The following is a 264,334-nucleotide window of genomic DNA, read 5'->3' as shown; positions in this document are numbered from 1 at the left end:
GCAGCTTAAAAGGGTCTATAAAGTATGAGATAACATGAGTATAAAGTAGGAAGAAGACAAAAAAGAACAAGGAACATTTAAAAAGACCAGGAATGGTGCGCCTGGGTGGCTCAGTCATTAAGCGTCTGCCTTCGGCTCAGGTCATGGTCCCGGGGTCCTGGGATCGAGCCCTGCATCGGGCTCCCTGCTCGGCGGGGAGCCTGCTTCTCCCCCTCCCTCTGTCTACCCCTCTGCCTACTTGTGCGCACTCTCTCTCTGTCAAATAGATAAATAAAAAGGCCAGAAACAAAGCAAAAACATACGAGTTTTGTAGTCTTTGGGCCACACGGTGAGCTCTGCGTGTTCCTGGCCATGGGTGCATCCTGGCGAGGCCACAGCACTCTAGCTGGGAGGGTCTGGGCTTGGTAGAGAAGGCCGAGTGCCTGGATTTGGGAGTGGGCTGGGTAGGGGAAAACGGAGGGGTGGGAGATTGCTGGGAGAGAGAAACACTCTGAACCCTGAGACAGAGCCTCTGCTTGGAGGGAGAGGACCCAGAGGAGCGGTGGTTGGAGGGGTGGTGGGAGACCCGGAAGAGAGCGGCTCAAAGGTGAGGAGTTTGAAAGCTCCTGCCCGTCCGGAAGGAGCCAGCTGAGGAGAGGAGCCAGATGGAAACCTGACGAAGGCGGGGGCGGGGGCAGGTGTAGTGAGGAAGGGGACACGAGCCAGCACCCTTTCCACAGGCAGCTGTGGGAGGACGACAGGCCTGTGCCAGGTTTTAAGCATGGAGGGGAGAGGCGAATCAAACCCTGACGGAGTACAACAGATTACACTGCTGACTCACTAGCTCACTTGGGGTTGTCTTCCTAGCGGATTTTCTCTCAGCCCCTTCCCTTCTCCCAGATGATCCCTTTTGCAACCAGTGTAGGACTTGGGTTAATCAGACTGACCAGGGTGAGTCTGTGGCCCTCAAAGAGGGGTCCATCATAGTCTATGGAAAGTAAAGGACTAGATGACAAGGTCCTTTCTATCCCCCAAACCATGATGTTGGCCTGACTCTAGGCTCGGGGTCTCTAAGAGCAGAGCTGAGGGAGGCTGTCAGAGTCAAGTTGTTGAGGCCCAGAGAGGGGCAGTGATTGGCCCAAGGTCACACAGCCAGTGGTTAGGGACAGAGCTAAGCCAGTATTCCTGAGCCCCAAACTTTTTGTGCTGACATCATCTTCTCCCGACGACCAGACTCCTGGCTTTGGTTTTTGTCCTTTCTCTGGAAGTGGGACAAAGGAGCCAGGAGCCGGGCCAAGAAGCTGTCAGGGCTAGTCCCAAGCCCCAAGATGCTGGGAACCCAAGGTCCACACCCATGTAAACACGGGCCAACACTGATACCTCTTACTTGGCTCTCAATAGCTTCCTCCAAATCAGTTCCCCTCTATTATCTTGCTTATCCTTGCAGGTCTCCTGGGAGCCAGGGAGGAGCAGAAAGTATTAGCCCCACTTCACAACAGAGAGAAACTCAGACAAGGAGGAAGGCAGTAATTTGCCCAAAGTCGCCTGGCAAGTCAGGGATGGGGCTGGAACAGGAGGTCCCATGGGAGATGCAGTGGTCAGCAGAGCACATGGCCCGTTGGGGTGGTGCCCCAGGAACCAAGGGTCCCCTGTCTCACCTGGACAGTGATCTCACTGTCCCCTGAGGGAGACCTCTGGGGACAGGCTCTGCTTGTTCCCCAACTGCTACAGGGTACTGGAGAGGGGGAGCAAATGGGCAGAGGCGGCAGAATACGGCCACAGGTCTGAGGGAGGAAGCTATCATGGGTCAGGTGGCCCTGGCTGGGGTTCGTGCTGGCTAATTTTCCGCCAGCTTCAAGGGGCCCCAAGGAACCTCAATGCCACCTCCGAGCCCAAGGACTCTCCTAACGCCCCTCACTGCCAAGGGACCAGGGAGACATTTGGACACCTGGGGAGAGAGGCAGATTGGTGCAGGTGAGGGTCAAGGAGGCCCTCCTTGCTGATGACAATGACTGGCTCTGCCTTCCAAAGGAGCTACAAGTAGGGTGAACGTAAGGACAGGTGATTAATAGAGCTCCCATTCAATCTCAAAAATATCCTGAACCTGACAATGAATTTCGTGATCATCCATCCCAGTTATGGGACAAATCCTCTCTTCAGTGAAGAAAGTCTTGAAAATGTTCCACAAGGAGGGCAGGCCTGGTTCGGTGCTGACATCTCTCCCCACATTCCACCTCCAGCCCCGTCTCCCTCTGCCCCACTCCCCAGCCCAGGACAACCGAATCTGTCCCAGAAACCACCACTCCCAGCTCTGCCCTCTAAGAGAATCATTTCTAGGGCTAGGGGTGCAGAAACCTGGAGCCCTAGGTGGCTCAGTAGAAAGAGGCCTGGACCCAGGGTCAGGAAACCCAGGTCCAAGGCCCAGCTCGGGTTTCACCTTTGTCAGAGGGCTCTGTGCTTCGGTCTTTTCACCTGAAAATTGGAGCTAAGGAGAAGTTCGGTTGCATGAACGAAAGGTGATAATGGAGGAGATAAGGCTGCCTCGGCGTTGCCGCAATCTGGGGCAGAAAGCCGTGATTCCCGGGGACAGCCAGCGCTGCCCAGGAAGTCACTCCCTGCTGTTGCCACAGGGTGACTCATGTGGCCCCTCGGCTGGCTGAGTTGTGCTTACCGCGGCGGATCTGGCCCAGGCCCAGGGAGGGCGCTGACGTGCAGCCCTGCTGGGAGCCCGGATTCCTGGCAGCCAGGCTCAGTGGGCCGGTCTGACCTGTGAGAGCCGCGGTTACTAAGCCCCTGGGGCCTGGGCTGGTTGCAAAAGGGACTGGTGCTCCTGACGCAGTCTGCTTTCGGTCTCACTCACTCTCCCAAGCTGGTTCCCAGGAGACTGGGGGAGCTCGGGGAGGGTGCGTCACCCCCGCCCTGGGCACCACTCTGCTCCCAGGCGGAAAGCAAGAGAGACACACCCCCTTCGAGTGCTCGCACACTCACACACCAGCCCGGGCCCAGCACGAGGAAGCACGCGGAGAGAGACCCCCTCCCAGATCCACACAGAACTGAGCCTCGGCTCGCACAAACACGTAGACACACGGCCCCCAAGAAACAAGGCCCGACCTGGATGTGCACACCCAGACGCACGCACAGATTTGTGTATAATACGCTGTTGAGGGCAGATGTCATGTGGGTGCACATACACGTACATACACATACACATACAGAGCTGTACACATAGTGCATAGAGACGCCCACACTGACAGACGGAGACACACAGACTCGCACATATATGGAATTATTCCGAGTTTTGCACAAGGACGATAGCCACTCTCAATATGCGAGAGCAAAAACAGGGACACAGAGAAATGTACGTGAACACAAATACACGATGAACCTACACCTTGTCATCATTTAGTATTTATTGACCACCCACAATCTGCTAGTCATGCTCCGCCGGAAAGAGGATTCCCACCCCCCCCAACACAAGTCATACATACACAGAAACCCAAGCCCTCTCCAAAGAGCCACTTGGGATTAGATGGGGTCCAGTCTCCAAACCAAAGATGAAGAACTGTTTTTCTGTAGATGGGCACCGACCCGTGGTGGAAAAAATAACCAAATGCCGACAAAGTTATCATTTATAATAATAAAAAAAAAGTTAAAGGAAAACCACCTCAATGCTCCCAAGTTGGGATCTAGTTGAAGAAATTATGGTCAGGGTGAAATAGTAAGCAAATATATACATATGGTTACAGCCTCTGGTCAGAGTTTATAATGACATGAAAAACACTGTTAAATTTTATTTATTGGGGCACCTGGCTGGCTCAGTCAGTGGAGCATGCAACTCTTGGTCTCAGAGTCATGAGTTCCAGGCCCACATTAGGCATGGAGCCTACTTAAAAAATAGTAATAGGGTGCCTGGGTGGCTCAGGTGGTTAAGCGACTGCCTTCGGCTCAGGTCATGATCCTGGAGTCCCGGGATCGAGTCCCGCATCGGGCTCCCTGCTCGGCAGGGAGTCTGCTTCTCCCTCTGACCCTCCTCCCTCTCATGCTCTCTGTCTCTCATTCTCTCTGTCTCAAATAAATAAAAAAATAAAATCTTTAAAAAAATAGTAATAGACGTGTCTGGGTGGCTCAATCGGTTGAGCAACCGACTCTTGATTTCAGCTCAGGTCATGATCTTGGGGTCGTGAGATCGAGCCCCATGTCTGGCTCCAAGATCAGCGTGGAGTCTGCCTGAGATTCTCTCTCCTTCTGCCACTCATGTGCACTCTCTCTCTTTCTCTCTAAATAAATAATATTTTTAAAAATACTACTAAAAAAATAAAAAATACTACTAATAGGGGTGCCTGGGTGGCTCAGTCGTTAAGCGTCTGCCTTCGGCTCAGGTCATGATCCCAGGGTCCTGGGATCGAGCCCCACATCAGGATCCCTGCTCCGTGGGAGGCCTGCTTCTCCCTCCCCAACTCCCCCTGCTTGTGTTCTCTCACTGTCTCTATCTCTGTTGGATAAATAAATAAAATCTTTTTTTTTTTTAAAGATTTTATTTATTTATTTGACAGAGAGAAACACAGCGAGAGAGGGAACACAAGCAGGGGGAGTGGGGATTTTTTAATAAAATCTTAAAAAAAATACTAATAATATTTTTAAAGTATTTTAAATTTATTTATTTTTTTAAATTTTACTTTTTTTAAAGATTTTATTTATTTATTTGAGAGAGAGAATGAGATAGAGAGAGAGCATGAGAGGGGGGAGGGTCAAAAGGAGAAGCAGACTCCCTGCTGAGCAGGGAGCCCGATGCGGGACTCGATCCCCAGACTCCAGGATCATGACCTGAGCCGAAGGCAGTCGCTTAACCAACTGAGCCACCCAGGCACCCTAATTTTACTTTTTTAAAAAGATTTATTTCTTTTAGGGAGAGAGAGAGCACATGAGCAGGGGGAGGGGCAGAAGGAGAGGTACAAGCAAACTCCCCACTGACTGTGGAGGTGGATGAGGGTCTCAATCCCAGGACTCTGGGATCATAACCTGAGCCAGATTAACTGACTGAGCCACCCAGGCGCCCCTTAGAGATTTCATTTTTTTTTTTTAAGTGATCACTATACCCTACATGGGGCTCACAATCCGCAGATCAAGGGTTGCATGTTCTACCAACTGAGCCAGCCAGGCACCCCTGTTAAAATTTTAAATGAGGGTGCCTGGGTGGCTCAGTTGGTTAAGTGACTGCCTTCAGCTCAGGTCATGATCCTGGAGTCCCGAGTCCCACATCGGGCTCCCTGCTCAGCGGGGGGTCTGCTTCTCCCTCTGATCCTCTTCCCTCTTGTGCTCTCTGTCTCTCTCTCAAATAAATAAAATCTTTTTAAAAAAATAAAATTTTAAATAAAAAACCAAAAAATACAAAATTGTATATATAGCATGATCACAAAAAAATTTTCAAAAATATGCACAGAACAGGCTGGAAGGAAGTACATCAAAATGTTACTACTGATTATCTATGGGAGTCAAGACTATTACTAAATTTTTAATCTTCTAGTTCTTCAGATTTTCTAATCTTTCTATGAGTATTTATTATGGGAAAAATAAAACATTTAAAAAATCAGCTAAAGGGGGCACCTGAGTGGCTCAGTCATTAAGCGTCTGCCTTCGGCTCAGGTCATGATCCCAGAGTCCTGGGATCGAGCCCCGCATCGGGCTCCCTTCTCCGCGGGAAGACTGCTTCTCCCTCTCCCACTCCCCCTGCTTGTGTTCCCTCTCTCGCTGTGTCTCTGTCAAATAAAGAAGTAAAATCTTCAAAAAAAAAAAAAAAGAGAGAGAGAGAGAGAGAGAATGGAGAGAGGGGGAGAAGAAGGCAAAGGAAGGAAAGAAATAAAATAGATATTATAAAGAGAAACAGAAGCAGAGCAGGTCGGTGGGTTGGGAACCAGAGGTAAATCCCACCTGTCCTGCATCGGCTTGGTCCCTGCCTGTCCAAGGGCCGTTCCAGCAAGCCATTGCTCTTAGGCCTATCTCCAGGCTTCCGTGGCACATATCTGGAGCTGAACTTGATCCTCAGGGCCCCCTCCAGGGCTCACTGGTTGGATTTTTATCTTAAGCAATTAAGGGCCAGCTACAAATATTGCCTGAGCCCAAGCCCCTGCAGGAGCACAGGGGCATGAAGAGGACTTTCTACTTCGCTGGGGAGATGCAATCTGAGTAAGTGACCAAATGCAGAGTGCCCTCCAAGTACCAAGAGAGCAGTGTGGACGCTAATACAAGTAAGAGACACTTTCTGGAAAAGGGGAGTACTGAAAGATGGTTAGAAGAGAAACAGGGCATGGGTGGCGGGGGCCGGGGGGGCACTTTGCAAACTAGAGGATTTGGCAAAAGCAAAGACTTGGGAGTCAGAAGTCAAAAATAATCAGGGATCAGGGAGTGGGATCACTGGAACCAGCTGGCTTGGTCCAGTTTGATGTGGGATTTGAGAAGGACTTGAATGCTAAAATGAGGGCCTGGGAGTTCACCACTGGCCCAGAGAGCTGTTAACAGTCCTGAGTCGGAGAGATGCCAGAGGGGGAAGGCAGCAGTCCCGGGGGGAAGTGGATGGAGCACAGCAGGGGCAGGGATGGGGAGGGCAAGGCTGAGAGAGGTGCTGACCAGGCTTGGTGACCCAGCAGAAGAGGAGACATAGGGACACGGATGTGCTGGGGCCACCAGAGATTCAGGGAAGAAGCAGGAGGTGGGGAGCCTCAGAGATGACCTTTAGACTTCCGTCCCCTTCTCATAGGACCTCTAAGGCCCCCTGAAGCAGTTTGACAACCTCTAATCCAGAATCCTGAGTCTTTTGTTTTGCAAATGAGGAAACCGAGGCAGACCTAAGGGAAATGATTTGCCTAAGGTCATGGTTGATGTCAGAGTCTGAACTTGAACCCAGGTCTCTGCTCCCCCGGGGTGGGTGGGTAGTGTGTTGGGCTGGGTTGAGGTAAAAGAGGCCATGGAGCTGGGGTGGGAGACCCCCCGGGCCCTGGCTGCAATGGTGCGGCTCCAGCCCCTCCACCTCAGGGGCAAGGGGACAAAGGGAGACGAAATGGCTGGAGCTCTAGGGGACAGGCCCTGGTGGGACAGGAGCTGGACAGTCTTGGCTAAAACTAAATTTGGGGATTATCTCAGGTTTCGCTTGGCTAGGATTTCTGTCCCTCAGCCCTGCTCTTTCTCATACCCAGGCAGCTGTTACTTCCTGGAGAGGCAGCTGGGCCGGGACAGGGTTTGCACTCACCTGGCCCAGCAGTTGCCTAGCAGCTGTCCCAGGTGTGCCTTAGAAATACCTCTCCAAAAGAATTACATTTACCCACGTATATACAGAACTCTAGAGTTCACAAAGTGCTCTTACAGCTACTTGGTAATAATACCTCACTTGAGATATTACCTTTTTTCTCTGGGGCTCACTTTCCTTATGGGTAAAATAAAGTGTGTTTTTCCCCCAAGGTGCCCTTTAAAGTTCCTTCCAGCTCCAATTCCAGGGAATGTTCTCTGGATCCCTGTTGCTCTCCAAGTCGTTACCCAACAAATCCTCACTCCACAGGATTTCTGGGACCAAACTTCTATTTAAATTATTGACAACCGGCACCTTGACCTTTGGTTGGTCCTTATGTGGACTTTGAATGCCAAGACCAAACATGAGGTCCAACCAACTTGACCCAGGAGTTTGGCCAGTGGTTGAGGTTTAGGCTGTACGGGGTCCCTTCATGCTTGGGCTCCACACCAGGTGCCCCCCCACCCCACAAGACCCTGTGGACAGTTAGATCAGAGCAGGAAGGTTCAGAGGGCCCAGCATCGCCCCAGAGCCCCAGCGCTGAGCAAGGTGCTCTAGAAAGAGGGGCGGGGCAACACCCACCTGGTGAGGTCATGGGAAAGCAGCTCTGGCGCTGACACCTGGGGAAACCCGTTCCTAGGCTGCTTCCCACGCTAGCTCTCCTGGGAACCGGCTAAGCTCCAAGCGGGGTGCCCCAGACCTGCCCCCCCCCAAATCTAGTTCCCAGCACACTGTCTCATCTCATCTAGTCCAGCCCCCACCTGTCAGTCTGGCCTCAGTCCTTCAGTGCCCAACCTACCTATCCTGGCTGCTGGGCCTTGAAGAGGGTTCTTAGAGGGCAATGGGCAGACAGCTCCAGGAAATGACACAGAGACAGCAGCTTCAGAAACTTAAGGTTTTATTTGTAGATTCTGCACTGCTCTACCTTCTAGGCTGTGGCCTTGGAGAAAGGTGACCCCAGCCCCTTCTTCCTCCAGGCTCTAGGTCGCGGCTCCTCCCCCTCCTCCCCCTCCTCCGGCGGGGGGGGGGGGGCTTGCCTCTCGCTTCCTGCCCTGCTCCTGGCCCAGCTAGTTTGGGCAGTGCCTAGGGAGCCCTGAGCCCCAGTTCTTCCCAGGGACCAGCCCTGCCCTCCCGGGCCCTGGGGGCAGAGGGCAGCCCCCGTGTCAGCCTTGCTCCTCAGCGGCACCACTTTCCTGCTCTCCTTGCTCTTCCTCCTTCCAAACCTAGCCTTCTGACCTGCCTCCTCACCAGCCTGCCTCCTGTCCCAAGGCTCCAAGGCCTCACTTTCTGCTCCCTCTCAGTCTCTCCTTGACCTCTGTCTTATCCAGTCCATCCCGAACTTCTCTCCAAATCAGGGCTGGACACCCTCCTGCCCTCCAAAATACCTGGCTCTTCCTCCCCCACCCTGTGCCAAGGTGGGGACCACCACAAGGGGTCCTAATTCAGCCAGGCTGACCTGAGGGCTCATGGTAAGAAACTGGGAATTGGATCCCTAACTACTTGGAGGTGGCTGGCACTGTTAGGACCACCCCACGAAAATCCAAGTGCTGGGATTTCTCTGTGAGCCTTGACCAGAGATCCAAATCAGAGCCCCTCGCATATGAGAGTGGGCAGTTAGAGGCCTGTGTCCTCACAGTGTTCAGATGGGAACTGAGTCCCATGGGGCGGCCTGGCCCTGCCAGTGTCCCCCTCAAAGGCTCCAGTTTCCAGAAGTCTGTGGTCTTAGGCCTCCTGCTCCCTAGCTGCCATGGCTGTTCAAACAAAGCAAAAGAACTTCTTCCAGCGGCAGCGGGAAAGGGTACGCACACCTTTGGCATTCAGTTTCTTCTCCAGCCGGGCTTTGTGTTCAATGGCACTGAGAATAGCCGAGTCAAACACCTCTTTCAAGTTCTTCTGCGTCAAGGCAGAGCACTCCAGGTAGCAGGAGGCTCGGATTTTCTCGGCTAGACCCTGAGCCTGGGGTTGGGGCACCGGGCCCTCCCGGCCCCCCTGGTCCAGCTGAATCAGTACATTGACATCGTCCCTCAGGTCGGCCTGGGTACCCACCAGCAGCACGGGTGCCTGCGGGTTGTGAGTGCGGATCTCAGGCAGCCATTTCTCTGTGATGTTCTGGAAAGAGCTGGGCTGCACCACGCTGAAGCAAGCCAGGAAGACATCGGTATCCGGGTAGCAGAGAGAGCGAAGGCGGTCAAAATCTTCCTAGGATGAGAAGGCCTGATCATTAGTAGGGTTATTCCCTGCCACAAGTAATGGGAATCTGATTGTCACCTGCGGTTGCAGACCTGAGACTCGGAAGGGCCCAAGACCTTCTCCATTCCTTATCCATCTAGGGTCCTCCCAGCCTCCAGCCCACCTTCTCCCAGACCATTAGAGGCCGCCCCCAGTTTCTCACCTGTCCCGCTGTGTCCCAGAGCTCAATGCGCACCGGCGCTCCATCCACCAGGACTTGCACTGCAGGGTCAGGGCGTGGGGGGACAGCGAGTTAGGAAGAGCGTCGTGGGCCCCACCGGACCTCACCAGCGCCACCTCGGGGCCTGCTCCCGCCTCCCTCCCGGGGGGGCTCCCTTGCCCTCCCGTCCCCGCGCCAGCCCCAGCCGACGGGTGCACAACCCCACCCCCAGCCACGCGGCCGCTGGGGCCGTTCAACGTACCGGAGAAGGTGTCCAGCGCTGTGGGCCGGTAGCGCGCGGGGTACCCATTGCAGGTGTAGCTGACGATGAGGCTGCTCTTGCCCACGGCGCCGTCGCCCACCAGCACGCACTTGATGCCCAGCTCCGGGGGCGCGCTGCCCCGCCGCGGCGGAGGGGTCGGGGCCCGGAGCGGGGACGACTCGGCCTCGCTCAGCTCCCGCGGGGGCATGGCCCGCTCCGGGGGCAGCCCGGGACCAGGCTCCGCTGTGCTCCGGGAAGCAGGTTCCGCAGGCTGCCTCTCAGTCCGCCAAGGCCCGGCGCGCCAGCCCGCCGCTAACCCCGGGTATAAGTGGGGGCCACGCCCACCTCATCTGCATGTCCCGAGCGGCCTCGGACCCCGCCCACCCGCTGGGCCTCCGGCCGCGCCTCCCTCCGCAGTGCACCCCATGAGGCCAGGCAATCACAAACGCCGGGAGGAAGAGAGGCCAAAGGAAAACTGGCGCTCAGAGAATCATGCAGGTACAAGGACAAAGAATCGCCAAAATGAGGCAGATTTAGGTATCTTGGCGGAGAAAGCTATCCAGGATTTATTGTTAGGAGGAAGAAGCAAGTTGCAACACACATAATACAGCCTGTTCAAATTAAACCTTTGTTCAAAATAAAAAACTAGGTATATGTTTGCACGAGTATGAAAGTCTGGATAATAATGTTCTTAATTAAAGAATGATTTTTAAAAAACATATAGATCATGGGGGCACCTGGCTGCCTCGGTCCCTAGAACCTTCAACTCTTTTTTTTTTTTTTTTTTAAGATTTTATTTATTTATTTGACAGAGAGAGACACAGCGAGAGAGGGAACACAAGCAGGGGGAGAGGGAGAGGGAGAAGCAGGCTCCCCGCTGAGCCGGGAGCCCGATGTGGGACTTGATCCCAGGATCCTGGGATCATGACCTGAGCCGAAGGCAGACGCTTAACGACTGAGCCACCCAGGCGCCCCGAGCCTTCAACTCTTGATCTCAGGGATGTAAGTTCAAGCCCCATGTTGGGTTACTTAGAGATTACTTCAAAAAAAAAAAAAAAAAAAACTTAAAAAAATATATAGATCATAAAGAGACAGAAAATAAACTCAAGCATGTACACATCAAGCAGGAATTTACTGTACTCCCAGGGAAGAGCTTCCTCTAGATGAGGCCTGGAGGCAGACCTTAAACACCTTCCCTATACTCTGCTAAAGGGATTTGGGATGCTGGAGAGTCTAGCTGGAGAGGATCACCAAGGACAGTTCTCCATTTGAGTATTTTCTAAAACCCCAAATATTATCTTCATCATCATCATCAAAAGCACATAGTAATTACCTATTTGCTGATGCTGTTCTGGGCCACCCACTGTCCTTGCCCCAGAAGGAGTTTACGGACTGAGCCAAGATATGCCAGGAGCTCTGGGAAGGTCACCCAAGAGAGCTAATTTTGTCTTTTTTTGCAGCCACATCAAGTGACACCAGGCCCAGGATCCTTTCTCTGAATTCCAAGCCAGTCTTTCATCTCAGCCTGTACAAAGATGGTTGAAAACACATTCTTGAGTTGTTGCAGGAAGAGTGTTGGGAGGGGAGGAGGCAGTGAATATTAAAGAAAAGAGATAATCCTATTTCTTAAACAATTGGTAGTATAAAAATCCATAAATCCAAATCTCTAAATCTCTTGGAAAAAGTCTCAGGATCCCTGATTTTTATTTTTCCTTGTTTTTCCTTCCTTCTTTCCTTGTCAAAAATTGAGGACAACACCTAGAAAGTTGCTGATTTAACTGTTAAAATCTTGACTGTGGGAAATGGTAGGCTCCTCTCCAATATCCACTTCTATATCCCAATGTCTACATCCTACATTCCCTACATCCAAGTATCTGGGGGTACTAATAATCCCAGATTATAGCCCCAAAGACTTCTCAGACATATCTACATAAGTGTATTCATTTAGCAAATGGAAGAGGCCCCAAAATGTTGTCTTGCCATTGTCTCCCACAGGAGGTTCAAAAGCTGTTCTTTTTGCTCTCCTGGAAAGGGAGGCAAGAATGGGGATTTGAAAAGACCTGTACATTAAGAGACCTGTCCTAGTATTCCTAGTTCTTTTTTTTTTTTAAGATTTTTTATTTTTTATTAGCACGCACGAGAGAGCACAAGCAGGGGGAGTGGCAGACAGAAGGAGAGGGAGGAGCAGGGCCCCCACCCAGCAGGGAGCCCGATGTGGGCCTCGATCCCAGGACCCCAGGACCATGACCCGAGCCGAAGGCAGACACTCAACGACCGAGCCACCCAGGCGCCCGTATTCCTAGTTCTTCAGCTCATTAGCTTTGTGACTCCTGAGAAATTACTTGATCTGGGCACCTGGGTGGCTCAGTTGGTTGAGCGACTGCCTTCGGCTCAGGTCATGATCCTGGAGTCCCGGGATCGAGTCCCACATCGGGCTCCCTGCTCAGCAGAGAGTCTGCTTCTCCCCCTGACCCTCCCCCCTCTCATGCTCTCTCTCTCTATCTCATTCTCTCTCTCAAATAAATAAATAAAATCTTTAAAAAAAAATTAAAAAAAAAAGAAATTACTTGATCCGTCTTAGCATTATAAAATGACAGGTGAAGCCCGTTTATTTCTGAAAGCCCTTCTGGTGCTAGCAATCTGTGATTCAGGGAACCAGGTGTCTGGGACAAAATTACTAGACACACACACACATAGAGGCTCTTCCTCACAGAACTCTTGTCCTTTTACCCAAGTTTTAATAACAGTTTTATTGTAGCTATAAATTTGAGGGTAATCTTGTTTAATCCTTTCTGCAGGTATGAAGGGTATATATAAATAATACACAAATGGGGGGAGGTGTCTGCTGGCATGGGGAAAAGCCCTGACTTGGCCTGCGACAGGCCCCATGGGTGGGGACACTTTCCGACCTAGGTCCCTCTGTCTGAGCTGGTTTAGGGACAGTCATGCCAGCAAGAAGGGGAGGGTGGAGACAACCCTGGGAGCTGGTGAGTCACCTGTTTCTCAGCTAAGGACTTGCAATTGTAGCTGCTACTGCTGGGAAAGTCCCCTACTAATGGTGGGTTGAGTCTTACTCCTGCCCACCTGACAGATCATCTATCCTAACTTCCAGCCAGACACACATTTGCAAAGATTAAAACTTGGCCCTAACCTTCTCCTTAGAGAAATGTTTGATTCAAGGACTGGGGCAGGAAATATACAAAATGAGCCTGGAGCATTCTGTGGTACAGAAAGTAAGGAAGTCCTAAACAAAACAAAGGGAAGAATGAGGTACATCAAACGGACACAGAGCCAACTAACTGAAAGAGTTTCCAAAGGCGAAATCTGGAACAAGTTGAGCAACAAAACTAAGAAGTATTGGATTATAACCCAAAGTATAACATAAATATCCACGAGTCTATTCTGATATAAATAAATGATTGAGTACATAAATAAATAGGCAATCATAGGCAAATCTCCAGAAAATTCCAAATAATGTATGTAGAACCTCAAGGAGGAGCATAACCCCCAACTCCTTCAAGGTGGACTGTGCATAGTGACTTCCTCCAAGGAGGACAGTATGAAAAAGGTGGGGGGAGAAAGAGTAACTTCACAGGGGAGAATCCTGACAAACACTCCTTCAACCAGGTGATCAAGATGAAGATCAACATCGATAAGTCAAGTTGATAGTATGTACCCTTGATATGATGTAATGAGAATGGCATTTTTCCTCTGTGGTCTTCCCTACTAGAACCCCAGTCTAATCAGGAGAAAAACATCAGAAAAGTTCCATCAGAGAGACATTCTATGAATTGCCTGCCCAGTACTCCTCAAAACTGTCAAGGTCATCAGGAACAAGGAAAGTCTGAAAAACTGCCAAGAGTCAAGAGGAGCCTGAGGAGAATGGCAACTGAATGTAAGTAACATGGTGTGCTGGATGGGATTCTGGAGCTGAAAGAGGACATTAGGGGAAAACTGAGGAATTCTGAATAAAATATGAATTTAGTTAATAATAATATATCAATGCTGGTTCATTAATCATGACAAATATAACCATGTAATGTAAGATGTTCATCACAGGGGAACCTGGGTTGGAGGTATGTGGAAATTATCTTCTCAACTTTTCCTGTAAATGTAAACTGTTCTAAAATAGTTTATTTTATTTTTTTAAAAAAAGAAAGAAGAGAAAACACCCAAAAAACTAAAACATGGCCCTGACATTGAATCATGGCAGTAATAACCTTTTGTTTCCAAAATGTCCAACACAGGTATATGGGACTTAGACTTATCAAAGTGCTTTAGTTTCCCTGTCTTATAGGAAGCCAAGTGAGAAGGCGGGGGAGAGGGTGAGCATACTGGGGCCCAGAGGAGCTAGGGGACTTTACCAGTTTTAAAGAGGCTAGTAAGTGGTAGACACTTCACCTCAGGTGTGGTCAAGTTCTCAGGCATTTCTGTTGTTCCCTTATCTTATTTAAAATTACTGCAGGGCACCTGGGTGGCTCAGTCGTTGAGCGTCTGCCTTCAGCTCAGGTCATGACCCCAGGGTCCTGGGATCGAGTCCCACAGTGGGCTCCCTCCTTGGGGGGAGGCCTGCTTCTCCCTCTCCCACTCCCTCTGCTTGTGTTCCTGCTCTCACTGTTTCTGTCAAATAAATAAATAAAATCTTAAAAAAAAATAAAAAAATAAAATTACTGCATACGTTGGGATACCTACGGCAAAACCTCAAGGAGAATAAACCAAACCAGTCTATCCCTACCCCACCATCGTGATTTTCCTACTGCTGGAAAGGGTATTAACAAAAAAACACTGGTTGTGGGGTAGCATGTACTTAGCAAGGTCAGCGTGCAGGCTCTTTGTGAGAGAAACGCACCTCGAGCAGTCTTGCTCCAGTTCCCGGGCATACCCCCGCTCCAAGGCCTCCAAGTCAGTGGGGCCCGCTGCTCAGAAGGAGCCCCGAGAAAGAATTGTACATTTAACACTTCACTTCTTTGTCAGCCATACCTCAGTAAAGCTGGGACAAGCACCACTTGTTTACCAACATGCTACCGCCATTACGGCTGGTACAATAAATAGACTGCAGAGTTAATTGGTTTTTAACTGGTTTCTCTACTTGGTGTGCTGGCATCCTGGGAGGGAGTTCATGGCAAACTCAGCGGCCTGGGCTGAGCTGGCCTCATGGTGTCCCACCCCCAACCCCAGGACAGGATCCTGCTAGCCAACCCTCCAGCCCAACCCCATCCGTGTTGTCCATGTCCTCCATGTCCCAAGGCTCGGGCTTCCGCCCTGTCCTGCATCCTCCCCCTAACTCTGCCTTAGCCTTCGCTTCTCCCTGTCTTTCTCTCCACCTCCTCTACATCTAGCTAATCCCAACTGCTGCTGCCCCCCGCCCCAAGACCTTGCCCTCAAGCCCTGGCCAGTATTTTTTTTTTTTTAAGATTTTATTTATTTATTTGAGAGAGAGAATGAGAGAGAGAGAGCACGAGAGGGAAGAGGGTCAGAGGGAGAACTCCCTGCTGAGCAGGGAGCCCGATGCGGGACTCGATCCTGGGACTCCAGGATCATGACCTGAGCAGAAGGCAGTCGCTCAACCAACTCAGCCACCCAGGCGCCCTTTGGCCAGTATTTTTTAAAGGCCTACAGGTGTTGAAACCTAAAAAGTTCATCTAAAAGGACTCCCCACTTGGGGCATCTGGCTGGCTCAGTTGGAAGAGTGCAGGACTCTTGATCTCAGGGCCTTGAGTTCAAGCCCCAAGTTGGGTGTAGAGATTACTAAAAAAATAAATAAATAAACTTAAAAAAAAAACGGGGCACCTGAGTGACTCAGTTGGTTAAGCCTCTGCCTTTGGCTCAGGTCATGATCTCGGGATCCTGGGATCGAGCCCCATATCACATTGGATTCCCTGCTCAGTGGGGAGTCTGCTTCTCCCTCTCTTTCTGCCCCTCCCTCAGGCCCATGCTCCCTCTTTCTCTCTCTTTCAAATAAATAAATAAAATCTTTTAAAAAATCTTTTTAAAAAACAAGGACTCCCCTCTTAACTTCCTTATTTCTGACAATGGCAGCATGATTCTCTCAAGCTAATGAATTGGAAGGAGTTGGAACTAAATAGTCTCCAAACACTTGGACTCCTTCCTCTCCTTTAGTCCTCAATCCTTTCTTTTTCTTTCTTTCTTTTTTTGTTTTTTAAAGATTTTATTCATTTATTTGAGAGAGAGACACAGAGAGAGCACAAGCAGAGTGCTGGGCAGAGGCAGAGGGAGAGAGACAAGCAGACTCGCCACTGAGCAGGGAGCTCAACGTGGGGCTCGATCCCAGGACCCTGAGATCATGACCTGAGCCGAAGGCAGTCCCTTAACAGACTGAACTACCCAGGCGTCCCCTCAATCCTTTCTTTGAAGTACTGGACTCCCCTCTTCCTTTTGGCCCCTTTGCCACAATAATCACCTCATACCTGCCTCCCATCTTTGCTTTGTACATTTCTGGTACACCCAAGCTTCCTAAGTCAGAAAATTTATTCTGTCACTCTCTCACTCAAAGCCTATAATGAATCCCTGTTATCCATCCACTGGATAGTGTCTGAGTCTCTACCCGGCATCCCACATCCTCCAGTTAGAGTACACCTCCAGCCCTGCAAATGATCCTTAAGAGAATTTTCAGTGACATGGGGAAATGCTAAAAGATAATATTAAGTGATACAGAATTATATAAACAGTTTGAGCCCAAGTATTAAAAAAAAAGTGTACAGGGGCACCTGGGTGGCTCAGATGGTTAAGCGTCAGCCTTCAGCTCGGGTCGTGATCCCGGGGTCCTGGGATCAAGCTCCACATTGGGCTCCTGGCTCGGCGGGGAGCCTGCTTCTCCCTCTCCCTCTGCCTCTCCCCCTGCTCATGCTCTCTCTCTCTCTGTATCTCTGTGTCTCAAATGAATAAATAAAATCTTTAATAAAAAATAAAAAAGTGTACAGTTAGAATAAAAGAGAGTCCTAGATGAAGGATGTATATTAAAACATGGAATCAGGGGCGCCTGGGTGGCCCAGTCGCTTAAGCGTCTGCCTTCTGCTCAGGTCATGATCCCAGGGTCCTGGGATCGAGTCCCACATCGGGCTCCCTGCTCAGTGGGAAGCCTGCTTCTCCCTCTGCCTGCCGCTCCCCCTGCTCATGCATACACTCTCTCTCTGTCAAATAAATAAATAAATAAAATCTTAAAAAAAAAAAAACTTAATAAAAATCCTGGTGGGCGGCCCACGATCCTTGCCTGAGGCCACAGCACTTGTCTAAATGGCTGGGCCCCAGGTCCAGCCAAATCCTTAGTTGCTTCTCCCCCAAAGACTGGCCCCACTGCCCAAAGTTTCTTCTTGAACAGAAGCTGGGGCCTGATACCACTGAGGTCCATTCACAGCGCTGTGGTTAACCCTAGAGCATGTATTATTCTTTGATGATGTGATGATAATGATGAACATCAGCAACTTTGCAAAAAGAGAACCCAATAAACAAGCTTTCAATGAATAATCATATTGCTCCAAATTCTTTTCTTGGCATTGTTTATATAAACTAGCATTTTACACACTTGTAAATAAGGGTATCTAAATTCTTTTTTTTTTTAATTAATTTATTTATTTGAGATAACGAGAATGAGAGAGAGAGAGAGTACATGAGAGGGAGGAAGATCAGAGGGAGAAGCAGACTCCCTGCCGAGCAGGGAGCCCGATGCGGGACTCGATCCCGGGACTCCAGGATCATGACCTGAGCCAAAGGCAGTCGCTTAACCGACTGAGCCACCCAGGCACCCAAGGGTATCTAAATTCTTTAGCAACTGGTACAGGCTCAGAAAATTGCTCCTCCCTGTGCTGTAGCAGCTTTTTAGAAGCCTGAGTTATGCCTGACATTAACCCCTTAGTGGCTGGATCCTGGGCAGGAGTGACAGGGTGGGGCACACTCAGGGAAGTGGGTATTTTAACCACTGGTGTGGTCATACTGGTGTGTCCCTGTTGAACTTCATCAGTCTGTTTGGATTTGGAATGAGTGTGGACCAAGCAAGAAGGGCTTGGAAACAGGGCTCCTGGGTGGCTCAGTTGGTTGCGTCTGCCTTTGGCTCAGGTCATGATGCAAGGGTCCTGGATGGAGCCCTGCATTGGGCTCCCCGCTCAGTGGGGAGTCTGCTTCTCCCTCTCCCTCTGCCCCTACCAGTCCCGCACCCACTTCTACTCTCTCTCTCTCTGTCTAATAAATAAAATCTAAAAAAGGGTGGCGGGAGGGCTTGGAAACAGCCTGAAGAAACAGCAGGAATCAAGCCCAGGGGAGAAAGAATAAATAAATAAAATCTTTTTAAAAAATATTAAAATAGGGCGCCTGGGTGCCTCAGTTGGTTAAGCGACTGCCTTCGGCTCAGGTCATGATCCTGGAGTCCCGGGATCGAGTCCCGCATCAGGCTCCCTGCTCAGCAGGGAGTCTGCTTCTCCCTCTGACCCTCCCGACCCTCCCCCTCTCATGATCTCACTCTGTCTCTCTCTCTCTCAAATAAATAAATAAAATCTTTAAAAAAAAATAAATAATAAAATAATAATAATAATAAAATAAAATAAAATATGGAGGGCTGGTCACCCCAACTAGATCTCTGTTTGACTCCTGTTAGCATTGGAGTGTGCTCTTTAGAAAGACCACAGCAACTGGACTAGAAACAGAGCAGGATTTTCCAGACCAACCTGAAATCATCATTAGCTGTTTTGTGAAAGTACTAGTATGAAAGGTACTGGGTTTTGTTCACATTTAAATTCATATAAAGCTAGTATTTCCAAATCAAATTCCTTTTCCCTCTTTTATCTCACATTACAATTGCGTTGACAAGAGACAAATTTGCCTGTTGTTCAAGAGCATGGGCTCTGGCCACAGCACCTGGATTAGTATCCAGGTTGTGTTACTTACTAGCTGTTGTCCTCAGTCTCCTTGTCTGTTAAATAGGGTTAGAATAGTACCTGTCTCGGGGCGCCTGGGTGGCTCAGTCGTTAAGCGTCTGCCTTCGGCTCAGGTCGTGGTCCCAGGGTCCTGGGATCGAGCCCCGCATCAGGCTCCCTGCTCAGCAGGAAGCCTGCTTCTCCCTCTCCCTCTCCCCCTGCTTGTGTTCCCTCTCTCTGTTGTAAATAAATTTAAAAAATCTTAAAAAAAAAAAAAAAAGAATAGTACCTGTCTCAGAGAATGTTGTGGGAATTAAATGAATTATGGAGGATGCTTAGCATAGTGCCCATAGAGAGTGCTCTGCAAGCGTGCTCTATTATTATTATTTTTTTTTTTTAAGATTTTATTTGACAGAGAGAGACAGTGAGAGAGGGAACACAAGCAGGGGGAGGGGGAGAGGGAGAAGCAGGCTCCCCGCCGAGGAGGGGAGCCCGATGCGGGGCTCAATCCCAGGATTCTGGGATCGTGACCTGAGCCGAAGGCAGACGCCCAACGACTGAGCCACCCAGGCGCCCCATGGGTGCTCTATTATTATAATTATCTTCTCTCTGGGTCAGGGCAATTTTTTCGGATGAAGTCATGGGCCTGCTTGAGAACGAACACTACAGATTGGTCAGGTAAGGTAAGGTTCAGAATTTTGTCTTCTGTGACCCAGATAGGGAACACGGAAAGAAATGAGTTTTGTTTTGTTTTTTTAAGATTTTATTTATTTATTTGACAGAGAGAGAGAGACAGCTAGAGAGGGAACACGAGCAAGGATAGAGAGAGAGGGAGAAGCAGGCTTCCTGCCGAGCTGGGAGCCTGATGCAGGGCTCGATCCCAGGACCCTGGGACCATGACCTGAGCCAAAGGCAGATGCTTAACCGACTGAGCCACCCAGGCACCCCGAGAAATGAGCTTTTATTGAAGTTTTCATCCTACTATTTTGGTTTTGTTATTACCTTTATTTTACAGATGAGGAAACTGAGTCTCCACAGAGGTGAAGTGACTTGCCAAAGGCCTAGAGGCTAAGAGAGAGCCAGGACTGTGGAGCCCAAGTCTGCACTCCAACACCACCCTCTTCTCAGTCCTCCCCTTAAGGATTATGGGCTACAGAGCAGGTTCTATTGCTTCGTTACCTTTTGCCATATAAACACTGATTACATTCTAACATTTAGGTATCTTTTTAAAATTTTGTATTGTGATCAACTTCATCTAGATATTACATAGAAGATGCACGCATTTTGGGGCACCTGGGTGGCTCAGTCGGTTGAGCGTCTGCCTTTAGCCCAGGTCATGATCCCAGGATCCTGGGATCGGGCCCCGAGTCAGGCCCCCTGCTCAGCGGGGAGCCTGCTTCTCCCTCTCTCTCTGCTTCTCCTCCCAGTTTTTGCTCTCTCTTGCTCACTCTCTCTCTCAAATAAATAAAATATTTTTTAAAAAAGATGCACCCATTTTAAGTGTATGGTTCCGTGAGTTTTTTTTTTTTTTAAAGATTTTATTTATTTATTTGACAGAGAGAACCAAAGCAGGGGAGTGAGAGAGGGAGAAGCAGGCCTCCCGCGGAGCAGGGAGCCCGATGCGGGACTCGATCCCAGGACCCCGGGACCATGACCTGAGCCGAAGGCAGTTGCTTAACGACTGAGCCACCCAGGCGCCCCGGTTCCGTGAGTTTTGACCGATGTGTCCACCTCTAGAGTTACCACCAGCAGCACAATCAAGATATGAAATATTTCCATCTCCCCCACAAAGTTCCTTCTTATTCTTTTCTAGTCAATCCTCCACCCCCTAGACCAGGTCCCAGGCAAACACCGATCAGCTTTTCTGTTGCTAAAGCTTAATTTTTGCCTGCTTTAGAATTTCAAATAAATAGAAGCATACTCTGTATACTCGTCTATGTCTGGCTTCCTGTGCTAAACCTGTTTCTGAGATTCATTGCATGTCAGGGTAATTTGTTCTTTTTCATTGCTGAATAGTATTCTCTTGTACAGATGTACCACTATTTGTTTATTCTTTTGTCAATGGACATTGAGTTATGTCCAGTTTGGGGCTATTATGAATAAAGCTACTATAAATACTTGTGTGTAAATCTTTGTCTAGACAGATGTTTTCTTTCTCTTGGGTAAATACCAAGGCCCGGAACTGCTGGCTCATAGAGTAAGTGCCTATGAAGCAGCTGTTAATGGCTGCACCATTTTATGTTCCCTCCAGCAATGAGTTTACAACCTCACAACACTAAGTATCGGTGGCCTGCTTTTTTGGTTTTGGGTTTTTTTTTAAGATCTTATTTATCTAGGGGCTCCTGGGTGGCTTAGATGGTTAAAGGTCTGCCTTCGACTCAAATCATGAACCCCGGGGTCCTGGGATCGAGCCCCGCATCAGGTTCTCTGCTCGGCAGGGAGCCTGTTTCTCCCTCTCCTTCTAGGCCTCCCCGCTTGTGCTCTCTCGCTCTGTCAAAGAAATAAAATCTTCTTAAAAGGTTTTTTAATTAAAAAAAGATTTTATCTATTTGAGAGAGAGAGAGAGACAGAGAGCACATGCAGGGGGAGGGGCAGAGGAAGAGGGAGAAGCAGGCTCTCCGCTGAACAGGGAGCCTGATGTGGGGCTCGATCCCAGATCCCAGGACCCCAGGATCATGACCTGAGCCAAAGACTGATGCTTAACCGACTGAGCCACCCAGGCACCCTTCAGTGACCTTTTAAAATATTTTGGATTTATTGTTGTTGTGTTGTTGCTATCGTTTTTCATTTCGGTAAGAGGCCATATGGGTGAATCTACAGGCAAGTTTAACTCAGACATATGCAGTGTGACGTAGTGTGTGCATTAAGTTGGAGGCAGGATGAGGGCTGGTTGTTAGATTTTACCGGGTTTCACATTAATTAGAGAAAGCTCCCTGGCTATCGCATCTTTTGAAATGTCTCCTGGACTAAGGGAAAGATAAGAAGCATAGCAACCAGCTCTGAGGCAGTGCCCTGAAAATCATTATTCCCTGGGCATTGTCCCTAAAGGGACTGTGGCAAAGGTTTGGCTTTCAGAGAATCACAGAATGTTAGAGATGGTCTAGTTCTACCTTCACAGCTTACAGCTGAGGAAAGGAGAGGAGCTCAGAGAGGGGAGGTTACTTGTCTAGCACACAATGAGCATGGAGCCTGATGCAGGGCTCAATCCCACAACCCTGAGATCATAACCCCGGGATCATGACCCAAGTGGAAACCAAGAGCCGGATGCCCAAATGACTGGGCCACCCAGGCGCCCCTGGTTTTGTTTTCAATCAGTTTATGCATTCGTAGATAGAATGCTTAAATGAGACAAAGTTTAGCATCAATTATCTTCCTATATATTTTTTTGTTTTGTGTTGATCTAAATGCGGAGAAAGCTTGTTCACATAAATGTTAGATGGGAATGGAAAGTTTGATATACAATGTCACTTGATTATTTGACTCCTTTCCAAATTATATGCCAAAAATGTTAGTGATTTTTTTTTAATAAACCAATAGCTGATTAGGTTCTCAAATTGTATTCAAATTAAAGAACCAGAAACTGGGGCACCTGGGTGGCTTAGTCGGTTAAGCATCTGCGTTCGGCTCAGATCATCATCCCAGGGTCCTGGGTTCAAGCCCCACATCGGGCTCCCTGCTCAGCCAGAGTCTGCTTCTCCCTCTCCTCTTCGTGCTCTCTCTCTCTCTCTCTCTCTCTCTCTCACTTGCTGACACACTCTCTCTTTCAAATAAATAAGTAAAATCTTAAAAAAAAAAAAAAGCAGAAATCATTTGATGGGTAAAGGATTTGTTACCTGTTCTTTGTGGGAATACCAACAATAATTCCAGAGGTCTTTTCACTTGGCTTCCTGCAGATTTTTATCCCTGGAAGGAAGCACCATAGTGTGAAGGGTTTTGATTTTCCCATCCCAATAGGTGAGTGGTGTATTTTTCTTTGAAAAGTAGAAGCAGGGGAGGTGGGAGATATCCTGCCTCTTCCTCCCAGGTACCTTCTGCTGGTCACTTTTAGGAAATAGATGAGGGAAGCTGAGGACACTGATTTCCTTAGTGCTCCGTGCCTCTTGGGGAGTGCTTTTCAGCCCCCTAAGGACATGTGAACCCCAGTTTGAGGACCAATGACGTAAGGATGCTTTCTTTTTATTTTTAAAGATTTATTTGTTGGGGCGCCTGGGTGGCTGAGTCATTAAGCGTCTGCCTTCAGCTCGGGTCATGATCCCAGGGTCCTAGGATCGAGCCCCGCATAGGGCTCCCTGCTCAGTGGGAAGTCTTTTTCTCCCTCTCCCTCTCCCCCTGCTTGTGATCCTGCTCTCACTGTGTCTCTCTCTGTCAAATAAATAAATAAAACCTTTAAAAAAAAGACTCATTTGTTTATTTTGGGGGGAGGGGCAGAGGGAGAGTCTTTTATAAGCTTTTTTTTTAAAGATTTTATTTATTTGTCAGAGAAAGAGAGAACACAAGGAGGGGGAGCGCAGGCAGAGGGAGAAGCAGGCTCCCCACTGAGCAAGGAGCCTGATGTGGGACTCGATCCCAGGACCCTAGGATCATGACCCCTGCCGAAGGCAGCCACCGACTGAGCATCCCTTTGAAGGATGCTTTCATTTCCCACACAGACAAGTGAAAAAAGTGTCTCTATTTCCTCACCTCCAGTGTCTTCTCTGGGACCACTGGCCCTATAATCCTAGAAGGTGGCATAAAGAAAGAAGGTAGATTGCATCCACACATGCCTTGGGTGGGGTTTTGACATGCACTCAGTGAAATAAAGGATGACAGTAACAGGGAGGGGAGAAGGCTTTCTGAAAATTGGGGCCATGGAAACATCTGGAAGAGAACCAAATAGGAAGAAAAGAGATTTATAATCTCTTGTAAAGAATTGAGAAGAGGTGTTCTGCATTAGCTAGGGCTTTTTTCCCTTCAACATAGTTTAACAATGTGCCAGGCCCTGTCTTAGGAGAGGGTGTGCTGGTATACCTGTCCCGCCCTCAGGGAGCTTATACAGAGTCACCCCAGGGAGAGGGAGGGAAGGGCAGGAGGGCGAGGGGGCAGAAATGGAAGAGGAACAGGAGGAAGGAGAGAGAGAGAGAGGGTGGGGAGGAGGAAGGGAGGGGGAAGAGGGAGTGAAGGGGCGGGAAAGGAGAGAGAGAGAGAGAGAGACTACCAGACAACTGTAATGTAGTAATCATACAAATGTAATCATAATATGGGCAATCAGTACAGGAGGCTGGAGGAGCACCTAGGAGGGCCCTGATCCTGGCAAGGGGAGGAATATCAGCAAAGTCTTTCCAGAGGGGTCAGACCCCCAAGACCAAATACTCAAATGTCTGCAGAGGTGTGGTGCATCTGGGAACATCCCTAGATCAGCACATCTGGAGAACTGAGAGATGAGTATAGACAGGTCAGATGGAGTTTAACTGGGGATGAGGAAAAGGACTGATGAGTTTCCTTAATAAGTCTTATGGCCCTGTTTTTAAAATTTATACATATATTATGATGATTAAAATAAACATTAAATTTAAAAACAAATTCCTAAATCTCCCATGCAGAAGAATTCCAAATGACTTAAATTTCACCCTCAAGGAAGCGTAAATCCCCACTCAAGTGCGGGCTGTGTGTAGAGACTTCCTTCCAAAGAAGATAGTACTGAAAGGTGGGGAGGAGGGACACCTGGGTGGCTCAGTCAGTTAAGCAGCTGCCCTGGGCTCAGGTCATGATCCTGGAGTTACATGATCATGATCCAGCCCCACTTGGGGACATGGGGCTCCCTGCTCTGTGGGGAATCTGCTTCTCCCTCTCCCTTTGCTGTCCCCTCGCCATGCTCTCTCTCACTGGCTTACTCTCTCAAATAAATAAATAAAATCTTAAAAAAAAAAAGGGAGGGGGTCGCCTGGGTGGCTCAGTCGGTTAAGCGACTGCCTTCAGCTCAGGTCAGGATCCCAGGGTCCTGGGTTTGGGGTTCGGGCCGCATTGGGCTCTCTGCTCAGCGGGGAGCCTGCTTCTCCCTCTCCCTGCTGCTCCCCCTGATTGTATGCTCTCTCTGTCAAATGAATAAATATATCTTCAGAAAGGAAAGAAAAAGAAAGAAAGGAAGGAAGGAAGGAAGGAAGGAAGGAAGGAAGGAAGGAAGGAAGGAAGGAAGGGAGAAAGAAAGAAAAAGAAAGAAAGAGAGAAAGGTGGGGAGGAAGAGTAACCTTACAGTGGAGAATCTGACAAGCGCTACCAAGGTCAACATCAACAGTGGTGAGTCATGTTGATGGTATATACCCTTGATATGATGTGATGATAATGGTATTTCACCTCCCCCAAACCCATAACCCCAATCTAATTATGAAAGAGATAACAGACAAATTCCAATAGAGAGCATCCTACAAAATACCTGCTCAATACTCCTCAAAATTGTCAAGGTTATCAAAAACAAGGAAAGTCTGAAAAACTGCCAGAGTCAAGAGGAGCCTAAGGAGACATGACAACTAAATATAAGATGATATCCTGGATGGAATCCTGGAACAGAAAGAGGACAATAGGTAAAAACTGAGGCGATCTGAATAAAGTACGGGCTTCAGTTAATAATAATGTATCAATATTGATTTACTAATTTTAACAAATGTGCCATACTAATGTAAGATGTTTGTACTAAGGGAAACTGAATGTGAGATATATGGAAACCCTCCACTGTCTTCTCACTTTTTCCATAAATCTAAAACTTCTAAAAAAGAATGTGTATTTAAAAAAAAAACTAATCTGGGGTGCCTGGCTGGCTCCGTTAGGAGAACATGTGACACTTGATCTCAGGGAGTTCAAGTCCCATGTTGGGTGTAGAGATTACTAAATAAATAAATAAACTTAAAAAAAAACAAATTACTCACTTAAGTCAATTAAATCACTCCTTTTGGTCTGGGTCTTCATTCAGTCAACAATTACTACTAATAGTTAACTTGTATTTTTTTTTAGAGATTCTATTTATTTATTTGAGAGAGAGAGTCAGCGAGAGAGAGACAGCGAGAGAGCATGAGAGCAGGGAGGAGAGGGAGAAGCAGACTCCTTGCTGAGCAGGGAGCCCGACACTGGGCTTGGGGCTGTATCCCAGGACCCCAGGATCATGACCTGAGCCAAAGGCAGAAGCTTAACCGACTGAGCCACACAGGCGTCCCTAGTTAACTTGTATTGAGCATTTTCTAGGTATAGGCACAGTGCTGAGTGATTTGCATAATATTCTCCAATATTCACAATGCTACAGGTAGATTTTTCTCATTTTACAAATGTAGAAACTGAAGCATGAAAAAGGTCATTCATGCAATTGTTTAGTAAATATTTATTAGTAAGTTATGACTGCCCCATGATGCTGGGTCTCTCAGAGTAAATGCCCTGCAGGGGTCTCAGGTGCCACTGTCCAGATTGTGCTCAATCATGTGACCTCTGCCCCACCCCCATCCAGCTCTTCCTCGTCCTGTACAATGGTGACATTGCACCATCTGCCACGTCTCCCCAGGAGTCGTCCTGAACCCTTCCTTCATCCCCACATCTAACCTGTCACTAACTCCAGTGGGCTCTTCCTCAGACATGTCTCCCCAGAGTCTTCCCAGTCTACTCTCTCTCCAGGTTGGGCCCTCACCACTTCTCTGCCTCAGGTCTCATACTCTCTGATGTGGACTCCACCCAAGCCACCACCCATTTTTTTAGAACCCACATCAGATGATCTCATCCCTAACCAAAGCCTTCTGATGGCCTATTCAACTGATTTCATAATCTGGCCACAACTGGTCCCATTTCCTACACTGCCCCACTCCCTGATGCTCTAGTTCCCCAGCCCCCAATTGACCTGTTTGCAGGCCTATTCTCTTGGTTTTCTTGAGGCCTGCGTAATGCCTTCTCTTTTTTTGCCCTTGGAAATCATGCATGCACTTCAAGTCTTAGCTCAAATTCACCTCCTTTCATACAGTATTCCTCTTACTCCCTGGCCCAGCAGTCAGCCCTTACCTATCTTGTGGCAACAACCACACAGATTGTGAGAGGTAGGAGCTGGTGGATCTGTATCCCCAGCTGTGAGTTCCCTAAGACACTTCAGTATTCCTGTGCTCAGGTTTGTTTGGGGTATTCTCCACAATCAGCTTCTGTTATATCAAAGAAAAATACCCATGCTTCTTAATTAAGGGTCAGTAAATGGCCGGGATAAGAAAAGCCATAGCAGTTCTGATGGGGAAGTTGTAGTCTAGGGAGGCTTCGTGGAGGAGGTGGACTTGAGAATGACTGTCAGATTAAAGCCACATTTTTAGTTTCCTGAGCATATCCTCTGTGTTGGACATTATGCTAGAGCAATGAGCTTTCACCTAGATCACCTCATTTACTTTTCCACACAGACCTATGTATCATTATACCTACAGTATTTCTGTAGATGAGGAAACTGAAGTTAAGAGCATCACCTGCACACAGTGTCCAACTAGTGAGTGATTGGGCAGGGAAAAGAATGCTGGTCTTGTTCTTACTCCAAAGTCCAACATAAGGATGGGAGAATGAGTATGCAGAGGAATCCTACTGTATTCAACTCAACAGTGGTGTGTACTGAGTCCATAGTAAGCAAGGCCCACTTAGGGCCCACCCTATACATTTCAGAAAGCAGTGAAACCCAGGAGGAAGGTTTTAGGGACAGTGAGGAGGTAGCTGGAAGGACTCTGTGTCCCTGAGACACCCCTCGATGCTGGCTGGCTCCATGCAAGGGGGACATTCCTCTGCACAGTCCAGACCTGAGGAATCAGCTGTACTCTCTCCTCTTCATCTTGCATTGGGAAATGGAAGTGTGTTGGTTAACTCTTCAGCATCTGCTTATATTTGAATACTGCCTTCTGGTTTCCCCATTTCCTGGCCACCTGACCCTGGACAAATTGCTTTTCCATTCTGAATGTCAGTTTCTGATTTTGTAACATGGAGAAAAGAGCAGTACTTGCTTCTTAGCATTAGGGTAAGGGTAAAATGAAATAACAATGATTATTATGAACTTAGTGTGGTGCTTGGCACATTGCTGATACTCAGTAAATGTTCCTTTTATTATTATCTGACCTTAGGCTGGGCCCATTTGTATTTCCCTAATGCATAAGGCAGGTGATCTTGGGTGGAGCCTTCTGCACCGAGCAGGGCAGCTCCCTAGGTGGGACCATTTTTCCCAGGGCAGAAACCTCTTGTCTGCGGCTCACCTCTGGCATCTTCCCTTTTCGGACCTAGCCTGCCAGGCAGCGCCCTTGGTTGGGAGAGTGGCATTGCTCCCGCAGGTTCTGGGCAGGAGAAGTGGGACCGGGAGCAGCAGAAAGTTATTTTGGGCCGCCTAACATGTGGCCTCGTCCCAGGCCAAGGCCACTCCAGGTCAGAGAGCCCTGGGTGGAGGCTGGTCAGGGTCTGCGCCTGGCAGAGAAGTTGGGCGAGTAGTGGGACCACACAATATACTGTGCAAACTGGACGCATTTGAGAGTAAAGGGGGCTCTTTTAGTCATTAGGCACAGGCTACCCGTTAAAGCCAGGATGGCGGTGACCCTGGCCAATAGCCTTCCATTCTAACAAGGTAGAATCCGTCTGGGTGGCCTAGGCGGGCGGAAGAGGGAAACTGAAACGGAGGAGTCGCACTCCACATTCCTCCGCTTTGGACTCCCCACCGGCCTTCAAGGTCACTTGGGCCCTCGTTCCTGCTTTGCGGGTATTTGCGCCTCTGTGCTCCCCACAGCGCTGTGGCCATGTCCCTGGGTAAGCCTCACGAGGGCTGAGACTTCTGTCCATTTTGTTCTGTTGTGCCGCCGCCAGAGCCTGGAATAGTGGCTGACAGAGAGCGTGAGCTCACTTGTGGAAGGAGCGAGCTTCTGAACAAATCCACCCATCGCTTTCCTAGCATTAAGTATCTGTTCACCGGTCCACTGTCCCTGCTAGTTTATGGCCTTCAAGGACGATATTGTGCTTAACCTCTGTGACTCCAGCACCCAGCCCAAGGCTAGGCACAAAGTTAGCGCTCAACGCTATTTTGAACGCGTGAATGGAAGCAGACCGGCACCCCTTAGCTGTGCCTGGTCTTTTCTGCCGCCCCTTCTGTCTCTCCCCACACCGAGGAGCCATTACGGAGCCGGTTAGAGGCAGGTTAGGTGGCTCTTGGCTAAATGTGGGAGAAGAGAGGCCAGAACTGCTTGCCTTTGCCTTGTGAGGATCAAGACAGCGACCAAACTGAGGAACGGGAGGTTCTCCTGAGGCAGCGGCCTGTTTGGAGAGGTCGGAGCGGGAGCTGGACACGGACGCCGAGCGGTCGCCGCCTGAAGGAGGGGAGGCTGGGCATGAAAGGAGCAGGGGACTGGCTTCGAGGCGGGGCTGCACTCCGCGGCACGGTGGGAAAGGGCCTAAAAAAGCCGGGATTGCCCCCTTGCGTCAGAGCTCGGAACTGCACCAGGATCCTGGAAGGAAGGACCTGTATTCAGAGGGGCCAGCCCAGCACCCAGCCCGAGTGCAGCTGTGACGCGTCCAGGGCTCCGCCTCAAGCCGAGCACTCCCGCAGCACTTCCGGCTCCCGCCCTGAAGAGCTGACTGGGCCCAGGCCCTGGCCCGCCCCCCTCTTGGCCCCGCCTCCTCCTCCGCAGCCGTCGCCGCGCCTTGCCGTGGCCGGCGGGGGCACGTTCCTACGCGAGTAAAAGTGGGGCTCTGAGAACCCGGAAGTTACGTTATAGGCACGCGTCCCGGGGGCGGGAGTCAGCTGAGCTGCTGGGGCGAGGTTGGGATCTTCTCACATCGGCTGAAGGGAGCCAGTGATCTTCTGGGGGGCGGGAGCGGGGTGCAGGACTGCTCCAGATTCAAGGGGGAGGGTTCCCCCACTCTTCTCGCCTTATAAGGCGGGAGCGAGAAAACCCTCAGGATTTTAAAGAGGAGTGGGCGGCGGATTGCCAACATCTGTCAGATTCTTGTCGAGGCTGGGGAGACGCAGTTTCCAATCCAGGGCGACGGGGATCCCTGGGGGGAGCCCTGTTGTAATCCCTGGGCCCGGGACGGAGGGCCCAGAGGCCGGGCACCATGGCGTCCATCCTGGATGAATACGAGGACTCCCTGTCCCGCTCAGCCGTCTTGCAGCCTGGCTGCCCCAGCGTGGGCATCCCCCACTCCGGTAAGGGAGGGGAGGGCGCCGCTCACCCTGTTCGCTCACCTGGCACCTGCGGGGGAGGATCCGGGGAGTAGCTCCAGGAGGTCCGGTTCACCGCCTGGCGGTGCAGTCCAAGTCTAGGCCCCTGATTCTCCTCAGGCGCTCTTGGCCCCCAGCTGGTGGATGGTCGAAGTTTGAAAGAGCAGCAAGAGCAGCCTCGTGATCTAGGCCCTGCCACTAGGGTCCTAAGAGGAAACTGGGACCCAGATACGGAAGTGGCTTGTCTACAGGGCCACAGTTGAGAGAACTGAGAATAGGCTCCAAGGCTTCAGCCAGAGCCTACGCTTTTCCTTCGGCAGGTGGGAAGAAGAGAGTGGTCAAATAAAACGGTGGAAGGGGAATGTTGTAGGGGAAGGAAGGCTGGTCCTAGAGGGAACTTCGTCACTGAACAGGGAAAAAAAAATTTTAGGCCTTTGCTAGATCTGGGTGCAGCCTGGTGTTGAGGGGAAATTTTTGTAGAAAGTAGGACAGAGTTGGCAGAGGGATCTGAAGTGCTGGGATATTTTGTGCAATGGTAAAGACATGAGAGGAAAGGCTAGAGAGAAAGAAGCTGCAGTTTGATTGGAACTGTTCCCCAGGGCTCCCTCTGCCTTCATTCTTCTGGAGACTCAGAACATTAATGCATGGGCGGGGAGGAGGGGAGAGAGTGGATCTAGAATACTTTGGTTGAGCTGGGATTGCTGGGTCCAAGATTGATAAGGGAGAACGCCCAACCCTTCCCCCCCATTACCATTGGGAGCAGGTACATGACCATGTAGCAGCAGTTAAGGGTTGAAAGAATCCACCCCTCATGGCTATCAGAGGTGTGAAAAGAGCCCAGGACCCCTGATGTAGAGGTGATTAGCAAACTACTTGATATATTGATATTAAGCTTTTAACCAAGGGCTTGGGGTAGGGATATGTTGGGAAGGTGGAGAGGAAACTTTTTTTGTTGCCTCTCCTTGTCCTTCCTCCGTGTTTTCCATACCTAACCTTTAATTCCCTCCTTTCCTGTAGGGTTTGTGAATGCCCAGCTAGAGAAGGAAGTGCCCATCTTCACGAAGCAGCGCATTGACTTTACCCCTTCTGAGCGAATTACCAGTCTTGTCGTTTCCTGCAATCAGCTCTGCATGAGCCTGGGGAAGGATACACTACTCCGGTAAGTGAGGGCCCAAAAGGCTTAGGAGTAGGGAGTGGATTAGTGGTATTTGGGGACTAATCACTGACTAGGGCCTTTCTTTCACTCTGGGCAGGTGAAACAGTAGATTTGGATTTTTTTTTTTTTTTTAAGATTTTATTTATTTATTTGACGTAGAGAGAGACAGCGAGAGAAGTAACACAAGCAGGGGGAGTGGGAGAGGGAGAAGCAGGCTTCCTGCTGAGCAGGGAGCCTGATGCGGGACTCGATCCCAGGACCCTGGGATCACAACCCAAGCCCAAGGCAGACGCTTAACAACTGAGCCACCCAGGCGCCCCTAGATTTGGAATTTTCCAAAAATATCCATTCCCAAAGAGAATTAATGTAGTATAGTAGTTAAAATCAGGTAGACCTGGGTCAGATCCCAGCTCTCCCTCTTAACAGCTAGGGAATGTTGAGCAAGTCACCCAGTCTCTCCAAATGTGTCCCTTCATCTGTTAAAGATAGTACCAACCCACAAATTGGTCATATTGATCAGGGGAACTGTCTAGAGTCCTAAAATAAATCTGCTATAAATGGAAATAATATATCTCAATAAAACTGGAAATATATACATCCATACATACATAAGTGGAAATAATATATAACAAAAGTATCAGCAAAATTGTTTATCCAGAATAACCATCTGGGATAAAACAGAGGTAAGCCTCTATATCACAAAAATAAATTCTAAGTGGAATAATTATTTAAATATTAAAAATAAACTGAATATTGGGGCACCTGGGTGGTTCAGTCGGTTAAGCATCTGCCTCTGGCTCAGGTTGTGATCTCAGGCTCCTGGGATTGGGCCCCATGTTGGGCTCCCTGCTCAGTGGGGAGCCTGCTTCTCCCTCTCTGCTCCTCCCCCCACCCCTCTCCCCCTACCTCTCAAATAAATAAAATCTTTAAAAATAAAAAAATAAACTGAATATCAAAAGAATATTTAATGGGGGTGCCTAGGTGGCTCAGTCAGTAAAGCATCTGACTCTTGATTTTGGCTCAGGTCATGATCTCGGGTTGTGAAATTGAGCCCCACGTCAGGCTCTGTGCTAGGCACTGAGTCTATTTCAGATTCTCTCTCTCCCTCTCCCCCTCCTCTGCTTTTCCTCCGTCCCTCTTTAAAAAAACAAATAAAGATAAAAAGAATCAAAGAATATTTAAGAAATGTCTGTGTTCTTGGACTGAAGGGAGATCTTCTTACTCAAGCTAGAAAATCCACTAGGAAAAAGATAGATCTACTTGACTACACAGTAATTGCTGTTATGACCAAAAAAAAAAAAAAAAAACTTTTGAGAGGCACCTGGCTGGCTCAGTGGGAAGAGCATGGAACTCTTGATCCTGGGGTCCTGAGTTCGAGCCCTACCTTGAGTGTAGAGTTTACTTTAAGAAAATAATAATACAGGGCGCTTGGGTGGCTCAGTCAGTTAGGTGTCCATTTCTTGATTTCAGCTCAGGTCATGATCTCAGGGTTGTGAGATCGAGTCCTGCATCAGTCTGGGCGTGGAGCCTGCTTAAGATTCTCTCTCCCGGGGTGCCTGGGTGGCTCAGTCAGTTAAGCGTCACCAGCACCATAGGTTACTATTTCTAATTTTTGCCAATCTGATAGGTTAAAAACATGGTACCTTACTGTTATTTCCCAAAGGTTGAAAATATTTTTAGATGTTTATTAGAAATGTAGACTTCCTGGGTACCTGGGTGGCTCAGTTGGTTAAGCGACTGCCTTCGGCTCAGGTCATGATCCAGGAGTCCCGGGATCGAGTCCCACATCGGGCTCCCTGCTCGGCAGGGAGTCTGCTTCTCCCTCTCCTACCCCCTCTTGCGTGCTCTCTCTCACTCTCTCTCTCTCAAATAAATAAATAAAATCTTTAAAAAAAAAAAAGAAAGAAATGTAGACTTCCTCTTTTGTAAACTGCTGGTTTATATTTTTTGCCCTCCCCTATCTACTGAAGTGTCTTTTTCTTACTAATTTTTAAGGACTTTTTAAGGAATAGGGATTTAAATCTGTAGTCATATGTGGAAAAATATCATTTTCCCACCATCTTTGATTGTGACCTGATTCAAATACTTTGATTCTTTGCTTAGAATGAACATATTATTTGAAAAGAATTTAATAAGGGAAATACAAACAGGAGCATTCCTCAAGGTTATCAAGAAGATTCATTGAGCTCTACTAGGTTAAGCTCTTGGCATGGTGCTTCATATATAGAAAGTGCTCAGTACGGGGCGCCTGGGTGGCTCAGTCGTTAAGCGTCTGCCTTCGGCTCAGGTCATGGTTCCAGGGTCCTGGGATCCAGCCCTGCATCGGGCTCCCTGCTCAGCAGGAAGCCTGCTTCTCCCTTTCCCACTCCCCCTGCTTGTGTTCCCTCTCTCACTGTGTCTCTCTCTATCAAATAAAATAAAATATTAAAAAATAAAATAAAGTGCTCAGTAACCATTAACTACTGTATGTTGTTCTCTTTTTACCCCAGCAATCTGGGATACTCCTGCCTGTCTTCCCAGATGCACTGCACATCTACTGAGCAGAGGAAAAGACCTCTGTTCAGTGACTTCTCAAAATGAGGTGGGGGAATTCTCAGAGCGGAGGGTTCTTAAGTAGGACCCTGTATGTATTTCAGAGTTCCCTTGGGATTGTATGCACAATTATATGTGTGTATATAGATTTCAGGGCAGAAAGGCTGTGGCTTTCATCAGATTATAAAGAGATCTGTGATTCCAAAAAAGGCTCTGCCCTTCTCTGGAGTGATGCTGTGACTCTTGTCTCGACAGCATTGACTTGGGCAAGGCAAATGAACCCAACCACGTGGAGCTGGGGCGCAAGGATGATGCCAAGGTTCACAAGATGTTTCTGGACCACACTGGTAAGTGGGGGGCTTGGGGGGGAGGTCTGGGGTTAGAGGGGTAGTTGAGCAGAGCATAAGTCACTGCCCGGGCGGGTGGGATCTGCGAGTGGTGGGGGCAGGGAGGAGGCTGAGGGTGGGAATGGCAGCTTTCTGTAGGGTGCCTTGCTCTCCCCCACTGCAGGCTCTCACCTGCTGATTGCTCTGAGCAGCACTGAGGTCCTCTATGTGAACCGTAATGGACAGAAGGTCCGGCCGCTGGCACGCTGGAAGGGGCAGCTGGTGGAGAGTGTGGGCTGGAACAAGGCACTGGGCACCGAGAGCAGCACTGGCCCCATCCTGGTCGGCACCGCCCAAGGCCAGATCTTCGAAGCAGAGCTCTCAGCCAGCGAGGGTGGGCTTTTCGGCCCCGCCCCAGATCTCTACTTCCGCCCATTGTATGTACTAAACGAAGAAGGGGGTCCAGCACCCGTGTGCTCCCTCGAGGCCGAGCGGGGCCCTGACGGGCGTGGCTTTGTTATCGCCACCACCCGGCAGCGCCTCTTCCAGTTCATAGGTCGAGCAGCAGAGGGGGCTGAGGCCCAGGGCTTCGCGGGGCTCTTCGCTGCCTACACCGACCACCCACCCCCATTCCGTGAGTTCCCCAGCAGTCTGGGCTACAGTGAGTTGGCCTTCTATACCCCCAAGTTGCGCTCCGCACCTCGGGCCTTCGCCTGGATGATGGGGGATGGCGTGTTGTACGGAGCATTGGACTGCGGGCGTCCCGATTCCCTGCTGAGCGAAGAGCGAGTCTGGGAGTACCCCGAGGGGGTAGGTCCGGGGGCCAGCCCACCCCTGGCTCTCGTCCTGACCCAGTTCCACTTCCTGCTGCTGCTGGCGGACCGGGTGGAGGCAGTGTGCACGCTGACGGGGCAGGTGGTGCTGCGGGATCACTTCCTGGAGAAGTTTGGGCCCCTGAAGCACATGGTGAAGGACTCTTCCACGGGCCACCTGTGGGCCTACACTGAGCGTGCCGTCTTCCGCTACCACGTGCAGCGGGAAGCCCGGGATGTCTGGCGCACCTACCTGGACATGAACCGCTTCGACCTGGCCAAAGAGTATTGTCGAGAGCGGCCTGACTGCCTGGACACAGTCCTGGCCCGGGAGGCTGATTTCTGCTTTCGCCAGCGTCGTTACCTGGAGAGCGCCCGCTGCTACGCCCTGACCCAGAGCTACTTCGAGGAGATTGCCCTCAAGTTCTTGGAGGCCCGACAGGAGGAGGCTCTGGCTGAGTTCTTGCAGCGAAAACTGGCCGGTTTGAAGCCAGCCGAGCGCACCCAGGCCACACTGCTTACCACCTGGCTGACGGAGCTTTACCTGAGCCGGCTCGGAGCACTGCAGGGTGATCCCGAGGCCCTGAACTTGTACCGGGAAACACGGGAGCGCTTCCGGTCCTTCCTCAGCAGCCCCCGCCACAAGGAGTGGCTCTTTGCCAGCCGGGCCTCCATCCACGAACTGCTCGCCAGCCACGGGGACACAGAACACATGGTGTACTTCGCCGTGATCATGCAGGACTACGAGCGCGTGGTGGCATACCACTGCCAGCATGAGGCCTACGAGGAGGCCCTGGCAGTGCTTGCTCGCCACCGTGACCCCCAGCTCTTCTATAAGTTCTCGCCCATCCTCATTCGTCACATCCCCCGCCAGCTGGTGGATGCTTGGATTGAGCTGGGCAGCCGGCTGGATGCCCGGCAGCTCATCCCTGCCCTGGTGAACTATAGCCAGGGTGGCGAAGCCCAGCAGGTGAGCCAGGCCATCCGCTACATGGAGTTCTGCGTGAATGTGCTCGGCGAGACGGAGCAGGCGATTCACAATTACCTGCTGTCGCTATATGCCCGGGGCCAGCCGGCCTCACTGCTGGCCTACCTTGAGCAGGCCGGCGCCAGCCCGCACCGCGTGCATTACGACCTCAAGTATGCGCTGCGTCTCTGTGCTGAGCACGGCCACCACCGTGCCTGTGTCCATGTCTATAAGGTCCTAGAGCTGTACGAGGAGGCTGTGGACCTGGCCCTGCAGGTGAGCCGATGAGTTTGACCCGATCCAGGACAGAGGCCTGGAGAGCAGTCGTGTCAGAGGCTGAGGGTTTGGAGGGGGGGGGGCTGTGGCTAGAGGGCGCCGGCGAGGTGCTGCAGTGCAGAGGTTAAGAACGTGGACTCCCGATGTCAGGGTTTGAAATCCAGTTCTGCCGCTTACGAGGCTGGGTGACCTCAGGCTGATTTCTGACCCTCTCTTTGCCTCAGATCATTCGGCCACAAATGGGATAGTGTTCTAGTTACTTCCCTCCTAGGGTTGATGAGAGTAGTGTATGCGCAAAGCCCTCAGAGCGGCACCTGCTCTGCGGGTAAGTTCTACGTCCGTGCTAGCGACTGTGTTCTAGTTGCAACTGCTGAGTTACGTTACAATGTGAAGTCCTGGGTTTGAAGCCAGGACTTACTGAATCAGAAAGTCTGAGGGTAGGGCCCCAAAATCTGTATTTTGAATATGCTCCCCAGGTGATTTTTAAATTTGCCAAAATCAAAGCCCCCTCACCGTGAGTAGCTTTTACAAAGCGGTGATGGGGACAGGCCCGTCACTGAGACAGGTTCCTGTCCTGGCCCCCAGAAGCCCCACCTCGCTTGCTGCCAGGGGATCCTGCCTTGGGGCTTCTCCTGGGGCCCAGGTTTTCCCTGGGCATCTGTGTCTCCCCCAATCTCTATCCTCGCGCCTACTGCTCGCGGTCTCCCCGCAGGTGGACGTGGACCTGGCCAAACAGTGTGCTGACTTGCCCGAGGACGACGAGGAACTGCGTAAGAAGCTGTGGCTGAAGATTGCTCGGCACGTGGTGCAGGAGGAGGAGGACGTGCAGACGGCCATGGCCTGCCTGGCCAGCTGCCCCCTGCTGAAGATCGAGGATGTGCTGCCCTTCTTTCCTGACTTCGTCACCATCGACCACTTCAAGGAGGCGATCTGCAGCTCGCTCAAGGCCTACAACCACCACATCCAGGAGCTGCAGCGGGAGATGGAAGAGGCCACGGCCAGCGCCCAGCGCATCCGGCGAGACCTGCAGGAGCTGCGGGGCCGCTACGGCACGGTGGAGCCACAGGACAAGTGTGCCACCTGTGACTTCCCCCTGCTCAACCGCCCTTTTTACCTCTTCCTCTGTGGCCACATGTTCCATGCTGACTGCTTGCTGCAGGCCGTGCGGCCTGGCCTGCCGGCCTACAAGCAGGCCCGGCTCGAGGAGCTGCAGCGGAAGTTGGGGGCTGCTCCGGCCCCTACTAAGGGCTCTGCCCGCGCCAAGGAGGCCGAGGGTGGGGCTGCCACGGCGGGGCCCAGTCGGGAACAGCTCAAGGCTGATCTCGATGAACTGGTGGCCGCCGAGTGCGTGTACTGTGGGGAGCTGATGATCCGCTCCATTGACCGGCCCTTCATTGACCCCCAGCGCTATGAGGAGGAGCACCTCAGTTGGCTGTAGGAAGAAGGGTGTTGGCCTGCTGGGTGGGTAGGCAGTCAGGGCAGTTGCCCCTTCTTGGGAAGGCCACACTATGGTCTGTGGTCCGGCGTCTGGAGACCGCTGGGCCGTGACAGTGTTGGGGAGAGTGGAATTATAGCTGTCGCCTGAAAGGTGTCATCTGTGAGTGTATTCTGCCACTGGCCGCGCTGTTCTCGAGAGCTGCCTTGGAGCTGCTCTTCGGCCAGGCCATCTGCGTGCCTCCCAATAGAGGGCCTTAGCCTGGAGAAGTCCGAGTTCTCACCTCATCACCGTCCCCCTCCATCTAACAGTCCTCTTTACGCCCCACAGACATCCTGTTCACCTTCTAGAGTGAGAGTACCATTCTTCCTTTTCACGCTGTGGCCCTTCTCCCTCAGAGGAAGGCCTCTCCCCATGTCTGCCCCTAGATCCCAGAGCAAAAAGGCAGCCCCTCCAAGTCGTGGGCACGGAGGGTGGGAAAGGTGGTGCCGGTAGGGGGCACCTCTTGTGTCCACCTTTTGGGGCTCTGGTGTGGGGGTGCCCTGGGACAGAGGGCCTCATGGAGGACAGGGGGAGATGGTGATGGGGGCGGGGCTCATTAAACCGCGTGCACTGCACTGGGGGCTCTCGAGTGGATGGCTTTGTGTTGATGCCGGCCTGAGGGGCGGGTGAGTCATCTCCAGGGGAGCTACGATCGCACAGGGAGGCTGCCAGGACCCTGAATGCTTTCCAGCCTTGGCCCTCGCTCCTTCTTCTGGAGATGTGACCAATTGATTGTGCCGTTTTTGTGATTTCCTTGCTTCCTTGTCCCTCGACTCCCATCCTCTGTGGCTCCAGGCTTCAGCTGGGAATGATGGCCCACCATCCTCTCAGACCAAGGACTGTTCTTCCCTTCGGCCAGCAGGTGGTGCTGCACCCCACAGAATCCTTCACACTCCGGCAACTGGGGGGCATTGAGTTCTTGTCATTTTCTCCACTAGTGCTTCCTCAGTCTGTTCCTCCCTAGTATGTCCTGGGAGTCTGCACTGCCTAACCGTGAATCTAAGCCCCCATCCTCCCTCCACTAGCCCTTATGCGTTCTAGATTTTGCTTGCCCTTCCCTTGCCAGCCTGGATCCTTGTGTTCCCAGCTTCTGCCAGCTTTGAGACTGCCACCCACCATCCATGGCATATGGCAGATACATTTTTCCCCCTCTAACTCCTGTGACCTGCCCCTCCCCCTCCAGATTGCACTTTTTTAGCTGTGGCTACTCTAGAGAGTCCCAGATGGGGGCCTTCCTGTGACATCAGGGAGCAGCACCCTTTGCTCGGGGAACTGGGGTTCACAGTCCACTGCCGGCTCTATGGGTGTGGTCTATCAGCTGCCCAGACTGACACAAAGTAACAAGTGCGTATTCCTGGAATCGGGCCAGGGTGAACCCCCCCCCCCCCCCCGCCCCCGGCTGGTGACTGCAAACTTTTCTCTCCCCTACAGAGTAGCCCTTTTCCAAGACTTGCAGTCCTGGTGGAGCCTTGCCCTGCCGAGTTCCTCCAGTCACTAGAACAAGTGTCTCCTCATGGCCACTGCCAATGGTCAGGTTAGAAACTGCCCATCTTTGATGAGCCTCAGACTTCCCGTCTTCCACCAGAAGCAAGAGGGAGCAAATGTGGAAGGGTTGGTGATCACTGGGTGGGGAGAGAACATCCTATTCCTGTTCCTTCTGTTCCAAGAAGATTTGGAGGGCTCTTGTTCCCCTTTCTCTTTACATGTAGCCTAAGGCTCCCCTCATACCTAGACGTGCCTGGTAGAGGGCTAAGGGGTACCGTTCCCCACTGTCAGCATCAGTCTAAACTTTGACCTGCCACTTGCATGGTCACTTGCTTAGAACAGCTTGGGTTGTCTATCTCTGCACATAATGGGTACCTAATACATGTTAGTTAAACAAACACTGCCCTATTGCTCCCTCCTCCCAGAGGACTTGGCTAAGACAGCCCGGGATGCCCCTGCCCTCTTCTGTCCTCTCCTGAGCCTGCCCATCTGGTCCTAGGCAGCTTCCTCTTTCCTGGAAAAAAGGCCCCAGGCTTCCTTGGCACTGACAGAATGGGGTTCCGTTGAGTCAGGGCAACGGGAAGCCATGGCTCCTAGATCCCTGGAAACCAAGCGAGGCCTGGAATGGAGGGGAGAGAGAAGGCCCTCAGGGCCCTGGCCCTAAGCCTGGGGAGGGCCAGAAGGGGGTGTGGTGGGGAGCAGCTGTGTGGGCAGAGACCAAGATGAATGAGCTGCTCCTGGAGCTGTCACTGGAAATAGGAGGAGTGGCCACAGGCAGTGACGCTGAGAACAGGGCAGGAGGCCTGTAAACAAGGAAGCCACCTGGGGGAGACTCAGGGCGGTCCCTGGTCCTGGGGAGCAGGTGCTTCCTGAGGCGCGCCCTTGAGAGGGCTCTGGGGGGCTGCCTGGCCAAGTCGTCAGCTGGCACGAGGGGGCGCTGTCGACTGGCTTCCCGAAACCACTGGCTCCCTTCCACAGCTCCACGGGGAGTGGCCATGGGAGGGTGTGACGGCCCAGCGACTTGAGGCCTGGCTTTCCCGCTGGGCGGCCCTCCCTCCTCCTGTCCCTAAGGCAGACGGGCCAAGGGCACCAGCCCTGGCAGGGAGGGCACGGGGCTCCTGGCCGGCAAGGGTGTGAGCTCGTTCCCCCAGGGACCACCAGTTCTCCCATCCCCCCTTCCCCCACCCCAGGGCTCGGGTTGCAGGCTGGGCCCTCATCAACCCCATTTGGTTGGGAGGGGGCTCTGAGGCCACCAGGCTCCAGGCTGCCCTTGGCGCTGCACACCCCCCCCGCCCGGGCACCAGGGAAACAAAAGGTTAGGGGGCCCAGAGGGAGTTATCTGGCCCCACCACCACCAAGGGAGGGGGAGGGGACCAAGAGGGGCATACCTCCTCCCCACTCCCCCAGCTCTGCAGATTCTTCGAGACACTTTCACAGGCGGAAATTCCCAGAGGTCAGAGGAGGGAAATGGTTAATTCCTTTTATTCAATGGGTCCCCCCTATACGCCTCCCCCCAGCTTCCTCCCTCCACTTCCCGCCCCCCCCCTGTGTGAACAGGAAGTGGAGAGGAAAAGGCTCGGAGCAGAGCAGCTGGGAGCAGGAGGCAGGGAGTGGGCGGCAGGCTTGGTGCCAGCCCTGCCCCTCATGGTTGCTTGCTGGAGGGCCAGACCCACTGTGGCCTGGGAAAGAACCTGCAGCCCGGCCGGCTGAGTGGCTCAGGGCCAGGTGACAGCCTCCCGTTGGACCCCCTTCTCTCAACCCGCCTCTAGGTCCAAGGCTGCTGCCCGGAGGGCGTGAGGCGTCCTCTGTCCGAGCCCCAGCTGCCCCGGCCACTGCAGCCCCACCCCCACGGCAGGCTGGGCATCCCTCTTCAGGCAGCCGCCGCTCCTGGCACTGGCTCCAGCCACTCAGCCCCTTGGCCCTGCCAGTTCTTTGAAGCTCATGCAGTGCTTCCTGTTTGGGGCAGGCGATGCCAGAGCCCCTCCCCCACCATTGTTCTGTGGAGACCATAGGTCCATCTGTTGCCCCATGGTGGGGCCCCTAGGCAGTGCCACACGGGAGCAGCACCACAAAGGACCCTGCTGGCAGCTTTGATTATGTGGAGTGAGGCAGGGCCCCAAAGCAGGTTGAGGGGGAATGGTGGTCAGAGGCAGGCCTGGCGTGGGCAGTGGGACAGAGGGAGGATGCTAGGTAGTTCTAGTGACTGGGCAGCCAGAGCCCCCAGCTTTCTCCTCCACCTGGAGCATGGCGATGATGCTTTTCAGGGAGCTATACCTGCTGAAGGCACCAGGAGAGGGACACCGTTCTCATGTCCAGTTTCCAAAGGGGAAAACTGAGGCAGAGGGGCAAACTTGGGTCTAGGACGGCTGCTAAAAGGGACACGAAGTAGGGTTCTTCTCTCAAGGGGATTAGCCCTTCTCACTGAATGCCCTCTGACTGGGTGCTTTCCTCTCCCTGAGCTGCTTTGCTCTTTCTCAGCTTTCGCCTTGAAGTAGCTCTTGAGCTAAGAAGTCAGAAACCATGGGGTCACTGGAAGGTTAGGGTGGCCCTACGTTGGTGACCAGCAACCAGTGTCCACTGAGAACAAGCCCAGGCAGGCCCAGCAGGAAAAGAGAAAGGGGCATTGGTCTGGCCCCAGGAAAATGGGTGCTGCTCTTGGTTCCCAGTCTGCCTTAGCCAAAAGTCTGTTTGTGTTTCCCAGGTGTGGGGGGCAGGTGCTGGGTATCTGCAGCTCACCTCCTCTGCCTCATCTCACAGCTCTGCCTCCAACCTGCTTCCTCCCTCAGGGCTAGAAGCCCAAATGTGGTCTACCCCAATTCCCTTACCAGATCCTCTGGCTTCTCACCAGCCCAGGACCTGAATTACCTAGACCATGCCTCCCGAAGGTCAGCACTGCAGAGATCTCAGCTGCTCTTGTTCAAAGAAAAAAGCCTTCATGGATGTTCAGCACCTGAAATGGGTATGCTGTGCCTCCCTGGTGGAAGCGGGGCTGGGAGGCCCACACCCCTATTTACTGTGCTTTCCTCCCCCACCCCAATCTCTGTGGGATGCCAGCATGCTGAGGAACCCAGTTGGAAAACCGTTGCTGCCAATCCCACCTCCTGATCTTACAGATGCTGAATCTCAGAGGAGAAATTGGTGGCTGACACGCACGAGGCTCCAGCCAGCATCCTGTCCCTTCTCCATGAGATTCACCATCGGTCAACAGTGACCCCGGTGCCCATCGGGAGCCAAACACCGTCCTAGGCTTCACCGTGCTCGCTCTCCCTCTCCAGCTAAAGTGCATTGAGCTGAGGGACAGGGAGGTGATCTGGAAAGAAAAAGTGTAAGTCTCCGCTCTGCCATTTATCAGCTGTCAGTTTAATCATCCCCTCAGAACTTCAGTTTCTTCACTCTAAAATGCGAATAAACATAACCGAACTTGGAGGCTCAAGTGTAGATTAGACAAGAACAGTGCGGCACTTCTGCAAGGTTAGCCCAGCGCCGGGCCCCTGAGCGATTCCTGTTGGCTTGTTTCTCTTCCATGTCATTCTGTGCCTCATTCCTCTGGGGCTGGGACCCTGTAAGCCCTATCGTGGCTCTTCCCGCACAAACCCTCTGATCTCCTCTTTGAGAATCAGAGTGAAATTGGAAGAGGCTTGCTTGAGAACGCTTTTCTGGTTTCTCAAAAGATGGTGATTCTGGGGGAGAGGTCCAGGATGAGTGTGAGAGGAATCCCTCAGGCATATAGACTATGGCCCCTGAGGTGGGACAGGAGTGCTGTCTTGGGGGACGGGGTCCCAGTTTCCTGGAGGAGAGAGGACACTACTCTGCTCCAGGGGACAGATAGGATAGGCTGAGGGGCTGGGCCAGGCGTGGCTCCTCTGCCAGCCTGCCCTCGTGGTCCAGCCCCGAGCTTGCACAACAGCCTGGCTGGCTGGCTGGCACTCCCCTGGGAGCCTCAGGAAGTCCCCCTTGTCCCCCCCTTGACCTTTGACCCCTTGGGCCTGCTGCAGGCCAGAATTCCAGGCAGCTGTCCTCTCTTTTACCTTCTGTTCCTGGCCATTTCCCTTTAAGGCTGGAACTCAGAGATACCCCAAACCCCCACCTTACAGCTCATCCTTTCACATACTCTACGGTACAGACCAGCTGGAGCCTCCCCTGGGGCCGCTCCCTACGTGAGCTGTGGGGACCCTGGGCCATAAGCCAGCGGGAAAGACCCTTGGAGTCTAGCTACCTGAAGGGCCTGAGCCTTATAGGAGCGTGCCCCCGACTAGTACTCCTGAACTCCAGACATCCTCCCAGCTGTCTTGCTTGACTTCATCTCTGTCCCAGAACTGAGCGGGCCAAGCCAAGAACATGAGACCGAGCCTCCTCTCCCTCCACCCTCTGCGCAGTCAAAGTTGAAAGGACCCTTGATACTGTTCACATTAAACCATGCTGCACCTCACGGCAACTCAGTTTCACAATCAAATAATTCCCTTTGGTTTTCTAGTGGAATTTTTGCTTTTATTTTTTAGGGTTTCTTGGCCTTTTTTTTTTTTTAAGCAATCAGTCTAAATTTGTCATCACACATCCCCCATTTCCGCCCCTAAGGGCCTCCTTTTCATCCCCTGGAATCTGGAAACCATATGTGTGGGCAGAAACCCCCCAGCATCCCCCACAGCACCCTGGCCCAGCCTGGCCTCCACAGGGGCAGCCTGTTAGCTGAGGAAGAGTCTACACCCCAGGCTGGGGCTGGAAAGGGAGTTTCTCTTTGGACCTTCCCAGCTCAAGCCATGGAGAAGCCGTGTGGTCTAGTGGTTAGGGCTGGAACACATGGGTTCTGTCCCCAGCAATCTCTTTGACTAACGCTAGAAGCCTGGGAAAGCCCCCTTGGTATCCAAGGGACTCAGTTTCCCCATCAGTTGAGGGACTCAGAGCGTTACCAGCTAGCTCCTCTCCTACTACCTGCCTTGGTAGAGTTTTTGATCCAAAATTTTTGCTCTGTCACTTGCAAGCCCTGTGACCTTAACAAATGGCTTAATCTTTCTAAACTTCGATTTCCTCATCTATAAATTAGAGACTATCGTACCTACCTCCTGGTTGTTGCTAGGGTTAAATAAGAAAACCTATCCTCAAGGGCCTAACGTCAATAAACATTAGTTGTTGTTAATAAGTAGAAATACGTAATGAGGCGGCCGTGTGTTTTCGGCGGGCACAGCTCTGAGGCCCAGCCTGTCTGCCCCTGCCTCTCTGGCTCAGGCTGCCCTGTCCGGACCTTCTTTGGGCCTCCTCTGGCTCTAGAAGGAGCAGGGATGCATTAGCAGCACTAGTGGATCAGGCCTGAGGCCCTGCTGCTCGGTCCCTGTCTCCATGGCGACCCCAGCCCCTCCCCTTCTTCCTTCCTCAGGAGCTTTCTGTTTACTGTAAACAGCTGCCCTAGCTCAGCCCTAGCTGATCCCGCCCAAGGCCAGCCAGACCCTCTCTGAACTGGGGACAGGCTAGATGTGAAGGTCCGGCCACAGCATCCTGGGCTCCAAGCGGCCTTGAACAGGCTCTGCTTTGCCACCTGGACTGGGAGGGGAGGGAAGAAGGGGAGGGGAAAGGCCTGTTACCTCAGACCAGGGCAGCCAGCATCTCAGAGACAAGGATCAGTAGAGTGTAATGAATGATGACCGTCCCAAGAGAGCCTGGTAGAGAGACCCCTGGCATGGCTTTAGACTGACCTGGGTTCAAATTCTGGCCTGGACATCGGGATGTGCTCATTATATGACCTCAGTCTGGTCATTTAACTTCTCTAAGCCCCATTCAGTTTATTGATTTGTAAAATGGAGGTGATAACACCGTTCTTGGAAGACTGGTTGCTGTGTAGGTTGGTGATGACGCACGCACGTTATCACGGCGTGTTGCTAGCCTGCATTGGTGGTGGCTGGACTTATGATTTCACCTCTCAGATACTCTCCTGCTCAGGGACTTTGCATGAGTCCCAGCCTATTCCTCCACCTGGCATGCCTCAATCACACGAGCTACAAGCATGCGTGTGTGTGCACAAAGCACAGACACATGTGCACACAGCAAATACATACAAGCCCACTAATGAAATGAAACGCGTAAGCATCTGAGGCATGGGAGAATCTCTCCATGGAGGTGGAGTTAGAGTCCAGTTGTTTGTTTCTTTTCTCTTTCTTTCGTTCTTTCTTCTTTCTTTTTTTCCTCTTTCTTTCTTTTTAAGATTTTTATTTATTTTTAAGCAATCTCTACACCCAATGTGGGGCTTGAACTCGCAACCCCCGAAGATCAAGAGTTGCACGCTCCACCGACCAAGCCAGCCAGGCACAGCAAGTCTAGTTTCTTCAGCCCGGACCTGGGCCTGAGCAGAACCACATTAGAGCTGGGACATTGTGCCACCATCACCAGGTCATCGCGGGTGCTTACTTCTCCCTCCACTCAGCAACCCCCTGCTCCCCGGGATTGCACCCGCCCTCCCTGCTCAGCTGACCACTGTACAGGAATACAGGGAATGCTGTTAGCGTACCGCTTCCCATTCCTAGGGGCCACGCTTTCAGGGCAGGATGTCTGGAATGTGAGGCTTCTGGCCCCCACCTGAAGAGCTCACAGTGGCTCCTTTGACTCCAGCATCCTTGGAAGTACCGGCCAGTTAGGGGAGCCTTCAAGGGTGAGATGGAGAGCTGTCATTCCCCTTACCACCAGAACCAGGGCCGGCTGGGGTTAGGCAGGGGCATTCATCAATTTGAGTCATTCCCCACAGGCCCATGAGTAAGCGTGGCTCTGGATTTCCAGCACCCCCTCCCCACCAAGATGCCTGTCAGGGTCTTCCAGGGCTGGGTTCCTGTTGGTCCCAGGTGTAGCCCTGGGGTTACATCCTGGGCTCAGCTCTCTCAGAGGCAGGGAGCAGCATCTGGAGGCTTGTGGGCTTAGCTGACTGCTGCCTTCACAGCGGCCTGCCTATCGGCCTAACGCCGGAGTTTCTGTCCTCACCCTGGTCTGGGCTGCATGAGCAAGGAGAGGAGCCCCCAGTACTAAACTCAGCCCCGTGGACAGGGCTGGAAATCCCCCACTTCTTACCTTGGCTGGTTGAGGAAACAGCCTCCCGGCAGAAGGCCGCCTCCCGCCAGGGACTTTTCTCTTGGGGGTGACACAACATACAGGGCCGCTACAGGGACCCCGGCCGCACTTTAGCCAGCCCCGGGGGGTGAGGGGAGCATCATATGGGACCACTCTCTCCCTTGCAGGAAGCATGGCAGTCCAAGGTGCTAGAGTCCTACAGGGGCTTATGCAGGCCTGAAAGGGTGGGCAGGGAGAAGGGAGACCACAGGGTGGCCAGGAAGGTCCACACTGCTGGTGGCATCCGGGAATCTGACAGGGCCCAAGCGATTCTGTACCCAGAGCGCCCCAGCCCCTCCCCCACAGCTCCCTTCCCTCACCCAGCACCCGATCTGAAATGGGCTTCTGATAGGATAGAAAGCCTTCACAGGGCTTTGGTCTCCCAGGGTAGTGGTTTCCAAACTGTTTTGATTATGAACATTTATGTATAAATCACACACTAGAGTCAAAACCCATATGAAAGCTTACTAAAGCTCAATTTATTTTTCAGATAAAAAAGTTTAAATGGAAATCTTCCTATGTCCTCCCACCTCCTGACAGATGGCCTTGCTCACTCCTGCACTCAGCCCAGCGAGGAGCCCTCCGCACTCTAGATGAAGGCAGCCTCGCTCAGAGCAGACCATCCCACCTTGCAGGAGGGTACAGGGCTCGGTTGGGGGGCAGCTCATTTTCTTAATGCTTTGCACACCACAAACAACTGAGTAACCCACATCTGAAACTCTTCTCTTTGTTGTTGGCAGCTTGAAAAGAAGCCCGGTCATCTTCGGCAAGGCTCTTCTGCTGAAGCCGGGGTTATGCTACGGCTCCCTACCCCCAAAGGCCCCGGCAGCCTGTCCCTAGAGCCACAACACCCGCTTGCAGAAAGTGAGCATTTATCAAGGAGGAATGCCCAGGCCTGTGTATGTGTGTGTGTGTTTCACGGTCGCATGTGTGTGTACATGCACATCCGGCTGTGCCTGCTCGGGGACAGCCTCTGTCTTCTGGTCCTGCTGGCTGTTGGGGCCTCATGCAGGTCACACAGGTCCTGAGACATCTGCCATTAACCCTTCTGACCTGAGTCAGAAGAACCTCTGACACTGAATCATATTCTTTATCTCCTCCGCATTGTCACAACAGAACCGTTTAGATAGGTGAAGCAGCTATCAATATTTCCCTGGTGGAGGGGAGGAGCTCGAGGCTCAGGAGGAGAGGGAATGGCCCAAAGTCACAGGGTTCCACAGAGCTGGGTCTCCTAAGTGCTCCCCCTCCTCCCAGGTCCTGCCAGGCTGCCGCTGTGGGGTGGCCTGCCTTTTCAGTCCCCCAGAGAGAAGGCAAGCTCAGGACCCTCTCCCTGTCCTTGGAAATGTGATGCAGCCACGGGTCAGCCCTCTTAGCAGGGAGCAGGGGCCCCATAGGCAGAGGGCAGGGTCTCTTCTGCCAAGGCCAAGGCCAGAGTTGCCCCCAGCTCCAATTGGCCCAGCAGGCTCTGGGGCCAGGACTTCCTCCTTCATTCAAAAGCTCAGCCCTGTAAGGGTGGCAGAAGGGGAGGGTGAAGGGAGGGCTCAACCTCCAGCCCCCTCCCCCCCTCACTGACAGCTGTAATCTGCTTGGGAAAATCTCTCTTTTTTTTTTTTTTCCGCACAGGAAAAAATATTAGTTGTCCCGATAACAAGGAAAACAAAATCCAGCGCAGGGCATCAGAGACTTCCTGAGGAGGGAAACAATGTCCAGGGAGTTCAGTGGAGAAGCCCTAGCTGGGAGGCTGAGGGGGAGCTGAGAGAGGACACTGGTCCAGGCCTATCCGGCCGGCGGGGGAGGGGATGACAGATCGAGGAACTTGGAAAAAAGATTTCCCCCCCAAAACCTTGAAGTCTGGGCCGTTGAGCTATATCCGGGAAATGATTCAGGAGCGCACGTCCCAAACGGGATCAGGCCCCATCTGCTCAGGTGCTTTGAGTCTACCTTTCTTCCCCACCCCCCGCGCCCCCCCAGTCCCCAGCCTGTTCTCCAGGGGCGCTGTCCCCGGGCCTAGGGGCCTAGAGTGCTAGGCAGCAGGGTCCCTGCTAGGGGGCCTAGAGAAGCCAAGGGCACCCCACGCACACCCCTCCCCCCAGGCTTCTCGCCTTGTCTGCCCCACGGCTGCTTCCCTGGGTAACTTTCCACTGGGGTTTGGGGTCCAAGAAGGGGAGGGCTTCTCCAAAGGCTCCACCCCCAAGCCTACGGGATTCTGTTGCCCATTTCCCCGGGGCACTCGGGCTATTTGGTCCAGTGGGTGTGGCCTCTGAGCACTGTGGGCTCTGGGGAGGGGCAAATGAGGCCCTAGGATTTAAAGCAGGGCCCTGTGCTCCCAGGGAGAACTGTTCTCAACCTCGGGTGCGCAATGGGTCACTTAGAGAGCTTTTAGAAAATACCAGTGCCTCCTAGGCCCCTTTTCCAAACAATTATATCAAAATCTCTAGGGAGCTGCTCAGGTGATTCTCATAGCATAGTCAGGGCTGGGAAACCCCTGTTCCATGACCCTGTGACCCTCTGGTCACTTGCTGGCTGGTCCCCTCCACTTCTGCCATCAGCACTGGCCCCTCAGTTCCAGATTGAAGCCCCTCAGAAATTACCTACCACCTAGCTGATGGCCTCCAGAGGTGCCTGCAGAGTTCCCTGACCAGCCAGTCAGGTTCCCTGACCAGCTGCCTAACCCGATGGGAGTTTCTGGGTTACTGCTACCCCTTCCCTCTGCTCCTTCTCTTCCCCTTGGGCAATGATGTCTCAGGCCTTTGTTCTCAGCCAACAGGCTCTGTGGCCAGAAACCTACCCACAGCTTAATTATAGCCCCATTCCCCAGCCATAGGCTGGCCACCTTCCACACCCAACCTGCCCAGAAATCCTGCTCAGCATCCCCCTTCCTCACATTGCCGTAGCCCAGGCAACTCCTCCCCACATCCCAGGGTCATAGCCAGCTTTATTCTCAGGAGGACTCGAGGTTTCTTCCCCCATATGCCCTCAGCCCTTGCTCTGCACAAAGGCTCGGGCTCTCCTGGAGGTCTGGGCTCGGAGCACGGGAGCTGATTATCACCAAGGGTTGGGGGCTTGCCAGGGTGCTGCTGCTGGTAAACTTACATGGTAAACTCTCTGAAGTCAGAGACCATTCCTAGTTCATTTTTGATTGTTAATAAACATGGAGCAATCACCTACGTGCTAGGTCTATGGGGAGATACACACCTGAAGAGAGCCATAGTCCCTCCACTCAAAGGCCTTCTCAAGACAGGGAAGGACTGGGGCGCCTGGCTCTCGTGACTCTTGATCTCAGGGCTGTGAGTTCAAGCCTCATGTTGGGCATAAAGATTACTTAAAAGAGAGAGATAGAGAAGGACTGTAATGAGCTATCACGATGAGTTCTCTGAAACCTTCTCAGGAACACCCTACCAGCACAGTGTAGGGAGTATAGCAACTACTCCATAAATGTTTGTTGAATGAATATTCGTTTCTTAAGTGGAGCATAGTATATTCCTCCCCTAGCTGTACAAATAAAGGGAGATATCTTAGGGGTCAGGGACAAAGTAGGGTTCCAATTGCATCACACGGGGAGGGGAAAGGATAAAATGAGCCAGGGCCTGCTGCCTGGCTCAGGAGAACTCACTAGGGTCCCTTTTTGCTCCCGGCCAGGCTTTTACCAATGGAGGGAGCTTTGAAGTCCCCAGGGTCTGTCCAGAGGGCCTGTGGGTTACCATCCCCTCTGCCCAAGTGGTCCTGCCTACCTGGAGAATCACCACAGATCCTGAGAGGCAGGACCACAGAGCAGGCTTTTCCCTTCTCCTAAGGGGGCCTTCTTGGCTTGGGATTCCCAGGGGTCTCCTCTCTCCCGCTGGAGGAGCCCACCCCAGCTCCCAGCCCCCATCACAGCATTTTCCAAACAGGTGGAGGATGCTGTGGACAAGTGGCCACCTGGCTGTGGGGAGAGGGGAAGCCCCAATGCACGCCCCTGGGGCTTCAATCTCCCCAGGGGAAACAGTGCGAAGAGAAGCCACTGCCTGCTCCCCAGAAGCTTAGGCTCTGACCCTTGGCCTGGGCAGTGGGCAGCCGGCTTCAGGAGCTTGGGGTGAGGGGGCTTAGAAGGGAGGGGCTCCAATCCCAGCTGCCTCACTCTGGGTACTAACAGGCCATGCCGGGGGCAGCCGAGATTGAGGGGGGGCACCACCACCTGCTTTTCCTTGTTTTGTTTTCAGGGCACTAATTACTGTGCTGAGCTCGGAGCTGCCTAATGAGGCCGTTTGGATTTCCTGTTGTTCTGGCTTCCCAAGACCCTTAAAGGGCCAGCATCGCACTAGGAGTGTGCCCGGGTGGGACACCAACCGTCCTGGTGAGGGTGAGCACAGAAGGGCTATCCCTCAGCTCAGCCTGAATGCCAAGGGCAGTGACAAAGGGACGGTCTAGCACTTCCCAGCTGCTCACATCCTCCATGAGGACCTGCTCCGAAGGGCCCCCGCACCGGAAGCAGGAGCTTCAGAACTGTGTAGCCTGGCCCGAGCATGGGGTAGGGTGGGAGGGGGAGGCCAGGAGGCCAGGGCTGAGGAGGAAAGGCTGGTGATGTGACCAGTGCCCAGACTGTGAGAACCACTGCAGCACCAGGCAGGAGGGAAACGCCATGACGTCCTGTGCTGCCCCCCCCCCCCCAGAAAATAAACACTTGTTGTCTGAGCAGCCCGCGCCACTTCCGAAGGGGCAGGCTAGCCAAGCTAGTGGCCCAGGAATGGGCCTCGGCCCAGCTCTGAGCAAAGTGCTTTGCCCAAGTTGGATGCAGAAAGGCCTGCAGGTCAGGCTGCCCCTAACCCAGTCCCTCCATGGCACACCACCAAACAGGGCTTACGGGATGCATTCGTCCCTTCTGTGCCTTAGGGCTCATCTTTGCACACGGAGGAGTGGAGCATGGCTGGTGATGCCAGGGAGCCCCCTTCCATGTGTGCCACAGACTGCTGACGGACTGGCAGGGCAGGTGGGGGAGTGCCCATCTGCCTCCCGAGTTCCCCTCCGATCTGTGGCACAGCCTCAGCCCTGCCCCAAGTGCCCCCCCGGCTGCCACAGACTGTGGGTCCCCTGGGCCCCAGGAACCCTGGCCTGCAGCACCCTCCCCCACAGACAGGGTGACGACATTGTTGTTCTTATACGGGGCCTTCCGCCTGGAGTTCCGGCTCCGTTAAATGGTGGGAATGAGGGTCCCAGGGACAAAGCCAGCCTGGTTCCCGCAGCCACCTCAGAATGGACGGAATCCCCATTGTGTGCGGGCGCCTTGTGCCCGCCCTCCCCTTGCCCGCGCCGGACATGCCAACAAACAGCTCATTGAGTCCGGGGGAGGGGCCCGGGAGACAACAATGTCCCCCAGCGGGCCAGGGCAGTGAGCTCAGCTGGGGGTGGGGGCTGCCATGGAGGCCGGAGGGCGATGATCTCAGCCTGGGGAGGGACAGCCCTTGCGACAGGCTGACCTGAGCCTGGCCTCCCCGGTGAGGCTGAGAAGGGCTGACCAGGGCTGGCCTCACCCTGGCTGCCCCACCCCCGGGCCGAGCTGGGAACTGACCTGAGCTTCTCACGCTTAAACTGCCCCAGCCCAGGGTGCCAAGCAGGCGCGGCAGGGGGCCCACAGGACCCCGCAGAGCCACCCCAGATCCAAGAGGCTGGTGGACCCTCCCTCTGGCAGCGCCGTTCCAGAAGCCCCTGAGCGAGGCCCAGTCCAAACAGAGCCCTCCCATGACACCAGGCCACATTGACCACAGCAGGACTTTTGGATCAATGAGCAGTGTAGACACTGTCACAGGAAGTTCTCCCATATGTCTAACCTTTCTATAACCAGAACTATCTAAAGAGCAGGCTCAGCCTGGAGAGGGGGTGAGGATCCAATCCCCAGAAGTATTCAAGCTCTTGGTTACAGAATATGGGGTTGATCTAGGTGGCCGTGAGAGCTCACCCCACCCTGAGCTTCTAGAGACACCTATGGATTCCCTTTGTGTGTTCCAGGTCTGAGGTTAGATGAACCGGGCCTGATCCAACCCTTTATCCTCTTCTAGGCAAGTCTGGGATTCCAGGCAGAGCCTCGGGCCTCTCAAAGAAAAAGGAGGAAGTAGGGAGAACTGGCAGGGGAAGTGGCATGGCCAGAGTGGCCCCCACCCTCAGTATTGGGACTGGGGAGCCCTGATGCTGGTCATGTTTGCAGGGCTCTATCTGAAAAGCAGAGGCTGAGAAGAGAAAGCAGATGCTGGGTGTGGGGCCCCTCCTAGCAGGTCATCAGGGGTCTGGCATTCTCAGGTGGCCAGCCATCTCAGGGGCAGGACCCAGGCATCTCTGCACACCTGACCACCAGCCAGAGGTGCAGAAAGCCTCCTGGCTGCCTCTGGCCTGCCCTTTGTACCTCCCCACTCTAGACCATCTTGCCTGCTGCTGCCAGAACACCCTCCTCAGCTCAAGAACCCACAGGTTCCCGACTGCCTCTCAATCAAGTCCGAATTTGCCTGCTGGGTCTCCAAACCCTACCTATCTAACCACATGTCTCCATATGTGAAATCTGTTCTACCTCTACCTACTTCCTTTCCACCCTGATCCTTTCCCTCTCTCCATTCTCCCTGCCAGGAATGCCCTCTCTTCTCTAAGTTCCACTCTTTTTTTTTCCCATCCAGGCTCAGTGCAATCCCCCTCTCCCACAAAGCCTCTTTTGACCCCTGAAGCCCTACTCCCTCTCTGAACCCTGGTTCCAAAGGTCATCACGTTTCTTTTCATGGGCCTCGATTTCAACTCCAATTCCCATGGGCATCAGGAGCGACATATGATGTTCCTTTTGGCCTCGCTGACCTTAGCCCCATGCTAGGCACACGGTAGACCTCATCCACAATTGGCTGACTGATGGACCCACACTCTGCTTACACATGTGGCCCCAAGAAGGCTAGCCACAGGGTACACACTTTTGCCTGCATTCTCTTCTTTTGATGGCAGTTTGATGGATTTGTCCTCAGTCTCCCTAGCTTCCTTTCTACTTGGAGAAGGGTTGGGGTAATGGGGGTAGGGGATCAAGCCACTTAGTAGAGGAGGGGAAGCAAGAGAGGGGGGCGTTGGTCACAAGGCGACACAGGGATCTTGGTGGCAGAATGCTCCAACAACACAAGTATTCATGCAGCCCAAGCAGGACTCAGGAGACTGGGGTGAGTGGGCACAATAGAGGGTCAAAGCCTGTCTGTTTCTAAATGTATAGAGTTAACTGAGGCTGTTACTGAAATCCCTGGTGTTGGAGACCCTGAGTATTCACCGTTGCTCTGGGAATTCTCTATGAGCTCCCAGACCTTAAATCCAGCCCGCCCCTTTGCCTCACTCAAAGTTCTTGTGGCTGGACAGCTCCAGAGGGCTTGTTTTTTCTGAGAGTGGTGGCCAGAGGGCTGGGGGCAGGAGAGGCAAAGTGACATCGGCTCACAGTGGCCTAAGTTTGTCCAGAAAACTCTTTGGGGCTCTGGTCTTGGTGCCTCCCAGGCCTCTCTGGACTTCTCTGGGGAGAGTCTGGACGCATACATTCTCTGGGCTGGAGGTTCTTCGCTAATCACAGGCAAGGCAAGTTATTCATTAGCAAGCATTAACATGCAATTCTCATCAACTCCAGGGGAGAGTTCAACCTGGATCAACAACTGGGATACATAGTGTAGACACTGTCACAGGAAGTTCTCCCATATGTCTAACCTAAATCCTTCCTGCCACAATGGAAGCCCGTTTCCTCTCATTCTGACCATGGTGAGAGAAGGAGACAGCGGGTCACCATCCTTTGCTTCAGACCCATCACCTCCTTGACCATGGCAGTCAGGTTCCCTTCTCCAGGAAACAGTGCCCCGCCTACTCAGGCAGCTGCTCAGAGTTGGCACCTGTCCCTGATGTCTTTCTCTCTCTATGAGAGTACTGGAAACACAGCACTTCCTGGTTCAGGCCTGACCCTTTCTTCCAGGGAGGCTGTCTGAGTAGTCCCCACTCCCAGGTTCCTGGGGCTGCCCATCCCCTATCTCTTGCTTGCTTCAAGTCCTGGGTGGCAGCTGGGATCAGAGATCAGAAGCTGTATGGAGAAATGAGAGGTCAGAGTTCCTTCCAGGAGATGAGTTGTTGCTCAGTGGAGGAAGGTGGAGTGCACGCAGTAACCTGGGGAACCCAGGGACAACGCTGAGCCTGGATGCTAATGGAAGGCCAGAGCCAGAAGAGGGCAGTGAGGGCTGAGTGGGAGGGTGGGGCTAGGGAGAGCTTCCCACCTGTCAAAGTTTACAGAGAAGAGAGGTTTCAGAGACAAGCGACCTGTATGCTGGGGAGGGACAGTGGAGGCTAGCCAGCCAGGGTAGAGGATGAGTGAGTGAAGAGGCTTCTACAGAGGAAGAAAAATCTCAGCTAAGGAAGCCAGCTCAAGATCTAGGGCCCAGGGGGTGCCTGAACCTTTGCTTTCAGGCTCTGCCCCAGCTCCCTCAGTCCTTCAGCACTAGCTGGTGGCAGGTTCTCTCTCAGTCCCATCCCTCTGAGCAATGTCTTTGCCCTGTACCCTCTGTTCTTTAGTCCTGTGACCCATCTCTCAGAGTTGTCCGCGCCCTGAGGGATCTGGGCAGGAGGCAAGGGCAGGCTGGGGCTCGGCCTCCAGCCAGAGGGTCTCCACGCAGAGGCCTCCCTGAGCCTTCCCTCCCTTCCCCCACCCCAGCCTCCCTGTTCATTCGCTAGGGTGCGGACAGGAAGGAGCTAGGGAAGGGGAAGCCAGGGGCTCTGGGAAAGTTGCCGTGGAGGTACCATAAACCCCGGACTCCTCTGTGTCTGGAAATACCCGCTGCATGGCTCCTGGCCCTAGCTTTCCAGGCATCCCCTGGGTTTGGCAAATGAAGCTGGGGCAGCTGCTGGTCACCACCAGTGAGGACCCCTGCCTCCAGCCAGGAGGTCTCCACCCTGCCCCTCCTTTCCTCTGATCAGCACACAGGAGGCCTGGGGAGAGCTTCCTTCTGATACAGTTAAAAGGGGCTTCTCAGGTCAGGGGCCCTCAGCTTCTCCTCTCTTGAGCCCATTGCCTCTGCAGTCCAAAGTGTTTTCCTTGAGAAGGAGAGGCCCCTGTCCACACCAGTTACCCCAGCTCCAGGTGTCACCTGCTCTGGTCTTCCAAGAAGGCAAAGGAGACAGCGTATGGGGCTAGCCTCAGCCCTCAGGCTCCATGGAAATCAGGGAGGTTGAAGGTGGGAGATGCTCCTGGTCTCACAAGGAGCCAGAGCAGGCACTCTGACTCATGCTCAATGATCTTACCCACTTGGACATCCATTCCTGGAGACATGGGGTCACCAGTCATGAACCATCAGCCAGTGGACAGTCCACCCTAGTCTGTGGACCACCCAGCCCACTTGGTGATGTGGGGAGGGCTGAGTCCCCTGAGCTACCAGGAGCTTCAATGACCAGGGCAATTCAGAAATTGACTTTTCCTTCCTCCTATACACCTCTGCTCTGAAACACCACCAGGAAGAAGGAGGGCTGCCATTTTGAGACCTACACTTGACCCTGGCAGGAAAGTCATCTCTGAAAGGCCAAGGCCACGGGCAGTTGGTTCTTCCAACCTTCATCTCTTCTCCAAACCCATTCTCGAAGCTCCAGTCTTCTCTCTTCAGCCAAGAACCTCATCACATCCTCATCCCACAAAAGGCCCTTACAGTCAAGGTTTTCCATAGGGCCTACCTCCCTTCCATGCCCTACCTGGCTTTCCTCACTTATGACTGTTTTCAGCTCTCCTTTTTCTTTTCCTTCCTCTTGGACCTCATTTGATGTCAGGGATCTCCCTTCTACTCCAAGTCTGCCCTGGCTATCAGGATGTCACCTAGGGGGAAAGGAAATTAGTGTTTATTGGGCCCCACAAATGTGTAATCACATACAGTCTGTTACTTGGTCACCCTCCCATGTTACTGTTATTATTACTCCCACTGCACAGATGAGAAACCCCAGGGTTTTAAATTACAAGCCCCAAGAGGGGTGCCTGGCTGGCTCAGTCAGTAGAGCTTGTGACTTGATCTCAGGGTTGTAAGTTCGAGCCCCACATGGGGTATAGAGATTACTTTTTTTTTTTTTTAGGATGTTATTTATTTATTTGACAGAGAGAGAGACAGCGAGAGAGGAACACAAGCAGGGGAGTGGGAGAGGGAGAAGCAGGCTTCCTGCTGAGCAAGGAGCCCGATGTGGGGGCTCGATCCCAGGACCCTGGGATCATGACCTGAGCCAAAGGCAGACACCTAACAACTGAGCCACCCAGGCATCCATAGAGATTACTTAAAAATAAAGTTTAGGGGCACCTGGACGGCTCGATCGGTTAAGTGTCCGGCTCAGGTCATGATCTCAAGGCCGGTGAAACTGAGCCCTGCATGGGGGGAGCTGAGCTGGAGCCTGCTTGAGATTCTCTCTGCCCCTCCCCCCCAAAAAAGATTTTTTGAAAATAATAAAAAATAAAAATAAATTACAAGTCCCGAGGCCCCAAGACTACATGGCTGAGGAGTGCCAAAAGCTAGGTCTATGTTATGCTTACTCACCAGACTCAGCCAAAACAGGCACTGGGGAGAGGCCCCATTCCAGCTCAACCCTCCCCATCCCTATCATGGGGCGTCTTCAGGATTCATTGTCTCTCAGCGCCCATGCCCCAAGTCCTAGCCCTTTCTCCTCACAGGGGCTCTCATCTTATTATCAGCCATCGCATCCTGTTCCCCCACAGAGCCCCCAAATGAGTCCTCAAGGCTACCACTAAGTCATCATCTTTTCTCCTCCACCAGCTTCAGGCCTGTCCTATGCGAAACCCACTCTGTTCCGCGGGAAAGACCCTGGGCAGGCAGTTCCGTGTAGGGACTCGAGAAAGAGGTGAACGAGGCCCCGCGGGGCACCGCCTGCCGAGCGGGAATCCCTGCCCTAACCGCTGGCGCCCCTCGAGGGGAGGGGTGAGGGCGGAGGTGGTTCTGCGGCGGCATCTGTCCCAGGCGGGCGGGAAGCTGCTGCATTAAATTGTAAAATCGATTTATTGACCGGCAGGTGCGAGCAGCGGCAGATGGAGAGTAGCGCTGCCCGGGCGCATCTGCGGGGAGCGGCGGCATCGATCCTGGCCCCCCTCCGAAACCCGTCCGTCCCGGTCCTTGCTCGTCGGCTCGCTCCCAATTGCAGGGCCAAGGTCCGCGAAACTGCGGCGCCTGAGCGGCTAGGGTAGCTCGGCTCCCTTCCCCTCCCCCCCTCCTGGCCTCAGGGCCCCGGGCTGCGCCCCCACGGCTGGCAAGCCCTGCCAGCCCCACTGCCCCAGTTGGCACGCGGCGGGCCGGGCTGACGCGTGGCAGCGCCCTGCGGCAGATGAGGCACGCGCCGGCCTCATTTCAATGTGAATGGATCGAAAGGAGCAGCCATGTGGCAGCAACAGTTTGCAAATCTCCCCGCCTTCTGTGCAGCTCCGGGGCCGCGGCTCCCTGCACGTGGCCCCTTCTCCGCAGCGACCGCAGCGGCGCCCCTCAAGGCTTAAGCGCCCCGCCCAAGCCAGGCCAGCTCCCCCCGCCCCTGGCCTGACCGACGGGCTCCGTGGCCCGACCTCCGCCGCGCTCCTACCTGGCCGCACAGTTTGCCCCGCCGAGAACGGGAGTGGGGGTGGGCGAAACGATGCTGGAAGCCTCTGAGCTGCGCCGCCGACTGGGTGGGGGGGAGGGGCGAGTAGGCTACCCAGTAGGGGAGGGGTCCCGAGGCTCTGCGCGGCCCGGGTGGTACGCCAATAAACCTGGGGTCAGCTTAGGGGCGCGGCTGGAAGACAACCTTGGCTCTTTACGGCCCCAGGTGCGGGTTCTACCTGCTGGGGGGCTGTGTGCAGGGGCCAGGAGGAGAGGACAACAGAAGCAGAAATCCCCTGCAAGGGAGGCTGTGGGCCTTGCATGAAGCCAGGCCTGGACCCTGCTCTGGCTCCTGACGTTGTAGGTGCGAGTGGGGATGAGGACCCGTGGACCTTTAGAGGGCCCACAGTCGTCAGTCCAGGGGAGTTCAGGTCGGTTGAACCTTGCATCCATGCTCCCTCTCGAGGTCATCGCCGGGTGTCTGCATAGGGGCAGGGTCAGCAGATGTCCAGGTGGGTCCAACCCCCCTGTGATTTGCGGCCTCCAGTGGCCTCACAGCCTCCTGCTCTCGGTAGCCCCAGGACACATGTTGGGCTCTTTTGGTCTCTAGTGGGAGAAAAACGGAGGAGTCCCAGCTGTGGACACTTGCATTTCAGTTCTGGGCCAGCACCGGGACCCTTCCTTACTCAGCAAATGTGGTCAAAGAGGGACTCCAGCAGACTGGAGGGCCTGTGGGTACTCAGGCTGTGGCATCTTAGCAGGATAATGAACTTCTGGGACAGCACCCACGTGGCAAATAGATGCTTCATAAATGCCTTTTGATGGCGAGGAGAATTTAACCCTTTCCTCCTCAAAAAGGATTTCTAAGTCTCTGGGATCCCTTGCATTTTATGTCTCTGAGGATAATAATGGTTTTGCTTGGTCCTTAACTGTTTGCAAAGTGCTTTTGGACACATTAGTCAGGATGTGTAAGAGGGAGTAGAGAGTGTTCCAGATCTACCAGTATTGAGCAAGAGGCATCCTGTAGGGTTGGATGTCTCCCTTGAGAGTAGGGAGCGAGAGTAGGGAACTCCCTTGCCAGTAAAGGAGCGAGTTCTTATGAACTAGGCCAGGATCTGGAGGTGGAAGCAGACAGAACTAGGTAGGGATGGGTGCAGCTCAGAGGAGAGCAAGGGGCACTCTTTGGCACCCTAGGCAGGTCTAAGGTTCGTAGAGTATGGGCGGAGCGAGCGTGAGGAACCCACTTGTCAGGATCGCTGGGAGGCGAGCCCTGGGCCCCCCTCCCTCGGGCCGCGGGACTCCGCCTGCCCATAACCTACATTAACTCTGGAGCGCAGCCTGGGCCCATCTGCCGGCCCCCGCCCCACCTCGGTTCCCCACGCCAACCCGCTCGCGCCAGATGGTGGCTGGGAGGGGTGGCCGTGCGTGGGGGACCCCGGAGCCCATCGCCTCATCTCGCCCCTCCCCCAACCCACGCTCCCAACCTCTTGTTTCTCATCCTTCCCCCCAATCCTCCACCCCCACCCCCAAGTCAAAAAAATCAGACCGTGCTAGGCCTAGGCAGCTGTTGTGCTCCACTGCCGCGCCCCCCCCCCCCCCGCTTCAGCCTCCCCCGGGCCCGCGCCGCGTCCCTGCTCCCGACACCCCCCACCCCCCCGCCCCGCGCCGATCTTATCGCTCGACGACAGCCATCGCTGTGCGGGCGGGCTGACAGCTGAAGCCACCAGGCCCCCGCTGCCCTCCGCGTCACTGAGACAGAGAGATCCCCGGCACCCCCCGAGACTGGGAGAAGCCGGCCCTCCCCGGTCTAAGGCCTCCGGGGATCACGCCGGGTTCCGGGAAAGCAGCTGCACTGCCGCCGCTTGGAGAAGTGGGGCCACCCGGGGGAGCCGCGAAGGCGAGACGGGCGAAGCCTTCTGAACCCCGAACTAGTCCGCGCGCTTTCAGTTCCACCCTCCATCTCGCCCCTATGAGGAGACGAGCCGGGTCTACCCGACCTCAGCCCCTCACCAGGACTCTCCAGTGGCTTGAGCCAACGCTGGAGCCAGGAGAGTTCCTCCCTGCCCCAACGGAGCGACAGGACGCGGGTGGGGGCTTGGGGCTGCTGGGGTGGGGGCAGACGGTGGGCAGTGGAGCTGAAGCTGAACCCAGGTGAGGGGAGGCGCTGGGGGAGGGGCCAGACCTCATTACCATACAGCTGAGGACGCGCCCCCCTTCTCTTACCTCGGGCACCACGCCCCCTTCCCCTGTCTCCGGGACCACGCGTCTAGGGGCTGGCACCAGTAGAGCCCAGGCTGGAGGCAGAAGGGAGAAGGCACGCGCTGGACACGCCCCCCGCAACTAGGGAGGGAGACGCCCACCAGGAGGGGGGAGAAAGCCCCCGAGAGCCCCCGAGTCTTAGACTCAAGGCCCTCGCCTTGCCCCGTGTGGCCACAGAGAGGTTAAAGCTTCCGCTGGCTTCTCTGTTGCGCCGGGGACGCGAGGTGGGTGGGCGCTCACAGGTTGGGGACTGAGGCGGCGACAGCGTCCAAGGCCCGGGAAAGAAGGAGATTCGAGTCCTTCGACCCTGCTTTCGCTTTCCGAGCTTAAGTTCTTTTTACCTGCTCGAAGCTGAAGGTAACTAGCTCCGGCTGCGGACGGACCGCCCACGGGGACTCCCCAGTGTCTCCGCCTCCACGACCATCCGGGAACCACTCGCTCACCTCCCGCCCCATTCCCCCAGGCCCTCCCCCTCCCCTCACAGCCAGGGTCTCGGACCTTAACCCCTCGGCCGCGGAGAACTGGTCACCTTGGCAAGCGCAGAGTTAGGGGACCCAGGGGCTGAGAGCGGCACGGAGGGGCGGGGACCTGTGCGTGACTGGCTGGCGGGGACGGGGGATGGCGGGGGCGGAGGCCCCCTCCAGGCCCTGCTGGGGCTGTAGCGCTAGAGGCCCGGAGGGGAGGGGAGAGTGACCATGGGTTCTGAGTGACAGGCGGCGAAGAGAGGAGCCAATATATATAAGGAAGGCTCCCGAGCGCGCAGGTTTCAGTAGCGGCGCAGAGCGCAAGCTGGGAACACGAGGCCAAGAGCCGCAGCTCAAGCCGCCTCAGTGCAGTGTACCGGGCACTAGCCGGCTTGCAGCCCCAGGATTAGCCCGAGGACACGTCCTCAGCCCCGCCGCCGCCCAGCCGCCCTCACCTGGATTACCTACCGCCGCAGTTGGAGCAGAGCTAGCGAGAAGGCGAAGCGGGAGGAAAGCCCCAGAAGAGCCTGGCTTTCCAGGGACCCCTCCGGCGGACAGACGCGCGGGAAAGCGGCGTCCCGAACGAAGCCAGCTCCAGGGCGGGCGCGGGGAGAGAGCGACGCTCCAGGGGATGGCAGCCGCGTCCCGTAGCGCCTCTGGCTGGGCGCTACTGCTGCTGGTGGCACTTTGGCAGCAGGTAACGTCCCGCGCCCCCTTCACCCCCTCCCGCCGCGCCCGGAGCCTGAGCCCCGGGCGTCTGCCGAACTGACCGCTCCCCTCCTTCCTTCCCTCGGTTCCTGTGCAATAGCGCGCAGCCTGCTCCGGAGTCTTCCAGCTGCAGCTGCAGGAGTTTGCCAACGAGCGAGGCGTACTGGCCAGCGGGCGGCCGTGCGAACCCGGCTGCAGGACCTTCTTCCGCGTCTGCCTTAAGCACTTCCAGGCGGTCGTGTCGCCCGGGCCCTGCACCTTCGGCAGCGTCTCTACGCCTGTGTTGGGCACCAACTCCTTCGCCGTCGGGGACGATAGTAGCGGCGGGGGACGCAACCCTCTTCAACTGCCTTTCAATTTCACCTGGCCGGTGAGCACAGCCTGGGTGCACTGGGAGGTCAGGAAAGGCGAGAAGGGGGCTCCCTGGGACCAAAGCCCTCCCCCAGATTTCCTCGCTTCCAACCAAACCAACCAACGAAACAAACAAAACCAAGGGCGCTCTCTTTTGATACTTTCTTCCGACTCTCTCCTGGGACCTCATCCTCAGGAAGGCTCTCACCAGTCTCCCTCTTCCCAGTTCTGTGCCCTCTCTCCTCCCAATTCTTGGGATATGAGTTTCATCACTTACTGCCCAGGCTCGTTTCCCACCTTCGAATGACTCGCTAACATGCCCCCATCTCTTAACCCTCCTACTCGGGGTTCTTCTCTCACCTTCCCTGCTCGCGCGATGGTGCGCGCAGACCCGTTATGTTGACCCGGGAGCTGTAACTGTATCCTGCAATTAGATTAATTAAACCCGCGGCCGCAAGGCACCCCCACCTCCCCCGCCCCTGCTCATCTCGCTCTCTCTCTGTCTTCCCCCGCCCCCTCCTTTGGCCTCCAGGGTACCTTCTCACTCATCATCGAAGCTTGGCACGCGCCAGGAGACGACCTGCGGCCAGGTGAGTAGCTCGCTCCGCCGCCACAGGGGGGCGACACGGCGCAGCGCCGAAAGAGTTAACCTGTAATAGGCGGGGGAAGTGCGGGGTGGGGGGTGGGGGGGGCAGGACGCTGAGCTCGGCCTGGAGCTGCGCCCCGCGCTGGACGCTCGGATTCCGCTCGCTGCCTGGACTCTGAGCACAATTGCGTTTCCTGCGGGTTATTTTTGGCGTGGGAACGCGGGGAGCACGGCGGTGAGAAAGGCCGAAGCTGCCAGCGCCGCTGACGGGCCCCTTCCTGTATTTTACACCTTTCGCGAATTCCGCTCCTTTGGAAAGGGAATAATGGCTTTGGGATGTTGTTCTGACACAGAGGAAAAGGATATTTCAGCAGCACAACAATTCTCACTTTGAAAAGGAAAAAGAAAAGCATTACCCATCTCTGAGGGCAGAACCCGTGAATGGGCACCAGAGGACCCCTTGCTCCCAGGGTCCTCCCCGGCCTGGCTTTGCTTTTTTCTTTCTTTTCCTTTCTTTTCTTTTTTCTTTCCTTCTTTCTTTTCTTCCCTTTCCTCTTCTCTTCTGTCTCTCTCCCTCCCTCCTTCTCTCTCTCTTTCTTTCACTCTTTCTTTTTTTTCTTCCCCATTTTGACCTCTTTTCCCTTTCCTGGTCTACCTGCCTCCAGAACACTGGGATATTTTAACATCCTTCTGTTGTCCCCTTTTTGAACGATATCAGGCCTTCTGCACACATACACACACACACACACACACGTGGCAGCTAACCAGTGGGACACTTGGGTTCCTCTGGCTTGTGCTTGCTAGCAGGTGGGGGTCATCTGGACAGCTGGTTTGATCCAGCAGTTGCTGGCACTCTCGGGACTGGCTGCCCTTCCTTGACCTGGCCCTCTGCCCCTTCAGAGGCCTTGCCACCAGACGCCCTCATCAGCAAGATCGCCATCCAGGGCTCCCTAGCTGTGGGCAAGAACTGGTTACTGGATGAGCAGACCAGCCCCCCCACGAGGCTGCGCTACTCTTACCGGGTCATCTGCAGTGACAACTACTATGGGGACAGCTGCTCGCGCCTGTGCAAGAAGCGCAATGACCACTTCGGCCACTACGTGTGCCAGCCAGATGGCAGCCTGTCCTGCCTCCCCGGCTGGACTGGGGAGTACTGCGAAGAGCGTAAGCAGCCAAGCTCCTGCCTCCCTGGCAGGGGTCCCCAGAGCCAACACAGTGGCCTCTTTTCAGCCACAGCCTACCTCCCTCACAGAACAGGTCTGGGCTGCCCACTAGCCGGGCCTCAGGAACAGGTGGGGATGCTCAGGACAGGCGTGGACTCTGATCTGTCTCTTCTTAGTGCTCCTCCCCATCTTGCCAGAGCCCACAAGGACCCTGTTACCGCATTCCATCCAGCCGGGATTCTCCTTCCCTGCGCCACCGTTGCCCTTTATAATGCCCGTGCGTGGCTCCTCTGGGAGGCCAGGAGTGGGAAGTGAGCCCAGTAGAGCTGGGGGCACCCCCAGGGCCAGGAGAGGGAGTGCGGGGCTGCAGGCTCCTTGGCATTCCAACCTCACCCAGCTCTGTTTTCTTTCCTCAGCTATCTGTCTTTCTGGCTGTCATGAACAGAACGGCTACTGCAGCAAGCCAGCGGAGTGCATGTGAGTAGGGGACAAGAAGTGGGCGAGGAGGGAGCCGTCCCCTCCCCGGCCAAGCCCTCACCTCACCCTCAGCCTCCCTTTTGTTCAACAGCTGCCGCCCAGGCTGGCAGGGCCGCCTCTGCAACGAATGCATCCCCCACAATGGCTGTCGCCACGGCACCTGCAGCATCCCCTGGCAATGCACCTGCGACGAGGGCTGGGGTGGCCTCTTCTGTGACCAAGGTGAGTTGGGGCAGAGAGAGGACGCAGAGGGGGTGGGAGAGATGGGCCAGGCGTGGGGACCAGAGCTGTCGCCCTTCTGACTTGGTGACTGCCCCGTTGGCTTTCCCATTATCCTTCAAGGAGCTTGGGGCTTTTAAGGATCCTAACAACTGGCCTCAAAGGAGATGGTGGGTCATTCTTGCTCAGGTGCTGGGGACGCAGGGTGGCTGGAGAAGCCAGGAGCACGACAGGTTGGCAGCCTGGAGGTCGCACTCAAATTCCAGCAAGGCCCGGGAGCAGGGATGCTGGGCTCAGTTCCTCTTTCTACCTTGTAGTTACCTATTAACCCCCTAAGTGTTTGCTTACCTGCCAGGGCTGTTTGAGCAGCTCTCCCCTAAACAGCTGCCTTGTGGGTGTGCCCACCAGCTGCCCTGAGTCTGTGGGCAAGTTGTGCCCCTGGGCGGAGTGACATCTAACCGACTTCTTGGTGTGGGGCAGAAACGGCCCCCTTCTTCCTCCGCAGTGGCGCTTGCCAGGCAGCTGCCTGAGCCCAAGTCTCTCTCTGGGTTTGGGAGGGCCGCTGGTCCCTCTGGCTCTGTCGGGGTTGACCAGCCCCCCCATGGGGGAGGGAGGCCTTTGCTCCTCATCCCGCAGCCAGCTGCAGCGTGTGCCTCCCATCTGCAGGGTCCAGGAGGGTGGTTGCCGCTATGGAGACGCCAGCACAAGCCTCGGGAGGGTGGGCAGGGGGCTTGCCGGGCTGGAAAGAGCTTGCCTGAGCCCTGACTTGCTGGCAACAAGGGGCTTGGAATTCAGCCCCTGTATTCTCTGTGTGTGTGTTGCTTTCTCCCTCCTCTCCTCTACCTCAAACACACTTACACACCTGTTCCTGCCCACTCTCTTTCCTCGGCCCACATTTGCTCCCAGGTGACACAGTCATATACTCATCATAGGCAAACACAGCCCTTCCAGTCTCTCTATTTGCTCCCTCCCTGTCCTTCCCAAATAAGAAAACAAATACTTATATTTCAAAATACCCTCGTAACACATTTCCCTTTAAAAAGTGCCTGGTCGCTACTTACGGTGGCTCTTGCCTCCTCGCTACCATTTCCACCTGTTAACATTTTATCCCTCCTTCCAGGCTTATCTCAGCTGCCCCTCCTCCACGAAGCCTTTTCTGACTTCCTTCTCCACATGGGGCCTTGCCATCGGCTTTTCTTCCTTCCCTTCCTTCTACCCTGGTGGCCAGTGGCTGTGAGCTTACCTAGTAGGCAGTTGTCCAGCTGTATTTTTTTTAAACTTTGGTTCGTTGCACAGGCCAGATGTGGGTCAAGGAAGAAGGGTAGTTGGGCGGGGATGAGTTTGGGCTGGAGCCTCTGGGCCACACATGGACACTGCACTTGCACCATAAGGAGCCCGGCGCTGGGGATCATCCGACAGCCCCGCTCAGCTGGCTGCTCCCTGTCTCTGCAGATCTCAATTACTGCACCCACCACTCCCCATGCAAGAACGGGGCGACGTGCTCCAACAGCGGGCAGCGGAGCTATACCTGCACCTGCCGCCCGGGCTACACCGGCGTGGACTGCGAGCTGGAGCTCAGCGAGTGTGACAGCAACCCCTGTCGCAACGGGGGCAGCTGCAAGGTGAGCCTCGGGCCGGCCCAGGGCTGGCCAGGGAGTGCCCAGGCCGCCCCACCCGCGGAGCTGCGCGGCCATGGCCCTGCGGGCAGGGGGGTCTGGCCCTAAGCCACTCATCCTTGCCCCCCAGGGTCTGACTTGTGCCTCTTTCCGGCCTCTCTCCAGGACCAGGAGGATGGCTACCGCTGCCTGTGTCCCCCGGGCTACTACGGCCTGCACTGTGAACACAGTACTTTGAGCTGCGCCGACTCCCCCTGCTTCAATGGGGGTTCCTGCCGGGAGCGCAGCCAGGGGGCCAGCTATGCCTGTGAATGCCCCCCCAACTTCATGGGCTCCAACTGTGAGAAGAAAGTGGACAGGTGTACTAGCAACCCGTGTGCCAATGGTGAGTCTTGTTGCCTCGCTAACCCCGGGGGCCAGGCTTAGGACTCAGAGAGCCTTCTGGTGAGGGAGTCAGGAGAGGAGAGAGGCCAGGTCAGTCCCTCTGGGCAGGCTGAGATGGTCCCACCCTGCTCTGGACGGTGAAGAGCTGGCATCATCAGCGGGTGGCTTTGGAAGAGGAGCCGGTTGGCAGTGGGTGCTGGCCTTGGAGGAGTGGTGCGCACCCTGCTTCACCTTCTATTTCCGTGTCGGAGCCCCCTCCTGGTGGGGATGGCCTCTGACCTTCCCCAGGAAGTCCTGGGCTAGGGAGAGGACCTATGAGGCCTTGTGTCCCTCCCAGAGGGAGGCTACCACACTTAGGGCCCTACTTCGGAAGGCCTCACCTTGCCCCATGGCACCAGGCATCTAAAATGTTCAGCATCTTTTGGGATGCAAAGCATGTTGGTTATCTTGGTCTGCTTGGCCTCCTGATGACCCTCTGTGAGGCAGGCAGACAGCAGCATGCAGGAAAAAAGCCTCAGGAGCTGGAGAGGGGTGGGAAGGGCTGAGATGGAGTGTGTTCTCTGGCTAATCACTCCGTTAACTTTGTTAGCTGATAATTCTATTTATTTGAGCATTTACTATATACCAGGCGTGGGCTCCTGCCTTCATGCGTCATCTGACCTGACCCTCAGAGCTCTCTATGGAGGGGATAGCTCCGTAGATAGATATACTCTAATTTAACAAGGGAGGAAACTGAGGCTTCGAATAAGGCAAAGCAACAGGTGCTAGATCACCTCCAGCTTGAGAGACACAGCTGCGATTCGACCCCAAGCATACCTGTCCGATTCCACTGCGGAGCTCTGTAAGATGCTAGTCATTTTATACGTGAGCTCCCTAAGGCATAGGGGGCCAGAGGCACCCTCCAGCCCAGGTCTCCAGACTCGTGGTACAGTGCTCTTCGTGCTGGGGTCTGGGGTGGGGCTCTCACCCTCTGCCCCAGGGGGGGTCCCAGGCGGTTGCTGACTCGTGACCCATGTGTACCCACAGGGGGCCAGTGCCTGAACCGTGGTCCTAACCGCGTGTGCCGCTGCCGTCCTGGATTCACAGGCCCCCACTGTGAACTCCACGTCAGCGACTGTGCCCGCAACCCCTGTGCCCACGGCGGCACTTGCCACGAGCTGGAGAACGGGCTCGTGTGCACCTGCCCCGATGGCTTCTCGGGCCGGCACTGCGAGGTGCGGATGCCAGCCGACGCCTGCTCCTCGGGACCCTGCTTCAACGGGGCCACCTGCTACCCTGGCCTCTCCGAGGACAGCTTCGTCTGCAACTGTCCCTATGGCTTTGTGGGCAGCCGCTGCGAGTTCCCTGTGAGCGTGCCGCCCAGCTTCCCCTGGGTGGCTGTCTCTCTGGGTGTGGGCCTGGTGGTGGTGCTGGTCTTGCTGGGCATGGTGGCAGTGGCTGTGCGGCAGCTGCGTCTTCGGCGGCCCGACGATGGTAGCAGGGAGGCCATGAACAACTTGTCGGACTTCCAGAAGGACAACCTGATCCCTGCCGCCCAGCTCAAGAACACCAACCAGAAGAAGGAGCTGGAAGTGGACTGTGGCCTGGACAAGTCCAACTGTGGCAAACAGCAGAACCACACACTGGACTATAATCTGGCCCCAGGGCCTCTGGGGCGAGGGACCCTGCTGGGGAAGTACCCCCACAGTGATAAGAGCCTAGGGGAGAAGGCGCCACTGCGGTTACACAGGTGAGCCCCGCCTGGAGGCCCAGGGCCTGGCCACAGAGCCCTGCATGGAGCTCCCTGGGCTCCCCCAGGACGGGTGGAAGGCTGGCACCAGGCCCTCGACCTTTTAAGCAAACAGGGGGTTTCGCTGCTGACAGGAGACTCCTCTGACAAGATTTCTGCCCGGGGTCCTTTGTCCCTCCTCATTCATTCATTCATTCACTCACGAAGGTCAAGGGACCACACTGTGTCTCTTACGACTTCCATCTTTCCATGGGATGGCTTGTCTGGAGTAGCAATGCTAGCTTTTTCCAGGCCTGAGACCCTGGTAAGTTTGGGGGTCCTGTGGCTCTCTTGGGGGCCTGTTCCTAACTGGCCCCCCCAGGCTAGCCTTGGGCATCCCTGGTGCCTGTGTCTTCTCTCAGAGCCAGTGCCCTTTGGCTCTCCGGGGTCCGGGTTAGCACCCCACCTGCCCCCCAGCCTTCTCCCTGTCCCTCCCTCACCGGCCTGTCTTGTGTTCCCTCAGTGAAAAGCCAGAGTGTCGGATATCAGCGATATGCTCCCCCAGGGACTCCATGTACCAGTCTGTGTGTTTGATATCAGAAGAGAGGAACGAATGTGTCATTGCCACAGAGGTGAGTGCCGGGCTCGCCTTCCCTTCCAGCATGTCCCCTCCTGCCATTCGGGAATGGGAAAGTAGCCTGGTGAATTTCCACCCCAGGGGCCGCTCCTGAAGGGTGGGTCAGAGCCCCTCCTTGGCTGGCCAGGTGCAGTGGCTCTTGGGTCCCTGCCGGCCCTGCTGCCGCAGAGGGTGTGAAACAGGAGCCGTGGGGGTGAGCGGGGACTAGCTCTCTCCACTGTGTTCGCGCTGGGCTGGGTGGCCCTGGCACCTGGCCAGCTCCCCGGCACTGCCACAGGGCTGCTGGGGGTGAGAGTGCTTGCCCTGTGCCCCTCCTGCCCCTTCGCACTGCTTCCTCCACTGGCCCACCACATGAACACAGGCTCCCAGGCCTGTGCGTGTGTCCCAGGGCCGAAGTCTGGGGAGGGCTGCCCCACCTGCCTCATGGGCTTCTCCCGGGGAGGCCCGGGGCAGCCATGGAGGGAGTGCTTGTCCTCCAGGGTAACCGACTTCCCTGCTTTCCCCATCATCTCCAGGTATAAGGCAGGAGCCTTCCCAGGACATCCCAGCTCGGCCCCAGCAGCTGGATCTTCCTTCTGCATTGTTTACATTGCATCCTGGATGGGACATTTTTAATATGCAACGTGCTGCTCTCAGGAGGAAGAGGGAATGGCATGACCTGGACAGACTGTGAACTTGCCAAGTGATGCAGTGCCCTTCCACGCCTCTGCGTGTCTGTCTGGCATCAGATTGGCAGCCGCGCCAGCCAGGGGAGCAGAGAGGAGAGGTGCCACTGGGACCCGCCCTGCCGGCAGTGGCCTTCACAGGGCCCCTCTGGGGATCTGGCCTGTTTTCCGGAGGGAGCAGCAGTGGCCCTGTGGGGCCTGGAGCTGCTGTGGCCTCCACTGGCATCTGTGTTTCCAAAAGTGCCTTTGGCCCAGGCCCCGTGGTGACAGCTGGGTCCGAATCAGAGAGGAGAGAGGAGGCCAGTATGGGCAGGGCCATCTGTGGGCCAGGATACCATCGGGTGCGGCTCTTGGCAGGAGTTGCCCTGCAGGTGAGGTGAGCGCCTGAAGCGGGAGGAGCACTTTCTGCCCTGTGCCTCCAACTACTGCATGTGGGCCTTGCTCAGAACACCCCTCCAGCTTCCCCCTGGCCTTGGCCCTCTGGGCAAGGCTGTTCCCCAGCCTCTGGCCTTGGGTGCCTCTGCGTTCCCCTGGGCAGACAGGTGAAGGGCCTGCCCCATTGGCCAGTCAGGGGAGCCAGGCCTAACTGGGGGGCTCAGGGCAGCATTGTTAGAAATTCCAGTGAGGGAGAACTGAGGTTCCGTTGCCACCGAGGCCCTTTCCTCCCTCGAACCATTCCTACAGCCTCGAGCCTGGGCTTTGCCCACACCCACTACTGCCCCCAGACCACCCTTGAAGCCGATCTTCAGAAATCAATAATATGAGTTTTTTTTTTTTTTGTAGTTTATTTTGGAGTCTAGTATTTCAATAATTTAAGAATCAGAAGCACTGACCTTTCTACATTTTATAACATTATTTTGTATATAATGTGTATTTATAATATGGAACAGATGTGTACAGGAGTTTATTACTTCTTGGGTCCTGTCGTTGTGATGGCAGAGTGGGAATGCTCTCTCCATCCCCTCTCACTCCCCTTCTTCTACTGCAGCTGTCTGCCCCACCAGGACCGTCGGGACCCTGTGCGCCTGGGTTTGGCCGGCTGTGCTCCCGACCCTTGTCCCCTTCCAGTCCTTGCAGAGCCCCAGCTCGCCCATCTAGGCCCAGGCCCAGACCAGCCTTCCCTGACTGCTGGCTTGAGGCTGCTGTGGCTCCCTGTTTCCCCTTATGCCCCCACCATCACTTGGGGGATATGCCCCCTGACCTGAGTCTATCTCCCTTTCTCTCCTCAAGCCTGAAAAAATTTGTGGGCTCCCTAGCCAGCCTGGGGGATACAGGAATTTGGAGGAAGGGATGATCCTGCCTGTATTTCTCTTTTCAAGTAGATTCGCTTATTGGAGAATGGGGTCTCTGAACCAGAATGGCATCTGGGTCCTTCTTCCTGCCGCTGCAGGGTTTTAGATAGACTGGCACCTACCTACTCTTTTCTCATTCCCAGCAGGGCACTGGTCTTGGGGGTGGGGGAGCTTGCCTTAGGTCTGTCCTCTTTGCAGCTGGCCAAGAGAGCGGAGTCTGGGCACCTGGTCTGCCCAGAGCTGCGGGGACTTATTGACTGCAGGGAGAGGCCGAGGGCGAGGAGGTGGCCTTCCCTGAGTCCAGGTCTCTCAGGCTGAGGCACTAATGAGGGAGTTTCAGTCGCTACTTCATGTCTACCTTCCTGTAGGTGCAGGATGGTCCCTAGGGGGCCACAGTCCTCTCTCTACAGCCACAGGCATACCCCATGGAGAGCAAATGATGAAAAAATGGAGCCCCCGACAAAGGCCAAGCAGATGCTCCCAGCCTGTCCACAGTAAAGCAAAATAGGCCCACCAGATGCTCCCCATGGAGCCCAAGTATATGTAGTGCTCCTTGCCCTCCCTTTTCCTCTTTCTCCCTGATACACATACAGCATGCCCAGCCTTGACCTGGGGGCTTATGCCAGAGACATGGGAGTGAGAGACGAAGGCTCATCCACACTCACCCAGAGGCACATGCTCCACGCCTTGCTCTTGCCCCCTGCTCCCCTCACTGCACACACAGGGTATCAAACAGGAAAGCATTCAGGGAACCGTTCCCACAGCCTGAGCCGGCAGCAGGGGGAAGAACAACACGACCTCACTCTTCCTGCCCAAAATGAAACAGGAAAGCGGCTCCCGGGCCCTGGGGGCTGGGGAAACTGGGCTGGGACACAAGGCTGATGACGAGGCTCCCATGTGGGGGACAGGTAGGACACCCGCGGGCCTGCACGTCCACACAACCAGGCTGTGCTGGGCTTCACGGGCCACCAGCGCCTCAGAGAAGAGCGCTGGAGGGGAGCTGGCTAGCTAAACCCACTCACGGGCTCTGATGCCCTAGACAGGGAGCTGGGAGAGCCCACCACACAGGCTTTCCCCGGGACAGAGGGGATCTAAGCCCAGGTTTGGGTTAGGCAGCCCCAACCCGTGGCTCCACGGGCAGAAGCTAGGCCACGCAGCTGGGGTGTGAACAGGCCACCGCGGAAGCTCTCCTACGCTAGCCTGGAGGTCACTCCCGGAGGGTGCAGCCGCTTCTCGTCGGTAAGGTACCCAGGCTTTCCTGAGAGAGTGTCCAGGTATACGGGAGAGGTCCTGGGCTTGGCAGAAACAAGGCCAAACAAAGCACTGGGAAGTGCTCTCCAAGGTTTAGCAAATGCCTGCTTAATTTGTTAAGAGTATTTCATAAGAGAATTCAGTTTCGTGGCTCCTTAACAGCCGGGAGGCAGTGCCCAGCCTAAAGGCTAATCTGACCCCATGGTGAACTCCAGCTCTGGGGACAGCTGCTTTTCCAGGGCCCACTGGCTGCTAACCACCTGGGTATCTCTGTGGGGTGGGGAGGTGAGTCAGGAAGAGGCTGTGAAGGGAGGAATGCCTTTACCCGGCTTGTTCCACCGGGGCCCCCCCTCCTGCCTCAGCGCCGCGGTCAGACTGGTTAGGGGGTAAGAAACAAAAAGACAGTGGCTCCTATCCGGCACCCCACCCCCCGCCCCGGCCCCCAGCTCAGACTAAATAAGGCCACTAAACTCAGGCAGTACGGATGGATGCTCCAGCTCTGACGGGGACCCACACACAGGGCTCGCCCCTCCCGGCATCTCTCCCAGCCCTTCCTCGTGGGTCCCGCAGGATCGGCGAACCCAGCCCTCCGTCCCACGTGGCCTGCGGCATTCCGGGAAGGGGATGGAAGTGATTCACTCAGGGAACTGTGACTATCCCTTCCCGGGGAGAGGATGCGCCGTCCCCGCGTGGCCGCGCCCTCCCTCGCGCCCAAGGTGCACGGTTCGGCCCCGTGGCCCGGCCGGATCCCGGCGGACCCGGAGCCCCGGGCGCGGCGGAAAAGGCAGGCAGGTGCGGCGCGCTGGTCGGGTCGGCCCTCCACCTGCCGCCGGGCGCCCCGGAGGTCCCGCGGCCTCCCCCCGCCCGCCCCCCTGTGCTCTTTGTTACAGCCCGACTTCCTGTTTGCGGCCTCCCGACCCCGGCTCACTTCCCGGGCCGGGAAGCCGCCGAAGGCCGCGAGTTTCTCGGAGACGCCCACGCCCGCCGGGCTCCGCCTCCTGCCTCCCCGAATCCCGCCCCGGGCCTGGGAGCCCGCGCGGGGCCAGGGCCGCGGCCGCGGGAAGCCGGCATCGCCGGCGGGCCGGCAGGCGGGACGGCCCGGGCCCCGCTGCCCGGCGCCAGAGGGCGCTGCGCGGCCGTCGGGGCTGAGCGCGGTCGGGGGCCGCCGTCTCCCGCAGGGGGGTGCCGGGGGGTGGTGCGGAGATGCCTCGGGGCTCAGCCCTTCTCCGTCCCGGGGCCCCGGGGGACGAGCGGGAGCAGGGAGCGGCGGCCTCGAGTTCAGTTTTCGTCTTTGTCGCGCGGAGCTCCCTACGGGCCCCGACCCCGAGGGAGTAAACTGCAGAGCGCTCTGGATACCCCTCAAGACGCCTCAGGGTATCCAGAGAAGCGGGGGCCCTTTCGCGTACAGCCCGCTCCCTCCCCACCTCGCAGTCCTCCAGCCACCCCCGTCCCCCAGGCACCCTGAATGCATGGGAGTGGGGACCGGCTGGAAAGAGCACCGGGTCTGAGTTGGGAGGCTGAATGAAGCCCCTTTGCAGCAGTACTTCTCATTGTCAGGTGACCTAGGGGACCTGTAGATAGGGGACCAAGTAGCCTTCCCCCTTGGCCCAGGATCTAGCTGGCTTAACCAGCAGAGTACTGTCTTCTGTCCCTAGGACATGTCCATCCATCTCTTCTTTCCTTCCGCACTGATTGAGCACCTTTTACATGCCAGGCGTTGGCGATGAAGCATGGTCTCCGCCGGAGGAAGCTAACCATCCAGTTACCTATCTTTAGCCTGTCAGAGGATGCTGATACCTCTTGCACATTATTGTGAGGTTGAAATGAGTTGGTGTATGAAAATACTTGTGAGCAACTGGCTGGTTAATCCTTCTCAAGCTTCTGCCAACAAACCACTTTCTGGAGCTTCCACTCTCCCAACCCACAGGATGGGGGTGGGCTAGACAGGAGCTTGGATGCTGGCTGGATAGTCCCAGCAGTAGCCCTAGGACCAACGAGGCAGCTGGGATCCTAGGTTGTCTCCATCATTGCTTCCTGTTGTGCCCCTCTTTTTTTAAGATTTTATTTATTTATTTGTCATAGAGAGAGAGAGAGTATGCACAAGCAGGGGGAGTGGCAGGCAGGGAGAGAAGCAGGCTCCTCGCTGAGCAAGGAGCCTGATGTGGGACTCGATTCCAGGACCCTGGGATCATGACCTGAGCCGAAGGCAGACGCTTAACCAACTGAGCCACCCAGGTGTCCCATGTGCCCTGTCTTTAAGGAACACCACTAGTTTAGGTCAACCTCCGATGTGGGAAGTAGTGAAAGGGGACCCTGGCTCTGGGAAGGGATGGCAGGACCCCAAGTCCTCAAGAGTCCCTTTCCCTTGGAGATCTGTCACAAGTGGTTTTTGCCACATTTTCCCCCGGCCTCTGGGGCCCTTCACCCTTCTAACTCTCTGGCCGAGAGTGGACTCAGCCTGTTCCCTTCATGCCCAAAGACCCTCTGAGTCCACAATGCAGGGTCCAAAAAGCCAGCCAAAGCTAGGTAACTAGCATCTCCAGAGTCTGGATTTTGCAACAAGTCAGCTTGGGGCAGTCCTATGTCATGGCACCCCCTGCAGGCCGGAGCCAGAGCCCTGCCAGGCATGGCCCGCCTGTCTGTCTCCAGTGCTCCCGCTTCTTGGCTCAGTTTGGAGGCAAAGCAAGCCCTGGGGGTTAGCAGACAGGCGCGTGCCGCTTGGCTTGTCCAAGAATTGCTGTCCGTTTCCCACATCGGCAGACATCAGGTGAGGCCCGTCCTTCTAGGCCCCGTCTGTTCAGTATCCCCTCCGCTAGGGGCTCCCTTCACTCCGTGCTTCCTCTTCTCTCTGGTAAAGGAGATCTAAAAGGTTCTGGAATCTCCTTCCCCTTTGTAGTGGGCTCATGGGGGATGGTGTCCCAGGTGCTCTCATTTAAGGGGCTTTACCTCCTTGGCTCTCTGGGGGCCTGAGTCATACTTTTCTACATGGGCTGTTTTTCTAGAGTTCTCTTAAGCCAGGTCTTACCACACTGCAGCATTTCTTTGGGGTCTGACATTCAACTCTGACTCCATGGCCCTCCCCTCAGCATCCCTGCCACTCCACGGAAATGCTCCTCATTGCAGTTCTCAACCCTGCATCCAGCCACTGGTTGCCACCCCAAAGGACACCTTCCTCTTTCCTTGGAATTGGGAAAGAGGCCCCAGCCCTCTGTTGGAGCCCTGGCCTCCCCCTGCCAGGTGGACCAGGCCCAAGAGCTGAATAACTAGAACACTACCTCCTCCCCTCCCCCTCCCCGCCCCATACTCTGTCAGCTGTGTCTTCCTCCCTCCCTCCTTAGAAGCTAGAAATGAGAAATGGAGCCAAGTTTTCCCACCATCCCATGCACCCTTCTGTCAGGACATGGGGGAATCCTTATAGTCCCTGCTTTTGTAGATAGGGGACCAAGTAGCCTTCCGCCCTTGGCCCAGGATCTAGCTGGCTTAACCAGCAGAGTACTGTCTTCTCTCCCTCATCTGAGGCAGACTGTATTGAGAGATTCAGCTACTCCTTCTTCCCATCCTTTTGCCAGAGCGTTGGCAGGACCTATGTCCTCGTATGTGGGCCAAGGACCTAAGGATACACTTATCTCTCAGAAGTCTGTGGGAGGTATAGCCCCTCATAGATTGTGGATTATTTTATTCATTTATTTATTTTAGCATCTCTCCCCTCCAAGCATACACAAAAAATCTCTTCTCTTTGCTCAAGCAAGTATTCTATTAATAATGGGCTTGGGGCAGACTATCACCCATCTGCCTTTTTTGTTTTTTTTAAAGATTTTATTTATTTATTTGACAGAGAGAGCACAAGCAGGGGGAGCGGCAGGCAGAGGGAGAAACAGGCTCCCTGATGAGCAGGGAGCCCCAGGCGCCCTCACTACTTCACTTCTGACTCGAGACACGTGGGTTTTCCACAGATCCAGCAATTCTGCAACACCACCTGGGCGAACTGCAGTTTAACTCAGTGCTGACACTGCCTGGGGATGGCGTCAGATCCTACAGACTGAGGGCTCAGTCCCACAAGACTGCCTCCCACCTCAGATGCCAGTCACAAGTCTAGGTTACTTGTGCTTCTAAGCGGTTGCAGAGCCAAGCTTCCCACAACCCACTCCTTAGGTTTGATTAATTTGCTAGAGTGGATCACAGAACTCAGATTACTAGATTATTGGTTATTAAAAGGATGTAACTCAGGAACACCCAGATGGAAGAGATGCATGGGGCAAGGTATGTGGGAAGGGACCTGGAGCTTTCCTGTCCTCTTTGGGTTTACCACCCTCCTAGCACCTCCCTGTATTTAACAACCCAGAAGCTTCTCGAACTCCTGTCCTTTTGGGTTTTTATGGAGGTTTCCTTACATAGGTGCGATTGATTAAATCACTGGCCACTGGGGATTGAACTCAATCTCTAGCCCTTCTCCCCTACCCAGAAGTTGGAAGTTGGAGCTGAGAGGTTCAATTCTCAACTCTAATCACATGGTTGGTTTCCCTGGCAACCAGCCACCCCCCACCTCCCCCATCCTTAGGGACTTCCCAAAAAACCCTCACAATAACTAAATTCAGGTGTGGTTGATATGGGCTTGTTATGAATAACAAAAGACACCTTTATCACTCTTATCACTTAGGAAATTCCAAGGGTTTTAAGAGCTCTGTGTCAGGAACAGGATCAGACCAAATGTGTATTTCTTTCTTTCTTTCTTTTTTTTTTTAAGATTTATCTATTTATTTTAGAGAGCGGTAGAGGGACAGAGTATGAGCAGTGGGTGGGGCAGAGAGAGAGGGAGACAAGCCGACTCCCAGTGAGTGGAGAGCCCAACTCCGGCTTGATCCCATGACCCTCCCCCCAATGACCTGAGCCAAAACCAAGAGTCGGACCCCCAACTGACTGAGCCACCCCGGTGCCCCTGTATATTTCTTATTATAAATCATAGGCTAGGGTGCCTGGGTGGCTCAGTTGGTTAAACATCTGCCTTCAGCTCAGGTCATGATCCAGGGATGGAGTCCTGCATAGGCTCCCTGCTCATCAGGGAGGCTGCTCCTTGCTCGTTCTCTCTCTAAAAAGAAAAATAAATCATAGGCTATGTGGCTCTATCCTGGATAAAATGGAAAGTGAAGAAGTCTATAGTAAAAATAATGAGCCAACTATATTAAGTGCTCCCTCATGCCAGGTGCTGACTAAGGTGTTATTTCTTTCAATCCTCATCAGAACCCATGAGGTGGATACTATTATTCCCCATTTCACAGTTGAGAAAACTGAGAACCAGAGACAGTGTATCTGATGGTAAATGGTGGAGGTGGGCTCAAATCTGGGCAAGCCGGGCTTAGAGCCCATGTCTGGGAAGGTTTTTTTCATCCTTTGGGAATCGGCAGCTTTATAAAGCAACCTCATCACTTAGCATAATACATTAGCATGGTCCCCGAGCTCCTAAAACACACCGTTCCCTTGGTTCAGATAATTGTGCCCACTAACACTGGGCGTTGAGTGCAGTGACTGGAATGAGAAGTGGGAAGGAACAGATCATAAGGAAAAGAGAAGTGATTGCCTGAAGGGGAACAGTAAGGAAAGATTAATTTGGGAAAGGTCCAGAAAAGGAAGCCATCACGTGCGCCTCATGTGCAAATCATGTGCCACTCTTCCAGGTGGAGGGAATCCTCTCTCATGAGGTGCTACTTCCATGGGGATGACATGTGCACCCCCTTCCTGAGGGGATTTTCAGAGGAAAGATGGGACGGCTGCTGCAGAAGTTAGAGAGGAATCCGCTGAGTGGGATGGTTTACTGCCTGGGAGTGTCCCACTGGAAGGGAAGGAGACAGATGTTGTTGGCAAGGATAAACGAGGAATGGGAACAGGCGAGATACATTCACAGGAAGGTGGCCAAGACCCCTGGGCCAACTTTTGTGGGGGTTCCTATTTTGAGAGGGTCAGGGTTGAACCTGTGTCTTTCAGGATTCCTCCTTGTCTGAACCTCAGGGTGCCCTGGCCTTTTCAAAGTAAAAGCTCCACTCCTTCTACCGACTCCTTTTTTTTTTTTTTTAAGCTTTTATTTATTTATTTGACAGAGAGAGACAGAGCGAGAAGGAACACAAGCAGGGGGAGTGGGAGAGGGAGAAGCAGGCTTCCCGCTGAGCAGGGAGCCTGATGCGGGGCTCGATCCCAGGACCCTGGGATCATGACCTGAGCCGAAGGCAGACACTTCATGACTGAGCCACCCAGGCGCCCCTCTTCCACCTACTCTTGTGGAGAACCTTCCATGAGCCAGCACTGTGTGGGTCCCCCAGGGACTTCAAAGATGACATCTGCTCTCAGGAAGCAGGATATCAAGAGCTTACGAGCAAGGAGGATCCAGGGTTGGTCTATCTGCCTTCAGACCTAGGCTCTGTGACTGGCTGGGCATCCCCATGAGTGGCTTACCTACCTTTCCTGTGCTTCCATTTGCTCATCTGTGAAATGATATTTACCTCACAAAGTAGGGGAGAAGTTTGTAATCAGAATGAATGTAAAGCATTTAGCAAACTGCCTGGTTCATGGTAAGTGCTCAACAAATGATTGTTTCTGTTAGAAGCATGAGGCGGAGGGGACAGATAAACAGAAGTGAGGTAAGGGGCTGTGGGAACACAGAGAAGGAAGTGCCTAACTTACCTGGAGTTACTGAGGACCTCACCACTGGGGCTTTATTCTGGTGCAAGGAAGTCGGTCAATGGGCATCTTGAAAATATTCCCCATGTAATTCTGATATGCCCCTTAGCCACCAGAAAACCATGAACTACCCTTTAAAAGTAACTTTTTATTACTAAAAATTACATTTCATAAGCCTTGAAAAAGAGAAGAATCACCCGTAGTCCTAATACCTCAACTCATCCGTCATTGGTATATGATGCTCCCCCCATCTTTTTCCTCGTGTATCTTGTTACTGTTGTTTTAATAGTTTTAATAATAGTGCATGTGATAGTTCATAGTTTGCATTTTTGCCTGATTATGTGGCCCTGGGCATTTTTACTACATTGTTTTTTTAATGGATTTTTATTGTGACTTTTTCTTTTCTAAATAGAAGTGGTTTATGTTTCTTCAAAAATCCTAGACTGGATTTTTGACAATCTGAATTGGCAAATAAAAAAGAAAGTGCAGGGACACCTGGGTGGCTTAGTGTGTTGAGCATCTGCCCTCGGCTGAGGTCATGATCCCTGGGTCCTAGAATCGAGTCCTGTGTTGGGCTCCTCTTTTTTTTTTTTAAGATTTTATTTATTTTTATTTATTTATTTGAGAGGGAGAGAGAGAGTGAGAAACAGCATGAAAGGGGAGAGGGTCAGAGGGAGAAGCAGGCTCCCTGCAGAGCGGGAGCCTGACGTGGGACTCAACCCCAGGACTCCGGGATCATGACCTGAGCCGAAGGCAGTGGCTTAATCAACTGAGCCACCCAACAGCCCCTCATGTAGGGCTCCTTGCTCAGCGGGGAGCCTGCTTCTCCCTCTGCCTGCCTCTCCCCCCCTGCTTATGCTCTCTCTCTCTCTCTCTGACAAATAAAATCTTAAAAAAAAGAAAGTGCAAATCTCATGTAGTCCTACTACTCAGAGGTAATCACTGAAGCTTTTTGTGTTTTTGTGGATTTTTTTCTATGCAAATAAACACATGTAGACTTTTTAAGTTTAAAATAGTTATATTAGGTTATTTTATAACTTGCTTTTTCACTGAATTCTACATCAGAGATAGGTTTTTGTGTCAGCAAAGATAAGCATACATAATTGTTTCTAATGACTCCACAGCTTTAATTTTATATCCATATCAAATTTATATAACTGGGCGCCTGGGTGGCTCAGTTGGTTAAGCGACTGCCTTCGGCTCAGGTCATGATCCTGGAGTCCCGGGATCGGGTCCCGCGTCGGGCTCCCTGCTCAGCAGGGAGTCTGCTTCTCCCTCTGACCCTCCCCCCTCTCATGTGCTCTCTCTCAAATAAATAAATAAAATCTTTAAAAAAAAAAGTTTATATAACTAATCATCTATTGCTGCATATTTAAGTTATTCTCTTTGTGTGTATTTCTCCACCATGTGGATTTTTTTTTTTTTTTTTTGTCAGAGAGAGAGACAGAACACAAGCAGGGGGAGAGGCAGGCAGAGGGAGAAGCAGGCTCCCCGCCGAGCAAGGAGCCCAATGTGGGACTCGATCCCAGGACCCCGGGATCATGACCCGAACCGAAGGCAGCCGCTTAACCGACTGAGCCACCCAGGCGTCCCTCCACCATGTGGATTGATCACAAAATTTACTTACACATTAAGCTATTTTTGGATATTTAAATAGTTTTTCTTCTTTGTTTTGCTATAATAAATAACAATGCATTGAAAAATCTTTAGGCATATGACTTTTCCCATATTTCGAATAATTTCCTGGAGTGGAAATATTGGGTCAAAGGCCAGGGATATTTTATGACTTTTGATTTATATCACTAAGCTGCTTTTTCAAAGCATTGTTTGTGCCAATTCAGATACTTCCAGGAATGTGTTGGTACCAGTTTCCTGCCTCCTACCCAGCTACCCAAAGGTGGTAGATGGAGGGGGGTATATTCTCCTTAAGAAGCTAGTAGCACAGGGACGGCTGGGGGGCTCAGTCATTAAGCGGCTGCCTTCGGCTGGGGTCATGGTCCCAGGGTCCTGAGATCGAGCCCCGCATCGGGCTCCCTGCTCGGCGGGAAGCCTGCTTCTCCCTCTCCCTCTCCCTCTGCCTCTCCCCCTGCTCATGCTCTCTCTCTCTCTGTATCTCTGTGTCTCAAATGAATAAATAAAAAATCTTTTAAAAAAACTTAAAAAAAAAGCTAGTAGCACAGGAGACGCTCAAATGGACTAAAGGGGACAGGATAGAGAGTAGAGAAGAGGGGAGAGTGAACATGAGAATGGAGGGAAAGAATTGACCAGAAACAACCATTTGCCTGTATTTTTTTCCTATTGGAAAAGTAATTCATGCTCCTTGTAAAAACAGCAACAACAACAAACTTTTCCATAAACGCTTACATTTAATATTGAAAGTTCTTCTCTGGGGACACCTGGGTGGCTCAGTTGGTTAAGCATCTGCCTTCAGCTCAGGTCATGATCCCAGGGTCCTGGGATGGAGTTCTGCATCGGGCTCCTTGCTCAGCGGGGAGTCTGCTTCTCCCTCTGCCTGCTCCTCTGCCTACTGTGCTCTCTTGCTCTCTCTCTCTCTCTGACAAATAAATAAATAAATAAATAAATAAATAAATCTTAAAAAAAAAAACCAAAGAGAAAAGGAAAGGTCTTCTCTGGTGACAGGCTTTGCTAACAGTTTAGGTATATTCTTCCAGATTATTTCTTTTACAAATATTAATGTGTAACATGTATATATGTGTGTGCATATATATATTTTTTTAGAATTTCTTTTTTTTTAGATTTTATTTATTTATTTGACAGAGAGAGAGAGAGCGAGAGCAGGAACACAAGCAGGGGGAGTGGGAGAGGGAGAAGCAGGTTTCCCGCTGAGCAAGGAGCCTGATGCGGGGCTCGATCCCAGAACCCATGACCTGAGCCGAAGACAGACACTTAACGACTGAGACACCCAGGAGCCCCTATATATGTATATTTTAAAGATTTATTTATTTGGGGCACCTGGGTGGCTCAGTCTGTTAATCCTCTGCCTTAGGCTCAGGTCATAATCTCAGGGTCTTGGGATCAAGCCCTGTGTCAGGCTCTCTGCTCATCAGGGAGTCTACTTCTCCCTCTCCCTCTGCCCTTCCCCTGCTCATGCTCACTGTCTCTCTCTCAAATAAATAAAATCTTACAAAAAAAAAAAAAGATTTATTTATTTATTTTAGAGAGAGAGTGTGGTGGGGAGGGGCAGAGAGAAGAATCTCAAGCTGACTTCCTGCTGAGCACAGAGCCTGGCCCTGGGCTAGATCTCACAACCCTGAGATCATGACCTGGCTCAACCCACCGAGACACCCAGGCGCCCCCAACTTACTTTGTTTTATTTAATTTATTTTTTTAAAGATTTTATTTATTTATTTGACAGGGAGAGAGACAGCGAGAGAGGGAACACAAGCAGGGGGAGTGGGAGAGGGAGAAGCAGGCTTCCCACCAAGCAGGGAGCCCGATGCGGGGCTCGATCCCAGGACCCTGGGATCATGACCTGAGCTGAAGGCAGATGCTTAACGACTGAGCCACCCAGGAGCCCCACTTACTTTGTTTTAAAAGAACTAGCTTCATACTATACACACTGTGGTGCAACATTCCTACTGGAGAATATATCTTACACACTTTTGGTATGATGACTTTTAAGTGTGCAGATAATTTTTAGTTTAAACATCTAGTTAGAATCTAATGAGAAGCAATATTGCCCATTTGGCCTACCAGAGGGCTCACCCCGGACCTCATTAGCTGTTTCCTCCAGCCAGTTCTGCAGTTCCAGAGGCAGGCCTTCTCCTGCCTCTGTTCCCCCTTTCCAGCCAGAGACATCCCCAGGGGGCAGCCTTTTGTTCCTGCTTAGGGGGTCAACCCCAGATGGCTGGCCGACCTTGCGTGGGTCAGGAGGCCAGCAGCCAAGAGAGAAAGCCGGGAGCTGATCATAGCTGTCTCGGAGCCTCAATTTGGCCACCTTCCCTACCGCTCCCAGAAGCTCCCGGAAGCTCCCGAAATTTCTGCGCCTAAGGATGAACGCAACCATTGTTGCTAGTTTCAGGTCCGGTCAGAACTAAACCCATCGCCTCAGGGCAGAAGTGGCCTGACTTTTTGGCTTCTCTGCAGGTTTGGACACCACTGCCAAAGTGACAGCGGTGCTTGCAAGCGCGCTGAAAGCTCCACCCCAAGCCTACCTGGTCCTGGGAGTAGCCCTCACGTGAGGCCCGCAAGCTCCCGGCGCCCGGCCTGACTCAGCCTGGCAGCTTCTGCAGAAACCCTAGCCAGCCCCGTGACTCAGTTTCTCCATTTGCTCACGCGGGCCAACCGCGTGAGTCAGCGGTGCGGAATGCAGAGGGTGCCTCCAACGGCTTCTCTAGAGTATGTGCTCCCAGGCGGAGCCCCAGAGACTGGCATTGACGCCGCCCAGAGAGCTCCTTCGGGTTGTGCCCTGCACTGGCCCTGTTAACGAGTCGGTGCTGTCTGGGGTGGCAGTGACCCGAACAGGTGCACCGACAGGGCTGCTGGGGAGACACCCGCCTGGGACACGCCGGTCGTGGTTCCTAAAGGGCGTAGGCCATGGAGGCGCTGCCGGAGGGACGATCGGTGCCCGCGTCCGTGCCCACTGTCCACTGCCCGCCGCCTGACGCAATCCGAGGTGCCCTTGCTGCATGCGGGAGCTGGGGAAACCTCCCCCGCGGTTGCATCACTCCTGCCAGGTTTGCTATAGAGGTGAAGCCGAGCCAATCACCGGGCGCGCTGGGCCTGGGGCTGGCCGCTCAGTTACCCACTCAGAGGGCGGCGCGGTTAACCGGGAAGCAAAACAAGAAGGTGATTGGTCAAAAGGGAATTTGCCCCGCCCCAGTCACCGCGGCAGCTGGTGCGGTGGGCGGGGGCCCTCCCGGCCGGAGGGTTTAAAAGGCGCCTCCGACGGGGCCGCGCAGCTGGAGCGACCGAGGGGTGCCAGGCCAGGTGTACGCGTCCGTCGGTCCTTCCGTGCCCGCGCCGGAGACCAGCCTCGGAGGCCGCCGGGCCCGTCCCTGAGCCCGGCACCATGAAGCAGGAGTCCAGAGCCCAGAACACCCCGCCCGCCTCGCCGCCCCTCTCACCAGCCCCCTCGCCACCCCCCTCGCCACCCGCGCAGCATCCCCGGGATGACGGCGACCCCCAAGCGCTGTGGATTTTCGGGTACGGCTCCCTGGTGTGGAGGCCCGACTTCGCCTACAGCGACAGCCTTGTGGGCTTCGTGCGCGGCTACAGCCGCCGCTTCTGGCAGGGAGACACCTTCCATCGGGGCAGCGACAAGATGGTGAGCATCTGACCATGCCCAGGGGAATGAAGGGGGTGGGGGCAGGGTAGTGGGCACCAGTGCCCTGGAATGTCGGGGGCTCTCTGGGCAGAGGGTCACTCCGTGCTGGTGGGGGAAGTGTATAAACCTGTGCCTGGGGGGTGTGGCTTAAATTTCTGTACCCGGTGGATCCCTGTGATGGCTAGAATCTGTGATCCTGTGGATCACCATGTTGATGAATATTTCTGATTATCAATTTGGGCCACTGCCATGTATCTATTTCTCCTGCAGCCATGCATCACTCTCCACTTGCCCCTGGATGAGTGGGACTCACTGAGGCCTGGACCAGCAGGGTTACTAAACGTTTCCTCTGACCCTGGTGACAGCTGATTTTTAACTTGCCTTTTCCAAAATTCTTCTTCCCTCCTCAGCCTGGCCGTGTCGTGACCCTCCTTGAAGATCGTGAGGTAAGTGCCTGAGTCAAGAGAGAGACCCCCCAGGGCCTGGCAGGGAGGGTTGCAGACAGAGCTCCTGGGTCCTTGGCTGTAGGCTAGATTAGATGCCTTTCAGGCAGCAGGGAAGGTGGTCTAGCTCAGTGCTTCTCACTAGAATCACCTGAGGATCTTCTTAAAACGCAGATTTTGATTTAATAGGATTAGAGGGTGGCCTGAAACTCCCATTCCTCTTAATGGTACAGATGATGCCACTGGTTCTCAAACCACTGTCTGAGTAGGAATCCTCTTGGCCTTGGAGCCAGACCACCTGTCAAACCTTGTTAAGAAAGGGAGAATGAGCTTAATGTATTGCTACTAGATGACTCAGGGTAGTCCCCTGCCCACTTTCCTTATAGAGCACAGACCTGGGTTGGGACTAGCTGTTTTGGGTGACCCCGGTGTCCATGTTTCCTTCTAGGGCTGCACTTGGGGTGTGGCATACCAGGTTCGAGGTGAGCAGGTGAGCGAGGCCCTGAAGTACCTGAACGTGCGGGAAGCAGTACTTGGCGGCTATGATACCAAGGAAGTCACCTTCTACCCCCAAGATAGCCCTGACCAGCCACTCAAGGCATTGGCTTATGTGGCCACCCCCCAGAATCCTGGTTACCTGGGCCCTGCACCTGAGGAGGCCATTGCAACGCAGATCCTGGCTTGCCGCGGCTTCTCTGGCCACAACCTGGAGTACTTGCTGCGCCTGGCGGACTTCATGCAGCTCTGTGGGCCCCAGGCACAGGACGAGCACCTGGCAGCCATCGTGGACGCTGTGGGCACCATGCTGCCCTGCTTCTGCCCCACCGAGCAGGCTTTGGCACTGGTCTGAGGGGCTGAGCCCCTGCAGGGAGTGTCCACGTAGACATGGGGCCAGGTCCCCACTCCTGTGCACACAGCAGACTGCTGAAAGGACTTGGCGGGTGGCTGGGAGCTTCTGTCTCTGAGCCCACCAGCCTCCAGTGGGACACTGACTGCCTGACGCTGACTTCCTACTTGAAACTATTTATTGCACCATGTTGGTGTGGTGGGCAGGGTGGGGGGCCTGCCCTGGACATAGGGGCCCTGCTGAGCAGTGCCCCACCTCAGGCACCTGATGCCTGACGGATTCCCCCCAGTGCTGCTGCTGCTAACCCCATACCACCCAGGCCTCTGCCTCCCACCCCCAGACCAACCACTCCGCAGCCCTGGAAATAGACCACGTGTGAAAAGTCCCAGCCTGCTGGGAAGGGACATGGGGGGAGTGAGGAGAAGGGAGCCTTACAAGAACTGAGGCACCTGTGGGTCCTGTTCACCCCCCAGGTTCCCAGGACAGAACTGGATCTGGAGCCTGGGCTCAGCTGCTGAGGCTGGGCCTGGGCCCCTGAACCATTTGGCTGTTTCCTGTTCTTCTGTCTGTCTGCTTGTCTGTCTCTTGGTCTGTTCCCAGGAAGCTCAGCACTATGGGCCCTGGTACCTCCCCAGTCTGTCCCATACTGTTATCTATAAACTGATCTCTTACTATCTGTTGTGCTGGAATGTGGTTCGTTCTTCAGATGGGCTGTTGGGGCAAGGGACGTGGTGAAGCCCTGGAAGGCGCATGAGAGGGGCAAGGGCTCCCTCTTTGCCTCCGTCCCTCTCGCGGGGGGGTGGGCAGCTGAGCAGGCAGGGCTAGGGGCCAGGTTGCGCCACTTCCATGGGCACCTTTCACGTCTTAGTGCAGGCAAAAACCGCTCCGAGGTGTGCAGAGTTCTGCCGTGTGGCCCTACTTGGCGGCCCCGTGCGCAGTGTATTGCTGCGGACCTGGTACTCTGTGTGTCCTCTCAGCTGCCCCGAGGAGGCTGGTGGGCTGGTGGGCTTGGAGGTCAGGCCAGATCTTCCTCTAGCCACCGCCTCTTGCTGACCTCGAGAGGAGACCCCTGGGCTCCTGCTAAAGGAGCATGTGGGTTAGAGGAGGGTGGTAACGACTTCAGCAATGCTGACAGCAGAGGCCTGGGGCCTTCTGGAGGACCTTTTGATTTTGAGATCCGGGTGCTTACTGTTGCCTCCTGGGGCTGTGGTGTGGGCTGGGCCTTCTCCGTGAACCTGACCTGCCAGGACTCTTGCTCACTATGGAATGAGGTGCCAGGGTGCCCTCTGGGCCACTACTTGTTTACTCTCTGCCTGCCCCTGGCTGCTGCCCCCCCCCCAAACCCCCACTCCCATCCCCGGGTGCAAAGCCCAGCCCCCGGGATCTCAGAATGGCCCCTCAGTGGGCTCAGCCTCTTACTCCTGGACCCGCAGAATAGGTGCAGGGCCCACGTGACAGCGTTTTCACGGCAGAAGAGCCTGGCTCCACCCCAGGCTCGTCCCTCCTTGGCCCAGTGACCTCCAGAAAACTCCTGAGCCCTCTGAGCGTCAGTTTACACTGGGACGCAGTGTGGTATGTGTTGTTGCTGCTTTTGTGGTGGCTGGTGCCCTGGATTGGTCTGGATGTCCCCAGCGGGGTCAGCTCTGACCAGCTGGGCAGCCGTTGTGCCTTGGTGTGTTGGTGGCCTCGTGTCTTGGCCACTGATGGGGGAAGTGTGGAGTTCCGCCAAGTGCTGGGAGCTCGTGAGGGCAACACAGCAGCAGCAGGAGGCAGCGGGGAGCAGGGAGGCTGGGGCAGCCGCCTCCTGGGCCAGGGCAGGGCCGGACAGCCAGTTCGGGGGCTCAGAGCAGAGCCCTACTCTCTACCGAGCAAGGGCGGGGAGGGCTGCTTGCCAGCTGCACGTGGGCTCACGCTCCTGAAGCCATTCATTGAAGTTTGGACTAAACTGCGGCATGCCAGGCACCGACCTGGGCCCCGGGGACACAGCAGTGAAGCAATCTCCCTCCTTAGGGAATTCGGCCTAGAAACTCCGAACGGTGACTTTCCTTTTTTCTTTCTTTGAACAGTGACCGTTCAGCATGCCGTGTGCTGTGGCGGGAGGAGGGAGCACTCCACGAGAGGGGCGGGCAGGGAAGGCTTTCTGAGGGAAGGAGGGAGGCGGCTGAGCCCTGAGCTTGCGGAGGGGACAGCTTGTGCCAGAGCGGGCAGTGAGGTCGGACGAGAGGCGACAGAGTGGACGGAGTGGCGTGGGGGTGGGAATCGGGACTGGACATGGGGACAGGACCACCTCCCGCTGGCTGGGCCTGCTCAACTGTGCTGTGCCGTGGAGTGGCTTTCCTCCTGTGGATCCTGAGCAGGGAAGAGACTGCTTGAGAGGAACCCTGGCTTCTGTGTCAGGTTGGAGCGGGAAGGCCAGACACAGGCTGGGGAGGGACGAAGGCGGCCTGAGCCGAGGTGTGGCGGTGGGAATGGGCGTGAGGATGGATCTGAGAGCGCTCAGGGCGTAAGGCTGGCCGGGTTTGGCGTGGCTGGCCGAGGGGGGAGAGTGAGGGAGGGGTGGAGGGCCAGGGTTGCTGGTCCAGTTGTAGGGTTGGAAGGGCAGGGGTAGAGAGGGGCAGTGTGTGAGTGTGTGAGCTGGGGTACCAGTGTGGGGCAGAGGCATCCGCATGAATGTTCGAGGGCAGCTGGGGATGTGGGTCTTCGATTCAGGAGAGAAATAAGGCTGGAGTTAGAGATGTGGGGGCCATACCCGTGGAGACAGTATTTGAAAGCCTTGGAAGTGGAGAGAAAAAGGAACAGGGCCCAGGCCCAGCCCTGAGGCACCCCAGCCCTGGTGGCCTGAGTGAAGCAAGAATTGGAGAGAACAGGCAGCTGGAGAGAGAGGAGGAGAACCAGGGTCATGCTGCCGAATGGCCAAGGAAATATGGAAGAGGAATGGAATGCTAGGGGGTCCTCTGTGGCTGCAGTGAGAGCAGTTTCAGGAAGATTGGCTGGAAGCCACAAGTCAGAACTGGGGAGCCTGTAGGAGGGGAAGAGATCACGCTCAAGAAGCTGGCTGCTGAGAGAGAAGAGAGGGGTGACCGAGGGTGTGAGAAGGGTGTAGGAGTCTCAGGACCCCTTTGCAGATTAAAAATTGAAGACCCCAGGAGTTGTTATTTACACGGACCATAACAACTAGCAACATTTAGTGTATTTTAGATTAAGATTGAGAAGTTTAAAATGTTCTAAATTAAAAATAAAAATCCATTACACATTAACATATTTTTAAAGAAAAATGATTCTATTTTCCGAAACAAGCAAATTTCATGAAAAGAATGGCATTGTTTTATGTTTTTAAAGTCTAGCTTGATGAAAGCAGCTGGGTTCTCATTTGTTTCTGCGTTCATTCTGTTGCAAATTCACCTATCATATAGTTCTGGAAAACTCCACTGTACACTTGTGAAGAAATGAGAACAAAAAGGCAAATAATCTCTTAGTTTTACTATGAAAACAGTTCTGACCTCGCAGGCCCCCTGAGAGGGTCTTGGAGACCCCCAGGGGTCTCTGGGCCATGTCTTAGGACTTCTGGTATAGCAGCATTAAAAACAAATTTTTTTTTTCTTTTTTTGTTGGTGGGATTCAAACAGAGTGATGGCTAAGTGGCTAGCCCTAGGCTGCAGTGTTAAGGGATTTCAGAGTTAGCAGGGAACTCAGAACATCCTGTCCACTCCTCAGGGCGCCCTTCTGGAGAAGCAGGAGTGAGTAGGAAGGATCAGCCAGTTCAACCACTATTTATTGAGTCTACAGTAGGCCACCCCACCCCGTGGGAGACGGAAGACACAGAAGCGCCCTCACACCTGGTCTGGGCTAAGGGCACCCTGGGGAGCGCAGAGGTTGGGGCAGAGGTGGTCAGGTCTGGGAGGGCCTTAAAGAAGCCGCAGGAATCCAGCCGGCAGAGGAACCGACAAAGGGGGAACGGACACAGAGGAGCTAGTAAGTAGCTCAGCGTTGGGGACAAGGCTGAGAGCGACGTTGGAGTCAGTTCATAGAGGAAGTGTTAGACTGTATCTTGTGGGGAAGTGGAGTTCTATAGTGATGTTTTTGTTTTTTCATGTGTTTTGCCTCCCACGGAGGGTCTTTGTTTTTGTTCTTTTTGTTTTGTCTACTTGGAGTGTTGTGTTCAGACTTGGGTTTACGTGTTGTGGCAAGGAAGACCGTTTGAAGGCTGTGAGACCTGGAGGGCGCCTGTTGCAGTGTTTCAGGCAGGGGCTGGGGAGGACGAGTGAACTAGAACCAGAAACCTGGGGAATGTGGGGACACCTCCTGGCAGCCCATTACAATTGAGGGGCAAAGGGGAGTGGGGAGACTAGGGATCCCACGGTTTTGCCAAGGTGGAGGGCACGGACAGTGCAGGGGGTTGTGGGTAACCCCACTGTGCACACTTCTAGGGTGGGCAGGCTCCTAGGGGTTCTCCAGGCTGTCCCCCACTGGGCCCCAGGAAGGACCACGTTCCTCTGAAGGCTGGTATTCCCCTGAAGACAGTGTGGTACCCATGTCAGTCATCCGAAAAGCACAGGGTGTGGGGAGATGGACCTGGAATGGGAGAGACCCTGCTTTCCACAGGCCTGGCTCTGAGGAGGGTTAGGGTGCTCCAGGGTGTGAACCCAGCTTCAATGGCCAGGGCTAGATTAGGGGAGGCGACAGTCACAGGGAGAGTGTCCCTGTAGGACCAGCCTTGTGCTACATGGCTGGGATGACCACACATCCCACTGTCCCAGGATCGGCCTACTTTACTCCCGTCGTCCTGGAATAATTATGGCTTTCACTCTCAGAAGCATCAGGTTTGGACAGTAAATTGCACGGTTGCTGTGGAAACCGGGATTGAGCCGTTCTGCTTTACTGGACGGCTGTCAGAAGAAGGGGTTGACCAAAGCCCTGATCAGCCTTCCCTCTACCCTGCTCATCCTATCCCTAGACCCTCACCCCTAGCCCAGGGCCCAGGGAGGCCACTCTCTTCTGCCCTTTCCTGGTTTGCCCTTGGAGAGTCCCCACCAGGCCTGCCCTTCCTGGTTCAGACCCTCAGCCTGGGCATTTCCTGGGGTGTGAGATAGAACATGACATGTCCTGAAGGTTCAGCCACAGAGCTGCTCCCTGGTCACTGGTCCTTCCCCTCCTAGAGGGAGAGGGCATCGTCTGCACCCACACACCCTCTTCCTTAGTCCTGGACCCAGCACTGCATTTCCACCCCTCACGCTCCGGTCCTTCCCCTGGAGCTTCAGTCCCTCCTTGGCTTTGTTCTGGGTCCTGCCCCTGCCTGGACCACTGGCCCACCAGTACGGTAAGGCCCAGTGAATGCTTCCCTTTGAGCCAAGCTTCCATCCCTCCCACCTTCTGGGATCTAAGGGCTTCCTATGTCCGCCCTACTGCCACTGCCCTAGTGTGTGCCCTCCTTCCCTGCACAGTTATGTGTCCAAACGGATCCACCTTCCCGTTTTCTCCCTGGATATTCATTTTCCATAACGTCAAATGCAACTCTGGCCACAGCCCTCTGCACTGACAAACCTCAGCTTTCTGGCCCTCAGCATTCATGTCCCCGCAGCCTTAGCGTGGGCCCCATCTCCACCCCCACCTCGTGCAACGCCTGGCTCCCAAGCCTTCGCTCCCGCTGCTTTCCTTGCCTGACCACTCCGCCTGGGCCTCTGCTAACCTTCAGAGCTCAGTGCCGGCATCAGGTCTCCAGAAGCTGCTGCTGACCCCGATGGCTGGTGCCCCCTCGTCAGCGCCCCCCCACCCCCGCCCACCTATTTTGCACCTAACAGGTTGTATTGGTGTGATCTGCTTGCAGGTCTGCCTCACTGAAGTGAGCCCCCCACCCCACACACCCCAAGGCAGGAACTGCGCGCATCCCAGTCGACAGCACAGCTCTGGGGCCACATAGGAGCTCGGGGAACCTAAGGGGAAGGGAGTTTAACCAGACACTCTTCTGAAAGCAATGTCACAGGTCCCTTTGGAGAGAAAGACCACGTGAAAATCTCAGTCAGCCAAGGGAAAGTGCCAAGCTGCCTCCCCTTGCTAATATGCAATCTGAATATTTATGTGCACAGCCCAGGAATGTGGGACAGGGACTCACAAGGACAAGGGCGGACCAGCCGGGCATGGGCAGCCCCAGCACGTACCTGACTGGGCCAGTACTGACCCACACTGGTGGCTGCCATCCCGGGCTGGCTACTCTCTCCCTTCGTCTATCTGGGAGAGGCCAGGCCCTAAACACACACGAGGAGAAGGGCTACTCTTTGGCATGCATATTAAGGGGCAACATCTCTGCCCTTGCTCTTCCTCCGTGCTCTGGGCACTAAGCCAGAGGGCTGTTTGTGCTTCTCTCATGGGGTGCTGCGCCCTGTCCCCACAGGCGGGGGAGCTTGGCCTTCCCAGGCATAGCCCGAGGGGATTGGTGATGGGAGGGAGGGCCGGGGAGAATGGGGACAGTAATGTATCTACGTGTGGCTCTCCCCGCCACAGCTGAAGCCTCCAGCCTGGCACAGCCCCTCCTGGGCCTAGTCCCGTTTGTGCCAGGTCAGGAGGGTGCAGAACATGGGGAGTGTCAGACGTGCCTGTGGCTCTGGCTGGGAGGGACGGTGAGTCCTCAGGGGTAAAAGCTGATGACAAGCTGCTTATGTGGGGTGTCTGAGTCATCTGTCCACAGGAGCAGGCCCTTGCCCATGGGGGTTTCCACAGGAAGGGAGACCCAGTTCCTGGTCATGGGCCACCTGCAGCCGTGAGGCATGACACACGCCAAACAGACGGGAGCTGACCTGACAGAAGCCTGCCACACGCCTGCGACGTGCGGGGGCGCTTTCTTGCCCTGTCCTGAGTCCTCCAGGGCCTCACCCTGACAGTCCCTGCCCTGCCAGCTCTGGCTTGGCTAATCTGTGACTGCAGCTTCAGGGCTCAGTTGAGATGTCACCTTCTCTGGGAAGCCTTCCCTGACCCTCCTCCTCTCCCTGACCGCCAAGGCCTGACTTTGGGGCCCTGTTGTGTGTCTCTGATACCTGGGCTTTTCTCCTGCAGCCTTTAAAAAGATTTTTTATTTTTAATTTATTATTATTATTTTTAAGATTTTTTTAATTTTTAAGTAATCTCTACACCCAACATGGGGCTCGAACTCACAACCCTGAGATCAAGAATTACAGGCTCTATCGACTGAGCCAGCCAGGCGCCCCTGTCCTGCAGCTTTGATAGCACTGTGTTTGTCTGCCCCCAGCACCCAGCAGAGCCTGCACACAGTAGGTGCTCATATTACATTTGTTAAATGAAAACCTCGGAGAGGCAGGCACAGGTGAGGGGAAGATGGGGGTTGGGGAGAACACTCTGGGCTGTCTCCCCATAAGAGGGTCTATGCAGCAGAGGGGGTGCGCTGGGGAAGAGTGCAGGGGAGGCAAGGAGGCAGACCCGCCAGGGCCCAGTCAGGAGATCATCGAACAGCTGTTCAGAGGCAAAGAGTGAGCACTGACCTGGGATCCAGAGGTTCCAGTGTCTGTTTTAAGCTGTGTCTTAGGCAAGGCACCTTTCCTCTCTCTGGCTCCATCTTCGCAAATGGAAAACGAAGAGCTGCCAGTTCCCATCCAGTTCCAGTGGCTCCCCTTTTTCAGGAGAGACATGGGCTTGGGGTCAGAGGGACTGGGTTCAAGAACCAGGTTCCCTGTGAGTAGCCTCTGAGTCCCTGGCCAGGTGATTTAATATCTCTGAGTTGCAATTTCTTCATCTTTAAAGTGAGACTGATAATCATAGCTACCTCTCACAGTCTTGGGACTAGATGAGCTATCAGTGAAAAACTGTACACTTTAAAGCACTGGGTGAATGTTGCTTATTATTACCATTTAACACTATTATTTTTCACCAACACCTAATTAGGTACTGGATTCTCTAACCGCACTAGAGTGTCAGCTCCATGAAGGCCGGGGCTGACACCTTCCTGTTCATGGCTATACCCTTGGTGCCCAGCACAGAGCCTGGCTTATCTCAGGCCCTCAAAAAAGAGTTGCTAGACAAATAAACAGATAAATGAGTTGACTAGGATGAATGACTACATAAACAAACTCTGCTACCTCGCAGAGCACTGAGGTCAAGTCAGGCTGACCAGGTGGAGAGACAAAGGGATAAGCGGGAGGAGGCAGAGGTGGAAGGGAGAGCTTCCTGGGCTGCCCAGGCTCTGCCAAGTTGGGGAGGGCGGGTGAGGAAAAGCAAGCAGGGAAATGACAGAAACAAACTTGGGGCAGTGAGACAGGCCGCGTCACTGCTGGGTGCCTCGCAGGAACCCCTCTGTATGAGCCCGCTCCCTGGTCAGGCCCTCCTCCACCTCTCTCAGGCCCTGCTCTGCCAGCAAGTCGGGGAGAGGAAGGAGGAAGGACAGGCTGGCTGAAGTTACTCCATTCTGGCTTGTTTACCAACAGCACAGTCCTCCTGGGTCATGACAGAGCCAGCAGCCTCTGACCCAGCTAAATATATCTCCCCTACTGGCCAGGACCACACAGCCAGCCCCTGAGGGCCAGGGACCACCCGCTCGTCCCTCTGGGCTGGGCCCTGGGCCTCCTCCTCACCCCAGAGCCCTGGGTCCCAGGGGAGCCAACGGCCGATCAGTGTCCAAACCAAATGCAATTGCTGGCTGAACCCAGGCGGTAGTTTCGTTTGGACACAATCAGAGGGCTTTCGGGGGGGAAAACTCTAGCTGTCTAGCAGTAGGACAACCGAATGGCTCACCCCCCCTTCCACGGCATATTTGCAGTCGTTATGAATATTTAGTAAGACTATTTACTACTGTTACTTTCTCTATAGTACTCTCTTAACATTACCATTTAATGTTAAGAAAGGGAAAAAAAGCATATAAAGTTAGATACATAGTATGAATACAATCATGTCTTTTAAAAAGCATAGAAATATGTCTGGAAGGAATCACCAGAAACTGTCAACACAGTTTGCCTCCCAGGAGCGGAACTGGAGGCCAGGGGATGGAATGGGAGAGAGACTTTTTCTTCTTATGCCCTTTTGTTATGTTTTTGATTTTGAACGATATAAATTTCTTACTTATTCATAAGTAAATAAATCAAATATATAATAAAATACAATGCAGGGGCGCCTGGGTGGCTCAGTCGTTAAGCGTCTGCCTTCGGCTCAGGTCATGATCCCAGAGTCCTGGGATCGAGCCCCACATTGGGCTCCCTGCTCCGCGGGAAGCCTGCTTCTCCCTCTCCCACTCCCCCTGCTTGTGTTCCCTCTCTCTCTGTGTCTCTGTCAAATAAATAAAATCTTAAAAAAATAAAAATAAAAATAAATAAATAAAAATACAATGCAGATTTGAAAAAAAGAAAAGGGGCCCATGCATAAAGCAGTGGTGGAAGCAACCCTGAACAGTTAAGGGTACTTATTTGGGTGGTGGGCCAGGCAGGGGGCTCCCTTTCCCACCCAGAAGAAAAGCCGGCCCTACGCCCAGGTAAACCAGAACATCAGCCTTGCAAGAAGTAGGGACTCTGTCAATGCTCGGAATCTAATTTGAGACATGAAAAAGGGCGTATCTGCCTTAAACTAGCTCCCCAAGGTATGTGAAATGCCAGGCCATGCCTTTGCCTGAAGTACAGCTTCTCTAGAGTCCCCTTGAAAACATTATTGTATGTATGTGGGGGTGCGGGTTGGGGGTGCTATGTTACTTTATCACATGAACCAAATTGAAACAGGGAGATGCCTTGTAAGAAAGCTTTATTCTGGGAAGTAATTCTTCTTGCTTTTCAGTTTTTTCCCTGAATTTCCCTAAGAAACATTTACTTCTTTTGTTAATAATTATATATCAAATAACACATAATCATAGTGGGAAGTTTGGAAAATATAGAATGGTAGAAAGCATTAAAATTGATTCACATTTCTGCCATTCAGGAAACTGTCCTTCCTTCTAGTCTGCCCTCTTCCTACTCTATTAAAAACCTACATTAGGGGGCGCCTGGGTGACTCAGTGGTTGGGCATCTGTCTTCAGCTCAGGTTGTGATCCCGGGGCCCCGTGGGGCTCCTCGCTCAGCAGGGAGCCTGCTTCTCCCTCTCCCTCTGCTGCTCCCCCTGCTTGTGCTCTCTCTGTCAAATAGATGAATAAAATCTTTAAATAAATAAATAAAAACCTACATTATCATCAGGGGAAACTGAGTGAGGGGGTTACAGGAGCTCTCGGCACCACCTCTGCAACTTTTCTGTGAACCTAAAACCACTCCAAAGTAAAAAGTTTATTAATAATTTTTTAAAAAAAACCTACATTATATGCATAGGCAAGTGAAAAGACCCATCTGATCACACTTGACTACTTTGTGTCCTACTTGTTCACCTAAGATTAAATTGTGAGGATTTTCCTCTTGAAAATATGCTACATGGCTAACCTAATATTCCATCATATCAATGTATAAAAATTTACATAACCAATCCTATAGTTTCTATCTGGGTTGTTTCCAATCTTTCGCAAGGTTTGATAACGCTGCTATGAACCTCTTAAGTTAATTGCATACAACAGAAAATCCAGTTCTAGTGGGCTTAATTAAGCCAAATCGGACCTACTGGCAAAACCCAAAAGTTAAAAAGGGAGTTTCAGGCAAGGCTCAATCAGGGCTTTGGCTTCTTTTCTCACCTCACCCTCAGCCCCTGGGGCAATAAGCTTTCAAGTTCGCACCCATGGAGGGTGTGGGAAAGAGAACTTAGGGCCTGTTTCCCTCCGGCCAATGTATGACAAGATAGCCAGGAGGGAGGGAGACTAGGCTCTGATTGCCTTGGGCCAGGGCGCCGGCCCACCCATGCCAAGTCACTGGGGCAGGGTGTGTGTGTGTGGGTTAAGCCTACCCCTGTGGCTTTTGCACAAATGCAGAAAGGGAAGATGCTGGCTAGACAGCCAAAGAATGTCCTCTGCAGTCTGGCTACTCAGACTGGGAGGTCTGTGAACCAGCAGCCTCCACATCGTTCGGAACTAACTGGAAATGCGGAAATCTAGGGACCTCCCCACACCTACTGAATCGCAGTCTGCATTTTAAGAAGAGCCCCACTCAGGAGACTGTGCATGAAAACTGAGAAGACTTGCCCTACAGCAAACTTGATTATCCCCTGAAAACAGATCCCTAAAAGTAGAGTGGCTGGGTCAAAGGGTGTGGATATTTCTAAAATTCATGATACATATGGTCAAACTGTCCTAGGTTAAGGCTCTATCACTTTACATTCCCTTTCCTGGGATCTGGGTGTGTGAGGCCTAAAGTTTAAGCAATTTGGGAAAACCCTAATCTTTAAGAAAAAAAAATACAGGGGTGGCTCAGTCGGTTGAGCCCAACTCTTGATTTCCGCTGGGGTTATGATCTCAGGGTCGTGGGATCCAGCCTCCCCCCCACCCCAAATCGGGCTCCATGCTCAGTGAGGAGTCTGCTTAAGGATTCTCTCTCTCCCTCTCCCTCTGCCCCCCACCCCTGCTTGCACATGTGTGCACACACTTTCTCGCAAATAAATCTTTTTTTTAAAAGAATACAAAATTAAAAAAAATAAAAATAAAAGAATACAAAATTAAGTTCAAAAGCAAACATTTAGAATGTAAAAAGCTGAAAAATACCTCAAAAATTATAAAATAACATTATTTTAAATTATCAATAGCTTGAAACATATGAAACTGCCACATTTTTAGGTAAAAAAGTCACATATGGTTAACAAACAATTTCATGTTGTTCAAACGAACACTTTCCGCCTACGTTTTTGGCTGTATCATTCTCCCCCACCCAATAGCTTTATTGAAATGTAATCCACATACCACACAGTTCACCCTTTAAAATGTATAATTTAGTGGCTCACAGAGGTATGCAACTACCACCACAGTCAACTCTGGAACTCTTTCATTAACCCAAAAAGAAGCCTCACATCCCTAACCTGTTACCACCCAATGCCCCCAGCCCTAGGCAACCACTGAATCTACCTCTGTCTCTATGGATTTGCCCATTCTGGACATTTCATAATTATATAATACATGATCTTTGGTATTTGGGTTCTTTTACTTAACATTTTCAAGCTTCATCCACATTGTAGCACATGTCAGTACTTCAGTCCTTTTTATTGCTGTGTAATAATGCACTGTATGGACAACACATTGTCTTTATCCATTCATCAGTTGATGGACATTTGAGTTGTTTCTACTTTTCTTTTTTTTAAAGATTTTATTTATTTATTTGACAGAAAGAGAGCACAGGCGGGGGTGAGGGGCAGAGGGAGAGGGAGAAGCAGGCTCCCCGCTGAACAGAGAGCCTGATGTGGGACTTGATCCCAGCCTGAGCTGAAGGCAGGCGCTTAAGGGAATGAACCACCCAGGCACCCTGAGTTGTTTCTACTTTTTGACTATTATGAATAATGCTGCTGTGAACCTTTGTGTACAGGTTTTCTGTGAATGTGTTTCATTTCTCTTGGGTTTATATGGAGGAATGGAATTCCCAGGTCACATTATTAGTCAGGGCTCTCTAGAGATAAAGAACCAATAGGTCTGTCTATCTATCTATCTATCTATCTATCTATCTATCTATCTATCTATCTATCTCATTGATTAACATACAGATAGATAAGATAGATCTAGCATAATTGGCTCATGTGATTATGAAAGTTGACAAGTCCCAAGATCTGCAGGATGAGCCAGCAAGCTGGGGACCCAGGAGAGCCAATGGTATAGTAGGCCCGAGAGCTGGCAGGAAGAGTTAATGTTTCAGTTCCAGTCTGAGGCAGGAGAAAGCCAACATTCCAGTCCAAAGGCACTCAATCAGGACTAATTCTCTCTTACTGGAGGGAGGGTGAGACTTCCTGTTCTATTCAGGCTTGCAATTGATTGAATGAGGCCCACCTACTGAATGAGAGCAGTCTGCTTTCCTTAGTCTATTGACTTAAACGTTCAGCTCATCCAAAAACACCCTCACAGAAACACCCAGAACAATGTTTAACCAAATGTCTGGGTACCATGTGGCCCAGTCAAATTGATACATAAAACCAACCATCACAGTAACTCTATGTTGAACTTTTCCAGGAACTGCTAAACTGTTTTCCAAGGCACCTGCAGCATTTTATGTTTGTTACCTTCTGCAATGAATGATTCTGATTTCTCCACATCTTCATCAATTCTTGTTATTATTGGTCTTTTTAATTATAGTCATTCTAGTGGGTATGGAGGGCTGCATAGTCTTTGATGGCCTTTTCAAGCAATGATGATATTGCAATTGCACCTTCTATAGAAAAAATGGAATGAAAATGTCTTCTTCTAGATTAAGTAATCTCTACACCAGCATCGGGCTTGAACTCAGGACCCTGAAATCCACTAGAGGCACTAGGCTCCTCTGACTGAGCCAGCCAGGCGCCCTGAAAGTGTTTAATATACTTTTATTGATCATTTTGGGAAGTGTCCCATTGCTACCTCTGTAACTTCCTCAAAGATGCCTGCTGGGGCGAGGCATCGCTCACTGATCTCAGTAAACATGGTTTCCCATGGTCCAGCCAGCCAGGGCCTTACTGTTCTGGTGCCAGCCACCATGCCAGTTCCTGGAGGGCTTGTTGGCTCTGAAGCCCAGGTCAAGGTAAACAGTGTCTTGTTCAGAACTCTCCTGGGGGTTAACAATGGGATCTGAACACTGGATGAAGGCCAAGGGCACTTCACTGGAGGTTGAAGAACAGCCCCAGGACCACCTCTTCCAAGGCAGAGGGGTTCCCCCAGGCTGAAGCAGTGTTCCATGCCATCTATGCAAAGAAGGCCCTTCCAAAGTGAGGTGTCCTGAAGCTTAAACTGTAATATCTCACAGTAAATCAGCCTCTGATTTTACCAGGAGTTTGTGACAAGGCCCATTTCCTTGTATCTTCCCCAACTCCTGCAACTGTTATTTAAAAACAAATCTCAGGGGCACCCGCGTGGCTTAATCAGTTAAGCATCGATTCTTGGTTTCAGCTCAGGTCATGATCTCAGGATCGGGAGATAGAGCCCTGAATGGGGCTCTGTGCTCATGGAGAAATGTGCTTCTCTCCCTCTCCTTCTGACCCTCCCGTGTTCTCTCTCTCTCAAATAAATAAATAAGCCTTTATTATTTTTTTTAAAGATTTTTAATTTTTTTATTTGACAGAGAGAGAGGGAGAGTATAAGCAGGGGGAGCTGCAGGCAGAGGGAGAAGCAGACTCACTGCTGAGCAGGGAGCCCGACTTGGAGCTCCATCCCAGGACCCTGGGATCATGACCTGAGCCGAAGGCAGACACTTAACCATCCGAGCCACCCAGGTGCCACAAATAAATAAGCCTTTAAAAGAAATCTCAGAGGTGCCTAGACGGCTCAGTCGGTTAAGCGTCTGACTTGATTTCGGTGTTGGTCGTGATCTCAGGGTCGTGAGATGGAGCCCTGCATCGAGCCCTGAGTGGGGAATCTGCACTCAGCAGGGAGTCAGTTTGAGATTCTCTCTCTGCCCCTTTCTGACCCCCCACACCCTGGTGCCTGGAGCTCTCTCTCTCAGATAAATAAATCAATCTCAGGAGTGCCTGGGTGGCTCAGTCAGTTAAGTGTCTGCCTTCGGCCCAGGTAATAATCCCAGGGTCCTAGGATCCAGCCCTGTGTTGGGCTCCCTGCTCACTGGGGAGTCTGCTTCTCCTCCCTCTCCCTCTGCGTCCACCCCTGCATGTGCTCTTTCACATGCTCTCCCTCTCAGACAAATAAATAATATCTTAAAAAAAAATAAATATTAAAAAGAAAAAACAAATCTTAGCCATTCTGATAGGAAAAGCTTGGAATCTCATTGTTTTATTTTGCATTTCTTTGACTGTTGAGGTTGAACATTTCCCTGTATGATTATGAACATTTGCACGTGTGTGTGCATTTTCTATGCATGTACAGGGTCCAGCACATAGAAGGTGCTTAATAAATAAATCTTGAGGGGCGCCTGGGTCATTAAGCATCTGCCTTCGGCTCAGGTCATGATCCCAGGGTCCTGGGATCAAGCCCCGCATCGGGCTCCCTGCTCCACGGGAAGGCTGCTTCTCCCTCTCCCACTCCCCCTGCTTGTGTTTCCTCTCTCGCTGTGTCTCTGTCAAATAAATAAAATCTTAAAAAAAAAAAAATCTTGAATAAATGATATGGCCCATTTTCCTTTGGAGTGTTGTGTCCAAGACTAACAGCTGTCCATTCAAATCCATTCTCTTTTTCTATTATTGTACGGCAGCCTCCTTTGCAGTTAGGTGGGTCTTTGGGTCTAAAGCTTGTTCTGAGAATGTGAGCCGCCAAAGTGCTATAAGCCATTTAAGGGTCTAACTCTTAAGCTAGTAGGTGAACCTCCTCCCCAGTCTTTCCCCCTCCTATGTTTTTGCAAACCAGCATTGACCATGCAGATGAGGACAATGTATGGAAGTGGCAAGAAACAGAATGAAAGGAACCTGGGACCTTAAATGATTATGTCGAACAGATATGAATTCCAACTCTTACGTGAGAGAAATATGGATTTATAGCTCATTTGAGCCATTGCATTTTTGGGGTCTCAGCTACAGCAGTGTGTGCTATCCTAACCAATGTAAGCAATGATATTATTTGGTCAGAGGATTTACGGCCCAACCAGTGGACATCAGCAGTTAGTCCTTAGGGATGACCAGCCTGTTCCCACAAAGATGAAGCACAGGGGAGTGGAGGAGATCAGGAGATCAGGTTCAATGACACTGGCCTTTGAGATCAACCATTTCATTTTCCTTGCTCTCCCCAAGCTCGGATGGATGATGGACTACATTTGCTTACGTTGCCTTCAGATTGCCTTCTGAGAGTGAGCATGCACCAAACTATTGCCTAGACCCCTTGGCAGAGCTGTTCCTAGTTATTTAAGTTAATCGATACATTTTTTGGTTTTTAAAAATTAAAAAAAAAGGGGGGGGGAGAAATACAGACAACAAGCTTTAGTGAACTGGTTAAAAATCAGAACATGCTCATCTAAGACACTTGGCTTATCCAGAACAAAGGTACTGGAGGCCAGCAGAGGGCCAGAAGGCAGGCCAAACAGGGGGCGTGCACTGAAGCTCAATTACTTTATTCCTAGGAGACCCCATAATTCCTCCTTCAGAGTACTTTTCATTGGTTCAGAAGTTCCAAATTAAGTAAAATGGTTTCCAAGCCCCCTAGAATTTGGAAAAAGTACATCAGAAGAGAGAGGGCTACCTCATATTGGCACAAAGACAGGGAGGGGGCACAGGTCCTATTCAGACTTAAGAACTGTGTAGCTGCTGGCGTCAGCACTGGGCACGCGGTAGTCCCACCGCAGTGACCCTGAGCACCAGATGCTCACGTGACCCAGGTCCTCAGGAAATGTTAAGATATGTTTAGTTCGGTGTGTTGAAGCCATGACACTCCTCAAATCTCTAAAGAGTTCTAACCAAGATAAATTCTGGTGCTTCAAAGGGTTAAATGTCAGCTCTCTGAAAGACTTAGCTATTCCGAAAGATTCTGGGCAACAGAGTTTGTGCTGCCCTTTCGAAATCCATTGGGCTGAGGGCAAACTGAGACCACTGAAGCCACTCTGCCCCAACAGCCCATTGGATTTGAGCCCTCCACCCCCCATCTTCCTCAGACGTTCCCAGGCAAGTGGCACCAGGACTTCAAGGGGACAAGGTGCGGAGCCACCCAGGGTCTTCCAGGACCCCTCACCTGGGAATTGGGAAGGGAGCCCTTTCTCCTTCACTGGTGGAAGGAACAGCCACAGGTGGGCCTGATTCAGGGTGGGGTCTGTGGTTGCGTGATGGTGGTGGAGGAGGTAAGACATTCAGACTGCTCTGGACTATTCTCCCATAGAGCTGCTCTTTGGGGTTCACCAGCTGGGGATGGGGAAGCTTAGAAAACTCCCCATGTCTCCTGTGGCTTTGACCCTCTGTGCCCCTGCTTCCTTTTTGCCTTGGGAGGCTGCTACAGCCTAATCCCCAGTCCAGGTCAGACACAGAGAGGCCACTCAGCACCCGGAGCCAGGCTTTCATTCTTGAGCTTTGGGTCCCAAGACAAAGAAATCCCACAGGGAGGAGAGCAGAGGCACAGGCCCTGCAGGGCTGCTCACAGGAGCATAGTCCCCTGCCTTTTGGGAAAGAACTCTTACCTAAGAGGAAGGAAAGAGTTGGGGAGCCTCTCTCTCTGGAATCCTTGTCTCTCTCACCCAAGGTGCCAGGAACTAGGAACCAAAGACTCCGTGAGAACTGTGATATGTATCTTGAGCTTTGTAACTTCCTATGTCCAGTTCTGCTTTTTCCTGGTGTCCTTGTTTTGATGAGGAAGAGAACCCTTAATATAGAAAAAAGCAAGATGTTCATTTTTGGCAGTAGCCAGGAGAAAACCAGGGGTCCATCCTCCAGTAGCTTGCCATAATGGGGTGGGGGGAAGGGTGGAATGAGAGAGTGGCTGGTGGCAGCTTTAAATTTTTTATTTTTATTTATTTTTAAAGTAACCTCCACACCCAGCGTGGGTCTTGAATTCACACCCCTGAGATCAAGGGTCTGATGCTCTACCACCTGAGCCAGCCAAGCGCCCCGTGGTGGCAGTTTCGAAAAGGGGAGCCAGCAAGTATGAGGACCTGAAGCAAGGAAGAAATGGGAGCTCAGGAAGAGGCCGGGGGTGCGGGGAGGGGAGGCCCGGGGAGGAGGGAGACATCCAGCCCTCAACACCCAGAAAGTGGGCCTCAGGCATGTCCTCCCTCCTCCTCCCCCTTCCTTCCACCTTTTAAACCAGCCCCGGTGACTATCACCTGGGATTGGTATCCCCACAGCCCAGGCCTGGCACTGTTTGCCCCAGACACTTGCAGGGTGACAAATGGGCGGGTTGTTTCGGTGAGGACTGAAACAGCCCAAGCGCCTGTCCCCAGTCTTCAGGAGCCTCCACAAAGGGGCCTTTCCCAGCACCATTTACTACCACAGAGCAAATACCCAGGCACATGGTTTCAAGGCAGCCAGAGGCTCTGACTTCTCTAAAACAGACCCTGCCCTCCATACACCTTTTACATCCGAGTGGTTTGAATGAGCACTGTGAAGATGCTCACGGGCAGCCATCACTGGCCACAGCTGCCTCCCAAACTGCCTGGCTTCACAAGCCAGTGGTCTCTTGAGCAGCCAAATTTCCCCACGCCCTTGAGAAGGGTTTAGCAAGGAGCTAAGACAGTTAACTGACCCTGAAGAGCCTGGTGGCCATGGTAAGAAGACAGGCAGCACAAAATAGTGAGTGTAGGGATCGCAGACCCTGCGGTGGCGGCCAGCACTAGAAGCTCCATGTTGGCGGGGGCCACACTGGACAGAGCAACAGCAACAGAGCAGAGCCCTCGTGTACCTAACATGTCTAACAGAGGTGCTGCCGACAGGGGAGGGGGATGGAAAAAATCACGAACTGACAGTTTTAAAATGAAAAACAAAACACCCCTGAAAAAATACATATGGGGCCAAATTTTCCTGGAAATACTGGGCTTTCATTTTCTGTCATCAGGTGGATTAAGTGGAATCAGGGAAAGAATAAAGCTGTATTTCCTGCACAGGGTTTCCTGGCTGGGGTGGGGACATCCAGAGGTAGTTTCCTCAGGCTGGCAGGGCTGGAGGATGCTCGAAGGCCCTGTTATGCCAGGTGTGGTCCAAGGACTAGCAACATGGCCATCACCTAGGACGCTTAGAAATGCACTCTCATGTCTCACCCTGGACCTGCTAAAACTCAATCTGCAATTCAAGATCCCAAGGTGACTCATGCATATTATGTTTGAGAAACACTGCCTTAAGGGATGGTTCAGGTTTCAAATTCTTTTTTTTCCTTGCAGTTGAACTCCACACAGAATCTTCACCTGGCTGTAAAAGCAGACCGGAGCTGGTTAATTGGGGCGGCCATGCCCCTGTGCTCCTCACTCGCAGCAGCCTTGGAGGTCCATCTGAGCATCTCTAAAACTTGAAGTCAGCTAAAACCTGCTAATCTTGCCTCAGCATCTAGTTTGGCATTGATGGGATGTTTAAGATTTTTTTATTTTGGGGGCGCCTGGGTGGCTCAGTTGGTTAAGCGACTGCCTTCGGCTCAGGTCATGATCCTGGAGTCCCGGGATCGTGTCCCACATCGGGCTCCCTGCTCATCAGGGAGTCTGCTTCTCCCTCTGACCCTCCCCCCTCTCATGTGCTCTCTCTCTCAAATAAATAAATAAAATCTTTAAAAAAAAAAAAAAAAGATTTTTTTATTTTTAAGTAATCTCTATACCCAAACATGGGGCTTGAACTCAGGACCCCAAGATCAAGAGTCCCATGCTCTTCGGACAGAGCCAGCCAGGTGCCCCTAGGGAGATGTTTCTACTGACAGATGGCCTGCTGTGAGGGGCACAGGTGAGGGGTGTGGACTGCACCTGCAAGCCAGCAAGGCTCTATAGATGGAACACGCTGGCGGACACTAGGGCAAAGCTGTACGTAAGAACCCAGCTCACTGCTCAGTCCGCATTGCCCTGCTTCCTGCCCAGCCCAACCTCAGGACTAGAGAGATACAAGCAAGCCCTGGTGTGTCCCCAGAGAGTGCTGGGTGCCTCAACAAACCCCTACACATAGACACTGGGACAGTAAGCCCACCACAGACCCTGCATTTCCAGGGCTGCTCGTACAGACCCACAATCTTAAAATTCACTTACCTAGGATCCCCAGAATTGACTCATGCGGCAAGGTGACCCTGGCCAAAGGGACAGGCCTCACTGTGATCCAGGCCAGACCTGCACTCTAAGGCCTGGGCTTCCAGGCTTCCTGAGGGACACTTCCTTTAGCAGGCAGGAGCCCTCTCCAGCCTTTTTTCTGTGTTAGGGGACTGCTTCCCTGCATTCCTAAGAAGTGGACTCTCTCACATGGGAGATGAACTAGTCTTCAGAAAGTGGGCAGACAGAGCATGAGTCATAACCTGGGCACTGGTTAATGAGCTTGAAGCCTTCACTTTTAAGATTCAAGTCCCATCCATCTATCCTCAGGGAGGGGAGGGTCAGGTGAGGAGGAACATTAAGGCGGTGACATTTCTCGTTATGAAATGTTAGCTGTGCTTCTTCAGGGACTGGATTAAAAATGGGTGAAAGGGAGTATGGTAGCATGTTTGGGAACCGAGAAGACTAGAGGCCTCTGATCCAAAACGCAACATGCTTTTCAGGCAGGGGCATTAGCCTACCCACATCCGGACAAAGCTGTGACAGAATCTCAGTTGTCAGGTCTCCAGAGAGGTGGCCACTGCCAACCTTGGCAAGGCTCCAGCAGCAATGCCACTGGGGGCCTTGCTGAGTAATGAGAACTGGAAAGGACCCTTCCTAGTGGGCTTGTTGTGACCACAGGCCACCGTGGTGATGACAAGAGAGCGTGGTTACTCTGGTAACCTGGTCTGTGTGAGGCCTTGGTCGAATCTGCCAGCAGCAGGGAAATCAAGACCCAGCATGCATGATAGTGCTACTGGAGACGGACAAAATGAAGAAAGGGTGACCCTGTGACTGGGTGAGCAGCTGCTCCTCAGGAGCCAGCCGACTCCGATCAAGGGTACGCAGGCTGAGCCAAGGCTCGGGAGGCCACACAGGCAGCATACTTGGGAACGGCACGGGCCCTGCCTGAAGGTGACGCAAGAGCCTATCAGTGTTTTTGCTCATGGGAGAAACACCAACTGCCAGTCTAGGCTGGGAACTTGATCTTTTACCAACTGACCGGAGAGCTAAGTTTTCCAAGCATGGATGTCTTTGGAATCATTGCAACATATTTCACTGTTTTCGTTCATGATTCTTACAAGCACGGCTAACTTTGAGAACACTGAATTCCGTTCACAGTTAGTATTTCCGCTGCCTTAACTGACCCACAGACAAGTGTACGGGAACTGCCAATACACATATTTGTGTACACACACCACAGTTTTAGAAATTGGGACCATAAAGTTGTACCTATTAGTTGCGGATCTGACACATTACACATTGCCAGGATCATCTCTCATTTGTGGTTTCTGGAGAAAGAACCTGTCAGTATTCAGATGACCACTTTTGAGCTTTCTGACGGTGGACCAGACCAAGCCGTCCACAACTGAGTCTTAGAGTCTAGGTCCTGAGTCATAATGAGTTCACACCCTGAGGGCCCTGGCCTCGAGCATGCCAGGGACTGGTCAGACCTCCTCTCTGATGGCTGCAGGCAAATTCCTAAGCCTGATTAAAAATACCACTGAGGAAATGCCCACAGAGCACTCCTCATCCCAATGACAACCTGTCCTCTCCGACCACAGGAATGATGTTGGGGCTGTTTCCCTTTAACCCTGCCACATTCCTCCAAGAACCCTACTATGCCCCCAAGAGAGGCAGCTGCAAAGACCACAGACACCCTGATTTACATAAAATTATCTCACTCCATTTTATTTAAGATTTTTTTCTCCAGTTAGTAAAAGAAAGATGTGTCTCTCTTTATACATATGTACAAGTTCAGTTATAAAAATAGACAGCACATTCAAAGAGAAAAAAGGCTTGGCATTTTTCTGATTCCCTCTAAATAGCATCTGTACACAAGAGTCTGGGTTTGGGCAGGGGAATCTTAATGATTTAAATTAAATGATTCCCCTATCACCCCTACTCCAAAAAAAAGTTTTAAAAATCAATCTGTCTAAACTCAATTCCGCGATTTTCAGGTGTGCAAATTAGAGGCTGGCCCGCCCGGAAGCACCTGCTCCACCAGGGACATCAGGCTGGGGGCAGGCAGAAACACCTCCCATGCAAACACCACCCCTTTGCCTCTCTTGTGGGGGGCGGGGCGGCGCAAGCTGAGGCAGGTGGGGGGCTGAGGCCAGGAGGGTCGGTACTGAGCTTTGCCCTTTCTCCATCCTCTCCGCCTCACTCCTGCTGTCCCTTCCTTTCTCAGTGCAATATAGACAGTGCATACAGCCAAGCAGGGGGCTGAAGGGCAGGGGTGGGGAGACTGTGCATTCAGGAAGGGCAAGGGGAGTCTGCAAGAGGGGCAGTGAGGATGTCTCCTGCTGATTGAGATGGCTCCTGGTTTCTTTACTGGCTTCTGGGAGTCCCGGGGTGGAAGCTGCTGCTACGGTTGCTGGTGGGACCTGAAGGTTCTCTGGCATGAACCATGCAGGACAGGGGAGGAAATGCTGGGAAAACAAGTGCCTCCGGGCATGCCTCCTCTAGTCTCTGTCACCCTCATGAGCCACTCACTAACCTTTTCGCACTCACTGTTCTCTTCGGTGCTGACACTGGCAAATGGAGTCTGGAGACCCGGGGAGCTGCCCAAAGACCGAGGATGCCAGATACAGGATTTCCTCCCTTCCTAGCCCGACAGGAAATCACAGCCCTAAGAGAGGTCTCCACTGTGGAAGGTTCTTCACAGCACTTGCAGAGCCTCTGCAAGGGACATGACCAGAGCCCAAGTGGAATGGGGATGGAGACTGTGTGCCTGAGCATCTACAGGGGGTCTATGTCAGGCCCTTCCCCAGTGCGAGGTTTAAGATGTGGCTGTAAAGTTCACTAGAGATGCTGTGAGGCCGATCTCTGTCCTTGGGCCTTCTTCCTCATAGGCCCCCCAGAGCACTCCTCTTGAGACACAGGTGAGAAAAGTGCTCACACCAACCACCTGCCTGTCCTTCCCTTGCTGCAACTGGTCATCTCTGCCCTCTGACCTGGGATGTAAGACGCTGCACTGGGCAAGCCATCCAAAGACCATATGTGGGCCAGGACTCTGGCCCCTGGTTTGGTTGAAGGAAGCCAGAAGGTCCAGGTGGTTACCGTCCTCCAGAGGGGTTGGTGCCTTTGCCCTGTTTCCGGACCAGGGAGTCTGGGGCTAGGCTGCTGGTCAAGTGGAGGTTCTTGGGAGTCCCAGGAACATTATTTCCTTTGCTCAAAGGGGAACTCAAGGGAGAAGAGGCGCTTGAAGGTCCAAAGTCAGCAAGGCCAGCAGGCCGAACAAGAGACGTCTGCAGAGGACTGCTGGCAGAGATTCCTGTGGGATGGAGAAAGAGGCAAGAAGAATATAGGCACCAGGCCTGTCTGAGCTGCCCCGGTGCCTCACCTTGCTTGCTGGAGTCTGGGCTGGAGGTGAGGTTGTGGGGAACCCCTCCCACTCCTTGCCAACCTCTTCTTAGCACCTTTGCTTGCTCTCCTGTCAACTGTCTTTTCTGTAAGAGGGAGGTGTTTTTCAGGGAAAAACAACACCTACTCAGCCTTCTCCACATCACCTCATCCACAAGGAGTAAGATGTCACCTTGATGCTCAAGGGCAGAGCACGTCACACAATGTGGGGAAGCCAACGCTGCAGGATGGTGTGTAACTTCTTAGGCACTAATGTATTTTCTTACGTATTCCCTCTTCCTTCTTGGGACACCACTTGTGATCAGCTGCTCCTAATCACGCCTCCTTCACTTCACAAGATGTCCTCTATTCCCCAAACTCTGCCGCTTCAAGGACCCAGTTCAAATTGCTCATCCTCAGTGATGGCTCCCTGGGGGACAAGTCTTTCTTCCTTGTATGAGCCAAAACCACTCACAACCTCGTAACACACTGTCTAATATGCTTCATTTGTTTCTTGCAGAGTGGTCTGACTATCCTGAAAAAGCATATTAAGTGCTTGGAGGACACACAACGGTCTCTTCCCGTCCATCAGGGAGCTGCGGGGGATCCCTGAATCAGTCCTTTCCCTGGTTTTCCCATTCCCAGTCACCAAGCATTGTTGATTCTTCTTGTGGCACTCTGCCTCCTTCACCCCTCCCGCCCCTTCTCAGACCAGATCTCCAGGAGAAAGCCTGATGGGTGTTGTGGCTCCACCCATCTGGGGGTGAGACCCTGCCACAGCAGCCTGGACTGCTGGTATGATTGTTGTTTTCCAAGGATGTGAGGAGCTGACAAAACTGGACTAAGCTATTATACTTCATATTCATTGAATGAACAAACCAATGAGAGCCGAGATTCCTGCCGTAGGAGGAAGGGGAAGGGGGCTGACACTTACTCAGCACCTTCTATCCAATAATGGGCAACACCCGCTACAACAACATTTTCAGCTACACACCAAGCCCATGCTACGAGTGCGGAGCCAGTGAATGGCGCTCCCCTCCCCACCCTCGCAGCTGTCCTACAGGCTATGCTTCTCCTCCTCCTCCACACGCCCTGCTCACCACAGCCACCTCCTTTCACCAACTTTCCAGAGCCCCTCATCACACACCTGAGAAGCTCTTGTCCATTAGGTCCTGCCATGTCTCTCCACTCCTGACACCTACTGCTCCTCTTGAGCTTGGCCTGACTGACCTGCTCAGTGACCCCGGATATGCCCCTTCCTTTGTCATCCTTCTCCTTCTTTCTGAGTTACAACCTGGCAACTTCGTCTCCAGGTCCATGGCTTCCCCCTTCTTCCGAGCTATAGCTACAATTAAGGCCTCCCCATTTTTGTCACTCAGTACACGCATGCTGTCGTGTATTGCTGTTAAACATATTCCACAGATGGCTCCCTCTTCTCACTTCTATTACACACTCCAGAGCGGGGGCCATGTCTTATTATTCTCTCATGCACACAGCTCGGGTGATGGCAAATGCTGACTACGCTAGCCTGGATTACTGAAACAGAATTCCTGAAATGCGCATCTTGGAGGGAGTTTCCTGGCCCCGGGGGGTGCCCTACCTGCTCTCCGCACAACACTCCACAGGCCCTCCAACCTGTCCCTCACCAGAAGGGAGCCTGCAGCTCGCCCCTGCCCCCAGGGGCCTCCGCACCTTTAGACACATTGTACCCGTATGCAGCATAGGCGGCTGCTGAGGCCGCCGCGGCCCCTGCTTTGGCTCCTGCCATTGCAGCAGCACTGCCTGCGGTGGACTTCCGGCTCCGGCCTTTCCCGGCTCCTTTGGCTGTGCTTCCTGACCCTTTGGGGCGGCCTCGGCTTCGAGCGGAGTGGCCACGTCCTGCGGCTGGCATTTCCTGAATGGAAATTCCTGTGGGAACAAATGGGCCAAGAGGGAGAAAGAGTCAATCTCTTGACATGTTAACAGACTCTTCCCCGGACAGGCAGGGCTGTCTCTCGGCGTGTTTCAGGACTCCCAGGGAGGGCTCCGTCCCCATTTAATGGCTGGGCCAAGGAGTCACAGAGTAAGAATTCTGAACAGCTAAAACAGCCTGACTCCTTAAGCTGCTCCTCATTCTAAAAGAGTGGTTCCACTACTCCTGAATTTCTTCTTTAAACGAGTTTCATTACTAAATGAACCCCAGGGGTGTGAGGCCTGTGATTCACCTGCGCGCTTCAATGTGCTCCTGCCTTGGAGAGTCAACTTTTACTCCCAAGTTTTAAAGCTAGAGCTCCTCAAGAAATCACACCATGGGCCCCACAGAACAAAGTGAGGAAAGGCCCAGAGAAGCAAACTTTAATTAAAAACTAGCAAAAATAAAGGTGGAATATGAAAGATAAGGCTGACTAGAAAACAAAGAAGTTTGAAATCTTTATAAAGTTCTTTCTCCCTTTCACTTGACAGGGCTCCTGAAAGAATAAGCCTATCAGTTCTTTTTCCTCCACTTGTTTACAGACAGTAGAAAATGCCGTGATCTTGGGAGGAGTTGGGACTTCAGCACGAAACCCATGCTTCCCCTGAGGCACTGGACCAGGCCCAAGCTGTATGAGACCGCAGCACCACTCACCGTTCACAGTGTCTGAAACGGAGCCTGTTATGGAAGCAGGAGAGTTGGTGGCCCGAGACTGGGGGGCTGAGGAGGCTGGGTCATCCACGATGACCAGCATATCACTGCTGCTCTCGTCCAGGGGGATGGAGCCGGTGTGCAGCTCACTGCTGATGGAGATCTGGAGGAGGAAGGGTCGTGATCACCACCATTCTTGGCGCCCACAGCCCATGGCCCTCATACTCATGTGAGGACGTGCTTCTCAGACCTCATCACTATTTCTCTCTCCTGCCTGGCTTCATTCCTGATGGTAAAATTCCCTGCTTTGGCTCCAGAGAAGCCAGCCTGTCCTCATTTCCTTTTCTTCTTATGTATTCCATGTGCAGCCCCCTTCCCCAAGGCAGAAGAACTCCAGGAGAAGCAAAGGCTACAAGGTCAGGACATAGTCCCCACCGCTGGGATGAAGGCATCTAAAAGGAGCCTCACCTCACTGAAAGGGCTGGGCATGGCCGAGTCCACGCTAATGAAGGAGTCATCCCCGTCAGCAGAGAGGTTGGAGTTATCAGCCGAGGGAACAAATGGGATCACTAGGTTCACACCCTCCTTTCTCCTTTTACCATCCAATTCATCTTCCTTTTTCTTCTGGGAACACACAAATCAAGAAATTTGGAAAAAGCATGAAGATAGGCACTAAAAGAAAAGTGGGGTTGGAAAAGAAAGTGATGACAGAAATCTGACTCTCTGTAAACTTACAGGTTTTTTTTTTTTTTTCCATTAGCATACTTTTAAGGAAGGAAAAAACTCCTAAGGAAGGAGGAAAGGCATAGCTTAAGAAGAGTTTATGTATATTCTACCCCAGTAATACAGAGCTGCGAGGCAGGCGAGTCACAACGAATCAGGGCTGCACGAAGCCTGACCCATGAGGGGCATGTCCGAGCTGCAGCACTCGTAGGGGTGGAACTGATTCAGTCCTACAAGAGGGAGGCCCAGTGCCTTTAGTGTATTTTCTGCACATCTGTTTTCACTCTGCCTTCTTTTTAAATATGCGTAAGGAGAACAAAGGTTCTTATCATACCCAAGAAATAATGGGTTGCTTTTGTCATTATTTTCTCAGTTTACATGTAAATGCTTATGGATTGAGCTACATTAAGCAGGTCTAGAACCAAGTTTAGTAGGGCTCTGTCACAGATCAGGGACCTGAAATCGCAGAATATGCTTGGAAAATTCTGGGAATCACATCCACTCACTGTATCTAACTGCATTTGTATCCACCCCTATATCAGGGTTAATGTCTTTGTGTAGTTTATACTACCACTGGATGTTTATCTGAAACTTCTTTACTCAGAGCAGGGATGGCTTCTGATGCAAACTCAGCAAACCCTCCAATATCTTGTATTAGAAAACCACCTTTTGTGGTTCAAAGACTTCATTGCTGTAGTTTGGATTATTTCCCCTCCCGCCAACCCCCATCCCAAACTGCATTTGTAATTTTGTGGCTGAGGGTCATTTGTTTGTTAATGTACTGTGCCTTTAACTTTAGACAGCTTTTTATTTTGATGTCTTGTTGGCTCAGTAATGCTCAGGATATCAACTGTTTTGCAAAATAAATTTACTGAACTTGGGCTAAAATAAAAACCAACCAAACAAAAAACAAAAAACCCCCACCACCTTTTCTTCTTTGATGTTTCTGAATATTAAAGCTATTTTAATTCTAAATAGTAGTTAAGTAATGGGTTAGAGATTTGAGGATGGAGTCACAGTTCCTGGATTTTTCAACTTTGATACAGTGAATACCAGGGCATCCTTTGGGTTAGAGATAGTTCTGCTTAGCAGAAGGTACAAATGAGGGTATGGATTTTACAAAAGAAGAGCTGGTATATCTACTGGAAGATGATCAAATAATACAGACAAGTTCCTAGGCTGCTGACCATCAAGGTCATATGGCCAAAGGGACAAGGGACATGAGGCCCAATACAAGCTTGGATAAGGGGAAGAAGTCAACCTCCACTTACGACAGAATCAGTATCAACATGTGGTCAGACCATGTGCTTCAGACAAACCAAACAGTCCAGGGAAATGAAGCATGGATAACTGTTGGGCTTGAGGACCCATAGCTATCATGCTTGAAGCTCACAGTAGCTATCTTGTTCAAGAACAAGGGCCCAACGAGGGCTGATAAAGATGGGAAGGGCAGCAAAACCCAAAGGTAAGCCAAACGCACCAGAAAAAATTAGGAAGTACTTTCTGAAAGGTAGTAAAGTGGTTCTGAACCAACAATCTTTAGGTGTTAAGTCTGGGAACCCGGTCAGAACCAATGGGCCGACTCCTGAAACAAGAATAAATCCTGAAGGCCTCACTTCAATTTACTTGTCAATAAAGACCAGAATAAGGATCACTGAAATAAGACTCTGGTAGAAAGAGCAAGACAGGGAGAAATATAAGGGGAATTACATTCCACTTCGCAGCTGGCCAAGTGGGGTCAGGAGGGAAATGTCAGAAGGGAGACAAAAAACAGCTCAAATCTTTGACATAAATTAGAGAAAAAGAGATAAACAGATTGGTCAGTGATTTCTTTTTCCAACAACAGATGACACTGAATGGAACACTAGCAGAATTAAGGTAGGATGGATATAATGACCTCTTAGGCCCTAAGATTCTACGCAATCTGATAACGTAAGTAAGATCCATCTTATCCGCATTTAGCCTTATGCTTTGCAACAGCCCCGACAAATGATTTCCATAATTACATGTGACCAGACAAGGTAAGTCTGTGTGGGGACTACTGGTCTACCAAGGCTGCATTTCTCCTGATCAAATGTCATTCAGCACAGAACTGTTACCACATACAGCTGGAGCTGGATACCAACCAGTAACCAAGATGATAAGCCATCTACCCAAAGCTTTTTTTGTTAGTGCCACCCTGTCCCCTGCTGGTCCCTGCCGGCCACCCAAAGCTTGATATACCTTCTCTGCATACTTTTCCCGCTTGCGCTTGCGCTCTTTGACTCGGTTGGTTTCCTCCTGCTGCCGTTTCTCTTCTTGCCGCAGTCTCACTAAGAAAATTAAAAAGATTTTTTTTTTTTTAAAGATTTTATTTATTCATTTGACAGAAAGAGATACAGCGAAAGCGGGAACACAAGCAGGGGGAGTGGAAGAGGGAGAAGCAGGCTACCTGCGGAGCAGGGAGCCCAATGCGGGGCTCGATCCCAGGACCCTGGGACCATGACCTGAGTCGAAGGCAGACACTTAATGACTGAGCCACCCAGGTGCCCGAAAATTAAAAAGATCTGAAGATCTGATGAAGTATCTGTGGTAATCATAATTCTCATTCTCTGAAATTAAGATGGCCACACCCTCTGATATTTATGTTCTAGGGTAGGACGTCTGTCTAGGGCAGATTAACTAGTTTTTTAATGTGGAGAGGGAACAGAGTTCTTGGATTTTTAACAGTTTTGGGGGTCAAGCCATCATTCAGTTTAACTGTCATGGGCCGTTCCTTGCCTTTATTCTTTCTCCTTTACTTTTCTTTATTTTTTAATTTTAAAAGATTTTATTTATTACATGACACAGAGAGAGAGAGAGGGAGAGAGCAAGCACAAGCAGGGGGAAGCAGCAGAGGGAGAGGGAGAAGCAGGCTCTCCGCTGAGCAGGGAGCCCGATGTGGGGCTTGATCTAGGACCCTGGGATCATGACCTGAGTTGAACTGAGCCGCCCAGGCACCCTTTCTCCTTTTCTTTTCAGCCTTTTAATATCTCTGCATTGCAGAGATCAAGTATGATTGTAGAGTCCTGAAAGGGTTTTCGAAGGCGGTGGCAAGGTGAGCACTGTAAGAAAGGAGCTTCATCAGGGGCGCCTGGGTAGCTCAATCGTTAAGCGTCTGCCTTCGGCTCAGGTCATGATCCCAGGGTCCTGGGATCGAGCCCTGCATCGAGCCCCGCATCGGGCTCCCTGCTCCGCAGGGAGCCTGCTTCTCCCTTTCCCACTCCCCCCCCGCTTGTGTTCCCTCTCTCGCTGTGTCTTTCTCTGTCAAATAAATAAAATCTTCAAAAAAAAGGAGCTTCATCATACTTTCTGATGTGATGCTGACATCCTCATGGGCTCACAAGGTAATTCTGAAACCAACTATTCTCAAAAGCCAGCAGTACATGGGAGAATGCTACAGCAGTGTGTTTTTCCAACTTCTCCATAAAAACATTTCTTTGGGCAGAACAGAGTAAATTCATTACTGCTGAGGAGTCTAGGGATACAGCCTCCCTGATGCAAATTTATTCAAAGTCATAGTACTTTTAAAATACATGTGAATTTTGCCTTCTACTCAATAACACATTCTTTTTTTTTTTTTTTTAAGATTTTATTTATTTATTTGAGAGAGAGAGACACAGCGAGAGAGGGAACACAAGCAGGGGGAGAGGGAGAGGGAGAAGCAGGCTTCCCGCCGAGCAGGGAGCCCAGTGCGAGGCTCGATCCCAGGACCCTGGGATCATGACCTGAGCCGAAGACAGACGCTTAATGAATGAGCCACAGGCACCCCTCCATAACACATTATTATTTGGGTTTTAATATAAGTTATTAACATAAAAAATGCTTCTACCCAAATACAATCTTTGGCTTTGCTTACCCTTGGCACACAGCCAAGAGGCCCTACCATTTTCGGATGGGTGAGGCCAGAGAAACATCTTTTATAGGGAGGAGAGGGCTTTAGTAAGAGGTTTAGAGTACATACATTTCTTTTCCAGCTCTTCATCATCTAGAAGAAGACTAACCACCTCTTTGGGTTTTAAGGTATCTGGTTTGAAGTTCCCACCAGAAATCACCATCCGCTGAATCTATACCAAAGCAGATCAAAACATCACCACCAGGTACCCATTCCCTTATGGCTAATATCCAGAAACAAGGCAACATCTTTCTCAATCTGCTCTTCTGGCACTTGGATTCCCTATTTCTTCTCATTCATCTCACTGGCTCATTCAGATTATTTATCCAACAGAAAGAACAATGAGAACTTCTCTTGCTTGGGACTGCTAATTGATAGCTAGAAGATCCAATAATACAGAAATCAAGATAAAAAACCCTCAGACCCCCAAATAATCATTTCTTTGGAAACTAGCAAATTTGGTATACAACTTAAGAGGCTGTCAAATCGAGAGTACTAGGATGAGAGCTCAGATGTCATTCCTTATTCCCCTGCATGGTAAAGCATGTGAAACAGGAGGGCCATGACCGGTGTCTCCCCGCCATGAACAACAGCCCAACCCAGCCTGTAGAGACCATTCAGACCGAAAAGAAGTGAGGAATGAACAGCCAGGGTGGTACAGGGCTTGACTTTATTTTCTATTCAGAAGAACTTTGCGCCGCTCCCTGACCCACAGAAGGCAAGGGTCTCAGCCCAGTAAATGTGGTTGTACTTTACAGCTCCTCCACCACTACAGTACTTGCTCTGCCTGCTGCTTACCTCACTCTTCTCCTTGGCTCGCTGCAGAATGCGTTCCTCAATGGTGCCTTTACAGATGAGTCGGTACACAGTAACCTGCTTTGTCTGCCCCAAGCGGTGGGCTCTGTCCATGGCCTGCTGGTCCACAGTGGGGTTCCAGTCGCTGTCATAAAAAATCACCTGCACGGGCAGGACGAGAATACAGCGAAGACTGAGGCACTCTTACGGCAAGGCCAGGAACTCTGAGAGCAATCCAGCCACTTGTCATTTGCAGTAGTTTGATGCCAGATTTTCTCCCAGGATATTAAGATGAGCAGACATCCACTCATAAAACCAAGCCATTCCTTCACTTGTCTTGGGCAAAACAGACATACTCTAGCTTTTTTTTTTCAGGATTTTCATTTAAAAAGAGGGAACAACAATAACATTAATAGTTAATTAATACTTAGTGCTCACTATCTGCCAGTCACTGTTCTAGTTGCTTTATGTGTATTAACTCACTTAAATCCCATAATCACCATGATTTAGGTACTATTAAGACCTCCATTTTATAGATGAGGAAACTGAGACACATAGGAATTATAGAATTTATCCAAGATCATAGAGCCTAAGTACGTGGTAGGCCTATGAGGTGGGGGATATGAAAGCCTTCTCTCTCTCTTTTTTTTTAAGTTTTCATGTATTTATTTAAGCAATCTCTACCCTCAACGTGGAGCTTGAACTCACGACCCCAAGATCAGGAGTTGCATGCTCTTTCAACTGAGCCCGCCAGGCATCCCTGAAAGCCTTCTCTTTAACACTAAGCCTACCACGGTAAGGGATAGGCATAGCTTTCCTGGCATTCTCCGGCTCATATTTCCTATCCCTTGAATTCGGCAAAGAAACATTTAAGGGTTCCCTGGAAGCTACTTTTAGTTTGCTAAACAACAAACAAACAACAACAGAAATGTCCTCTCCTCTCCTCCACCCACAAGTCATCCTACGGCCAACAGACCTGGGTCCTCAGTCCTGAGGCTACTATTGAATATAGGGGATGTCCTGAAAGAAAGCAGTTCCAAATGGTCCTCATGCGTCATCTATATTCAAGCAAGTCACCAAATCCAGCCACTGCTTCTTCAGAAATGAACCTCTCCTTTTTATAGTCCTACTGTCCCTATCCTGGACCGGGATCTCATCACCTACACCTGGCTCGCTGCCACTGTCAGACCAGCAGGCTTTCTAGAGCTTGGTCACTCTCTTCTTTAGTCTACTTTGGTTACCACTGTAGGCCACTCTATTTCCCTGTCAGTTATGCGGTAACACACCAAGTCCAAACTCCCCTCAATAATCAGGCCTTGCTATACTGAGCCAACTTCATTTCTATTCTTTTCTAAAATAAACACGCCCCTTCCTTTTTGTTAGAGAGGTCTCTTCAGTGCTCCTCACTCATGATTGTTTGCATCACTTTTTGCTCAAGCTCTTTTTCTGACCTGTAGTCCCTCAATTCTTCTCTATTGGTCTTTTAAGGTTTGATTCAAGCTTCCCACTTTCGAGAAGGCCTCCCTGATTTCTCCTGCCTATAACAATGTCCCTTTTCCCTATTCCTCATGGATTCCTACTAGAAATAATAATGGTGAAAATCTGTTCAGCACTTACAATGTACCTGGCACTAGTGTGCATACATATCTCACTAAATTTTCACAAAAACCTTGCGTGTTTTCTTCATCTTATCAATCGGGAAGAGACTGGCCTGAGTTCATGGTCCTAACAGTCTCCCTCCACAACCTGCACTATTAACAATACCTTGCAAGCACTGCCTATCCTGGTCCAGTTCTCACTTAATCACTGTCTTCTATGGGTGTCCAATTATTTCATGTGTATTATTTTAAAAATCTCCCTATCTGGTTATATTGTAGGACAGACAGCATCCATCTGTGCAAAGTAGAATTCCACAAATACTAGTCAATTAATACTAGAATCTGTAAAGGAATTGATCAACACTAGACCAAGCCTAAAAATGTAAACTCAGTGATTCACTCTGAAGTAATTTATTTATTCTCTCATTTAAAATTGGACACAGTTCTGCCATTCTCTGCAGAATTCAGACTCTGAGTGAAGATGGACAAAAGACATCGGCATTTGCAACACTCTTGCCTACAACAGTAAAACCCCCACTGGCTCTTTCTGATGCTGCTTCTTTTGTCTTGCTTTTATGCGAGGTATAATCCCGCAATTTTTTGCATCAGTCAGAATCCTTGGGGAGAAAATTACTAACTGCCCGCCAAAGAAAAGAAAATCATTACGAAAACTTACTGCTAATCCACAGTGTCCACAGACCTAGGATTCTGAAGTACACAATACTTGCCATTTGTAGAGGAGCAGAGCAAACCTGATGACGGGATATTTTGGAGATTCAATAGGATATGCAAAATTCTAGAAAATCTACTTTAAACTTTCAGAGAGAACAAGGATAGGAAGACAGAGTTAATGAAAAGGAGGCCTCTGATTGGACTGGGGAGAAACACTACTTGCCCAACACACCTAAAATGACTATTACTGGATAATGACAGCCGATGTCTCATCCAAAAGACAGTACCTTTAGCTAGTTACCTGAGCCTGAGGCAAGTGCAGCAGGAATTCATAGTGGGAAGTTCTACGTTATGAATCATTTCATAGGTGCTTCCTTAACATTTACATTTTTTCCTGAAGTCTCAGTGGCAACCAGACCTGATTCAACTTAGGTTTTTTGAGCTCATAAAAGGTAAAAAAATTAAAGTTAAGGAGACAGGCTGGCAATTTAACTTCAAAACAACTCCCACATTTAGTGGCTAATTATCATTTAAATGGGTTAAAAGAGGTGAGAAATTTGGGAGGACTAGAATAAAATAAGATTCTATTAAGAAAAATACTTACCAGGAAAAAGAGTATGAAGTATATATAAGCTAGTGAGTTAACACAAGAATGGGAGAACTAAAAACCAAGCCAGATAGATGGTTATTATCTAACCTGACAATGAAATGAACACTGAATCAATCAGGACTTGAACTGGGGGCGGTGAGGAGGGGTGCCGGGGGAGACAAAGCCCACCACAGTGGGAAAGAGATGACACCTAGATTTGGTAATCAGGTTTATGGAGCTCGGTGAGACATCCTAGAGAAAAACAAGTAACAATTAAAGGATAAGAACAACTAATTTAGCCAGTAAAGATGAAAGCAAATCAAATGGATGGCCACAAAGCATGGCCCAGCAATGACTAAGGGGAAACATATTAATAGCACCTTCATGAAGTTGTACACACCAAGCTAGACAGGCATGAGGGGAGGAGGGAGGTGAGAGCTGAGAAGGGGTGGAGGCACTGGTTTCACAGGTCACTGAGATGGAGTTTCAGGGGATGAGGGAGTGAAATAGAAGACAGGAAAATTTTGAGACGAACAACTGGAAAATTGGACCAACACTTGGAGGGTGAAACTCTCACCCAAGAGAATGGGTGGGAGCTCAGTACCTTGGGAGGGCTGAAAGCTGTCTGTCCCATGTTGTCTCATAGGACATATAGGAATTCTCACATTGCCACCAAGAGAAAAAGGCTCCTCCGTCTCTCTCTACATGTGAGCATTTAAAACAGGTCTGACACAGGAACAAAACAAACAGTGCAGTTTATAACAACCGTTCACCTAAAGACAGACAAATGCAAAGAGTTCCCTACTTTAGGAAAAATATACAAAGAACAAAACAGTAAGCGGCCATTAATCACATGCTAAAATCATGTTTTTACTAACAGAGTGGGCCAGAGTCCCACTGTTTACAAAATACATGTTTATCGACATTAAGTTTTTCCTGACATTTTAGGCTGACTAACTTCTTCCTTGTCCATAAATGGTTCTGGGGAATCTTCCAAAGCTAAATAAATCTCAGGACAAAGGAAGAATGCCAGGCAAGCAGTTAAGCCTATTGTTTCTCTGAACACACACACACACACATACTGTTTGACTTCACATAAAGCATAACCTAGAAATTCATTTCTCACACACACACACACACACACACACACACACTCTTTGACTTCACATAAAGCATAACCTAGAAATTCATTTCAATCTTGGGAACATTTTACTGAGAAGTACTCCAGGAGGTTCTAATTTACAAGTAAGTCCCCAAGCCTTCCCCTCAAAATTAAATGTAAATTACTTTGGAATTGGAAACTCAGAATATTCAGAGCCTTTTCTCTCTAGTCCCTAGGATGAAAAGGGAATTCCTTCTTCTTTTTTTTTTTTTTTTTAATTTGACAGAGAGAGACACAGTGAGAGAGTGAACACAAGCAGGGAGAGGGGGAGAGGGAGAAGCAGGCTTCCTGCAGAGCAGGGAGCCTGACATGGGGCCTGATCCCAGGACCCTGGGATCATGACCTGAGCCGAAGGCAGACGCTTAACCTACTGAGCCACCCAGGCGCCCCGGGGATTCCTACTTCCACTCCTCTAGCCATGGGTTTGGCCTACTTTGGTTCTTTGTGGTTGGCAGACCTCCTAACCTCCACACGGCAAATTATGTGAATACTGGAAGCATAAAGCAGGATCTCCTCGCTCAAATCTGCTTCTTCTTTTTCTTGACTATGCAAATAAATGACTAGGAGAACTATTCCCTTAAAAAAAAAAAAAAAGGATTTATTTATTTATTTGAGAAAGAGAGCGTGTGTGAGCTGGGGGAGGGGCAGAGGGAGAGGGAGACAAGCACACCCCACCCCCCACCACTGAGCAGACCCTGAGATCACAACCTGCGCCAAAATCAAGTTTAACTGACTGAGCCAGCCAGGCGCCCCAAGAACTGTTCCTTAAGAAACCATAGACCAAACCTGAGCTAGGCAGGCTGAGATGCATTTTAATCACATGAACTTATGCTTTCTACTGAACTCCAGACCCTGCTGCCTGGGTGACCGTGCCCCTTAGTGTTTGCTAAGAATCTTGAACTGAACACACCCCAAATCAAACTCTCGATTTCTCCTCTCAAACCCGTTCCTCCCAGCATCTTCCCCTTAATTGCTAATTGATGTCCCCATCATTCCAGTTGCCTAGGTCAAACACCCTGGAGTTTTCTTTGACACCTCCCAAACATCCCACATCCAGTGTAGCAGCAAACTCTACTGCCTGTGTCTCCAAAATACATGGAAATTCCTATTATTTCTCCCCATCTCAACTGCTTCAACCCTGTCCAAGTCACCATCACCTTGTGTCTAACTCCTAACTGAACCTCCTGCTTCTACCTTTCTCCTTGTAGATCTTCCCACCCTACTCCCCAAAAGCCAGAGGGACACATTTAAAACCCAAGCCAAATCAAGTTACCACTCTGTTCAAATTCTTCCAGGGGCCTCCCATCTCAAAAGTCTTACAGCCCATGAAGGCTTCCACGATCTGCTTCACAACACTTATCTGACAACCTCTCCTCATCATCCTTTCTGTTCCACCTACAAAGGGCTGCTCGCTATGGCCTAATCACGCCAAGAATGTTCTCGCCGCAGGGCTTTGCACTTATCTCTTCTGCCTGGAATGCTCTTCTTTCTGCCAGATATATGCTTGGCTTGCTTCCTCACTTTCTTCAGATCCTGGCTCAAGTGTCACCTTATCAGAGAAGCTACACCAGCGCATATAAAACCACCACCCCGGATCATGAATGGGGTCTTGAAGAATAAAAAGAAGTTTACCAGGTGGAAGAGACAGACGCTGAGCAAAGAGTTCGTGCAGCAGTGTAATACAATATGGTATGTTCAGGCACAAAAAGTGAATCATTATTTCTGGAACATAAATTTTGGGAAGGGGAAAGTAAGTCTGGCAGTTAGACTGGAAAGGATAAAGGTCACAAAATGAAGGGCCTTGTATGCCATGTAAAGGAGCTCATCCTTTGTCCTGTAAGATGATGGAGATTCCCTGAGAGTTTTAGGCAAAGGGAGTGGCATGGTTAATAAAGAAGGTTATAAATAAACCAAGAGAATAAATATGGGGCTGGGGGCTGAGACTGGAGTCCAAAAGATTCACTAGGAGAAAGTGGTTTCTCCTATACTCACACTGAGAGTATGACTATATGGAATGCTTAAAAAATACAGCTGGAACCAAGGAGTAAAGAGAAAGCCAAATTTCTGCTATCTGATGTGACACCAAGTGAGCCACCACCTCGGAGAACCCACAAGAACACACCTACCACCAATGACAGCCTTCCCTTAAGACAACCGAAGCTGATGATGCATGTTAGATCTAGCATCTACCCAGCCAGGCTTCCAGCAGTCGTCAGGCCCTGGAGCCTTGTCCAAACCTGGTTAACTGGCTGATGAGTTTTATATGCCAAGGAAGGTACAGCTGAGTCCTGTGCTGATATTCTACTTAATGATGTTACAGAATCTGCTTTTCTTTCTTTCTTTTTTTTTTTTAAAGATTTTATTTATTTATTTGAGAGAGAGAATGAGAGAGAGAGAGAGCATGAGAAGGGGGAGGGTCAGAGGGAGAAGCAGACTCCCTGCTGAGCGGGGAGCCTGATGCGGAACTCGATCCAGGGACTCCAGGATCATGACCTGAGCCGAAGGCAGTGGCTTAACCAACTGAGCCACCCAGGCGCCCGTCTGCTTTTCTTTCTTGAGGTCAGGCAGCTCTATAGTACAGTAGTTAATAAGGAGAGAGAGTGGACACAGCCTAGGGGTGGAGACTAGGAAACATGGGCTCTAGTTCTAGCTCTGCAGCTTGTGAGTCTATTCAAGCCTCTTCTCCCTTCTACCTCATTTCTCCATGAATCTCCGGGGTTTGCATCCTCCTCCCATTTCTGGGAATTTTCATGCTCTGTATTTCACAGAGAAGCACCACAACAGCCACATAAAATGACATTTTTAGAATCATACTTGCTACAAAACAATTTCCCACTTATGCATTTTTACGTCTCAAGGTTACTGAATTTGTTATTAAATATATTTGAACACTGGGAATAATTCTGAGATTCAAAAAGGAATGCTCTTTTCCATTTCAGTCAACTGAAGTATTCTTCCAGGGAGACTAGGTATGAAAGGATAAATAATTTTGATACAATGTCTTAATTTTTTTAAATTACCAATTTTGTTGCTCTCCAATCACCTTTTGAAGTTTGGGATAAAAAAGTATGAGTTTTTCCCATGGTGGAATAAGAGCATAACTGCATAAGAGCAATAAAACAATCATTTCTGATTTTGTTCAGTTATAGCTCCTAAAAAAAAACCTGTTAATCCAGCCAGATTATTTAAATCTGTTTATTCACTGAGGTACTTGAAGTGTTTAGAACAGTATCAGACACATAGTTGGCATTCACTAAATATTTGTTGAATCAATGTGTAAGAAACTTATTCACAGAGAATGGACAGAAAAGTCCAGATGGAGAGCTAAAATGTACTAGTTTCAGCCAAATGCAACTACTGTCTTATAACATAATGAGGGAAAGAAATAAAAAGTGTGACCCAAAGCAAAGGATAATACCAACTGAACAACATATTTATACTAGAAAACCTGCATATCTGGTATATGTTGTGGCGCTCATTACTTACTGTATCTGCAGCAGTGAGATTGATACCCAGTCCTCCAGCTCGTGTACTTAGCAGGAATACAAAGATGTCATTCCTGTAGAAAAGGGAAGAAGATATGTTAAGAGGGAATACTAAAAGAGAAAGACAGCATGCATGTGGCAAAAACAGAGATCTCTGAAAACAGAATAGTGTCCAGGACTAGAAAGGGTTATCCAGGCCTGATCCACATTTCTTGACACATTGTACCAAGGTGCTCTGATGTTAAAATAGAATCATGGTTGTCATCTCCTAATATGCAGATATACTTCTGCAGCCTACTAATACTGATAGACTGATAGGCAATATAATTATAAACATGTAGCAAACATAACAGAAAAATATGTTATCATGGAAACAGTTATATAGTGTCATAGTTCAAACAAGTCAAGCCATTCCTAGGTTCATACAGAGGGAATAAAATCAGTATCCCTTGGCACTTCCCCCAGGAATCATGACTACGAATAATTTGGGAACTAATGATTATACTTTCCCAAAGCACTCATTTTTAGAAGAATAGTCAGTCCCAGAAAAATGACCCTGAGGTCAGGACTAAGGTCCAGGTCATGACTTCTATGTATTAAGGTGAACTTAGGATCAATCTATGAAGACAGGCTGGAATTAAAGTACTTTTTAATGTATGGCAACATAGCCCCCGTGATTAGATATAGTTGTCTCAGTTTCCCTTGACGTCCTTCGTCCTTTTAAAGAAACCCAGAATTATAAATAAACCGGTACCACTGTCACTCATTCAGACAACAAATATTTACTGAATACCTTCTAGGAACAGGCCCATGCCAGGTCACAGTGAGCAGGCTTGGACTATAAGATTTATCTATGTACACACATACAATTAAGGGCTCAGTTTGATCCCAATTCTTGCACATTTTTAAAAAAAATTTTATTTATTTGACAGAGAGAGAGACAGTGAGAGAGAGGGAACACAAGCACGGGGAGTGGGAGAGGGAGAAGCAGGCTTCCCGCCAAGCAGGGATCCGCATGTGGGGCTCGATCCCAGGACGCGGGATCATGACCTGAGCTGAAGGCAGAGGTTATTTTCCAGAACATTTCAGAGAGAAAGGAACTGCATTATACCGGTGCGCAAACTTTACAGTCCTTTAAATCAAGCTGCTAATCTCTTTTCTCATGATTAAAATTGCAGGTCACACCTTATTACTGGTCATGAAATCAGTTTGGTAGATTGGACTACATTAAAGAAATAAAGAAACGATTAGAACAGATTAGAAAATATTGTAATACAGGGGTACCTGGCTGACTCAGTCGGAAGAGCATATGACTCAAGTTTCAGATATGGCATAGAGGTACTAAGAGGTACTAAATTCCAATGTAAAATGAATTTTACTCATCCCTTGATGCTGTTCTTCCCTGGTAAAGTCATTTGACTGAAGGTCTGTTTCCTGGACTATAAAATGAGGATGCTCTGAATACAGCTGAAGTGACTAAGTGATGACATATCAACAGTAAACATGAGTATCAGTGAAGTTAGCCTCCTGGTTAATCACTAAGCTGTGTTGGTCCTAGAGAAATCTGTCTATTATTTGCATTTAGTTAAACACAAGGTTCCCAGAGGCAGGAATGATAACAAAGTATGTCTGCAGGCCTGTTACAAGGCCAGTTTCCAAAAGGTCTATATACCCACTGAAGTTCTACTAGTTTATCCTTGAATATTATCAAATTTAATATTTCATAATTTTATTTATTTAATTTATAAAATGTCCTCATTTATAGTTAATACATATAAGGCAAACCAAAAAGTTAAAAGGTACATGCTAGTTTGCAAACACATTTTCCTATAGATATGAGATGATGTGAATGGAAGCTTGATACCTTACAGCCCAGAGGAGGGTATCTAACCACAGTGAGGCTGCAAATAAAAACTGACTGAGCTTTCCAGGGCTGTAGTAACTAATCTCTACAGAAGAATTCTTCCTTCTCTGACCCTCTGACCCTCACTGCTCCTCCCCATACTTCTCTCTGCTGCTTTGGTGGAAACAGAAGCAGTGGTCAGAGGCTTCTCTCCAATACCTGTGTGAGAGGGGACGGAACCACCCAAAGGCTAGGACTCATGGTAATTCCTAAAGAAGTCCATAGCCTGAGCAAGGGGTGGGGCGGGGGAAGGGAGAGGAGACAGGGAGGGAGGTAGAAAGCAGTTGGGAACTGCAATACAAGGAAGGGTAGAGGCAGGGGTGCCTGGGTGGCTCAGTTGGTTAAGCATCTGACTGTTGATCTCAGCTCAGGTCTTGATGTCAGGGTCTTGAGTTCAAGCCCCATGTTGGGCTCCACACTGGGTGTGGAACCTATTTAAAAAAAAGAAGGGTAGGGGTGCCTGGGTGGCTCAGTTAGTTAAGTGTCTGCCTTTAGCTTAGGTCATGATCCCAGGGTCCTGGGATCGAGCCCTCAGTCAGGCTCCTTGCTCACCGAGGAGCCTGCTTCTCCCTCTCCCTCTGCCTGCTGCTCCACCTGCTTGTGCGCTCTCTCTCTCTGTCAAATAAATAAAATCTTCAAAAAGAAAAGGGGGTGTAGAGGCAGAAAAATGGGTCATTTCCATAGTCTGGACAGCCAGAGGTAAGTCCCCAGATATGGTAATTACTTATAAACAGGGACCACATATAGAAAAAGCAGTGAAGGGAATCTAGGTAAAAATAAATCAGTAGCGGGGCGTCTGGGTGGCTCAGTCATTAAGCATCTGCCTTCGGCTCAGGTCATGGTCCCAGGGTCCTGGGATGGAGCTCTGCGTCGGGCTCCCTGCTCCGTGGGAAGCTTGCTTCTCTCTCTCCCACTCCCCCTGCTGTGTTCCCTCTCTCGCTGTGTCTCTCTCTGTCAAATAAATAAATAAAATCTTAAAATAAATAAATAAATCAGTAGCAAAACTTAGAAATATATAACAATAGAAGACACTTTTTTTTGGGATATTAACTATGTATTGAGAAGATGCCTTTTAATGATAAGGTAGATGGTAAGCAGCAAGGTTTGATAATTTTATCATATTGAAATGAAAAAATAAGGATTATGGAAACCTTGGGTTGTTAAAATAAATTACTGTCCATCCCAGAATACACTGCTGGATCATTTAATAAACAAAAACATCTAAATAAAACTGCTGAGAAATTCCTTTCAACTTAATAAATCTAGTATTGATAATGTGAATTACTGTTTTGGGGGCTCTGACTAAAGGGAAGAAAACAGAATCCCTGAAGACAACATGATGGTTTGGGTGCCCTCTAGGGGGCTGAAAAAGAATTTCAACTCAGGGTTTCCACTGGAGCAGGCCTCAGCAAGCAGACTTCTGGGCGGTCTGGGAATGAGCCTATGAAATCATGGAGCAAAGATGTGCTTAGGTCTCTTATTCTTGTTTAATGACCCACTGAGGCCACTTTGCACCAAAATACCCAAATAGTCCTGGCATGTAGCCTAACCGACTGCAGTGAAGACTTGCTCAATGACTGAAAGAGAGCCAGAATGAAAGAAGAGGCTGGAACTCTACAACACTCTCACCAAGAAAGAAAAAATCAACACTACACTCACTTTCTCTCATGTTTTCTAAAGGGTCACACCCTGAGGGATCAGATGATGTGTGTGTGTGGGTGATCCATATGGTAAAATGTCATGGGTAGGAGGAAGGGAAGCAAAGGCTGAGGCACTCCAGAGCAAAGACCTTGTGAATGGCTTCTAGGATCATGCACTGATCACATGTTCTGAATGTTGCCCAGTCAGGACATCCTGGCCAAACAGTCTTTAGTCTCAGCCGGACTCTTTCCTGGAAGGATCCCTCATAAATAAATCTTGTATGAAGGGAATGTAAATGGCTTTTTATAGGAGTTCTTGTTTACTCTGGCTGACCTTTGAGCCACAGGGCTCTCCAGTTGAAACTACATTTTTTTCTTTTGATGTCTTTTCATTAGTAATAACGAAAATATTTGGCAAGGCATGCTTTTTTGTTTTCAAAAACACCTGTCTTTTTCTTTATATTGGGCTACATCAGCCACTCAAATTTGTAAGCTGAGAACTTCTTCCCATTTGGAGGGGTCTGCTGGATAAGCTTATCAACATAGGCACAGTTCAGACTCTATATATGAGAAGAAGTGATTATGTCCTACTCATAATTCCAACTCTAGTCAACTAACTACCTCACCATGTAGGCAGGGAAGGAGACATTAGTCTGTTTTTTTCATTTTGCCTAATATTAGACACAGGTGTTAAAATGATGGTTACTCAAATGTTGGATCTCAATAAAAAACACTGCTCCCTAAGTAACTCAGTTATAGGGTCTGGAAGCTTAAGTAAGGTTTCCCAAGAAAGCTGTGTAAAACAAGTATTTACTAAGCAGATCTAGTATAATTTAATGGTGAATATACCGTTCTTTTAGAACTAAGCTTTTCAAAAACAACTGTGCGATATATTACCCAAACAACTGTTCCACAAGTTAAAGATTTCAGAAATAATGAGTTGGATATATCTAGTAGTCCTTTCCACTAAAAGACCACTGTAAAATATACTGAGCCTGGAATCTCATGTCCGCTGGGTCAGCTAGAAGAGCTGTACCTCTATGATTCAGAAGACTGAATCATTACAAATCAACATACTACAGCTCGTTGGATGCTAAGTTGGCAGAACTTTCTACAGAGCAATGTGACAATTTGCAAAGTCTTAAATATTCATATCCCTTCACTCAGTAATTTTCCTTGTTTGAATCTCTATTAAGAATACTAAAATGCTGGGACGCCTGGGTGGCTCAGTTGGTTAAGCGTCTGCCTTCAGCTCACATCATGATCCTGGCGTCCTGGGATCAAGCCCCACATTGGGCTCCTTATTCTGTGGGGAGCGTGCTTCTCCCTCTGCCCAACGCTCCCCCTGCTTGTATTCTCTCTCTCTCTCTGACAAGTAAATAAAATCTTAAAAAAAAAAGAAAAAGAAAAAGAAAACTAAAATGCTGATGAAGCTTTGTAAACAAAGATATTCACTCAACATTTTAACAATAGAAATATGGTATAAATATCCAGTGTAATGGAATATTAGTCATTAAAAATGATTACAAAGACTTTTTAAATGATATGCAAAGATGTTTAATATATAATGTTAAGTGGAAGAAATAAGGACACATAATCGTATCTACAATATGGTATCAACATGTACATACAACCACATACATATTAAAGACCAGAGGGATATACCTAAGAGTTGAAGCTCTTAGGTTGGAGTAGGCAAGGAAAAAGTAAAATATGTTTCATTTGATTTCAGAATCAAGAAAAGACTAAGGTCAGCTGGTAAAAAAAATTTTTTGGGTGTGGGATAACAATATGATGGAGTTAGGAGGGTAAAAGGGAGCCAACCTCCTGGCACAGTCGAAAATCTGGATATAATTTTTGACTCTCCAAAAACTTAACTACTAATAGCCTACTGCTGACTAGAAGCCTTACCAATAATACAAGCAGTTGATTAATACATACTTGGTATGTTATATGTATTTTATATTATAATCTTACAATAAAGTAAACCAGAGAAAAGTTATTAAGAAAAGCATAAAGAAGGGGCGCCTGGGTGGCTCAGTTGGTTAAGCGACTGCCTTCCGCTCAGGTCATGATCCTGGAGTCCCGGGATCGAGTCCCGCATCGGGCTCCCTGCTCGGCAGGGGGTCTGCTTCTCCCTCTGACCCTCCCCCTCTCATGCTCTCTCTCTATCTCATTCTCTCTCTCAAATAAATAAATAAAATCTTTAAAAAAAAAAAGCATAAAGAAGAGAAAATACATTTATAGTACTGTTTAATATTTATTGGAAAAAACCCATGTATAAGTGGACCTGCGTAGTTCAAAACCATGTTGTTTGAGGGTCAACTGTATTATGCTATATATGTCTCAAATAATCAATTTAAGAATCTGCCAATAGCTTCTGCTAGGTTAGGCCATCCACATAGTTGCTCCTAGGTAACAAAGTGAAATAGGTTCAAAGCAGACCTTCCCCCTCCATTGTTGGTCAAACAACCACTTGAATTCAGACATACAGTTTCAACTTAGGAGTTACTGGCTAAGTGAGTGTAAGACTGTAAACCAAAACAGAGTTTATCTCCTTACTTGTGCTTCATTATAAAGCATCATGCAATAGCAAAAATGATCAGAGGGCATTCTATGTGGAACCATGAATTTGTTTTAGGCTAAACTGTTTTATATCTGAAGCAAATCATGCTTTAAAACTGAAATGAACAAAATGAAAAATTATAACCTAAATACAAATGACTATGTGCTTAATTTTCTTCCCAAGAATCAAAAAATATTAACAAAGTACACAAAGTCCAAAAATCCAGAACTGTTGTGATTTACAGCACATTAAGATCTACTCTATTCTTAGTTACCAGGTCTAAGGAAGAAAATTTAAGGGTGGAGTTCAGCAGCCCTGTTACTAGCTGGTGGAGCTTGGCTTTCTCCTTGCAAGGAGCAGTAACCAGACTCTGCTTATTACAAGGAGAACCTGCACTTAGGATAATTATGGCTCTGTAAGCCATGAGCAGCCAGCAGGCGGTATTTGAAATTTCATAGGCTCATTATCAGGTGGGAGGAGTACTGTAACTGAGAGCTGCCGGCTGAAGACTGTGCACCACTGCAATCTGTCATCCTATACTGTATTACTACCATGCTGGAGGGAAAGCAGGAAAGAGGAAGGTATTTTTCTTCCAACTTTTACAAAAGAGGTAAGGAAAACAAACTAAAAATCAACTATAAGTCAATATCCAGAGATCGCCACTGTTAACATTTAGAAATACAGCCTTGTGGATTTCTTTCTACATAAATATTATCCATATAAAGGAGGATCTTAGTTCATACACAGAAATCATTTCTTTTATTGCCCAAAAAGAAGGGTGCTGATTTGGTAAGAAGGCATTTTTTTTTTTTAAAGATTTTTTATTTATTTATTTGACAGAGAGAGAGAGAGCAAGAGCAGGAACACAAGCAGGGGGAGTGGGAGAGGGAGAAGCAGGCTTCCTGCCGAACAGGGAGCCCAATGTGGGACTCGATCCCAGGACCCTGGGATCACGATCTGAGCCGAAGGCAGACGCCCAACGACTGAGCCACCCAGGCGCCCAAGAAGGCATATTTTGAATACAAAAATTATCGAGTATTCCTTTTCTCTCTCTCTCCCCCCACACACATAGATCTGAACCAATATAAGCAGATTTAGCTACCTCTTAAAATGACTATATCATGATTGCTTAACAATATGAGATATGTTGACATTTCTTTTAAACTCATTATCTTAAGCACTAAAGAAAAATCAAATGAGAATTTTTGTAATTTCTATTAACGTTACCTGTTCTGAAAATCAGCAACCATGTCCCGCCTCTCTGAGATCTTGGATGAGCCATCAAGCCTCATGTAGGTATGCTTCCTGTAAACCATGTATTCCTGCCAATCAGAGTAAACAAACAGAAGTTGGATGCAAATTACTGTATTCTAATTCCCACAACATCTACCCACCTTCCACCTCATCCTTACTGGGGGCAAGTCATTATCCAGAATAAGAAGAAAGTAATCTCAAAAGTACAAGAACTTAACTTGTAAATGAATTTACTGCCAGTATGTGAAAATTGAGAGCATCGTGAAGACTACAGCCACCCTCAATTTCAACTTGGAAACTAATCATATTCTTGCAGATTTCAGTAGGTTTCATGAAAATAAACCAACAAAATAAAATGAAATTTCCAAATAAAAATTGCCTTTCAGTCAGCGACCAGATGTTTCTCGCAGCTATGGAATATCTAGTTTTCTTTTCGTAAGTAACTTGCTCTGGTGTTTTTCTCCCTAACATATCCTTGCTGACCAATATCCTTGAATTTAAAACCCAAGTTTCCTTCTCCCAGCAGAGCATGCATCATTGTTAAGGGAAGCCTAAGCATCAGAGTGAACAGAAGACAAGGTAACTTTCCATGGCAGAGCATGTTCTGGACATCATCTCTAAGAGGAATTACAGCTTTTAAGAATGGAGAAGAAACTTCAAGAGATGCAATGGACAGAACATAACGCCATTTTTAGAAGCTACAATGCCTCTTACAGATGATGTCCAAATGAGCACTGATTTCCTCTTTCTTACCCCTGATTATATGGATTACACTTCAAGAAGTCCATTTGTAGAGGAACCACTATCAAAAACTCAACACAGCTGCCTATTTATAAGGAGCACCATGAAACAATCCTATTGAAAAAGACTAGTTATTTCTACATTTGGGAGATGTCTGTGTTAATTCTCTATGGTCAAATGTTTGTTTGTTGCAATATTCTCTTATGTACCTCTTATTATACCTGGCTGGGTATTTCAGCACACGAGGTTGCTACAGCTGGGTACGGCTGTACAGTGCATGTGGCAGCCTACTCTTAGAGCAAGTTAGTACCAAAACTCCTACAATGGCTTGGCAGAGGTCTCTGGCTAGGGTAACTATGAGGTGAGGCTGGTTGACAAAGTAGACAAGCTCATCGAGGCACACATCTTCATTGTGGTTTGTATGTGTTTTTACTATTTCCTTCTTTCTCAAGTGGCTCTTTAAGGGCTTTGATAATCAAAGCGGGGTAGAACATATTCAAAGAATTTCAAGTTCATATTTAGTGGTACAGCCCTATAATGAAACTGGATTAATAGCAGAAGAGTAGGGGATGTCTTAGATAAGGAAGGATTCAGGAAAAAAAGATGAAAAATGCCAGCATGAGGATAGTCTTTAGAGACTCACTATAGCTTGGCAGCTAATTTAATCAGGGGATGCTGCCATCCAGAACAACCAAATAACTAGATTATACACAGAGACATCCATAGGTTGGACTTCTACCACAAGGTGGGCTTTCTGCACAGGCACTCTTGCCTTCTGAACCAGAACTTCTAAACTCAGTGAGAGCACTGATGAATGAATCTTTCTTGTAGATCTTACTGTTGACATTAGTTATATGTCAAGGTCAGCATGACACCAGAGATATTAATCCTAGACCATAATCAAACCAACACTGATTACACAGAGCCTGTTACTGAGGCAACAGAAGTGAATCTTTTCCATTTACTGCTTTAAGCCTTTGCTCTCCCACCCAGGGGAGCAGTGGGATTTCAGAAGGCTTTGATGAATTTAGATCCGATTTCAGTAAATAGCTTCAAAACAAGTAAATGGACATGGAAAAAGCAGTTAAAAGCAGAATAGAGGAATGTCTATATCCTCACACCACAGAAAAACAGCTAAAAGATAAAGGCAGAGATGAAAGAGCAATTCAGTATTTCCTTCATTCAAAAATTCTGGCTATACCAAAGCTCTTCTAGATGTGTCTCTAAAATTCTGGGTGTTTTAGAAAAGATACTTAATTTAATCCAGAAAGAAATGCCTCATTTCTTTCAAATGCTAATTTCAAGACATATGCCCACTTCTATGCTTAGTTCAGCTTTCCTATGATCTAAAAAATCTAAAAATTCAGAATAAAATAGAATTCTATCTTGTTAAAAGGCATTTTTATCAAAAAGAATTTGTGTCAAAACACAAATTCTAACAATAAATGACAAGTTATAGCACTGTGAATATTTATTTACTTATTTATATTTAAGTAATCTTTACAGCCAACATGAGGCTCGAACTTATGACCCTGAAATAAGAGTCACATGCTCTTCTGACTCAGCCAGCCAGGCGTCCCTCGAAAATTTATTTTTAAAAATCTATTTCATATATATATATATATATACACACACACACACACACACACATATTTAACAATCTCTACATCATAAGGTTTTCTAAGATCCATTTTAAATATTCCGTCATACCCCAACTCTTTGTAGTTCATTCCCATGTCTGAGGACCACTACTGGCTGATTACCACTTGCTGGATGACTTTACGATGGTCTGTAGGAACTGTGTCATGCTTAGCACTCCTGTGCATTAAAGAAGGCTTACGGAACAGAAAGACGAACCATTATCCAGTCCTTCCTTACACAAGGTACCCTGTAGACATCAAGGATATCTCTCACCCAAGTCCCTTTTGGTATTTAGGAAAGACTTAGAACATGATCCGCCAGTATGATTAAATTTCCTGGAGCTTTGTAAAGCAATTCTTTTTGCTCCACTTAAAGAAGCAAAGAGAGAAGAGAAACCAAATACAGACCTTCTTCCTCTTCCAGGTCTCAAAATTTAGTATCCTCCTTTAATTAAATAAATATGAACATCAGTACTCTCAAGTGGATTCTTGTGGATCAATAACTACTAACCAAAGTAAATTCTAATACTGCTTGAACTAATAAAACAAAAATTATGGCTTTTAACATTTAGGAAGCTTGAGAGCTATACAGTCTTAGTAGATACTATTTTTAAAAATTGTACTCTTGGTATTTGAGTAGTAATTCTCAACCAGGATTAAAAATACATGTACCTGGACCCACCCCAGGGATTCAGACTCTGTAGGTCTGGGAGAGGGCCTGGACTGGTTTATTTTTAAAAAGCTCCAAAGATGAGTGCAATAGACACCCTATATCTGCAGCTGAGAACCACCACTACAAAGAGAAGGCAGGACAGGGGTCGCTCAGAATCCTGCTATTGCAGCATTGCTTTCAGATAAGTGGCACTGGGAACACCTGCAATTTGTTAAAAATGCAGAATTGAGGAGCACCTGGGTAGCTTAGTCGGTTAAGCATCCGACTCTTGACCTCAGCTCAGGTCTTGATCTCAGAGTTGTTAAGTTCAAGCCCTGTGTTGGGCTCCATGCTGGGTGTGAAATCTACTTAAAAAAAAAACAAAAAACAAATGCAGAATTGAGGGATATACCCCATAACTAATGAAAAAGAATTTGTGTTTTAACATGTATTACTGGTAAGTACTTCTCTTAAGTTTGAGAAACACTGTTGCAGAACAATATCCTTATACTGTTTTAAAAGCACTGGAACTTTTTCTTTTTCCAAGTGAAATCTTATATGAAACCCCTCTAGGGGCTTCTGGGTGGCTCAGTTAGTTAAGCATCTGCCTTTGGCTCAGGTCATGATCTCAGGGTCCTGAGACTGAGCCCCATGTCAGGATCTCTGTTCAGTGGAGTCTGCTTCTCCCTCTCCCCTCTGCTTCTGCTCTCTCTCTCAAATGAATAAATAAAATCTTAAAAAACAACAAAAAAGAAACCCCTCTAATATAAAATAGATAAAAAGCATTATTATTCTGGTTGATGAAAAAGGGGGAGTCCAGGGCCCCATCTGCTTAATCTCTACCTAAGTTTCCTGTCCTCTATCCCACCCTACCAGTTTGAAAACCACTCTTGAAATACACATTGAGAAGACAAGTCGGCTCTGGATCTTATCTGTAAGTTACTTTTAAAGCAGTAGCTGCAGAGGTATCAGTATAACTCAAAATACTTTCCACAAGTACCTCTCACTCCTTTAAAGTACACTAAATAAAGGCAAACATTCACACACCCAGTGGTGTATTACAAGGGACTAGGTTCATCTTGAAGTAGGGGTGATGATGGTGGCTAGCATTTATTGAGCATTTACTAATTGACAAACACTATTCTGTACGTGTTTTGCTTATCTAATCCTCACATAGTAGTCTTTAAGATAGGTGTTGTTATCGGCCCTCCCACGTTACAGATGTTAAGTAAGGTCTCTAACAGTTACATAGGCAGTGGGTAATGGAGCTCGGACTGGAACTCAAGTTAACTGGTGCCAGAGCCTCTGGCTTAACCCCTTTACTGCTTTCCACATGGAACAGAAGCTCACCACCACTAGGGAAAAGAAGGTGGTTGTTGTGTGTCAGGGAGAAGCCACGTAAGGTTCTTAATACATTCTCCATCCATTATCATCATAAAAAAAGGATAACTGGGCATTTGAAGAAATAAAGACAAATGTTTGTGTATCTCTAACATGAACGTTCCATTCTGAACCTTCTTTTCTATTTCAAAGTTGTCTAGGCTGTTCACTTCAACCCAATTTCACTTTCCCAATTTGGGGGAAAGACTCAGTATGATCCACAAACCTGAAGTCCTGATGTAACTATTTCCTGAACATGCCGCTTTCCATCTTTGGGGTATATCAGCAGCAAAAAGTAAGGCTCCTCTCAGTCTCTATTATAACCTCTCCGTTGCCCAAACAAATTGCACCAAATGAGTGAAATATGGCAGCCATCCTTCCCTTATCTAACACAAAGAGTCCTCTGGAGCAAGACCTAATCACAAGGCATACATAATCTGCCTTCACCCTATGTGTATCATTCCCTTTTATCCTATGCCATAAGCTCCAGTCACACTGAGCTAGTCTGCCCCAAATGTCTTGTACCTTCCCATCTCTGTGCCTTTTTATATCTGGCTTCCTTAGTCCGGAATGCCCTTCTCCCTGATGGTTAAAATTCTATTTAAGTTCAGTTCAAAAGTCACTATCAATGGAAACCCTTCCTCAAGTGACCCAGTTAGAAATAAATGTATCCATCTTGCTATCTTCAGCTCTGTTTATGGTTCATTCTGGGCACTGGTATCAGTGTACACCTGACAGTTGTGTGTGTGTGCGTGTGTGTGATATCCTCCACTAGATACGTTTCTTGAAGTCAAAGACCACATTTAATTTAAATTCACATCTGCCTAGCACAATGCCTTCCTCATTCTCGGCATGAAAAGAAATGAATGAAACTGAATAAATACAGTGTGGTTGTAAGCTGACACATTTCCTTCCATCATTCCTAAAGCCTAATCAAAATGCTAGTTAACACTGACCCCAATTTGCTTTTCATTCCGTGGGGCAGTTTTAGAATACCCAGCTTCCCAGTATGCTCAGAATCACAGCTCCCAAAGGTAACTGGGAGTTCTAGGAGTAGCCAGCTCATAAATGATAGAACGTCTGTTCAGGATGAATTCTATCCAAGTGAGGTACTTGCTGACTGGACAAGTTATGTAACCTAGTGTCTCAAATGTCATCATTAGCTATAGATTATCTGGATTTAATTCTGTATTATACTATTTTCATACACTGGTGCAGTACAAAATCTGTCTGGGTTTCAGTACTTAACAATCACACCACATACAGTACTAGCTGGCTGACCCTTTCCAAGTACTTTTGTATTGCATAGAAAATACTGACGCTTATTTCCTTAAACTACAGACTCAGCTGCTTGATGCAACAGGAATGAACCTCAAATGAGACAACCCAGAGATGATGTAAGTCATCTGTAGTGAGTTAAAGCTTTTTGCAACTGTCAGAATATGGTGGTAGGGGATGGGGAGGTTCCAAACTCGAGTAAAAGTGGTGTTGGTAGGAAAAGTTCTGTCTGACATCCCGCTAGACACCACCATCCCAACTGCACAAAGGCCATGTCTGCTTCCACAGTACCCCCACCAGCAAAGACCCTACAAGTGACTCAGTAAATGTAAAATAAATCCGTAACATAACATTTAGTGATCTAGCATATCCTCCCCTATCTATGGCTTTGACTTCTGCCTGTGGCACACTAAAAATTCCTGGCCCTGGAAGTTTAGCAGTCTGCTTTTTTATCCCCTATCCAGAAACAGTATTTAGATACCATGGGAAAGAATAAGACATGCCTGAATACAGAATTCTATTTGGAATAAGATCTGATATATTCACAAGAAACTTAAAGTCAGATTTTTGCCCAAGCGAAAGAGGCTATCAATCACTTCAAAAAAATACTGAGCAAATACTAAGTGCCCAGAACTAGTATTTTTCCCAAAATGGAAACCTGGTCACACAGAAGTATGTGTATTTTTACCATATTTTGGTTCTTCTGAGTCCTAGAAACAGACAAACAGATAGCCAAGGTGAAGGCACAGAACAAAAAGCCCAAAAAGGCTGTTGGATGAAAGAGATGCTGATGTGCCCCACAGTTACACAAAAGAGCTTCAATGCCCCCACATGAGTTTCTAATTTCTGCTCTATTGGAAGCTTTTCTTTCTTTCTTTCTTTTTTAATATTTTATTTATTTATTTTACAGAGAGAGAGAGAGCACAAGCAGGGGGAGCAGCAGGCAGAGGGAGAGTGAGAAGCAGGCTCCCTGCCAAGCAGGGAGCTCGAAGCGGGGCTTGATCCCAGGACCCTAGGATCATGACCCGAGCCGAAAGCAGACGCTTAGCTGACTAAGCCACCCAGGCGCCCCTACTGGAAGCTTTTCTTTCCCTCTTTGATATACAAGGTGTAAGATGTCAAGGTAAAAAAGAGAATCCTGAATAAAAAAATTTTTTTAAATCTAAAACTAACCAACCAAACAAACCCACAACACACTGAGAATGAAGAAGCAAAGCAAAGGTCAGCGTATTTTATTTTTTTAAAGAAAAGGTCAAGTGTACTCAAGGGAAAGCATCTGTACAGAAGGGTCTTTCTATAACATGATTCTTAGGTTCACATGCCAGGTCATGTTTTAAAGCTGAAACACGGCTCTAATGAATGTTTACAGTGAAAGCTTCTATTATGACAATGACTAAAAAACCCAGAATAACTCTTTGAAAAGGTAAAGAAATGTAGACCTAATCCTGCATTGCCGTAAGATCCCCAATACATTTACATTTCTTTTTTTTTTTTTTTAAGATTTTATTTATTTATTTGACAGAGAGACACAGCGAGAGAGGAACACAAACAGGGGGAGTGAGAGAGGGAAAGCAAGCTTCCCACAGAGCAGGGAGCCCAATGTGGGGCTAGATCCCAGGACCCTGGGATCATGACCTGAGCCAAAGGCAGAGGCTTAACGACTGAGCCACCCAAGCGCCCCTACATTTACATTTCAATAAATGATTAGACATGTATTAAACGCTGTGGGCATTTTAACTCCTTGCCCACAAAATAAATTTTGAGGATTAACCTCTTGAAATACAGAATGTGGTTCATTCGAGTAAAGAGTATTAAAAAAAAAAAGGACGAATGAACTTTTAGGAAATGTAATATTGAAGGAAAAAGAACAGTAAAGTGTTTAAAAAAAACCTAGACAACAGTTTCACTTCAGTTTTTCAGTAAAACATGTAAACAGCTGCAACATTTTTTTGGCTTCAGCATCCTAGATGCATGTTATCCATACAGCTAAAGAATGTTAGCAGCTGTGAAATTCAGTTTTCCCTAATTTCGAATTCCCCATAGAAAGATACAACTGTATTTAGAAGGTTTTCAGGCTGCCATGTTTGCAAAACCTACCCACATCATCCACATCCCCACAAACCTCTCCAAAAAACCTGCTGGATTAGAAAGATAGGAAGTGACCCTGGTGGGTAGGGTTTACAGCACTCATTCTGAACAAAGCTCATTAACATACTCTGAATCACTTATTTTGGTAATATTTAGGAGTGTGTAATACATAGAACAAGGAACTAAAATGTAGGACTGTATCAAATTTAAACCATCTACACTTCCCTTCAGCTCTCAGACCTAGCTATTTTTTGGTAGCTTACCCCACTTACTCTTGAACTTTCCTTTAACAGGAAGCAACTTTTAGGACTCCAAAATACACCGACATAGTCTTTGGGGAAAAAAAAGATCATCACTTCCCTTACAAAATCTTTAGCATACTGCTTTTTCTAGAATTCAGTGCAAGATCACTACTTCATCTGTACATCCCTGACTCTTCTGGACAAGGCAAGTGCACTTTATCTAAGAGGAGCCTCACTGACTGAAAGTTACTCATATTGTTTGGGCTGCTGGTATCATTTGGTTTGAACTGAACACTACAGATGCAGGCAGTTCCCTTTATTTTGGATTACTGCTGTTAGGACCTTTAACATAGGTAAAGATCTGCATCAAACACAATGGCTTAATTACTTCTCTTACAGTGATTTACAGCCACCAATAAGCATTTTTCCATCATTTAGAAATAGGTGACCTATTCCATAGGACAAAACAGAAAGTTCAGCCTGTTGACAGCATTTAAGGGGCCAAACACTGTACTAAATGCCAGACTTAGTGATTAAAGTGACCTCAAATATGTGTTATATCTCTTGCTAAAAGAAGTTGCCAGATTATTAAAAAGAGCCTGCTACCGAATTACCACATTATTGACTGAGAAATTCAGCAAGCCAAGCTTGGCTTCCAGAAACCTAAAACTTCTTCCCTACGCTAGCCTTCATTCCTTCTGTGCTGATGTGATCCCTACTCCCTTATTCCTAGATAGGGATAGTCATGGTCCAATTTCCCCTTATTTATTACCAGCTACTCCCTGGAGTAGCAGGGTTAGAATATGAAGCCTTAGCTATAAAAAGCCCATGGAAAAACATGCGAATATTTATATACTATTTACATCCAGGTGCTTTAGCCCCCGACCAGTGGCTTTTCAACTTTCTAGCACTAAACACGAACTCTGGTGGTTTGTGATGATTTGTCCTCAGTTTCACTCTCCTATTTCCATGTCCTTGACTTCCTCTCCCTAAAGTAATTAGCTCCCACTCACACAACAAGAAAGCAGAGAGAACATCAACATAGAAGTAACTGAAGAAACAGAAGGTGCCCTGCACAGTAAAACAAGTTGTATCTTTCAACATAACCTAGTGGTTCTCAACTCTGGTTGCCTATTATGATCACCTCAGGAGCTTTCAAGTCTCCTGATGCCTAGGCTGCATTCCAAAGTTATTAAATAACAATCTCTGAGGATGGGACAAGGTATCAGTATTTGTTAAAGCTCCTCCAGGAAAATGCAATATGGAGTCAAGTTGAGACCACTACATTAAGTCTGACTGAACAGCTGCTCTCTCGTTTTTTATACAGAGAACTAATTCTAAATCTTGTTTTCTATACAGTATTTCAGAGGACTTCTTAAGTATTCCTAAACTCTAATCTCCTTTAAAATTAGGGAATTTCTTCCCTAGTAAAGGAAGGAGTAGGGGACGTTCTATTTCACTGGTGTAGGGAAGGAGTTCCTTTGCATATTCTCACATCTGCCAGGAGCTTCTTCTCCCTTTATAGACAGGAAAATCACGAAGACAAGTTTTGGGTTCCCATTAAGCAGGACGGACATTAGTCACAGACATCTGATTCCTGCAAGTTAAATGTCAAGGTGTCCTAGGTCCCCAAGGTTCCTTCTCCTACCTCCAGCAGGTCTATCATCCTGGTCATCTGGGAGTAGATAAGGACCCTATGTCCTTGAGACTTGAGCCGAGTCAGGAGGACATCAAGGGCATACAGCTTTCCACTGTCAGTGATGAGGCTCTCCTTGCCTGGGGAGAAGAAAAGGGGGGGGAGGGGGAAACTGTATTTAATTGAAGCAGCAAAATCACTCACTGCAGAGCTGTATGCAGCCAAAATTACGACAACCAGGATGCTTGTCATCATGAGAGCAGGAAAGTAGAGAAGAAGGCAAAGCACTGTTCAGTCATGATCCAGTAGGGCTCTGGGAAGAAGTATCCTGAAAGAGGGAGGTGTACGCTCCCTTCCAACGGACAGTTCCCGTTCAGGTATCTGCTGCTAAGACAAATGAAAGCTTCCCTGCTCCATGTGCTTACTCAGGGGATAAGAGGTACACGTGGACATCTAAGAGTGAGGTCTATGTCATATCTGCTCTAAGTGACTTGAGAAACTTGTTTTTCCTTCTTCATCCTATCTCTAGATATCTGTTTCTGCTGGTTCTGTGGCTAAATGGTTTACATCTCCTGAAAGCATGAGAATGTAGAGAAACGAGGGCTACTCTTGCCTGTCCCTAGAGACACTTAAATACTGAGAAACGCAAATACACATATCCATTCCTGCCCCTCTGTTTAAATCCAAACCCCTTCTCCTTGATGATTTCAAACAGGTTGGCTGGTAAATGTCATTATCCTAAACTGTAATTCAATAAAGACACTAAGGTTTGTTCAGCTTCTCAGAAGGACTGACTTTGGGTTTCTGTGAAATGGAAGCTGCTTTTACTCACTAACTTGTGCTTTCTCTTTCCTCCTCCCATTAAAAAGAAAAAATAAATAAATAAATAAAAAAGAGCATTTTAGCCAGAGATCTTTACAGAGCACTTAACTCTCAAATTTTCACCTTATCCATTCAGTATCATTCATCTCCCATCACATTTCAGGAAGGAGAGTTTCCTGTTTGCAGACTGGTCCATAAACATGCCCTGAACAATCACTGCTACTAAGAGGGGGAAGAAATGAAGCTGAAGGGGCCAGGAGATTTTAAGAGTATACGTGGAAGTGGCCGTGGGGTGCAAAAAGGGAGAGACAAAGGACAGGGAGAAGACACAACTAACCACTAAAAGTAAAAAAGGGATCTATTAAAAAAACCCCACAGTCTATCCCTAGTTTCTGGGTTCGAACGCATGGTTTTTTCCCCTCAGAACTGCAGAGGCTGACTGTTGAGAGCAATCCAAGAGTTCTCAATGGATTATTTCTCTGTTCTCGCCACTATCTGCCAAGTGCACAATCATTGTATAAACTGAACGAGAACGGATGTGCTGACAGCACCATAACAAATCATCAGCCCCTCTGTTTTTGCTACAAAGCCACAAGCCCTGGATGTTTACTCCTCTGCGCTGCTGCTTGCCTCTTCCCACCTTCGGAACGCTGCCAGGCCACATCTCTCCCTCCACCACCCCCTCCCTGATGCTGGGGCACACACCTTTGTTCAGCCTCTTTGTTTGGTCCTGTTTAGATTACTGAAATGCTCTTCTTTTTGTTGATCTCCTTACCAACACAATCAAACGACTGCAGCTGGGACAGAACCAAACGCTAGGCCCTCTCCTTGGCACCAGACAAGGAGGCCTGTGTGGATTCCAAGTCTGATCAGGCGACAACGCTTTCCTAACAACTTCAACATTTCTCCTTTAATTGGATTCCCTGGGATCCCTCAATTTTGATAGCTCCTAAACATTCCCCAGAGTTTCTTCCTTTTTTCATTAAAAGCACAGTAAGGTGGAAAAAAAAAAAGAGAAGCCCATATATTTTTCAGTCATTTAGTAGAGTGGGCAAGCTAAGCTCATCGGATTTCTCCAGCAGCCTGCTTTTCTCTCCATTCACATTTACTCCCTCCACACAAGTATCTTAAAGTATGTAAATCTGTCTCGTGTCTGCATTTTGAGAAGCTTCATCTCAAAATCATGATTCAATGGTTTTCACATATTCCTGCTTCCCACATCTCCTTTCCTTTGCTAACGAGAACAAACTGATGCTAAGAGGAGGAGGCTCAGAGATGAAGATGCACAAAGAACTCTGATGCACCTGAAAGAAGCAACAGTGGTGCCCATTGTTAGCTGTTCCTGTGTATGTGGGAAGTGAAAGCAGATGGACTGGATTTCTTTGGACTACCCTGAAAGAAAAGGCCTAAGCAGAAAGAGACTGCAGCAACAGCCTTCGAATACTGAAGCAAGGAACAAGATTTCTACTTCTCCGTTAAGCACGCTGGCTCAGCACCCAGTACTTGTCCTTAAAAAGATAGGCAGAAAAAAATGGGTTTTCTTTCCCTGCACACATTGGGGTCTTTTGGGCCTGGCATCCACTACCCAATTTTTCAGGAGCTACCAAAGTTGTGCTGGACAACAGCACCACCTGTTGCTAAGCAGGGCACAGAGCCAAGAAGAGCACAATTCCCTAGAAATTAGGCTGATTGTGCCAAGTCAAACCTCTCTTTAAAACAGGATCTCAAAATGTTGTACAGACCTATCCTACTTTCTTACAATATTGTCTACGATCCTATAGTACAATCTTAAAGTATTTTCACTTAGACACAAGTTCTTACTGGCCACAGTATAAGAGTCTGCTTAGGGACAAAATGAATATATCCCATGGCAGTATAACTAGGCTAACAGATGAAATAACTCCTTTTTCCAAGGAGAGGAGACTTCTGAAAGGACTGTACATCTTTCTCCTGGTAAAACAGGAGATGTATTCAAAGGTGTGAAATCCAGGAGATTTTGGTCTTTCGGGGACTACTAATGGAACCAACCCTTCCCAAGGAAACAGAAAATGTAAAAGTATAGAGAAAAAAGAGATAAAATACAGGTTCCAGTGACCCCACAACCCCCCACCCCTCGCTGCCCTGCCCCAGCCAGTCTACAGAGCACAATGGGGTCAGTGAGGAGCAGGTTGGTTCTCACAGTAAACAGCCAGTGAGGCTGGCGCTTTTTATCGATGCGAAAAGAACTCAGACACTTCCTGCTATTTAAACAAGGTCCATTTTTCTTTCAAAGAACAGGAAAAGCCACAAGAGATTCCCACAGCGCCAGCAGTAAGCCCTCTACTCCTATACTGGGAACTTAGGAGCCAGAGTGAAGAGAGGAGAAAGAAGAAATAAGGTGTTGTCTTGCTTCTTTCAACACCTGTGCTCATCTTCTGCCTGGGATTCGATGGTTTCCAGTCCTGCTGGATTTTAGTCCTCTACTGCCACTACCAACCAGGCCTGCTTTACAACTGGGCTTTCCCCTTGTTTTCCAACAGTTACACCTTCACCCACTGCTTTCAGGTATTCGAAGTCCGCTACGAGGCCGCACACTATATGGCTCTCATAAACTCAAAATGGCATCTTCTAGTCCAAAGCACACCCACAGCTACTACCAGGCTGACCCAAAGTCCCTTGACACTTGGCAGATTCTCTCTTTTGGACGCTCAGCTCTAGTTTACTTCCATTATATCCAGTAAAGAATACAAAGTATCAGAGAATCCAGACAACCAAAACTGACATGGTAGCTCTCAACTACCACTCCAATCCGCCAGCAGGTGTAAGCAAAGAACATAAGCCTATGAACTCTGTGTTCAGTTTCCTTAAAAGTAGTCTCACTAAAGCAAAGATGAAAACCTAGTTTCCTTTCAACCCTCGACCTTGACTCTAGGAGGTCTGGGAATCTGCTAGCATTTTGGCACAAAACACAGTGTTTTTCTTCTGGTTATCATTCAGATCTCTAGTGCTCCGTGCAGGACACTGTTTATGCTACTTCAACTAGGCTTTCTGAGAGTGACGACATTCTCATTCACCCTACTGGCAATGGCACAAGACAACTGTACTCACTCGACCTGGAGCCTTTCCTACCAAGTTTATTTCTACCCCCCCCTCTTTTTTAAGGGTGGCATTCCTTTCTCAGCTGTAAGCTTGTCAAAGGAGAGTACGTAAGCACAAATCTAAAAAACATTTCTCTCTTAAGTCATAAATTACTTCAGTATTTTTACCTATAAAGTTAGTAAGGGCAAAACAGGAAACAAACCCCAAGAACTTTGAATTCCAAATATCTAAAGCCACCACATGGAGTATCTCCTCGGTTCCTCTTCCCTTGCCAGAGCGGGCAAAACGCCAAGAGAACAGAGAACTTACCTGGAATCCTGATGAAAGACCAGCCATTCTGAGGCCTGATGCTCCACAGTCCTCCAGCTGGCTCTGGGAAGAACTGGGACCGTCGATTTAGCCACTCTGCCGCCAGTTCAGGGGCCCCATTTAACAAACACTGCTTGGCTGCCAGACTCCCTCCTTCCTTCAGCACTCGCCGCTCATATTCTGCACTTCGGTCATTGCAGTAAGAATCCAATGGCACTGCGGTAACCTGCAGTGAGACAGTCACATGAGATAGCTCTTGCACACTTCCTACACTCCAACTTTGAAATCAGACAAATGTGGATAATTCTTAGGTTAGTGGTTTTAACTTCCTTGTTCTGACAAATAAGCTGCCTCTAATAACTGACTCAGTGAGCTGGTCCAAGGAAAAGGCCAACCTCTTATTAACATGAATCTGCAGCAAACTAAAGATCCAGAGAGTGCAGGAGTTTGCAGAAAAACTGGGATACCAGGTCAGGAATAATTCTATCATGGTTCTATGCATCTCTGATCCAACTTTGCCACCTCCCCTCATTGCTGGATAGTGTTTTTGGTGAAATTCTATCAGCCATACACAGAATGGGGAGATCAGAAAGGGAGCTGGAGCTACGCAGTCATTACTAAAGAACGAAAAGAGTTATTTGCCTGGTGCATTTGAAGCTATCTTTAATGCTTTTCTGCCAAAATTCCCAAGTTTATCAAGACTTCTTTCTCCTCTCCCCTGACCAGGATGCTGACTGACAAACCTAATGAAAGATACGAGAACCTTTCTTGTAGGCCATAAGCTGGGATATGGTGGAGGGGGGTGGAGAAAGCAACTGCCAGAGACTGGTGGATTCATTTCCTGGCTAGGACAGAGGCTATGCACAAATTCTTATCTCCCCACAAGGTGCAACAACACTGAAATGCTGCCCTCCTCCCCCCCATGGAATAGAAGGCTCCCGCCAATTAAGAAACGGGCTTTTTAATCCTTTAGTGATCTGGGTCTATTCCCACTCTAATAAGCATCTGTGTATTCAGATAACTGTGAAATCACCTGATTAGAAGGCTGAGTTACCTTCTGTTGAAATTTGGAGGCTGTGATTAGCTGCAAGCTCAGGCTGATAAAAATGCTAAAGTCCCATTATATGCACTAAATTGCTCAGAAAAACCCTGGAGCAAGACCAAGAAATGGGGAGAAATTGGGTATAAGGAGCAAGTGCAGAGGAATGAGAGAGATCAGAACATAGAACACTGGCCGTACCTAGTTAGCTAGTTTTATTGTTGCTATTATTTCCCAGAAGTGAGACATTTAGGAAAATATATCTTGCTATTAACTTTTCTATCTTCATGCCCAACAATCTTTAGGGCAATGGAATGGTTGTCAAGTTTTGGTATGTGTAAGAACCTTCTTGGGAGCTTATCTAAAGTGCAGATTTTTAGGGCGCCTGGGTGGCTCAGTTGGTTAAGCGACTGCCTTCGGTTCAGGTCATGATCCTGGAGTCCCGGGATCGAGTCCCGCATCGGGCTCCCTGCTCAGCAGGGAGTCTGCTTCTCCCTCTGACCCTCCTCCCTCTCATGTGCTCTCTCTCTCAAATAAATAAATAAAATCTTAAAAAAAAAAAAAATAAAGTGCAGATTTTGATCCAGAAGATCTAAGGGACAAGCGAACAGCTCTAGGCTTTTAACGAACACCACGGCCCTCAGGCCAAGCCTTAATGCTGCCTTGGGGTACATTAATAGTCAGCTAGCTGACTATGGGGCTGCAGGTGCCTCTGCTGGAGACTAGAAGATACCAAAACAATAGAAAGAGCATCATTTACTAATACCACAGCGTCCTCTACTCTGGCTTATAGATGAAGCTGAACTGAGTTGGCTAGAGAACAGTGCCATCTACAGTCCAGACACAAAACTACAGGGAGGTGTTACAGCAAGCTGGGCCCCTGCAGCTCCAAAACCCAGACAGGCTCACATATCAGTTTCACACACAGTACTAGGCGCAGGTGTTGGTAATCTCAAGTGGTCATCTTTACCCACTCCAAAAGGAGTATGTTCTCTTACTTCCAACTTATTCCTTTTTCCCACCGAAAGCTGAACATAGACAAATGAAGACAGAAATAAAAAACAGGTAGATAGGGGCGCCTGGGTGGCTCTGTCGTTAAGCACCTGCCTTTGGCTCAGGTCATGATCCCAGGATCCTGGGATCGAGCCCCACATCGGGCTCCCTGCTCAGCAGGAAGCCTGCTTCTCCCTCTCCCACTCCCTATGCTTGTGTTCCCTCTCTCGTTGTGTCTCTGTCAAATAAATAAATAAAATATTTAAAAAAGTAAAAAAAAAATTTTTTTAAAAAAAGGTGAATAAAAACTGGATCTTTCCTGCTATGGCCTGTCCTGGCAGTAACTCAGCGGCTACCTACCATCTAGGGTATGAGTCCCAGAACCTCACAATCAATGGTGGTTGTACTTTAGTGACAGTGATATAAGCAGCAGTGGTTAGACTACAGAAGTTAGACTACTATACGACCAGTTCTATACAGTATATATACTTTTGGATGAATAAAGCACATTTACTCTTTTCTAACGAGAGACTCATACTGACCAATTTTACACTCAAGCATAACGACTTTGTTTTTGCTGCTGTTGTTTATTTTGTAGAAAAGCAGAACTTATACTGGAATTATATAGACTTTGGGGGGCACCTGGGTGGCTTAGTGGGTTAAGCGTCCGACTCCTGATTTCGGCTCAGATCATGAGCCGGGTCATAAGGCTGGGTCCCACATCATGCTCTGTGCTGGGTGTGCAGCCTGCTTAAGATTCTCTTTCCCTCTCCCTCTGCCCCTCCCCCACTTGCTCTCATGCACGCACTCTAAAATAAACAAACATACATACATATATATATATATATATGTATATATGTATAAGGCCCAGATTCTCCAGATGAAAAGCCAAAAGCTAGAAACTCAGCACAAAGGAACAGGGAACACTGACACAGGGAAAATGTTTTTCCTGCCTAGAACTCACTCCTAGGCACTCTTAAGAGTTTAAAAAGAAAACAACTTTCTCCAGTTATAAACTTTCACCTATTTTCCAATTTCATTTGGCTGATATCCTTCCAAGTCCAGGATTGAAAACTAGGTAGTATGCAAGGCCCAGATCTTAGTGAAATATTTTTTATGTTTTGATAAGCTTCTTTGGCAGGAGCCCTGGATCAAGATATATGCAGAATCACAGAATGTCATGTCGTAAGTACGTAAGCAGTGAACTCATGAGGTCCAAAAAGAGGCAAACAAGTCCACTTCTAATTAAACTGTGCTTCCCAAGTCAGCTCTATCCTAGACAGCCTCCACCCATTCTTCTAACCCCAAGTGGCCTTCCTGATAGCTCAGAAGCAGGGGGAGATGAAGCATGATATACCATTCTTCCCTCCCCACAAATGGAAATGCATACTCTCTTCAGTCTCACATGAGCTAACCTCTGTTTCTTGCTTCATTAACTTCCTAAACTATAGTATCTTCAAGGGCCATCTCCTCAAGCATTTAGCGCGTCCTTCCCGAGGACGTGTATACTCCTGCTCTGGCTCTAGGAAGCGTGACCACTCCAAGCGCTTCAGTTTTTTGGTAAGATGGATTTCCAGGGTCTTAGTTTATTAACCCTGCAGAATTATTTCCTCAGCTAATGAGAAAACAGCTCCTATAATTCCTTCCTTAGTGGCACAGTTCTTCCAGAACTGACCCTAAAGTTTCCACAGCATAAGACAGGGACATTAATTTGTTTTAGCTCAAGGCTAAGGTTAGACTTCAAAGGAAGTCAGTTTTCCCCACCACAGTTGGGTTAGAAATCAATATAAAATAATCAGGGTATCTCAGGATTACTCACACTCCAGGCCTGATCTGAAAGATAAAAGCTTGCATTATGAGTGTATAAATAAATATTCAGACATATTTAAAACTCCTCTTCCTGTCCATATAACCCTGGTATAATTACTCCCATTTCAGGTTTGGCATCTGCTATGTGAAGAAACTCTACAATTACAGAGGGAGGGGCTGAGTAGGAAAGGAGGGTCCTGGGACAGAGTGCTTCAGCCAAATGATACAAAGTTTTCTCCTGTTCCCTGCCCGCCACCCCACCTTTATGCTATTCTAGCATCCTTCAAGCTAGTCACTATTTACTGTCCTTTAGGGAAACAGCAGCATCAGGTATGATAGCTTAGATTTTGGGCTCCTCAGAAAACAAGTCCCCAGCTGTACAGCTGAGGTACTGCATGTGTGTGTTGGCAGAGTGGGGTTGTTCTTCAGAGTGGCTGGCTACAGAGCTCTGAGTGGAACAAATGAAGAATTTGTATGCCTGTAAATGCAATGACAGCCCAAGGCAGCTCACTTTTTAACTGGCTCTATAAATCACTAGGGATATGAGAAGTAAAAATATCTAGACATCCCTCTCTGAAATCTAGACTTCCTCTTGTAAGGCCTATCAGTATATACATCAGATTGGGAGGGTGAGAAGGAAATGAACCACACAACTATGAAACCTGAAGACCACTTTCTATAGAAGCAGCTGACTTTAGACGTTTTCTAGAAAAGGTGCATTTCCCTGCATTGACTTAAGCTTCAAAGACCAAAAATGCTTTGGAAGAACAGGATACATAGAAAATCTAAATACTTTTGGGCGTCTGGGTGGCTCAGTCGTTAAGCGTCTGCCTTCAGCTCAGGTCATGATCCCAGGGTCCTAGGATCGAGCCCTGCATCGGGCTTCCTGCTCCGCGGGAAACCTGCTTCTCCCTCTCCCACTCCCCCTGCTTGTGTTCCCTCTCTCACTGTGTCTCTCTCTGTCAAATAAATAAAATCTTAAAAAAAAAAAAAAAAGAAAGAAAGAAAATCTAAATACTTTCTATTTAGATAGCCAATATAAATCACAGCTGACAGTGGCCTGGGAATCAAGTTCATGTAGTACAGGTCAGCAGAAAGAAGGGAAGGCAGGCAGGAGTCAACAGGACTCAGTACCACCATCATCTCATTTCCATTCATCAACTTTCTTGGGACCCCCTGCCAGATTCTGACCTTAGATAACTTAATAAAGGATGCAAGCTGATGTAAATAATGACAGAAAAATATCACTAAGGAAGATTCAAAAGGCTCCACCTTCTTTAAACAGAACTGTGAACACAGCAGACCTTCTAGAATGAGTGGAGAAAACAAGGTAAAACACAGAAGGGTGAGAACGTCGGCCTCTTCAAGAGTTTTCCTGGCTAACTGAAAGATGCTCCTTAAAGCAAAAGGAAATGAGCTGGTAAGACAGAAACTTTTTCTCTGCTCTTACCACAGAGTCTGGCGCATTTCTACCCAGCCCTCTCCCTTCACATACTTGTTCAGAGTTGTAAGAGAGCTTCTGTCTAGCTCTGATCAACGACAGGAAAGAATGGGAAAGGTAAGCAGAGTAAAAAACTGCACTGTGAGAAGGGGAGCCTTTGCGGCGATGCTGAGGGCAATCACCAGAGTGCCCTGTTTTGATAAATGGAGTGTTAGGAAGGCTCTAACAGGTGCTCAATGTTGAAACCACAACAGAAACTGCTCCCAACCTGCAAATAAAACTATGACTGTTGAATGGTGAATAGAGAGCAACAGTCACTTTTCAGAGGGAACATACCTGTGAACCACAGTCTAGGCAGGGCTGCTGAGGAAAGCATGAGAACACCAGACTAAGAAGTTTCTTGATGCTGGAGTGTTATGTTTCCTTTTGTTATCTGGAGACTGCACTGAGGCGAGAAGGCCAGATCAAATCTCTCTCCCAATCTGGCCCCCTCCTCCAAAAAACCCTCAAAAGCCTCAATGCAGGTAACAAATGGCTCCCTCTCCTTTTCAAATATTCCACTGTCCCTGACCCTGCTGTTTGGTGATAATCTACCTGACAGATGGCTTGTTCCCATGGTAGTTTAGAGCCCCTGACTGAAGGAGAGGAACTACACAGGAGAGACATGGTCAGGGAAAGAAGCCGTTCTTATCTACCATGTAACAGTTCTCAAACCAACACAATTTAAAGGGAGGAGTACTGTCTTGGGAAAGCCAGGACCACGTATGTCCTCTAAATAGTGAGAATTTATGTTTCTTAAGGTCCAAACAGCTTAAAACAGTTCTGTTTAAGAAATGGATCTCTTAAAAGAGGGTTTATTCCTTCAAGTTTCATCTATTTTGTCTCTTCCCTCCTGTGGCACTTACTCGTGGACTGGCCACACACAAAAAAGATGGCAGTTCAGTGAGCAGGCAGCAACGAAGCGAGGAGGTAGCTGATCTCCGCTGATGGATGACCTGGTCTGAGTAGCCACTCACTGCTTTACAGTGGCTGCTGAAAACCAGAGACTACAAAACAGAAACGCAAATTAGTGCCACTGGCAAGTATGTTTAATGCAAGCAAAATGGAAAAAATGTCAAATATTAAACATCTGACTTAAACACATTCTTCTTAGTGAATATTAATTCTAATAAACAATAAACCAGTATTTAGAACCAAATGTATAATACAGCCAAAGCTCATGTTAATTTTAAACCATGGTTTTATTAATATACTGTAAGCCAAGTGGCATTTCTAATTCTACCTTTTTTTGGAAGAGATACTGTTAATTGTAAATAGTTAGAACATAACTTTCATTAGACAAAACAACGTATATGTGGGGGCAAGTTTGGTTCATTGGTTACACCATGGATGCAAACTCACGTCTTAAATTAAAAACATGATGGCTAACAATATTTCCTTCTAAATTTTTCTTCAAGGCCCATTTTTTTTTTTTAGTGATTTTATTTTTAAGTAATCTCTACAACCAACATATGTGGCTCAAACTTACAACCCCGAGATCAAGAGTCTTATACTCTACTTACCGACTGAACCAGCCAGGCATAAGGCACATCTGTTTAGCATCACACATGTATATTAACAGTGTATGTATAGCTGACCGTTGAAGAACATGGGTTTGAAATGTGTGGATCCACTTATACACGTTTTTTTTTCCCAAAAATAACTCAACAATACTGTAAATGTATTTTCCTTATGATTTTATTTATTTATTTATTATTATTATTTTTTAAAGATTTTATTTATTTATTTGAGACAGAGAGAATGAGAGAGAGAGAGAGCGCACATGAGAGGGGGGAGGGTCAGAGGGAGAAGCAGGCTCCCTGCCGAGCAGGGAGCCCAATGTGGGACTCGATCCAGGGACTCCAGGATCATGACCTGAGCCGAAGGCAGTTGCTTAACCAACTGAGCCACCCAGGCGCCCTCCTTATGATTTTAGTAACATTTTCTTTAGCTTACTTTGTTGTAAGAATACAGTATATAACACATATACAAAATATGTGTTAACTGGCTGTTTATGTTATTGGTAAGGCTTCCTGTCAACAACAGGAGGCTGTTGGTAGTTAAGTTTTGGGGGAGTAAAACGTTATACGTGGATTTTTGACTGCAGAGAGGGTCAACATCCCTAACCCCTGTGTTGTTCAAGAGTCAACTGTAGTTCTAGCAAGGTTAGCTGTTTCATTTATTCAGTGACATCAATACAAGTGGTCAGGAAAAGAAAACAATATTGCTTTAGTTCTTTTATCTGACCATTTTTAAAAAAACAAATTCTTCATTTACATTACATTATCAATACATTTTAACAGACTAAAAGCTCATAGTAAAGCTTCAGTTTATAAGCTTTCACGAGAAAGATTTTTTAAAAGTATGGAATGTTGGGGCGCCTGGGTGGCTCAGTTGGTTAAGCATCTGCCTTTGGCTCAGGTCATGATCCCAGAGTCCTGGGATCAAGCCCCTCAACAGGCTTCCTGCTCAGCGGGGAGCCTGCTCCTCCCTTTCCTCCCCACTAGTGCCCTTTGTTGCTATCTCTGTCTCTCTCTCTCAAAATAAATAAATAAAATCTTTAAAAAATTTTTTTAAAAGTATGGAATGTTCTCGTAAAAGAATCTGTCAGTGGGATTATACTGTTCTTTACTGCAGATGCAATTCTTTCTTCAGTGCAATGTTAGACATTTTATCTTTGGATCTTCATTCTTGACTACTTCACTTTTTTTCTTTATTGTTTTCTCAGATAAGGCAGGTTGGTAACCTAAATAACCATACAGATGAAGATAATACATACACAAGGCAGGCAAATTTGTACATTGGTACAAGGTCAAGAAAACAAACTGCAAGATGAACAGTAACCAGGACTCTGTACAGAAGAATAGTTACAATTCCAGTACCAAAAGCTTCCAGGACCAAATCTCTTCAAGGCTTCTTTGTTCAGTAGGTATCTTTTCCCAAAGTAAATGGGCTCTTCAGGATCACACTTTGAGAGAAGCCATCTTAAGTTGTCTACCAGGATATGTGTATCATAATCTGCTTTCCAAAAACCGATCAGCATTTTCTGAATAATGGTCATGAACAAACTGAAAGGCCTGAACTGTTTCTAGGAGAGTTGGGCTGTCTCCAGTGGTTTCTAACCACACTGTATGGAAGTCTTTACAATGCTTTATTACAACATTAGGTCCACGTAGCTTTGACATGTTTGATATTTTCCTCTAGATGTGGATGTCCCTGTCATTACCCAGAAAAGAATTTTAACCTTCTGATAGTTTTTCAATAATATCTGCGTTCTCATCTTTATGTTGGCTAGCATCTGCATTGAAGTTCATCCGCCTCGATGTCCATTACCTTCTGAATGCCTAGTGTAAGGATCATTACAAAGATTATTAGACCAGGTATCACCCTGTTCTTCCAATACTAGATACTGGATAGGTAAGAACATACACTTAAAACAATCCTATCCTAATGCACAGATGAAGACAGTCAATCCTCTTGTTTTCTGCAAGCACATTTTCTATTATTGGTGTTAAGCACCCTTGCCCCTCCTAGGGGGTGGAGAGAAAAGAGTCTAGTTTACTGCTCATGTCATCGAGCTACAGTAGTAGTTCAGGACTGCTAGTTAGGGTGTCTACTGCCACTCAGGGGACTGAGGCAGCAGCAGTAGCTGACCTAAACACCTCTGAACTGCTTACTAACTAATAAAGAGCAGTAACTAAGCAATGTCTCTGCCAGGGATCTCTTAAGTATTTTAAGTATTCTCAAATGGCAAAATTCAACAAAGCCTGTTTCTTACTTCATTCCCAGAATATAAAGATAAAAGATGAAAGAATGAACATTTCCTTCAATTATTTTCTCTTCAACATTATAGTTATTAGTAAAAAAGAGTTACAACAGTCACTGTAGGGAGTCCTTTTAACACAGTATGTTATTTGTGACACCTTTCCGGAAAAAGTCTAATGATAATTCTATTCCCGGGGTGGTCATTCCCAAATAAAACATGTTCACTTGTCTTACATGAGCTAGGTTAAAATGATATTCTCACTGGAAGTCATTAAAGGCAGGGTGATTTGTAGCTTTGATTTTAGATTAAAAAAAAATTCACTAGCTCAAAATGCTCATGCACAGCCTTAGCTTTAGAGAAACCCTGACCACCTCCCCAGCATATTTTACTCAGTCTATACTTTTCTACATTATTTTCTCTTAACCTTGGTTCCATCAATTCTTCCTTAGGATAGGTGGTCCTTAATACCACATTACCCACATTCCTTTCACATAATGACATGAACTACTAGACACTGCTACCTACAAAAAAATTTAATGCTTAACACAGAAGAACACAAAGGACACCTTAAACACCACTGCATAAGATGCTTGGGTGAGCAGGTGAAGGAGGGACAGAAAAGAAGTTTCATTACTGCTTTAGTCTGTTTTGGCCTAGAACAAATTAGAAAAAAGACACAGAATGTCACACTACGGGAGACATGATTTGGTTATGATGTGGTCACACATCTGCTGTTCTGTTGTCCCTTCCTCATGCTCTTGAGGGTCTTCATTACCCTGTAGGCACTGGCAGCTATATGTGTCTTGCTACCAGAACGACAACATGCACATAGCAGAGAAGTTAGGCTTTTGTCTTTTGGCACTATACAAAAGTCTCAGTGGAAAATCAGTAGGGCAGGAAGATAGGCCCCACACCTGTGAACTTCTTGCCACAGTATAGCACAGAAAACACACAGATGTTTTTCCCCTCAGATATAGACTTACCCACTTAACAAGGGGCCATACTTTATTCTCCACGTCTTGTTTAAAATTAAAAGGAACATTTATGTTACCATTAGGTCTTCATTACTCAAATTAATTTTCTGCTTTTGTTCTTAAAGAATACATCAAACATAGGTATAGAGAAAAGGTCTCACTTTATTATTATTATTATTTTGCTTTTTAAGCTTTTATTTTAATTCCAGTTAGTTAACATACAGTGTTATATTAGATTCAGGTGTACAATATAGTGATTCAACATTTCCATAAATCACCCGGTGCTGTCACGACAAGTGCACTCCTCATCAACCTTCCCCCAACCCCCTTCCCCTCTGGTAACTGTCAGTTTGTTCTATAAAATTAAGAGTCTGTGAGGAAAGGTCTCACCTTAAATGAAAGGGTGTAGTGTTTATAGATCAACTGCTAGACTAAATGGATTCTATTTTCAGGTATTTTAAGTGACCAAACAAAAAGAGAGAAAATAAAGCACAGAAAAACCCTGAATACAATGGCTTCCCAGAGTTTTCCACAAGGGGCGTTGGCAGCTTTCATGATCTCAGGAAATAATAACATACATAAATACTCTAGTTGCAAATTAACATTTAGCAGATGAGCTTTTTAAAACCTCCTGTTTGGGATTCTTCATCAATAGCCAGTCAAAGCTCTCTAAGCATAAAATAGAGAACAGTGTTTAAAACTTAAACACACACCACTCTTTTCAAAAACAATTCTTTATGTTTAGATCCTTTTGCATATTTTAAATTGCAAAATCTGAACTGCCCCCAATTTTTATGACCTAGCTCACAAAAGCTGTGGAGTATGTAAAGCTTTTGACACACATGATGCCTAAGTGGCTATTACCATGACAACAGTTCCACTGAGACAGATACAGGAGATGGAATCAATGCTGGTACAGGTTTCCCTTGCTACCTGAAAGTAGAGAATTCCTCTGAAAACTTTTGTAAGCTGAAATAGCATAAAGCAAAGAAGCAATTACAATTAAACTCTATGGAAAAAATTTTGAGCATTCCCAGACCCCCCAAAATCGCTTTTCCGATACCTTAGGACACACCTTGCTAACGGATGCACAAAATAAACTGAGATACAGCACAGACGCACACAGACATGGCTGAAAGCTATGGTAGCTGGATGCTGAGTCTAGTGCCTGGGCAGGGAGCTGGGCCGTGCCGCTCTCACTGCTCTGGGGCACGGGGCTCTGTAAGGGCTCCGTGCCAAACAAATGCTGAATGCTACTTCCGCTTTTTGCCTTTTTTTGGAAAAAGCAAAAGTCCTCTTCAGATCTCTTTTGAGTAGTGAAACAGGTATGAATGTAGGTCCTTCTTAAAAGCCAAATGGCATAACCGTGAACTTTTGAAAAGAGAGGGACACCCTGTACTCTGCTTCTGCCCATCATCATAAAATCTGCTTTGCCTCCCCAAAAGATGACTACATGGTATATATCCTACAGATTCTGGATTTTCTTTATTCTTCTAAGCAAAACAAGATTAAAATATGTGTGAAACTTGTATTCTTTAACCCCTACAAAACTGTACAAGAAAGGAGCTCTGCCCAGAGCTCACAGTGGGGAAGGAGGTGTGTGAGATTGAATTTATGAAGAATTTGAACTAACTACTTTTCCTTCTTAAAATTCTCACCAGTACAGCTGGGTGGAACACAATAAAATTCAGTGGAACACAGTGAATCATGCTGGCTTTTGTTTCACAAGTATCATAAGAGAAAAAAATATCAGACAAGCATTCATGTCAAGTAAGAGAGTTTAAAAGACCCTAAACTTTGTTTAAAACACCTCTAAATGTCATCCGATCTGTATCCTTAGCCTAGTTCCTTAGTTCCTTCATGTGTATTTATCATCCCAAAGCCAGTATTATGAGAATAGTACTTCCTTGAACTCTGTAACACAGAATTCGAACCTAACATTCACTGCAGAGAACAAGGGTTTTACAGGCACCCCTGGGAAAAAAGCTTCTCACTGTCCAGATTCATTCATATCCACGGTGGGAAAGAAGGAGGTGAGGACTGGGTTAGACCGCTGGATGACTCAGTAGTATGGGATCTGAGATAGCTTACCAGGAACAAAATGACAACATGTAGCTAAGTCAACACTCATTACCTGTCTTCCCAGAGGAATAAGAACAAAGCCTTTACCTGGATCCAATGATAGGAAGCTGTATTTAGGAGACAGGCTGCTGGAACAATAATTACTACTCTTCATAAAACAAATGAAGGCACAGTGAAGAATGAAGAATTTTCTGCAATAAGAGGACAAAGCTGCATGTGGAAAAATTAATTCAAAGCTTATTTGGTAGCTTTAAAGGAATTTTATGGGGCGCCAGGGTGGCTCAGTTGTTAAGCATCTGCCTTCGGCTTAGGTCATGATCCCAGGGTGCTGGGATCGAGCCCCATGTCGGGCTCCCTGCTCAGCGGGGAGCCTGCTTCTCCCGTTCCCCCTGTTTGTATTCCCTCTCTCGCTCTCTGTCAAATAAACAAACAAAATCTTAAAAAAAAAATAAATAAATAAAGGAATTTTACTTGAAATTATTATTTGAATAGTACAAGAGAAAGAATTCTACACTTGCTTCCAATTTTAGCATTTCCCGTGGTCTTTGCTCTCAGGTCTATCCACTCAAGAATAACCCCAAGGGTGCCTGGCTGGCTCAATCAGTAGAGCATGCCACTCTTGACCTCTCAGGGTTGTGAGTTTGGGCCCTATGTAGGGGGTAGAGATTACTTAAAAAAAGGGGGGGGTGCCTGGGTGGCTCAGTCATTAAGTGTCTGCCTTCGGCTCAAGTCATGATCCCAGGATCCTGGGATCGAGCCCCACGTCAAGCTGGCTCCCTGTTCCGCGGGAAGCCTGCTTCTCCCTCTCCCACTCCCCCTGCTTATGTTCCCTCTCTGGCTGTGTCTCTCTGTCAAATAAATAAATAAAATCTTAAAAAAAAAAAAAAAAAGAATAACCCCAAACTTCATCTTTAAAAACTGATCTTGAACATGGAATCACTTGTATATTCTTCCATCAAAACTTTGTTTTTTTTTTTAAAGATTTTATTTATTTATTTATTTGAGAGAGAGAGAGAGAGAGAGAAACAGCATGAGAGGGGATAGGGTCAGAGGGAGAAGCAGGCTCCCCGCTGAGCCAGGAGCCCGACGTGGGACTCGATCCCAGGACTCCGGGATCATGACCTGAGCTGAAGGTAGTCGCTCTGAGCCACCCAGGCGCCCAAAACTTTGTTGTTTTAAAGGTTTTATTTTTTTAAGTAATCTCTACACTCAATGTGGGCTCAAACTCACAATGTCAAGAGTGGCACGCTCCACTGGCTGAGCCAGCCAGGTGCCCCACTTCCATTAAAACTTTGAAACAAAATTTGTATTTACTTTGCATAGTAAAATAAGCCTATTCCACTTTTTAGGACCACAAAAGAAAGCAAAGCAAAGAGCTGGAGAAATAGCATCTCTTTATAAATAATCAAGGTTACCTAATCAGAATTAAGTTGGCAAATCAAATGAACATGCAAGATACAGAATACAACACAGACTGCAATGAAAAAAATTTTGCTTACAAGGACTTAGAGCTTATGAGCAATGAATTCCTGCTGAAGATGAAAGCCAGACATTTTCCTGTATTTAATGTCCTCCCCAGCTGAAGTTTGTTGTGGCTAATAAAATTGTGAAGAAGATGAGTGACAGAGTGTAGGGAGAGATACCAACATCCTTTAATCAATTTAAGAACATTTATGATGTCACAGTCAGAACCCATCAATAGCCTAGGCCAAAATCTCAGAACTAGGAATACCACAACAAACTTTATAATGAAATAACTAATTTAAAGGTATCAGCCCAGCAGTTAAGAGGCTCTGGTCATTTTAAGATACGTTCACAAATTCTTTGGTAACTTTCTCTTCAAAAGGCAGAACCTAGTTCCTTCCCCTCTCCTAGCATGACTCCCGAAACTAGATCATAAAAGGCACTGTGCCTCTTCCTTGCTTGCCCCCCACCCCCCATCACTTATCCTGGGGGAAAGCCAGCTGCCATGTCATGATACTCAAGCAGCCCCATGGGAAAGTCCACATAGCAAGGAACTGAGGCCTCCAGCCAATAGCCTGCATCAACTTCCTAGGCATGTAAGCAAGCTAGTTTGGAAGTAGATCCTATGGCTCTAGTCAATCTTTCAAATAACTGTAACCTTAGCTGACGGGAACTTTGTAAGATTTTCTGAGCTAGAACCACCTACCTAAGTTGCTCCCAAGTTCCTGATCAACAGAAACTGCAGGGCTAAAATAACTGACATACAATATAATCAATGAGTGACCAAACAAGTTACCAATCCCACATTTCTTAAACTCCAAGGGAATGTTAGAACTCTTCACAAAATTCTATTTTAAATACTGATGTTGTAATTTTAGGCTGGGGGACATTCCCTCAGATGAGAATACACACCAAGTTCCAAAGGGAAAACCAACACAAATACAAAGCACCACTATTAAGTCATTCAGGAAACATTTACTTTTTTGTGCACAAGACCGCAAAGACAAGAGGGACTATATAAAATGTCCAAACACCTGAACTGTGTTCTCACTTGGGGAAGAAAAAGGAATGATAAAAAAATAAAAATAAAAAATAAAACGACAGAACTGCTTAGTAACACTTCTTCTTTTTTTTAAAAAAGATTTTATTTATTTATTTGACAGAGAGAGAGACAGTGAGAGAGGGAACACAAGCAGGGGGAGTGGGAGAGGGAGAAGCAGGCTTCCCGCGGAGCAGGGAGCCCGATGCGGGGCTCTATCCCAGGACCCTGGGATCATGACTGAGCCGAAAGCAGAGGCTTAATGACTGAGTCACCCAGGCTCTTTCTTTTTTCATGTTAAGCTTAGTTTCAGAGCTTCTAGAAATAGTGAAACTTTCTCTGTGGAAGAGAGTACCTTTCCATTAATTAATTTCCATTAATACCGTTCTACCAGTATTCACTGGAGTTTTCTACCATATAAAAAAAAAGGGTAGTTAACCACTTTGCAATCCCACCAATTCTCTCTCTTGCATGTTCAATTTCCTTCTTCGTGGGCTTTTTCCATTTTAGTCTTCAAATCTGAGTCTCCTCTCCCCTACAAATTCAACTTTGACTTAAACCCAGTGTCCCTCCTTAAATACCTCCCTATTCTTCTTTTTAACTGTCACACTTCATTTAATACTTCATGTGCTCTCCACACTTTCTTATAATTTTTTTTTTTAAAAGATTTTATTTATTTATTTGACAGAGAGAGAGATAGCGAGAGCAGGAACAGAAGCAGGGGGAGTGGGAGAGGGAGAAGCAGGCTTCCCGTGGAGCAGGGAGCCCGATGTGGGACTCGATCCCAGGACCCTGGGACCATGACCTGAGTCGAAGGCAGACGCTTAACGACTGAGCCACCCAGGCGCCTGCTCTCCCCACTTTCTAACCAGAATCTCTCTCCCTGTAAATCCCTGCATCTGGGCCTTCTGTGTTCTATCTACACTCACAACAACAAAAGCTACTAATCTCGTCCCTGTGTATTTGCTTTAAACTTAATATAGAATTTATCATTCTCTTGGATCTTCTCTTGAACTCTGGGTTTTGGAAGTGATTCCTTCACTGACAATGCTCATCCATATCAAATCAATCAAGAGTCCCTTGACCCTTTCTTTAAGATTTATTTATTTATTGGGGGGGCGGGCAGGCAGAGGAAGAGGAAGAGAGAGTCTTAAGTAGACTCTGCATGGGGCTTGATCTCATGACCCAGATATGACAAGCAGAAATCAAGAGTCGGGGGCTTAACCAACTGTGCCACCCAAGAGCCCCATTGACCCTTTCTCTATAATCGTTCAGTTACTACCATTTCTGTTGAGTCCTTAGTACTTGATACTTGCAACCTTGTTTAACAGACTCCTTAATATGGACCCCTGGTGTCTCATCTTTCATGACACCACACTCTGAGATTAATCTTCATCAAATACCAATAACCGAGATCCCCACTGGTGTGCTCAGTGATCTGAGTGATTAAATGGCCTTCGTGAAACTGGCTATCAGATTACTCCTTCCAATGGCTTGACAGTAGCCGCCAAAAGTTTGTTTCCCCAAGACTACAACTATAGCATCTATGTAATAACACAAGCCAAAAAGAGGCTGAAACTCCTGGTTTAATATCTAAACCCCAACAGACTGGCATTTAAAGACTCCTACAACTTACCTTAGTAGCCCTTTCTTTTGTTTAGCTCCAGTGTTTGACTTGGAATATCCTTCCTCCTACCCAGATCCCTATCACTTGAAGTTCAACTTAAACAACACCATTTTAGGCACCTGGGTGGCTCAGTCGGTTAGGTATCTGCCTTTGGCTCGGGTCATGATCTCAGGGTCCTGGGATCAAGCCCCACGTCGGGCTCCCTGCTCAGCTGGGAGTCTGCTTCTCCCTCTCCTTCTAATAAATAAATAAAATCTTTAAAAAAAATAAAATAACACCATTTCTATAACAACTTCTTTGTCCATTTCAATCTAAGGTGATTTCCCATTCTGAACTTTACCACTAATCATCCACTACCAATCTGGCAATTAATCATGTCTTCTTTCAATTTTTGAGTCATTTTTGTTTTTAAAGTCTTTCTAAGAGGCGCCTGGGTGGTTCAGTTGGCTAAGCGTCTAGCTCTTGGTATTGGCTCAGGTCATGATGTCAAGGCCGTGGGACTGAGCCCTGTGTCTGGCTCCACACTCAGCTGGGAGTCTGCTCAAGATTCTCTCTCTCTCTCTCTCTCTGCACCCCCCCCTGTGCTCTCCTTCTCTCAAATAAATAAATAGATATTTAAAAAAAAAAAAAAACGAAGTCTTTTTAAGTTTGTGTGTTTTTACTACATGCATGAATGATTTTTCAAACCAGAAAGCAGGGACCATGACTGTTAACACACCTTGCCCACAGCAGACACTGCTGACTAACAGGTTGGTAAACAACATTAATTACATATGCTCTCTGTGGGAGTAGACTGACATTGAGAGGAGGTGATTCTAAAGGTAGTCTGACCAGCAGAAAAAAGGAGCATCAGAGAACCCCTGATCATTAAGCCAATACCAAATTCTACCACCAGAGATTCATTCAATCAATAAATCAGTTCTTCTGACATATAGAATGATGCACCCATTCACTCCAATTGGCCTTGGTCCTGAACAATTAAAAACAGCATGAAGAGGGCACCTGGGTGGCTCAGTTGGTTAAGCGACTGCCTTCAGCTCAGGTCATGATCCTGGAGTCCCGGGATCGAGTCCCACATCAGGCTCCCTGCTCGGTGGGGAGCCTGCTTCTCCCTCTGACCCTCTCCCATCTCGTGCTCTCTCTCAAATAAATAAATAAAATCTTAAAAAAAAAAAAAAAAAAAAACCAGCATGAAGAAAGAGAGAAGGGTGTGTGAAGAAAAAGGAGTACTTCCCCCAGTAAATACTGGGTCCTCCCCTCTATCACCATTCCTTACTCAATTAGGCTTCTTTTACTATCCAGACTAGTGGTCTACAAAGTAAGCTTCATATGCAAGATTCACAAGGTAAATAATATTAACATGTTAGGCTAAGTGTATCATTTTAAAGAAAATAATACACAGGTATAGTCAAAATGGATTAAACATATTTTAGTAATGGGGACATAACCAAAAAATTGAGGGACCAGTGGCCTATATATCTACAATGTTGAAGAGTTTAAAATAAGATTTATGAGCTGATTCTAAAATTTACATAAGAATGCAAAGAGCTAAGAACAGCCAAGGCAATACTGAAGGAAGATGAAGCTAGAAAATCTGTGCTACCAGTGATCAAGACTTATTATGAAGCTATAGTTCATACAGGGTGGTACTAGTTCAAGGATAGACAAATGGACCAATGTAACAGAAAAGAGCCCAGAAACAGACCCATACACGTACAGCTACCTATTTGGCAAAAGTGATGCTGAGGGCAGTAAGGATGGTCTTTTCGATAAACGGAGCTGGGTAAAATCTCTATCTATATGCAAAAAAAAAAGACAATCCTTAAAAAACAGACTAAAAAACCACCACAATTCCCTGTAGATTGGAATATGAAAGGTAAATAAAAAAAAAACTTATGGAGAAAAATATAGAGGATTACCTTCATGACCTTTGTATGTAGGCAAAGATTTCTTCAACAGGACACAAAAATGCTAACTATTTAACAAAAGACACCACTGAGAATGCAAAAGTAAGCTACAGAGTAGAAGATAATCTGCAATACATAAGGACTACAAATCACTACGAAAACACAGACAGCCTCATAGAAAAATAAGCAGTATCTTGAATAAGAATTCATAAAGGTTATCCAAATGGCTAATAAGCATTAGGAAAGGTATTCAATATCATTAGTCATAAGAGAAATGTAATTTAAAGCCACACAGAAAGGCTACTAAAATGAACAAATAATACAACATTCTGGCAAGGATGTGGACCAACCAGAACCTCTCATATGCTGTTAATGAGAGTGAAAACACTGGTGCAACTGCTTGAATTTTCACTAAAAGATCTGTACGGTAATACAACAGTAGTATTTGTAACAAGAGAAACTAGGAATCACCCAAATATTTGCCCACAGTAACTCTTGGGAAGGCAAGGCAGTGGAGAGGAAAAGTGAATGGAAGTGGACGTAAGGGACTTCTGGAGTAGAGTTCCAGTAGTGTTTGTGAAGTAACTCAGCTGTATGTACACTTACGATTTGTGTACTTTCCTATATGCATGTTAATATCTCTAGAAGGACAGCCAACACAACAAAAGAGAAGATATAAAAAGTTTTATATGCTATACTTATTATTTCTCTCTAATCTACTTGGCTTGTTGTGTACTAAAGCAAAGCAAATGCTCATTTTTTCAGAATCAAGTTAGCTGCTTCTTAGAATCATGAGTTCAAATAGTTGCTAATTAATTCTCTTAGAAAAAAAAATTTTTTTAACTTCCCTAATAACTTCGTTAGGGTACTGGTTATCACTCACGAATTTTCTTCCTACTCCCACAATCTTTAAAGATGGACTCCACATTTATGTCAGTCCTTTTCTAATCTTTCAAGGCTTTTCGCATCCTTCCTAAGTTTGTAATTCACCATTTGAATTACAGCAAATATCTCAAGTTATACTGTCAGGACATTTACTGAAAATAGTAAGCATACTTAGTTATAAGTCTATTTCCTGTGAAAACAAAAAACTCTGATTCCACAGTAGTAGGGTTCCTATTTAAACAAAGTGGTCTTCCACAGGATTTGTAAATTATATTAACAATGCCAGAACTGCTTTTTTAGACCTCAAAAACAGCAAACAAGTCTTATCAGTAATGATAGGCACAAAGCAAACATAATGAATTTATCCCACACATAAGAGCCCAAGACCTTATATTTAAAACCAATTGAAAAACATCAGCACAACAGATAATTATTACATTGAACTCTTAGCACTGTTAACTAATAATATTTGACGTTTTCTTTTTAAAAAAGACTCATTTTTGTCAATTTTTTTTTAAATGAAAAACTGGCAGGATCAGAGTAGACTATGAAATTTCAAAGTGTGGTTTTGATGTCTGTATGTATGCTAAAATTATCATGCGTTTTAAGTTTTAACTTTTATATTCTTAACTAATGAGTTTTGGAAATCTTTTTTTTTTTTTTAAAGATTTTATTTATTTATTTGATTTTTTTTTTTAAAGATTTTATTTATTTATTTGAGACAGAGAGAATGAGAAAGAGAGAGCACATGAGAGGGGGGAGGGTCAGAGGGAGAAGCAGACCCCCCGCTGAGCAGGGAGCACGATGTGGGACTATCCAGGGACTCCAGGATCATGACCTGAGCCGAAGGCAGTCGCTTAACCAACTGAGCCACCCAGGCGCCCTGGAAATCTGTTCTAAAAGATTAGGTGTCCAAAATTTCATTCTCTACTCTTCTTTGCATAACAGACAAAACCAATGTTCTCTAGATAAATTAGATAAGTGTTTCTTGACTAAGAAAAACTCAGTTCAGAGAAACCAGTGTGAGAAATAGGACAGTAGTGGTGACAGGCACCTTCTAACAAAGCCATTCTTGGGGGGATAGTTCCCATAATAAACTACTTTGCTCAAGTTTGGATCAGCTGGGTTCTTTCAAAATTAATTATCTTTATTTATACAATCTTTGAATACCAGGGATATAACAGGTAGATACCAGAATATACTAAGACAGAGATGGACCTTGACTACTAACTAGAAGTCAGGGTAACTACACAGTGAAATGTGCATTCAGCTCTCTGAGCAATTTCTGAAAGTGAGACTCTTCCTTAAGTTCCAAATGTCAGTTTCGTTCTTTTGACTATTAAAAAGAATGATCGAGAATCTTCTACATGGTGACTCTATTTATCTAGTCCTCTGACTATCCTAATATTATGAGGTCATATAATGCTGTATTTTTCAAACTGATTAGTGAGGGTCATGAAATCATTTTTTAGTAGGTTCTAACTAACATTAAGAAAAAAAAGAACTAAAAAAAAATCAGAGTACATTGTACATGAAGGTTAAGTATAGTCTTGTGAATATTTTGTTATAAAAATTTATGTATGTATATGTAGTATTTCGTGTATCTACATACTTAACAGGTGGTGATAAAAAAATATTCTTAAAAAAATATTCTTGAGTTATGGTCACACTTCAAAAGCCACAGATATAATGGGCTTTATTATACTTTTATTAATTGTTACATACGAGGTCTCAACAAAATAATTCTTTATTCAGAAGTTAGGTCAATCTTTAAGACTAGATATCATATAAAGACCATTCTGCTTAGTTGAAAGCAACAATTTCTTATAACAGATTAATAAACTCTGGCAAAATACACTGCCTGGTTGATATTTTAATATATACATGTTGGAGGTAAGGATGATGAGACCAAAAGCAGAGCAGTGTTTCTACATACACAGAATTAGCTTTCAGCTACCCCTGACCTACTGGTTGTGTACGTGGTAAGCCCCTATGAGAGCAAATGTCCATTCACAACATGAAATAAAATTAAAGAGGAAATGAAAGTGAATCTAACTTCAATTAGATAACCTTACAGATTTCACTACCAACTTCCCATAAGGCACATGACCCACATCTGAATTTCTCAGGAAATTCATTAATTGATACAAGGACCTCACTGAACAGATACAATGAATATACTACTGTATTTTCAGAAAGCAGAAGAATACAAATAAGGGAAAGAGGATCTCTGAGTGTTAAGAAAGTTGCAGGTATCTACATAAGAAGGCATAATAAACCCTTAGGAGAACGGTGCTTCCTGTACCAAAGTAAAACTAGCAACAACTTGGGGCGCCTGGGTGGCTCAGATGGTTAAGCGTCTGCCTTTGGCTCAGGTCATGATCCCAGGGTCCTGGGATCGAGCCCCGCATCGGGCTCCCTGCTCGGCGGGGAACTTGCTTCTCCCTCTCCCTCTACTGTTCCCCCTGCTTGTGCTCTCTTGCTCTCTCTATCAAATAAATAAATAAAATCTTTAAAACAAAACAAAACAAAACAAACTAGCAACAACTTCTAACTATAGTAATATAAATTACCAAATGTAGGTGGACCAGTCTATAGGAAGTTAAGCAACTCTTGACCAGTTACAGCAATATTTCACCAGATGGAAGTCACCCCATCACCACTGACTACATTATTCCAACAGGACTGGAACCTAATTCTATTCTCCTTTTTGCATTACCGATCTTCTCTCCAGAGTCCAAAAAAGCACATGGAGCAATGTTTGAGAAACCAATTTGGAAAACAGGAGGAAGTCATATGAGTTCTTCAGTGTACAGGGGACAAATACCAGATCCCACCAAAGAATATCCAGCATTCAATAGCAATTAACTGTAAGACTAATGACCCACTAAATTTTTTAAAGGACACAAGGAAAATGCCCTGCCTTCTTAACTTTTAATTTTCTTGAAGGACCGTAACATGTAAATATACAAATCTCTTTTCAAAACTCTCCAGTGTTACCATTTCAATCTGAATAAAATCTAAATCCTTGCAAGACCTGATGATGTCCTTATGATCTGGACCTACATCTACAACGTTATTTCCTGTCACTTTCTCTCTTACCTACTCTATAATGGCCAGAACAATTATATGAAAAAGTGTTCAACATCATTATTTTTCATGGAAATGCAATTTAAAATTGAGATAAAGCGGTAACACTACAAATGCAACAAAATGGACTGACAATATCAGGTATAGGCAAGGATGATGAACAGCAGCAAACTTCTCACATTTTGAGTAGGAGTATAAATTTCTAAAACCATTTTGGAAAAAGGCTTGGAAGGGGCTACTAAATCTAAACATACATATACCTGATGATACAGCAATCTCATTCCTAGATATAAACCCCAAAGAAATTAGTGCTTACATTTACCAAAAGACATGTACAAGAATATGCAATGCACTTTTATTTACAATAGCCCTCAAATGGAAGCAACCTAAATATCCACCAACAGTAGCACAGGTTAATAAATTGTGGTCTATTCAGACAATGGAATACTTCATAGTATTACAAAAGAATGCTACAATGCAACATGGATGAATCTCACAGACATAATATTGAGGGAAAGAAGCTGGACACAAAAGTGCACATACTGGATAATTCCATTTACATTAAGGTCAAAACCAGGCAAAAATAATCTGTGGTGATGGAATAGTTGTTTTGTTGGTTTGTTCTGAAATGGAGGTATTAAATGGGAAGATGCATGAGGGAGACTTCTAGGTGCTGGAAATGTTCTATACCTTAATCTAGGTATAATCTAGTAGTTATGTAAGTGTATCCACATGGATAATTTCGAAGAGTTGTACATTTAAATTCCATGTAATTTACAGTAAAATTATATACAAAATACATATTAAATATACACACATGCACAAACACGCCCCCATACACATACAAAATGTCTATGAAGTGATAGTGAGTTATAACTCAGTACACTGCTCCCACTCCTCTAGGAACTTGTGGCTCCATGAGGCCATCACTGACTTTATTATGACTTTATTATTACTTTTACTGACGCAAAGAGAAGGGAAGTGAGTACTACATCACGGATAGCTGATGGTGAAGTAAGTGCTTACCTTTAACAAAGGGCAGCTGCAAAGGTTGGGAAAGGAGAGTGGAAAATTAACCCCAAGAAGGAAATCCTTGTTTCTCAGATATCTCTGCTGGCTCTCCCCTTCTGGCTCTCCCCAGGAGCGCAGCTGATGGAGCCTGTAGGAGGCTTTCAGAGACAGGAAAAGAGCTAACCATCTGAAACAGACCACAGCAGACATGCTTATTCAGTGCTCCATGGAGGTTTGAGGGTAGTTCAGAGCAGTGAGGAACCTTGTCTTTCATTCATGTGTCTCTTTTGTACATCTTGAGCATTTTAGAAACAGTTCTTTCCTACTTTCAGATAAAGCCATTTCACACTTCTCTTCTATAAATTGTCTTTGGCATGACTTGGTTTGCTACTATGAAAACTAAAATCCTCCATAAAGCTCCACTCAGTGTTAAAGAATATCTAACTCTATCACAAAAATTCTATTATAAAAACATCCTCATATTAGGGAGACAGCCTTTTCTAACAAGGTCACTGTTTATTACATAAATACAAAATAATAACATAAGTGAAAACCATTATTCCAAAGGAAAAGAACACAGAAGTAAGTTTCCCAGAATAGTTAAGGCAGGCTATGCTGCAATCACTACCAAGTAAAGGACTCACTAGCCACACTCTGCCTGCAGAAGCAAATACAACATAGGAGACTAACTAGAAATTAAGGAGACTTAAAGACCTTCTGGTAGCATTTGGGGGTTGAGCCTAAATAATTTTTACTTAAGGTATATCATGAAGCATCATGCAATTATTAAATGATCAAAAGAAAATTATGATTCCCTTATAAAAATTTTTACTCTTAACGAGAAAAAAATAAGAGGCTTGCTAAGATAATACAATATTAAGTATTTAGTTTCACAGTTCAAACTCTCTCTCTGTTTATTCCCAACTGCTCTCTCATCAAATTAAGCAAACTTCTCACCTGGCCAAAAGTCCCTGAAGCATGAGGTTTGCCATTTCTACTGGAGATACATCAATAAAGCGAAGGAAGGAGAAACAGCTTTCTTCATTAACACCTGGAATATCAAAGGACAAAGTTAAACCCAACACTAAGCCAAGAGATAATAGTCAACTAAAGCTACTAAACTGCTGTCTTTTTATTTAAGAATGAAAAGATATCTAAAGGTTTCAACCCAGCCACTATGATGGAAGTCAGGGTGTCATATTTTTGTACTACAGTTGCAAGTGGGAGAGGCAGACCTATGAGATATGGCATACATGGACCAGAGGGGAGTTGGCGCATCAGCTGCCTTTGGGCTTTTTGGATCCTTGGCTAATCACCTTTCTCTTTTTATCACGGAAGGAAAAAGAAAAGTATAAAGTTAGAAGATTCTGAAACTTTGCCTAATACCAGGGACAATGCTCAAAGGTAAGCTGCTCCTTTCCCTTAGACTAAGGATGAAGGAACTAAGTCACATTAATGAAAGTCCAGCATTGTCTCTGTCAAGTTTCAAGGGTGTAAGAAACTCTTAAGAGGCAGGTATAAAATAAAGATGGAAGGTCAATGTAATAGTTGTTAATTGCTTCCTGTTATAGCCACAAATCATAGCATCTATAGATGAAGACAACTAATTTACTTAAAGCTTATCAAGACTTATTTAGATCCAGCATGCAGGCAAAACCACTGCTAGTTGAGTATCAGTCATTCAGCAAAACAAAGACCATTCTGGTAAACCCTGGCATAATTTCTTTCCCAAAAATCAAAACACCTACCTTTTCTGTGAAAGAGAGACTGCTGGATATAGTCTGGTGCAAATGGAGAAAGAAGAACCCTTAACCACCTGTAAAATCAGTAAATAAAATAAAATAAATCCAAATATAAAAATATTGGGAACTAGATTAGAGGTCCAAAACTAAAAAGAATCTTTTAGATTTCAAACTGTTTTCTACTTTAAAGAGGTCTGTTGCCTTATTACCAGGCAAAAATCATGGCATAAATGTCAGACAGTACTAAGTAATTAATATAGATATAAGAAAGTAATACAAGTTCAAAGTGGTCTCATTTCATTTCAGAGAATCACAATTCAAAGCTCTAAGTTACCATATACCATATGAAACAAACAGCACTATAGCTCTGGTCTGTTTCCCCCTGCCCATCTAGTTGAGTAATAGTCTGGAGCTATCACAGACTATATTTTTAAAAATATTTATTTATTTATTTTAGAGAGAGAGAGAGAGAGAGAGAGAGAGAGAGAGAGTGGGAGCAGGGGCAGGGGGAAAGGGAGAGGGAGAGAATCTCCAGCAAACTCCTAGCTGAGCGGGGAGCCCGACATGGGGTTTGATCCCATGACCCTGCGATCATGACCTGATCTGAGATCAGGAGTCGGACACATAATCGACTGAACCACCCAGGTGCCCCACAGACAAAGAAGTCTTAAAATTAAACCCAAGGGGTGCCTGGGTGGCTCAGTCATTAAGTGACTGCCTTCGGCTCAGGTCATGATCCCAGGGTCCTGGGATCGAGCCTCACATCGGGTTCCCTGCTCCGTGGGAAGCCTGCTTCTCCCTCTCCTACTCCCTCCGCTTGTGTTTCCTCTCTCGCTGTGTCTCTCTCTGTCAAATAAATAAAATCTTAAAAAAAAAAAAAATTAAACCCAAGAAATGTGTCTCAACTTCAGTTTCATTAGGCTAAATATTGTTGATGATTATTTTGGTAATGCTGCTTATATTATTTCTCTACAGAAAGAACTTTCTAAATCCATGATTCTCAAATGTTGATGTACACAAGAATCCTTTGGGAGCTTGTTAAAAAAAATCCAGGAGCCAGGGATAGCCTCATTCCCAAGTGTAGAATGGACCTACACACATTTTCTGAATGGAACTGGTCTCTAGCGTATTATATTAACAACCACTTCACCTTTAACCAAATCTGTCACTGCTGATTCTGGCAGGAAGGTAAATTTGATTAATCTGAAATCCAATCAGTTCTCCCACAAGTGCTATTGCAAGTATAAAATAAGCCACCGCAAAACAATTTCAGTACTAGAGCAGAGACATATGATGATCTCTCTTGGTACAAGTACACATTTGCACACACGTGCACATTTCTCAATCAGAAAAGCAACCAGAAGTGGCTAGAGCTATTAAGGTCATCCAATTAAACCCTGATACTGCACAGATTCCTACCACAACGTTCCCCAATAAATAGGTGTCCACCTTATACTTAAATACCTCATTGTTGGGGAACTCAAACACTCTCCACTAAACCCCAAAATCACTAAGCCACAAAACCCCAAATTACAAAAACACCCTAGAGTGAACAGATATTAATATGTGCTCACCTGTCACGTGAATGGTTGAAGACCCTGATCTGTCCATGACGGTAGATAAACTTTGAAATCTGGTATGGCTTTAAGGAAATATGAAATGGAGACCAAGTTTCTTGTCGTTCAAATAACTCTGGGTGATTACACACCTAAGAGGAAGGAAAATGACAAGACACCACTGTCATGTGCAGACATCACTCTCAGAAATCATGGGGAATCCCAAACCCTGAATGTTTGCTTTTGTGAATATATACTTTCTCATTTCCTCTCTTTTTAATAAATAGCCTTTATCTGACCTAGGTTAGAGCCTTCTTCTTGAAATGGGTTAATGAGACAACTCCAAGGCAGCTGACCTAAAATCTTACCTTCCTAAACTGCATGACCAGATTCATGAGGCTGCTGGTGGTGGTCTGTGCTTGCTGGGTAGAGCCCATAGAAGACTGCAATAAATCCTCAATAGAAATTTTGTTCTTTAGTGCCTGATACAGAAGCTTCTGTCGGCTGGTCAGCTGGCAATACATGAGAATCTCAATCTAAAAATCAATAAGGATATTTATATTTTGAAAACCAGTTTCTAAGAGAAATCAGTATCAGCCTAAGAAACACATGCAAGCCAGATTATGACTGAACAGACAATATACCTATCTCTAGAAACTCAGTATCTCTATAAGCCTGGGATGTGGCTGATTATCCAGAAAAATATTCTTTTCTTGACACTCTTCCCTGTCACTCACTTTACATGCTGTCCCTGAGAAATCTCTTCCATTTTCAATAGCACCAACTGCTATCCATTGCAGTGACTTGCAAAAATATTTTCCCTACCATTCCCAGCCCCATATTTTTTCTTTTCTTTTTTTTTTAAGATTTTATTTATTTATATTCATGAGAGACAGAAAGAGGCAGAGGGGGAAGCAGGCTCCATGCTGAGCAGGGAGCCTGACATGGGGCTCGATCCCAGGACCCTGGGATCATGACCTGAGCCGAAGGCAGTCGCTTAACGACTGAGCCACCTAGGCGCCCCTTTTCTTTTTTTTTTTTTTAAAGATTTTATTTATTGCGGCGCCTAGGTGGCTCAGTCGTTAAGCGACTGCCTTCGGCTCAGGTCATGATCCCAGGGTCCTGGGATAGAGCCCCGCATTGGGCTCCCTGCTCCGCGGGAAGCCTGCTTCTCCCTCTCCCACTCCCACTGCTTGTGTTCCCTCTCTCGCTGTGTCTCTCTCTGTCAAATAAATAAATAAAATCTTAAAAAAAAAAAAAAAGATTTTATTTATTTCCCAGCCCCATATTTTCAACTACCCACTATAATGGTACCAGAGAGTCAGTGGGGGAAAAAAAAAATCTTTTCTATAATTTACTAAATTGATTAACGGCATTACCATTCACTCAGTTACCCAAAAAGAAATTTCAACCAGCTCTGATTTTTCTTTCTTTCTCATGCCCATGTTCTATCACTTCCTAAGTCCCGCAAATCCACCTGGAAATTAACCTCTAATTATCATCCTTTCTGACCACTCTCATTGTCTTACTGCAGACTCTCATCATACCTAATCTAGAAGGCTACTATCTGAGGGGGTAAGGGGGAGTGTCTTCCTGCCTACAGTCTTTACTGGTTCTAAGAAACTTTCCATACAAGTCTTATAAGGTGATTCCAACTGCTGAAAAACCTTCAATGTACATTTATTGCCTATATTAACATACTAAAAATTCTCTGGTGGGCAGAGAAGGTTTCCCATACTCTAACCAACCCTACTGTCCCAGTCTCCTCATCACCATGTCCTCCTATATACCCTAGCAACAATGCTCTGAGTAATGTTTGCTAAACATGCTGCATATTTGAATGTTGCTCTACCTTTGTTCACCTTGCTCTTGTTGCCTAGCATCTGCTTCCTTACATATTTTCCTAGTAGATGCCAATTCATTATTCCAGACCTAGCTCACATGTCATCTCTGCTTTGATGCCTTCTCTAACCTTCCCTAACAGAACTACTCCCTTATCTGTGTTCCCATTATACTTCACATAGACAATCACTATCTCTCTTATGATACAATATTAGTTAGTTATGTATTCATCTCCCTTGGAAATCTGAATGGAACCTGGACACTGTATCTTTATATACCAATGGCTAGCAAGCAATTAGAGTTTAATAAAGAAATATATTATTTAAAAATAGATTAGAAACAATACTGATGTTTAAGAAATCTTAAGGAAAATACTATGCACAGTGATTAAACCATACTACATCCTCTGATCACCTCCATACTCACGACCAAATAACAGAAATTATGACACTGCTATCATTTTTTAAGCCCTTTCTGATATAAAAGGATTCACTGTTTTATAAAGTATTTTCCTTCTATCAGGTGTATCTGTGCAACACTGCTATCTAGTTATAATCAGCCAGTTTCACAAAATAGTCATCAAGATTTCTTTAAAAATAAATAAAACAAAGGTACAAAGGTACTTTTCACTTTAAAGGTGTACATCCCCACCACAATCTTTCAAGGAGAGTTACTAATTTCAAAATAATCTAACCTTTTGGCAGTGATAGAGCAGAACCACCTGATATTATTATCAAGAACACTGAAAGATGACTTTTAGGTAGAGAGTAGAATTGTGAGAAATAGGTGGAATCTATGGAAGATGGGGGAAAACTCTGAAGAACTGGGAGGAAAAAAGGAAGAAAGGAGAATATGGAGAGGATTCACAAGAGATAAGAAAAAAAAAACAATGGGGGGGGCGCCTGGGTGGCTCAGTCGTTAAGCGTCTGCCTTCGGCTCAGGTCATGATCCCAGGGTCCTGGGATCGAGACCCGCTTCGAGCTCCCTGCTCCACGGGAAGCCTGCTTCTCCCTCTCCCATTCCCCCTGCTTGTATTCCCTCTTTCGCTGTGTCTCTGTCAAATAAATAAATAAAATCTTAAAAAAAAAAAAAAAAAAAAAGGAAAAAAAACAACAGAAGTCTGGTAAGAATAAAAAAAAAAGATATTTATAAACCAAAAAAAATTTTTAATTTAAGATTTTATTTTTAAGTAATCTCTATGCCAAAGGGTGGGGCTTGAACTCACAACCCCAAGATCTAGCGTTGTACGCTCCACTGACTGAGCCAGCCAGGTACCCCAACAAACCAAAATTATTGGCTTAGTATGAGGAAAAAATATTAAAACCCGAAGCACATTAAACTTCTAAATCTAATTCTTAGTTTACAGAAATACAGGAGACCACAGAACATGTTAGACAATACCACAATGATGCAGTTAGCAAAATCCTACATGTGGGAAACTCTACAGGACAAATAACTCAGTTTCTTCAACAAGGGAAAAAAGTAGGGAGGGACTAAAAGATTTATTAAGACACATATCACCCAAATGCTATGTGTGGGCCTTGCTTGGATTCTGATTTCAAAATCTTTAATTCTTTTTTTTTTTAAAGATTTTATTTATTTGACAGAAAGAGACACAGTGAGAGAGGGAACACAAGCAGGGGGAGAGGGAGAGGGAGAAGCAGGCTTCCTGCGGAGCAGGGAGCCGGATATGAGGCTTGATGCCAGGACCCCGGGATCACGACCCGAGCCAAAGGCAGATGCTTAACGAGTGAGCCACCCAGGCGCCCCAAAAATCTTTAATTCTTTAACAGAGAAAGAGAGAGGCAGGGAACAGAAGTTGGAGGGAGAGTGAGGGAAGAGAGAGAAACACAAAGACAAATGGGGATAGCTGAGCAATGACTGGATATGTGATAGTATAATGGGATTATTGTCTCTTTTAGCAGAAGTAATAATATATGGTTATATATTTTTTTAAAAAACTAAATTTTTAAAAAGACTAAATCCTTAAAAAAAAGACTAAATATTTTAGAGATACAGATGAAAATATTTGTAAATGAAATAAAAGACATCTGGGACATGCTTCATAATAATCTAGAGGGATGGGGATGGAAATGAGTTAATCACTATTGAAGCTGTATGGTGGTTACAAGAGGATTCATTATACTATTTTTCTACTTTTGTAATGTCTCCAATTCACCATAATAAAAAGCATAAAACAAAAAGAAGAAAAAATATTACCTGTCTTGGTTGTTTGACTCATTTTAAGTCTTCTTGGATCCACTCAAGTTTAATGGTCTTCTCTCAAACTAATCACCCTTCAACTAAACATTTACCAAGTAATTTTTTTTTTATCCTGGAACCCTAAGGTGGTGTCTATTAAGGCTTAAACTAATGAAGTCTTCTTTCCTTACCTTGTCAGACAATTCATTTTCTACATCTTTCTTGATTCTCCTCAGCATAAATGGCTTCAAGATCATGTGTAATCGAGAGAGTTGATCTGAAATGCCAGGAGGCCCCCCCAACAAATAATACATTATATTGACTTAACACAAACAAAAGAAATATCATGATCATCTCTCACTAAACTGTTCTTACACCTTTTGGCTTAGTGAACCTCTGAAAGAAGACTAAAACTTAATCTTTTTGTTAAGTAGGAAACCAAGGAGTCTGAATTTTCATAGCACCCGCCTATAGTCTATAGGGCAAATGCATTTTTCTATCATTTACTCAGACCAACAAGGACCCCTTTATTATTATTAGAATTCACTGTTAGAGTGTTCTAAGATCACTTTATCAATAACAGAGTTCTCATATAGGTGAATGAAGCTATCTGGGCCTCCCAGTGTTCCTCCAAAATCATATTTCTAAGTATGTCAGCAAATTAACAAATTGTAATATAAGAAATTACTTTAGAACTTTTCTAATAGGTGGTAGATGTCAGTTATGTCAATGTAATAAACACCTTGCAACTCTTATATTATTCAACAAGGTCAAAAGTATTGATAAATAATGCCTTAAACTTATGAGTAAGAAAAAGTATTGATAAATAAGTTTTAAAATATTCACAGTAGAAACAAATCCTAATATAGGAAGAAAATAACAAAAATAACCCCTCTCATATTTGTTTTTATCACAGGATAAAAACCTTACCTCATTCCATAAGGAATATAATTCTGATAGGAATTTTTCAGAATCTACATGGAAAATGAGGATTCTATAAGCCAAAATGTGGTACGTTTTGAACTCTGCCTGTTCTACCTTGATTAAATAGGCAACAGTACAGCACTATCACCTGTATGAATCCTTTTGGCTCTTTTAAACATGAACAAAGCATATAATTACTTTATAAGAGAAAAAACTCCCCCCCCGCCCCCTGCAGATCCTTCTATGAATACTGGAAGAAAAATTCTTTACATAGAAGAAAATATTCAATTATGTAGTTGCCTACACTGATAGGTAGAAAGAAAGAGTTCATAAAAGCACTCACTCTCATCAATGGCAGATTTGTTTTCGGCATGGCTCTCAATGTCCTTGGAAAACCATTCATTAAATTCCTCATGTGAATCAAATAATGTTGGCATAATGAAATGTAGCAGAGCCCAGAGCTGGAATCAGAAGAAATGTGAAATAATTGTAGGAAAACAAAATGACAGTGTGTGAGGATATGATGAGGGTTTGGAGAGCGAAAGTTGCAGGTGTGTGTGAGTCTGTGTCTAGGAACAGCTGTAAGTGTGGGCAAGAGGGTGAAAAAGAATGAGTGTGTAAGCACATGCCTCATCAACCAACCCTTATTTTCTAAGATCTTAGAGGAAAATGAGATTATTTTTCAATTAATTTCAAACTGAAAGTACAAGTCCTGCTCATATTGCAATGGGATAGTTTTAAAGATCTTATATATTTAAAAAACCCACTTCACAACCGAACACAATCTGAAGTAGCATAACTTGCTAATAATAACTCTTAATCGGGGGTCAGGAAATTATGGCCTACGATGCCAAGGCTGGTCTGCCAGCTACTTTTATAAATAAAGTTTTAGTGGGATATAGCTACACCTATTCCTTTATGTATCGTCTATGGCTGCTTTCACATTAGAATGCCAAGGTTGAGCAGCTGCAATAGCAACTATATGGCCTGTAAAGTCTAAAATATTGACTATCTAAAAAAAATTACTATCTGGCTCTTTATAGAAAGTTTTCTGACCCCTGTTCTAGATGATCAATTATCTTTTCTAAATAAGGAATTTTAGCTCCTCTCAGTGCCAAAGATTATTACCTTTTCATTCTATCATAAAAACATCCCTGCATTAGATGGGTAGCATTTCTAATGTGGTCACTATTTATTCCATAAATACAAAGGAATACATTCATTTATTTGCCTATGCCAGAGAATAAGAAAATAGGAATGATGCTCAAAAAACCCATTTAGGGCAAGCTATGGTCAAATTCTTCCTTTTATGTGGGGATTATAATTTGTACAGAGCAGTAATGTTCCAGGTGGGCATGGGAAAGAGTTCTATTCTGTGCCAGAACCATTCTGTTTAATGCAGACATAAAACCGAAGCCTTTACTAATGCCTACCTCTGCCATGGTGTTCTGAATTGGGGTCCCAGTTAGCAAAAGCCGATTCCGACACTGGAACTGCAAGAGAATCTTCCAACGAACACTGTTCAGTAAAATGAATTACAAATTCCAAGTTAGCAGTAAATATTTCTTCACCCTACTAAGACCCTGTATTTCTAAAAATGCTTTCCAAAAAAATTCCAAACACCCAGAATCAAGTACTCCACCATGTACACATTGAAAAATATTATTCAACAAAGCCGAGGACAGAAAATGACTCCTATATACTAAAAACATGGTATTAGGATTTAGAAAAAACAGCCCTCAAATGGGCAGAGTAGGATCCTTTCTGGCTTAACAAAGTGCTCTATTACCTTTGGTCAGTTTTGTTGACACAAGCTTTTTAATTATAAGGTATTTATCTGTAGTAGAAAGCTTTATAATTCTTAATCTCTGTGCTTCCAGTGTGAGTTTAGAGAGATCAATGGAGAAAGGGGATAGGTGTCAGAAGAAAATGCAAAATCAGTATATTGCTCCCAGCAGTAAGCTTGTCCTACTTCAAAAGAGTATAATATGAAGTAATGTCCGTCAGAGGACAGAATGTACTATCCATCTTGTCAGTTAAAATGGAACTCTAAGAAAGTCTTATGGGCTCACCAAGAGTTAATAAAAATGCATTCAATGCAACATTTAATACCACTCAGTAACCCTTTAACATCAAGCAATGACTTACTATTCAGTTTGTCACTTTGAAGGTAATACAATATTTTAAACATGTAACTTCCAATAAAAAGATCTTGGGGCTCTAATAACCAATCAGGGACTAGGACAACCTGATAAAACAGACAGAACCTACAATGTATATAATGTAATATTCCACTTCCTACTAAGACCTCCTGTTCAAAATAATCCCTGAATCAAAGGGCAGACAAGCCTTCTCCCACAAAAATGTTCCTTGAAGAACAAAGATCTATTAAGATGCAATAAATATTGAGTAGAGAAACAGAAGTTAAGAAAATCCCTTGTACTCTAAACATTAATATATTTGTATTCCATATAAAATGCAAAAGGGAATTTTTGCCTTCTGTTCAGATACATGGTATATGCAGAGACCATATCATGCCATGTTTGGAAACCTCTCTGATCTTTATTCATCTGTGTGTATACATATATCATAAGTCTATATCCTATATCTATATATCTATACAGTCTTAGTTTACAGAGTTTGGTGTCTATTAATCATGTTACCTGGAACTACTCTTGAGTGCCTGAGCCTCATCCAATACCATGTACTGCCACTTGACACGCTGGAAATACTTTACATCCTGCACCACTAGCTGGTAGCTGGTGATAACCACATGGAAGGGGGCATCCTGAGTGTAGAGGGTCTTCTGTAAATATAAGAAGGGAAGAATGGAAATAGATACCTAATAATTCATAAGATAATGAGGAATGGATTTTATTTTCTAAAGCTAAGAAGTTTAACATAGTCCTACTAAAGATGTGCTTCTCCCACGTCATAGATGTGCAGTGAATTAAACCATAACTGTTTTTAAAGTACTCACCTTAATTACAGATCATGTTAAACATCAGTCTTCAGCTTATTTAAGAGTTCTTACTTAATCCTGGACTTTTAAGTCCAACTGATGGTCTATAATGGGAAAAGTGTTATAGAAGGAAAAAAGTGCACTTGTCTAGTGTCTAGAAATATATGTAAGATTTTATACACCAGAAGTAACTCAAATAAAATGGAGAAATGATTGCATATTAATGTGTGTGTATATACACGGGCATATGTGTATATGCAATAAACTGAAAGTTACCTGACTCCAGAACCTTCTGATAACTTTTCTATCATGAGGATTTCCCCAATATGGTAGCACCTGGAAAAAGGACCATCATACAGATTATTTCCTACTTGTAATCTTAAAAGTATCATCACAAATGTTATTCAGAATGATTTTAAAAGAACCTGAAGAATGAATATAGGAATTCTTCTGTCACTGCCACTAGTATTCTTCCTGCTGATTGAATTAAAACACACATAGAGGGGTGCCTGGGTGGCTCAGTCATTAAGCGTCTGCCTTCAGCTCAAGTCATGACCCCAGGGTCCTGGGATCGAGCCCCACATTGGGCTCCCTGCTCCGTGGAAAGCCTGCTTCTCCCTCTCCCACTCCCTCTACTTGTGTTCCCTCTCTCACTGTGTCTCTGTCAAATAAATAAATTAAAAAAAAAAAAAAAACCCACAGAAAACATTTATGAGAAGGCATCAGAAAGCTACCATGGCAGAGGAGAATTACAGAGTCAAGATCCAGAAAAGAAAGTCCGTCCAGAAAGTAAAGCCTGACACCTGGTACATGTCTTTCCTAAAGGTGTTGATCTTTCCCAAAAGTTCTAGCTGAAAAACTAAGAAATTGAACAGAGTATTTTTTTTTTTAAGATTTTATTTATTTATTTGACAGAAACACAGTGAGAGAGGGAACACAAGCAGGGGAAGTGGGAGAAGGAGAAGCAGGCTTCCCGCCGAGCAGGGAGCCCGATGTGGGGCTCGATCCCAGGACCCTGGGATCATGACCTGAGCCCAAGGCAGACGCTTAACAACTGCACCACCCAGGTGTTCACCGCCCCCACCCCCCTGCCTTTTTTTTAAGAGATCCAGGGCCTACAGAACAAAAACTGGAGTTCAAGGCGAAGGATTATGATAACCACCCACTGGGAATCACAGGATACATGCCCACAGGCAATAAAGGTCAACTACACATAGATGCGCCTTAACAAGTACTGAATCCCAGCTTTGAATCATCTCAATTCCTGACAGGATTAAAGTGGGGACTTTGAATTATTAGTGCACCCCCCAACCCCGCCCCACCAAATTACTACAGGCCAAAAACAAAACAAAACAAACACCACCAACCCAGAACACATATAAATCCTCTCTGGAAGAAGAAAACAGAGTCCACAATTATCTCTAGAATTTTTCCTATATAATGTCTGGTATACAATAAAAACACAAATAAACAAAACCAACAAAAAACCCTCAGACATATGGAAAGACTAGACCCCATGACTGAAGACTAACAGGAAAAACAGATATAGGAAATAAATCCAGAGGAGACTCAGATGATAAAAATATCAGAAACAGACTTTTTTTTTTAAATTTTTTTTTAAAGATTTTATTTATTTATTTGACAGAGGGAGACAGCGAGAGAGGGAACACAAGCAGGGGGAGTGGGAGAGGGAGAAGCAGGCCTCCCACCGAGCAGGGAGCCTGATGTGGGGCTCGATCCCAGGACCCTGGGATCATGACCCGAGCCGAAGGCAGACGCTTAACCGACTGAGCCAACCAGGCGCCCCCCGAAACAGACTTTTTAAGAAGATGCTAATTTGTTCCTGAAATTAAAAGATAAGCTTGGGAATTTCAGTGGTGTACTAGAAACTATAAAGTACCAAAGGGAGTTCTTTAGAACTGAAAATACAAAAACTAAAACTGAGAATTCAATCATGGGTTTAATGACAGATTAGATGCAGCTTAGAGAAAAGCAGTAAAACATGGGGCATCTGGGTGGCTCAGTCGTTAACAGTCTGCCTTCAGCTCAGGTCATGATCCTAGGGTTCTGGGATCAAGCCCCACATGAGGCTCCCTGCTCAGCAGGAGGCCTGCTTCTCCCTCTTTCTCTCCCCCTGCTGTGTTTCCTCTCTTGCTATCTCTCTCTGTGTTAAATAAATAAAAATTTTAAAATCTTAAAAAAAAAAAAAAAGAAAGAGAAGAAAAATTTAAAAGAAAATTAGTGAAACAGATGATAGGTCAAAAGGAAATATTTAGATGAAACAAAAGAATGTAAAATTCAGCACTTCTTCTGTGCATCTCTAGGTGTCATTTTCTTTCAAAGTGCTTCCTGGATCTGTAGCTCGATGTTTTTTGTTGTTTTGAAAAATCTCACTCACAGTGAAGTATAAATATACAGGAAGAAATGAAGATCAATGAAAACAGTGAATAGGTAATATTAATGTATGTAAATAAATTTAAAATGTATAGATAATAATAACGCTCTGTGGGGCTTAGAAGAGAAAATATATACAAAAACAACAGCAAGTCTCTCTCTCTCAAATAAATAAATAAAATCTTTAAAACAACAGCAGCAGCAGCACGTAAGTCTTCAGAAGATGAATGTAGTTAAAGTATACTGGCACCTGGGTGGCTCAACTAGTTAAGAGTCCAACTCTGATTTGGGCTCAAGTCATGATCTCAGGGCTGTGGAGCCTGCTTAGGATTCTCTCTCTCCCTCTTCCTCTGCCTCCACCCCATCCCACTCACGGGCTCTCTCTACACTCTAAGAAAAAAAAGAAGCATACTAAAGCCTTTGTATGAAAGCAGTAACAGTATTAATTTATATTATACTTTTTAAAAAGTCAAGGATGCATGTTCCTTGACTCTTGGGTATTCTCCTGGGTATCTACTAAAGAATAAAATGAATATATAATTAGCAAGCTAAGAAGGAATGAAAAAGAGTAGTAAAATCTAATCAATCCACAGGACACAAGAAAGGACAAAAAGGAAAGTTACAGAAGTAGAAGGAAAGAAGTAGAAAACAAACAGCAAGGCAGATTTAAAATCCATGTTATCAATAACTACATTAAAAATCAGCATAATTATGGGGCGCCTGGGTGGCTCAGTTGGTTGAGCATCTGCCTTCGGCTCAGGTCATGATCCCAGCGTCCTGGGATCCGAGCCCCCCACGAGGCTCCCTGCTCATCGGGGAGCCTGCTTCTCCCTCTCTCTCTGCCTGCCTGCCCACTTGTGATCTCTTTCGGTCAAATAAATAAAGTCTTTAAAAAATAAAAATAAATAGAATTACAAACAAAGGCAAGAAAAAACCTTAAATGTAAACAGAATGGTTAAACGTAAAAGAAAAAGATACCACATAAAAACCAGAAGAAAGCTAGTCTATTTAATGCCAGAGAAAACAGGCATTAGGCAAAAAGCCTTAATGAGAGGAATTTCATAATAAAAGGTTTATCAGGAAGGTAAAAATAACTGTAAAATTGTATACAACTCACAGCCTCAAAATATAAAGCAAAATGGACAGAAGAAAACAGAAATGGATAAATCCTTAATTGCGGTAATTTTTAAAAATTTTTATTTATTTACTTGAGAGAGAGACAGAGAGTGCACAAGCAGGGGGAGGGGCAGAGGCAGGGGCAGAGGGACAAGCAGATTGAGATCATGACCCCAGCCAAAGCCAGACGCTTAACGGAATGAGCCACCCAGGCACCCCTGTGGTAAATTTTAACATACTTCTTTCAATTAGTATTTGGACAGGCAGACAAAAAAATCAGTAAAGATACAGAGGAGCTGAAATACACCTGACCTAATCAACATATATACAACGCTGCACTCAACAACTGCATAATACCTAATATCTGCAAAGAGATACAAGACATTTATATGGTGGACCATAAAAGAAAAGTTCAAAAAATTTCAAAGGATTAAAATCATAAAAAGCCTGTTTTCCTATCACAGTAGATTTAAGCTGTAAATTAGTAACAAGATACCTAGAAAATCATCCTCTGGAAATTAAGAACTACACTAATTTATTTAAGTAGGCCCCACACCAATGTGGGGCTTGAACTCACAACGTAGAGATCAAGAGTCACATAGTCTACCGACTGAGCCAGCCAGGCGCCTCAAGAACCACTCTTTTTTTTTTTTATTAAAGATTTTATTTATTCACTTGACAGAGAGCGCGGGTGCGCACAAGCAAGGGGAGGGGCAGGCAGACAGAGAAGCAGGCTCCCCGCTGAGCAGGCACCCCAAGAACCACTCTTAAATAAGCCATGAATCAAACAGAAGCTTGAAATAGAAGCTAGAAATTATTTTGAATTAAAGAATAATGCAAATGTGGCACATCAAACCTTTGGATGGCTATAGTCATGCGTAGAAAGCAATTAATACCCTTAAATACACTTGCTGGAAAAAGCTGAAAATCAACAATCTAAGCTCCATCCTGAGATGTTAGAAAAAGAAAAAGTGCACAAAAAGTAGATAATAATAACAAAAGACAGAGCAGAAATGAATGAAATAGAAAACACATAAAATAGCCAATTTCAGGAATGAAAATGGAACATTAACTATAGAAAAAATATAAACCATATTTCTTGGGAAAAAAGAGGAAGTCAGAGACACTGGTCATACTAGAATCATAAAACAACTGTTACTCAGATACCTGCCAAATAACATGAACTTTCAGATGTTATCATCATAGATCTAAATATCTTTTGAATGCACACTAACTATCAATCTAAGCAGAGTCTACATTTAACTACGTTCTGCAGGGAAGTGAACACATTTCTGACAATCTAAAGGAGTAACGGCAATAGGAACAATAAATCAATAGAGCAGAGGTCATCAAACCTTTTCTGTAAACAAGCAAATGATAAATATTTTCAGCTTTGCAGGCAATATGATCTCTGTCACAACTACTCAACTCAGCTGTTGTAGTGAGAATGCAACCATAAATAACACTTAAACAGAAGAGTGTGGTTGTCTTTCAACATATATGCATTTAAATTTCATATACCATTTGTTGTATTACTTTTTAAATCAACAGTTTAAAAACATGAAAACTATTTTTAGTTTGCAAGCTGTACAAAAAAACAGGTGGCAGATTCCTCAATGAGTTAAATACAGAATGACTTAGCAATTCTATTCCGAAGTATATACGAAAAGAATGGAAATGAAAACAGGACGGGTGTTCAAATGATAACCTGTACATGAAATGAATGTTCGTTAACAGTACTATTAACAATAGCCAAAAGGTGGAAACACCCCAAATACCATTGAGAGATAAATGGATAAACAAAATATAGCGTGTCCAGATAATTAAATATTATTCAGTCATAAAAAGGAATGACATGCTGACATGCTGAAACATGAAAACGTTATGCTATGTGAAAAGTCATACATAAAAGGCCGCCTATTATATGATTCCAGTTAGATGAAATACCCAGAATAAGCGAATCCAGAGAAGTAGACTTGTGGTAGCCAGGGGCTGGAGGGAAAGGGATTGAGTAAGAAGCGACTGCTTAATGGGGAAGAGGTTTCTGTTTGGGATGATGAAAAAATTCTGCAACCAGACAGCATCAATCATTGCACCACACTGGAAATGTACTTACTACTAGTAAATTATACACTTTAAATGTGACATTTTAGACATTTTTTGTATGTGTGTGGGTTTTTTTATTTTTATTTTTTAAAAGTAATCTCTACACCCAATGTGGGGCTTGAACTCAGGACCCTGAAATCTAGTTGGATGCTCTACTGACTGAGCCAGCCAGGTGCTTTCCCTATGTACGTGTATTTTATTACAATTTAAACAAAACAGGACAAATGAACATGGCAACTGGAATATGCCCACAGGCCATTTTTACTGACCCCCTAGAATAACAAAAGTAAGCTCAACATACAAATGAGCACTCAGTTCCAGGCACGGGCACAAAATCAAAGGAGAGGTATCAATGACATAAACAGTACTACATTGCCATCTAATGGTCAGTGAAGTTAATACCGAAAACTCAAGTGGCTCGGTGGAAAATTTTAAGACTTAATTTTTCAACTTCCTAATTGCTCAACATGTACTGGAAACGAAAGCAAAAATGAATGAATGAATGAATGAATGAATGAATGAATGAGAAAAAATATGGCAGCTCCATATTCCAACTGGCAAAGAATTCTAGAGAAAATATTCAACAAATTGCCTTAGAATCTCATCTTAGAAATTTAAAAATGAGTCTGTAAAGTTAAAAGCTATACACTTAATGTGCCTTGTAAACCATTTCTAAATCTACAATTCAGCCACATGGTGGGGCCACAGCCACAAAGGTATCCCAAAATGGAATATCTCAGATGTGTCCTTATTCCTTACAAAACATAAGCAAGAAAACATCTGACTCCACCTCCACCCTATCCTGTGCCCTTTAAACTGCATGGAACCCATGTATTATGGAGACCCCAAATCAGGAAGACCATAACAATAACTCGATATAGAATCTCCCTAAAATCCTCCTCACCGTGCAACTTCAACATCATTATATTACCTTAGGGACAGAACACATATTTAACTGATTTCACCATTTTTACTTGCAATATAATAAATCCTACCCATTCTTTTTTACATCCCAATAACTTTCCACAATTAAACCCTATTTAATAAATCTTACCCACATCCTACCCAACCTAGTGCAACATACTTCCCTGTCCTCAATCTCACTTCTTTTCCTCTGTATTAGTTAAAATCAACTTTCTTATTATCTACCTTAGACATAATCTGGACTAGGACTAAAGATCTGACTTTAGAGTATCATGAAAATGAATTATTTATGAATATGGGGGGGACAACAATGCCATAAATTACGTGATATGTGCCGTGATGATACGATTTGCCAAAATCTCTGGTAAGCCAATAACGTAGGTATTTTCTACTATGGCAGTTTGACCAAGAGTATCAATCCATGTGGCTAATGCAGCAAATCATTCAAATTGGACTTTGGCTTTCTCACTTATGAAACGTAAGGATGTAATATGCTCTCTTATTGCTCCCATCAGTAACTTTTTCTATTTTTTTTTTTAAGATTTTATGTATTTATTTGAGAGAAAGAGAGAGAGAGAGAACACAAACAGGGGGAGTAGCAGAGGGAATAGCAGAGGGAGAGGAAGAAGGCTCCCTGCTAAGCAGGGAGCCTGACACGGGGCTCAATCCCAAGACCCCAGGATCATGACCTGAGCCGAAAGCAGATGTTTAACCAATTGAGTCATCCAGGCACCCAGTAACTTTTTTTTTTTTTAATTAAAAGGTTTTGTTTATTTATTTGTCAGAGAGAGCACAAGCAAGGGGAGCAGCAGGCAGAGGGAGAAGCAGGCTCCCTGCTGAGCAAGGAGTCCAATGTGGGACTCGATCCCAGGACCCTGGGATCATGACCTGAGCCGAAGGCAGAGCTTAACCAACTGAGCCACCCAGGCCTCCCCCCAGTAACTTTTTTTTAAAAGATAAATATTTATTTTAGCGAGAGACCATGCACGTGGACGAGAGAGAGAGAGAGAGAGAGAGAAAGCGTGTGCACGTGCAGAGGGAGGGGTGAAGGGAGAGGGAGAATCTCAAGCACACTCCTTGCTGAGCATGGAGCCCAGGACCCTGAGATTATGACCCGAGCCAAAATCAAGAGCTGGACGCCTAACTGACTGAGCCACCCAAGCACCCCACCCATCAGTAACTTTTAAAGGGAATGTAATTCAAGTATCTTGGGGAAAATGCAAGAAATTCAAAACTCTTAGAGCAACTGAATAAGGCAGGCGGCAAAAGAAAAATCAGGAAGTTTATTTTAAAGAGCAACAAAAATTTTTGTTGGATTGATTTTTACCTTAAATTTAGGAACAAATCTAGTAAATTCCTGGTGCCAATTGTTAAGTGTAGAAGCAGGTGAAATTATTAAGAAAGGTCCCCAGATGTTCTCTCGCTGAAAGACAAAAACTGGGTCAGCTAACTGAAGGAAAACTGAAGATATTTAGTTCAAAATTATAATCAATGATGAGCGCAGTTTAAGAATAAATAATACATTATAATAAGAGAAATGGTGCCTAGCTCCCACATCTCCATACTCAGTAATAATATCCTATGTTAATAATAACACAGGCAAGGAATTTGCTCAGAAAAACCTTGAGACAAAATACCAAGCAATTACTCCCACCCCCACCACCTATAGGTCCTAATTTCTATCATTCACAAAGCACTTAAAATATCCTGACTTTAGTATTGCTTTCCCTTATACAAGATGATCATAACGATTTTGGAGCTTTTGCTTTTTTCAAAATGCTTCTACATATATTTTCTCATTTAATTCTCACAGAATTCCTACAAAGTAGATATTATCCCCACTCTGCAGAAGTAGAAACTAACCCTCAGAGAATTAAAGTGAAGTCAGAGCAAAAGAGATCAGATGAATTGCCCAAGTTTACATTGCTTATAGTCAACATAGAGTTCAGATGTGAACCTGGGTCTTCTGGTCTAACTAACTACAATGTCTTTGCCACAGTATGAATGGCTCTGGACAGGGGACGGGGCAATATGTCAAACCACACATTCTCAGTAACTATCCTAGTCTCGCAAACCAAAATGCTTCATCACACTGTGTCACGCTGTAATGATCTTGAAGGCAAGGAGTTAAGTCCTACTATCCTCATATGCTCCAAAGCCCAGCACAGTGCTAGATAATGGCTGATTCTCACCCCAGAATCTAGAGTGCGAAACATAGAAAGACTGCATCTACCCACCTCAGCCAAATGGGCCAGGAGGGCAATACTCTGCACTGTTTTACCAAGGCCCATTTCATCTGCAAGAATGCCATTAATGCCCTGGAAAAAAAAAATACACATAGTCAATAACCTCTCACATTCCATCACACAGGATTCAACCTACTGTCCCAAAGAACTAATCAAACTGTCAAGACTTATTTAAACAAAAGTGACTAGAAATACCATTTCAGCACTATTACCCACTGCTGCAATGATTCCTTTTGCCAACTCCATGGCTACAACTATGAATCATGGTATCTGAGGCTAGTTTCTCAGCAAATTTAATCCAGGCAAAAAACCAATCATGTTTACCAAGACCCCCCTATGTACGTGATACAAATATTCTCCAATAAAATTTCAGGTTAAAAATATAAAAACATCTTTCTGACTCTTGTCAGACGATAAAGCATTTCGAAGAGATGAAATTTAAAACATTGTCTTGTGCTCATTTCATAATGATTTTAGGAAAACACATAACGAAAGAGAGTGGGTATGGCATAGTTCTAAAATTCACCTGTTCATAGAGATTTGCCAACCAATTCATGCCTTTCAGCTGATAGCCTTTTAATTTGCCATTAAAAATTGTAGGCTGTGGAATATCTTCCCCAGCCCGGATAGATGGGTTTGCCAGGCTGTAACTCTCCCCAAACCCAGTGCCAGACTTGTTTGCTGCCCGAAGGGCAGCTGCTCGACTTTCTTTCGCATCTTCATCAAATGACCTTGTCTGGAAAATAAAAACATTAGAAGAAAAGTATGAGGTAAAAAATGAAATTCAAATAAAGCTCATAATGACAGTGTATCTACTTTGTGGTAACTGGAACAAAATTTCTGATAATATTATGTAATGTATTATGTATAAAGCACAATATATGAGGGGCGCCTGGGTGGCTCAGTTGGTTAAGCGGCTGCCTTGAGCTAGGTCATGATCTCAGGGTCCTGGGATTGAGCTCTGCCCTGCACTCCCTGCTCAGCCAGGAGCCTGTTCCTCCCTCTGCCTCTCCTCCTGCTCATGTTCTCTCTCTCTCTCAAATAAAAAACAAAACAAACCCCACAATATATGAAATATATGAAATATTACTAATATTTAAAACTTAATTTAACGATTATATTAAGAATATGCTTTTGATGAGCACACATATTACATGATTATAAACCATATTACATGACTACTTGCTTCATCAAGGAATGTGTTAAAAATCTGATATAAAATTTGTTTGGCTGGGGTTGGTGGGGAGAAGGTCAAGTTTATCCTGACTTGGATGCTGTTACATGGGGTTCCTATGCAGTATATTCTTTACTTACTTTACTTTACTTAATCTAACTGCAGTTTTCTTCTGATTTCATGAAATATCACTATATCAAGAATTAGCAAATTATTACTAAGGTGAAAAAAAGGTCCTAACATAGCACTATTCTTAAGGCAATGATATAGCTCTCTTAACAAGCATCACTGTGGTCTTTTCCACTAAACAACCATGATGCATTTCACACTATATTGCCCATGATTACTCAAGACGACAAAAAAAAACAGGTCAACTGTCCTAGCTTCAATCAACACACTCCTAAAGCTTAGACAAGTGAATGCTCATTTTCCACCCTTTCTCCATTATGCCTACTGTTCTAAATAGAGCCACAGCCTGCACCCAACACAGTCACATATATACACATCTGCCAATGCTTTTAATTGAAAAATGAGTAAGACTAAAGGAAGACCACCCAAGTGAAAGGTTGTAGGGTATTTCCGGAGCCCCTTACAGTTTCTTTTCATTTTAAGACTCACCCGAGCTTGATGAATATGATAAGCATTTTCAGCATTCTTCAGGGCCTGAGCTTTGAAATGGTTACTATCTGAAAAGGAAAACTTGGAGATTACCACACGTCATTAACTGATCTCCTTCAAAGATGCAATTCACACCAACATTGTCAATCCCTAAGTCCCCCAATTTACTCATCCCTAAGCTCACAGAGAGTGAGAGAGCAGAAAGGTTCAAATTACATGACAGAGGTAAGGACCCAGAAGTGGCTATGAACGCAGAGGGTTGCCATGGTCTCCAGTAGCCGAAGCCAGCTCAGAGAAACCACCAGGAGACTACGCTCATTGCCCAATCCTTGGTTTCTTGCACAAAGCAATGACAAAGCAAAGCAAAGCAAAGCAAAACAGTGGGGATTCAAAATTGTGATAGATTTCTGCTGGGTGAAACTATTCCCAAAGAAGAAATCCAGACATGTGTAAACCCCAAGATCCTTGCAAGCATACTCATTATTTTTATTCTGAGCTCAACGGGATCTTGATCACTATTCTTTATGAAATTCCCCTCAAATTTCACCCCAATTCCTCTCTCCCTTTATGGTCACAAAAAGGCCATAACTGAGGGGCGCCTGGGTGGCTCAGGTCGTGATCTCAGAGTCCTCTGAGACTTGAGCAGGGAGTCTGCTTGTCCTTCTCTCTCTTCCTCCACCCATGCTCTCTCTAACAAATAAATACAATCTCTTAAAAAAAAAAAAAAATACCACAACTGAACAGTCTCTTTCTCATGCCTGCCTTGCATCACCAAGAATCTTGTTATGTGACAGATGATTTTCTCTGCTGAGACATGTTCACTGAATTCTTCGGATATAATATCCTCCATTTCTACTAACAAATCAAAACATATAAAATATTCCCAAATTTACAAGATCATATAAACACACCCTTTCCTTTTCAAATTCTTTAATAAAAGTTATTTTGTATGTTTTATTCATACTTTGCCTACTCTAGTGCAATAAATTCCCCTTTACTAATCATTACCTACCGATCAAGACAAAACTTACAAGAATTAATCACGTGTATAACCTTAGATATTAAAAAATGGAGGGTACCCACTTCCTCTACGTCTTGATTCAGGACTCACCATAATCCTCCTGTGTAATGTTAACTACCACCCCTCCACCAATGTCAATTTGTCTTTGGGTAGAACTGTCTTCCAGTTTCCTTAGGATTTCTTCCTGAATTCCATCATGACCCATGTCTCGTTTGCGACTCATGAAATGGGCATACAACTCTGTTTGGGTGATTAGGAAGTTCAGTTTTCGCTGTTGCCTCTTGGCCTAAAGGAGAAGAAAGTTATTTTCACTAAACAGTCAAATCATCAATCACATCACATCAATTCTGTTGATTTGGTGATCAACAGAATTCACCAAATCTATATATAGTTTGCATATAATTCTTTTACAAATTCTTTACCTTTAGAAAGGTAGTTAATTGCTAATGCACAATTTTATTATAACCAAGTCAGTGGTACTAAAAGCAAAGAATAGCCTTTACTTATATCTTATGTAGGGCGCCTGGGTGGCTCAGTTGGTTAAGCGATTGCCTTCGGCTCAGGTCATGATCCTGGAGTCCCGGGATCGAGTCCCACATCGGGCTCCCTGCTCAGCGGGGAGTCTGCTTCTCCCTCTGATCCTCCCCCTCTCATGCTCTCTCTGTCTCCCATTCTCTCAGATAAATAAATAAAATCTTTAAAAAAAAAAAATTTTATATCTTATGTAAACATGTGAAAAGATCTTCTTCATCACCGAAAGTCAAAATAAGTGACTAGGAGCTATGAATTATTCTGAAAGTCAATGTAGGAGAAGCCAATCAAAGGAAGAAAACGCTCCTAAAAACAGTGTATAGTTGATCTGTATACTGATCAAGTACACACACACACATACTTAGCCACTGCTTTGCATTAACTATTTTATAATAAAACTCATATGAGGTACAGCTGATTTATCCTTGATCCAATACCTCCCCAAATGAAAAATAAAAACATAACAAGGAAGTTAGCCAAGAAAGGAGACCAGTCCTAAAGTATGCTACATAAAACTACGCTCTCTCTTTAAGATTTTACAGTACTTGAGCCAGATTCAAATGAGAAGAAAATCTGAAACACGGTTTAACAGAAAATGGAGTTACTTTTCATAATGGATACAGGTGTTTATGCTTACTATGTTAGCAAAGCTAATGTATTATCAAGAAAACCTTTCCAAATTAAAACAAAAAAGTAGTATCTCCTTTAACCTTAAAAAAGTCAACTACTACGTGTTCAGATGAATGAGGTCAATTAAAAGAACAATAAAGCTTCATCACAAATAGTTTTATTTCAAAAGATCAGAGAAAAATAAACATAACCATGAAGGAAACTCATTGGTTAACCATCAACAAAATTGAGAGAATGAATAACAAACCTAGACTATAAATCAGGCTGCTTGCAAAACTTCAGGATCTGTGACCAACTCTCAAATGCCTCTAAATTCAGTAAGTATTCCGGATAGCATCAGATGCTTCCTAACACACTAATATGTTTATCTTGCATGTGAAGATAAACATTACCCAGGGGACTTAAGAGAACTGGGCAAAATCCATATTCAACCTCAAAGGCATGAAAAAGGACGGAAGATCAAGAGCTCAGAAACAGCCACAGCTCTGCTCTGACGGAGTATTCCCCAGACCTGAAAGAAAACCTTAACCAATCCTCTGATTCCCTTCCTCCAGACCTCAACTTTCCTTCCACACATCCCAACTGGTTTGCCCATGGCAACACAATAATTTTGTTCTCCCACTCTCTCCTCTTGCTTCCCTGAACAATCTATTCACCTACAGCAGCTGACATCAAGCTTAGAAGAGTACTGGCTGAAAGTTAAACCAGTGAAGCAGGTGGGGAATGGGTCTCAAAACTGGACTAGTTGTCTATTGTTCCTATCTGGCCCTAAATTTGGCAGCCAGCCCTGCTCTTCCAACAAGGAAGAAACTGCAGCCAGTACCTGGAACCAAGCCAAAATAAGCTGTAAGTGGTTTTCTTTTTCTTTCGTTCATCCCTCTTCTTTTTCCTTTTTTTAGTCCTCCAGAAATATACAGAGGAATAAGGCTACAAAGAACAGAAAAACTTGGCATAGAAAAAGAGAGGTGAAGGCCAGAGAGAGGGCCTAACTGAAAGGATAAAAACAGAATCGGTTCATCGGACTAAAGTTATTATCCTCAAACTTATGTCTAAAACCCTTTTTCAATGATTTCATTGATTGATTTGTCATTTGTGCAGTACACACCAGCCTACGGATATGGCTGCAGCAATGAGGCTTTCAAAACTTTAGGGGCGCCTGGGTGGCTCAGTCGGTTAAGCGACTGCCTTCGGCTCAGGTCATGATCCTGGAGTCCCGGGATCGAGTCCCGCGTCGGGCTCCCTGCTCGGCGGGGAGTCTGCTTCTCCCTCTGACCCTCCCCTCTCATGTGCTCTCTCTCATTCTCTCAAATAAATAAATAAAATCTTTAAAAAAAAAAACAAAAACTTTATACTATGTCTTACCTCCCGCATTTCCTCATCCAACTTGCGCTGCTCCAAGGCCTCCTTCTCCGCACGCTTGCGATGTTCCTTCTCCACCTTCTCATACTTCTTCCAGTACAGAAGCATCTCCTTGGTGAGGCGGCGGGCACGAGGCAAGGTCTCCTTACAGTTCTTTTGGGCCTGCAAGGCGGCTCGACGCACCTCCTTCATGCACTGGTGGGCAAGCTGCAGATGACAACAACAGGCTCACAAAGGAGAAGACCCAACACCAGGGCCAGTTCTCCCTGAGCTCTACACCACAGCATTCCTCAGTCTGTTCAGTGCACACAGTCTTCCTATGGCCACATCTCTTTCTCCCCCAACGTGATTCATGTCCATGCACAGTACTGTGACCCAGACCCAGACCTGAGGTAATACATGGAATGAGAAATCTATACACATACTGCCTTAGAAGATGGGAAAAAAACGCATAATGATCTGAGATGTGCTGGGAAGTTACAAAGTATTATCACACATATTAATGGTAATAGTCATTAATGCTAGGCTCCATTCTAAGCCTAACATATATTAAACTAACTTATTCTTCACAAAACCTCTATGAAGTTGGGAGTACCAACATCCTCATTTTACAGATGAGGAAACCAAAGATGAGTGACCAGCCCAGGGAAATAGAACTAAAAACATTACCTCATCTGATCTCACATCTTTCAAAGGAAGTTGTGCTACTTTCCTCTAAAGGAAGGTGTTGATATTAACATTATCATTTCTTAAAGAGACTGAGCACAGGAAGCGTCTATGATCTGCCTAAGGAATCAGAGCACACTATGGTCTCATCCAAAAAGGTTCAAATATCAGAAATGTAAGGAAGAGGATTTTATTTTTAAAATAAATGGCGATGAGAGACTATGGACTCTGAGAAACAAACTGAGGGTTTTGGGGGGAGGGGGATGGGTTAGCCCGGTGATGGGTATTAAGGAGGGCATGTATTGAATGGAGCACTGGGTGTTACACACAAACACGAATCATGGAACACGACATCAAAAACTAATGACGTAATGTATGGTGACTAACATAACATAATAAAATAAAATTTAAAAAATAAATAAAATAAAACAAACGGAGAACATTTAGAAATTCTCTTAGGTATTACTAGATTCATTATCAACAGGTCACAAGAGACAAGAGCAGCAAATGTAAATATGTTCCAGCATAACATAAAATGGGAAATACAAAACTATAATTTACCTTTCGGCTATTGGTGAGAAACAGGTTACGAGCTGAAGCTTTCTGCTTGTTGGCCTAAAATATTTTAAAAACAATTATTTCATTTAGGAGTCCTTTTGAAATAAGATTATGTAGACTGACAATGTCTTTTATTCAACTCCTCAAGGGTTAAAAAAAATAAAGTCATTGAAACTGACCAACTCAGAAACACACAAAGCTACTAAAGCAGTATTAAGAAGAATAAGCTAGTCCTGTGGCTGCCTTAAATAGAGTCTTCTGCACCCTTCTGGAAAGAATTTAAGCTAGATTTAAGGCTTGAAGTGGACTAGGAAAATATAACACCATACCCAACATACACCATCCTGGCTAAAACACACTGCTTTCCAGAGCCAATCTGCAAAGAAGCTGAGAAAGTAGTCACTCACACACAGAAATTGTTAGGAGAGGTAAACTAGCCTCCCAATCTGTGATTCTGTCCTCCAACCAGGACAAACCTTCTGCTACTATTAATTTCTGCCAACACTTAAGCTTCATCTTCTCAAACAAAAAATTCCAAGGCAGACCTAACACAAGATGATTCAGCAGCCAACAAACCAGTCACAAGCTGCTTATTTTGTCTTCCAATTCAGTTAAAACAAAAACCTCAATAAAGAAACCTGATTTCCCCTAATGATCCACTTGACATGGGAGAAGACACAGCATAGGCACAGCTGAGTGACTCTCTGACTGTTAAGGAACTCAACCCCCTAAATCTGAAGAAACAGTGGGTGTGAAGTTACAGACGGCCCAAACGCCATTTCTATAAAATTCCCACCTCAGACTGCTTATGGGAATTTTTAGACCTTTTATAAAAAAACTTCCTTTTACTAATGCTTAAGCAGCTATTGCCACTTTAAAGACAAGAATCTCAAATATTGGGGCGCCTGGGTGGCTTAGTCGTTAGGCATCTGCCTTTGGCTCGGGTCATGATCCCAGGGTCCTGGGATCGAGCCCCGCATAGGGCTCCCTGCTCGGTGGGAAGCCTGCTTCTCCCTCTCCCACTCCCCCGCTTGTGTTCCCTCTCTCGCTGTGTCTCTCTTTGTCAAATAAATAAATAAAATCTTAAAAAAAAAAAAAAGATCTCAAATATTTCTATTGAATTCCTGATCATCAGAAGTGCATCATTAAAAAAAAATATTTTTATTTATTTTTTAATCTCTACACCCAATGTGAAGCTTGAACGCACAATCCTGAGATTAAGAGTCATGCTCTACACAATGAGTCAGCCAGGTGCCCGCAAGGGCATCATTTTGAATCCTCTTCACCAGGTACAAAGAGGGTTTCCCCATAACATCTCCCATCAAGAATGTTCCTATCTAAACTTTCCCTCCAAAAATACTTACTAATTGGCATGGGGACAAAAACAGTCATTGTACAGTAGAGAAGCACCAAACACACCAAGGGATCAAAGCTAATATCATCATACTGGGACGGATGTGTCATGTGCCTCCTAATATGTCATACCAAGAAGGATACGTCACTTCGTTGGTAATCCTGCCCGAAATGCGTAACCCAAATCTAAGAATCTCATGAACTCAAATTCAGAAACAGTGTACAAAATATCAGGGGTATACTATTAAAAAATAAAAATGTCATGAAAGAACACTGTGTCAGATTTAAAAGAGATTAAAGAGATGTGACAACTAAATGAAACACGAGAGTCCTAGACTGGATCCTGGATTGAATTTTTAAAAAAAGCCAAAAAAACCCCACCAAAACCCTATAAAGGACATTATAGAGACAACTGATGAGAAATCTGAATATGGTCTGTGGACCAGATAATAATTTTTACAACTGCACTGTTGTTCTATGAGAAAATGTCCTTTTTCTTAAGAAACACACATTGAACTATTACAAAGAAGTTCAGTACAAAGTGTCAAACTAACCCTCAAAATGGGGAAGAAAAAAAGTATGCATTTATATAACAAAAGCAAAGGAAGCAAACAATTGCTAAATATGAATAAAAGTTACATGGCAGTTCCTTGCATTATTCTTGCCATATCATTTTAAAACTTCTTGTGTTTTGAACTAATTTAGACTTACAGAAAAGTTGCAAAAAATCATACAGAGTTTCCTTACATCCCTCCTGCTGCTTTCCCTAGTTTTAGCATCTTATATAACTTGAATACAATTACTAAGAAAGGAAAATAACACTGGTAAAATATTAATTAAATTACAAGTCTTATTTGAATGTCAACACTTTTTCCACTAAAATTCTCTTCCTGTTCCAGCATCCTGTAACAGGATCCCCTGTATTTAGTTGCTTTTCTCCTTAGTCTCTTCCTGTATGTTACATTTCTTCAATCTTTCTCTCATGTCCTCAACACTTTTGAAAGGCACCAATCAGTTACTCTGTAGAATGTCCCAAAATTTGTGATTTTCTGGTATTTTCTCATGATTGGAATGACATTATGCATTCTGGCAAGAATACCACAGAAATGATGTGTTATTCTCTATGCATCACATCAAGTTCACAATGTCAAAATTTTATTACTAGTGACTATTTAGATCTTTTCGGTAAGGTAGATTCTGCCAATTATCATCACGAAAGTTACTATCTTTCTTTCTGTGCTAATATGTATGCTGACAAATTATTTCTCCTCTAACCTTTATCCTCTAATTTCAGTCTTCATCAGAATGGATCCAGTCTGCAACAATTATCACTGTGGTATTTGTGTAATGATGGTTCTCTACTTCCTTCCTTCCTTCTGCTCTCATTAACTGGAATTCTATTGCAAGGGAGAGCTGTTCCTTCTACCTTAACTATTTGCTTATTTATTTAAAACAGTATGGACTCACAGGAATTTCTTTTAATCTCTGTGTTAAAATTCAGTATTATCTTTTTTTTTTTCTTTTTTAAAGTAGGCTCCATGCCCAGCAGGGGGCCAATTCAGGACTTGAACTCAAAACCCTGACATCAAGACCTAATCCGAAATCAAGAAAGGATGCTTAACCAACTGAGCCACCCAGGCGCCCCAGTATTATCATTATCAATTTTGGTGCTCAATTATTCTAACTTTGACCATGAGGAGCTCCTTTAGGCTGCTCCTGTGTTCTTTTGACAATCCCTCACACTCATCTTTCATCAAGCACTTCCTTACTTTCTGGCACTCCAAGATGTTTAAGGCTCATCTTGTATTTTTTCCCTGCCAAGTTCTGGAATAAACTACTTATCCAAGGAGCTCTGGTTCCTTTTATTAAAGAATAAAAGGTGTTTAGAAATCAAGACCTGGGCACAAGATATCCTCATTGTTACCGGGTCTGTCCCTAGGCACTCTCAGCAAACAGAGCTAGAAAATAAGTATATATGCATACTAACCTATGCATATACACACAACTATATTTCTGTACATATCTGTGTATGTGTGTGTGTGTGTGTGTGTATAAAAACATGAATTCATACTGATAGCTCTGATTCCAATCAAATTTCAAGGGCTTCACTTTAGCATTCCCAACAGTGACAAACTGGCTGTCAACTACAACAGATTTATTTATTTGTTCAATTCTAGTATGCATTTAAAGTAGTTCCAAAATTACTAACCCATTCCTTTGTAAGAAACACTTACTATGTCAATCATAGCATTTATGTATAGTTCTTTTGGTCTTCAGCCTTACAAGACATGCAGTCAAAATACTGATTTCCTCAGTTACTTCAATGAGTCCTTTTCTTTCCCCACTCTCTGCAACTTGATTATATTACTCATTTCTAATGCAGTTAAGCATTTATCCCTGTCTTTATTCCACTTTGCCCACATATCCCCTCAACCTCCTCCTTCACCCACATCCTGGTTGGTTTTAATGGATTTATTATAGGGGTATGTGAGGAATATATGACACATTACTAGGATTCTGAAAGGCAGTCCTATATATAAAAAGATGTACTTGAAGACTGCCCCCTCATCCCTGCTAACCTGTCCATTCCCCTCTTTCTACATTTTCCCCACCTGCCCCCTGTAAGAAATCAACACTTTGATTTCTGGTTTATCCTTCTTGAATTTCTTTTGCACGAATGAGGATTTATTTGTGTATTTTCTTGTATTCCTGTTTTGCTTATATGAAAGGTAAATATTATAGATACCTGTTTTTGTTTGCTTTTCTCACTTAACAGTACATCCTAGAAATTACTCCATATCATCTCAGAAAGGTCATCTTCATAATTTCTTTTTAACTACAGCATAATAATCCACTGTGTAGATCTACCAGAGTTCAAGTCCCACATATAGGCACTTAAGTTGTTTACTTTATTTTGCAATTAAAAATAATGTTGTGAGGGCGCCTGGGTGGCTCAGTTGGTTAGGCAACTGCCTTCGGCTCAGGTCATGATCCTGGAGTCCCGAGATCGAGTCCCGCATTGGGCTCCCTGCTCAGCAGGGAGTCTGCTTCTCCCTCTGACCCTCCCCCCTCTCATGCTCTATCTCATTCTCTCTCTCAAATAAATAAATAAAATCTTTAAAAAAAAAAAAATAATGTTGTGAGGCATCTGGCTGGCTCAGTGGAGCTTGCTACTCTTGATCTTAGGATTGTGAATTTGAGCCCCACGTTGGGTGTAGAGGTTATAAATAAATAAACTTTAAAATAATAACAATAATGCTGGAATGAATAACTTTGTTTACATGTATTTTTGTATTGCTGGAGATATAGCCTCAGGATAACTTCTAGAAGCAGAAATGCTGGTTTGAAAGGTTAAGTGCATGTGGAGATTGTTAGGTATTGCCAACTTGCCCTCCAGAACAGTTCTCTCAAATTTGCATTCCTAGCAGCAATGTATGAAAATGTCCGTTTCCCCACAGCCTCCTTAACAGAATGTGTTACCATATTTTAAAATTTTTGCCACTGTGATAAGTACAAAATGGCATCTAGGTATTATTTTAATTTAGATTACTCCAATTACGAGAGACTTTGAACCTTTTAATGTTTGAGGGCCATTTTTTCTAAGATTGCATTTATTTATTTGACAGAGAGAGAGAGAGAGCACAAACAGGGGAGCGGCAGGCAGAGGGAGATGAAGAAGCAGGCTTCCTGCTGAGCAAGGAGCCCAACGTGAGGCTCGATCCCAGAACCTTGGGATCATGACAAGAGCCGAAGGCAGCCACTAAACTGACTGAGCCACCCAGGCACCCCGAGGGCCATTTTTATATCTTTCTTTGTCAATTTTGATTCATGTCATTTTATTTGTCTACTGAATTTCTGGTCCTTTGTCTCTCAATTCTTTTTCTCATTGTATATATTTGTTGAGATATAATTTAAAAATTTTCTCCAGCTTTACTGAGATACAGCTGTCACACAACATTATGCAAGAGTAAGGTGTACAATGTGTTGATATGATACATTTATATATTGCAGAATGACTACCGTGATGGCATTAGCTGACACCTTCATCCTGTCACATGATTGTTTTTGTGGTGTACGTAATATAGTATTACAGTTCTGTGTCTCTGGATGAATTTACACATGCAGGTTACTGCCATCCAAATTACAACATGAAACATCTCCATCTCAGTAAGTTTATTTAGCACCTCTTTCTACTCAATTCCACAACACGGGTACTTCTGTGTCTTTTTTCTTTCACAGAGCATGTTTTTTAAATGCATCCATGTTGTGTAGATCTCGTATCTGCCTCTTGTATGGGAATCATTGCAAATCATTACAATGTGTGATCTGTGTCTGGCTTCTCTCATTAAGTTCTTTGTGGAGAGATGAAGAACAAAAAGAACTGGCAGTGAAGCTCGTGAAAAGAATTTGAGATTCTATAGTGGGACAAAGGGAGATGTTAGGATCTTGGCAGCAGCCAAAATGGGCTATTTTGTAGCCAACAGAATGGTCTGGGAGAGCCTTAAAATTGGAGCATATGCTGAGTTGGAAAGAAGGTATCGGATGATCTGTATAAAGCAGGGAAGCAGGGTAGGCACCATCAGGGGATGCTGGAGGTGCATCTGTGTTTCTCTTGGAAGAGCTGGTCTTAACTTCCATCCCAGCTAATTGCTGTTGTTTGGCTTTCTTGAGTTTTGCTCTATGGTTCTTGAACCAAACCTGCAGTACTGCGGGATGGTATCTCGTTTTGAGGCCATTTCTTTTTGAAAGAGGAGCTAAATAAACTTACTGCGATGGGGAGCAGGGTATGGGTTCTTCCTGAACAAGAATTCCAAATCTGCCGATTGTTTCTCAGTGAACATTACTGTTTCCTTTGTGAATGCTTCTGGTGCTTTCCTTTAAATCTGCATTTGCTGCTGCAGGCTCAGAAGTTCCAAGGGTAGTTGGTGATGACTAAAAGCCCTCTCTCAAAAGTTACTTTAGGAAGGTCTCCTGCGCCTGATACCCTGAGATCAAACTGTGTCCCCATGCTCTGGTCCTGTGTCAAAAGTATCCTTCAATTTTTAAGAGTTTTTAATATATGAGAGATAATAGCCCTTTGACTGTGATATACAATGTAAATAATTTTTCCCACTTCATCAGTTATCTTTTGTCATGAAAAAATTTATTTGTATTTAGTCAAATTTACTAATGTTTTCTTTCATTGCCTCTGGGTCACACATAGAAACTTTTCCTATGCAAAGGTTAAATAGGAATGTGATAGCTTTCTTCTAGTCTTTGTATGGTTTCATTTTTTACACTGAGAACCCTAATACGTTCAGAGTATATGTGTGAGAAACATCTAATTTTATCTTTTTCCAAAGGCTACCTAGTTGTTCCAGCATGACTTATTAAAAAGTGCATTAGTCTTGGGGCGTCTGGGTGGCTCAGTCGTTAAGCTTCTGCCTTCGGCTCGGGTCATGATCCCAGGGTCCTGGGATTGAGCCCCACATCGGGCTCCCTGACCTGCAGGGAGCCTGCTTCTCCCTCTCTCACTCCCCCTGCTTGTTTTCCCTCTCTCGCTGTGTCTCTCTCTGTCAAATAAATAAATAAAATCTTTAAAAAAAATAAAAAATAAATTAAAAGAAAGTGCATTAGTCTACTCTACTGTTCTATTTGCCTATTCATGTGCCAGTACTACATTGTTTTAATTATAGAGATTTATAGTGTAATTTAATGTTTGATGGTGCTTTTTCAGTGTTTCTCCAGCAATTCTTACACACTGACTTTTTCCTTGAGGTTAGTATCAACTTTTTTTTTTTTTTTTTAAGATTTTATTTTTGACAGAGAGAGACACAGCAAGAGAGGGAACACAAGCAGGGGGAAGTGGGAGAGGGAGAAGCAGGCGTCCCACGGAGCAGGGAGCCTGCTACAGGGCTCGATCCCAGGACCCTGGGATCCTGACCTAAACCAAAGGCAGACGCATTAATTAATGACTGAGCCACCCAGGAGCCCCTAGTATCAACTTTTCTAAAATCAGAAAATATCCTGTTCATTTTTCTATTAGGATTGCACACAATTTATAAGGCAATTAAGTAAGTAAAATGCAAACAACTGGTGAGTAACTGAGTAAAGGGTATATGGACACTCCTCACACAACTCCTGAAACTTTCAAATTTGAAATTATATCAAAATAAAATGTTATCAAAACCAAACAAATTAAAAGAGCAAAAAGAATGCTTATACATCTTTCTCTTGCATCATTCACATTTTTTTCCAATGCCTGTGATTACTCAGTAACATCCAAATATTTATAGATTCTCCAAGAAACATTAACTCTACAATTTCATTTTAATTTCCTCTATTATCACCTATTAATTTGCTGTCAGATCTCTACTGCTATACGTAAGAAAACTGCTTTCCTTTCTCAAAGATGTTTCCCTCCATTTTTTGGACAAGGAACATCATTCAACAACTGTCTTGTGAATTCTGATCAAAATCTAGAAAAACAGTTGATTGACAAGAGTACTCGTCAACATGTTCTTAATTCTAAGAGATTGGTTTTCTTTCTGAACACTGTGAAGGTACCTAGCTCTCAGCTCCTCTTTAGAGGGCAGGGAGACAAAATATTCTTGCCATCTCCTATGCTGGAGGCACTCACATACCTTTGGTAGTTCCTTTTTCACAATGCTGAGCCATACTTTCCTGCGACGAGCATTAAGCTGCTCAATGGATAAGTGCTTCTTCTTGGTGCCAGGAGGAGGTGCATCATGAGAGAACTTGGCAAAGACTTTGGTCTGATGGTGGTGGCAACGAGGAGATTCTTCAGAGGAAAGTTCTTCATCCCTTCGCCTTTTTTTCTTCACTTTTTTCAACTTGGCTGCAAAGGAAACAGACACTGAGAATCTTGCATTTCTGCCCTTCCACAGAATATTGCCACAACCAACCTCATCACTTTAAGACAATTCAAGGTTCTTTCCTCATTCCACCTAAGGCTGGCAATGTTTATCTCTTCATCTATTCAGGCCTATGAACATTCCAGGAGGAAGATCTCACTATCTTGGATACTCCTTATATTTACATGAAAGAGAAACACAGAATAAGATCTAAAAACTGAATTTCTGTTGAACCCAACAACAGGAAGGGAGACGTACAAAGTACCATGAACTCAAATAATGGCCATGAGGAAGGAAACATTTCTACTTGGTGGCAATGTTAAGGTGATTAAAGAGAAATAACAAAGAAAGAAAAAAATGCGCCGATAGGACATTACGACCTGTGAAGAGAAAATCATACATGGAATAAAAAAACTAATTTGGGGGTGCGAGTGTGGAAGAGATAAACTAGTGGATGTGGGAGAAAGGGAAGAAGGCTGAAAAGAATTTCTGAGTAGAGTTCATACCTTCAGGGGAATAAAATCTGCCTTGTACAGATAGCTTAAAACTTTCCCTTCCTACTTCCTTCCTGATTTCCAGCTGCTTAGAGCTCAGTAAGGGAGGAAAACACACTTCCTGGCAAACATGCAAACAAACACTACACAAGATTATCAAGAGGTGATCTATTTAAAAGTTCCACATACAGCAACAATGATGACTTATTCCCACCACTTCAGGTTGCTCTTCATACTTCCCTGTGCATAACCGACTTCTGCCTCTCCCAGATTATCAACATTTGGAAGAGTGTGTAGAAGAAAAAAGGAATAAACTAATTAGCTTAAACCTTTGGCTAGGAATCCATAGTCCTTATGCCTTTATAATTCTAGAAAAGATCATTAACCAAATACGAAATAGGGTTAACAATACTTATTACCTAGACAGGGGAGACTAGGGTTTTTCAGATAAAGCAAGTTTCTACTACATGGATTATGTTCAAAGCCCAAATGCACCAATAGGCTACGCAAAACCCTGAAACTAAGAATGAGTAAATATGGAAGGCAGGTCGGTGTGCTCACCTTTAAGCTTCTTTTCCTCCTTGAATTTCTTTTTTTTGGGTCCAAGTAGGTGCCGTTGTTGCTCATAGAAAGGGTCGTACGTGGAGAGCAGGCCTGCACTGTAGTATTGGTACTGCTGCAGCTGAAGCAGGCAAAGACAGGGAGGCTTACAAGGGCTGGTCTGGGTTCTAAGCCTGCCTTCAAGTCATCTTTACTACAAAACCTTGAGCCAGAGAAAAACCAGAGCTCCTAAATTTGTTCTTCCCACAAAAAGACCAATAAAGATTTAGTGCCTCAAAGTGAATTATTTCCTTACTTCAAAACAAAACGGGTTCATCAGCTATGTATATGGCAAGTTGCTGAAAGTAACTTAAGAAAGAAAAACACTTCATGCTTCTGAATTTCCACCAGACTATTTGCTTGGAACTGACACATATTCGAGTGATGCAATTAACTGCAGAAAGGGCTCCACCTGGAAGTCATCAACAAGTAATAAACCATATTTCTATTACCAATAGGTCCTCAGATTTAGTAAGGTTTTGATATGTGTTATTCTGGGTTTTGGTCTTCTATCTGGTTCAGAGAGTCACTAGCCATCCCAATTCTCCTATATTTCAAGTCTTTTCACTCTTTATATCTCCCACTAATAGAGTTTGACAATATTATGGATAACGCCTACATTGCCAGAATTCTAACATATGAACCATCGATTTTTTTTTTTCCTGTCCAGGAAGAGATTCTTTCAAACACTGCATTTAAATTGACCCCCAAAGCTCACATTAATTTTGTTTCACTTATTACTAATGGATAAATATAAATATAAACTTAAACAGTCCACTGTTGAATCTCTTTCCTAGACTGCAGCCAGTCCAAGAACTGAAACTAGGACAGAAAAGTGACACGGAGAACTATCACGAGGTCCCCTGTCAATGGTCAAAATTAAATGAGCATTCATTGAGCTATATAGTTAAAATCTATTAACTTTCCCATATATATGTTTTACTTCAATTTAAAAAAGGCCAAGCATTGCAATCCCTACCAAAATATCAACAGCATTTTTCAAAGAACTAAAAGAAATAACACTAAAATTTGTATGTAACCACAAAAGACCCCAAGCAGCCAAAGCAATCTTGAGAAAGAAAAACAAAGCTGAAAGTATCACAATTCCAGATTTCAAGATACACTACAAAGCTGTAGTGATCAAAACAGTATACAGTGCTGGCACAGAAAAAGACACATTGATCAGTGGAACAGAACAGAGAACCCAGAAATAAGAGGCGCCTGGCTGGCTCAGTTGGTAGAGCATATGACTCTTGATTTCAGTGTCATAAGTTCAAGTCCCATGTTGGGCACAGGACATAAAAAAAAAAAAAAAAATTCCAACAACACAGAATAGAGAATTCAGAAATAAACCCATGCTTATACAGCCAATTAATCTATGTCAAAGGAGGCAAGAATATAAAATGGGGAAAAGACAGTCTGCTCAATAAATGGTGCTGGGAAAACTGGACAGTCACATGCACAAGAATGAAACTGGACCACTTTCTACCACCACGAACAAAAATAAACTCAAAATGGATTAAAAACCTAAATTTGAGACCTAAAACCATAAAAATCTTAGAAGAGAACAGAGACAGTAATTTCTCTGCCATCAGCCAAAGCAACATTTTTCTAGATGTCTCCTAAGGCAAGGGAAACAAAAGCAAAAATAAACTATTGGACTACTTCAAAATAAAAAGCTTTTGCACAGTGAGAGAAATCATCAACAAAACAAAAAGGCAATCTACTGAATGGGAGAAGATATTTGCAAATTATATATCCTATAAGGGGTTAATATCCAAAATACGTAAAGAACTTGTACAACTCAACACCAAAAAAACAAACGATATGATTTAAAAAATAGGCAAAGGACCTAAACAGACATTTTCCCAAAGAAGACATACAGATGGCCAACAGACATATGAAAAGATGCCCAACATCACTAATCATCAGGAAAATGCAAATCAACTACAACAAGAGATCCCCTTACACCTGTCAGAATGGTTAGTATCAAAAACACAAGAAATAACAGGGGTTGGTAAGGATGGAGAGAAAAAGGAATCCTCGTGCACTGTTGGTGGGAATGCAAATTGGTACAGCCACTCTCGAAAACAGTATGGCGGTTCCTCAAAAAATTAAAAGTGGAAATATCATATCCAGTAATTCCACTACTGGGTATTTACCCAAAGAAAATATAAAAACTAATTCAAAAGAGGGCGCCTGGGTGGCTCAGTTGGTTAAGCGACTGCCTTCGGCTCAGGTCATGATCCTGGAGTCCCTGGATCGAGTCCCGCATCGGGCTCCCTGCTCATCGGGGAGCCTGCTTCTCCCTCTGACCCTAACCCCTCTCATGTGCTCTCTCTCATTCTCTGTCTTAAATAAATAAATAAATAAAATCTTAAAAAAAAAAAAAAAAAAAAAAAAACTAATTCAAAAGAGATACGTGCGGGGCGCCTGGGTGGCTCAGTCAGTTAGGTGGTTGCCTTTGGCTCAGGTCATGACCCCAGGGTCCTGGGATCGAGACCCGCATCCGGCTCCTTGCTCAGCAGGGAGCCTGCTTCTCTCTCTGCCTGCCGCTCCCCCTGTTTGTGCTTTCTCTCTTTCTCTGACAAATAAATAAAATGTTAAAAAAAAAAGAGAGAGAGAGATACATGCACTCATGTTTACCACAGCATTATTTATAATAGCCAAGATACAGAAGCAACCTAAGTGTCCACTGATTGGTGAATGGATAAAAATGTGGCACGCGTGCATGCACACACACACGTATGTATGCATGTATATGAGCTCCTGCCATTTGTGACAACATCGATGGATGTACAGGGTATTATGCTCAGTGATATAAGTCAGACTGAAAAAGACAAATACCACATGATTTCACTCATATGTGGAATCTAAAAAACAAACAAAAAGCAAAATCAGACCTGAAGAGAGAACAAACTGATGGTTGTCAAGAGGGGAGGAGGGTGATGGGGGTTGGGCAAAATGAGAGAAAGAGAGTGGGAGATACAGGCTTCCAGTTATGGAATGAATAAATCATGGGAATAAAAGGCCTAGCACAAGGAATACAGTCAATGATATTATAATAGTGTTGTATGGTGACAGATGGTAGCTACACTTGTGAGCATAATATAATATATAGAGATGTTAAATCACTTATGTTGCATAAGTGAAACTAATATTTTGTCAACTACACTAAAAAAAAAGACCAAATATTTCAAGCACCAAATGCCTAGCACTGTACTTTAAGAAGGAACTCTAAGTCAAAACAGTCAGATATCTTACAATTATTACTTCTGCAGGTTTATAAACGTCACCATATATACATATCTATATAACTATATAGGTATTTTTTTTTCCTAAAGAGAGAGCTCGACCGGGGGTTGGGGGTGAGGGGGTGGACAGAGGGAGAGGGAGAGACAGAATCAAGCAGGCTCCATGCCCAGTGCAGAGCCTGACCCAGGGCTTTATCTCATAACCCTGAGATCATAACCTGAGCCAAAATCAAAACTCAGACGCTTAACCGACTGAGCCAGCCAGGTACCCCTAACCTTTAGCATATTATTCAAAGCTTTCAAACTAATTTTGGCTGTTAACCAATTGTTAGAAAGTTTTTAGGTCTTCAAATATGCTATTGCTCATCATGTTCAAAGCACCACACTTCTGACAAAAATCAGAAGGCTTTGGTAACAGTATTCAAAGAGTTGTCACTTAAAACTATCATCAATCTAATGTTAGTATGTAAAGAAAAGGAGTTTTTTCAAGATAGGGACACTTCCAAAGAGCAAGTGCATTAAAAAAGGAACCCCTAGAATTCAAAATGGCGCAGCCACTTTGGAAAACAGCCTGACAGTTCCTCAAAAAGGATAAGCACAGAGTTTTCATATGACCCAGTCATTCCTCTTCTAGGTATATACAAAAAAGAAATGGAAACAAATGCCCACACTGAAAACTTGTACACAGATCTTCATGGCAGCATTATTCATAACCGCCAAAAGTGGAAACAACTCACTATTTATAGCTATCATTTGTAAAAGCCAAAAAGTAGAAACAATCCAATTAACTCATTAAGTGATACATGGATAGTAAAATGCAGTATGTCCACACAATGGCATATTATTTGGTAACAAAAAGAAATGAAGTACTGATACATGCTAAAACGTGAATGAACCTTGAAAACATGCTAAGTGAGAAGATGAACATAAAGGACCACATGTTGCCCTATTTGCATAAAATGTCTAGAACAGGCACATTTATAGTGCTAAGTGGCTTCCTGGGGCTGAGGGGGAATAGAGAAAATGAAAGACAACAGCTAAGGGGAGTGGGGTTTCTTTTTAGAGGAAACATTCTGGAATCATATAGTGATGATAGTTATACATCTCTATGCATATACTAAAAACCACTGAATTGTACATTTAAAAAGGCTATTATTGGTATGTGAAATATATTTCAATAAAGCTTGTACTAGAGGGGCGCCTGGGTGGCTCAGTCGTTAAGCGTCTGCCTTCGGCTCAGGTCATGATCCCAGGGTCCTGGGATCGAGCCCCACATCGGGCTCCCTGCTCGGCAGGAAGCCTGCTTCTCCCTCTCCCACTCCCTCTGCTTGTGTTCCTGCTCTCACTGTCTCTCTCTCTGTTAAATAAATAAATAAAATCTTTAAAAAAAAAAAAAAAAAAGCTTGTATTAGACCCACCACCACCACCACCACCTAAATATAAATGTAAAATGACATGTCTTCAATGAATGTTAACAATAGGCTAAATTAAATACCCAACACAAAGGTCTGAGATTTCCCCTGAAACTCTCTCTTACCTCCTTGTCTTTGCTATACTTATTCTGGTGAAGTTTCTTATACTTGTGCAGCCGCAACATGTTATGAAGTTCTTCTCTGCTGAGGTGGAGTTCTTCCTCTTCTTCTTCTTCTTCTTCATTGTCTTCACTCTGAGAATCTGCCTCACTGGACTCATCACTTAGCAGAATGCTCTGCAAACAGGAGGAAATGGGAATGGAATCTGTTGCTATGGAGCAAGTCCTTCTCTAACCCAAGCATCTTTTCCCAACACAATGACAAAAACAGCTGGAAGACAGTAACTCCAGTTTCCCAATTCATGTGGAAAAGAAAAGGATACCAACTGAACCTAGTGGCATGAATTCAAGAGCACTAACATACGAAAATGCTATAAAGGCAACAAAGCTAGATTTCACTAAGTACTTAGAACTATACGTAGGCTATTTTAACTGTCAAATATCAAGGCAAAAAACTAAAAACAAAAACAAAACCACAACCTATAGGGTATAAAGGAATATACAGAGCCGGCCATGATAGCTAATAAAGAAGAAACAACCCAAAAAATCATTAGATTTTGTTATTATCCAGATAATGAAATATTATTTAGCCATAAAAAGGAATGGAGTACTGATACATGCCATAACATGAATGAACCTTGAAAACTATGCTAAGTGAAAGCAGCCAGGCACAGAAGGCCACATATTATATGATTCCATTTATATGAAAAGTCCAGAATAGGCAAATCTGTAGGGAAAGAAAACAGATTAGTGGCTGCCAGGGGCGACGGGAAGTGACTGCTTAATAATCACAGAGTTTGATTTTGGAGTTTCTAGAATTAGTGGTGACGGCTGCACAAAACTTTACTACAATACACACTTTACAAGGGTAGATTTTATGGCATGTGAATTGTATCTCAATTTTTAAGAATGTGATGGCTAAACAAAGATTTCTGCATTGCCAACAGCTTAAAAGCCTTTTATACACAAACCTTTTAAAGGACCTCATGATTATAATGAAAGAATGCCTTTATATTACTTTGAGCTCTTCACAAGAAAAGAAAGCAATAGAGAAATAGTTTCAACAGAAGAAATCCTACCCTTAACTCAGTTGGGCCAATGACAGTAATCTTGTAAGAGTGTAAAGAGTCTACTATTTCCCTGCCTATAAACACTCACAGAAATTTACCAGAGTAAAATACAAATTCTTTAACATGGGGTACAAGGCCCTACACAAGCAGGCTCTCTAACCTCATCTTCTACCATACCCTCTCTTTCATTGTACTCCAGCTACACTAGCCTTCTTTTCCTCCAAACATACTGAGTTGCTTCCTTTCTCAGGAATTTTATAGTTATGTTCCTTCTGATTGAAATGCTCTTATCTTAAACATTCCCATAGTTCTGATCATTCAGAAATCAGCTGAAATGTTACCTCTTTAAAGAAGCCATTTTTGTTTCTTTGTTTGTTTACAGACTTACTCACTGCCTCCCCCCATTTGAATGTAAGCTCTACAGTGCAGGAACCCTGTCTGTCTACAATAGTATCTGGCAGGTAGGACGTACTCAATCAACTTCCCAATAACTCAAGTACTAATGAAAATGACATTAATAGTCCTGATTATAATGTGAGGCAGGGAGGGCAAGGATCTTATCTATTTTTTTACTCCTTTGCTCTGCGCAGTGCTTTATACTCAAAAATGTTTGCTAAAATGAATTTCACTGACGCCTCTAGATTTTCCTCTATAATCTCTTCAAAAAAAAAAAAAAAAAATCACACCCACAGTATAAAACTCATGTCTAGAAAAATCTCTGCTAATGTGTCTGAATGAGTCAATAACTCTCCCTTCCATTTGTAATTTTAGTAGGTTATTTGAATTATAAACATTTGCCTTATCTCTTACCTTTAGCCACTTCCTGCTTTTCTTCAATTTAGAGAAGTTATATAAATTCCCTTTGTCAGATTTTGATTCTGTGTAAAGAAACATAAAGAACAACAAAAATGAAAGGAAGACTGCCCCAAGAGAACTGATAGTCCAAAGAGGGATCTCACACCACACTGACCTGACTGTAGAACTCCATTCAGTGAGTATGTGTTTAACATTCCAGAGTTGCCTGCTCCAGAAGTTTCTCCAAGCAATGAATTTGGAGGTTCTTCCTTAACTTGTATTAAGGGATCCCCAGACTGGGGCAATAAAGGATTACTGTCATCCAGTCCATCTTCACTCTCATCACTATAAATTGAAAAATAAATCTATAATCACAGCTGACCCAGCAAAATACTTTAATTTATGGTCAGCAGACAGAAGAAATTGATCCTTTAAAGAGACTGTGTTCTATTGAAAGAAGGAAGAAAAAACTACCAAATATAGCAAAAATTGTAAAATACCTTAACCCTAAAACCAAAGACAATGGGAATCAGAAAGTGGTCAAACATTATATTGGGGGGGGGGCCTGGGTGGCTCAGTCGTTAAGTGTCTGCTTTCGGCTCAGGTCATGATCCCAGGGTCCTGGGACTGGGCCCCGCATCGGGCTCCCTGCTCAGTGGGAAGCCTGCTTCTCCCTCTCCCACTCCCCCCGCTTGTGTTCCCTCTCTCGCTATGTCTCTCTCTGTCAAATAAATAAATAAAAAATCTTTAAAAAAAACCCAAAAAATATTATATCGGGAATATGTAATCGCATACCTAGAAATATTCCTGTTGAAGATGGCTGATGTTTGTCGCAAGAAATGGTCCAACCGGAGGGCCCTCTCCAAGTATTGAAGATAGAGGGGCTTTGCCAGCTCAGTGCAGCCGCCATCGTCCCCGGCTCCCAACTCCGAGGCCATAGAACAAATCTGTCTTCATGCACAAGGGTCTCCGACTTCTCGGCTGCAGAATGGAGATTAAGCAGTGAAAGACAGAATACTATTTATTCTCCCTTTATTTTGCGCCCTTGCTATCAATGTGAAGAGAAATCAGACCTTCTAGAACACAAGACAAGAAGACAGCAGTCTATAGAAAGATCACAATAAAGTTCTTGTTAGGCATTTTTTCCTAATGCAAAGGCAGAAGTTTAAAAGAATGAGGAGAACATCAAAATACAGAAATACTGTCATATGTCACAACAAAAATTCATATTATATTTTTGAAAGAGTACCTTAAAATTTACACCCACTTACCTTTTGTCCTACAATTAACAATTACTCACAATTATCTAAATCTATACCACAAGCTCCTTTGTACACCTCATAGAGGAACACTTGTTGTCAGCATCACCTTCAAAACAGCTGCTTCCTTCTTCATTTTGTGTTTACATTTGTACATATTTATGAGATATTCCACTTACAAGGGAAGAGAGCTATTGTCAGAGTATTTTACACACTTGTAAACCTTCTTTCAAGTGTAAGATACAGAAATTTAGAAAACTGGAGCAAAGAGAGTATAAGTAAGAGAAACAAAGGTATATAGCCTGAGCATTTTCTTTGCTACCTTATGGTGTTAAAGGAAATCATAACACCTTTGAGTTGTCTTCTCTTTTTATTATAGTTTTTAAAAGTCTCCTATATAATCTTTCTTCTTAAGGACATGTTAAAAAATTCTCCTCCAACAGATCTACAGAGTGAACATAATCTCCCCAGAAGGCTTTTCTTTTTCAGAAACTGACAAGCTAATTCTTAAATTTATATGGAAATGCAAAGAAACCAAAATAGCCAAAATAATTTTGAAAACGAAAAAAGTTCAGGGTGCCAGGGTGGCTCAGTCGGTTAAGTATCTGCCTTCAGCTCAGGTCATAATCCCAGGGTCCTGGGATCAAGCCTCGAGCCAGGCTCCCTGCTCAGCGGGGAGCATGCTTCTCCCTCTCCCTTTGACCCCCACTCATGCTCTCTCTCTCAAATAAATAAATCTTTTAAAAAAATAGAAGAGGGTTGAATAACTTACACTTCCTGATTTTATTTATTTTTTTTAAAGATTTTATTTATTTATTTGATAGAGACACAGCGAGAGAGGGAACACAAGCAGGGGGAGTGGGAGAGGGAGAAGCAGGCTTCCCACTGAGCAGGGAGCCCAATGTGGGGCTCCTTCCCAGGACCCTGGGATCATGACCTCAGCCAAAGGGAGACACTTAACGACTAAGCCATCCAGGTGCCCCCACTTCCTGATTTTAAAACATATTATAAAGCCACAGTAATCAGGTCAATGTGATAGTGGCATAAGGATAATCACAGACCAAGAGAACAGACCTGAAAATCCAGAAATAAACCCTTACAGGGGTGCCTGGCTGGCTCAGTTGGTAGAGCATGCAACTCTTGATCTCAGGGTCTTGAGTTCAAGTCCCACAGTGGGCACAGAGCTGCCTTTAAAAGAAGAAAGAAAATAAATAGTTGGGGTTTAAAAAAAAAAACAAAAAAACAGGGGTTCCTGGGTGGCTCAGTTGGTTAAACATCTGACACCTGATTTCGGCTCAGGTCATGATCTCAAGCCCCATGTCAGACTCTGTGTTCAGCGCAGTCTGCTTGAGATTCTCTCTTTCCCTCTCTCCCTCTGCCCCCACCTCACCCCAGTTCGTGCTTGCACACTCTCACCCTAAAATAAATAAATCTTCAAAAATAAAATATTTAAAAAATAAAAGGAAAAAAGCCCTTACACGTATGGTCAATTTTCAATGAAGGTGCCAAGGCAATTCAATGGGAGAAAAGACAGTCTTTTCAACAAACTATGCTGGACAACTGGGTATCCACATACAAAAAGATTAATTTAAACCTTTAAAAAAAACCTTAACCTCACACTAGGCATAAAAATTAACTCAAAATGGATCAGGGACTTAAGTGTAAAACCCCAAACTGTAAAACTTCTACAAGAAAACACAGGGGAAAATCTTCATGATCTTGGTTAAGCAAAAAGTCTTTGGATATGACATCAAAAGCACAATCCAATAAAAAAAAAAAACAACACACACACACACAACTGACAAATTAGGTCATGAAAATTTTAAACTTTTGTACTTTAAGCAGTATTATTAAAAAGATGAATACAAGCCACAGACTAGAAGAAAATATCTGCAAGTTGTGTATCTGGATAAAGGACTTGTATACAAATATCTAAAAAAATAAAAAAATCCTGGAAATGAAAAGTATAACATAGAGAATATAGTCAATAATATAACAACAGTAACAGAAGGTGACTATGCTGAGTGGTGAGCATTGAGTAATGTATAGAACTGTCAAATCACTATGTTATGTACACCTGAAACTAATATTACATTGTATATCAACTATAATTAATATTAAAAAACCAATAATAGGGGTGGCCTGGGTGGCTCAGTCGGTTAAGTGTCTGCTTTCAGTTCAAGTCATGATCTCAGGGTCCTGGGATTGAGCCCTGCATCGGGCTCCCTGCTCAACAGTGAGTCTGCTTCTCCCTCTCCCTCTGTACCTCCTCCCCATCCCCGCTTATGCGCTCTCTCAAATAAATAAAATCTTTCATAATAATAATAAAATAATACCCAACTTCTCTATCTATCCTCTAAAAAAGACCTGCCTCCTCTACTTCAGAGAATCTTTTAGGGATAAAATGAAGTATATGTGAAAGGGCTTTATAAGAAATGCCAGAGTAGGGCGCCTGGGTGGCTCAGATGGTTAAGCGTCTGCCTTCGGCTCAGGTCATGATCTCAGGGTCCTGGGATCGAGTCCCACATCGGGCTCCCTGCTCCTTGGGAGCCTGCTTCTCCCTCTGCCTCTCTCTCTCTCTGTCTCTCATGAATAAATAAATAAAATCTTAAAAAAAAAAAAAAAAGAAATGCCAGAGTATTTTCAAACAGTGTATGCTCACATATTCAGAGTTGGGAGGGATCACAGAGCTTACCTAATCCAACTGGGTCATATTACAGATGAAGAAACTAAAAACCAGGGAGCCTGGGTGGCTCAGTTGGTTAAGCGACTGCCTTTGGCTCAGCTCATGATCCTGAAGTCCCAGGATTGAGTCTGCGTGGGGCTCCCTGCTCAGCAGGGAGTCAGCTTCTGTCTGACCCTCCCCCCCTCATGCTCTCTCTCAAATAAATAAAATCTTTAAAATAATATTAAAAAAAAAAAAGAAACTAAAAACCAGAAAGATTAAAAAACTTGTTCATATTCATGAGCTCTTTTGCAGAGCCAGGTTTCCTAGTTCCTAAACCGGTGCTTTTTCAATCTCAGCAAACTGTCTCCCTAGACAGGATCTACCTCTTAAATTCTTGAGTTTATGCTTTGATGTTGTGAAGAACACAATCCCAAGAGCCAACATTTTTTTTTTTTAAGATTTTATTCATTTATTTGACAGAGAGACACAGTGAGAAAGGGAACACAAGCAGGGGGAGTGGGAAAGAGAGAAGCAGGCTTCCCACCGAACAGGGAGTCCGATGCAGGGCTCGATCCCAGGACCCTGGGACCATGACCTGAGCTGAAGGCAGACACTTAACGACTGAGCCACCCAGGCAATCAAGAGCCAAATATTTATAAAGCACCAATTCTGCAGAGTAAAGATCACTTAGAATTTTTTTTGCATTCTTTGAAATATCTGTCGAGAAACCATTTTTGCTAAGTGAGGTGCAGGGTTTTATAAAAGCATCAACAACTAGGATCTACGTTAAGCCAAACAGATTAGTCCTTAGTTCAAGGTCAATAAATGGCCAATATAAGCTGTCAATAATCACTATTTTTTAACTGACTTCATTACAAAGACACCTCAACAGATTAATAGTGGCATAGTCCTGCCTAAAATTCAATTCAATATTGATATAAAAATTTAGTCCTGGAATTATTGAAGAGGATACTGGCATAATTTTTAGATTCAACAGGCAACATATTAATTTGTTTACAGTGTTACATGTTAGGAGAAAAACCTTTTGGGGACACCTGGGTGGCTCAGTTGGTTAAGTAGCTGACTCTACATTTTGGCTTGGGTGATATCTCAGGTCCTGGGACTGAGCCACAAGTCAGGCTCCCTGCTCAGCGAGAAGCCTGCTTCTTCCTCTCCCACTCCCCTGCTTGTGTTCCCTTCTCGCTGTCTCTCTCTGTCAAATAAAAAAAATCTTAAAAAAAAAAAAAAAAAAGAGCAAAACAATCCAAATGTTTATCAGCTGGTGAATGGATAAACAAAAATGTATATCCACACAACAGAATATTATTAGCAATAAAAAGCAAAACAGTTGATACGTGCAACATGAATGGATCTCAAAAACATGCTAAGTTTAAAAAAAAAAAAAAAAAGCCAGACACAAAAAACCACATATTGTATGATTCCATTTATATGAAATATCCAGAAAAGGAAATCTATAGTCAGGAAGTAGATTAGTGGTTGGCTGGGTGTACAAAGGGGGACTGACTGTAAGTGGATACGAGATATCTTTTTTAGGGAAGCTGGAAATGTTCTAAATGCACACTGTATTGATGGTTGTACAATTCTGTAAGTTTGTTAAAAATCACTGAATTGGTACATATGAGTGAGGTAAATTTCATGAATTTAAAACAGCAGTCTTTAGTAACACAGTTAAAGAGAAAAGAATGTTAAAGATTTTTTAAGACTTCAATAGGTTCTACTTTTTAGTATGAGACCTAACATGCACTCATTCCAAAATATTTCAAAGAAACACAGTTTTAAAAACACAGGAAAAGGGCGCCTGGGTGGCACAGATGGTTAAGCGTCTGCCTTCGGCTCAGGTCATGATCTCAGGGTCCTGGGATCGAGTCCCGCATCGGGCTTCCTGCTCCTTGGGAGCCTGCTTCTCCCTCTGCCTCTCTCTCTCTGTCTCTGTCTCTCATGAATAAATAAATAAAATCTTTAAAAAAAATAAAAAATAAAAATAAAAACACAGGAAAATTCTCTAAGAGAATACATTTAATTCATCTGGATATATATACATATAAAATAAAGCATATAAAATTGTTGCTTGGCTCTCTCCTAAATGTTTCATTAAAAAATAATTGATCTCATGTGCTTATTTTGGCTGATAATAAAAATGGTCCTAATTAAGAAGGTATGAAGATATGACTACAAAGTAATACTGGGTGATTCAAAAAGAACTATTTTTAAAAAATAATTCCTCAGGGGCGCCTAGGTGGCTCAGTCGTTGGGCGTCTGCCTTTGGCTCAGGTCATGATCCCAGAGTCCTGGGATGGAGCCCCACGTCGGGCTCCCTGCTCAGCAGGAAGTCTGCTTCTCCCTCTGACCCTCTCCCGTCTCATGCTCTATTTCATTCTCTCTCTCAAATAAATAAATAAAATCTTTTAAAAAACAAAATAAAAGCTGCTTCTCTGGGGTGCCTGGCTGGCTCAGTGAGTAGAGCACCAGACTCTTGATCTCAGCATTGTAAGTTCAAGCCCCACGTTGGGGGGGGGGGGGGGTTGAACTTGTAGAGATTACTTAAAACTAAAATCTTAAAAAAAAAAAAAAAAAAAAAAGTTGTTTCTCTAATAACCTGTACTTTCATTTCCTACACTTGTCTTTCTCTCTCCACAAAGAAACGACAGGGCCATGCGAACCCTGACCCACCAGCTGTTATCCAACTTCAACAGAGCACATGACATTTCTCAAAAACCTTTTTACCCACCTCTTATCAATTGTTTCTCATTCTCTACAAAGATTATTTCAAACATTTTCCCCTCTTCCTCAAAATTCTGAACTGATTCCCCCTCTTCTTGGAAGGGCTTAAAGAGGAGCAAATCTCTCTATTCTATTCTACTATAGTTCCCTCTTTTCTTCTCTTATTCTTTGTAGTATTTGAGCCACAAATACAAGTGGATTTTATCAGGTCTACATTTGTAATTTTTCCCTCAAGGTGATTCTACATCCTGGTGCAAAGACAGGACTACTTCATTATGTCATCCACTGTGGGTGAGGCCCATGCAATCACATTTTAAAATAAGTAAGTTACTATGAATTATTTTATTTTTCCCCCAATATATTAAATTGGGGCATCATACTGCTTTTTAAATTTATATATACAGATGTTTATACATATTTATGTATAAAATATTACCTGTAGATTTCATTTCAGGATAAAAAAGAAAACACTATAAAATATATATTTTTTAAAAAGGGAGAGTTGGGGGCATCTGGGTGGCTCAGATGGTTAAGCATCTTCCTTCAGCTCGGGTCATGATCTCCAGGTCCTGGGACTGAGCCCCACACTGGGCTCCCTGCTCAGGGGAGAGTCTGCTTCTCCCTTTCCCCCTGCTCATGCTCTCTCTCAAATGAATAAACAAAATCTTAAATAAATAAATAAAATAATAAAAAAGGGAGAGTTGAGTCTGAAAAGGATGAGAGAACCACTCTGTCTGATAAAGCACTGTTTATCAAAATGTATGAACAGAAGTCAAAATTATAGACTGACACTTGCTTCTGGATACTCTCCGTGTCTTTGACAACTTCGTGGACTATTTCTTCTTTACCTCCTTAATGGAAATTTCTTTATTCTAAATGTGGAGTCCACCAAAGTTCTGTCATCCATCCTTACCCCTTAGTAAACCTCATCTACTACCAACGTGGATTAATACTGCTGTATGGCTGACTTTCTGGCCTCCATTTTACAAAGTACACAATTTACATTTCTAGATGCCTGTTGGATATTCCACCCTTGATATACAACTGACCACTTCAATCTCAAAACTTTTCATCTGCCCCTATAGCAGCTAGTTCATCTGTCTTTCCTATTTATACAAAAGTTATTCATACTCAAAATCTATGAATCAGTTTTTACATTCCTCTCTACTTCTCTCTTTACACCCAACCAGTCTCAATGTCTAGTTAATTCTTCTTTTAGGGATGATGTCTAGAATCTGTCCTTCTCTTATTAATGTTTTCATTAAGGTTCTTATCTCACTCCTAGACTACTGCTTCCTAATTTGGCTTCCCACCTCTAGGTCCTTCTCACTTTAATCCATCCTTGCAGCTACTGTCAGATCAGTATTCCCAAAACATCACTCTGATTATGTTATCCCTTCACTGCTTTCCAATTCGCTTCCAAAATTCAATAAAGTCTAAATTCCTCTGCAATTCGAGACCTTTATCATCTGGCTCCAAGTTACCTTTCCAATTTAATCTTTTACTATCTCCCTACACTCCAGATAAACTAATACCTTGAAGATGTCTCTTAACTTCCTGTCGGACCCATCCTAATCTTCAAGTGAAGAGCTCTTTAAAATTCATCTGAACACAGGGTCATACTGCCAATTTCAAAGGATGGAAGGACTATTAATATATGTTGTTAGGTCCATACCCTGGTCCATACCCCGAACTCTGTCTCTTTAATCCCGGTAATCCTCAACTGGACTTTGATCATACCTCAGCAGCCCTGATTACAGTTTGATATCCATGGTAAAGTAAAGTGTCTGCTTCTGAATTACACTCAGATACATCGTATTTCCCCACCTGTGTCCATGTGTGATCCTGGACTGACTGCTTTTCACTCTCTAGTTACTGCTATGTCTTTATGGAAGCTGTCTTGCCCTTGTCTTATGAATAATGTTTCTATAAGAAGTCTTACCAAGTTAAACCAAAATCCTTCAAAGACAAAATGAAACACCCCATTGCAGGAAATACTTTTAGATTATTCCTAGCTAAGACTATTCTCTCTCTTCTCTGAAGTTCTAAATGGTTATTTATAGAAAGCCTGGCACTTATATGATCTTACAGTCTACTTACTGTATACATGCATGCCTTATCTCCCTTACTAAACTATATACTATATACTATTTGAGCAAAGAGTCCCTATCTCATCAATCTATTTGGTTCTGATATTTACAAATAACCGTATTAATTTGCTTTTTTATGCATAGTGTCAAAGGTCAAAGCTATAAAACTCTAGTTCTAATGTTACATCCTACATAAAGACAATCTATATAGTCCATGACCATAGGGCTCTATTTCTATCCTGGACACATGATTTGGGAATGAACGTTTTTTCATTTTTTTGTTTTTTAAATATTTTATTGATTTATTTGGCAGAAAGAGACACAGTGAGAGAGGGAACACAAGCAGGGAGAGTGGGAGAGGGAGAAGCAGGCTTCCCGTGGAGCAGGGAGCCCAATGTGGGGCTAGATCCCAGGACCCTGGGACCATGACCTGAGCCAAAGGCAGACGCCCAACGACTGAGCCACCCAGGCACCCGTGGGGATGAAAGTTTAAATAAAACAAATGAAAAGATACAAAACTCAGATAACAGAAAGTTAAGCAGAATGGGTTCAATCATTCATTATCCATACTTGCTGAACAGGAGAATGCATGTACTGAAAATCTTTCAGGCAATCCTACATAAAAACTTGTCAAGCTTTAGAAAAATACTGGGAGGTAAGAGGAGATCAAGGTACTACTTCTAAACAAGAATCTGAAGGATACCTGCACCAACTGCCAATTCTTACCCAAGGATAGGATTTTCATCTTCTTTCAAATGAAAAGCCTAACAAAGATAATTAAAATTACTTGGAGAGAAAGCAACCCTATCTCTGGATGGAGATGAGCTAGGAAGTATTTTTCAAATGGTAGCCTAAACAGTTTTTAGTTTGGTTTAAAAAAATTTTTTTTAATTTTTAAATAGAGGGGGTGACTTTTAATCTTTTTTCCTAACAGCAATGGTAAGAACATGACATATAATGACCATCTCATAAAGTACTACAATTACAATAATGGCCATTAACAAGTATTTGTCCTAAGACCTACACATTTAAACTTTCCACACTTAACTCTATTTTCACTTCTGATTCTCTTTATAGACACTGCCCAAAATTGGTTTCATACCAATCATTTATAGAAGCATTTCCCAAAGTTTGCCTCTCTGAATACTAGATCAAGATATTAACAAATGTCCATTAATATTAAAATATATTAAAGGCCATTAACATTAGGCCTAAAATTTTTTAGTCTTCAATATGTTAATGTACTCAGAGTCCCTTTCCAAGAGGAATTCCAAACTTATTTGACCATTTTTTGGCAAAATACCTATCAAAGTAGCTCAGAGACGAACAGATGGAGCATCACTGATTCAGTCAAGTATCTAAAAAGAGTTCAATTATATATGCCTTTAAGAAGTAATTCTTAAACTTGCCAAGATGAATACAGAAAAGCCTGAATGAAAGTATAGCTCTTACAAACTACATAGCTTTTTTAAAATGTACATTTTTTTAAAAAGATTTTATTTATTTAGGGGCGCCTGGGTGGCTCAGTCGTTAAGCGTCTACCTTTGGCTCAGGTCATGATTCCAGGGTCCTGGGATCGAGCCCCGCATCGGGCTCCCTGCTCTGCAGGGAGCCTGCTTCTCCCTCTCCCACTTTCCCTGCTTGCGTTCCCTCTCTCTGTGTCTCTCTCTGTCAAATAAATAAATAAAATATTTTTAAAAAAAATTTTATTTATTTATTTGGGGAGGGGAGAGTGAGGAAGAGCGGGGGGGGGGGGGCGAGAGAGGGGTACGGGGAGAGGGAGAAGCAGGGAGCCCGATGCGGGACTGGATCCCACAACCCTGAGACCATGACCTGAGCCAAGGCAGACACTTAACCAACTGAGCCACCCAGGCACCCCCAAACTACATAGCTTGAAATCATTTGCAGGACTAAAGATAGCCTGTAGGAGGTTATGGGCTCTAGCTTATACAGAAGGCCGAACATTAAGGGAACAAAATAACAATTTCTCACCTCTGCTCCCTTTTAACAGACACTCTGTAGCCCAAACCCATTATGACTGAATGTGATCTACTGAATCAGATCAACAGGTTACACTGATAATTTGCAGGACTGTAGCACAAATAGCAGGACCAGGCCAAATAAATGAACTTCATAATATCTTAACAGATGGAAATAATACCAAAAAGAAGTGAGATGTAATTTTCACATGAACACTAGAGTAACATTTCATTCACTCAGCCATTCAATTGCTGAACTCTAAGCACAGTATAGACAGAGGTTATTTCCTTCGGAGAATCAGTTTATTTTATTATTTTATTTTTTTAAAGATTTTATTTATTCATTCGAGACACAGAGATACAGAGAGAGAGAGCACGAGCGGGGGAGAGGCAGAGGGAGAAGCAGGCTCCCCACTGAGCCAGGAGCCAGACGTGGGGCTCGATCCCAGGACCCTGGGATCATGACCCGAGCCGAAGGCAGACGCTTAACCATCTGAGCCACCCAGGTGCCCCGAGAATTCAGTTTAATAGAGGAGGTAAGACTCAAACATAAATAACAATAAAAAGCATACTTGGGAAGTCACTTAAAAGATGTACAGATAAAGTACCATGGGAGTTCAGGAAAAAATGAATATTTATGAGTATAAGACCATGTTAAATGTCATATAAGGAATTGGTCAATCCTAATGTCTACATTAGTTATAAATATCTACACCTTTGATGAAGAAACAGCAGGTTAGGATATGGAAGATCCTTCTATGTATTTATGACCAAAAGAACAAAAAATAAGTAGTCTGATGATCATATAAAATTTAATGTTTCCAACTTCCCACTAAAAAAAAAAAAGCCCAGGCCAAATGGCTCCACTGGTAAATTTTATCAAACATTTAAAGTAGAATACCAATCCTTCACAAACTCTTCCTGATCACAGAAGAACAACTGCCACATCATTTTATCTGGCCGACATTACCCTGATTCCAAAGCCACCCAAAGACATCACAAGGAAACTACAGGCTAATATCCCTTATAGAAACAAAAATCCTCAGTAAAATATTAACAACTAAATCTAGCAACATATAAAAAGAATTATACACCATTAACAAGCAGAATTTATCCTAGGAATGGAAGGTTTGTAGAACATCTGCAAATGAATCAATGTACTATACCACAATAATAGAACAAAGGATAAAAACCACTTGAGCATCTCAATTAACATAGAAAAATGACAGAACCCAGTACCATTTCAAATAAAAGCACTCAACAAACTAGAAGTCAAAGGGAACTCCCTCAATCTGATAAAGAGCACTTACAAAACACAACATCATTCTAATGGTGAAAGAACGCTATTCCCCTTAAAATCAGGAATAAGACAAGGTTGTCTACTTTCTTAACTTATATTCAAAACTGTACTTAAAGTTCTAGCCAGAGTAATTAAGAAAGCAAAACAAAACAAATTAAAATAAACATCACCCAGACTGGAAAGAAGTAAAACTATTATTTATAGATTCCTATATATAGATAGGTAATCCTAAAGAATGCACTAAAAAATGATTATAACTAACAAATAAGCTCAGTAATCTTGCAGGCTATAAGACCAATATACAAAAATCAGTATTTCTATATACTAGCAATGAACAATCTGAAAATAAAATGAAGAAAATAATTCCATTTACAGTAGCATCAAAAAAGAACAAAATACGAAGGAAGGAAGGAAGGAAGGAAGGAAGGAAGGAAGGAAGGAAGGAAGGAAGGAAGGAAAGAAAAGAAAAGAAAAGAAAGAAAAAATACTTTGCAATAAAATTTAACCAAAGAATTGCAAGACATATATACTGAAAACAAGACATTATTGAAAAAATTTAAAGAACTACATAAATGAGAAGCCATTCTATGTTTCTTGGATCAAATGATTTAATATTCTGAAGAAGGTAATGGTATATAGATAAAATGTAACACCTATCAAAATTCAAGCTGGCTTTTTTTACAGAAATAGACAAGCTGATCCTAAAATTCATATGGAAGGGCAAGGGCCCTAGGAGAGCCAAAACAATCTTGACAATGAAGAACAAAACTGGAGGGGTCAAACTCCCAATTTCAAAACTTACTACACAGCTGCAGTAGTTAAGATGTGTGCTAGGACGTAAGGCTAGATACATAGATCAATGGAACAGAACTTAAGAGTCCAAACAATAAGCCCTTACCTTTAGAGTCAACTGATTACCAACAAGCCTGTCAAGATAATTCAATGACAAAAGAACAGCCTTCTCAACAAATGGTGCTGTGACAACTAGATAGTCACATGCAAAAAAATGAAGGTGGATCTCTTCTTTATACACAAAAATTAGCCGTAAAGAGATCACAGATGTAAATTTAAGAGCTAAAACTGTAAAACTCTTAGAAGAAAACAGAGAGGTAAATCTACATGACCTTGGGCGCCTGGGTGGCTCAGTCGTTAAGCGTCTGCCTTCGGCTCAGGTCATGATCCCAGGGTCCTGGGATCAGTCCCACATCGGGCTCCCTCCTCGGGGGGAAGCCTGCTTCTCCCTCTCCCACTCCCGCTGCTTGTGTTCCTGCTCTCGCTATCTCTGTCTCTGTCAAATAAATAAATAAAATCTTTAAAAAAAAAAAATCTTCATGACCTTGAATAAGGTAATGGTTTCTTAAGTAGTAGTATACCAATAGCAAAAACAACAAAAAGTTAAATAGATATATTGGACTTCATCAAAATTAACTTTAGTGCTATAAACAAAGCTATCAAGAAATTGAAAACCAACAACTGGGAGGAAAGATTTCCAAATCATCTATCTGATAAGGTACTGATATCCCAAATGTATTTTTTTAAAACTCAATAATAAAATGGCAAGTAACCTAATTTTTAAATGGCCAAAGAATGTGAATAAACATTTCTCCAAGGAGATGAAAAGAATTTTTAATATCATTAGCCATAGGGAAATGTAAATCAAAAACACAGTGAGATAATGCTTAGCACTTACTAGTATGGATTTTAATAAAGATAAGAAGAGCTGACAAGGATGTGGAGAAACTGGAACCCTCCTATACTTCTGGCGGAAATGTAAAATGGTGTAGCCATTTCAGAAAAGTTTGGCAGTTCCTCAAAAGGTTAAACATAAAGTTACCATAGGTAATTTCTAGGTATACTATCCAAGACAAATGGAAACGTTAAGTCCACAAAAAAACTTAGACATGAATCTTCATAGCAACATTCACAATAGCCAAAAGGTGGAAACAACCTAAATGTCCATCAAATGATGAATAGATAAAACGTGATATATGAACATAATGGAATATTTCCTGGCAACTAAAAGGGAACAAAATACTGATTGATGCTACAACATGGATGAACCCTGAAAACATTATGCTAGGTAAATAAGCTACTCAACCAAGGCCTCATATTGTAAGATACCATTTATAAGAAATAACCAGAAAAAGGCAACTCCACAGTAGACCAGTGGTTGCATAGGGGCGGGGGCGGGGGGTGCAGACTGTGGCACTGCGCAGTGGCAGGATGAGTAGTGACTGCTAATAGGTAGGGGTTCCTTTTTGGGATGATGGAAATGTTTTAAACTTAAGACTGTGGTGGTTGTTGTAACTCTGAATATACTAAAAACAATGAATATACTAAAACCATATATACTTTACCTTTTTATATATATTTTATTTATTTGCCAGAGAACACAAGCAGGGGGACTGGCAGTCAGTGGGAGAGGGAGAAGCAGGCTCCCCTGCCAAACAGGGAGCCCGATGTGGGGCTCGATCCCACAACCCTGGGATCATGACCTGAGCCAAAGGCAGACACTTAACTAACTGAGCCACCCAGACGCCCCAACCATATATACTTTAAATGGGTGAATTTTACAGACTTGGGATTGTATCTCAATAAACATGTTAAAAATGTATTATTTCTGCACGGGACAAAACAATAAAGATAAAAAAAGAAGATGGTAAATTGTGAAAAATATTTACAACAGTTTACCAATTTAAATGTCATACAAAGGGTTCTTACAAAATTTGAGCAGTAGTGTAAGACCTCTAAGAACAGAACGTGCCCAATACTTTTCTGTTTAAAGAGATTGTTGGGGCGCCTGGGTGGCTCAGTCGTTAAGCGTCTGCCTTCGGCTCAGGTCATGATCCCAGGGTCCTGGGATCGAGCCCCGCATCGGGCTCCCTGCTTGGCAGGAAGCCTGCTTCTCCCTCTCCCACTCCCCCTGCTTGTGTTCCCTCTCTTGCTGTGTCTCTGTCAAATAAATAAATAAAATCTTTTAATAAATAAATAAATAAATAAAGAGATTGTTACTATTATGTTAATTAATTGAATTTAAATTAAAAAGTGGGGCGCCTGGGTGGCTCAGTTGGTTAAGCGACTGCCTTTGGCCCAGGTCATGATCCTGGAGTCCCGGGATCGAGTCCCGCGTCAGGCTCCCTGCTCGGTGGGGAGTCTGCTTCTCCCTCTGGCCCTCCCCCTCTCATGTGCTCTCTCTCTCTCTCAAATAAATAAAATCTTAAAAAAAAAAAAAAATTTAAATTAAAAAGTGATTATGCTAATTGAATTTAAAGTTTTAAAAAAGGAGAAAATAAAAAGATTGTTACTATTATCCCATTTACAGATGAGGAACCATGTTATTTACACATTTTTTTTTTTAAAGATTTTATTTATTTGAGAGAGAGAGAATGAGAGACAAGAGAGCACGAGAGGGAGGAGGGTCAGAGGGAGAAGCAGACTCCCTGCCGAGCAGGGAGCCCGATGCGGGACTCGATCCCGGGACTCCAGGATCATGACCTGAGCCGAAGGCAGTCGCTTAACCAACTGAGCCACCCAGGCGCCCCTTATTTACACATTTTAAGTAACTTGCTCAAGGTCATACAATTTAACAGGGAATGTGGATTTGAATCCAGACAATCTGACTCCCAAGTCCTCATCATTTTATTTTAAAGATTTTATTTATTTTGAGAGAAAGCCAGAGAAATAACAAAGGGAGGGGGAGAGGGAGAGGGATAAGCAGACTTGCCACTGAGTGGAAAGCCCGATGCGGGGCTTGATCCCAGGACCCCGAGATCATGACCAGAGCTGAAGGCAGAAGCTTAACTGAATGAGCTAACCAGGCGCCCCTAAAGATTTTATTTATTTATTTGTCAGAGAGTGAGAGAGATCACAGAGGGAGGGAGAGAAGCGGACTTGCCACTGAGCGGAGGGAGAGCTCGCCCCCAGCCCTCATCTTTAACCATTACACTGTAAGACTAGAAAATCTCTAAAAAGTTACATCCCAGACAACTTATGGTGTTTGTTTCTGGGAATTGGACTAAGAGGGACCTCTATTTTCTATTTTTTAATTCCAGTATTTTGCAAAATTCTTACCATGTACTGCCTGAATTTTTTTCAAATGAAAAATTATGAAGATTTTTAAATTGAGGTATAACTTATATATTGAAACAAATATTAAATATATAGTTTGATGAGTTTTGACATATGCATACACATATCTAATTTATATCCCTATCAAGATAAATAAGAATAGCTCACTACCCCAGAAAATTCTCTCAGGCTTGTGTTTCTTCCCAGTCAATTGCTCCTACCCTAGAGTCAATCACTGTCCTGAATTCTAGCATCACAGATTAACTAATTTCTAGTAGGCTTTAGATATTTAGAAAAAGGGAATCATATTGCACACACACTTTTGTGTCTGGATTCTTTTTTTAAGCATGTTTTTGAGATTCATCCATATTACTGTATGCATCAGGAATTCACTACCTTTTGTTACTGAATCAGATTCCATTATAAGAATGAATATAACCAAGCGCCTGGGGGGCTCAGTTGTTAAGCTTCTACCTTCGGCTCAGGTCATGGTCCCAGGGTCCAGGGATCGAGCCCCACGCTGGGCTCCCTGCTCATCAAGAGACCTGCTTCTCCCTCTCCAACTCCCCCTGCTTGTGTTCCCTCTCTCGCTGTGTCTTTGTCAAATAAATAAAATAAATAAACCTTAAAAAAAAATAATGACTATAACCAGTTTATTTATTCACCTATTGATGGATATTTGGGTTTTCATTTCACTTTGGGTAAATTCCTGGGAATGGAACTGCTAGGCCACAGGTAGATACGTGTTTAACCTTATAACAAACCACCAAACAATTTTCCAAAACGGTTCTACTATTTTACATTCCCATCAACAATGAACAGCAGTTCTAGTTGCTTCTCATCTCTGCCAACACTTGGTGTTAAAATGGTATCTCACTGTGATTTTAATTTGTACATCCCTGATGACTGATGATCACCTTTTCACACGCTTATTGGCCATTTATATAACTCCCTTTATGAAATACCTGTTAAAGTTTTTTGACCACATTTGAAAAGCTGTAGTCTTTTTACAATTGAGTTACAGAAGTCCTTTAACATATTATAGATATAATTCCTTTGTCAGACATATGTTACTATTACTACATGTTCAGGACTGGAATACTCATTATTATTAAGATGTTAATTCTCTCCTATATATATATATCCTCTCTTATCTATAGATTTCCAATCCAATCCCAAAAGGGTTTTTGAAGAAACTGACAAGCTCAGCCTAAAATTTATATGGAAAAGCAAAATAGTCCAAACAAGTTTGAAAAGGATGAGCAAGGGCGCCAGGGTGGCTCAGTTGGTTGAGCGACTGCCTTCGGCTCAGGTCATGATCCTGGAGTCCCAGGATTGAGTCCTGCCATCAGGCTCCCTGCTCAGCAGGGAGTCTGCTTCTCCCTCTGACCCTCCCCCATCTCATGCGCGCTCTCTCTCTATCTCATTCTCTCTCTCAAATAAATAAATTCAATCCTTAAAAAAAAAAAAAAGAAAAGGATGAGCAAAACTGGGAGTTCACACTATCTAATTACAAGACTTGCTAAAAGTTACAGTAGTCAAGATGGTACACCGCACTGGCCTAAGGACAGACAAACCAATGGTACAGAACAGAGTCCAGAAAAAGACCCACACTTACATAGTCACACCGATTCTTGAGAAACAATCCAACAGGGAAAGAAAAATGTTTCCAAGAAATGGTGCTGAAACAATTGGAAACCCATATTTGGGGGCTTGGGGGAGTGAACCTCAAACCCCTACCTTATACCATATACAAAAATGAAGTGAAAGATTAATCACAGACTTAAATGTAAAGCTAAGATGATAAAGCTTCTAAAAGAAAACATTAAGAACATATCTTTGAGTTGGAGCAGGTAAAAATTTCTTACGACACAGGGGTGGCGTGGGTGGCTCAGATGGTTAAGGGTCCAACTCTTGGTTTCAGCTCAGGTCACGATCTCAGGGTCATGAGAATGAGCACTGCGTTGGGATCCACGTTCAACTGGGAGTCTGCTGGGGATTCTCTCTCCGCCTCTCACCCCTGCTCTTATTCTCTCTCTCTCCAAAATAAATAAATAAATAAATAAAATCTTTAAAAAAAAAAAATTTCTTGGGTGCCTGGGTGGCTCAGATGGTTAAGCGTCTGCCTTCGGCTCAGGTCACGATCCCAGGGTCCTGGGATCGAGTCCCGCATCAGGCCCCCTGCTCCTTGGGAGCCTGCTTCTCCCTCTGCCTCTCTCTCTCTCTCTGTCTCTCATGAATAAATAAATAAAATCTTTAAAAAAATAAAAAATAAATAAAATAAATAAATAAAAATTTTCTTAGGACACAGAAAGCACTAACCATAAGAGAAAATACTGATAAACTGACTTAATGAAAATTAAAAATTTCTATATAAAAAATTGTTAATCATTCTTTGCTTGGTTTTATTCTTTATCAGTTTGCAAGGATATTTAAAAAATTCAGTCTGCAGAGGGCAGTGCAAATAATATGTAATCAAGCTAAGTGGCTCCATTTGCAACTCTATACCAAATAAAGGTACAAATTCCATCTAACACAAATGTCATAACCTTATCAGGAGTCTCATGGAAGTCTGAGGCGTTCCAAGGCCACCCAGATTTACTCCAAAATATCCTGGTACACTTTCTCCTTTGCAGCTCAAACTAGGATCCAACTTCCAGCCATGGCCTTAAAAGTATTTCTTTGTGGGGCGCCTGGGTGGCTCAGTTGGTTAAGCGACTGCCTTCGGCTCAGGTCATGATCCTGGAGTCCCGGGATCAAGTCCCGCATCGGGCTCCCTGCTCGGCAGGGAGTCTGCTTCTCCCTCTCCCACTCCCCGTTTGTGTTCCCTCTCTCGCTGTATCTTTCTCTGTCAAATAAATAAATAAAATCTTTAAAAAAAAAAAAAGTATTTCTTTGTGATCTTCCAGTACCCAGGCTAAGGTAGATACTAAAAGCTCACATAACATACGCTGTGCTTAACTATTCCTTTGATAAACAAGAGTGTCTTCCCTAACTCTCCAATATTTAACAGGAAGCAAGAATTTAATGTATAATAAGTAATCCCCATTTCTCTTAGTTGCATCTATATCGTTGTGACTGTTCTTAAACCTAGGTCTTTCAACGTTATCTTCTTATCTGCTGTTTGGTAAATAAGGAATCACATGCAATACCAGAAGCAGCTGGAAGTCTTGGTACCAGAATACTTCCCTTTGGTTCACAGTGTGGATGCCTATACTAATAAGGCACAAAGTCTATGAAAACTGTTTTTCTTTGGTTTCCTTTTTTAAAAATCTCAATTAAAATGGACTAAATTAGCAAAATATCAAAAAATACAGGGGGAAAAAATAAATACCCAAAGAGAAAACATAATTCTGCACAGTATAAATACTGATAAGAAACTTAATGAAATTCTCATTTAAATCATTTTTTCCCTAACCAGTAAAAATTGTATGAATCCATTAAGTTGAAATAAGGGTTACAGGTGATTCTTTTGCCAAAATGAAACTATTAAAGTATCTTTCAGCAATTCTGTAAAAAATAATTGAGAAAAAAAGCTTTTCATGAATATTTTGAGGAAGAGTAACAGTAATTAGGTTTCATAGCGCATTCATTTCCTGCTCACCATATTACACAATTTAACAAAAAATAAGCTCACTGGCTTAGCTGAAAAACATTCCTGCATTCACTAAAATGTTTTAGTGAAATGTTTCAGTTAATCTTAACCATTAAAAAAGCTTTCAAAGCCAGCCTCAGTTGAGAGCAGAAACTCTAGTATGGCATGATGGGAGAAGAAGACAAGGGACCTACATTGAATAAGAGCACACTAGTGTGAGAGGCTTTTCTGTCCTATGTGCTTTCATAGTAATACTAGCCCGTTTAATCCTCACAATAATTCACATCTTTTTCTCATTTTAGTTAAGCTAAATAATTTGCCCAAGCTAGAATTAGAACTCAGATCTATTGTTGGTGACACCAAATTCCCAATTCTTCACCACCAGACTGCTATAACAAAAACAAAGAAGCCTCATGACTTGGGTGACCACACCTCTTAGTTGGTTTGCCCAAGACCATGTAAGTTCACTGTCCTAAGCATAATTACTAGTAGTCCCTCACCCTTCACTTTCAAAAGTATCCACAGTTGAACAATAAATTTTTGGTCAACCTAGCACATGGCAAATAAGTAAATAATCACAAAGCGCTGATTGTTGAACCAAAACTTTCCTTTCAGACCATCGAATATTCACTAAAAGGTTACTATATACCAGACACTGAGGAAAAGACCTTGTCCTCAAGGAACAAGGGCTGACAGAGCCCTCTACAAGCAGGCCAGAAACAATCTGCTCAAAGGAATCTCTATAATAGCATGAGTACAGTCTAGCAAATTAACAAGCACAGAGCTTACCCAAAACACAAAGTTTCAGAAATAATAATACCTGTATTTTAAACAGAATGAAGAACTCCTGGCTAAAAAAGGATAGCTCTTTCATAAATTTCAAAAATGGCAAAGAAAATATTTTGGCCTACCTCAAAGGCATATCGTGAGGAAGAAAAAAATGCTTATCCACATTTTCCCTGCCCTACTGTTCATTAATTACACTGGACTATAGCAAAATGAAATATGTTACTAAAGATGAAAAAAAATCAATTATAATGCATGTGCTCTCCTCTAGGACAGTATCATTTCAACTTCCTAGAAGAGTATCTTCACCGAGATAAGGAACAAAAACATCTTATCAGAATAACAAAAGGAATAATCTTTACTAGCACAACTGCTTCTCTGGAGTTCTGTAAGATACACTACAGACAGAACCTTTGGTCAAACAAGTTTAATCCTTATTTATTAAGCATTTAAGGTTTATATATTACTAAATCAAAAATCCAAAAGGGAGGAAGAACTGTTTCCTGAGGTATCTAATGGACCTTTCCACGTGGTAACTTAAAAAAAATATTGTTTTTAAGTTATGCTATGTTAGAGATCCCTAGGTTATATTTTCTTAAGACTTGCAGTGAAAAGCACCCATTTAATAACAATTTATCAAGTTAAAAATATGAAAACACAGCTGAAGATCTCTTACTGAAGAACCAGTTATTTCAAACAAATTTCACAGCTAGATCCATGAAAACGCTTACCTTTTCTAGGGAATGAGACATTTGAGAAAAAGATGCCCCCATAGGAAAGAGAATTTAAAGGACGAAACTCAGCAGCCCAGAGAACGTGAGCAACTCATTTCATTCCTCAACAAAGGGAAGATAACATTAGCTTGCTTAATAGTTACTTGTGAAAAAGAGAGATGCCTCACAAAGTGCTGGGAAATTTTAGCTATCAGTTCCATACAGTTAATCCTCCATTATTACATGAGTGATGGTGAAAGGTTATTATTGAGAATAAAAAGTGTATCCATAAACAGCCAATGTTCCACAATTCACTTTTATATTTAGTTTTCCTATACTAAATTAGTTTTCATTTTGAAAATGAACACATTAACAGAGAAGTTGTGTTGAACTGTGTTCCCCAAAGAAGTCTGAGAAATCAAAGTTCAGGTAATTCATTCCAGGGACAAACCATCTGTAAATAAGCACAAGTTGAACTGTATACTAAATGGATCTTGCTTTTCATTCGTTAGACATTTCAGTCACTTAGATATGGAATGATTTTATTAACACTAAATATATTTACTCTCATTCTCTTCATTATACAGTTGATACAGTCAATTAGAACAAGGCAGGTATGTGTATATCAAACTACCCTCAATGAACACTTGTTAAATTGAAGTTAGACTTTTCCCTCGGTTCAAGAAGTTTGGGGGTAGGGAGGGAGACTCCATTACAAACAATTCCAAGTGGGATTCCAAATTTTTTTATCTTGTTCTATCAAACACCACTGTAATAAGAAGGCTATATACATATTCTATTGAAAGCTATGTGCCAGGGACGCCTGGGTGGTTCAGTCAGTTAAGCATCTGCCTTCAGCTCAGGTCATGATCCCAGGGTCCTAGGATCGAGCCCCGCAGCGGGATCCTTGCTCAGTGGGGAGCCTGCTTCTCCCTCTCCCTCTAACCCCCTCCGGCTCATGCTCTCTCTCTCAATTAATAAATAAAATCTTCTTTAAAAAAAGCCATATGCCAAACGTTTTATATGCATATGTACCTTACATATGCATTAACTCATTTAATCCTTTTATGACCTAGGCACTATTATAACCTTCATTTTACAGATAAAGAAAGTGAGCTTAAGTAACCAGCCCAAGGTCACACAGCCAGAATTGTGAGAGCCAGGTCTGAAATCCAAGAAGTCTGACTCCAAAGTCCCACACGCTTCAACCCCCGTATTGTCTGAATGACCTCAAGCAAACCAGTGGCTCCAGGACATAAAATTATGCTAATGCAGTATTCCAAACAGTATATTCATTTATTCAACGATTTATTTAGAGCATTTTAAAGTCAAAAATATTGATTTTATATTATGGGTTATAATCCAATGCTGCTTAGTTTATTTTGCTGCTCACAGCATTCCAGTTTTGGCCACTGAGTGCACTTTTGGCTGGCTCCGGTGCTCCCCTGCCATACCGCCCTCATGACGGGGGTTGCGGGTTGTTGTGTGTGGTGGCGGTGGGTGGTTGTTGTGAGAGCACTTCCTTACTTTCTGGTACTATAAGATGTTCAGGCTCATCTTGTTTATTTCCTGCCCAGTCCTAGAATCAGCTTCTCCAAGGAGCTCTGGATCCTTGTATTAAGTAATGGTGTTGGAAACTAACATCTGGGTACTAGGTGTTGCTCCTTCCTGGGTTTCTTTCCTTTTTTTTTTTTTTTTTGGTGGCTGACACCATGCGCTTATTTATTTTTTTTTTTTGAAGATTTTTTTTGTTATGTTAATCCCCATACATTACATCATTAGTTTTAGATGAAGTGTTCCATGATTCATTGTTTGTGCGTAACACCCAGTGCTCCCTGCAGAACGTGCCCTCCTCAATACCCATCACCAGGCTAACCCATCCTCCCACCCCCCTCCCCTCTAGAACCCTCAGTTTGTTTTTCAGAGTCCATCATCTCTCATAGTTCGTCCCTGGGTTTCTTTTAACCTCAGTTGATACAGCACAGTGTGTGGGTATAAACCCAAGCACGTACACACGTATATAAGTATTTCAATATGCACCCATCTATATTAAGCTAAACGTGAGTTCATGCTCATGTTCCCAACTCTCATCTATTACCACATGAATCATTCTAGCCTCCTCTCCTTACTTATCTGTAAATTCACACTCTTAACAGTGAGAAGCCTGTCTCTTACTCTATTTACTAATTGTTCAATTGCAGTATACATATATAACAGTATCAAAATTAACCTGCACCTTCATGGGATACAACTTTATCAATTAGATTACAGTGCTTATGTGAAATTCCTTTTGTCTTAGATTCCAGTCATTTCCAAGGTTACTTAGGTCAGCACACCCCTTCTTCCCTTTTTAGTAAAGTTATTTCACACACTTTTAATACAATTAGATTCTCCTGTCACAGCCTGCATTCCTTCCTGGGACCTCTCCACCTCCTAAATGATTTTTGTTTAATTTGTACGTATTAAAGTTTACTTTGTGCTGTAAAGCGTTACGGGTTTCGAAAAATTCATAATGTCATATCCACCATTACGGTATCCAATAGAATAGTTTTATCAAGTAGTATTTTAACTAAATTACATGGTACTAGGAGCACCTGGTGGGCTCAGTCGGTAGAACATGTCGTGACTTGGAGCCTACTTAAAAAAATAATAGTAAATTACAAGGCACTACAATCCTTGATGGAAGCAACATGGTTGGGTAGAGAAGCTGAGTAAAGAGCTGTGACTTTAATGCTATCGACATGCCACAGATAGACTTTAGGACTATCAGCTATCCTCTCAGGGTCCCAAGAGCCTCACTGCAAAATGAGGGGGTTCAATTAGATAATTATATATACAGCATTTATTAAACACTGTCTCAGGGATGGTGCTAAGCATTTAACATACATTATCTTATTCCTGGGGCGCCTGGGTGGCTCAGTTGGTTAAGCAACTGCCTTCGGCTCAGGTCATGATCCTGGAGTCCCGGGATCGAGTCCCACATCGGGCTCCCTGCTCAGTGGGGAGTCTGCTTCTCCCTCTGATCCTCCCCCTCTCATGCTCTCTGTCTCCCATTCTCTCTGAGATTAAAAAAAAAAAAAAAATCTTAGGAAAAAAACAAAACAAAAACATTATCTTATTCCTAACAACTATGTGATGTAGATACTATTATCTCCATTCAAAAGATGACATTAAGGGGGCATCTGGGTGGCTCGGTTGGTTAAGTGTCTGCCTTCAGCTAGGGTCATGATCTCTGGATCCGGGATCAAGCCCCGCATCAGGCTACCGGCTCAGTGAGGAGTCTGCTTCTCTCTCTCCCTCTCTCCCTCTGCCCCTCCCCACCACTCATTCTCTCTCTCAAATAAATAAATAAAATCTCAAGAAAAAAAAAATGACATTAAGGCTTCATACGAACTTGCGGAAGATCACCTAGCCAGGGAGTTGTAAAGACTCTAGAGCAGGAGTCAGGACAGTATAGCCTGCATGTCAAAGCCAGCCCACCACCCATTTTTGTATTCTTGATAGGTAAGAATGGTTTTTACATTTTTAAATAAGAGGGGGAAGACATCATATTTCATGACATGTGAAAATTATAAGAAATTAAAATTTCAGTGCCCATAAATAAAGTTTTATTGGAACACAGTCCCACTCATTCACTTACACATTGACTATGGCTGCTTTCACATTGTAGGAGGGCAGAGTTGAGTGGCTGCCACAGAGAAGGTGTGACCAGCAAAACATAGATTTATTATTTGACCACTTACAGGAAAACATTTCCAAGCCCTGCTCTAGAGCTTGGGTCTACTATTACATTCTAAGAATGACCCTAAAAAAGGCAAACTACTACTACTAACATTAGAATAACATCCAGGACAGAAACATTTTAGACACTGAACTAAATGTTGCAATACCACCTCTTTGAGTTATCTTAACTAGAAAGATATTTCTCTTGACATCTAATAGATATTTCTAATAGATATTTCTAGACATCAACACAAAGGTTAATGCATTGTAACTATCTTCTTTATTTGTATATTTTTCCCCACCTTATCTAAGAAAAAGATGAGATATTTTCTACTCAAAAAGGTTCTGATTTCAATACTTTATAAACTACAACTTTAAACTAATTAAACTGTCAAAATAAAATAGTACTCTTCATTATAGCTAAAGTTGTTGAGAGCACTATGTGCCAGAGACCATTCTAAGCAATTACTCATTTATTTCTCACAGTTACCCTCTACGAAGTAGGTAAATTATTATCCTAATTTAATAGATGAAGAAATTGAAGCTTAAATGGCTTTCCAAAGGTCTGAAAGTAAGTAAGAGGGAGAGTTAAAATTCGAACCCAGGTAACCTGGCTCTAAGATCTAGAAAGGGCACAGCTATAATACACTGCCATTGGATTACAATGCTTCTGTTAACAAGGCAGATTAGGGCCTTTAAACAAATGAAAACAATGTCTCAATAAATTTTTTTTAAGAAGACTAAAAACTGGGGTGGCTCAGTCGGTTAAGTGTCTGCCTTTGGCTCAGGTCATGATCCCAGGATCCTGGGATCGAGCCCCGCGTGGGGCTCCCTGCTCTGCAGGAAGCCTGCTTCTTCCTCTCCCACTCCCCCTGCTTGTGTTCCCTCTCTCGCTGTGTCCCTTTCTGTCAAATAAATGAATAAAATCTAAAGAAAAAAAAAAAAGACTAAAACCTAAGTGCTACTGGATGCCTGAGTGGCTCAGTCGGTTAAGTGTCTGCCTTCAGCTCAGGTCATGATCCCAGGGTCCTGGGATCGAGTCCCACATCCCCACATTGGGCTCCCTGCTCACTGGGGAGCCTGCTTCTCCCTCTGCCTGCCGCTTCTCCCTCTGCCTGCTGCTCCCCCCTGCTTGTGCTCTCTCGCGTGCGTGCGCGCGCACTGACAAATAAATAAAAATCTTAAAAAAAAACAAAACAACTAAGTACTACTAATTCATATCAGCAACTCAAAAGAATATTTAGGTTCATACTTCTCTATGGCACCTAGAGTTTGCATAACCCATGTGTTTACCTTTGTAGAGCCCCTCTGTAGTTTCCATACATACACATACACCTGGATTAATTCACTTGTACATCCCCAGAGTCTACCACAGTCCCTTGATGCTCAACAAATTGTTGAGAGGGTCAAAAAGCACTCATTAGGTGTTCAGTAAGTATTTATTGAATGAACAAAGTAAGGAGTTTCATAAACCATTAGATACACACATCATTAAATAGTTTGTTGACCTGAAATGAACTAGGACTGGATCACAAAAGTCTCTGGCTTTGTAACCCTTACATTGTGTCTGGTTTGTTCTTGAGCCTTAACCACCTTCTGTGCTAATAAGTTTCATAAACAAACCACTCATTATACACCTGTCAAACAACATTCATCTTCCAAGCTAGTTCTAATTTTCCAGGATTATAATTCATGTTTTTCCTAATTCAATTTAATTTAATCACAGTCCAACCCAGTCTTCATCATTCCATCATCAAGTCGAATTTCTTTATCTTCACGTGAAAGCCTTACCATTGCCTTCATCATTTATACTGCCATTTTCTGGAAACTTCCCTCCAGCTTAATTTATTCTTCCTTGAGGTGCAATAATTGGAATCCATTCTATAGTCTAAGAGTGGATGTGTTGTGGTTTTGTACCAAGATAATGTAGTCCATTTTTATATTTTCTTTTTCATACCTCTCCAGGGAATGACTAACATTTTATTGGCTTTCCAGCAACACTCAGGCAACATTCTCAGGAATAAAGTGACCCGAACATTCTTTTTACCATATTGATGTTCACTACCCATTTTTCTGTTCGTGCACAAAAATAAGAAAGATTTACCCACAGTTTATTCTACTTAGTTCCTAACTTCTTACATAGAAGAGCTAGCTGTCACATGCAAACCTGACGGTATCTTATTTGTTCTTTTACAAGAAGTAAGAATAGTTTTAGTACCATTACCAAAAGATGAACCCTATACTTGAATACCCTGAGTAGATCCTATATGCCATACAGGTTGTTTAACAAATAGTTTCCCTTCTCCCAAATCAAAACTAAACGTATGTCATGGTCTGTGGTTGTGTTTATTTCCTCAAAGACAAAAATAAACCAACATTCATCAATATGCTGGTCCTATAGTTAATATGTCATTTAATTTCAGAAGTGAAAATCATTATTCCCATTTTACACATAAGGAGAACTGAAACTCAAAAAAGTTGAGTAGCTTGGGGAACCGAGGTGGCTCCGTTGGTTAGGCGTCTGACTCTTGGTTTTAGCTCAGGTCATGATCTCATGGGTCCTGGGATCAAAGCCCTGTTCAGACTCCATGCCAGCTTGAAGATTCTCTCCTTCTGCCCCTCCCCTCACTCACATTCCCGAGTGTACACTCTCTCTAAAATAAATAAATAAATCTTTAAAAAAAAAAAAAGTTGAGTAGCTTACCCAATGGGTAAGTGGGACTCAAACCCCAATCTTTTTTAGCCTAAAAACTACGTCTTTCCATTACACTACCAGGTTTCCCCTTACCTAAACTACCCCTTGCTCCTTCCGTAAGAAGTCATGTTCATGTTCTTGTGAACATGAATTTAAGAGTCAATAGTCCTCCTCTTGTTAGAAAACCACTGGTTTGCCCCATATGAAATCACTTAGCTATGTGTCCATAAACTTGGATGGAAAAAAATTTCCATCCTCATTTTCACTAACCAGTAACTGAAGTTAGCATTTCCTTCAATTCTGAATGTAGGCAGCACAGCCCATCAATATTAGACTTTCACTAGTTATTTAATTCAGTAATAAAATTTCTTACATCATAAACTCTTTTCTAAATATGTGAACTATATTTTATACATTTAAATGTCATATTCTGAAAAGGCATTCACAAGCTTCTTTAGACTACAAAGGGGTCCAGGGCACATAAAAGACATTAAGAACCCTGCTCTATAGGGGTGCCTGGCTGGCTCAAGTTGGTAGAGCATGCGACCCTTGATCTCGGGGTTGTGAGTTCAAGCCCCACACTGGGCATGGAACCTACTTAACAAAAAAAAAACAACCCTGCTTTATAGACCATCACACAGGCTACCTCAATCCCTGGTAGTGAAGGTTTATAAAAGCATGTCACACAGTTGATTCAGTGTCTTTTAGTCCATTAAAAATATGGATAGCATTTAGCCCCAACTGACTTTTTTTAGTATCTAACTTGTTAACTATTTACTATTACTAATCTCCTACTTCTGACCTAACATATATAGAAATCTCTCTTATGTACATGTTAAAGCCAGGCATTAAGCTTTGTGATCTTTTCAACCCTAAGCAAACCTACCACATCATGATTAGCAAGTGAATCCAACGCTCTATAGCTGAATTCCTAACTTAATGTACAGCCACAGTCTGAATGTTTGTGCTCCCCTCAATCATACGTTGAAATCCTACCTCCAAAGATGATGGTATTAGGTGGGACCAGGGCCCTCATGATTAGAATTAGTGTCCATAATAGGTGTTTAGTAAGTATTAGCAACTATGTTCTTCTCACCCTCTGCATGCTACAGCCTATCATATCAAAATGCTTATGCTTGGGCGCCTGGGTGGCTCAGTTGGTTAGGCGACTGCCTTCGGCTCAGGTCATGATCCTGGAGTCCCGGGATCGAGTTCCGCATCGGGCTCCCTGCTCAGTGGGGAGTCTGCTTCTCCCTCTGACCCTCCTCCCTCTCATGCTCTCTGTCTCTCATTCTCTCTCTCGCAAATAAATAAAATCTTTAAAAAAAAAAAAAAATACTTATGCTTAAGATGTAACTTTAAAACTTGTCATCAACTTCACTTATTTTCTCAAATTCCAAGTATCATATTAACCCTATCCCATTCCAACCTCTCGAAAATTCACTGCATCCCAGCATTTGTATTTTGTGTGAACTTGTATGTTGACATGTTAAATCCCCAAAGCAGTTTTAATCTGAAGGGCAGAAGAGGTGTCTATTTTTCCCTCCCTAACCCTATGCCTACACAAGTAACAGCAATCAAAAGCTGTTATGATACCATTCCTTGTTAATACTATGACAAATTCTTATTAAGTGAAGTTATAACACCATAGTTTATGGTCTGTTGCTTAGACTTAATCATATTTCCACCTTGATGTACTCAAAATGTGTTTATTAGTCATAAAGTTTTCTAATCACATTTGTGCTCCTTACAGTTATTTCCTATTAAAAGACACGGATCTTCAAAAACTAGTTTGGATTCTTCTGAAACAAATTAAAGAGGAAAAGAACACAGTAAACTAAAATAACAGAATTTAACCCTAAAAACACAAATTCATTTTATTATCTAGTAGGCATGTGACTTTTACCACATATAATAATCTCAAATTGTTGATTTAAAGGAAGAGCTTGAGAATTTCAAGCATAAAACACAAAAGGAACCGGAGTATTATTTAGCAACAAAAGGGAACAAAGTCCTGACACATGCTACAACATGGATGAACCTTGAGAGCATGTTAAGTGAAAGAAGCCAGTCACAAAAAGACACATATTGTATGATTCCCTTTGTACGGGAATATCCGGAATAGGCAAATCTACAAAAACAGAAAATAGATTAGTGGTTGCTAGGGGCCAGGGGAAGGGCTGATGGGGGAATGACTGCTAAGGGGGCTTCTTTTTGGGGTGATGAATTACACAGTGGTGAAAGCTGTACAACTCTATGAGTATATTAAAAATCACGGAACTGTACATTTAAAAAGGGTGAGTCTTTTGGTATGTGAATTATATTGCAATAAAGTTGTTACTTAAAAATAAATAAAACACAGCCACTAGCAAACCACAATGAAAATCTCCTTGGGAAAGGAAATCATTAAAGTCACTGATTGGAAAGTAAGCTGGTTACCTGTGATTTTAGAGAAGTCAACCTACTAATTCCATCTCCAAATCCTACCAAGTACTCGAACATGAAACTAGACAGTGTACGAATCAAAGAATTCGGGCATAGTTGGCTGTAAACTAAAATAGAGTGCCTTCTTAGGCTCTATGACTCCTCAACTGTAGGGGGCTTTCACCCTAGCTGATTACGGAAGTAGTAGTTTTCATCGGCAAGCTCAAGAAGGAATGTCAAAATAGGATGACACTTGCCTAGACGTTCTACAAAAGCCTAAAAGACCATAATGGGTGTTCCCTACACACTCCTAAGTATGTGCACGTGTTAGGCTGTCCCCACCTAACACCGACAAGCAACATACACCATTTACCCATATCCCAACTTGCTCCCCTAAACTGACATACTATCAAGCTCTTAGATCTCATTTAAGAAGACAGATAAAACCCTCACAGGGTTTTCCCACTCGAGCTCAACCAGCCCCCGCCCTGACCCACCCCACCCCCAAACCCACACACGTGTTAGCCCGACACCGCCCCACCGGGTCCCACGTGCACCTGGTCTAACACACTCCCCACGTGTGGGCGCCCCACGGGCTTCCTCGGCTATCTGAGGTCACCGCGTGACCCCGGGTCTCTAGAGGTATGAGAGGGGAAAGGACAAGGCCCAAGTCCCTGAGGTCCCAACCCTACGGGGAGTGTCCACACCCATCCTCCCCACTAACCCCAACAAATCCAAGGGCCGGGGGCGACGGCCCCTTTAAGACGCGGCCCAGTCGTCGCCCGCAGAAAGGGGCGCAACGGGGCCTACACAACCCCCCCCTCCATTCGCCCGCCCACGTCTAGTCGCCTCACCTCGGGCCGCCGGGCCCCGCCGCCGCGGCGGCGGCGGAGGGGGGGCGGGGTGCGGGCGGGGTCCGAAGGGGGGGGTCGCACCGCCGACGGTGGAGCCGCAGTTCGCTCTCTGAGGCCGGGGGACGGGGACTGCGTTGGGCGTGGACGCTCCTAGCTCGCTCCCTCGGCGGCTCCTGGGACCCCAAGATGGCGGCGGCGCTGAGGCGGCTGCGGGCGCTGGGCCGGCGGCGGCGGCGGCCACTTTCACTCACTGAGAGGAGCGGAGCAGGGACACGGGGAGCCATGGCGGGGGGGAGGAGAGGCGCCATAGCCAGGCCAGAACAATCGAGCCGCTACTCAGCTACCTTACCCCCGCCCCGCCCACGCTCACAGATCGTCGCCAGCCCGTGCCCTCCCGTAGTGCCGCTGCCGTCGGCCTCGTGCAGCTCGCACCCCGCCGCTGCCGCCTGACGCCCAGCGCGGACTGGGGTTCGGGGGGAGACCCTGATCCATGCCATCTGAGTGCAGATTGGTCGGGGCTGGGACTGGCGAAGATTGCCGAAAGGCGACGGGGAGGAGGAGGAGGATGTCATCGCTAGAGTGAGCAAGCAGATCTCGCGGGAGCAAATGTCGCGAGACCTCTCCAGTCCTGCAACCGCCGGCGAAAGGTTACTTTCCCCGGAAGTAACGTCAATCGAAACGGCCCGGGATCCTGGGAATATTCGTTTCCGCAGGCAGGCGATGGGAGGGTGCTAGTCACTGAACACTGAGATCACTTGAGGGAATGGTTAGGCTCGGATATGATATTTTATCCTGTTTCTGGCTACTTTGGGCGGCGTTGTACATCGTTGGGAAAGTGCCTATCTAGAGCCGCTCATTCAATACAGTACAGTTTTGGGCTCCCCTTTACGGCTAAGGGACCAAGACCACGATGCTGTGGCATAGTTAGGCAAATGCCCAAGTGAAAGCTTCAGGATTCAAGGACTTAGGAACACACCGACGTGTCAACGGAAATGTCTTCCTGTTCTCACACCCACCCACTCAGCCTGATTTGTCTGTGCCAACTCCACAGTTCAAGCCCCCCACCCCCACCCCCGCTACCCACGTTTACTAAAGTTAGTGAGATTCAGCTACCAGGATCTGTGATTAGAAGTACCTAGTGTGAAGCCTAACTGACGATAAGGATTAGATTTTCTTAAAAGTTAACTATGCTACAGTGTTTCAGTTCCCTCACATTTAATGCTTTAATTCATTTCGATCTGGCCCTTAGCATTTAAGCAGAACAGCATTTCCATAAGGTCATTCAGTACTCTTGTGCTAAATTTACTGCACTTCAGAAAGTTAATTTTGCTTAAAGGCAAAAATATAGATAGTACCCTTTGTGTACGAACGAAGAGGATGTAAGAAAACACAAGTGTCTGCGTGGGGGGGGGGTATAAACTAGAAATTAAAAGGATTGGTGTCTTAGATGAGAAGGGTGGGAATAGGCGGAGGAATGGGAATAAGGTAACAGGACTGAGGAGAGAGTGGCAAATATTGTTGTATAGAACTCTTTGAACCATAGTTATGTGTCACATACCCCAAAAAATAAACACCTAAAGCCAACTAGGATATTTGATTAATAATGAAATGACTGTAGCATAGACAAAAAGGAAGAGAATAAAGGGAATAAAGTCAGTAAGCCCCTAGAAGGACCAAGATTTAGAACCTTTAAAAGGTCAAGTGTAGGAGCGCCTGGGTGGCTCAGGTCATGATCCCAGGGTCCTGGGATCGAGCCCCGCATCGGGCTCCCTGCTCAGCGGGGAGCCTGCTTCTCCCTCTCCCTCTCCCCCTGCTTGTGTTCCCTCTCTCGCTGTGTCTCTCTCTGTCAAAATAAAGAAATAAAATCTTAAAAAAAAAAAGGTCAAGTGTAGGGGGTGCCTGGGTGGCTCAGACGGTTAAGCATCTGCCTTCCGCTCAGGTCATGATTCCAGAGGCCGCTCAGCAGGCAGCCGGCTTCTCCCTCTCCCTCTGCTGCTCCCGGGGCTTGTGCTCTCTCACTCTGTTAAATAAAATCTTTTAAAAAATAAAGTTCAAGTGTAGGTTGATGTTTGTATTTCTTTTCTATTACTGTACTAACAAATTACCACAAATGCAGTGGCTTAAAATAACACAAATTTATTATCTTACAGTTCTATAGATGAGAAGACTGAAATAGGTCTCAAACTGGGCTAAAATCAAGGTGTTGGGAGGGCTGCCTTACTTCCTGGAGGCTCTATGGAAGAATTATTTCCTTTTCCAGCTTCCAGAGGCTGCTCCCATTCTTTAGTTTCCAGTTCCAAAGCCTCCATCTGCAAAGCCAGCAATGACAAGTTGGATCCTTTTCACATCATATCCAACCAACTCTTACCTTTTTCAGGATCCTTGTGATTATATCAGGCCCACCCAGATAATCCAGAATAATCTCCCTATTTTAAAATCAACTGATTAGTAACCTATATCCACCTGCAACCTTAATTCCCTTTACAATGTATCCTAACATACACAGGTTCTACTGGACCTCCATGGGGAGAGGGCATTATTCTGCTCTCTGCATATGTCCTAAAATTTCTGAAGTGCAACTCCCTATGTGTTCATCTGTGATTTTCATACTAAAGTCTAGCTTTTTCCAATCTCTAATACAGTCTTACATTCTTTAATAGTTTATTTTTTCTTAGTAATAACTACACCCAACATGGGGCTCAAATTCATGGCCCCAAGATCGAGAGTCACATGCTCTTCCAACTGAGCCAGTATGGCACTCCTATGGTCTTAGATTCTTGATTAAAAATGTGTAAATTCGGGGCACCTGGGTGGCTCAGTCGTTAAGCGTCTGCCTTCGGCTCAGGTCATGATCCCAGGGTCCTGGGATCGAGCCCCGCATTGGGCTCCCTGCTCGGCGGGAAGCCTGCTTCTCCCTCTCCCACTCCCCCTGCTTGTGTTCCCTCTCTCACTGTGTCTCTCTGTGTCAAATAAATAAAAATAAAATCTTTAAAAAAAAATGTGTAAATTCTGGGTGCCTGGGCGGCTCAGATGGTTAAAGCGTCTGCCTTCGGCTCAGGTCATGATCCCAGGGTCCTGGTATCAAGTCCTGCATTGGGCTTCCTGCTCCTCGGGAGCCTGCTTCTCCCTCTGCCCCCCCCCTCTCTCTCTCTGTCTCATGAATAAATAAAATCTTAAAAAAATAAAAGCGTGTACATTCTTTTTTTTTTAAAGATTTTTTATTTATTTATTTGAGAGAGAGAATGAGATAGAGAGAGAGAGAGAACACATGAGAGGGGGGAGGGTCAGAGGGAGAGCCCGATGTGGGACTCGATTCTGGAACTCCAGGATCATGACTTGAGCCGAAGGCAGTCGCTTAACCAACTGAGCCACCCAGGCGCCCAAAAGCGTGTACATCCTTTGCCTCAGAGACTTAGTACATCATATGAAATTTAATCCATGATTTCTTGGTAATTTGGATATTTTTAACCTTTTTATTTAAATTAAATTAACATATAATGTATTATTGGTTTCAGAAGTACAGGTTGTGATTCATCAGTCTTTTTTTTTTTTTTAAGATTTTATTTATTTATTTGACAGAGACACAGCGAGAGAGGGAACACAAGCAGGGGGAGCGGGAGAGGAAGAAGCAGGCTTCCCGCTGAGCAGGGAGCCCAATGTGGGGCTCGATCCCAGTACCCTGGGATCATGACCTGAGCTGAAGGCAGACACTTAACTGACTGAGCCACCCAGGCGCCCCTGTGATTTATCAGTCTTATATAATAATACCCAGGGCTCATTACATCACATGCCCTCCTTAATGTCCATCACCCAGTTAAGCCATCCTTCCACACCTCTCACCCCTCCAGCAACCTTCAGTTTGTTTCCTATGATGAAAAGTCTCTTGTGGTTTGTCTCCCTCTCTGGTTTCATCTTGTTTTATTTTTTCCTCTCTTTGCCTATTCTTCCTTTCCTCTGTTTGGTTCTTAAATTCCACCTATCAGTGAGATAATATGATAATTGTCTTTCTCTGATTGACTTATTTTACTTAGCATAATACCCTCTAGTTCCATCCATGTCTTGCAAATGGCAAGATTTCAAATTTTTGATGGCTGTGTAATATTCTATTGTGTGTATGTATATATGATATATATACATATATATCATGTATACCACATCTTCTTTATCCATTCATCTGTCGATAGACATCTGGGCTTTTCCAGAAATATCTTGATTTTACATTACAGTTCATTTTAACATTTTGTTTTCTATCCAAATGGAGGAGTCTCTGGCTTTAATTTTGTTCACAATCATTCAATATGCAGTATTTAATTTTATTAGGGTAATGTCTAAAATAAATTAGAAAATAAAACATACAGAATATTTTTTAAATTTGTTTTTAATTAAGTAGGCTGGATCAATGCCCAATGTGGGGCTTGAACTCATGACCCTGAAATCAAGGGTTGCATGCTCTACTGACTGAGCCAGCCAGGCACCCCAAAACATACAGAATATTATTTAATGACAGTTTTCAGAAACTTTGTGCAGTTGACTTAGGATATATATTTTATTTCTGATAATAAAGCAATAAACAAAAATAAAAACCACAATGTGTGGGTTTTGGGGGAGAGACCCAAACCGAAAATACTAAGGAATCAACTATATTACAAATGAGTAACTTAGCAACTCTGCAGAGGACAGGGAAGAAAAGAACTCACCTGAATAACTGAGGTAAATAGTATATTGACTGGATACCTAAAAATAAGACCAAATGTACCGTACAGAAATCCTGTTGTCTACATACTAAGTATTTTTCACAGGGGTGGGGGACGTAGATTAGCAATTTGAAACTGATGTGCATGCTAGAATTAAACAGAAATATATTGTAGATCATGAGCTGAGTTTCTCAATGGTGAAGAAAAAAGTTATTAACTAAGGAAAAGGGGAAAGCTAAAATGAAGCCTGAAGTAGATTGAATTGAATGGAATCTGGATTGGAATCTGAGGTATCAGTATAAGTTTATGGTTTTTAATATATGTACAGGTACAGAACTATAGATTTGTGGGTATGTGTTGATTAATATAAATATATTTGCAAACAAACATATATATTTGCTAGTTCTGTCTGCTGAGAGTATCTACAAGCAATGAGGATACCTAGTACACAGATACTGATTTCTAAACACCATTCTCCAATAAAAAGAACAAGGAGAACCTTGAAGAAATGATTGATTCAAGATGAGTCTGGAATATCTTGTGATGCCAGAAAACAATACTCAACAAAGGACATCCCCAAAACACAGGAGCCAACCTGAAAGAGCTCCTAACAGCAAAAACAAAATACGTAACGATAGTATTGCATTATGACCCAGAGATACTTATTCTTAATAGTCCTGTGTCTATCCTGATATAATAATTGGTTATTTAAATGAATGAGGGAGAAGAGACAGCTCCTTCTTATTTATTTATTTATTTATTTATTTATTTATTTATTTATTTATTTATTTATTTAGCAATCTCTACACCCAATGTGGGGCTCAAGCTCACAACCCTGAGATCAAGAGTCGCATGCTCTTCCAACTGAGCCCGCCAGGTGCCCCGAGACACGTCTTTCTTAGAGTAGAATTCCATTTAATAAATGTAGAAGGTAAGAGGAATAACAAAAACCACTGATTAAGCAAACACCACAGTAATAAGTGTTGCAGACAAAATCCAGTAATGGATGCCAAATTACTGGGTGAAAATTTGAGGGTTTATATAGATCCAAAGTGTCTCACCCAAGATATATTTTAGCACAAAAGAGAAAGGTGGTAACTTTACAATGGTGAAACTTGGCAGAACCACCTTAACCAAGTGAGCAAGGTAAACATCAGTAATAAGACATACAGTATGCTGGGGAAATTTCCTATATATACACGCAAGGAGCTTCTGATCCCCAAGGGGCTGAACTGGAGCAGTGGGTTACAACAGCAACTACCAGAACCATCGGATTGTAGAGGGGGACAACAGATTTCCAAAAACATGGGGTGATCCTCTGGGTGGCCAAAAACATAAAAGTGTCAAATGGAAAAATAAAACCATAAAGGAGCTAGAAGAAAGCACTAATTTTTTTAACCTTGGAGTGAAGGATCCCCTGCTAAGCCTGCCATAAAAGGATGACATCAAGAAGTCATAAAAAAGGCTGATAAATATAAATAATATAATCCAACCTAAAAATCATCATAAGTCATGTAAAGTAGCCAATTTCTTTACTATACAAGGAACACTTATATACCAAATTTTAAAAAGTAACAGCCCGGGCGCCTAGGTGGCTCAGCTGGTTAAGCGACTGCCTTCGACTCAGGTCATGATCCTGGAGTCCCGGAATCGAGTCCCACATCGGGCTCCCTGCTCTGCGGGGAGTCTGCTTCTCCCTCTAACCCTTCCCCCTCTTGCGCTCTCTCTCTCACTCTCTCTCTCTAATAAATAAATTTTAAAAAAAAATTAAAAATTTAAAATAAATAAATAAATAAAAAGTAACAGCCTAATAGGAAAAGAGGCAAAGAAAAAAAAAAAATTCACTCATTTGTTCAGTGTTTGCCGAATGCTTAAAGTATGCAAGGCCTGGTTTTAGACACTAGAGATGTGGCTTTGCAAAAAACAGCAAAGGGGGTGCCTGGCTGGCTCAGTTCATGGAGCATGCAACTCTTGATCCAGGGGTCATAAGTTCAAGCCCCATGTTGGGTGTAGAGCCTACTTAAAAACACCCACCCCCCCACACACACAATTTAAAAAGCAGTAATTAAAAAAAATAGTAAAGAGGGGCACCTGGGTGTCTCAGTCGGTTAAGCTTCTGCCTTTGGCTCAGGTCATGGTCCCAGTGTCCTGGGATCGAACCCCACGTCAGGCTCCCTGCCCCGCGGGAAGTCTGCTTCTCCCTCTCCCATTCCCCCTGCTTGTGTTCCCTCTCTCGCTGTGTCTCTGTCAAATAAATAAATAAAATCTTAAAAAAAAATAGTGAAGGAAAAGAAAAAAAACAAGGAAAAATAAATACCAAAGGTTGATAAATAGATGAAAAGATTCTCAACGTCACTTATACTTTTTTTTTTTTTAAGATTTTATTCATTTATTTGAGAGAGAATGAGATAGAGCATGAGAGGGGGGAGGGTCAGCGGGAGAAGCAGACCCCCTGCCGAGCAGGGAGCCCAATGCGGGACTCGATCCCGGGACTCCAGGATCATGACCTGAGCCGAAGGCAGTCGCTTAACCAACTGAGCCACCCAGGCACCCACTTATACTTTTTTTTAATCGAAATATTTTTTAAAGATTTTATTTATTTGAGGGGTGCCTGGGTGGCGCAATCGGTTAAGCGTCTGCCTTTGGCTCAGGTCATGATCCCAGGGTCCTGGGATCGAGCCCCACATCGGGCTCCCTGCTCCATGGGAAGCCTGCTTCTCCCTCTCCCACTCCCCCTGCTTGTGTTCCCTCTCTCGCTGTGTCTCTCTCTCTGTGTCAAATAAATAAAATCTTAAAAAAAAAAAAAGATTTTATTTATTTGAGAGAGAGAGAGCGAGCATGAGCAGGGGCAGAGGCAGAGAGGGAGAAGCAGGCTCCCCGCTGAGAAAGGAGCCTACCGTGGGCCTCGATCCCAAGACCCTGAGATCATGACCTGAGCCGAAGGCAGATGCTTAACTGACTAAGCCACCCAGGCACCCCATACCTATCCTTTCTTAAGGGACTTTATTTTTTTTAAAGATTTTATTTATTTGAGAGAGAGTGAGAGAGCATATGAGCGGGGAGGGGCAGAGAAAAAGAATCTGAAGCAGATTCTACACTGAGCGCTGAGCCCAACGTGGGGCTGCATCTCATGACCCTGAGATCATGACCTGAGCCGAAACCAAGACTTGAATGCTTAACCAACTGAGCCACCCAGGCGCCCTCTTAAGGGCCTTTAAAGCTTTCTGGTTTCTACATGTATGAAGTTACAGGAAAACATTTTGTTTTTCTATAGAGATACATTTTTCTAAGCTTAAGTGATCAAAACTAATTCTAGCTTTGTATTTTTATTATTCATTCAGCAAACATTTACTGAGCTAACTGCTTTATGCCTCTCAATGTGCTTGATAAGGGGAACATAGATTAAATTATCACAGCATGGGGCGCCTGGGTGGCTCAGTCATTAAGCGTCTGCCTTCGGCTCAGGTCATGATCCCAGAGTCCTGGGATCCAGCCCCACATCGAGCTCCCTGCTCAGCGGGAAGCCTGCTTCTCCCTCTTCCACTCCCCCTGCTGGTGTTCCTTCTCTCGCTGTGTCTCTGTCAAATAAATACATAAAATCTTTTAAATAAATAAATAATCACAGCATAACATGACTAGTGCAATAAAAGAAGTTTGTACAAAGTACTTGGGAAGCTGAGAGGAGACATCACTCAGTAACTGCCAACAGACTTTTCAGAAGACTTTCCAGAGGAGATAACTGAGCCAGTTCATGACAGAAGAGGAGTATTTTTCTGCCATGGGTTTGCCACCTAGTAAAAATTTGGGAAATGAAAAGAACCACATCAACATCAAAGTCCTCCGAGAGGTAGATTTAGATAGGGCCACTACCTCTTGAATTACAAATGTGGTGGAGGAAGGGAACCATTGAAAGTTGGAAAAGAAAAAAAAAGTTTGGAAAAGGAGGCTGCTGATGTGGAGCCACCTGGGTGTAGAAATTGAAGGCTGAGCATGAACATGACACCATCCTCAATATCTCCCTCATGAAATTTGAGAACTTTTAGTACCAGATCACAAGATCCTCATAGAGAACATCACTGCAGCAACTTAACCAGGCTGACATTGCTGTTCTGATTATTGCTGCTGATAAAATACCAAGCTAGTATCTCAAGGAATAGGCAGACCCGTGAGCTTGGAATATCAGTCTGTATTTTTCTCTTCTTGTAATGTCCTTTTCACATTTTCTTTTCTTTTTTTTTTTAAGATTTTATTTATTTATTGACAGAGAGACACAGCGAGAAAGGGAACACAAGCAGGGGGAGTGGGAGAGGGAGAAGCAGGCTTCCCGCTGAGCAAGGAGCCCGATGCGGGGCTCGATCCCAGGACCCTGGGATCATGACCTGAGCCAAAGGCAGACGCTTAACCGACTGAGCCACCCAGGCGCCCCTCCTTTTCATGTTTTCATAGCAGGGTAATGTTGGCCTCACAAAATGATTTGGAAGTATCTTCTTTGTTCTATGAAATAATATGTGTAATTATTTTTAAGGCCTTATTTGTTAGAGATATATACTGAAATAATTACAGGATAAATTATATGATATGTAGGATTTGTTTTATTTTTTTTTTTAAGATTTTATTTATTTATTTGACACACAGAGAGAGAGAGAGCACAAGCAGGGGGAGCAGCAGAGGGAGAGGGAGAAGCAGACTCCCTGCTGAGCAGGGAGCCCGATGCAGGGCTCCATCCCAGGACCCTGAGATCATGACCTGAGCCACCTGAGGGTGGCTCAGTGCATTAAGTATCTGACTCTTGATTTCAGCTCAGGTCATGATCTCAGGGTCGTGGTATAGAGCCCCGAGTTGGGCTCCTTGTGCTCAGCATGGAGTCTGCTTGGGATTCTCTTTCTTCCTCTCCCTCTGCTCCTCCCTAACCCCCAGCACACTCCTCCTCCCCTAAAATAAATAAATAAATAAATCTTTAAAAAATGCTTCAGAAAAAAATTAAAAGAATAGATGAAACAAGAATGATAGAATGTTAATAATTCTGCAAGTGTAATTATGGGTACCTGGGGGTTTATTATACTATTTTTGTACTTTTAAATATGTTAGACTTTTTCTGTAAGAAAAGGTTTTTTAAAAAGGGAAAAAGTTCTGTCTAGTATATTTCAGCACACTCTTGTTATAAGATTGACTGATCTTAGGGCGCCTGGGTGGCTCAGATGGTTAAGCGTCTGCCTTCGGCTCAGGTCATGATCCCAGGGTCCTGGGATCGAGTCCCACATCGGGCTCCCGGCTCAGCGGGGAGCCTGCTTCTCCCTCTGACCCTCTCCCCTCTCATACTGTTTCTCTCTCGCTCGCTCTCTAAAAAAATAAATAAATAAATAAATAAATCTTTAAAAAAAAGATTGACTGATCTTAGAAACTCAGTCTTCACTTAACCACAGTGATAAAACTAATGCACCCATCTCCCAGATAAAAAGACATAGGATTGTCAACTTGACTAGTTGGATGTAGAGGCAGTCCAAGGCTTTAAACAGTGTTTATTTCAGTGGCAAGTCCTTACAGGTGACCTACTATGCCTTGATCCAGGGGATGTTAGAGTTTGATTCTGGCACCTTATCCCCATTCCAACCAGAAATGCTACTAGATCTGGGTTTCTTTAGCCAGTTTTCTTAGTATAGTTATTGGCCTCAACAATTTTATATTTTCTCTTCTCTCTGTAGGGTGGCTCAACAGAATTCATTATGTTAATACCATCAATCAGTTGTTTCACACTTAATATATAAGCCAGAAGAGAAAGCTGGAGCATTAAATATACATAAATATACCCAAATATACACACAGAGCGTTTTGGAAAAGTCAGGGAGGATTATAAACTCAAGGGATTTAAAATTTTCTGCATCTAATCATAAACTGACTACTAAACTAACGGAGAAGAAGTATCAGACAGATGTTCAGATTGTTTCCATATCTTGGCTATTGTGAATAATGCTGCAATGAGCATGGGACTGCAGGTATCCATTTGAGATCTATTTCATTTCCTTTGAATATAAACCCAGAATTGGGATTGCTGGATCATATAGTAGTTCTGTTTTAATTTTTTGAAGATCCTCCTTGGTGGCTGTACAAATTTACATTCCCAAAACCAGTACACAAAGGTTCACTTTTCTCTACATGGGGGTACCTGGCCATAACAAGTCTTGCCAACACTTGTTATCTTTTTGATAATAGCCATTTTAATATGTGTGAGGTGATATCTCACTGTGGTTTTTGAGTTGCATTTTCCTGATGATTAATGACATTGAGTACTGTTTGTTGTACCTATTGGCCATTTATATGCCTCCTTTGGAAAAATGTCTATTCAGCAAGTCTGCCCATTTTTTAATGGAATTGTTTGGGGTTTTTTGCTATTGAGTTGTATTTTTGTGTTCTCTTTATGATATCTTTTCCTAACTCAATATCACAGAGATTTTTCTCCTCTGCTTTCCTCTAGAAGTTATATTTTAGGTTTTAGGGATTTGGGTCTGTGATCCATTTTAAGTTACTTTTTTTAATCTGTTGCTAGGCAAGTGTCAAGGCTCATTTTTTTATATATCAATGTCCAATTGTTCCCACAACTAGTTTTTGAAAGATTATCCTTTCTCTATTGAATAATCTTGGAACCTTTGTTGACAATGAATTGACTATCAGTACTCAATTTTTTCCACTGATATATTTGCCTATATTTATACCAATACCACATAGTCTTGATTATTATAGCTTTAGAATAAGTCTTATAATTAGATAGTATGAGTCCTCCAACTATGTTCTTTTTCAAAATTATTTTGGCTATTTTAGATCCTTTGTTTTTTCATATAAATTTTAGAATCAGCTTACCAATTTCTTGGTAATGTTAATTACCAAGATTTGGGAAGAATTCTTTTTTAAAGATTTTATTTATTTATTTGACAGAGAGAGACACAGCAAGAGAAGGAACACAAGCAGTGGGAGTGGGAGAGGGAGAAGTAGGCTTCCCGCGGAGCAGGGAGCCTGACTCGGGGCTTGATCCCAGGACCCTGGGATCATGACCTGAGCCGAAGGCAGACACTTAACTGACTGAGCCACCCAGGTGCCCCAAGATTTGGGAAGAATTAACAGTTTAACAATTATGACTCTTCAATACATAAACAAGGTAGGTCTCTCCATTTATTTAAATCTTCCTTAATTTATCTCATCAATTGTAGTTTCAAAATACAAATCTGGAAAAAAAAAACCACACAAAACCAAGATACAAATCTGGCACATATTTTGTTAGATTTATCCCTAAATATTTCGTCTTATTTTTGCTCTTGTAAATGGTATTTTTAACACTAATTTTCGATTAGTTGTTGCTATTATGTAGAATTATGATTGATTTTAGTATATTAATCTGTGTCCTAAAACATTGTTATTCTTGCAGTTCTGGTAGCTTTCTTGTAGATTCTCTAGGATCTTCTATGTAGATGATCATGTTGTCTTTGTTTCTTTTTTAATTTTTTTAAAGTAATCTCTATACCCAACATGGGGCTCAAACTCATGATCCCAAGATCAGGAGTCACATGCTCTACGGACTGAGCCATGTAGGCACTCCTGATCTTGCTGTCTTTGAATAAAGAAATGTCACAGGGACTTAAAAGATAATTAAAGAGGGATCCCGCTGGCCAAATTTGGGACAATTTGAGCATCAAAATAAATACTGACAGTACAGAATTATTATTTATAATAAAAGCCTCCATAAGCTGATATGAATAGATATATATAGATAAATGAATGAATGGGTGAATGAATGGTGGAGAAGGGAAAGCTCTTCTTTCAGTTAAATGTAAATTAATAAATGAGAAAGGAATGATAAGATTGGAAAATAATCATTTCAAAACCATAATAATTGATTCAGGCAAGTATCATCAATGCATGATGCTAAAACTAGCCGGTGAAAGTTTGAAGAGTAAGAGGGTATTTACACAGTCTCAAAGTATCTCCATACAAAATACTTATTAACTGTAAAAGGTAAAAAAGTAACTTTATAGTGGAAAAGCCTGGCAAACATCACCTTAACCAAGTGAACAAAAGCAAGGGAAGTTAACATCACTGGTAATGGTATTAATTAACAGCATGAGTGTTCTTCTACAATGCGCTGAAAAGAACTCGGCATCACTTCTGTGGAACTACAGCTAAACTAACATGACCTAAATCTAACACCAGAGAAAGTCAAATTGAGAGACATTAGCTCAAAAAACAACTAGGTTTACAGGAAGGTGAGTAAACAAACTTCTTCATTCCTCCTACTAATTACAACTAAAACCCCTAAACACTATATAGAAAACAAACATAAGACTCTGAATGGTGGAGAGAAGACAAACCAGCAAGGAACCTCAGGACAACAGGAATGACATGGTGGTGAGAGCCCTGGGTTTTCTTTTTGTCTTGTGTTTTTCTTCTTTTGTCTTGTGAGATCCCTGGGTTTTCTTTTTGTTTTCTTTCTTTCAGATCCCTGGATCTGAAGAAGTTGGCAAACTTGAAACCAATAGGTACAGATAAAAAAGCCCCAACAAGGGCGCCTGGGTGGCTCAGTTGGTTAAGCGACTGCCTTCGGCTCAGGTCATGATCCTGGAGTCCCTGGATCAAGTCCCGCATCGGGCTCCCTGCTCAGCGGGGAGTCTGCTTCTCCCTCTGACCCTCCTCCCTCTCATGCTCTCTGTCTCTCATTCTCTCTGTCTCAAATAAATAAATATAATCTTTAAAAAAAAAAAAAGCCCCAACAAAAGCCCATTTTTTAAGCCAAAAAACGAGGAAGAGGGCAGCCTGGCAAGACAGAAAATTTTTACACAATACCACACTCCAGCCAAATAACACAGGAAAAAAACTATGGCCCAGCCCACATCCACGTCAGCAAAGGCTGACTGGGGAGCCTAAATTTTCACCCTTGCAGCCTATAACAAGGTGCCCCAACACCCCTATGAAATAGCATCAAAGAAAGCCAAGTAGGGAACCAGGACTTTCATCCTATCTTGGGGTAGCAAGAACTCCTACCCCAGGGCATCAGTGGAGACCATGTAGAGATATGGAGCTCAAACCTCCCACCAGCCTAACAGGAACCCTCCACATTCAGGTATCAATGGAAATCAAGTGAAGAACCTGAATTTCTACCTCTACCTGACAGTAACAAGATGGCACATCCCCTTCCCCTGCTGGAGTGCTATCAGAGAACGCCAACTAAAACAGGCTTAAATAAGACCCAGAATCATATTTGAAGACACAGATGAAAATGTCCAGGTTTCAATGGAGAATCACGAGGAATCAAGATCTCTAACTGAATGAAAAAAAGACAATAGAGACAACACTAAAATGACAGGGATGACACATTTCCTATTGAGGAAAAATAATTCAGATGACAGTGAATTTCTTTTCAAAAATTTTTATTTATTTATTTTAAGTAATTTCTACACCCAACATGGGGCTCAAATTCACAACCCCAAAATCAAGAGTCACATGCTCTACCAACTTAGCCAGCCAAGTACCCCTAAATGACAGTGAATTTCTTATCAGAAACCATGGAGGCGGGAAGAGAGTGGCACAATATTTTTACAATGATGAAAGAATTGACAACTCAGAATCCTATACTCAGTGAAAATATCTTTCAGGGTTGAAGGGGAAATCAAGATACTGTCAGATGAGGAAAAACTAAGAGACTATGTAGTCATAAGACCTGTCCTAAAAGAATAGCTAAAGGAGTTCTCTAAACAGAAAAGAAATTGTAGGGCGCCTGGGTGGCTCAGTTGGTTAAGCGACTGCCTTTGGCTCAGGTCATGATCCTGGAGTCCCTGGATCGAGTCCCGCATCAGGCTCCCTGCTCGGCAGGGAGTCTGCTTCTCCTTCTGACCCTCCCCCCTCTCATGTGCTCTCTCTCATTCTCTCTCTCTCAAATAAAAAAAAAATCTTTAAAAAAAAAAGAAAAGAAATTGTAGAAGAAGGTACTTTTGAACATCAAGGAAGAAAAAAGAACACGATAAGTAAAAATATATGTCAGGTAGGGGCGCCTGGGTGATTCAGTCAGTTAAACATCTGCCTTCAGCTCAGGTCATGATCTCAGGGTCCTGGGATCGAGCCCCACATCTGGCTCCCTGCTCAGTGGGGAGCCTGCTCCTCCCTCTCCCTCTGCAGCTCCCCCTTCTTGTGCTCTCTCTCTCTCTGTCAAATAAGTAAATAAAAAAATACATATATATAATATATAAATATATATAAATAAATATATATAATATGTAAATATATATAAATAAATATATATAATATATATATAATATATTTACATATTATATATATATATTTTCTCCTCTTGATTTTGTTTGACTTAGTGTTTGTGGTATGCTTGTCGAACATATTCCTCCCGACTATGTTTGACAGTTGAAGCAAAAATTATACCACTATTATGGACTGAATGTTGTGTCCCTCCAAAATTCATATGGTGAAACCTAATGCACAAGGTAATGGTATTAGGAGGTGGGGCCTTCTGAAGGTGATTAGGTCATGTGGTCATAGTTCTTATGAATGGAAGTAGCGGCTTTATAAAAAAGACCCTATAGAGCTCCCTAGCCCCTTCCACCATGTGAGGACACAGTGAGAAGTCAGTAATCTGCAACCCAGAAGAGGGTCTTCACCAGAACTTGCTTCCTCCAGAACTATGAGAAATTTTTGCTGTTTAGAGGCCACCCAATCTGGGGCACCTGGGTGGCTCAGTCAGTTAAGTGTCTGCCCTTGTCAGGTCATGATTCCAGGGTCCTAGGTTTAAGGCCCATGTCAAGCTCCCTGTTCAGCAGGGAGTCTGCTTCTCCCTTCCCTCTGCTCCTCCCTGTCCTGCTTGTGCTCTCTCTCTGCCTCTCAAATAAATAAACAAAATCTTTAAAAAAAATAAATAAAAGCCACCCAGTTTATGGTATTTTGTTATAGCAGTCCAAATGGACTAAGACAATCACCGTCTGATGTTTTAAATATATGTAGAGGAAATATTTGAGACAGCAGAATGCTGGCAGTTCTAGAAGTACTTTAAGGCAAGTAAGGGAAATAAAAGGCATTCGAATTGGAAAGGAAGAAATAAAACTGTCCCATTTGCAGATGACATGATTGTTACATAGAAAAAACAAGGAGGGACACCTGGGTGGCTCAGTGGGTTCAGTGTCTGCCTTCGTCTCTGGTCATGAGCCCAGGGTCCTGGGATCGAGCCCCACATCGGGCTCCCTTCTCAGTAGGGAGCCTGCTTCTCCCTCTGCCTGCCGCTGCCCCTGCTCATGCTCTTTCTCCCTCTCTCTGTGACAAAAAAAAAAAAAAAAAAACAAGGAAAAGAAATCTACCAAAGAAATTTAAGAACCAGTATGCGAGGTCAGCAAGATCTTAGGATATAAGATAACCATATAAAAATAAACTGCATTTTTATATACTAGCAATGAACATGTGGACACTTAGATTAAAATACAATACCATTTAGATCACTCAGAAAAGAAGAGAAATATTTATGGATAAATCTAGCATTGTGATCTATGAAGCACAAAGTTTTTTTTGTTTTTTTGGGTTTTTTTAAAGATTTCATTTATTTGACAGAGAGAGACACAGCAAGAGAGGGAACACAAGCAGGGGGAGTGGGAGAGGGAGAAGCAGTCCCCCCCACAGAGCAGGGAGCCCGATGAAGGGCTCAATCCCAGGACCCCGGAATCCCAGGACCCTGGGATCATGACCTGAGCCAAAGGCAGACGCTTAATGACTGAGCCACCCAGGCGCCCCAAAGCACAGAGTTTAATTTTTATAAAGTCCAATTCATATATATATTTTTCTCTCTTTTTTTAAGATTTTATTTTTAATTAATCTCTACAGCCAACATGGGGCTGGAACTCACAACTCTGAGATGAAGAGTTCCACAAACTGAGCCAGCCAGACACCCCCATATATATTTTTTCTTTTGTGGCTTGTGCTTTTGATATGATATCTAGGCAACCATTGCTTAATCCAAGGTCACAAAGACCAGCTGAATTACAAAAGAAATAAGAAAGATAACCTTTTCAACAAATCATGTTAGAGTATCTGCACATCTATAAGGAGAAAAATGTACTTTGACCTAAGTCTTGCACCACATAATAAATTAACTCAAAGTGGATCATGGACTTAAATGTAAACTGTAAAACTACAAGACGCTCAGGAAAAAATATAGCAGAAAATCTTTGGGATATAGGTCTAGGCAAAGAGTTTTTAGACTTGAAACCAAAAGCATTATCCATGAAAATAAGCTGATGAATTTTACTTCATCAAAACGAAAAACTCTCTGAAAGACTTCGTTAAGAGGATGAAAAGGCAGACTATGGACTGAAATAAAATATTTGCAAACCATATATCCGACCAAGGACAAGTATTTAAATACATTAACAACTCTCAAAACCCAGCAGTAGCCTTTTGCCTTGTCACATCCATGAAAGCAAGATGGGTCACCAGCAGTTCTATTGAAGCCATTGATGAGAATTCAGCCAAGCTGCTTATTACTCTTGCCAACTTTGCTCAAATCAGCACAACCTGGTCTGGAAATAAGGCCTCAGTTAAGTGACAGCAGTGTTTGCATCAGTGTGCAAAGGGATAGGCTGCATCCAGTTGGACACGTGATATTCCTTGAACGGCTCATCCAAGACATCTAGCGACAAAACAAACAAACAAAAGCAATGCTAGCTCTTTGCACTTTAAGCAATGGAGATAACAGTGAGAACAACAAACTTAACAGTAAATGGGAAACAATATAAATAGAAAACAGTCCAAAAGCAAAGAATCCATAGACAAAAGACATAAAGAGACATTTTTTTTTTAAGATTTTTATTTATTTATTTGAGACAGAGAGAATGAGAGAGAGAGCACATGAGAGAGGGAAGGGTCAGAGGGAGAAGCAGGCTCCCTGCCGAGCAGGGAGCCCGATGCGGGACTCGATCCAGGGACTCCAGGATCATGACCTGAGCCGAAGGCAGTCGCTTAACCAACTGAGCCACCCAGGCGCCCCATAAAGAGACATTTTAACAAGGAAGATATATAGATGGCAAATAAACACATGAAAAGATGTTCGACATCGTTAGCCATTAGGGAAATGCAAAATAAAATCATGATGAGCTACCACCTCACCCCACTCACACCGCTAAAATAAAAAATACAGACAATACCAAGTGTTACTGAAGATTTGGTGAAACTGCTTTGCTCATACATTGCTGCTGGGAATGCAAAATGGTATAGCCACTTTGGAAAACAATCTGACAGTTTCTTTTAAAAACTAAACATGTAACTATCATACAACTCAGCAGTTGCAGTCCTGGGCAGTTCTCCAGAGAAATAAAGAATTAGAATCACAGAAAAACCTGTATGTAAGTGTTTATAGTAGCTTTATGCGTCATAGTAAAAAATTGGCAACACCCCAGATGTCTTTCAACAGATCCATACCATGAAATACTACTCAGCGAGAAGGAAAGATTGCTGCATGCAACAACCTACATGAATCTCCAGAGAACTATGCTGGGTGAAAAAAGCCAATCCAAAAGGTTACATACCATATGGTTCTATCTATATAACTTTCTTGAAACAAAATTATAGAAATGGAGAACAGAGTACTGCTTTCCAGGATTAAGGAGGAGATAAGGGTGAGAAGAAAATGAAGGTGGCTATAAAAGGGCAACATGAAGGATGCTTCTGGTGATGGAAATGTTCCATATCTTGACTGTATTATTTGATATTATGCCACAGTTTTGCAAGATGTTACCAATGGGGCAAACTAGGGAAAGGGTACATGAGCTCTCTCTGTAATATTCCTTAGAACTGCATGCAACTCTATAATTATCTCACATTAAAAATTTAGTTAAAAAATAACTTGCCTAGGAGCACCTGGCTGGCTCAGTCAATAGAGTATGTGACTCTTGATCTCGGGGTTGCGAGTTCAAGCCCCATGTTGGGCATAGAGCCAACTTAAAAATTTTAAAAAAATAACTTGCCTATATTCTTAAAAAAAAAGAGTCAGTGTCATGAAATATAAAGAAAGATTCAGGAAATGATCCAGAATAAAGAAGACTAAAGAGACATAACAACTCATAATCTTGGATTTTCTTTTGCTATCAAGGATATTATTGAGATAATTGGCAACATTTGAACAAAGCCTATAGATTATAAAATCATATTGTGTCCCTCTCATCCCCTAATTTTGTTAAATGTATGCTGGTAGTATAAGAAATTTCTTGTTTATTGTAGGTAATATACACTGAAGTATGAGGGGGGAAAGGGGTATCATGTATGCAACTTGGCACAATTCAGAAAAAAAGTAGAGAGGGCAAAAGAGATAAGCAAGTGTAGGTAAATGTTAACAATTGGAGAATCTGTGTGAAGGATATTCAGGAATTCTATGTGCTATTCTTGTAACTTTTCTGTAATCTGAAATTATGTCAAAATAAAAAACATTCAAATCAGAAAACATAAACTGTGATATAACCATATAATGAAAGGCTATTCTTCAACAAAAATGGACAAACTACTTGGAACAACACGGATAAGTCTCAAAAACAATACCCTGAATGAAAGAAGCCTTACTAAAAAGAGTACATGATGTTACAAATGGCCAACAGACACATGAAAAAATGCTTAACATCACTTGGCATCAGGGAAATACAAATCAAAACCACAATGAGATACCACCTCACACCAGTCAGAATGGCTAAAATTAACAACTCAGGAAACAAAAGATGTTGGCAAGGTTGTGGAGAAAGGGGAAACTGCTTACACTGTTGGTGGGAATGCAAACTGGTGCAGCTACTCTGGAAAACAGTACGGAGGTTCCTCAAAAAGTTAAAAATAGAGCTACCCTATGACCCAGCAATTGCACCACTAGGTATTTATCCGAAGGAAATAAACATAATGATTCGAAGGGGCACATGCACCCCAATTTTTATAGCAGCAATGTCCACAATAGCCAAACTATGGAAAGAGCCCAGAAGTCCATTGACAGATGAATGGATGAAGAAGAGGTGGTTTATATATACTATGGAATAGTATTCAGCCATCAAAAAGAATGAAATCTTGCCATTTGCAATGACGTGGATGGAACTAGAGGGTATTATGCTAAGTGAAATAAGTTAATCAGAGAGACAAATACCATATGATTTCATGGTGGAATTTAAGAAAAAAACAGATGAACATAAGGGAAGGGAAGGAAAAATAAAGTAAGATGAAAATTGAGAAGTAGGCAAACCATAAGAGACACTGAACTCTAGGAAACAAACAGGGTTGCTGGAGTGGAGGGGGTAAGGGGATAGGGTAACTGGGTGATGCACATTAAGGAGGGCACGTGATATAATGAGCACTGGGTGTTATATGCAACCGATAAATGACTAAATTCTACCTCTGCAACTAATAATAAAAAAAAGAATACATGTTGTACAATATGTCTATATGAAGTTCTAGGATAGGCAAAATTAATCTATGATGGAAAAAATCAGAACAGAGGTTGCCTCTGGAGGGTGGAGGGGGCAATGTTTCTGAGAAAGGCCATGAGAAACTTTCTAGATTGCTCAGGATCTTCTGAATCTTCATAGAAGTTTGGGGTTACATAGTTGTGTACATTTGTCATAACTCATCAAATGGTACATTTATGATTGTACCTTTCATGGTATGTAAATTTTATCTAAAAAATAACCAAATACCAACTACTATTTAATATTACATATGCTCAAGTGTTTGGGCGAAGTATTCTGTTGTCTCTAACTTACTCTGAAAATCATGAAACAATGAAATGGCAATTGTAGAATCTACATAGTGGATGTAGCATTCACTGTAAAATAATTTGTGTCTATGTTTGACATTTTTATAATAAGATACCGGGAAAAAAGTCACTGAGATCAAATGGCAAACATTCCAGATTTCTAAAAATTCTAGGATTCAATTGCACACAAATAGTGAAAAAACTTTGTCACTGAACCAAAATTTTGATGAATTGTTACACAATTCCTAATCCTGAGAAGTGCTCCAGAAGTGACCTTGTTAACTCTGACCAGTAGGTTTCATTTTCCCTACTTAGCATTGATTTCTCAAGCTCTTTTCAAATTCTCACTCCTCCATGAAACTTTTCCTGATTTGTCCTTCTCTCTTGTTAACTCTAGTCAAATTGGATCAAATCACATTTTTATGAACTGCGTCCTGCTTATTCCAGCCCCTGCCCCAGACCTTTGTAGGCACTGAGAGCCTGCTACCTACAGATTCTGCTCCATCAGCCCCAAACTAATGAGGACCTTGCCTGGTACAATACCTGTTCCTTTTCCTCTACTGAGGATATAGACTGCTGCCCTTGGCCTGCTGTGGACAGTGCTGGATGTCTGCAGGAACACTGAATTGAGTCTTCCTGTTTACCCCTCCAGTGTGCATGATTAGTCTAGACAAAGACCTCCGGCCTGGGTCCTTGATTCTCACTCCAGTTTCCTTCCAGGGTTGCATCCTGCCCCTGGAGCCTGTTTTTCAGTCAAGTTAACGCTCTGACCCCTTATAAAGTTTCTAACCATCCCTTTATGCAGTATTACTTACACTGACACATAGGATTTTTTCTCTTCTACTTGTTGGCCAGTATCTGCTGATGAGAAATCCTGTAACCATGTCCTGAACCCCTCACTTTGGGACCTTCAGAGACTGATCCCCAAATGATTTGATTTGGATTCAGTGATGGGGCTTCATCCCAGCCCCCTCATGCTTTATCCTGGTCTCACCTATTCTAAGGTCCTTACTAGAAGGTCCCTGCATGTGAAACTGAGAGCCATGTCATTACAACAATTATTTCCATGCATCTTATTTTTTCAATTGTAAGAGCCTTAAACATAGGGGTGGCCTGGCTGGCTCAGTCAGTGGAGCATCTGACTCTTGATCTCAGGGTCGTGAGTTTGAGCCCCACATCGGGTGTAGAGATTACTTAAAATAAAAAAAATTTTAAAAGCCTTAAATATAAAAGTTATGTCTAATTTATCTTCCCACTTCTCACAATACTTTGCACATTGTTTGCATAAAGTAAATAAATAATAGACTGATGGAATATTTAATAAATTAGAGAGTTTCATGACCATTTTCATAAATTGCTAGGGAAAAAATTCTCATTGCCAGTCACACTGGACAAGTTGGTATGTCCAAATATCCTCTGTGCTTGCTGGACTTGTACCTGCTTTTTTTTTTTTTTTTTTTTAAGATTTTACTTATTTATTTGACAGAGAGAGAGAGAGCACAGCTGGGGGAGCAGGAGAGGGAGAAGCAGGCTCTCCGCTGAGCGGGGAGCCCGACGCGGGGCTCGATCCCAGGACCCCGGGATCCTGACCTGAGCCGAAGACAGACGCTTAACGGACTGGGCTACACAAGCACCCCTATGCCTGCTTTTTAACTACATATATTCTCAGGCTTCACCCTAAACTTACTGAACCCCAGGCTCTGAGAACAGAGCCACAGGTTTGTGGTAGAGGGTGGAAGCTTCACACATAGCCAGTTTGGTGGAGAAACTGTGACAGGGGGCTTACTTTAGGGTACCATCTGGGGAGCTTTTCAAGGGCAGCTTCCTTGAGTCCAGCTCCAGCAATTGATTCAGAAGGGCTTGAGAGGAGCCCCAGAATCTGCATTATAAATCGGCCCACAGTGGTTGTGATGCTGGCAGCCCTGGGTCAGACTTTGAAAGACACTGATTTGAGAAGTAATCTTTTCATCAGTAGAAATTTCTGTCACTCCCTCCTGAATGGTATCATCACAGACACGGCGATAGATAAATTGTAGTATATACCAAAAATGAAAATTAATGAGACATAGCCATATACAACATATAACAACAAAATAATATTGCATTAAAAGAGGTCAGTACGAAAGAATGCATACTTTATAATTCTATATATAAAGTTCAAAACCAGGCAAAGCTACTTGCCTGTTGGGGAATTCATAGGTGGATGGTGACCCTGTAGAGAAAAGCACGGATATGATTGCCATAAAAGTCAGGATAATGGTTATTTCTAGGGGTGGGTTGGTGGAGGTAGTTGTAATAGAAAATGGATACAAGGTGGGCGCCTGGGTGGCTCAGTTGGTTAAGCGACTGCCTTCGGCTCAGGTCATGATCCTGGAGTCCCGGGATCGAGTCCCGCATCGGGCTCCCTGCTCAGTGGGGAGTCTGCTTCTCCCTCTGACCCTCCTCCCTCTCATGCTGTCTCTCATTCTCTCTCTCTCAAATAAATAAATAAAATCTTTAAAAAAAAAAAGAAAATGGATACAAGGTATTATTCTATGGTAGTGGAAATGTTCTAGTTCTTGAACTGGGTGTTCACTTTAGATTTTTCTTTAAACAGTGAATTTTCATTATATAAACTTCTATGTATATTTCACAATAAAAAAAGTTTTAAAAAATTCCCTGTCATTGCTCATTTTTTCCTCTAAGTCTTCCTTGAAATTTTCCAGTTACCACTCTCACCTGGAAATCACTATAAGTTAATTTCGTAATTGAGATTTCACAAGATGCTAGATCAAAATGCTTTACTGATAGCCCAATATAGAATATCTAACACTTCTCTTCTCTTGTTCCTGGAATTCATAATCCAGAAACCCC

The 264,334-nt window shown here is 45.4% G+C and overlaps 5 protein-coding genes and 4 long non-coding RNA genes across 18 annotated transcripts; 7 read left to right on the top strand and 2 right to left on the bottom strand.

Annotated features, from left to right (window-relative positions):
• Positions 1-7,402: 7,402 nt before the first annotated feature.
• Positions 7,403-10,156, bottom strand: RHOV (ras homolog family member V). Its single transcript, XM_045901913.3, has 3 exons — positions 9,910-10,156; positions 9,651-9,709; positions 7,403-9,457 (listed from the first exon to the last, which is right to left on the bottom strand). Exons 1-3 carry the CDS (start codon positions 10,115-10,117, stop codon positions 9,014-9,016), a joined length of 711 nt encoding a protein of 236 aa, XP_045757869.1. The 5' UTR covers positions 10,118-10,156; the 3' UTR covers positions 7,403-9,013.
• Positions 10,157-29,516: 19,360 nt separating this feature from the next.
• VPS18 (VPS18 core subunit of CORVET and HOPS complexes) lies at positions 29,517-39,389 on the top strand. Of its 2 annotated transcripts, none has more exons than XM_045900330.3 (5): positions 29,517-29,931; positions 30,964-31,105; positions 33,890-33,981; positions 34,145-35,742; positions 36,728-39,389. In XM_045900330.3, exons 1-5 carry the CDS (start codon positions 29,841-29,843, stop codon positions 37,451-37,453), a joined length of 2,649 nt encoding a protein of 882 aa, XP_045756286.1. In that variant the 5' UTR covers positions 29,517-29,840; the 3' UTR covers positions 37,454-39,389. The 2 variants fall into 2 exon arrangements, with proteins under 2 accessions (XP_045756286.1, XP_045756285.1); XM_045900329.3 differs by having other exon boundaries at positions 34,145-36,015.
• Positions 39,390-46,392: 7,003 nt separating this feature from the next.
• Positions 46,393-51,941, top strand: LOC135361587 (uncharacterized). The gene is made up of 3 exons (XR_010405052.1): positions 46,393-46,702; positions 46,804-46,927; positions 50,263-51,941. It is a non-coding gene; the product is annotated as an uncharacterized LOC135361587 (long non-coding RNA).
• A 7,980-nt stretch (positions 51,942-59,921) lies between these two features.
• Positions 59,922-69,654, top strand: DLL4 (delta like canonical Notch ligand 4). 2 transcript variants are annotated; one of them, XM_045900328.3, is made up of 11 exons: positions 59,922-61,050; positions 61,162-61,431; positions 61,945-62,002; positions 62,899-63,162; positions 63,578-63,638; positions 63,730-63,860; positions 65,310-65,479; positions 65,639-65,858; positions 66,884-67,586; positions 68,089-68,197; positions 68,718-69,654. In XM_045900328.3, exons 1-11 carry the CDS (start codon positions 60,985-60,987, stop codon positions 68,721-68,723), a joined length of 2,058 nt encoding a protein of 685 aa, XP_045756284.1. In that variant the 5' UTR covers positions 59,922-60,984; the 3' UTR covers positions 68,724-69,654. The 2 variants fall into 2 exon arrangements, with proteins under 2 accessions (XP_045756284.1, XP_064426736.1); XM_064570666.1 differs by lacking the exon at positions 62,899-63,162.
• A 13,321-nt stretch (positions 69,655-82,975) lies between these two features.
• Positions 82,976-85,330, top strand: CHAC1 (ChaC glutathione specific gamma-glutamylcyclotransferase 1). The gene is made up of 3 exons (XM_045900327.3): positions 82,976-83,366; positions 83,777-83,812; positions 84,258-85,330. Exons 1-3 carry the CDS (start codon positions 83,112-83,114, stop codon positions 84,657-84,659), a joined length of 693 nt encoding a protein of 230 aa, XP_045756283.1. The 5' UTR covers positions 82,976-83,111; the 3' UTR covers positions 84,660-85,330.
• Positions 85,331-104,981: 19,651 nt separating this feature from the next.
• INO80 (INO80 complex ATPase subunit) lies at positions 104,982-241,639 on the bottom strand. Of its 7 annotated transcripts, XM_064570661.1 has the most exons (38): positions 241,034-241,637; positions 212,471-212,584; positions 210,933-211,118; positions 210,313-210,482; positions 210,153-210,220; positions 208,279-208,449; positions 203,449-203,569; positions 202,163-202,377; positions 194,190-194,243; positions 192,966-193,169; positions 190,533-190,728; positions 189,422-189,489; positions 188,156-188,365; positions 187,621-187,701; positions 186,711-186,806; positions 179,120-179,179; positions 178,545-178,687; positions 177,315-177,399; positions 176,225-176,342; positions 175,149-175,234; positions 171,282-171,449; positions 170,932-171,065; positions 169,364-169,431; positions 168,573-168,666; positions 167,631-167,802; positions 150,637-150,777; positions 144,450-144,675; positions 140,253-140,380; positions 130,557-130,651; positions 123,222-123,294; positions 120,201-120,311; positions 115,718-115,876; positions 114,989-115,091; positions 113,230-113,318; positions 110,752-110,907; positions 110,287-110,446; positions 109,374-109,589; positions 104,983-107,613 (listed from the first exon to the last, which is right to left on the bottom strand). In XM_064570661.1, the coding sequence occupies exons 3-38, from the start codon at positions 211,073-211,075 to the stop codon at positions 107,396-107,398; spliced, it is 4,800 nt and encodes a 1,599-aa protein (XP_064426731.1). In that variant the 5' UTR covers positions 211,076-211,118; positions 212,471-212,584; positions 241,034-241,637; the 3' UTR covers positions 104,983-107,395. The 7 variants fall into 7 exon arrangements, with proteins under 7 accessions (XP_064426734.1, XP_064426731.1, XP_064426729.1 ...); XM_064570664.1 differs by lacking the exon at positions 212,471-212,584 and having other exon boundaries at positions 104,982-107,613; positions 110,752-110,904; XM_064570659.1 differs by lacking the exon at positions 212,471-212,584.
• On the top strand, positions 108,132-110,778 carry LOC135361584 (uncharacterized). 2 transcript variants are annotated; one of them, XR_010405049.1, is made up of 3 exons: positions 108,132-108,476; positions 110,175-110,512; positions 110,652-110,778. It is a non-coding gene; the product is annotated as an uncharacterized LOC135361584 (long non-coding RNA). The 2 variants fall into 2 exon arrangements; XR_010405048.1 differs by having other exon boundaries at positions 110,124-110,512.
• LOC135361585 (uncharacterized) lies at positions 135,162-138,787 on the top strand. The gene is made up of 4 exons (XR_010405050.1): positions 135,162-135,291; positions 136,338-136,393; positions 137,185-137,397; positions 138,656-138,787. It is a non-coding gene; the product is annotated as an uncharacterized LOC135361585 (long non-coding RNA).
• LOC135361586 (uncharacterized) lies at positions 149,717-156,781 on the top strand. The gene is made up of 3 exons (XR_010405051.1): positions 149,717-149,848; positions 152,499-152,695; positions 156,657-156,781. It is a non-coding gene; the product is annotated as an uncharacterized LOC135361586 (long non-coding RNA).
• Positions 241,640-264,334: the final 22,695 nt, after the last annotated feature.

The sequence above is a fragment of the Mirounga angustirostris genome, unplaced genomic scaffold (genome assembly GCF_029215605.1).
Source record: "Mirounga angustirostris isolate CCGP_5_RB_7025 unplaced genomic scaffold, mMirAng1.0.hap1 SCAF_9, whole genome shotgun sequence".
Lineage (NCBI taxonomy): Eukaryota > Metazoa > Chordata > Mammalia > Carnivora > Phocidae > Mirounga > Mirounga angustirostris.
The sequence above is the reverse complement of the archived record's forward strand: the minus strand, read 5'-3'. Positions and strand labels throughout refer to the sequence as shown.

Bases quoted from the DNA above. Each gene is read 5' to 3' on its own strand.
- RHOV (XM_045901913.3), bottom strand. From the start codon at position 10,117: ATGCCCCCGCGGGAGCTGAGCGAGGCCGAGTCGTCCCCGCTCCGGGCC. The intron at 9,710-9,909 runs GTACGTTGAACG...CTGACCCTGCAG, and splicing joins AGCGCTGGACACCTTCTCCG to TGCAAGTCCTGGTGGATGGA. The intron at 9,458-9,650 runs GTGAGAAACTGG...TTCTCATCCTAG, and splicing joins TCTGGGACACAGCGGGACAG to GAAGATTTTGACCGCCTTCG.
- VPS18 (XM_045900329.3), top strand. From the start codon at position 29,841: ATGGCGTCCATCCTGGATGAATACGAGGACTCCCTGTCCCGCTCAGCC. The intron at 33,982-34,144 runs GTAAGTGGGGGG...CCCCCACTGCAG, and splicing joins GATGTTTCTGGACCACACTG to GCTCTCACCTGCTGATTGCT. The intron at 36,016-36,727 runs GTGAGCCGATGA...GTCTCCCCGCAG, and splicing joins CTGTGGACCTGGCCCTGCAG to GTGGACGTGGACCTGGCCAA.
- DLL4 (XM_045900328.3), top strand. From the start codon at position 60,985: ATGGCAGCCGCGTCCCGTAGCGCCTCTGGCTGGGCGCTACTGCTGCTG. The intron at 61,432-61,944 runs GTGAGCACAGCC...TTTGGCCTCCAG, and splicing joins CTTTCAATTTCACCTGGCCG to GGTACCTTCTCACTCATCAT. The intron at 62,003-62,898 runs GTGAGTAGCTCG...CTGCCCCTTCAG, and splicing joins AGGAGACGACCTGCGGCCAG to AGGCCTTGCCACCAGACGCC.
- CHAC1 (XM_045900327.3), top strand. From the start codon at position 83,112: ATGAAGCAGGAGTCCAGAGCCCAGAACACCCCGCCCGCCTCGCCGCCC. The intron at 83,367-83,776 runs GTGAGCATCTGA...TTCCCTCCTCAG, and splicing joins ATCGGGGCAGCGACAAGATG to CCTGGCCGTGTCGTGACCCT. The intron at 83,813-84,257 runs GTAAGTGCCTGA...GTTTCCTTCTAG, and splicing joins CCCTCCTTGAAGATCGTGAG to GGCTGCACTTGGGGTGTGGC.
- INO80 (XM_064570661.1), bottom strand. From the start codon at position 211,075: ATGGCCTCGGAGTTGGGAGCCGGGGACGATGGCGGCTGCACTGAGCTG. The intron at 186,807-187,620 runs GTGGGTAGATGC...TTTGTCTTTCAG, and splicing joins TCCTGGCCCATTTGGCTGAG to CGAGAGAACATCTGGGGACC. The intron at 120,312-123,221 runs GTAAGTAATGAG...TTTTTTTTTAAG, and splicing joins ATCTCACTGCTGCAGATACA to GGAATAGTTCTCCTAGTCAT.